This window comes from Leucopleurus acutus (assembly GCF_964270905.1).
Source record: "Leucopleurus acutus genome assembly, chromosome: 1".
NCBI classification, from domain to species: Eukaryota; Metazoa; Chordata; class Mammalia; order Artiodactyla; family Delphinidae; genus Leucopleurus; species Leucopleurus acutus.
This window is the reverse complement of record NC_139142.1, coordinates 180048473-180301522: the sequence shown is the minus strand read 5'-3', so window position 1 is coordinate 180301522 and position 253050 is coordinate 180048473. Positions and strand designations below refer to the sequence as shown.

At 41.2% G+C, this 253050-nt stretch overlaps 3 protein-coding genes across 5 annotated transcripts; 1 reads left to right on the top strand and 2 right to left on the bottom strand.

Moving 5' to 3' along the window:
- Positions 1–33490: 33490 nt before the first annotated feature.
- On the bottom strand, positions 33491–184793 carry TAF3 (TATA-box binding protein associated factor 3). The gene is made up of 7 exons (XM_082854130.1): positions 184587–184793; positions 180094–180336; positions 69814–71624; positions 59194–59276; positions 38133–38388; positions 35057–35163; positions 33491–34244 (listed from the first exon to the last, which is right to left on the bottom strand). Exons 1-7 carry the CDS (start codon positions 184750–184752, stop codon positions 34130–34132), a joined length of 2781 nt encoding a protein of 926 aa, XP_082710256.1. The 5' UTR covers positions 184753–184793; the 3' UTR covers positions 33491–34129.
- A 7460-nt stretch (positions 184794–192253) lies between these two features.
- On the bottom strand, positions 192254–212069 carry ATP5F1C (ATP synthase F1 subunit gamma; the record flags this gene model as incomplete). 2 transcript variants are annotated; one of them, XM_082832593.1, is made up of 10 exons in its annotated part: positions 211960–212069; positions 205024–205058; positions 204377–204508; positions 201242–201446; positions 200504–200647; positions 200315–200379; positions 198505–198660; positions 198017–198113; positions 195193–195229; positions 192254–194454 (listed from the first exon to the last, which is right to left on the bottom strand). In XM_082832593.1, the coding sequence occupies exons 1-9, from the start codon at positions 212013–212015 to the stop codon at positions 195223–195225; spliced, it is 897 nt and encodes a 298-aa protein (XP_082688719.1). In that variant the 5' UTR covers positions 212016–212069. The 2 variants fall into 2 exon arrangements, with proteins under 2 accessions (XP_082688719.1, XP_082688720.1); XM_082832594.1 differs by lacking the exons at positions 192254–194454; positions 195193–195229 and having other exon boundaries at positions 198013–198113.
- Positions 212070–212261: 192 nt separating this feature from the next.
- KIN (Kin17 DNA and RNA binding protein) lies at positions 212262–249595 on the top strand. 2 transcript variants are annotated; one of them, XM_082835950.1, is made up of 13 exons: positions 212262–212411; positions 216149–216243; positions 218455–218498; positions 218583–218705; positions 219549–219730; positions 222149–222197; positions 223159–223216; positions 235683–235812; positions 238237–238287; positions 243045–243113; positions 243925–244024; positions 245517–245617; positions 249348–249595. In XM_082835950.1, the coding sequence occupies exons 1-13, from the start codon at positions 212298–212300 to the stop codon at positions 249408–249410; spliced, it is 1179 nt and encodes a 392-aa protein (XP_082692076.1). In that variant the 5' UTR covers positions 212262–212297; the 3' UTR covers positions 249411–249595. The 2 variants fall into 2 exon arrangements, with proteins under 2 accessions (XP_082692076.1, XP_082692077.1); XM_082835951.1 differs by lacking the exon at positions 218455–218498 and having other exon boundaries at positions 212314–212411.
- The last annotated feature ends 3455 nt before the right edge of the window (positions 249596–253050 follow it).

Below are 253050 nucleotides of genomic sequence, written 5' to 3'. Positions count from 1 at the left end.
GGCGCGACGGAACTTAAGGAGGTTCTAGTGTCATCCGCGCCGACGGGGGAGGAGCCTGGCTCTGGCGAGGAGGGGACAGGATCACCAGCACAAGGAAGCTGCAACCCAAACCCGCTCAGGACTTCACCGCCCCCCCACCCCCGCCTCTCCTCCCGCCCCTCCACTGACCGGAAAGGGGCGCCGCGGAGGGCGGCCAGGGCGGAGGGGCGGCGGGGAGGGTGGGCGAGGCGCACCCGGGTTCGGGGCGGAGGCGGCGGGCAGGAGGGAATTCGCGCTCTGGCCCTTTAAATGTGGCTCCGGCTCCTGCCAATTCATTCCGGCTCGGTAGGTTATTCCGTGCCGAGGAAACCGGCCTGCCCCATTCATAAAGTTTATTTCTACAGTTGGCCTTTCTTTTTCAGACTTTTTAAATGAGCAAACATTTTTTGCATTCAATCCAGGGTATGGGGTAGTTTATTGATGTGGGGTCTCTGTGCAAGCAAAAGTGATCAGGAAAAACAAAAGTAATGTCAAAGTACTTGGAGATGTGCCTCTCTCACCTAAGGGATTGAGAAACTGGGAAAAAAAAAATCTGTCTTTGATTGAAATGTCGGTGATACTTTGGTGGTCGTGGTCAACATTCTCCCAGTCTCTTGCGTTAACAAGCCTCTCGAATGTTTCAGCTGTTGCAGCTGTCCTTTCCAGACCTAATATTTGTAATCAATGTGTGCTTTTTGACTTGAGTGACAATAGTGATGGATGAAAAGGAGAGGGGGCGAGAGGCTCTGTCTCCCCCAGCACAGAGAGAGCGGGTGGGGAGAAAGCGCTCGGGTCTTCACTCCGGTTACCCAACTTTTTCCCTTCTCCCCGCCCAGGGCCCTACTTACTCCCGCTCCCGGCGTTTTGCCCCAGCCCCCTCCTCCGACCCCCACCCCGGCCGCCGGGCAGGACAGCGGCGGCCTCCCCCGGGCCCCGCAGAACGCGGGACTCGCCGGGTCCGACCCCGCAGCCCGGAGCTGAGGGAGCGGGTCTCAGAGACGGCCCCGCGAGGGGGGGCGGGGGCGCACGGGGCGTGGCCGGGAAGGGGCCAATCAGCGCGCGAGGCTGCGGCCGGGCCGCGATTGGTCGGCCCCGCGGGCTCCAACCTCCCCGGCCTCTCTCGGTGCTTTGAGCCACTGCATCCCCTAGCGGCGCTCAGGCTCCTGCAGCCGCCCGGCCCCAGAACGCGGCCCGGGTGTGCAAGTGACTGGCGGGAAGCGAAGACTCAGGTTCCACCCGTGGCTCACCCCAGGGCAATGTGTGCGAGGAGTGTGGGTTCTCCCGCAGGCTTTCCCACGGACGGTACTAACAGCTTGATTTGGGGTTTTAGTTGAAGGCATTATTCCCTCTTCGCTTCTCTGCCCCATAAAAATTCCCTACAAATACACACACAAATGTCGACATAGAAGAGACCGTCCCTAAAAGTAAGTTCTGGAGGATTCCTTTCGTGCGGTGAAGGAAAAACATCAATACTCAGCCTTACTTGGTGTGGGGTGTGTGTCCTGCTTTAATGTACAATCCTCGTAGAAAGACTAGTCAATTTTATTGGTAAGAAATGGTGGAAACGTGGGTTCTCCCAACTTGGAATTGGAGTTTCTCTTGAGTCTCCGTCTTCTTAAATCTGATGTTCGTTAGAAACTAGGGTCGAGTTTCTAGATACGGAACAGGAAGAAAATCCCTAAATTAACCCCCCTCCCCCATGTTTCTCCTGAGCCCATTTAGTCCTTGTTTATTAGGGCGGCCCAGTAAAAGAGCATCGATTTTCCTTCATTCCGACCACGTCCCTCTAGGGCTAGTCAAGCTGCCAGCCTCTCCTGCTCACGGCGCTCTGCAAACCTTTTAATTATTTAGTTTCTAACATTCACCGGAAACCGCTCCATAAACAAGGACAGACGAATGCATACGCATTGTTGCTAAAATCCCCGAGATCAAGGATGGCAGCAGAGGCGAAAAAAATGAAAAGAGCATCTTTGCGCGTCGGTCTAAGACCAGGCAACACTAGCCGGACCCCAGTTCAAAGCCACGCGGAAAATCCCAAACGTAGCTCTTTGGTCCTCTACGCCGAGACCTGAAAGCCCGGGAAATAAAAGGGACCGATCCTCGGAGAGAGAAACTGCTGACGCCAGGACTTGAAAATGTTAACTCCCGAGGCTAAGACCGATTTTAAAAGACAAAGAGAAAAGTATCTATGAGAAGGAGGCCTTCCGGTGTAGCGGCGCCTCTCTGATAACGCACAAAACTTTTTTTTGGGGGGGGCATTATTCATTTTAATTAAATCTTAAGCGCCGAGTCGGGCTGCAGTAGGCTCAAGATTCACCCCCAACCCTTGGAAAAATAAAATATCTTGAAGCCCCTCTTGGTCTGGGTGGTTTGGAACTGGCAGGGAAGGGTGGGGGGCTGCGGCTGGATGCCCCGTGTAATAGAGCCAGCCTGTAGGGGGTATTTAACATTTAATTCCCAGCCGGTCCGCCCCTGTTCCCGGACTGACAGTGGGTAATTGGGAAAGAGGACGTTGCTCTTTTGATGGCCCGCGCCGGCCAGTCTCGCCGACGCCACACTGGGTTTGACGTCACGGGCCCAGCCCCAGAGCCAGGAGCACAGAGCAGGGGGGGAGGGAAAAGGAGAGGAGGGGGATACCGGGGGAGGGAGGGCCGAGGTCGGCCCCGGGACCCAGGGGGAAGGAAGGGGGAAGGGAGCCAGGCCGGAGAGAGGCTGCGGCGCGTGGCCTGAGGCGGAGAGCCTGGCCGCGGGGGTCTGGGCTAGGCCAGGCGCCGGCCTGACCCGCCTCGCCGGCGAATGCAGGCCGGGCTTCCTCCTCCGAGGGAGGGCGGGGGAGGGGAGGGGGCTCGAGGCCCGGCGAAAGGGGGGAAAGGTGGTCCTGAGTCCCCCTCAGCCTTAGCTCGCAAAGCTAATCCTGGCCTCCTGCGGAGACGCCTCAGCGCCCTCCTACAGACCTGAAGGCCCCCCTACCCAGGACCCCGGGCCGGGCCTGGTCTAGCGAGTCCCCTCTTCTCCCCGGGAGCGGCCGGCGGAGCTCCGGTGGAGGAAGAAAGGTGGAGACCTGGAAGGATGCCGCCGCCGCCGCCGCCGCCGCCGCCGCTGCTGCTGCAGGGCCCCGGGCTCCTGCAGAGCGCGAGGCCTCCCTCACCAGGGTAAGGGGCTGGCCGAGGTCTGGATGCCTGGGACCCTGGGGGCAAGCATCCCGGAGCCGAGCAGGCGACAGCGCAGCCACCGCCCATCCCCCGCCGCCCGGAGCTGGTACCTGGGCTGTGCGTGGGGCGGCTGGAGCGGGTTGGCCTATCTGAAACGCCAGGCCTCGAGGCGGCTGCTTCAGGCGTCAAGTTGAGCGGGGTGTGTGTGCCCTCTTGGGGAAAGGGTAAGAAATGGAGCCTTACTTTCTCTCCTGGGTTGGGGTAATCTGGGACCCACACACACACACCCCAAACACATGCCCCCCTGTTCAGGTCCCTCCCACCCGCCCTCCCCGGAGCTCAGAAGCTCTCTTCGGATGCCAGTGGGGAACCCAGTCCCGCAAAGGAACCGGAGCCCGCGGTCAGAGGGGAGGAGCGTACCCCCAGGCTCACCCCTGGGGTCTCAGGACCCAGAGAGCGGAGATCCACGCGGCCAGCGTCACCCACCCGAGCCTGGCGATAGGAGCGTCCAGGCGAGCTCCGCGGGGCCGAGGTGCCGGGAGAGCGGCCCCGGGCGCCCGCGCGCTGCCCGCCGAGGGTAACCAGAAAAGCCGAGCCTCGGGGTCGAAGTCATAAAGTTACTAATCCCGCGTAGGGGGAGTGAGCGTGCCTCGGGCCGCCTGGGGCGGTCATTTGAGCGTGTTTACTTAAGGACTTTGCAAGCGGAGCGCGCGCGAAATAGTCGGATTTCCAGCGAGGCAGCAAATATTTGCAGGCGGGAGAAAGAAGCGGAGCCGGGCCGCGCCGCCGCGTCCCTCCCACCGGAGCCGCGGCGCCGGCCTGGGCGGACCCGGCCGCGCAGTTAAAGACAGAAATGAAGCCAGGGACCTGCGGGGCTGGGGGCGGGGAGGGCGCAGAGCCACAGCAAAGGCCAGAAATTGGAGCGCGGCCCCAAGGCTCTGGCGAGCTGGGGCTGGAGGAGAAGTCCCTTCCCATTCCAGCTCGATCAATCTTCCTTGGCTGCGATCGGTCAATAAAAATGGTGTGAACCGACCGCGGTCGCTGTGCGTCTGGGGAGGAAGTGGAGGCCAGAGGTGCCGAGGCTGGCGCCGGCGTCCCGCACCAGCCCGGTTCGCGCGCGGGCGGTCTGCAAGCCTCAGGCCGGCAGCCAGTTCGTCGCCGGGAGCCGAGCGCGGCCCGGCGGGGCCTTTAATTGGGTGTCTCCATTTTTATAGTGGCCATTGTTGGAGCAATTAGCGAGAGACAATAAGCGCCAAGAGGCGTTTAATTCGATTCCATGCGCCGGCTGCGGCCGGGACTAGGGCGCTCTGGCAGAAGTGGTTGGCCCGGGAGGGAAGACCTGGTTAAGTGTCGGATCCCTGCCTTGCCGGTTTTGTCTTAGGTGTGGGAGTTCTCAAGGGGCAAGCTGAAAGCGGGGTGAGAGCAACCAGGTCCTGGTCCTGGTCCTGGACGGGGTGGAAACCCGCCCTGGGCCTCGCTAGCCACGCGGGGCGCCCCCGGAACCGCCGCGCCTGCAGGCAGCACGCGTCCGAGCTGCGGCCACCGCGCGGGTCCCCAGTGCCTGTTAGAGAAAAGCAGAGAGGACAGGGACGTGGAAACCGGCCTCCTTCCCCCTTAGCCCTGGGTCCCACACCTCGATCACCCGAACTGTCCCAATTTCCTTTCCCATTGGGGGAGGAGGGGCAAAGGAGAGAACCCCCTTCTGGCGCGTACACACCTCCCTCTCCACTGAGCCAGCCTCGCTACCCCCTCCTCTGCCTCGGCCCTCGGATTATGTTACCGTGGCCGGGCGAGGATTTTTACTGGCTACGAGAATAGCACAGGTAAAGCTGTATAAACAGCTCGCTGGCAGCCGGGCGAGAGGGTTACGCCGGGGACACGGCCGGAGGCGCCACCGCCAGGCCCCGGGGGCGCGGGCGAAACGGCGGGGGAGCCCGCTCGGGCGCGGCGTCCCGGCACAGCGCAGGCTACACACATATTCTACTACATCTCTGCAGTTCCCACCCAAGACCCCTTTCTCTTTCCCGCATGAGTTGAAATGCAGAAAGTGGAGAGCGGAATCACAAGCTGAGGAGAGAGAATCAGGCAGTGGGCAGTGCTGACTGTTCTGTTCAAAGGAAATACAGCGAGCAGGGAACTTGGGGGGGACGCAGAATAAAGGGGACCCCAAAATTCACAGTCAAAGGGAAGATGCTAGAGGTGGAAACGGCAAGGGGGAAACCCGCGGGAACTCAGGCGAAAAGCGCTCTCGGCACGCGCCCAGACCCTCCCGTCTCCCACGCCCACCCGCCCAGGCCCAGGGTCTACCTGCCCTGGAAAATGAGGCAGCACTTTGGGGGTGGTATGTGGTTTGATTTCCTTTTTTTTCTTTTTTCGCTTATTCACCTATCACCGGTTAAAACTCGGAAGGAAACCCGCTCGGGCCAGGAGGAGCGGCGAGAGACATCGGAGAGGAGATGCCCTCGGAGATTAACCCCTCCCAATCCGCCCCTACCGCCCGGCCGGGCCCTCCAGCTTCAAGGGATCCTGGCCCTCCCTCTGTCGCTACCCTTTTCTCCCCCGTATAGAAAAACCCTGATGGTAGCGAGATAAAAATTGGGTAGGTAAGGGTGTAGCGGAAAGGGGGAGGGGGAGGGAGACGACAGGGGATTTCTGTTTTCGAGTTTAACAATGCACATGTCAGAGGGTTGGCCATGGGGGGAGCCCCGGGGTTGGATAGGGGAGAAAGGTTTCCCCTTGAGGGCCAGTTGAAAGGAGTGCGAGTCACCCTGGAGGAAGGGGAGCTCTCCCTCCTTCCTGGCTTTGGGCGTTTGGGGGACAGGTGGAGCCGAGAGAGAAAGTAAGGGATGGAGGTGCTCCAGCGGATCCCCGCGGCGTCTCCGCGGCCACAGGCCATCTGTCCCGCCCCAGCGGCACCACTGTCGTAGCAAGCGGCTAGCGGCGCCTCACCCCAGGCTCTTGTCCTGGGGGGGCCTCAGGCCGCACCGCTGAAGCCTCCGGGACGCCCAGGGAAGGGAGCGGCCACCGCAGCCAGGAAAGGAGTCAGCAGTGCGGGATTCACCACGTGAACAACAGGCCCTCGCGTTTTGGGGGCAGGAGGGGTGCACGTGGGGCACCGGCTCCACTCTCCCCTAGCCTCCCAGCGCCCCCGGTTTGTCGCCCGCCACCTCACCGCCGCGCATCTCTAGAGGCCCCAGGCCAGCCCCGAGCCCCAGCGCTCGCCAAGGCCGACTCTCCGCCGGCCACTTCATTTTGGCATGTCAGGAGAAGGAGGGCTTTCTCTTGGGGCTACTGTGTGTTTACTTCTCTAGATTAGCCTAAAAAACTGGGGTGTCGATTGCTGGACAATGACAGTGAGCTTCGAGGGCAGGGGACTTCACGACCGGGAGAGGGAAATGGGGGAAGGTAATTCCGTTCCGATCAGCAGACAGCAGAGGCACGAAGGGTTTGTGTCTTCCTTTGGACACGCTGGAGAGCGCACGGCAAAATCTGTGGATCTGCCCGGCTCGCAGGCGCCTACCGTTCGCCCTTCCCTCCCTCCAGGACTGCGCCCGGCCGCCGCCTCTCCCCGGCGGCCCCGGCTCGCGCCCGGCTCTCCGCCGCCTGCCACCTCGCGGACCCCAAGCAATTTGTTATATAAAACAAAACAGCAACCACACACGTGTGTCTGCACACCCGCAGCGACGCACACCCAGGGAGAGCTCCGCTCGAGCGCCCTGGGCCACGTTTCTTTCTCCTCCTTCCAGCCGCCGCACCCCGTCACCACCCCTAGTCCCGGCTGTCCAGCGGTCAGGAACAAAAAGCGGGGTTCGAACTCCAGATCCGGGGCTTCCTTGGCCCGCTCGCTCGGTTACTCCCAACATTAAGAAAAAGAGGTGATCAGAAATATTTGGTTCGCACACAAAGACACACCACAGAAGGAATGCACTTCTCTGTGCGAAAGGGCTGGAACACCGAGAAGGAGACCACACCTGAGCGCAGCCGAAATGGTTAGAATAACCGGCTGCCAGAGAGCACTGGGCCTTCGGGCTCTGCCCCCACTACCTTATCTGCATCTCTAATTCCCGGCTACCTCCCGCGGTTCCTGGTACAAATTGCCTTAACCTTCAGAAGAGGGGTCCTCAGCCACCCGGCTCCCGCGTACCTGCCCCTTTCCCAGGCCTCTCAGCCGCCCACCCAGGGGCGCCCACTCCCACCCCTTCACTGCGTGCCCCGACTCACCCCCACCTCCTGTATCCTTGGCAAAAAGGCAGGATGAACATAGCAAATAAAGCAAAATGCATCTTCCTCTGTCTCCGGGCTTTTGGCAGGAAAGACCAACCCCGATCCTGATTCGCGGGGGTGGGGGGGAGGGCAGGGTGGGTGGAGATTCTGTGTAGAAGGGAGGGGGGCCCGTGGGGTGCGGGGCTCGTGTAGGGAGCACCACTCACCCGGTTCCTCAGACCCCAGCCGCCTTCTCCAGCCAGGAACTTTAGGCCTGGCAGAGCTACTGCTGGGAGCTGGGCCTCCTGCCTGGTCCCAGGCAAAATCTATATGGGAGCCTCTAAGACCCTGGGTCTACACGCACCTGGGTCTTGGTTTGTCTCACCTGGATGCCATATCCCACCCCAGATTCAAATGGGCAGCAAGTCCTTCCCTCAGAATCACACATTTTAAAGGTTTAATGGTAAGCCCCCTCCTCACAACCAGCCGCTGGGGCCCTGCAAGCATCTCCTATCCAGGACTCCACCTCGATTGACTCTATCAGTCTCACTGGGACCCCCTGCCCCAAGCCTGTCACACAACCAACAGCCCCCCACACACACACACCTTTTCTACCACAACCGCTAAGGGATGGGAGGACTGCAAATGTTACTTTATTATTATCTGTCCCTTTAAACTTCTTCATCCTCCACCCACAATCCCAGTGCCCTGGTGAATGTGGGTGACAGAGGAAGAGAAAAGCACAGGTGAACTGGGAACCAAGCAGAGGAGAGATGCTCCGAGTTAGACTCCTTTCCATCCCCTGCCCTGGACAGACTCACTCAGGTCCGCTTCCTCAAAGCACCCTGCGGTGTCTGAGAGGAAGGAGAGGTGAATAAAAATAACTCTCCTACTCAGTCACTCAACTTCCCTTGCATTTTAACGTTATCTATCTTTGTTGGGAACTGCTTCTGATTGAGTGACTTCTTGGAGGTCTGTTGGTCCAATGTCCCGGGAGAAAGTAGAGTTCTTATTTCCTCTCCCCCTCCCACTCCCCAGGACCCTGGACACCCTCCCTCCCAGGCTGCGGTTTTCTCACCCACCTCAGGGTGCTCCTGGAAGCAAAGGCGCCTGCCAGCCACCAGCATCCCCAAGGGATGCCAGATGTCCACACATCTGGGCTCCAACTTTCAACCCACAGTACACAGCTGTTTCTTTAATTATATGCAGAGACAATGAGCCCAAACAGTCACTTGTAGGCAGAGGGAAATAAACATGAAATTGACACTGGACCCTGCAGCCACCTTGGGGAGAAGGCTGAGATGCGCCTTCAAACTGGTTCTATTCCCCAACCCTCTGCCCTCTCTGAAGTGGAAAATGTATGTCCAGCCCTTCCCAAGCATTCCCACCATCTCTTATTGTTCTGTTTAGTTTTTCTTTGCATGCCTAGTTCTACTGGTTCTTTCCTCCAAACAAGGACATACACACACGCACACACCACGCGCGCCCAAGGTCATTGCAGAAAGCCAAAGATTTCCACGGACCAGAGAGAACAATAAGGACTGGGGTCTAGTTCACTTTCTTCCAGGGGCAGCTGTCTCTCTGGAGTGGAGACCTCCTCTTAATTCTCTCCACGTGGGGCAGGGAAGGCCATTGCAGAGTTGGAGACAGAAGATAGTGATATTCACTGACCTGGGTAGCCTGCTCTCGGCGGCCAGCTGTTTTTTATTTTTTTCCTGACTTGCTGGAGGTCTGAAGGCAGAAATGACAGGCAGACTTAGCCACTGTTGTCGCCGCTGCGGTCCTCACCGCCCCAGCTGCTTACGGCATCTCACGCGGGCTTCCAGCGAGAAGTAAAACCTGGGTGATGTGCATCCTTCCTAGGAACACCCTCCCCCGCCTTCTGCTCACTGTAGAGAGTGGAGCTCTTCCGGGTTGCGAAGGGGGAAAGGGAGGGAGGGAGGGAGGGAGGGAGGAAGACTGAGGGAGGAATGAATTTCACCCCTTTTTGCAAACAGGCAAACCGCACATCAGGAGTGTGCGACACTGGCAGAGTTCAGGGATGGGGAAAGACTGCCTGAAATGTGACGAAGCCCCTGGCACCTACAAAGTCCACTGTCTCTAGCAGGGCTGGAATTAACACTATAAGTGTCACCAGTAATGTTGACTGGGTCATTAGCTACCATAGACGTAAAAGCTTTTGCAAAGTTTCCCTCCCATTTTGGGAGGAAGTGGGGACCAGTGGGAGCATCTAGAGGTAAAAACTCTCGGCCACCGTTAGCAGGGTCTCTGCCCCTCAGGTCCTCCCCCCCATCTGACTGTTCCACCCGTTTCTATATATGCTGACGCTTCAAACATGAATACACGCTACCTTCCGGTACTTGCAGCCACAGCTGGCCAGTGAAATTTAGGAAGAGTAGGGTGGCCAGTGACAGCCCTGGGCTTGGTCGCTACTCTTTGGCTCTCCTCATGGTCACCATAAAAACATTTGGAGGTAGCGATACCTGTGCACCCACTAAGTAGAGGTTTTGGGATGGGCTCGCTAGGGTTCCCAAGCTCTTTCAAGAAGACTTCTAGGGGAAATTCACCTTCTAGGAGAGCGAGATAAGGGAGCAAGAATCAGAGGCCACTCTGAAGATAAGATGTCAGAAAGAAAATGATCTTATTAGTCTACCCACTGGACCCAACAAACTCCAGCCCTCCCCTTCGAAACCCCCCTCTCCTGTACCATCCCTACTTCTGCTGGTGGGAGGTCAAAAGAATTCAAGGAGGGACTCTGCCATGAATAAATTTGGCAAGAGTAAAATGAAACTCCGTAAACATTGGGGTAGAAAGGTCAGCATCCATTTGTTTTGACAGGTAGAGTTTTCCCTTCACAATATTTATACAATAAGAATATGGAGACTGACTTTAAAAATAAATCAATCTTCGGGGAGAAATAAAATGTGTCCAACGCTGGGCCAGGAAGTCAACAAGTTTCTTGTGCTGGAACCAGTTCGGTAGGAAGGAGTGGCCCGATCTGATGGTGCCAAGCGTTCAGGGGTGGTTGTCCCTTGGGGGGAGGACGAGGCCATTGGTCAGCAGGGTCAGAGTGAGTGGGCAGAGGTGGGGCGGCGACGCGGAGGGAAGTGGGGGAGGGTCGAGGAGAGCAGGTACCCAGCGCTGCCCAGGTGGCGGGCATCCAGATCGGGGATGGGTTGCTGCTCCCGCCCTGGAGCCCAGCCTGCCTGCAGCCGCTCAAGGCCCCTGAACTCAGACACAGCACCGACGGCTTTGCGCCCCACTCAGCATCCTCCGGGTCCAGGTTTAAGCCGAGAGCCGCTGGAGAAAGGGTCTTATATCGTTTGCCGACCTGGCCAGGAGAGGAAAGGGGGTCTCCCTGCCCCCGAGGAAGCCCCAAAGTCCACCTCGCGTCCCGACTCAGCCCCTCCTCTGCCCTGCTGCCCTCTGCCCCCGCCTTCCGCCACCAAGTGGCAGAGTCAAGTTCTTCGGCGCCAGGGCGCAGAGTCCGCAGGGCCGCGCGTTTCGAGATCGCTGGGGAGAAGGTCACTCTTTTGACAGTTTTCCCCCAACCTGTTGCCCTGGCGCATCCCGGGGAGCTGTGGGCTGTGCCGGGAGGGCCGCAAAGGGTTGGGCCGCGGGGATTCCGGGCCCTTCGGGGTCCCTAGGCCACCTCGCTCCTCCTCGTTCGCTGCCTCGTGGAGAGTAGGACCTCGGGGCCCAGGAGGGGTCATCCATCACCCAGATGGCGGTAGTTGTCTCCTTAAACTGGATATTAGCACTACCCCCGCCTCGTGGTCCACCAGGCCCGCGGGGCCATTTGCCTCTCTCCAGCTGCCCTCCGGCTTCTGGGCCCTTTGGAAGTTCCCATCCCTCCCCCACGCCCCCTTCTCCCTCCCCCACCACAGAGTCACCTCCAACCTGAAAGCCCTTTACCCGTAGAATCAGGATCCTGCCCTGCACCCCCTGGAACCCCAGGCCGGCTCCCTCTCCGCCACCCCTCCCACCCCCACCCTCGCCACCCTGTCCCCAGCGCGCGCCCGCGACCCTCCGCCCGGTTCCGGCCGGTCTGGCGGCCCCTGTCCCCGTTCCTTTTCTGCTGACGCGGACACTTGCTTGTCTCTGGGTCTAAAGTGACTCTTTGGTAAGGGACTGAGAAATCTGATCGCGTGCACACCGCTCCCCCATCGCCCAATTCTACCTTTAGTAAAGGAAGGCTTAGTTTAAGGAAATTCGACTGCCAAAGACACTCGGGCTTAAAAAAAAAATCCAAAGGACTTAATTAAAATATAAGTGATTTTGAATTTAATGGCCAGAAAGGGGCAAGATTCAGAGAAGAAATGCCAGCTGGGCATTTCTTGTTATCTTGACGGACTTAGTGGTGGAAAGTGCTGCTAATTATGGTCCAGGGGTGAATTATTCCAGGAGGGTTGGGGGAGATTTGATGTGGGGCGGAGGGGGTGAGGAAAGGAGAGAATTTATCCTGAGAAGTAAACAAAGTGAAGGAAAGACGCTGGTCGCTTAGCCAGACGGGCCAAAGATTTATTCGAGATTCGCGGACACCGGCTCATGCACACGGTAAAGACGTTGCTTTTATGAAGCTACAAGTCGCTTTCTGAATTTTAAAAGCTACCACCCTGGCTCGCTGATTCGTGGTTCAGGTCTTTGCGCGTGTGTGTGCGCGTGTGTGTACTTGCGCGTGAGAGACAGCAGAAAAAGACCCTCTCTTATTCGGGGGCGACTATGTTAAACGCTGAGGGGCCACGGATTCCAGGGTGCTCAGAGCTGCCTCGTCCTAACAAGTCCGGGGGGAAGAGGGTGACTTCACCCCCAAGGTTTCAGGACTCTCCAGTGAGCCTTTTCCTTGAGGAATCCTTGCTTGGTGAGCGCCTGGAGCACCAGTGCCAGAAGGCAGGGACCCAGCTCCCCACCACATACAGAGGACACTCAGGTGCGGCTCACCTGTTCCCGCACCCCTGACTCTCCCCATCCCAGCCCCCAGCACCAACCACCGGCCTTTTAATCCCTTAACCCTTGGCAGGCGATCCTCCTTCCCCGGGTTGGATTCAGAGGCTGAACCACGTAGAGAGCTGTTCTGAGGCTCCAGGGCCTGGGGACTGAGCTGGGTTTGGGTTCTTCCTGGAGGCAATCACACCATCCTAATTGGCACCAGCATCGACTGCTTTCAATCCCGTGGTGCGTCGGACCGCAGTCCCACGAGCTAAGGCGTTTGATTGGATTTTAACTCTAAAGGGAAGTCGCTGGGCATGTGAGGTAGAAGATGGATCAGTAAATGACTAACAGATAATAATAGAAACACTGTGTCCCTGGATCTCTGCGATGGCCGCGCAGATAGGAACTTCACCTGTTGGATAAAGAAAAAGGAGACCCCGTAGAAATAATCGCTGGCAGAATCTCCAATCTTACTAAGAATGTGCTGCCACTTCGAGTTGTTTTAAGCAGGGCTGGTGGGGGGGGCATATATTTATTCTTCCGGGTTTCCCACATCCCGTTTGTTTTCCGTAAAACACAGGTAATATTTTTTTCTCCTGTGCATCGGTCTACAGCGTCATTCCTCTTGGCCATTTTTCTACCATCCTTCATATACCCTCAGATTGGCTTAGTTCGTCTAAGTTCACTCTCTGCCAGTCGAAAACGCACACTCAGATTAGCCCTGGTTTAAAAGTTCCAATCTTTCAAGCACACTCACTGAGATTTATTTTATTATAAATGTGTAGGGTGGGTGGGGTGTTGAGAAGGAGTAAACGGCCCTCTAGGGTGGGGACAGTTCTTTCATTTTTCTTTTTGTTTTTTTCTTTTTAACAGAACATTTTTATTAAACTCAAGTTTCTGGTCTGGTACTTTGCCTGTGTTTCTCTAACCAAAACTGCGGGGCGGGGGGCTGGGGGGGGCTGGGGGGTGTGGAACCATGGATGTCTCAAATGAAAGTTTCACAAAGCAATGACTGGAAATTAAAAAAAAAAAAATCAGACCTATTCCACCCAGGCGCCCTAAATAAGTAGCCCCGTTTGCAAATTCCTATCAATTATTACGTGATGGGAAAAAATCCTATCTGAAAATAAAGCACGTGGACGTGGAGAATTTTAATTAAATCTTACTGTGGATATAATAACATGGAAGTGATATTTCATTCGGCGCTTGCCTGCTCACCAGTGTTTTATGGCGTTTTCTTGCCTCTGACTTTATTTTAAAATATTAGACGAGGTGGAGAATTATAAACGACTCTTTCCTTATCTGTACTGCTCACATATCCAGGATCAGAGGAGCTGATTAAGAAAGAAGTCAGAGGCAACGTTGGATTCATAATGATTTGGAATAATGAATCCTTATCTCCGCTTTCCAGATTATCTGCCTTTCAGCTCCCAATGTTTTGTTACATGGGATAATTTATTGCATCTAATACATCACAATGAATCTGATGGTAGAAAGTGATGGCCAACGTTGTGAAAGGGGGCCCTTATTTTTTATCCCGGGGCAATGAAACTGCTTTTTGCAGTTTTTAATTGGGAAAATATAAGGTAGATCTGATAAAAAAAAAAAGAGCTGGGTATAATCTTGCCTGCTCGTGCTTTACCGCTCTGCTCTTTAATTAGTGTGTCAATTTCAGACTGAAATTAACAAGATCGACCTGAAACCAGCGCTTAGTTTCTCCCCAGCACCAAGATCCCAATTTTTAACATGATTTATTTTTATGAAAAAAGAGATAATTAATCATAAACACTGACGAAAGCACAGAGCCAAGTTGAGATAAAATGTCATTTGCATCTTTATATAGAAAGATACCAATAATGGTAATTTTTCTGAGATTTCTTCTCTCCTCGCCATCTCCTGCCCCAGCACAGCTCCCACCCTGCCCGCTGCCCACTGCAACCCCATTCCAAGTACACAAGAAAAAAAAATCAATTCCAGGTTCCTCTTTGGTATTCATTGCTCTCTTTTTTAACGTGTATATATTTTTATATATATTCAGCTCCTCTGGCTTTGTCTATTAACACATGCAGAATTGTACAGGTTTCCTTCCCCCAGAGCAGAGTGGTGGGTGGATCCGCCTGTTCTCCCAGAGCCCCCCACCCACCTACCCTCATCATCTTCCCTCCTTTAGAGTTAGAGAGAAGAGGACACACATCTCATTTAATGGTTAATTAGTTACAATAATTGGCATTTTTGTTTCTTTTGTCTTTTGCCCTAACGCCCATGGAACAAAAGTCATCTAAACGCAACAGGCTTTCCTCTCTGCCTCTTTCAGGATGGATTTCAGACTCCAAGGCTACACCTGAGGTCCCCGCCCTACCCCCGACAGCACTAGTCACCTCCTGGCTTCAGGAAGTAGAAGGGGCAGGAGTCACTAGTAATTTGCTCTTTAAGCTTTTTGTGCCTGTTGATTACTTTCTTGTTGCTTGGATTAAACAATTGTTGCAAATATGCAAACCAGTGAAAGGCGATTCATACATATTCGCTCTCCAATTGTTCCTCCTGACGTCAGATCATAATTTCTTGGTAATTGGATGGCTGGCACCCGAATAATGCTCATCTGACATTCTCTACGTTTGCTCTAGGTTGTAGTAGACTTTGTACTGGGAGGGGGAAGGAGGACTTCATTCTTTTTTTAAGAATTCTTTTCTGTTCACTGTAGTTTCTATTATCTCCCTTCCTCCCCTACGCTTAAGAACATTAACTTATGAAGTGTAAGGATATAGAGTTTGTTTCCTGGGAATATAATTTCCCAGGCAGTTTTTGAGTAAGTTGAAGAAAGTTGAATACAGGCTGGTAAAGATGGAGGAAATGGGGGAACAGTTGGGGCGGAAGCAAGGGTGAGGGTCTATAGAGCCAGATCTACTTTCCTCCCTTTGCTTAGATCTGCAAAGAGTCCCACTTGGTCACTTCTACCCATCTTGCAGCCTCTCCTGAGGCCACCGTAGGTTCCCAGCTACCTGGAGTTCAAGCCTCCACTCCCAATCCTGCCCTCACTCTCTCAAGCCAAGTAGGCAGCCAAATCATTACAGATTTTAAAAGCTTGAATCTTGATTATAAAAGTATTTCAGGTTTTAGGGGGTGGTCGAGAGAGAGAGAGAGAGAGAGAGAGAGAGAGAGAGAGACACCTGATTTTCTGGGATATTTTCTCTTTCTGTTCACTTTGGCCTTAGTTCAGTGGACTTAAGACGTCTAGTTCCAATTCTGGGTCCAATATTGTAGGACTTGTCTCTCCTTCCCGTTTCTCTCCCTTCCCGCCTCCTTTTCATCCCTTCCCCCTCTCCCTTTTCCTCTCTTTTCCTGCTCTTTAGGACACATCACTCCAAGAATTTCAAGTATCAATTATAAGTAATATTAATTTCTCAGCCCCAACCGGCGAAGAGCAGATGATCTGATAGGAGTATAAAAACGGTGCTTCCCTAGATGAAACAGACCAATGGAGCCTGCTGGGCCAATTCCCATGCCCAGATGAACATTCAATTTTCCGGCATTATCTCCACACTTAAACTCGCTTTCTCCATTTCTGTGCCAAGATAAATTTGCATAATATTTGCAGCTGTAATTAGCTGATGAGCATCTCCTAGCCTCCCCCTTTTGTTTCTCTCTGCATTTGGTCTTCCATTGATGCCACGTTTGATCTTTAATATTACAGGATTCCCGATAGAGGATTGCATATCTTATCTTCTCAGCTCCAAAATCTTTTAAGAAGGAGAGGAGGGAGAAGGGGAGAGAGGGGTGCGGGGGGGGAAAGGGTGAGTGAGGCGAATAAAGCCTCACTAATCAGAGTTTGAAAAGGTTATGATGGCAGAAGGTATAGGTAGTGACAGAACAAATAAGAGAAATGGAGAATTATAATGGGGAGGGGGTGGGAGGGGTAAAACGAGCCTCTGGAAATGGGGGAGTCTGGAGTGAATGGGTTTATTTAGAGGATTAGGGTGGGGTAGGGGGTATTGGGCTGAGATCTGGAACGTGGATGGGCTGGGGGAGTGCCGTTGGCACACAGCCTCAACTGTGTGGCCCTTCCTTTCTGGGCAGCCGGTCATTGCCGGGTCGGGGTCCGAGTAAGATGTTCTGTTGGGTTGCTCCCTTCAAGCAGAAACTGCAAGTTTTGAAACCAGGCGACTCCCTTATCTGGTCATCTGTTTGTCTCTGTTAATAGAGACCACAGCGCTCCTGAATTTCTAATATGCCACCAACACTTTATTCCCTCCAGCGCTGTTTAAAAGAAATGAAAGGCCAAAAAATTTTTTTAAAAAAAGGAAAAGAAAAAAGATACAAGGGACTACAGGAGACGAGGAGTCCGTCGCACTGAATAGTGTCGCCTCCAGAAGTGGAACGAAACCAGAAAAGTGGCCCCTTGCCTCGCCTGGGTTGTTATTGTTGTGTTAGTTTTCCCCAAATCGGGAGTCTTCTGACTTGGGTGGCGGCGGGGCCGGGAGGGAAGGCGGATTAGAGGAGCCACTGGTTGAATTAGTATTTGTGGGAATCCGGAGGGGAGAGAGAGAAAGGAAAGGAAAGAGGCAGAAGGAGGAAAAAAAGAAGACAAGAAAGAGTCGATTTCCATGCCAATCATCGGAACAAATAGCTAACATTTAACGTTTACACCCGCACTGGCGGCGCCCTGGCGCTCCGAGGACCTGGAGCCGGGCTAAAATGTCCCGAAAGCCTTTGGAGAAAACGAGTTTCCAGCTATCAGGTTCTCCCCGTCCCCCCCTTCCGTAAGGCTTCGGTTTCAGGCTGGAGTTGTCCAATGTCTGCGTCGCTGCTCCAAGCCCCTAAATGAGTGTCAAGGAGGCAAATATCAAATAGCGCCGGGGTCAAGGCGATTTAGTTAACCGCGCAGGGCGCTCGGGACTTGAAACTTGTGTGGGACTCGAAACTTGTGTGGGACTCGCGGGGGAGTAAGGCGGGCGGAGGGAAGGCCAGTGAATGAATGATGCATGAATGAATGAATGAGGAATGAACACCCAGACACACGTGGGCTGAGAGCGCCTCCACGCACCTCCTCGCCCCCCGCAGGGCAAAGCAAGGCTCTCAGTTGGAGGAAAGTTCCTTAAAACTTTTATTTTTATATAATGAGGCCAATTTTCTAAAGCGAAGTTAAGAAATTGGGCGCTTCTCCAGCGCTTCAACGGGTACCTTTTGTCACTGTATTGCCTCAAGGCTTCAGTTTCCCCACCTGCTAATTGAGGGGGTAGGACCAGAGGATGGCCAAGGTCCCTTCTTCTTGCGGAAAAAGCAGGCTGCGGGCCCAGAGCGGTTTATAAGGAGGGGGACGTCCCCGAGGTGACCAGGTCTGCAGCCGCAATGCGCCCTGGGGACCCCGGTACCCCCCCCCCCATCTGGGCCACAGGCGCTGGCCAGACTTCCAGCAGCGAGAGCTTCAAACTCCCCCACTCCAGTCTGCAGGGTTCTCTCCCCCACCCCACCCCACCCCACCCCCGGCACCCCTGCCCCGCCCCGGGCTCGGCCTCCAGGAGCAACGGCGGTTATTCTCGATTATTCTCGGGGTCTCCGTCTAGGGAAGTCCCGCGTGCCCTGCTCCAGCCCACCCAGACTCTTTAGGAGCTCTCTCTCCCGCAGTCTTGTGCCTCTCAAGTGTTTCCCAAAGAGAGCATCCTCTTTTTGGGAGGGGAGGGGGTGCGGATTGAGATTTCCTTCAAAATTCCCGACTCCAGAGCCAGAGCGGAAGCCCAAGCGGACGCAGCCTTTGGGCGCAAAGCGGAGCTGCAGGCGCACCGCGCGCGGGGTTAGAAATCGATTAACCCAAGGCCGCTCCTTAGGACTTCACGGTGGCTTTTTTTTTTTTTTTTTAATTTTTGAGACCCAGGTCCCTCTGCGCAAGCAAGGTGGGGGGTTGTGTTTGCACGCGCGCTGATCTGCGTGCGTGGGCGTCTCAGCCGCCAGCCTCAGGAGCTGGGGGGTTGGGGGTGGGAGCTGAGGGCTGGCGGCTACCGGGCGGGTCGGGGGGGTGGGGGTGGGGGTGGGGTGGTGTGTGCACCAGACTCGACGATTCATTTCGCCGAACGCTGAGTCGAGCCAGTCGGCAGCCGGCAAGAGGCTGCTTCGGAGGCTGCCGCTCAGGCTCCAGGACCGTGAGCCAGGTCCGCACTGTCTTTCCTGCCCTGCCCCTCCCAGCCCCCCCGCTCCCCACCTCCGCCTCCTCGGGCGCAGCTCGGGGTCCGTCCGAGGCCGAGCGCCTGGCCCCCGGGCTTCTAGCCTTCCGGTCCGGTGCCTGCGGAGTGGGGGGTGAGTGCCGCGGACAGGAGGAGCGCGGGGGCCGGAACACAAGAGCCAGGTGCCCGGACGTGCCGGGTGGGCTGGGGGGGGGTCTACTTAACCCTCCTTTTGGTGAGTCTTTCCCTCTCCTCAGTGTAATTCTCAGCGATAGTCGCAAAGACTAATCACGATGCTACTCTCCCCCTTCTTTCTCAAATTAAAAAAAAGAGAGAGAGAGAGAAAATACGCACCCAACTCCACTACCGTGCGGGTTCCGGAGAAATTCTCAAATAGAGCAGTATAATTTCTCAGTTGATTTTGATTGACATACTGTCCCTGGGATCATGTGTTAATCCCTTCTTCACTCAAGCCTTTTCATAACTCATTTCTCTCTTGCTAGATGGGGACTCTGATGGTTACCGAGGCAACGATGATAGCGCTAAGCTATTTCCCTCTCTGCAAGGAGACCATTATTCCGCGTGCATAGGCCATTGGCAACAGAGGTCGTCACAAAGTCGTTCACAACACAGCACACGTTTATTAAACTTTTATTCTCTTTTTTCCCCAACACAGAAACTAGTTTGCACTTGTACGGGGGTGGGGGGGGATCGTCGGCCTGCTCCGTGTTGGCACTAACTGCTCTCAGGTGCGTGGGCCCCGCGCGGACACGCCTCACCCTCCACTGTCGCGCGGGGGCCAGAGGTCCCCCCACTTCCCCATCTCCCCCTTGAGGTCTTCTGTGACGCTACCTCTGGGACCTCGGGGATAAGAAGAGGGGGCAGCATCTAAGTGCAGACGGGAACCGGCTTTCCAGGCCCCTTCGTTGTCTACCCTCCTATGTATAGACACCCGCTGTCTCCTCTCTCGGAGTGTTCCCTCCGACACCCCTTTTCTCCTCCCCTCCTGGGGACCTGCGCCCGCCGGCCCCTCCGGGCGCGCTGGCCGCCCTGGCTCCCGAGAAGCCACCTGCCGGGAGCGCACGGGTCTTAGGTTTCTGTTCCCAGTTTGGCCAGGAAAAGGGCCAGAGGGGGGCGCAGGCTCGGAGATGGATGGATTTGGTCCCCAGGCTTCCGGCGGCGGCGGCCTGGGGCTGGGGCTGGCAGGTGGAGAGTGGAAGAACCGGACCGTCTGGGGCAGTCAGTCAAGAATACGACCCCGAGAACGGTCTCTGTTAAAGCAAGCGCGGCAAACATCTGTCTTCCCAGCTTGCAAGGCCCGCAAAGCCGCAAAAGGGGGTTGTGAGGGCCTAGGACGGCATGGCCTCTATTTCCCCTCTTCTCCCAGTTCCTCCCTCCCTTCCTTCCCGACTTTTTCTTCCCTTTCGCCCCCCCAGTCTTTGTTTTTCATGGGAGGACCCACCGGGGCCTCAGGGAGTGAGTCTCGGGCTCCAGAGCGGTCTCCGTGACCTTGACCCGGGAATACCTGGCCTCCACCAGCCCCAAGCCCCAGGCACTGCCTTCGCTGCCCTTGCACCCGCGCACCCTAAGGTCCCCCGGGGACGTGCTTGCCTCACCTACAGCCAGGGTGGCCCCCACTGCGGCCTGTCGCAGCCCCCCCCTTCTGCCCCCCTCCCGTCAGGACCAGGCCTCGGAGATGGCTTGCTGCTCTGAAGACGCCAGCGGGGACGCAGAGCCGTGCATCGGCGGGGCAAAGGTCGGGGGCTCTTGTCAGCAGGTGTAGGCGCTCCAGGGGGCTGCGAGGGGTCAACTTCCCTCCCCGAGCCTGGAATTGCCCACGGCCTGTCACGACCCCACCGGCGATACTGAAGGCCAGAGGGGATGCCGTTTGCACGAGTGACCCCTGCCCCTTCTTGTCCCCAGAGCGAAGGGTACTTTGCTCAGCCACGGAGGTTACACGGCCTGCCGCCTTGGGAACACGCCTAGCTCGGGGTGGGGGGCTGAGTGTGGTTTCGGGGCATCCGAGGACTGGGAGGAGAAAGGCTGCAGGGGGCCTCAGGGGCCTGCTCCCTGTGCAGCTGGGCTGGTCAGTGGAGGTGACAATAGTACTAGCACGCTCGGTGGCCCTGGGAGTCTTTGCGGAGGGTCAGTTTTCGGTGTGACAATCTGCCATCCCTGTGCTGTAGGGACGTGTCACACAACTCATCAGGCAGCTGAGTTCTCTTGGGGAAACCAAACTGATGAAACTCTGTTCTAAGGAAAGGGCCGTCCAGGTTACAGGAAGCTGGGGCACTTACACCAAAGGCCATAACAGTAACAACCTGGTTATATTATAACAGTGACTGCATCCATCATAAAACATATCAGTTACAGGATAATGCTCATTAAACTCAGAACACCCTGCAAGATAGGTTTACCCCTGTTCTACAGGTGACGCATCCTGTCTGGCTGTGACCAGCCCTCATCCCTGCTCCTGGGACTTCTTTCCTTCCAGAAGACCTCAGTGTGCGCTGCGGACTATCAGTGGGGTTATGGGCATTTCTATTTCTTCGTTCATCCCTCCTTCCTTCCTTTAACACTGTGTCCCCATAATGGGCACCCTGCTAAGCTCTGAGACCGCAAAGGAGGAAGCTGTCTCTGTGCACAGGTAGAATGGGGAGAAGGACAAACAAGTAAATCATTCAGATGCAGTAAACACTCTGTGAAATGCCTGCTGTGTGAGCCCAGGGGACAGAATGCTTGGGAGTGTCTTCGAATGTTTAACCAGATTGTGAAGCTTGATCTGACTCTCCGGAGGCTTATGAGCTCACAGAGTGGCGCAGGGGGCAAGAGGTATTCAAGAAGTGAACAGGCAAGTTCGATGGCACTGGGGTTGGGAAAGGGTCCGGAGAGTTCGCTAAGGGATGAGAAAGGCAGTTCCCCGAGCAGGGAAGGAGTGGGAGAGGTAGGGACACAGGGCAGTGAAGGGTCATGGAGTCAAGCTACTGCGTGGCTTTGTCCTGTGGGCACTGGGGAACCAGCGATGGTCTGTATGCAGAGGAGCACTGGGATCAGAATGAGTGAAGTTAGAGATTCTAGATGCCATTCAGGTGACCAGTCTCCCCTCTTCCCGTCAGCTACACACCCAGAACTAAAGTGTCTGCTTCAATACTTCCAATTGTATAAAGCGACTGGGTAATAACAAGTTTTTAAAAAATGCTTAGGCGAAAGCAACACTTACACCAAGGCTCCTGTTTCTCTGTGTGTTTTCTCAGTATTGCTGCATGGGACCTTGGTCCTCTGGGCTTGTGTGTTGAGAGTGTGTTGAGAACAGCAGCCCTGGTCGCTGGCTCTGCTGCAGTCACAGCTCTGCCTGGACCAAAGGCACTCTGACAGTTTCATGGCCACGACAGAAATCAGCCAAAGCCCAGAAGGTGAGCAGTGACACCACCTAGAAAACCGCGCTGCACCGTGTCTGTGACAGCAAGAGACGGGAAGCCGCTCGCCCTCATGAATATATGGCAGGTATCTACAAACTCTCACACTAATTGATGGTCTCCCTATATATCATCCCAGATAAAGGGCCCCTGTGCAGTAAATGCTGATGTTGAGAACACCCTGATAGGGCTTTGTTAACAAGAAGATAACAGAAGAGCAAGATATGTTTGTTTAGCTGCCTATAGATAAACCCAATAGGTCTTCGTTAACTTTTCATGACTGATGGCAACCGCTAACCATGATAAATAATCCTGCAACAGGGAACTTTATTTAACGTGCCAGCAATGGGGCCTACATTTTTAGCTCCTTTGAATGAGGAGGAGGTATTTTCTGTGTGTGAGTACATCTATGTCACAGTACATCAGCGCCCGATTTTCTCTAAATAACTTTAAACTGTCAGCCGAACCTGTGAACCAAGTTGACCCTTGATACTTTTTCAGGGTGTGCTGTTCCAACCACACAAAAGCAGAGCAGGTCTGAGGAGCTGGATTTTACAGAGTGAAATCTCGTCTTCAAAAGAGTGGCAGAACCTTGGGAAATCAACACAAACATCTTTTGAGCAGCTACAAACAGGTAAAAATGTGCTTTTCGATACTTGTGAGGAATATGGTGGCCTGAGATGACCAACCTGTCCACATGTTGGACGTTGCAGAGTCTTATCCAAAACTGATGGCTGAATAAACATTTATTTTTCAAAGCTGAGGAGGTTAGTTTTTCACTGTCTTTAACGATGTCTTGCCTGGTGAGAGACATCATCCTTTATCTAGATGGGTCCCCAAGTCAGGCTATGTCCAGAACTCACCTAAAACGAAAGCCTCAAAGTACATCAAAGGCAGCTGTTTCATAAATCCAGTTCCAAAGACCAAATTTGTGTGCTGCTGGAAAAAAAAAAAGATCATTCCGCTGTTGTCTTTAGTGCAGTCTTTTACAAGAAGGCAATCATTTTTTACTAAAAACAGCATCTGAATTTTATCTTTGCTAACACGCTAAGGAGGAGGGCGGGAGTTTGACCCAAGCATAGAATCTTCCCTAACTTGCAGGCTAAGTAATTTTGACGGGAGAAGTGATCCTGGGTCTCTAAAGTGACCCAGATTTGCCACCAGTACATGGGGATCTCGGGTAAAATGATGTTTCAGTTAATAAAAAGAATATTAAGGGGAATTCATTCTCAATGTAGAAAAACGACTGTTTGCAAAAGCCACAGGTTACCTATGTCCTAAAGTACTAGCGAAAGCTTTCTTTTCTTTTCTTTTCTTCACCCCCCCCTCCATGTGTCACAAATAAGAAAGAGCTATTGTAATTCGGTTCCCCTTTTGGTTCTAAGAGAAAGCTGTGGTTGGATTCACTCTCTGGGGCAGCTCAGTCCTGAAAGCATCAGATTTGATCCCCTAGACTCCCTGGAACCGCAAGTTCACATCTCCAAGGGGTTGGGCTCAACCCTTCCTCCTTCCTGGGCAATAAATAGCATGGAAACCAGGTTATCTGTGTGGCCAACTTTCAGGAAAGACCTTGAAAACAGAGACGGGGTGGACCTGGGCAGTCACGTGGTGCTTTCCATTTCCATGGGCTTTGCTGCGGGGTGGCTGCGGCGACCTGACGGGCGGCAACCGAGCACCGCAGCAATCCCAGGAGATGCTTCTACCAGGTTTCTAATAGAAGGCCATTTCAAAGCCTGCCTAGACTCAGAGGCAGCCGGCTCCCTTTACCCTGGTGGAAAGCCATTGGATGGTTCCATCAGATTAGCTGTGAGAGGGGGGTAGGGAATTAGGAATGTTTACTTTCACATCCAGCTTTTGGTGGCATGTCTGTAGCGCCTTCATATCTTAGCACCATATTTTGTATTCGTGATTAGTGGGTTGGCTGAGGTACAACGTGATTAATCTTTCTTTCTTTCCTTTTTTTTTTTTTTGGCTCAGAGCGTTGGTGCCCTCACCTGAGTCTAAACAATCCAGTTACTGAAACCCTAGCACACTTTTTAAACCTTGCGCCGCTTCTTTACATAAAGGGCACTGTCTCCACTTGAGCTCTGAATATACTGTTTGTCCAATTTCTGACATGCCTCCACTTAATATGAAAGACCAGCTTTTCTTGTGGGAAAAAAAAAAAAATTCAGACAATGCCAGCCAAGACCATCCAACGGCTGGGCGGAGGTTTGTTTGTCTTAGCGACGTGGGCTGTCATCACACCTGAGCAGTGACTGGGGCAGAGACAGCTCACCTGGGCCCTTCCTTACTATTTCTCCAAACCTTCTGTTTTCCTTCTGGTCTTTGAGCACCAATGAAACATGATTAGCAGCTTGAATGAAGCCAGATTCTTGTTTCTAAGTGCATAATACATATTAAAAATGATAACCATTTTTAGGAACACACGATGTACTTGTTCATATACATACACTGAATCTCTGGACTTGTGAACCGCTTCCATGCCCTTTCTAGCATGTTGGATATAATATAAACCCTTTCAACATCTGCTTCATTTCTTGGATGGTGACTTGTGTGTGTAAAGACAGTGATGTGACTTTTGTGTCTGTAAACTGCATAATTGCAAAAATTATACGTGAACATATACTTAGGGAATGCTGTGAGCTGTAGGTCTTAATTACACCATGTATTTTTATATAAACATCCTTCAGCTGAATCTGTGTCCACAAACTTCTCAGAGACAAAGTGGGCCACTGTCAAATGTCAGCGTTAACCAGTTGCTTGGGAAAGGAGGTGAATACACTTCTGATGGCAGAAATACCATCTTTTGAATTCGGTCAGGATTTCTGCTGCATTAAATTGCTGTATTGTCCGTGACTACAAACTGAAACGTGGGCTAGCTTAGTTTGGGCGGTCTGGTAATTTGAAGCCCTCCAGTAAGGGCTTGGTATTTTGTAATCAATAAAGCAGAGCTCCTCTGTTGTTTTTCGTGATTTGAAACAAAGTTCAGTGAAAATGATTTGTCCATAAAGACATTTGAACAAGTAACTAACCGTCCAAGAAATGAAGCAGATGTTGAAAGGGTTTATATTATATCCAAGATGCTAGAAAGGGCATGGAAGCGGTTCACAAGTCCGTAGATTCAGTGTATGTATGTGAACAAGTACATCGTGTGTTCCTATTAATGGTTGAATCAGTGCAGTAGAAAAATTTCACTACAATCTCATACAAACCACTGATAACTGATAGGGGCAGACTCCTGGATATACAAAATGTGGACTTAATGAAAAACTGTTAGTAAGTTGAAAACATTAAACTCTTTGTGTTTTCTTGCCTTCTTCCATCTATTGACAATAAGGCAATATAAATGCCTCTATGCTGTTAAAGATACCCTCCCATGCAGGAAGTGTTAGGGAATGTATCAACCCCGTCAGCAGCTCTCGGCCACCCCACCACTGCTACAGCCATTGTACCTGGTGGAGAGATGCCTTTTTGCTGTTCTTCCTAAAAATGTGCTCTTACAAGAGGTAAACAACCGGAAAAGGATGTGCCTACTTTTCGTATCCTGATTTTATTTCAATTTTTTAACTTTAAGCCTATTTTTTAACGTTATTTTCAATGAAATCCACACTTTAAAAAGGTTGAGGGTGAGTCATTTCTGATTGGGTTCCTTTCACACAACACACACATATCCCTTCACCTATGGACCTGACACCCTAACAGCCATCGGATAGATTTGACGTGTCGCTGCCTCTGAAACGGAACTAATTTATTTATAACGTTTGAAGTCTCGAGCACAGAATGTGAGAGCTACAAGAAGCATGTAGATCTCATGGGACCTCTTTGTTTCAAAATGAAGGGGCTGAGGCCCTTGGGAGAGTTGGGCAGACAGTTAGGAAGTGAGGCTGTGATGTCAGTGCTTCCTGGTCAGAGCTACAGCGAAGGAGCAAAGAACATCTACAGTTGTGTCTGTCCTGGAACTGCAGTTATGTGCTAGCTCCTAGCCACCTGTGGATATTTACATTTCAATTAGTTAAAATTATCGTTTAAAAATTTTCCATTAGTTTAAACTATTTAAAATTTTTTTTCAATTAGTTAAAATTAAACAAAATTAAAAATTCAGCTTCTTAGCTGCAGTAGCCGTATCTCAAGTGATCCGTAGTCCATGTGGCCGTGGCCCCGGTATTGGCCGGAGCAGAAGTGATGGGACATTTCCATCCTCATGGCCTGAGATTCCTAAGCACATAGGGAAGGGGGTGGTGGTGCAGTGGAAGCTCCTCCACTAGGGGGTGCGCTAGACTCCAGTGCATCCCTCCAGCTGGACTACATTCAGAAGGCTTTGAGAAATTCCTCCTTGTTTTAAGTGTAAATTAGGTTTCCTTCCTTTATCTGATCCCTTTCCTGCACTGAGGCCTGAGGTTGTTCAGGAATGGACAGGCAACCATGTGCCTGCTGAATGTGGGTGAAGCCCAGCAAGGGCTTGTCCTCCATGATTTACTGTTTCATCTAGTTGTCTGAGATTGTTCAGCATAAGAACCAGAAAGTGCCAATGCCAAATCCATTGCACTTTGACTTGCTGCACATTAACATCGGTCATCCAGGTCTGCTGACAGCGGCATACCTCTCCCTCTGCTCTCCACCATTGGGTACTATACAGATGGGTGTAAAATTGAGCTGAAGAAAATGGGCACTGGGAGGAAGTCTTTCTCCTGGTGACCTTCTGTGTCCAGTAATCAAATAGCTTGATAATAAAATCGCCTGGATAATGTCTTGTCCACCTTTCCAGCCTCGACTGTAGCATCAAAAGAGCATTGCTCTTTTTTTTTTGTGGTACGCGGGCCTCTCACTGTTGTGGCCTCTCCCGTTGTGGAGCACAGGCTCCGGCCACGCAGGCTCAGCGGCCATGGCTCACGGGCCCAGCCGCTCCGCGGCATATGGGATCTTCCTGGACTGGGGCATGAACCCGTGTCCCCTGCATTGGCAGGCGGACTCTCAACCACCGTGCCACCAGGGAAGCCCACATTGCTCTTTATTAAATGAAAAAAATTTTTTTAATTGAAGTATATTTGATTTACAATATCGTGTTAGTTTCAGGTGTACAGCAAAGTGATTCAGTTATACATATACATGTATTTATCTAGATTTTTTTCAATTCTTTCCATTGTAGTTTATTACAAGATATTGAGTTCCCTGTGCTACATAGTAGGTCGTTGTTGTTTATTTTATATATAGTAGTGTGTATATGTTACTCCCAAATTTCTATTTTAGTCCTCTCCTCCCCTCTCCTTTGGTAACCATAAATTTGTTTTCTATGTTTGTCTGTTTCTGTTTTGTAAACAAGTTCATTTGTACTATTTTTTAGATTCCACATATAAGTGATATCATATATTTATCTTTCTCTGACTTACTTCATATAGTATGATAATCTCTACGTCCATCTGTGTTGCTGCAAATGGCATTATTTCATTCCTTTTTTATGGCTGAGTAGTATTCCATTGTATATATACATCTTCTTCATCTATTCATCTGTCAGTGCACATTTAGGCTGCTTCCATGTCTTGGCTGTTGTAAATAGTGCTGCTGTGAACACTGGGGGGCATGTATCTTTTTGAATTAGAGCCTTCAACTTTTTAGGATATATACCCAGGAGTGGGGTTGCTGGCCAAGATCGCTGTTTTGATGGGGTGTCAAAATCCAGAATCTGAGTCTCATGGAAAATTCAGAATTTATAGAGCACTGAAAAATTATTGGAAGAGCAAGATAGTAACTATTAACAAATTAAACTAAAAAAAACACCCCACAATAGATACTATAGCTCCCATTTGTTGAGCTCCTACCATGTGTTAAATGCTTTACATATGATATATTCAATTTTTACAATTACCCAAAGAAGACAGTCCTATTCTCCTTTTACAGAGAAGGAAGCTGAGATTTAGAGAAATTAAATTCTTTATTGAAGTTCATTCAGCAGTTCAGCAACACAGTCAGGATTCAGATCCAAGTTCTGACTAAAAAAAAAGTGCTCTTGGCTACTATCTTGCTGTCTAGACTCCTTAAAATTTAAAGACCTAAATGCAATGTGAAAAGAAGACCTATAAACAGAAAATATCAATTTAATGCGTGAAGCTCATCAAACACCCTGTATGCACTTTAATGGGGGCCTAGGTCTGGCCAATTCTTTTTTAAATTGGTGAAAATATGGCAAGCCAAAAATATTTTTATCACACTTCAAACAATATTTGGCTTGACGCGCACTTACTGGAAGTGGGCGTGATTCCTGGGCACAGCAACCCTAGGAGTCAGGCAGGTAACCCACCCGTGTCACAAGGAAGGCCACTGTGTGGTCTGCCTAAAGGTTTTCAGATTCAAAATTTTTACAGCCCTGTGCTACGCTCTCCCCAAAATGAAACCAAACAACAAAGCAACCTCACCCACAGGCCCATTTCCATGTAGGATCTTTGTGGAAAATGACATTTGAGAGGGTGTCAGCTGAGCTTCGAGAAGGTTTGCATTCCGCAGCAGCCTTCCTGGGAAGCTCTGATGGCCTCACTGAGCCTTCAGAGTGAAAGGTTTTTCCTCATACCTTTTTTTTAAAACGTACAGGTGTTTATAAATGCTTTTTCCCCTCTTACCTTACTTCCTTAGTGAGAATTCACCATATTTTTCCTTTAAGCAAAACTTTCCTCTGGCATTTAACGTGACAGGATTAACAAAAATTTGACATACATGTTGCATCAGGAATACATTTATTTCAGTAGATTGGAGTTTCAGATCCAATCTTTCTTCCTGGGAATGTTATAATTTTGTCAACTTACTGCTTTTTTTTTTTTCAATTAAGGTTTTTTTTAATTGTAGAAAAGAACAAGCACAAAATAGCTAAAACTTATATATACAGTTTAAACAAATGGCTATAAAGTGGTGTCTGTATAACCACCTCCCAGGTCAGGGAATCAGACTCTGCCTGTACCTGGAAGCAGCCCGAGCTTGCTTATGCTGCGTCTTCCACATCCACGCTCCCCTCTCTCCCCACAGAGGAAGCCGCCATCCTTACTTTTATGAGGGTCCCTCCTTGCTTTCCCACCTTTGCGTGCATCCTGAAACACGTGGTGTAGTTTTGCCCTTTTGGGACTTTATATACAAGGACTCAAACTACATATATCCTGATGTCTGTATTGGTTTACAGCGTCTTGTGGTAAGCTGTCCCTTGGTCTCATGGACCTAAAATTGAAAACTGGTCAGACAGGAGTCAGAACTGATCATCTTTCCATGCACTCTGGCTTCGATCCATTTTGAGATGTGGACCACGTCTCTCATGTCATTCTCTGTCATCTCTCTGTGACACTGGGGACGTGTCTCAGGTCATCTTTGCATCCCCGTAGCCTGGGAAGATGCCTAACGGTTTTTTGGGAAGCGTGTGGATGTGGTTAAGTGCAGAACATTCTGGGCCTCTTCTTTGTTTCTGTGAATGTTGTAAATTAGCCACGTTAAAAAGTAATAGAATGAAGGAGGGAAGAGGAATTGGTCATTTAGAAACCTTCTTCTAGAGAATTCACTTTCTAAAAGCTAGCCAAAAAAGCTTAGTCAACATTCCAAATGGTATAAGAAAAGAAATAATCAGAATATAACCTGATGATATTTTTGGATGATTTGAACTCCCTCTGATGACTACTTTTATTAGAGGTTTAAATGAGATCCTAGAAGCAGCACAGACATTTGCTTCAAACCACTGAACTGGGCAATAGTTAACTCATGAAGAACAGTAACAATGACAATCTTCAGTTTTGTGTTGTTTTGCTTAAGATGATCCCATCCTAAGCGTTTCGCTAATCAAATACAAGACCAAGCCAAAAAAAACCACAAAGAAAAAAAAACTCCCACAAAACTTCAGAAGGTTAACAAAATCCTGTCGAGGTTCCAAGGATACAGTAGGAGATGATTGCTTAGGGCAGAGTACCTAAAATATGCTTCTGTTCTTTTTTATTTTTATTTTTGGCCATGCCGCGTGGCATGCAGGATGTGGGATCTTAGCTCCCTGACCAGAGATCGAACCTGTGCCCCCTGCAGTGGAAGCACGGAGTCTTAACCATTGGACCACCAGGGAAGTCCCAATATACTTCTGTTCTGAAAGCCCAGCACATTTACATCTTGTGGCATCCATCTGTTTACGTATAAATGCATTTTTTCATATATTGTCAACTCTGCTACTTCCCAGGATAGTTAATGTAACCGTTCGCTAAGCTTTTCAATATTTTGTTGTAAATATAAACCCTTCAACTATATAAAGCTATATCCACATTTAAAACCACTGCAGTCTAAGGTGGAAAGATGATGTGGAGAAAAATGGAGAAAAACCTAGTAAGGAAGGGGCTTAGGATTCGATGAAATGCACATTAATACCAGAATATGGTGGGAACAAGTAAGTACAAAACGGTGGAGGCCAGACTGCAGGAAAACTCAACTTGGAGCTAATGCACTTTTGCCATTTTCATGAAGTGTGTCCAGCCAACGTTGAATGAACGAATCAAAGTGTTTAAAACTGTCCTTCTATAAACTAAACTAAAAGCTGAGTTGTCCAGGATGAAAAAGGTAACCAGCAGTTGTTTTAATACTTCGCACATAAACTAAATGTTATGTTTCCCTGATAGGAAGAAGAAAACGTTCAGCTGTCCACCTAAATATCTCATTTCCAGTGTCACCACTGGCCGGCACGCGGGGATTAATAGTTACTTTAGACTTTTTAGGCCACAACGAATGCAAGATTCTCAAAGAAACGGTTTCCTAAGAGAATGACTGATACTATTGTGGAGAGAACGTTATTCAGAACATTATCTGTTTCATTCTTCAGTTGGGGGGCGACTATCTACTTCTAGACTTGAACTTCTAAAGAAAACTGCTATGATCTGAAGAGATTGGCCATAAAACTATTTGTATTGAAAACTTAGCCCGTGTGCCTTTAGTGAACTTAATTCATTAGCATTCTCACTGGCCAGGTTTCCATATCTGTGTTCATTTTATACTTTAGTTTGGTTACCAGGTCTTTGTTGAATCGTCCTATTCAAAGGAGAACAAAGGAGGTTTAGGTGATACAGTAGGGTAAGGCACTATATTTTATCTTTGCAAAAAGCCCGACAGAGCCAGAATGCTCTGATGCCCTCTGATTTTCTGCAGGACATTTGGAGCCACAAATCAGCTGGAGGATAGAGCCCCTCACTGTGCTTCAGTGCAGACACCTTTAGAAGACAAACAGTGCACCAGTCACAGAAATCGCGCTTGGCCAGGTCCTCAGGGCTCCGCGGGCAGATCAGCTCACCCGAGGAATGGGGTTCCTGGGAGGGAGGGCTCTCTCTCCCTCTTAAATACCAACCCCTCCAATTAAATCACTAGCCCGGCCAATTTTTTTCCAGACTACTTCTCTTCACGAAGCATCATCAGTGCTGAGGTCAGATGGTAGTGCTGGCATAAGTGACAATGGTCCACCAGCTTCCCGACCCCTGGGAGACTTCTCATGCTCCCTAGGGAAATACTCTCCTGGTGCCTCCGCATCGAATTTTCTCAGTTCCGGTAGTTCCTCAAATGTCTGCTGCTCTATGATTTCCTTCTCCCTCAAAAGTCAAAACGCACTTTCTTCTTCTTGCGTGGGTCCCCTCAAGGTTTTCTCCCAATTAAACTGTCATCTTTCCCGACATAACCCTCTCCCCTCTGGTCCAATACAGGTTTTTCCTTTCCCTGTTTAGTTCAACTTCATTAGGCCAAGTGAATTAATCTCCAGTCTCTTTGTGATGTCTGTGGCATTTGTGATTACTCTCTTTTTCTTCAGTGTGACTTTATGGAGGATGATTTTGCCCAACTTTCTAACTTTGCTTTGGAACACCAGGGTTTCATTTTCTAATCCACATTTCCTTTTGCGGTTTCTCAGACTTCCTTTGGTTGGTGTACGGACAGGCATCCAGTAGAGACTGAGACCACCAGCCCATTTCATACAGGCCACTGAACAGTCAGAAGACGGTAACAACCTTGGGTCTCTGGTGACCTGAACTGGATTCAACTCACTGACCTAGAGGTGAAAGGCTCTGTATTCCATTACTAATCCCTTGAGCTCTCCAGCCCCCTGAAAATGATTCTTTGGTTTTATTATTGCAAAGGCCATTTATAAAATCATGAACTGGATTTAGGAAAGCAACCATGAAATAGCAAGGGACAACAAACTGATTGAAATTCCTTCAATGTCATTTGGGCTGAAGTCTCTCAGACAGTAGGATTGGGGGAAGGTTATATATCGGCACCTCCATTCTTATTTCAGTGGCATGACCAGGTCACTTAGACATGGCAACGTCAGATACACTGACCATGCCTCGAGGAACTAAATCCTAAATAAAGAAAATGGAAAAGCAAACTATGAAATAGCCAATAATCTTTATTTTGCACTTCCCCACCCCCATCCCTCTCCAAAAAGCACTAATGGGTAGATTTGTGCATGTGAAAATATTGTATAAAGTATTTAGGATGATCTCAAATTAATAGAACAAAAAACACGTGTCTCAACATAGACGCTTTGTTTCTTTGTAGGGATAGAAAAACTTTGACTTCTAGAACAAGGAGGGCAATGAAATACTGCAGTCTTGAAAGGGTGACTCCATTTCCACTGATTTGCAATTTAACATTCATGGCAGAAAGCCTCATTTCTCTAACCACATAATATGTTTTAAAATATGATTCATACACTAATATCAATTTACTTGGCATTTAAAAAAATCACAATTTCTATTAATATATTTGTATTAGGTTCAAAGCCCATATTCTAGTATTCAAGATATCCATTACACTGGCCCAAGTTGGGATTACTTCAAAATCAAGTAAAAGTCCATATTTATTCCAAAGTTGCTAAAATATGCTAATAAAATTAAATTTGATGTTTTACATTAAAAATAAAATATTTGGTTTATCTCTCAGACATCTATAACATATAATAAATAGTGGGCAGTATAGTAATATAATAAAGTTTTGTGATACCCTGAAATTTGATGAGTTTTCTTTAAAAAAAATTTCATAATATACTTCATTTCAGCCTTAAACCACAATATCAATGAACAGATTTGCAGAAATAAAACAATATAAACACAAAATGCTACAGTATATATATATATATATATATATATATATATATTTCTTTTTTTTTTTTTTAACTTTCAGGGAATCTACATGTCCTTTGAAACAAAAGGAAGTCAAAGAAATTTACAGAAACAAGAGATAACAAAACAATTGCAAATCATAAACCACAGATTTAAATTGCCTTGTTTTCCTTCCAACTGCTCGGGTCCTTTCCCCCAGTGTTTTGGGTACTGCATGGGTTCAGCTCAAGGTAGGTAACTTTGAACTACGCATGGCTCTTTTTTTCTAGCCTTCTTTGCTTATGTACAGCAGTAATTACAGACATGGCTGAAATCACAGCAGATTTCAGAGAAAGCCAGAATTAAACACGATAAAAATTTTTTTAAAATAACTACTTCATAAATATTTATTATTTACATTAGGGGAGATCTCCTGGTCCGAAGAGTTTTTATACAAGTTGATGAAATGGATAAGCTGTGAGAAGAACACCAGCAGTTTAGAGAAATGGGCAGAGTCGGGAGGCAACAGAAAAAGAAAATAGGTGAGAGTCAACAAAAATAATTTGCACAAAAGCCAACAGGACATGATAGAAACCTTTTTCTTAAAAAATATAAGGTATTTCACAAAAAGCCTGAACATTTTACATGTTAGTACTAAAAACAGGGAGGGAGGGGAAGCTTCATATATTTTTCATCACAAAAATATTTACCGACACTCCACCTGGAGTTTTCTTTTATGTGATTATGATTATCTCACTAGAGAGGGAAGGAGGCTGGAGGTGCAGACAGACTACCAACGTCACCCTCGGTCACGGTCAAGGCAGGCCACAAGCCACTTCTCATCTAACACCTTAAGGAAAAGGCCCTGGAGAGAATCAAGAAAATCGAAAGGGAAGATTATGGTCTTTTTATTAGTAATACTTGTCACTGGTAATAGAAAACGGAGGCAAGGTGGCCCCGGTGCCCGCCTCCACGTGAGCTTTCCTTCGGTCACAACCATGTGGCCCCGGGCCGGGGTGTTCCAGAAGGAAAATCCCTGTGGGTGGTGTGTTTCTGTCCTCAGTCTTGCGAGGTTCATAACCTGCAGGTACATGGTGGGAGGTGACACGGAGGCGGGGTCACAGCACCTCCCCCGAGGCGTCAGGACAGGGGTCCCCGGGGTGTCAGTGCGCCCGGTGCTTCCTCTTTTTGTGCTTTTTATCCTTCTTTTTGTTGGCACACTTGGGACAGAACCACTGCATCTCTTCTGGGGGTGCGGCCATTATTCCGACGCAGGGCCTGCATGGTTACCAAGGAAGAAAAGGCTTCAGACAAACAAGCTTTATTTATCCACACCTTCTTTTCCTGTGTCTTTAAAGAATTTCAAGTCATTAAATAATGTCCTAAGTCTGTGGTGTATTTACCAGAAATCCAAGTCACATAGCTCTGACGGATGCTGCGCTACTGCTGGGCGTGTGGGTGATCACCTTACACAAAGCCCCTCTCCAGGCCCCGCTGGAGAAATTAATTAGCTCATTCATCCTTTCAGCCAGAAATAGTCTAATGCTTCTGAGCCACGGCTTTGTTTTTATCTCAGAGATATCATATAGCACGTGACTAAGTGGACTCCTATCTTTTTATATCTGATATTTTCAAGATAAAACGGGAAGGCTGTTTGCATGCATTTCGATGGTGTTTCTTCGGTTTTGGGGGGGCGCTGAAGAGGCGCAGAAACCACACAAGCTGTCCCCTCACTTCTGCACTGTGTGACACGTTTACGGGGGTTCCCTTAGCATTGCCATCAAGCGCTGCAGCTGCTACAGAAAATGACTGGCAAGAAGGCAAGGGAACCCCCTCTAGCTCCTTTTCCTTTGTTAAAGCAGGGGGATACATAAGGTAAGCAACACATTTGGAATTGAGGCTGAATAATGATAGTCCAAAGACTCGTGATGTTTGCAATTCACATGAACGCCTTTCTCTCGGCAGTGATTCTGCTCCGTACACTGCTCTCCGGAGAGGAACTGCCCTGGAAGAGAAGCCAGGACGGGCCAGAGGCACCCCCACACCCCGTGTGCAGAGCCCCTCCCCCCAGGGCCACGATGGGGACTCACCAGTGGTACCAGTCGTCACAATCATCACAGCCAATCATGGGGCTCCCGTCATCGGGCTTGTTGCAGCCAGGACAGATCCAGATCTGGTTCCCCCATTCGTCTCGGATCTGGGGTTGCAGGGGAGGGAGCAAAACAGAGATGCTTTGAGGAGGAAGTATCCAAAAAAGGGCACAATAAGGACAATTACTTCACACTGTGAAGCTACTACACAGACAGATTAAACTAAAAACAAAAACAAAAAACCCAGTAGTTAACAATTTAGTAAAGCTGTGATCATGGCCATCACTATCCTGGGATCACCTGAAAAAGCAAATGGCTACTAAGTGTTCAGTGATAAGACACTGCTTTTTCTTTTTTTTGGCCCTCGGCTTGCAGGATCCCAGTTCCCGACCAGGGATTGAACCCAGGGCCCGGCAGTGAAGGCCCAGAATCCTAACCACTAGGCCACCAGGGAACTCCCAAGACATTTCTAATGAGTATTTTAAACTCTCTTTTGTAAGTCATAAAAACAAAGCATTTTATAATCATTTCTGTAAGCAATATGACCTACAGCCACTTTTATCTAAAGAAATACTGTAAACACACACATACTGAATGACTAGGGTTTTCATGGAAGTAATGACGAATATTTTTGAAAGCTATTGAGCTCAACTCAATGTTGTTTCCTCCATCGCATTCACAGGCCTGGAATTAATAAATACGGCCAATGTGCATGTATCGCCTTATTACTTATTAGCCAAACCCTTCTCCTGAACTAGCTGATAAGATCAAGGATATAAAAGAGTTGTTACTAAGTAACTTTCCATTCCCTTTATGACATTTTCAGTAAAGTACAATCAACTAAAGGGCAAATGAAATAAGGGACGCGCGGGAGGCCAAAGAGCCACACATTTTCATGTTATTTTGCAACAAATAATGCTGTGCTCTGAACTTTGCTTTACTTAACTTAGCAGTTCCAAATAAGAAGCATCCCTAACTGAACAACTTCCTCAAGTTCCACATGAACAAGACCGATTTGGAAGAAACAATTCTATGACGGGCATTCAAAACCAGGAATGATAATTTTCTAAAGTTCTTCCAGTCACACAGCATATAATTTCATTCAGTTTATTTTGCAAGCTATAGTCTCGTCTGGTACTTTAAAATACAACATTGACTAGATGTGCAGGAGAGATGGCTCTGTGTGTGTGATGGGTGTACGGGGGGCAGAGATACTTCATTCCACTGATGCACTAGTTTAAGGCTGACCATTCTCAAAACAGTCTCTACAGAGGCAGAGGATGCTGATGTGAAGGCTTCCTAAACACATCTGTGGGCAGCTACATCCCTGACTCGGTCCTCTCTAGTTTCAAGGGGAGAGACCACCAGTTAGCACGTGCCAGCTGTCTGGGGCGAAGGCTGGCCCAGCGCCCTGGGCCCTGAAGCTGACATGCATGGCCAGTCCTGCTGCTGGCTGACCTTTCTTGAAATTAGGAGGCCGTGACCCTGTGACATGAGAAATCTACCACAGCACCCATAATAACTAACGCCCAGCCCTTCACGGTTTACTAAGTTCTTTCAAATGTCTTACTTGGTTTCATCATCCTAAAACAACGCTTGGCTAGGTTAGCAATGGGGAGACTGGAGCTAAGGGAATGTCAGTGACAGTTCCAATGTCACAGATTGGGCAGTGACAAAATCGGCCCTTTTGCTGTATAGCCTGTGTCTTTCCTTCAGTTCACACATTTTGTCTTCTGTCTACAAAGTGTCTCTGAGGAGACAGAAGGCTTTTCATCCATGTTGTCTATGCAAATCTGATCCATCTCCAGGGAGTTAACTCAAAAATCCACTGGAGAATCAGAAATCAGTGACCACCTAGTCTATCAACCCCCTAATTACACCTGAAGAAATGGAGGCCGAGGAGATTAAGTGTAAAATCCTCCCCGATTAACCCATCTTGGGGTGATGCGGCCTCAATTAAACACCTGTAGCAACTGGTCCTTGAATGGACTGATTTGACGATCACAGATTTTTGTATCATGTCTTCTATTTTTGTCTTGAATGGCCAATATTTTTCTTCCTGTTAATATTTCATGTCTTTATATCCTCTCTGAAGATTTTTGAGATTTTCTTCTTATCCTTCGTATCATTATAGTGCCTCAAATACTTAATGATTCATTGAAATTTCCTTCCCAAATGCCTTTAGAGATGTAATACTTGCACGATTTATAACAACAGCAGCAGGAGTCTGACCCCGCCACCCTCCAGTCCCATCTATTCAGAAGGACCCGAACCGCCACTAGGTTGACAGATCTCAGTCCACATACTTGGTGATCTCGGCTGTGTCAGCTCAGCTAGGACCTCTATGTGCCTGATATCTTTTTGTCGCCTGTTCATGTGTCACTCTACAGAGCTCAAAGAACATATTTATGTAAGCGCTTTATTACTTGATTGAATTCAGGGCTTGAGTAAGATCTGATACTAGTAAGTATGGGGAGAACACGTAAAAACGGTTCCATGACAACCGTGCGAACTCATTCATCAAGGTGAGTTTTTCCACCTGAAGACACGCTTGGACTCAGGAAGCTCTGTGTCTAAAAGTTCATTTCCATTCACTCTGCAGGCCCTGGTATGTTCTGGACCTTAGCCAATGAGTTACTATAATTAGTGCTGCTGCCCAGAAGGAGCAGCTGGCCCATCAGACGTGTGTATATCACACAAATTATACTCTTAAGTGAATCACTGCTTGATCAAGAAAGTCAATGAGGGGTTTAACTATCACTATTCACCTCTATATTTATACACTGATTGTGCTGTGTATAGGTATACAGTCATCTTCCAAAACAATGCCGAATAAAGAAAAACAATGCTCTGACATTATTTATGGAGACTAAATATGCAAACATCCTAACAATACTTTTCAGCTGAAAGCTTGAAAGTGCAATGAAAATGCCTTTCCAGTCATAAAGAATTGCCTCCGAGGTTCAATAATGATTCATCTGACGCTGCATTTTTAATTGAAAACATTTTCATGAGGAAGGAGTGAGCTCTCAAGTGGCTGTTTCTTAAATACTCCAAAAAATAGAAAGTAGCGCACCACGTAAGTGCTGACCGTCTCCGTGACCACACTCCGGACGGGGGCTTTGGAACTGGCAGATCCCGAGGCTGCGGGGGCCGGAGCGGGCATCCCGGTGAGGGGCGTGCTGGCCGGGGCCAGAAGGGGCAAAGGCACGGGGGCGGGGGTGACGTGCACGGGGACAGGGGCGGGGGCCGGCATGGGCGGTGGCGTCTTGGGTCTGTTCAGAGAAGGCGCCGGCTTAGCCTCGGGGGCTGGGACCACTTTGCTGATGACACTGTCAACAAAAGAGAGAAAAGGAAAAGTCAAAACACATAGTTGAGTCAAGCCAGGTAGCTAAAAACATGATCGCATAATCACTTGGTTCTTCTAGCAGCAAAAGACTTTTTGGAGAGTCCAGAGAGCGATGGAGCTCAGGGTTAAGGCCCTTGCGCAACCTGCTTCTCCACTTGCTTGGTCACGGCTGGCCGAGATGTCAGGCAGCGGGGGATGAGGCTCCAGCTCCTTCCCTGGTGAGGTCGCCAAGTCGTGATTAGAGCTGCATGCTGCTCTGTCTCTTCATTAACACTGTCTTACCCACAGAACCCATGCCGGGGAAGAAGAACTAGGCTCAGAACCAGGATATCTGAGTTCAAACCCTACGTCTTCCACAGGCCGGCATGTGACCTGGGGTAAGTCGTTTAAAAGTAAAAGTTAAAGGAAGCAAGAATATACAATGGAGAGAAGACAGCCTCTTCAATAAGTGGTGCTGGGAAAACTGGACAGCTACATGTAAAAGAATGAAATTAGAACACTCCCTAATACCACACACAAAAATAAACTCAAAATGGATTAAAGACCTAAATGTAAGGCCAGACACTATCAAACTCAGAGGAAAACATAGGCAGAACACTCTATGACATAAATCACAGCAAGATCCTTTTTGACCCACTTCCTAGAGAAATGGAGATAAAAACAAAAATAAACAAATGGGACCTAATGAAACTTAAAAGCTTTTGCACAGCAAAGGAACCCATAAACAAGACGAAAAGACAACCCTCAGAATGGGAGAAAATATTTGCAAATGAAGCAACTGACAAAGGATTAATCTCCAAAATTTATAAGCAGCTCATGCAGCTCAATATCAAAAAAACAAAGAACTCAATCCAAAAATGGGCAGAAGACCTAAATAGACATTTCTCCAAAGAAAACATACAGATGGCCAACAAACACATGGAAGAATGCTCAACATCACTAATCATTAGAGAAATGCAAATCAAAACTACAATAAGGTATCACCTCACACCAGTCAGAATAGCCATCATCAAAAAATCTACAAACAATAAATGCTGGAAAGGGTGTGGAGAAAAGGGAACCCTCTTGCACTGTTGGTGGGAATTTAAATTGATACAGCCACTATGGAGAACAGTAGGGAGGTTCCTTAAAAAACTAAAAATAGAACTACCATACAACCCAGCAATCCCACTACTGGGCATATACCCTGAGAAAAGCATAATTCAAAAAGAGTCATGTACCACAATGTTCACTGCAGCTCTATTTACAATAGCCAGGACATGGAAGCAACCTAAGTGCCCACTGACAGATGAATGGATAAAGAAGATGTGGCATATATATACAACGGAATATTATTCAGCCATAAAAAGAAACGAAATTGAGTTATTTGTAGTGAGGTGGATGGACCTAGAGTCTGTCATACAGAGTTAGAAAGAGAAAAACAAATACCGTATGCTGACACATATATATGGAATCTAAAAAAAAAGGTCATGAAGAAACTAGGGGCAAGACAGGAATAAAGACACAGACCTACTAGAGAATGGACTTGAGGATATGGGGAGGGGGAAGGGTAAGCTGCAACAAACTGAGAGAGTGGCATTGACATATATACACTACCAAATGTAAAATAGATAGCTAGTGGGAAGCAGCCGCATAGCACAGGGAGATCAGCTCGGTGCTTTGTGACCGCCTGGAGGGGTGGGATAGAGAGGGTGGGAGGCAGGGAGATGCAAGAGGGAAGAGACATGGGGATATATGTATAGCTGATTCACTTTGTTATAAAGCAGAAACTAACATACCATTTTAAAGCAATTATACTCCAATAAAGATGTTAAAAAAATAAAAAAATAAAAGTACTAGTTACTGTGCGCCTCTAAGCAGCTGATGTTATACTAGGTGCTTTCCATACATCACCTCATCTAGTCCTCACAACAACTTCAAAGAAGTTATAGTGACCCCGTTTTATAGATGAGGAAACAGGATTACAGAGAGAAAGGAATTTGGGTAAATGGGTGGCAGGCTTAGAACCGAGGTCTATTTGATTCTAAAACTCTTCTTTTCTTTTTACAAAGTGCCTTTATTTGAGGGGAAAAAAGGATATCATCTCAAGTTTAGAGAAAACATATTTGCTTCTGGTCTCCCTCTCTCCCTCCTCCAGAAGGAACCACTGTCCTCCAGCCGGGAGCTGTGTTTCTAAATTTTTGTTCTTTGAACTTTTTCTGCCTTTGCAGATACCCTTAAACAACGCATATTGTACCGCTGTTTTATGTGTTTCAAGTATACAAACAATTCACACTGTATTTATCGTTTGCAACTAGCTTTCCTCACCTAGTTTTTTTTGTAACTGAGATATAATCAACATTGTGTAAGTTTGCACAATGTGTTGGCTTGACACATTTGTAAACTGCAAAATGATTACTGCAGTGGCCTCAGCTAATACCTTTATCACACCACGTAATTATCATTTCTTTTTTTGAAGGGAATTGTTTGGATCTAGTCTCCTGCAACCTTGACATTTGTTAATACACTATTGTTGACTATAATCTCCATGCTGTGTATCAGATCCCTAGAACTTATTTGTTTACTAGTTGCCCACTTAGTTTTATGCTCTTGACTTATCGGTATATATTACTTATTTTAATTACTATATAGTATTCCATAGTATGAATAAGTCAAAGGGTTTTTGCCCATTGCCCTACTGACTGTATGTACCACCTTGTAAATGTTACATGTTAACTTGTAAATATGGTGATGAATCTCCCTGGGCTATATTCCTAGGCATAAAGTTTCACCTTTATTAGGAATCTGGAGCTGTTCTCTAAAATAGGCTGCACTCACCTACCTCTTCCTACGATCCCACACTGACCTTCCTAGACCTTGCTTTTCTGATCAACAAAGTATAAATAAAGATAGCTGCCTGTGAGGGCTATGGTGAGAACCTGAATAGGGAGGAACACGTCAAGAACTATGTACAAATGTGAAGTGTCATGGCCACTGCTCATGTCATGCTCAGCACTGTCATGACCAATCCACACAGGGCCTCTTTCTCAAAGTCCTTGTTTAGAAAAACACCTCGCCTACAAAGCACCAATTCTTTGCTATTCTGATCAGAAGACTATAAAACAGTATTTCAAAAATTCCATCATTATACAAGCAAATAAATAGTGCTGTTACTTGCTCTCCACTTGTTTCACGCGAGTGTGATCACCTTCCTAACTCGAATGTAGCCAAAGACCAAGAGAATTTAACATGGGCTGTTTGTCCAGGAGACACTCAATAGATGCTTAATGTAATTCATAGTGAATATTGATCCAGTAGTAACCAAGTTCCCAGCTGTTGTGAGTGCTGGAAAGCCAAGTGCATGCCGGCACCTGCTGAATGTTTACTTGCCTATATCACTTGACCCTCATAACAACCAAATGAAATAACAAGTGCTGATATTATCCTCCTTTTGTAGAGGAAGAAACCAAGGCACAGAGATTAAGTACCTTGCGCAAGTTCACAGACAGAGCCAGGATTTAAACCCAGGCAGCCTGATTTCAGAACCCGTGATCTTAACAACTACACTCTGCTGTCCCTCTGTGCTTACTGAGTGAGGCTTGCCTTACATGTAAGATGAGAGGTCCAAGTTATTACTATGGCATTTATATCCATAGGGCAAGCAACTCCTTATTCTTTTTTTTTTTTTTTTTTTTTCCTTATTCTTATGGTTAGACTAAAATTTAAAAACACTGTTCTGGGAGTCAGTTTCCCATAATGGTTTAAAATATGGGTGCTGGCGTATGCTAATGCACATATATGGAATCTGAAAAAATGGTACTGATGAACCTAGTGGCAGGGAAGGAATAAAGATGCAGATGTATAGAATGGACTTGAGGACATAGGCAGGGAAGGGGAAGCTGGGACGAAGTGAGAGAGTAGCACTGACATATATACACTACCAAATGTAAAATGGATGGCTAGTGGGAAGCTGCTGCATAGCACAGGGAGATCAGCTCGATGTTTTGTGACCACCTAGAGGGATGGGATAGGGAGGGTGGGAGGGAAGCTCAAGAGGGAGTAGATATGGGGATATATGTATACTTATAGCTGATTCACTTTGTTGTACAACAGAAACTAACATAACATTGTAAAGCAATTATACTCCAATAAAGATATTAACAATAAAATAAAATAAAATAAGGGTGCTGGAACCAAAACTAAAGGAAAAGCAGGAACCCAGAGAGTTAAGTAGAACACAGATGTTTCACTCTGAGGGCATTTGTATAAGGTGAATCTGATCTTTGGTTTTGATACAGGGGACAGGTTTCAAAGCCCAGGGCCTGTCAAAGTGGAAAGTCTTATAGAACTCCCTCCCCACATTAAGGACTCCCAACAGGCTATACCAATTAGGTAAGAATGAATCAGATCTCATGAATTCTCAACTCTGGTGGTCCAGGACAACATATTTAAAGTAATTTGGACTTGTAATGCACCTAGGTACCCAGCACTAATCATCTTGAAAGGAAGTAACTTAAAATCTAGGCTTCATATTATTAATACAGACAATTATTTAAGGAAAAAAGCAGCACAGAATCAAAGATAAACATATAAGGAAGCAAGGCTGCAAGAGGGAAAACCAGAAGAAATAACAGACAGTATAAAGAGACCCATAAAGACCGCAGATACTACAATTATCAACTACAAAACAACTCTGCTTACAGTGTTTAAAAAAATAAAAGGCAAAACTGGAAATTATCTGCAAGTAATAGGAGGTTACACAGAGTTATCTAGCAGATTTGAAAAGATCCAAACAGACCTTATAGAAATGGAAAGTACAGTAACTGAAATTTAAAACTCAGTGGATGGGAGAACTATAAACTGAATAGAACAGAAGAAATTATGTAGAATGTAGCCTGGAGTGGCAAAGAAAATACAATAAAAAGGTCTAATTAGTACTGTTTAATCTAAATTCTAGAAAGAGAATGAAACAGAGGTAAAATGTTAACATAGAATATCTGACTTTTACAGAACTGATGAAAGATACTAATCCACAGACTTAAGAAGCCCAACAAATCCCAGGCAAGATAAATAAAAAGAAATCTATACATACACACATCAGAGTGAAAAGATAAAATATCACAGGCAAAGAGAAAAGTCTGAAAAGAGCCCAAAGGAAAAAAGGACAATTACTTTCAAAGAGGAAACAGGTGACAGCTGATTTCTCAACAGCAATGCTAAAATCTAGAAGACAGTGGAATAACATCTTCAATATGCTAAAGGCAAATAAATTTTGTCTTCAAAAACATCTTTCAAGAATAGGATGAGGGGCTTCCCTGGTGGCGCAGTGGTTGAGAGTCCGCCTGCCAATGCAGGGGATACAGGTTCGTGCCCCAGTCCGGGAAGATCCCACATGCCGCGGAGCAGCTGGGCCCATGAGCCATGGCTGCTGAGCCTGCGCGTCCAGAGTCTGTGCTCCACAATGGGAGAGGCCACAACAGTGAAAGGCCCTCGTACCGCAAAAAAAAAAAAAAAAAAAAAAGGAATAGGATGAAATAAAGACATTTTCTGGCAAGCAAAATCTGAGAATTTGCCACCAGTGGACCCTTACTAAAAGAAATTCTAAAGTAGCAATTCCCAAATTTTTTGGTCCTAGGATCCCTTTACAACCTAAAAATTAGTGAGAAACATAAAGAACTTTTGTTTATGTGCAGTATATCTGCCAATACTTACCATATTAAAAATTGAAACTGAGAAATTTAAAAATAATTAGAGAGTTCATTTAAAGATAACAATAATAAACCCGTTACACGTTAACAGGTAGCATGTTTTTTAATGAAAAGCAAGTGGCAGTTTCCTACAAGTTAGTTGCAATGTGCAATCTAAAACCATATCAATAAGCTTTTCATATTCTGTTATATTAAAGTCCATTGATCTGTCTGGCACTTTGAATAGATATTTTACCAATGCATGATTTTATAACATCATGCACTGGTGATCTGGAATATTGGTTCACTGAATTATGCAGATCTTTCAAATATTTATACATTATATAATATTAAAAATATCATATTTGTTGGTGTTACCATCATCTCATCAAAAATTTCTTAAATTGTTGAGGAGCTGTCAATTTGTAATGATATGTTTTCCAAAATTCTAACTTTCACATAAAAGCTTGAATTTTATCATCTATAACAAACACTCTCAGGTATTTTCTTTGAAATAACAGTCATGGGCCTTCTCAAAAATATACAATATCCATGGCTGCTCTGTATCCTAAGTGTGTGCATATCTGTCTTTATCACTCACATTAGGTGGTATATTCCTTAGGAGTAAGGTATGTACTATCTTACTTGTCTTTGAATTATCTGCAGTATTAGACACAGTGTCTTGATACATGTTCATCAACTTTAATATGTTTAATGCCTAATATTACAGGAAGAATGCTCCTATAAAATAATTATTTTACTTTTGAATATTTTTTGCCTGTTTAAAATATTTAAAAATAGGTCAGTTTCCTCTATTCTTTCCTTCCTGCCTACCTTCCTTCCACACTACTTAATGAGTCCCAAGACCACTGAGATTTCTATTTGCCAACATGGATTCTAATTCCTCATCTGTCTACTCATTCTTAGACCAAGAATGATCACGACACCAATGCAAGGTACAAACACATCATGAAGGTTTCATTATTTTATGTGAAATGCTTTTAAGTTGTTTTAAGCTATACCAAACCCATAATGAATATTATTTGCCTTGCCTGACTCTTTCTCAATCCCGTTTCATTCTCTTTCTATTCTTCTTAGATTTTTCCCTTTCCTACAAGGTCTGTGAATGGTGCCCATGAAAATGGTTTAGCATTAGCAGTGCAGCCAATGGACGTAAACAGACTGTTGATCAATTTATGGGGCAGTACCTGAAATCTCAGAAATACCTACTTGTACAAATCTTATTTTTCAACTCAGAGAAATGGTCTTTTAATGAAAATAACTCATAATAAAGGTAATCCTTCCAAAATGCCAAATATTCCTCCAGTTCAATTAAATTTCCCCTTTAAATTTGCTATGTATTGATTTATATACTTATATTTCTCATTCAAATTTTCTGAGTAGCAAAAGGAAAAAAAATAAAAGTGGGTAACAGTGCTGATGAGACAAAACACGTCCTAATTTTCTGCTTCCAAGAGGTTAGATTGGTATTATATGGGCTCTAAAGTGAATTGTCTTTCCCAACTCTTTTGAATTTCACCAGAAAATTCACAGAGTTTGAAAGTTATTTGATTCTAGCTGCTCAGTTGCTTTTGTGGTAACTGGAGGCACAGTTTTGAGAACAATTCTTTTATTATCTCTTTACTTTTGAACATTACAGAAAAAATACATAAACAGTATCACGTGATATAATTTCTCATCACTTGTGAGATAAGCTATCATTACTCAACCTAATATGATCATTGTAAAAATAATTTTGGGTTCCTATTGGCCTCCACCACCGATCTTTATTGTTTCCTACTTCTAAACAGCACTTTCTCTGTACCTCTTTCCGTTAGTGGCACTCTCCCTCCTCTTTAACTGCAATAGTAAGCTCTCCTCCAGAGCTCTCTGTTGAATTAGCAATGTCTTCAGAGTAACCAACACCGCCCACAGCTGGGTCCCACAATGGCTCCATGCTGCTAACATTACATCTTTTGGAGGATTTGATCAGAGGGCTCTAGCTGCTATAAACACTGGTGTTATTCATAAAAACATGCAGAAGGAGGATTTTTGGCAGGATTTCTTTACCTGTTTCCCCAGCACAAAACACTGAAATAAATAGAGTGGGTCATGCGCTGCCTGGCCTGTAATGCAAACTCAACAGCTTGACAAGTCAACAAAGGGCCCGTCCTCACCTCTCCAGCCACACAGAGGCTCGGAGGTTAGAGGCAAACACCATTTGGATACGTCTACATGGGGAGTTTAATGATCCTCATTAGTCAGCGATTGTGTGCAAACACTGTGAAGCGGGCCATCAAAGTTATCAAAGTCGTAAGACTGGCTACTGAGCTGCACAAAGTTCAAAAGTTCCCTCACGTGGCTCACTTACTTGCCTCAAAAGCCAACAGCCATTTTTAAATGGTGACAAAACGATGCCATAGGTAAAGACTACTGTAAGCACCTCCATGAATGTTATATAAACTTCTCAACAGGGAAGTTCTTTGATATCTGGGAGAAAACCCACTTTGATTAAAAAAATATATATATACGTACACACACACACACACACACACACACACACATTCAAGCCACAACTTGATTTTCTTCTTCAGATTTAGAACTTTGATCAGTCTCAGAAATACCATGCACCTTTTGAGATACACAGGAAACAGATTCCCATGTTGTACTGTAAACTAAGATTTCACTATATATTACTATAAAACCGGATCACTGTGTCTGTGGTTATCTAAAACGTCACAATTTTGCTCTCTTGCTTTTCTTGTAAAAGTCCCGGAAATACTAAGCCCAAGCATGTCAGGCAGCCTCCTCCCACCCTGGTGGAGTGTCCTCGCAGCCTGGGTGGGCTCTGACTTGGACAGCTAACAGGATATCATGAAAACAACTGTGTGTGACATCCGAGCTAGGTCATAAGAGACACTGCAGCTTCTGCCTTGCTCTCTTTTGGATCAGTTGCTCTGCGGAACTCAGAAGCTAAGTCATGAGGACACTGCAGCTGCCTTAGGACGAGACCCATGTGACCAGTAACTGAGGCCTCCTGCCAACAGCCATGTGTGAGCCCGCAGTGCATTCTCCAGCCCTGGTGAGGCCTTCCAGTGACTGAAGCCCTGGGCAGCAGCCTGACGGAGACTGGAGTCAGGACCACCCGAATTCCTGACCCACGGGAAACTAGGAAGTAGCACGTTTATTGCTTTAGCTGCTAAGTTTTGGGGTCATTTGTTATATGTGGGAATATAAAATTAATATACCAAGTATTTAATTTATCGCATTCAGGTACATAAACAAATATTCAGAATTTAGGAGAAATTGTATTTTAGAGCATCGGTACTTAAAATGCCAAAGTGTAACACAGTCATTTCCATATTTCACATGTGATCAAAAGGAACAAATAACAAAAGACAATTATGAGAATCAGTGCTATGTTGATTCTTCAAATCAATCATTATCCTTATTCTTCTTGATCCTCACAGCTCGACTTTCAGCATTCATATAATTAGCACATAACTGTAAATGGATTTAATTCCTCAAGCTCATGGCTTGCCTCTTGAATATTTACATCATCTTATCTTGTCATAGCCCAAGTACATACCAAGTAGCAAACATTTTGTCTTTTAATTCAGGCATGACCTATTTGAAAAATGAAACAGATTGCATGAAGTAATTAGAGGAAAATATAGCCATTGTAGAATCTTCATTTCCAAAGAAGATACCCAAATGATTAGACTTCTATTGTCAAATGTTCAAAATCTGTAAAATACCCTAAAAGGGCATGAATACTTAGATAAATAATAAATAATGCATACTTCTTCATTTTTGCAAACAGATATACAAAAGGATAATTTAAGAAAAGAAATAAAGATGGTAAGCTATAGGTCGAGGAGGATAAAGGTAGAGGGAAAGGGCGGAAAGCAAGATGTCTCTGAACATATTACATAGTTTCAACTTTGGGAGCAAGTAAATGTCTTACATATTCAGAAAATTAAATTTATAAAATTGCCTGCAAGTCAAAAATAAATGGAAAGGAAGGAACCTCAATGCATATCTTGTTGGTGACACAACCACACACACAGAATTATTTCAGGTGACTTTAGGAGGTCAGCACTTTGGACCTCCTCAGACTCTGCTCCACCCAAGTCTTTTCTGATCCTTCCTTGCTGGAAGCAATCACCTTGAACTTCTGTATCATCTGAGATGTATCTCTTATAGACTTGAACACTTTCTACCTCTATTATGATTGTTTACATCTACGTTCCTGAGAGAAGAACCAACATCTGATTCAAATTTACCATTTGCACAAGTGTATCTCCTTCGACACAGTTTTACTATGTATATAATCAAAATTAGTGTTTTTCAAATGCAAAACAATTTTTAAAAAATGTAAAACCATGAGGGTGTTGTCTAGAGCACTGTCAGGGTTCTTTTCAAAAACCAAATTCCCTGGAGTCAGAACTTCTAAAAGATTTTGTGATTTTAGAAAAGCTTCTGCTTCTCTACAGCAAAGAAAGGGTACATTTAGTAGGAAAAAGCAAAACCAAATGAAACTGAACATTCAACACTGATGAAACTTCACTTTTTTTTTTTTTTTTTGCGGTACGCAGGCCTCTCACTGTTGTGGCCTCTCCCGTTGCGGAGCACAGGCTCCGGACGCACAGGCTCAGCGGCCATGGCTCACGGGCTCAACCGCTCCGCGGCTTGTGGGATCTTCCCGGACCGGGGCATGAACCCGTGTCCCCTGCATCGGCAGGCGGACTCTCAACAACTGCGCCACCAGGGAAGCCCCAAAACTTCACTTTTAATCCTCTCTGAGCCTGGAGTCTACAGAGGAGGATGAGATGCTTTTACATGAACATATGCTAAAGTTGCAAGTTAACCATAAAAGATAAACCTTCACTCATTCATTCATTCATTTTAGGATTAAATAACATCCCAGTTATTTGAAAACATTAAAAGCAGTAAGATGATATTCAGTGAACCTGAAAAATGAACAGGACTGTGATTAAGATTTGTATCTCACCGTAGTGTTATAATATTCAGTTATTACTGAAGTCATGCTTGGAGAACCCAACACTACTACTTCAAAGTATATTAAAATTTGATAATAGCTGCTGTGTCTTCACCAAAAATCACCATGCTTTACATGAATTTTTATCTTCCTCAGTAAATAGCATGGAAAAAATATATATATACTTATAGCATGTGCTGTATACAGAGATGTATACACACACATATATGTTTTTTCACCTTTGTGGACTAAAGAAGCAGAAGTAATTGATTAAAATCCTAAGTACATACGGCATAGAGAGCCAAAGATGGGCAATCAGTGAGTGTGCTCTGGGAGAAAAGCTACTCCCAGATTCAAAGAAAAGTAGATTCATATTGAGGGGTGTCATTTTTCATCTATCCAGAGTATATGAGAGGTGCATCTGTTACTAGATAGACAATGCAAGGCTTTAAAAAAATCCACATTTCCCTTTTACATAGACTACAGAATGACCAACTTTACATTATTTAATAAAACACATTTGGAAACTTAGTCACTCCATCTGTAGGATCTTCCAATTCCTTTCAGCAACTTACTTTCAGCATCCTCTTATTATTCAAAGGACCTCTAAAGTTAGGCAGAATACCAAGAGTCACAGTTTAGGAAGGAGAAGCAATCTCTGACAGAAGATTTCAAGACCAAACGTAGCCTTCCCATTGTACTCCAGGGCTAAGAGTAAGCTTCCTCTATCCCCTTCAGCCCTCTTACTTAAGGGTTTTTTTTTTTTTTTTTTTTTGCGGTATGCGAGCCTCTCACTGTTGTGGCCTCTCCCGTTGCGGAGCACAGGCTCTGGACACGCAGGCTCAGCGGCCATGGCTCACGGGCCCACTTAAGGGGTTTTTACTTGATAAAACCAATTCCTAATGTTACAGCCATTCTGGAAAAGTAACTCAATTAAACTTTATTTTGATGCCACTTCAAATCTATGAAAGCTTGTTCAAACAGAGTGAAAATCAGTGCTATGGTTCAACAGATGAGAGACTGTTTCAGTCCGTGAATCCATCTCAACAAATATTTATCACCCATCTACTACGTCTCCTACCCTTGGGTGGCTGGGTTCAAGGTGAATGGGGCACACCCTCAATTTCCAAGAAACGGGGGAAGACAGTCACATAAAGGTAGATCGATAAAGCATACGAAGTTGAACAATTTTGGATGAAAACAGTGTATTCTGGGCACTTGGCAGAAGGATGGCTAGCCTGGGGTAGGGGTGGGAAGGTGGGCTGTGATCACTTTCCCTAATGACAACTGACAGTTTTAAAAGATGAATACGAGTGACTCCCATGAAGAGGCAGGGGGGTGGAGGCATTTGAGGCAGATGGGACAACCTGAGAAAAGGAATGAAGATGCAAGGCATCCTGTTCTGCATGGGAAACCGCAAGCAGTTTGGAAGCGCCACAACGTATAAAGCATAAGCGTTCTGGACAGATTGCTCTGGAGGGACTAAGTATGGAGAACAGTTCTGAGAGGAGAAGAAGGTAAGGAATTGACAAATATTGTCGGTAAGGCGGGGAGGGGCTGGGGACTGGTTGGCTGTTGGGTGGGTGAGGGGTTGGGAGTAAGGGAGGGAGGTATCCCCCTGCCTTGGGTTTCTGTGATGCTGGAGCTTTTACAGTTAGAGGGTAGAGCTTAGAGCTCAGATGGGTGTAGGGTGATCGGCGCTGGGCACTTGATTTGAAAAGTGGAAAACTGAAAAATCTGTTATTCTCTCTAGGAGGCAAAATAGCTCCAGTAGCTAAGGGCTTTGTGTTTCCAAGCCAAAGGCCTGGTGTTGGGGGGGGGGCAGTTCCAGAGGCCTGTGAATAGGCATCAACATCTTTCCTCCTCTGGTGCTGATGACTACTTGAGTCTAGACAAGGAGGAAGGACCCAAATTTGAAGATGGTGACTGGGAGGTATAAGAGTTCAGGTGACATTCAAAGGAGACCTCACAGGAAAGGGTCTTTCTCTTTCCTTAAGTTTTGTTCAAAACAACACTTTTGGAGCTGGGAGACATTCATGTCTTAATTTTCAGATGTCCCATCTGGTGATATGACATAAATAAAATCTCCCAATTCTCCCAGCCAGAGTGTATTTGTCTAATTTCAAGTTACTCTAGAAACTAAGACAGCTTGAAAATGGAGGCTCTGATCTCATCATCAACAAATAAAAAGCATAAGGAGTACAAGGCTGGGGAAATAATGGTGTATTCAATTTGGAAAGGCCATGTTTGAGGTGCCTCTGGTCTTTCCAGACTTTATAACAGGTAACTGGGCAGATTAGTCTGCATTTTGGGGAGAAATCTGAGCTGGAAGTAAAGATTTGGGAATCATCATCACCTAATTTTGAAAAGAGTGAAAAAGAAACTTTAGGGAGTAGTAGGCCAAGGGCAAGAAGAGAAAGAAAAAGTGATCAAAGAAAGATAGAAGCAACGATGGAGAAAGAGAATCAGATGCACGTAGTACCAAGAATAGAGAGTACCAAGGAATAGAGAGTTTCATAAAGGGCTCGGTGGGAACAACGGTATCTGAGAAGCAGGAAGGATGAAGTCACAGGCCTGTAGCACCGCCTTCGGATGCATTTAATCATCTTAATGGGAAGCTTCAGAAAAGTCTCCAGGGCAGAAACCAGAGCATAGGGAGTTTAGGAATAAAGCTGGAAAAAAAAATTGGAGCAAAGTACATACAAGGAATATGCTTTGAGAAGCGAGAATGAAAAGAGGAAGTTACATGGCCTTTCCCTCATCTAGAGGGGGAGGCTGGTGAAGGTGGGAAGGTTTAGGATGGTAGAACCCAAGGCTGAAGGGAAGATACCAGAAGGAAGGAGAGAAAGATACAGAGGAGAAGAGATAAGGAAGGGAAAGAACTTCTGGGGTGGGGGGGAGAGGGCGGGGTCAGGAAAGGCGGGGATGGAGAAGGAGCTGGTCCTGAAGATCAGGAGGGATGCTGGGCTCCTTGCTGGACCCTGGAGGACAAGTCGTGAGGACAGATGCAGCTCTGGAACCCAGAAGAGTAAATCCAAATGGGGTAACGCGGCTAGTCAGTCCCCGCGGTGACATGTCCCTCAACCCAACCCATGTGTTCAGACTACGGCAGCCACATTTGAAAAAGGCTGCAATATTTTAAATGAGCGGTTCCCAACCTTTTTGGCGCCAGGGACTGGTTTTGTGGAAGACAATTTTTCCACAGACGGGGGGTGGGGGGCAGGTTGAGGGGGTTGGTTCAAGCGACGGGGGGTGGCAGATGGGGCTTCACTCACTCGCCCGCCGCTCACCTTCTGCTGTGTGGCCCAGCTCCTAACAGGCCATGGACTGGTACCGGTCCGCGGCCTGGGGGTTGGGGACCCCTGTTCTAAATCACAGAGGTCGGGCAGTGACACAAATTTCCATCTCACGAGCTACAAAGGCTGGAGTGGCAACAGGAAGGAAGAAGCATCACACTACGCCTCTAAAGTTTCTATGTAAGTATTTTACTGTTATAGCCCCTAAAAAGACAGGGAACAACAGAATGCAAAGAATTTAAATTTTCTATGTTGCTGTCAGTAATAGTAAGAGTGTTCTCATCAGTAGGTATACATTCTCTTTAAACACTAGAAGTGTGAGTAGTTTGATCTTTAGGGGAAATTATAGTCAGATAGTATCCAAAAGGTTACCATGATATAGCTAAATTACCTCTGCCTGTCACAGGTTGAAGAACATTTAAATTCTGGAAGTCCGCATCAGCTTTGTCTAGATAACAAATCTTAAGTACCTTCCTATATTCACTCAATTAGTGATCTTGGGCCTTGATAACACTGCAGGGAGAAACTTTCCAACTATCATTCAAATCATATCTAAAAAGGTGGTCATAAATATTTTAAAACCTAAGTGAACTAATAAGACCTAGACCCATTAAGGATAAGATCTTTTACAACAAATTAAATAAAACAATTTATTGAAGTCTGGACTCAAGATAAGCTAGATTTACTAGCTGACCTTTTATTCATTTAAAGAACAAAATTAGCTCTAATTGCATTAGAATGGAATCCAGTAAATTTTCCCCAGTCTTGTAATGTGGCATCCGTGTAAGGACTGCTGTAATTGTTTACAAGTAAGATGGAAATGCTTTGATTATAATCTTTCCAGTTGTTTTACTGGGTAGTAAAAACATTTTCCAAAACCTAAAGCCAGTTTTTCTGACAGCATACTATTTTCTTCTCTTGAATACACTGCATCTTTGGTGTTAATCAACAAACTATCATGTGCCAGAGGAAGAAATTAAACTTGGGGATTCCATCATAACTTTAGCTCAGTAAAAATGAGAGAGTGATATACGGAGGTTAAGATATCCTAGTCTGGAAAAATCAGAAAAGGGCTGAAGACCCGAGTAAGAAAAAATTTAACCACCTGCTTCCTCTTGGAATTATAACTGAGATATACGGGTTTGGGTCTGTTGAATTTATAAGTATAAAAGTTAGCAAGAATAATGTATACCACCCACAATTTGTGTTCTCATTGTTCAGCTGCTAGGAAGTTTCATTTGTAATGTTACCATCTTTCACTAGCATTAAAAATAAGTCATTTGCCATAAATTTTAAATACAGTCACTCAAGATTTTTATTCTTATTTATTTATTTTTTTGGGGAGTGGGTCACTGTTCTTGTTAGTTAGCTTCTAATATAGGCAAAATAACCTATGAAATGTTTCAGTATCAGTGGCAAGTTAACCAGGGCAAAACAAAGAAAACTATCAACACTTTTCAATCTTCCTCTCTCTCTCTCTCTCTCTCTCTTTTTAAAAAAAATCAAAGCAGACAGTTTTATCTGTAGGGAAACAAATTAAAAATAGAAGAACAAAAGGCCTTCCAAATCTGACAGGATGATGGTCTGAAATGTTCTTAAACTTTATTTCTAAAGGATCTTTTTTTTTAACCAATAAGCTTCCTTGCCCTGCCTCTTCAGTATACTTTTATAAAAATATGAATCTGATTGCCTTTCCCTAAATAAAATAAATCAATTGTTTTTGCCTGCCCCTCATCCCTTATTCTGGTAGGAGAGTCCTTCTTTCCTTCTGGAACCTAACATTTCCCCTTCTAACAGGGCTCTCCCCCCTCCCACTGGGGCTGGTTCCTAGATGGGAACCCACAGCAGATGCTGTGAAAGGCGGGGTGGGCAGTTCAGCCTGTGAGCACTAAGAACCACACCAGCCAAGAGCAATCTGCACCATCTTTGCCACCACACAGAGGTTAGACAGAGAAAAAGAAAGTGAACTGAGTCTTAATGACACTTTTTGAACCCTTGTTACTTACCGCTTTGCCTAAAGCCAATTTCTTTGAGCTAGTTTGATTAGGGTTTCTGCTACTTGCAACCAACGGTCCTGACTAATACAAAGAGAAAGTGTTTCAACTAGGGAAGGGAAGACTCCTTATAGAGGCACCTTCACTGAGTGTGCGTCTATGTTACATCCTTGGATCAGGGGTTGGTGTAAGAAACAGTCAAATAAAAAAAAGGTGTTCTTGCCATCTGGTTCCTTATGGAAATAAAATTGCAAATTTAGTGTCTTCAAAAACTTTGTCTCTCCTGAGAAACTAGGAGGTGCCTTCCTTTTTAAAACTGCATTTCACTCTGCACTTATTGCCAGGAAGCCATAATCATATTTGATGTGCAGTCATTTGCTTCTTTTTCCTCTCCTTGGCCTTGGTTTCCTAGTATTTTCTAGTATCTTTATGTTCTCTCTTTAAGTCACCCTTAAATTTGTTTAGACTGGAAAAAAGTCTACATATGAATAAACGACATTTTAAGTGTAGGAAGAAATGTAGAAAGTGAGATAAAAATCATTTGCTATTATTTTTCTAAAGAACTTGTCACTAAAACACCATTATACACATTTCACCTATTATATGTCTTTCAGTGAAATGTGGCTACATAAAAATATAAAACGCTTACTTTCTTTAAAAATATTTTAAATGGTTATTTTTGTAATTGCCCGTGGTACCCTCTATTTCTGGCTGTCCTATCAAAAATAGTTAATCAGAAAAGTCTGGATCACAAAAAAGACAACAAATACCTGTACATATTTTACATTTTTAAAGGTTGAACATTATTTTTCAAGATTAATGAGCAAAGTTTTAGCTCCCATTTTTACAGCATATATAATTTAGAAATTACAAGTATTAAGAAGCCTCCTCCCAGGCATAAACTAAACTCTATAAACTGCAATAAAAAAACTGAATTACTTACATGAAAAAAAAAAGCGTCCAATTTTCAGCACCTCTGTTAAAAGAGGTTTGATTAATGAAAGAATTTCCTGAATTATAAGAAATACATAATACCATGAGTATTATAATACTCATAGCTGTGGTGATAAAATGTTAGCAGAAAGAAAACTGTAATTTCCAGCAGTAAAGTGGTCATTGAAAAATATCTCAGCATAATTTGCATATTTTGGGAAAAGGATTAAACTTGTGAAAGAGAATACTTATTGTGGCCTCTCAGCCAAAAGAAAATTTAGGATTATTAATGATAATGATATTGTTTTCATGAAAGGTACCATAAATGATTCTGTGTCACTTGATCGAATACAGTATCTAACTGGAACAATAACTGAGCCTTACTGGATTTTTGGAGGAGCCCAATTCATTATCCCCTCCCTGGTGAGCTCACTGAATAAGGGCAGCAATGTCCTGAGAGCAGGACCAGCTCCCAACTTCTCCAATACAGTAACCCTACCGACCAGACCAAAGCTCCCTGGCGGGAGAGCCACTCCACCCTCGGAAGAGCCAAGGAACAGATGGAGAAAAGGACAGAGCTGCCTCCCCAGTGCCAGGGAGATGACAGCATTAGATACATTTGAGAAATGTGAGGGGGAAAGAATGCTTAACCCCCTAAGCACTACCATTATTCACCCCCAAATCTTTACAAACCTTGACCTTTTTTCTTAATACTTTACCAATACCTAAAGTTATCTTTTTTAATGAGAAGCTCCTTTAACAGAATTTTGAGCTTTATAAATATAACCACACATTTAATGTTCTGCCATGTCTTTCCCAACAATCCTATCTAAACAGTCCCGCACTAAGGTACTTCCTTCCTCACGTTACTCTGCTCTATTTATATCCTTCATAGAAATAAATAAATGAACAAATGCCGAAAGTTAGCCCAATTTTCCCACACTTGCTCAAAATAAAGGGATGGTTAGACTGGGATAACAAATAACATGGCGACTGTGCTGCCACTTGCCCATCCCACAGTGGACATTACACGCACTGTGCTCTCTGTCACCAAGTCCAGTGAGACCTCAATATCCTGATCAATATGGCTCCAGGTGCTGCTCCCGGGCAAGCTGAAACCTACCTGCTTTCTCGGCATCAAGGCAAAACGTGACTGTTGGGCCAGACTCAGTTATTTAATGATTTATTTGAATGTATTGTTTCTCCCCATTCATATCACCCCCACAAACTACGGATGTTGAGATTGTAACTTCAGGGTTAGTATTCTAGTTTCATCTTCAATACAGACTAACAGGAACTCTGGGTCCCCATTACTGGGGGACTGAAGGAATTTGAGGTCCTTGTAAAGTCACCCTGAGTTTTAACACTATCAGAAGGAGGCACTGGACTGACCACAGACCCTTTAGAATCCAGTTTCCAGGCACGTTAAATGAAGCGGAAAACAAGGGCCCTCTGTCTGGCTTCAAGGGACAATAATAGAGAATAGAGGAAATAATCTAACCTCAAAGTACCTTCCTGGATCATGGGTCAAAGGCATAATTTCTTTATAAGATTTAGAAACTAAATATTGTCTTAAAGATCTTCCAACGAGAGTGTAAAATTTGAACCCTGTAAAGCTTTTTCTTTTTCCTGTAGTTTCAAAAGACTCTATTCTCTGCCTGTTCTTTAGCAGTAGACAACCCCTCCCCATAGACTATTCAAACTCCTCCATTTGAATGCGAGTCTGCTCATTAATTCCACTTCAAAGGAGCATCATTACACGCCCCCAGCTGTATACAAACTAAGTAAAGGCACATTTGTATAAATCTACCATCTCTTTTCCATTATTACTGCCAAGGAATAAGCCATGTATCCTTATGCTATGACAATAAAAGATTACTTTTAATTTCATATAATTTTCATGTTCATAAAATGTTATCCTTCTTTTAATTTTTTTTCAAACATTCTTGGCTTGTGAGTCATAAAAAACAGACAGTGGGATGGACTGGCCCACGGCCATAGTTTGCTGACCCCTGATTTAGATTTAAAACAGAAAAACAGAAAACAAACAAGTTAAAAAAAAAAACAACCCTTATCATTAACCTATATTTTATATAAAATCCTATTGCTATGTGACTTGGGCCTCTTTTTCTCTCTCTTTTTAAGTTTAAAATGTAATATATTTCACTTAAGTTATTCCTTTGCTCATTATAAGTATTTCCTCGTGTCTGACTTTGGTCAAGTGATTGACTATTCATATGATATGGGAGTTATTTACCTAAATGTCAGAAAGTTTACATGTTACATAAAGTTATACTTTCAAGGACAATTTGTCTAGAATGTCTGGGTACTATAATTTCTGTAATACTGAACATTTTGTTCCAGAGTCATAGGATCTATTTCTCACATCTTCCAATATCTTAGGTATATGAGTGATTTATCGAGAGGAAAAGAAATTACTCAACAGAATAACTGAAAGACGCTTAAGGGTAGATGAGATGAATATTATTATCAGTGCCTTTTTACAAACCTTATTTTCTCTAAAGGAATAAGCAAGCCAAACTTCTGTGTGAAAGGAAAGATGAAGTAATGGTGAGTTATGAGAAAACTGGAATAAATATGAACGGGTAGGAGAAAAGTAGCTGTCCAAAGATAAATAAGAACATCTTCCCTTTACAGTAGTGAACCCAAGCACAGGATTTCCAAGGAGATGGTAGGTACAGTTATTTTGGTTGGGTCTCTTTGTTAACTAGCCCTCTGTCCTCTGATGGTTGAGGGAGAAGGATGTTACTAAAATTTCTCATCAGAATAATGCTGGAATTTTTCGTTGTATTACACTTAGAACTAACAGAAGCAGCGGCTGCATAAAATACACGCTACACACAAACTTTAAGATGGAACAAACCATGAGAATGTAAAGCAAATTTCCTGTTGTCTACTGTACCTACTAAATAAATAAGTTCATGGCTACTACTTTCATTTTTATGGCTAAAAATTGAATGAAAGTTAAATGCCTTGTAAGCCTATTTTCTACATAATATTTGATTGTTTGCAATGTAAACTAATCCATTTTCAGGCTTACTGGTAAAAAGGTCGTAAACTTGTACTTTGAGCTTGTAAAATTCATTTAAATGATGTATAATATGATTTTTAGAAGAATGATTTTCAACATGATTTACAAAAAAAAAAATCAATGCTTCATTACCCTATTAGGATCATATAATAGCACTGTAGGCCTTAATTCATACCCTCAAAATGAATAAAAGAAACATAGCCAACTAATTTACTTTGAAGAAGGGTGGGTGGATGTGATGATTCCGTGAAAATTAAGAAAATAAACAGTAAACATGGGGTTTACATTTCCAGTTCTCTCTTAAAAAAAAAAAAAGAGCAGACAATTCAGACTTCAGTTACTATTATATACTGTTTCACCAAGCCTTTGGCAGTATCCTTGTTTTATATGCACAGAATAAAACCATGTGCCATCTGAGCAAGAAAAGAATCTTCATTCTTTGTCCTGGTGACAGAGAACACACACTTGCAAAGGTTTAACATTACATCCACCTGGGGGTAACATGGTAGTCAGTCCATTCAATACATAGTTTCTTATTTTTCAGATAACCAGAGCCTTACAAACTATGCAGAAACAATGTCCTGTGCTAGTCTTTACAAAAGAGAAAAAGTGCCAGAAAAAAAAAACCCCAAAACACAAAGGATCCTATATGTTGAATAAAGCAATAAGCATTAACTCTGAGGAAGAAACCAATAAAAATTTTAAAATGAAGACTTTTCAAAATACAGCTTGACCCTACTATATATTCACACTGGGAAAAGGTCTATAGAATTAAATCCACTAGGAAAGAGTAGTGAAGGTTAAGTTCCATCTATTGCACTCTAACTGGAAACGTCTGTACTTACATTTTGTCTTGGCCAGCTCCAACTCGGAGAGTCAATCTGGGGATCACTGGGCTTGGGGCTGGGACCACTGGCTCCACTTTTATCTGTTGAAGATATTATGTTAGAGTCAAATACTTTTTTTTCAACAAAAGTACCTCCTCCCTTTTCTCCTACTTCCTCATCTCCTCATCATCTTGATAAGCCTTTAAGTTTCAAATGTGCCTAAAATGCTAGATGTAAAGATAAACTGGGCTATTTTGTTTTCGTTTCCCAACAACTGAAGGCTACCAGGCAACATGGAAAATTCCATAAACTTTAAACACTAGTAAATATGGGAGTTATTTCTGCATTTTCTTAGTTTTGACTAATTTCTTGGATTTTATTGTTAGAATTTTTAAACAGAAACTGTTACCTGGGTCATTCAGTGGAACGTTTAAGTAACTGCCAGACTTAACAAAAACAGAAAAAAATGCAGTCATAGCTTCACTATAAGATAAAATGAATCTATTAATGGGTCTTGAAAAACATTAGACTCATCTCATGTTTACAATGTCATAAAAGAAAACCAACACACTAAGTGTAATTACAGCACTGAACTGTTCCATTTTTTGGCTAGTAGAAAAATGATCTAAAATATTGTACAAGACAAAACATATTTATTTAGAAAGGATTTATGGCAAAGGCAATAACTGCTGAATAAGTTGAAGATCTCACAAATATTTGAGCTAATAATCAGAAAGGGAATACACAAATTGAGTATGGTGTGAAAGGGATTCTCCACAATTTCTGGCTTGAAGATCCTACACAGAACAATTGACATTTTGAATGAACAAAATGAACAAGAGATGTGCAGTTCAAATTATTATCTACATCAGAGTCTTCCAGCATTTTTGGTGGGACGGTTCCTTGGTGGTCCCAGGCACGGCCACATGTTTAACATCCCTACATGCCAGTAGGACACTGCTAGTCACTGTGACAACTAGTGCAAACCACTGATTTATATATTTCAAGCTCAAGAGTTAAATCATAACAGAACAGTGCAGTGGTTCTAAAGGGGAAGGAATTTATAACGTAGTGCTCAGTATAGTATATCATATAATCAATATATTGCACATTGATCAAATCTATCATTTTTTTCATATGTTTTTACCTGTCCCCTTCTTGAATTGTTTTTTTTTTTTTTAAATCCCACCGTCACGTCAAGATCGATGACTTCTATCATTCTCTTGAACAGTGCATGGTACGCAGGAGGTACTCAACCAATGTCTGTTGAATGAACCACTTATCCTGCAAGCACCCTCAACTCCCTTGCCTCTCGGTCATTTCACCATTCGTCCAGGACCAATCTAAAATCATTCTCTAGGGCACTGAGTAATTCCAAAGAAAATATTTAAAACTGTACAAACTTCTGCCATCAAAACTCCAATTTCATCTGTGCCTTTAATACTATCTGCTTGTTTGGATTCCCAGCTAAACTAGTTAAGAGCAGAAACCATGCCTGTTCTGTTTGTTGCTATTTCCCAGTGCCTATCATAGGGTCTGACACATAAGTGCTTAAGATATATTTTAAAAATTAATCGGAAGCGATTATTTACAGCTTTTAAGACCCATCCCGTGAGTTCCTTCCTCTTTTGCCCTTCAAACCCCACAGGACAAAATACTGAGGCCACTAAGCAGAATTCCTTCAATTCCCTACAAACTTCTCTGCATTCACAATTACACTAGGGTCCATCTCCTCCAGTCTTCGAAAGACTTCCTCCTTATTTGTAGCATCTTCAACTTCTCAGTTCCATTCATTATTTTCATCTAGCTTTCAAATGCGCTCAACTCTATCCTTTAAAAAACTTACCTCCCCTTCAACCTCTCACTGATGACCTCTCACATTTTCTAGTCTTCACTTCATCGTCTGCATTTCTCCATTTCTCCTTCATCCCTCACCCAACTCCACTCTACTTTCTGGCCCAACCACGCCACTAAACTATTCCTTCTAGACACTCAATCTTTCCGAATGTCCCGTCTGTTTCTTCACTGAGGTCTTCATCACGCTCCTTCCCTGTCCCTAGCAAAGTCCTCTCCTCTCGTCCTCCCATACTTTCTCCACTGACCTCATCCATGTCCATGGTTTCAATCCTAAGTTGTTGGTTTTTTTTAACTTTTTTTTTTTGGCCGTGCCACGTGGCTTGCGGGATCTTAGTTCCCCCACCAGGGATTGAACCCGGGCCCCCTGCAGTGACAGCACCGAGTCCTAACCACTGAACCGCCAGGGAATTCCCTCAATCCTAAGTTTTCAATATGGCATGTCTTCAAAATCTCCCTCTCTAGACCAGCACTGATTGAACTAAGACCAAAACATAATGCTGCCCACTGAACATTTTCAGCTAAATATCCTATAAGGATTTCATCTCATTACATCTAAATCTTAACTTATCAACTCCCCCACGAAAACCTGCTCCTCTAAATGGTCTCACTTTTGGCAGATGTCTCTTTTATTTGCCCAGTTCTTAGTCCAGTGGTTTTCCTCAAGGCCTCGGGGGTCAAGGGTCACTGGGGAGGGGGCAAAGCAAGACCCATGGAAAATTTTTGTGCTCACTTTCTCCTCTATTTTTTTTGAACACAGGGTTCCATATCTAAACAAATCTGAAAACCAGTGGTCTAGCCTATTTTGTAAACTACTAAGGCTTCTACATTTTTCTCACCATTCTGTGTTATCTGTGGGAAAATAAACAAATATATCCAAAACAAACATTTATAAAACACTTAACGTTTGCCAGGCATTGTGTTTGGTTATTTTCCAGATGTTCTCATTTAGGTTCTTTAACAAACAGGTTGGGGTATGGTTTCCATTTTACAGAGAAACTGATCATACATGAAGCAACCATTTTTCCTTTCTTTCCTGTTTCTTTTTCCTTTTCTGTTTTCAGGTCACAAAAATAGCAAAACTAGGACTGAATACAATTTTTTTTTTTATTCAGAGAATGAAAAATTATATAAAGTTCCTATATTTCTTCAAGTCTAAAAAATTTTAGGGTCACACACTCCTAATTGACCTGAGTACTGGGAGTAATATTCCATGTTCCTTCAACCCACAATACTATTATTGAAGCACTTAAATAATACTTTCTTAAGCTTTATTAAAAAATAAAGCTGTTTGCCCTAACTTTCAAAAAATCTTCTTCACTATTATTATGCTTCACATTGTATTTTGGTCCACTGCTATTACCACACTACACAATAATTATAACTTACCGGTATAGCACTTCACAAAGTGTGTCCCATATACATAATCCAATCTGATCTTCACAACTCTATAAGGTAGGTGTGGAAGCTATTATTACTCACATGTACTAAGGGCTCAGAAAGATTAAGTGGTTTGGCCAGTTACAAAGTTAGTAAGTAAATGATTGAAATCCAGTTCTCCTGGCACCAAATTCATCCTCTGTTCTACCATACTACTCGTGACTCTTTGCCAAACATTTCTGAGTCCTTTTTCCTGGTAATGCTGATGTCTTGCATGGAGCTATTTAGTTTCTTTGTCAATGTCTTTTATGATGAATGACATATACTTGTGAGATGTCTAGGGTACACTGTAAAATATATTTTTTTCTCTATGTTATTTACACCATGTAACAGGTGTAAACTGGACTCTCCCAGGCAAACCAGGACATATTGCAACCCTACCTAAAAATAGTTAAATACTTTAATTTCATTCTTAAAGAAGTTAAAGCAGATTTAACTTAAAGATAAAATTCAAGCAAGCATAGAAAAAGACCAATAAGAATGCTAACAATGTAGGTATAGAAAGTACCGTTTCTAAATAAAAATTTCTCACCAGACTTTCGTTTATGTTAACTTTATCTGAATGCCCACCCAAATAAAAACACAGGGATGTTTCCTACAATCATGAAATAATTTCTCATGTGTCCGTTCCAGCAATCAACACACTAGATGACAATGACTTCAATTACTTACTGCCATCTTTTAATGGCATGAAGCAAAAATCTGGGGGAAACAAGAGCTTGTAAGGGTTAAAATAAAAGAACAGTACTTTAGAGCGATGCTGAGAATTGGGGCACGCAGAAGAGCATTTACAGTGGATTACTAAGCTTCCCAATTCACCAAAGAGGCAAAGTCCAGTAATATAAGACTCCTTTGTAGCTAACTAAAAATACATTGTCAGTGGATTTGTCCAGTTTTATGTATAAGCAATACTTCTTTCACCTGAACTAATACTAGTAGTCATATAAGCCCCTTATTGCCATGTGCTGCATTTTTTTTGCTAATCTTCAAGGATTTAGCTTCTTTGCCACATACCTCAGGGCACCAACTGATAAAGCTCTAACTCTCCATTTTTCCGGGACACCAGCAGTGCGGCCTTGCAAAAAATGAAAATCGCTCAAGAGATTTAAAGGGGAAATTTATTTTTAAAATCCTGACTTGAAGCAAAGAGGTGGATTTTTAAAAAGCTTATCTATAAGGAATCAGTTTAAATTTAAATTCTATCTTGGAACGCTTTCATGCATTCCAGCTTTAAAGTTTATCTTCTGACAGGGACTTTCTGCAAAGGTAATGGGCAGCTTTGTCAATATAATCTGGCCAAGTTTTACTTCCTATTTTTTTAAATGTTAAACTTCTTTCATTAAAAAAAAAACAAAAACCTATGTATGTGTGCTAGGTAGGGTGGCAGCAAGTTCAGCCAGCACTAGTTCAGATGTCTATCTATGCTAATATGTCAGAAAAACACCCAGAAATACTACTGGTACAAAGCGGAATTTAAAAAACAAATATTTTAGATGCTGAACTATGACAAATGGTAACCATCCTGTTATCTTTCTTAACGATGAAGGTCTGTACATTATTTCCATTCAGAAACATAGTCTAACACTGATAGACTGTTTAAAATATTCAACAGACAGAAGATCTACGGTTGTGGTGAAGTATAACAAGTGGGATCCCGCGAGGACAATGAAACAGGACTCGGGCTTTCAGTAAGTGTTCAGTTCATTCCTCTGAAGCCTTGGGGATGGACTTCAGGAAACTTTGATAAATTCAAACATACTCACTTAAACATTAAGTTACTGGCTTCCCCTTGGAACAAATAGTTATAAGAAACAGCAGGGAATATTTCCCCCTTCTTACTGGGGTTATTTTATTTACTGAAAACCCTTCATTTCACTAGTTAATCATGAAAGCTGATGAGAAAAGGCTGGAAACGAGTCAACAGTACTTTACATAGAAAGGAAAGACGATGGAGACCTTCTGTCAAAGGCACAAACCGGGAAGACCACTTCTCATTCTCTAAAAAACAAACTGTTTAAAGTTCAATAAAAGACTATTTCGGGGCAGATGCTAAGGGATTTGGGGATAGACTGGAGAAACATGAGACATTTTAATTGTTCTGATGACTGAAATCATTCAAGCTTTGAGGACCGCCACTGCCTGTCCTTTAAAATATGGCAGCTGAACGGGAGCTCACTATGGGCTGATCAGGGACTAAAGTTTTCTAAAAATCACGAAGGCCCTTTATTCTAGATTGTGAGCCATTCTCATCCCCCTCACCAGCTTCCATCGTGGGCCTGAGAAGCCCACGGGCTTTAACCAGACAGGCCTGGGTCATGTCACAGCTTGTCTGCAAGTTACCCTACCTCCCTGTGCAGTTTTCTCAACTGAGGAACAGGAGTCACGGTCTCACCCTCAGAGCTGTCGGCCAGGCCTGACAAGGACCAAGCGGACTCACTCATTAAATACCAAGTGTGTGCTGATGTCATTTACCACCAGGTTAGCTCACTCAATTGCCAATGTTAGCTCAAATAAAACAAGTGATCAGGCAGCAGGAGAAAAACGGGGGGCGGGGGGGGGGCCGCGGGGAGCTCCATTATAGAAGTATGAGCTTTCCATTCTAAACAGATCCCAATTATCTCTGGGTTGATCATCAGCATTCTTGGTTACTGTAAAGAAACTGGATTGTCAGAGTCCATGTATCTTAAATGACACAAACTAGTCTTCACTCAGTGTTTCCTACGAGAAGGCAGAAGAGAAAGCCTTTTAAGCCAAAATATTCTTAGAGCACGTATAAAAACTATTGTTCTTAAGCAGAGGGAAAGCATACTTTATAACAACGCAGTCTCTTCCCGGTGTCGAAGGGGAGGAGGTAGAGAGTGAAGGAAGCAGAGGGTCAGAGGTTAGGAGAGGCTGGTGAGTAACTAAGAAGTGGCAGAGCTGAGACCAAAAACCAGGTCAGTCTGACTGCCAAAGCCCAGGCTCTTCAAGGCCCAGTACTGGGCCTTTTTACCTACAGTCTGTGACGTCATCATTTTGGGGTGAAACTCTACCAGGTCTTCTCAGATCATACTCCAATAAGAGCATAAAGACGTATTTCCAAGTTCGACAGATGGATTTTGGCTTGTCTTCTATACAAGGTTATATGAACCTTCAATTCCACTAACATAAACGAGACATTTTCTTATTTATTTTTTTACTGAAAATGCCACAAGTAAAAAGAGCCAGGGTTTGAAATAAAGTCATGTAATACATACACTGACAAACACAAACACAAAATTATAACAAAAATTTAAACTGCTCTGAAATTTTCTATTAGGTTTATCACAGCTAAAGCTATTATGGTCAAGTTTGTGACCGTTTAACACGTTGCTCTTAGTATGTTTTCCATAAAAAGTTACTTTGGTTCTACTTGCAACAGATGAAAGAGCACACTCCTAACCCTGACTGACGCACATTAGCTGCCCATAAGGGGAATCGCCATACGCTGGATTATTACCACTACTAGAAAAACGATTTTTCCTTCTGAGGGGGCATCACTGAACCAGGTGCCATAAATTATTTCACTTAATCCATTTTTAATTTAAATGTAGGAAAGGAGAGTGGTTAAGAACATTAGTTATAGTAGCTGATGATGGCCTGGGTTGAAACTGTGGTTCCCGTTCAACCACTTATTGGGTGTGTGATCCTGGGCAAGTTTATTCATCTCTCTAAGCCTCAGATTCTTATCTTAAAGTGACAGTAATTACAGTATCTACCTGATAGAGTTGTGATAAGGAACTAAACTTATATATGGTGTTTAGCATACAGTAAATACTCAATAAATGTTAACTATTACTGTCTGCAGTTTTTTAAAAAGTGTGATTATCATATCCCACTTTAAAGATGAAATGCTGGGAAATTCCTTGGCGGTCCAGTGGTTAAGATTCCATGCTTCCTCTGCAGGGGGTGTGGGTTCGATCCCTGGTCAGGGCACATCCCGCATGCCGCATGGTGCGGCCAAAAAGATAAAATCAAATAAAGTGAAAAATAAAGATGAAATGCCTATGGATTAAAGAACTAAAACACCTACCTCAGATCTGCCTGATTCCAAACCCCAAGGCTCTTTCTAACTACCATGCAGATTCCCGTTTAATTAATGGGATCTTTATTGGTTCTTGTATTGATAAAAGTGGGTGTGACTGGTAAAAACTTTATAGGTAGGTAAAGTAAATATGGGGAGGTTTTTCTTTTAATTAAAAAAAAATGCCCTTGCTTGCTGATCCAGGTCCGTGTCCAGGACAGTTGCTTCTGTGAGCTGCTGAGGAGCCGGAGGAAGGAAACCACGGCCCTCGGCCTTCTGACTGCAGACTTTTTCTTGGGACAGCTTATATACGCCTTGTTTTGATTTACTCTTGTTGTCTTCTGTGCGTATGTAAGAAAATTCTTAGATCATATGCAACCCAATTTCACGTCTACTTTCATTTACTCATATGGCTTGATACTTGGGGGATTAAGTGGGGTTGAAAAAAGAGAAGTCCTAATGTTTAAGTTAATATCTCAATTTCTACTCCTTGTCAATGGCATCCCACAGGTTACAATAGATTTACCCTTTCCTAGCTGCGCAAAGGGCTAAAATTTAAAAGGATGTCCAGGAAGCAGACATAATTTTTCAACACTGGAACCACAGCTGACTCACCCTGTCACACACAGGTCAGTCACCAGGGCCCAATGAAGCAGCCGCCTCTATTCAGGTTTCTATGTTTTAGGGGTTGATTCAAAATGGAATAACAACACTCGCCATCCCCATCACCGCCTTCTCCACTTATTCAGCATTTACTTATGTGCCAGAAATGGTACTAAGCAGGTCTCAGATGTTATCTCATTTAATCCTCACCTAAGCCACTTGCCCAAGTTCACAGGGCTGAGAAAGTCAGGATGGGAACTCCTAACTCTAGAGGCAATAACGTTTATTATTTTTAAAGCCCTGATGGCTGACTTTTGTAAGTTTTTATCTTTAAAAACTGATCCATAACCATCAAAACTGATACAAGGACTTGTATTCCTCTGTTAGGTGAAATCTGTGCGACTCATAACTGACCCTTTGCCTCTAGCCAAGATGGTCTGAGAGACATGTCCTTGCCAAAGTCAGGTAGGTGCTGAGGAAAAGCATGGGCCGCTGTTACCAGCTAACCTGATGGGCTTTACTGAAGTTCACAGTGGCCTCTGAAACACCTCTACTGACTTTCCAGAGGTGAGATGGTGATGAAAGCAACAGTACTCTGATGTGCTGAGGGCTCACTTGCCAAGTTACTAGGTACCCGATGGGTGAGCGGCTAATCGCTGCCAGGCAGGATCACCAGCCGTAAACATTTCTAAATGGGAAGTAAGTCTGTGTGTAAATGACCCGGCTCCTGCTGGTTGTGTGACCTTGATCCTGGACAAGTCACTCAGGCTGTTTCTCATCCATAAAGGTTGATAATAATATCTGCTGGACCTGTGTGACGGGTGTGTCGGGGGAGACACTAAGGTACGTGGAAGTGCTTTAAAATCTTCCGGGTACCATGGAAAAATAACACAATGATAAAGTGATTTCAAAAATGGAAACAAGAGTTGGATTTCTGTGTCTTGCTAACTTGCTGATGTTCGGTTATTAATATCAGAAGTTCCATTCCACTGCCTTATATTTTAGAATAATAGCCAAGGGGGACAGAGAAAGAAAAAAGTTAGGCAGAAAAATGTGAGAGGTTACCTAGCTTGTCAGCTAAACTAATCTTCCCAGTTAAGTCTGAAATGGAAAACACTGCAAAAGTATGGATAATGGAGCTGCTGTAGGTCAAATACAGCATATTTTATCATGTGGAAAAAATTACTAGGTATGATTTTGTAGCCACCCTCAAAGAGGAATGCTCCCAGAGGGCAGGGAAAGGCTACCTGAGGATCTGTACGTATGGCACCAGACACTTAGACACTTTTTAAGAAAGTTTAAAATAAATTTCTCCATCAACAAGTCAACCACTATAACCCAAAGAACTGTGGAGAGAGAGCAAAGCTATAAAGCAGAGGTCGCATCTTGTGCCCATAGGATCGAGGTCCTGGTTGCTACAAAGTGCACGATGAACATCAGTTTCTTTGGCTATATTCTACGGAAGCCTGATTTACTTACATGGGAAAATACTTAGAATTAGTTTCTACCCACCAACCAGGCTGCCAGATGAGCTAGATACTCAGAGACATGTCCTAATCTTTTTAAAGCAGAAAAGAGGGACTTCCCTGGTGGTACAGTGGTTAAGAATCCGCCTGCCAATGTAGGAGACACAGGTTCGATCCCTGGTCCGGGAAGATCCCACATGCCGTGGAGCAACTAAGCCTGTGCGCCACAACTACTAAGCCTGTGCTCTAGAGCCTGCGAGCCACAACTCCTGAACCCGCGTGCCACAACTACTGAAGCCCACACGCCTAGAGCCCGTGCTCTGTAACAAGAGAAACCACTGCAATGAAAAGCCCGCGCACCGCGACGAAGAGTAGCCCCCGCTCGCCGCAACTAGAGAAAGCCCACACGCAGCCACAAACAAAATAAATAAATAAAAATTTAAAAATATCCTGTTAAAAAAAAGAAAGCAGGGCTTCACTGGTGGTGCAGTGGTTGAGAGTCCGCCTGCCGATGCAGGGGACACGGGTTCGTGCCCCGGTCCGGGAAGATCCCACATGCCGCGGAGCGGCTGGGCCCGTGAGCCATGGCCGCTGAGCCTGCGCGTCCGGAGCCTGTGCTCCGCAGCGGGAGAGGCCACAGCAGTGAGAGGCCCGCGTATCGCAAAAGAGAGAAAAAAAAAAGGCAGAAAATAGAAGGATAAGAGATGCTACAGGAAGTAGAAGACAGGCATAACCTTAAATACTTGCAAAAATGGCTCACCAAACAAAACTGAGTCAGTGAGCAAGGACTCCATGGGCCTTGCTGTCCTCTTAGGACAGCGCCATGGTTTCACCTGCTCTTAGAAAACTGGGTGCTGCCTTTCCCGGGTATCTAATATTTGGGTACAAATTAGTATGCTGTAGACTTGATAATTACAAAAATATTATTCACTGTTGAAGATTACAGATCTTTTCAAACTGCCAGAGATTAGCGTGGTTAACACAGAGCTGATGGTCTGTGATTAGACTGCTCTTAGGCTATGAATTTTTAACGTTTTCCAGTGTATGGGGAGGGGGGTTGATGACAAGTTTATGGGTTTGAGAATTAAAATTAAATTTTGTAAACGTACTACAGACGTGTTTCCAGTTAAGCTGTGGGTGATTTACATCCGAAAAAGACAATTGCTGGCTTTGTTTACCTGCGCTTTCAATAGAACTTGGATGAGACAGGGCCCCCAAGGATAAAGTGCTTACTTTTTCATGCTTGTGTCTCTCCTTCTCTTTCTCCCTCTTCTCTCTCTCTCGCTTCTCCTTCTCCCTCTCCTTCTCCTTCTTCTCCTTCTCCTTCTCTCTCTCTTTCTTTTTCTTCTTCTCCTTTTTGTCCTTTTTCCTTTCCTTCTCCTTGGGCTTCTCTTTCTCTTCGAACAGCTTCTCGGGAAGCATGGATGTCAAGGAGGGCAGCATGGCTGGGATCCTCACGGCCGCCGCGGGGCTGAACAGGGGCAGCGCCATGTCCTTGGGGGGCAGGACCAGGGGGACTGGGGCAGCCTTCAGCTTCTCTTCTCGGCCTTTCTCTTTCGTTTTCTCTTTGTCCCGCTTCTCTTTATCCTTTTTGCCCTTTTCTCTGTCTTTCTTCTTGTCTTTGTGCTTCTCCTTTTCCCTTCTCACCATTCCATCTTTCAGTCTTGCTTTTGGATCCACATCTTCAAACTCTTTTATCTTAAACTTGTAGGGATCTGCCTCTTCGTCTTTGAGAAAGTCCTTCCAGGGATACTTGGCTTCCTTGCTGGTCTCCTTCCCTTTCTCCTTCTCTTTGCTTCTCTCCTTGCTTTTGTCCCTGTCCCTCTCCTTATCTCTCTGCTTCTCTTTCTTTTTCATCTTCATCTTCATTTCCTTTTTCAGCTTCTTTTTGACGTCCGTGGAGGCCGGCGCTTTGGGTTTCTCCTCGTATACCTTGTGCAGTGGCTCAGGGGTGGGAGGAGAGACTGAAGGGGAGGAGATGTAAGGGAAGCTGGGGGGCACGCTGGGAGGGGTCCCCATCTTGGCTTTCCGGACCACCTCGTCGATGGATGCGTCCATTGTCCAGGAATTGTCAGAACTTGAAGCTCCGCCTGAAAGAGGGAGAGGGGTGGACCCGGACTTGGGGAAGTTGCTGGAGGAAGTGGTAGCTTTTGGGGTAGCACATTCTGAACCTGAAATCCTCTTAGGGCTGGTAAAAATGTCTCCTTCTGACTCGGACCCAGAAGAAAACTCGAAAGGGTCTGGCTCCCGTTCGGCACAAGCCCGTGCAATCACAGCATCAATAGAGTCGTCGATGGTCTTATCAGTCACGACGGCCTTTTTCGGCTGATTCTCATGGTTCAGTTTCCCAGCATCGGGGGCTGTTTGTATTTGTTTCACCTGAATGGTCTCTTTACTAATTTTTTCACTTATTGTAGCTGAAAGAGTCCTGTTAGGGGTGTCAGGTCTGATGGGTACTTGGGGAATGTGAGTGATGACCTTGGGACTCTTGGGGCTTTTGGGGCTCTTCGAACGTCCAGGAGACTTCTTTTCTTTGGATATGGTTTTTGGAGACCGAATAGGACTTCCGACCATTGCTGGTGATGGAGTCATTTTGGGTGATTTAGTCTTCTGCCCTGGAGAACTGGTTTTAGTCTTTGTTTTAGGTGTAAACGACCTTGCTTCCAACGGTTTTGCAGTTGGCAGCTGTGATTTTGCCACTGGAGCTAACATTGGTGGCTCTGGTGATGGAGGAGCTAGGTCCGTGCTGTCCTGGACGTGGACGGGGGACAGCATTGGTGGGATCTTCTGGGGGTTTATTGAGCTGAGTGGCTCTCGAGCCTCCAGTAACACCACGTCCAGGGCGTCCCCTTTAGTGCTTAGCAGGCGTGGCCGCTTCATCGTGGGCATTTCTTCAGCTTCCGGACTGTCCAGCGGTCTCTTACCCAAGAAGTTCTCATCATTGATAATTTCCTCCTCTTCCAGTTCATCATCTTCTTCCAAGGGAACCTGCATGGCTTCTGCTGATGTGCCCCCATCGGTGGGCACCTGCTCTTCTTCTTCTTCTGGTGAAGGAAGAAAAATGAAGTATTAGAACATACATATATATAAAACCTAAGAAATGAAAACAATGCTTCAAACATGATTTCTGAGAAAGAAAGGAAATTATTGACAGTTGTTAGAGAGTAAAGTGGTAAGTTTTCTAGAACCTTCCAAACTTGCATGCTGTCGTGCTTTGAAGAGTGGCAACCAGTGACAGGAGATATACAAACCGTTTTCCTTTTTAGTGGTGTGGCTCTAAATGCAGGATCTGGAGTTTGCTAAGGATTTCCTGTTTGCCCTCTGCTTCCTTAATTAATTCTTTTCCTAACTTGACTAAATACTGCCTTTCTGTTTTCTGCCTCCTCTTACGTACACGTGTACACACACACACACCCCTACCTCTAAAAACCAAGAGATGGGGGACTTCCCCAGGGGTCCAGTGGTATAGAATCCACCTTCCAATGCAGGGGATGCGGGTTCGATCCCTGGTCAGTGAACTAAGATCCCACACGCCGCACAGCAACTAAGCCCACGCGCCACTATTACTGAGCTCGCACGTCTCAATGAGAGAGCCTGCATGCCGCAAACTACAGAGCCCATGCGCGCTGGAGCTCACACGTCTCAACTAGAGAGAGAAAACCCTCACGCCACAACCAGAGAGATGCCCGGGTGCTGCAACAAGAGACCACACACCGTAATGAAAGATCCTGCATGCCTCAATGAAGATCCCATGTGCCGCAAGACCTGATGACGCAGCCAAAAAAAATAAGGAAAATAAATAAATAAATAAATAAATAAAATAAATGTTAAAAAATCAAGAGATGGGTTATTATATGACTACTTTCCTCAGAAATGACAGAAAAGAATACTTTTTAAAAGAACCTTCATAACATATTTTAATTCTTGGAGTTTGGAAAATGTAAATCTCCAACCTGGACACAATTCATACGCTATTTATGTCTTCTATTCTGCTGGCTTGAGGACAGCCACTTTGAGAAGCAGTGTGGTGACATGAAGGAAACACTGGCTTGGTGTTTCAGCAGGCGTTCAGGCATCACAAAGCAACAGGCCTAAGGCAATCTCTTAACCTCCTTGAGGCTGTCTTCTGACCTCTCAAAAGGGGCTAACGTTACTTGTCCTACCCACTTGACTGAGTTGCTGTGGGGTCAGATTATTTCTCTCCGCACATATTAACTAAGCATCTACCATACGTAATGCACAATGGTAAAGGCTGAAAGAGCTACAGAGTAAGTCAGAAATAAACCACGACCTGAAAGAGCGTACAGTTCAGCAGGAGTCGCCGTGTAAGTGTCTAGCACACAAAGTGATTAGTACCATAAGAGAGATGAAGTGCCACAGCAGTTCAAAGGAGAAACAGAATACCTCAATGCCAAAGATCTGGGACACACTTGACTACTCAGGTAGCATTTTGGATATTTGGAGATTGATAATGGTGAAGTACAGGATGTAGGAAGAGATGACACAGAGATGGAGGGGTGCACATAGGAAGTTGTATAAGAACCAGGGAATAATTTGTCTGGAAGGTAGGGTGCAAGATGGGAAATAGGAGAAAGTAAGTTTAGCAAGCTTACATCCAGATCCTAGAAGTTTTGAATTCCAGAAAAACAAACATGATCTTTATTCTAGTGGTAGTTTAGACCTTGTAAAGATTTTTAGACAAGGGAGAAAAATGACTGGAGTGTATGTTAGCAAAATTACTCTGGCAGGAACATATATGATGGATGGGAGGTAATGGACACTAATGGAGAGGTGACAGGTTAGGGGTTATGAAATGATGTAGGGAAGTGACAAGAAAGGTCTGAACTAGAAGAGCGGTAACGAGTAAGAGGTAGATGATATTCTGAAGAGAGAATGAACAGAATCTGATAAGTGATTAGGTATAAGAGTGGAGGAAGGATTCAAACAGGTTTAAGGCTTTCAGCCCTGGTGAGTGAGAAATGCAGCCATTCATACAAATAGGAAGTAAAGAAACAGAGAAGGAAGATGATTATGAATTAGCTCAATCCTTGAGATACACTATTCAGAAAACAGGACAGGGTGTTAGAGAAACCTTTGCTGCGCTCAATGAAATCACAATAATGGATAATGTCAGCAAGGGAGCAATCAGGGTAGTCAGGTTTAGATAGTCTAAGGATAAAGAGAAAAGGAGGCACTAGAGAAATCAGGGGAGGTCAAAGAGATCAAGGGGGGTAACAGTTTTCAAGGGGAGGACTCAGGAACAAAGTCAAACGCTTACGAGGGCAGCGAGAACAAAGGCTCACAGCGGAAGTCCCTCCAAGGGCAACACTGAGGGGGGAAGACGTAATGTTCGTGAAAGCGCTTTGTAAACTACAGAGAACAAGACAAACTGGAGACACAATTATTGCTACCATTACTCGAGAATAATACTGTCATCCATCCAGTCACCCAAGTGAGAAACATCACGCCATGCTGCTATTGCACTTTCCCCTCTTTCTCCAGATCAGAATTGTGAACTGTTTCTATTCTGTTTCCTTTCATGTGTTTTCCCCATCACTACTGTTAGCTCAACTCAGCACTGGGTTTCTACACATCGTGTTTAAGACTGTACTACTTTGCCAGTGAGTAATTCTATCAAATTGGAACTGGCAAGATGACTACCACATAGGCATTTGAACTGCAGGATGTGTGTCACACTGGGCTATGGAAAACGGGACTGTTTTTCCAGCAAATACTTTAGAAAACAGACTGGTTCATTTAGAATTTGGAGCTCAAGTACCTCAGAAAAATATTTTAAAAATTAATGGTTGTTGCTGACATTTAAGTGAGAAAAATTTAACATAAAACTTAATTCAAAGCGGTCTCCACAAGCTAGGAGGGATTACTCCAATTCTGTTATTTTATTTTTATGGTTTCTTTTTTTTGTTTGTTTATTTCAAGTCCCTGCTGTTAACTTGTATGCCTCTAGAAGCTTTATGTGGTTTAGAGGAATATAAATGAATTATAAAAATAAACTATTTCAAGAGCTGATTTTAGGAATACTTAAATATACAAATGTTTACTTTTAATTTACAATTTTTTTACGCTTAAAGATTTTATAAGAAAGCTTCAATTGCAGCATCAAAATTAATCAAAATGAAAAGGGAATTTTGCTGGAAGAGAAAGCCTTCAGCTTTAATAAGAACAGGTGTGAAATGTTTAAAGTGTGAAAATATTTACAACAATTTTCTGAATTAGAAATTATCTGGTACATTGCAGAGCGTATAAGTGATGTGCATGTAAGGCATAAAGCATAATAGTGAACGGATACCTGTAAAACAATTGTCGACTTCCGGAAGACAGCATTAGCATCATCACCACAACGCCCCTTGGTTCCTTTCTAATTCATCCTCTCCTCTCTCCACTCTCACCCCCATCCCCAGGTAACTACTGGTCTTTCTATATCTTTCCTTTCTTTGTTTCCTGTACAGTTTTACCACATTTGTATATAGTGACTTGTTTTTGAACTTTATATACGTGGTATCATACTATAATATTCTTCAGCTTTTTTGCCCCTAACATTATGTTTCTGAGCATCACGTATGTCCATTCAGGTAGCTGTAGTGCATTCATTTTCACTGTTGTAAAAATGTACCACACTTATTAATCCATTCTCCACAGTATTAAAGTTTTCCACTTGAGTGAATATATTTTATTTTTAAAATATTACAAAATGCAAACAAATGAATACAACTGATCTAGCTTATGCTTGCTCAAACACAGACTTAATTGGTGATTTTGCATAACGAGTGTCTGGCTTTCTATTACATGAGTTATTTTAATTCTGTGTTCTAAGAGTTTGGAGTAAGATAAATATGTGATGGCTACTGAATGGTTTATTCCTTATCACATCCAAACCCCCACCTGAAGGTTAATCTCAGTTTGATTACAGGTGAACAGCAATGAAGTATTCCTTGTGTGTATGTGTATAATGAGCATGATTCACCAAAAATCTGTAAAATATCCTAAAAGTGGTTTTTAGCATTTTCCTATACTTATCCATGAAAACAGTTTTACTGTAAAATAGCATATAATTTGGTTAACAGAAGTTTAATATTACAAGATACTTGATCTTTTGACATGTTATTATATAAAGGTATAAAAAACAGTATAAAAATTTTTTTGAGGGGCTTCCCTGGTGGCGCAGTGGTTGGAGTCCGCCTGCCGATGCAGGGGACGCGGGTTCATGCCCCGGTCCGGGAGGATCCCGCGTGCCGCGGAGCGGCTGGGCCCGTGGGCCGTGGCCGCTGGGCCTGTGCGTCTGGAGCCTGTGCTCCGCGATGGCAGAGGCCACAACGGTGAGAGGCCCGCGTACCGCAAAAAAAAACAAAAAAAATTGTTTGAGTCACAAGCTCTTTCTAATTTAACACAAATATAGACACAAGAATAAAAGCTGTGCTCGAAAGTCAAAAGAGTGATGTTACGATATGAGGAGTATTTTAAAGATTTTTTTTATTTCCAGAAAACTAAGAACTTATTTTCTACTGTTTAAATGTTTTTTTTTAAAAGATTTTCTTTTGATGTGTACCAATTTTAAAGTTTTTATTGAATTTTTTACAATATTGCTTCTGGTTTATGTTTTGGTTTTTTGGCCACGAGGCATGTGGGATCCTTAGCTCCCCAACCAGGGACTGAACCTGCACCCCCTGCACTGGAAGGCGAAGTCTTAACCACTGGACCGCCAGGGAAGTCCCATGTCCATCTTTTTTTTAAAACTTCACAAATATTGAGAGGAGTGGAGGGAGACAATACAAACTCCATTCCAATTTTCCTTCATTAATGACACAAATAAGTAATCTACACTCCCTATATTTCCCAGAGGAGTAATGAGCAAAACGCACTTCTTTACCAAACTTATCGAACAAAACCGAAACAAGGCAATATGGTCTGAACACACCAAAAGGATTTTTAGGGGTTAGTTTTAAGCTACTATAAATATTGACTTAGAATAAAATATCTTAAAAAAAATCTTTTTAACTAGAATAATAAATGCCTTTAAAGAAACACTATAATCTAAAAAGCTCATGGACATTAGGAAAAAAAGGAAATTGCAAAGGCATGAAAGCTTCTTATCTCATTAACTACACAGATTCATGATCTTAAGCAGAAAATATACTTGTGCTACTGAACTTTGTAGGGACAATAAAATGCTATCTGTATATATTTCACCAAAAATTAAATGTATTTAAAACTAGATTTCCTGTAATGTTTTGGAAATACACATACAGAAATTAATTTCTAGCAACGATGACATGAACTTTCTTACTGTCTTTTTAGTTTATGCACACTGATGTTTTTATAACAGATATGAAAGGATTCATTTAAAATGCACATTTTTCAAAAAACATCTTTCTATACTAGGTATGTTTATTACAACCAGTTACTTTAAGTGACTCCATACTACTTACATTCATTCATTCACTCCTTACTCATCATTCAATCATTCGTTCACCTACTGAGTGCCTTGTGAACACCAGTGCAGGGAGCACCATGTTAGATCCTAGGAACATACAGTCAAATAAGACATGACTTCCTATCCTGAAGAATCAACTACATTTTGTGGCCATCCGTTCAAGTGCAACTACATCTTGTGGCCAACCGATCCGGCAAGGATCGGTACAAGGCATGTACGTAGCCACATCCAGGGATACGAGGACAGAAATCCCAAGGTCAACTAGAGAGGAAGTGGATGGAAACCATATCTGGGGTCCGTTACCAGAGCCACAGTTCGACCTAGCACAGCCCATTTACTCTCTCAGATCTAAGTTTTCCCATCTGCAAAATAGAAGTACTGGGGGGTGCGGGGGTGGGAAGGGATAAACTGGGAGATTGGGACTGACATATACACACTACTATACAGAAAATAAATAACTGATAAGAACCTGCTGTATAGCGCAGGGAACTCTACTCAATACTCTGTAATGGCCTATATGGGAAAAGAATCTAAAAAAAAAAAGAGTAGATATATGTATATGTATAACTGAATGACTTTGCTGTACACCTGAAACTAACACAACACTGTAAATCAACTATACTCCAATAAAAAATTTTAAAAGTAAAAAAAAATACACACACACACACACACACACACACACACACGTATTGACATCTGACTTCTGCTTCGAAGAATTGAAGGTCTCTAATATTAGGGCCATCTCCACATGCAGGGGGATGATCTAAAGGGCAGGACAGAGTTCTTTCTGCACCTAAATATCTCACTGACCACATGCTACAGTGCTTGGCATTCTGACCACTTGATTTATGTCTTGGATGAGGGCAGTATCTTTAAGATGTTGCTGCCAAAATATTTTTAAGACTGTAAAGCTGACACGTGAATGATTCTATCCTAATTTTTGAGGTAAGGAGACTCTGAGTAAATGGTACTTCAGTAAAGTAATTTGACGGAATGCTGAGGATGGAGAGGGTCTGGAACCCAGGGTGCTGCCAAGAGGGGGAGGCTCTGGTGGGCTGCTGCTGTTGGGGGGCGTGTCTAGGGCAGTTGGAGGATGACAGGCAGACACTGGATGCCTGGGAAATGCAAGAAGAGCAGCAATATTAAAACAACCCATTCCATCATTTTATCTTAGTTCCAAATGAGGCCAAAAATTTTTTTCGAATCCCATCTACGTGCCCTCATAAAATATTTTAAAAATTATCCTGTCTATAATGGGACTGAAATTAGACCCTTGAAACACAACTCAACATGTATAAGTGTGTAGGTATTTTCTAAACAAACCAGTTTACTTAAAAAAATGAAATGACTAGCAAAGACAAGACAATTAGGCAAGGACAATTCATACAGTACAACCAATCAATAACAATAAATTGATAGCAGAGTGAAGCTGATGTGTTATAAATACCTATATAAACACTGACCTGCAGAAAAGCACTATTTCACTAACATTCTGCACAATAAAAAACTAAAATGCTATATAAGCAAGCCAACCTGAAATGACACCTGGTATTATAAATGGCCTAATCTATATGTTAATACTGTTGTATCACATAACTGCAGCAAGGCTAAGATAACAGTATGACTTTGGGGTTTCTATGGCTACATCCTGGGCTGGCGTGCCTGAAAGGGCTGGCTGCTGACACTACACAAGCATTCTGAGTGCTTCTTTTTGGTTATTTACGATATGATTTATGATAACAACAACATCTCCTATTTTCTCTCCTCCTCAGATACAATAAATTGCTATCGTTAATCACCCTTCTTAGTTCAACTATGATTACAATAGCATAATAGGGTCTGGCTATGGTAATATTGTGGATTTTTTAAAAGAAATAAATACAAGGAGATCTCTTCAGACAATGTCAATATCTCTAATATTTTAATCATCTTCCTTTAAGTCCTTCAGAATAAACTCTATTACAACTAAGATTCCATATCCAGGATGTAAGCCCTTTGTGCAAATCAAATTCATGATCGAGCCCCACACATTCACAGATCACTACCACCATGATGTTCTTAAACTCACCACAGCAGTAAGACTGCACATAGGATACAGTTTCTTTTCCAAGACAAGACAATGACAGTTGTTTCTCTCTTGTATTGAGGAGACTAATCTTACTGCTGTTTTTTCCTCCCCAGAACTAGACAAACCAGGCAAATTAGCCATTCGTCTATCAGAAGGCTAAACAGTAGAGAAAGAATAAAAACTTTGCCATCATGCAGACATGTGTGACCCGCCTTTGCCAATTACTGGCTGTGTGGTTGCTTAATCTTTCTGAACTTTACTTTCCTTTTATGCCCATTCGGGTTAACAGCTAGTACTAACTCTCTGGCTTTTGAGTAACAGTAAGAGGAATCCTTTTCCTCCCTGCATCAATGCCCTTTCCACCAGATCTCGGCAACAGGTGGAGCCTACTTGATTTGGGTGGCCGGGTAACTTGCTTTGGCTGATGGGTCAGAGTTGGCAAATGCGACACAAGCACAGGATGGAGAACCACGTGCAGACTGAGGCTTGCCCTCCTGCTGCTCATGGGAGACTTGCAACCACCCCAGGGCCCGGGTTAGCCTCCTGGGTGATGAAAACTGTGTGGCTCAGAGCCCCAGCCAAACCGTCAGACATATGAGTGACGCCATCGATTACTAGCTGATGGCAAATGTCCAACCGAGCCCAGCCAGACCCAGCAAAAGGACTGCACCGCTGAGCCAACCCCAAATGCCAACTCCCAGGACTATGAGCCAGTAAACAGTTGCTGTTTTAAGCTACTAGTCTTTGGGGTGGCTTGCTACACAGCAACATGTTAGCCATGTGTTCACATGTACATGTACAGTGGATTCATGTTATTTGGGGGTGATTATGTTCTATAAAGGGGTTGCAAACAGTCAGTGAAAACCACTGCTCCCAAAGGAAATACAAGGTTAGGTTCCTATGAGGCTTTGGTCACAACATTTTCGTCAGCAGATCAATAAAGAATCTTGTTTTATGTGTGTTTCTGTTTAAAGACATCTCATTTAATATATACTGTTGATTCATTCACAGTGAACTCACGGCCAACAGTACTGCACGGAGCTGCTCTATTCTTTCTATTAAGGCACATCAAGCCCTCTCGCACCTGGGAGCACCAGCCAGCGTCACGCTTGGGGGACACTTTAGATAGCAGAATCACCAAAAAAAGCAAAAAGTGCAAAAAGCATGGCAACAAATAGACTGAAAATCCACCTGTTGACAGTCTGAGCTGAAATAAGAAGGCAGAGTGTCACTTTGTTTAGACTCAGCTAGAAATGTGCACAACTCAAATTTCCTGCCCCCCTGCGCCTGTCCGTGAATGACTGTGGAAGCACCGTGTGCACTGACCTGGGGGTTACAAGTACATTCTAGCCAGCAGGCGAAATCACAAATACACAATCAGTGCATAATGAGGGTCGGTTACTTATAATTAAATGGACACAAACCCATCAACATCAAATATTTTTATGAACAACTGATTTAAAAGAAAAGATTTTTCTTGAAAAGTAATTCCAGTCCTCAGAAGGTATTTAATAAGAAGATGAAAAGTGCCTTATGAACTATAACATTGTGATTATACCTGGCAAGACATTTTCCCAAATCCAAACTGGGACGTATTTTAGTTTAAATTCAAAGAAGCAGCTATGTGCAGAACATTCTGCTCAAGCCACATGATCATTCTTTGACTTACTGGAACATACCCAGTTCCTTCCCTTCTCAGGGTCTTTATACCCACATATTCCGCTCCTCTCCACTAGCAACACTCTTCCCTTAGTTACTTCCACGCTTGTCTCTCACCCTTTGAGTCTTAAGCTTAAGCACTTCTCAAAGAAGTATCCCCTGGTCATGCCTTATCTCCAAAATGAGTTACAGTTTGTAACTGCTTGATTGTTAGTGCATTTTTAAAATCTATTTCCCCAACTAAGCTTCACCATGTTTTCCCTTGGCTGCAAAGCTGCCATGGCTAATAATCAATATTTCCTTCAGCAGCATCACTATTAGAAAAGTAAGAAAAACTATTTTACCATATTTTTTCTGATTCTAAGTTGTCAAAATATGAAGAAGTGTGTATCTCGGAATTGCTATTTTTAGAATAATCAGTAGCATCTTCTTGTCTCTATTGGATGAGACCCAGTAGTGATGGAGCAGTCACTGCCTGCCCATGGGTGAACCTGACCATCATTCCTGGTAGCATGACTGGACACCAGTGTTTCAGTCAACAAACAATTTAAAAATTTGAAGAAGAAACATTCTTCTTCAGTTCTATGCAGTTAAAAAGAAACATCTGTATGATAAGACTAACTGGCAGCATGCTGTTTTTCCCCTAGTGGTACATAAAAGAATGGTGCTTCTTATGATCGATCATGTGTCTTTTTTTTTTTTTTTTTTTTTTTTGCGGTACGCGGGCCTCTCACTGTTGTGGCCTCTCCCGTTGCGGAGCACAGGCTCCAGACGCACAGGCTCAGCGGCCATGGCTCACGGGCCCAGCCGCTCCGTGGCATGTGGGATCCTCCCGGACCGGGGCACGAACCTGTGTCCCCTGCATCGGCAGGTGGACTCCCAACCACTGCGCCACCAGGGAAGCCCTGGTGTGTCTTAAGATCAGTGAAATATGATAGCCGTTCCAAATTATTATTAAATGTTTACTATGCTCCTTACTAAATAATACAGAGAAATTGTTTTAGTTATTAAAGTAACATTAAACTGGACACACCTGAAATTCAAGGGTCCATGAAGACCCACGAGAACTTGCAAACTGCGACTCAAAGGGAATGGCTCAGGTAAGTGGCAGCTTGGCCGTCGCCCAGGGCTCTCCATTTTCCTCCTCTTCTTGTGCCCACTTACATAAGACCTCCCCGCCCCGTCAACTAGGTCGTGCATCAGTCCTTTCTATGAGACTAACTTGGCCCGTGACCTCTGCGCTGGGGGCAGTGTTCAGGAGCAAGCTCTATTCCAAGCCCCAGGTTATTACGAAGGCAGCGTTTCATTACAGCGTGAACAGCAGTGGACTGGAAGACGACCCTGGTTCCACGTTCCTCTGTGACGATGAGCACAAGATTCTTTCTCTGCACACACACAAAATAATGCCAGCCCTACCTACTTCCCAGGGTTATCGTGCACAGTCAGCACGAGCTCAACGTGAAATCATTTTGAAAACTGTTCAGACAGAAGTTGGTGTCAGAGGCGGTGGCAGCAGCCGAGACCCTCCACTGCCACAGTCCTCCACCCAACCAGCAGCCCTGCCCACCCCAGCTGCCGAGCCAGTCCCCCAGAGGAGCTGCTCCAGCAGTGAGCTTCCCCCAACTACGCATGTATAATCCTAGAGATCTTAGCAAAATCATTTCAAACGAAAGCTTGGTATAATTACACAATGGCTGTTATCAAAGCAAGATTAGAAAGAAGACTAAATTTCGGATGACTCTAGTTTGAAATGGTAAGAGAAACATTAGTTCAGTACCAAATGGTAAATTTAATAGGGGAAAGAAATTCAGTATTTAAGTTCGGATTTTTACGTGTCTATCCTTGCCTCACTCTATTAACTCCAAAGATCCTCGTACTTAGAAGACAGCCTGTAAAATCTGCTGCTGGCCTCTCAAACTTTGGTGACTCAAAATAAACAAAAAAACACCCTAAGAATCCATCCTCATACAAGCCACAAAACAAGCAATTCACAACGGCATAAAAATGACTAGAAAATGCTACGAAATTACAATCAACTCTTTCCTGGCATGGATAGGGAGTAGGGGAGGAGCACAGAGGTTAACCAGTCTGTGAGTAACAGAAAGTTACCACACATATGAGATACGGATTAAAAAACTCTTAAAAATCAAAAGCAAAAGGTACTGATTTTTAACACTGAAATGACTTGGAACGTCATTTAAATTTTCTTTGGTAAAAGGCGTGTCAGGAAGTCCCAACGCCTCAGGGATGAATGTCATTACAATATTGCACTTGTGTGACTTTACAAAGAAATAGTTTTGACTAAGAAAAGGCTAAATATGACAGCAGTCTGTTCTATCAAGGCCACGGGTCGGATGAGACTGGAACTGACTCTCTCCAACTCCAAATGCTAAACCAGAGCCTTCCTGCTCGAGGGCCTCCGACGGTGTCCTGTCCCATCACAATTAGAGTAAAATCCCAGCCTCGCCGTGGCCCATCAGGTCTCACACCATCTCCCCCCGCCCTCACTCACCACTCCTCTTCTCAAACCACACTGGTATTTCAGTGTTCCTCAAACTTGCCAAGCTGATTCCCTGGAACGTTCCTCCTCCAGGTCTTCTCTCTGCTTCTCTTCTCAGTTTACGCACATGTCCAGTGTCGCCTTGGCAGAGGGTCTGCTCTGGCCCCAGCCCCCGCGGCCTGCCTGTCCCCACACTCCACGCCCTGCTTTATCTCCACTGCACTCAGTCCTACCTAACATCGTCTTATTTATTTGCTCAGCTATTTTTTGGTCTCACTCACTAAAATGTAAGCTTTCTGAGGGCAGGAACTGTATCTTCTGGACTATATTCCCAGTGTCTAAAACAGCAGCTAACCCAGAGAAGGCCCTTAATGTTTGCTGAGCAACAGCTCTTAATGAGCACACTATCCTGCCTGCAGTGGTGGCTGAGGCCATGGGTTTAAGAAAGGCCGATGGGGAAACACACAGAGTGAGAAGAGCAGAGAACTGACATTTTGAGACACAGCAAAATGTAAAGTAGTGGCAGGAGGAGAATGGGATGGAATTAGCCAATAAGCCGGAAGAGGAGAATGTATAAGCAAGTATAAGAATTTTTAACAAGTAGGGAGTATTCAATTGTGCCAAAGATCAGAAAAGTATCAAATAAGCCAAAAGAAAAGTATTATTATGATCCATGATAAGAGCTATGAAATAATTAAATAGGATAAAGTAATAGAAAATAACAACCAGGGAGGTAGTGTAAGGTACAATGCTGCCTCCTTAGACAGAGTGGAGACACTATCTAAACACTGATTAATTAAACAGAGATGTGAATAATTAGAACAGCTAGTCGGAAGCAGGCCAGGGGGCATGCAATCTGGGTGCAGGGATCAGCATGGGGAGCGGCCGTGTTTTTGTCCTGGGGTCTCTGCAGGAAGCCTGTGTGCTGACAGTGAGTCAGGGAGGGGAAGACGGAATGGGATGGGCTGGAGAGGCAGACAGGGCTTTACTGAAAGGTTGATGGGACATCAGTGATAGTTTTAAAATAGTTTGATCTGTCTTGAAAAGATTACTCCAGCAGCTGTGTAAAGAATACTAGTCAGGTTACTGGTGAGCTGAGTAAACAGCTTTAGTCGTGGTGGAGGCAAAAGCTGGAGGGCGGTAGGGTAAGGAAAGTATCACGAAGTAAAGACCGCCTCATTCATTCATCCATCCATGCATCCATGCATCCATTCACCCACCAAATATTTATTACGATCTATATGCAACAGGCCATACAGAATAAGTAAACAAAAAACAAGGTTTCCCTTCTCATGGACTTTACATGCTGGTAGGGCCGACAGGCAACAGATATATACAAAAGATAGTTAATAGTGATTAAGTGCTAGGAAGATAATAAAACAAGATCGCCTATCTGTGGAGGGAAAGGGCTATTAATTTAGATAGAACGTTCACTAAGGAAGTGATGTTTCAGCTGAGACCAGGTTCGTGAGAAACCTAGAGGCATGGGGTGATCTCCTGAACAAGCATCTCAGGGAAGAGACGGCAAGGGCAAGGCCATGCTGTGGGAATAGGAGGAAAGGCAGGCTGGCTGGAGGCGAAGCGCGTGGAGGAGTGTGTCTGAGCTCAACGGGAAGCGTGATCAGAAGAGTGGAAAAGACAGAGGAAGGTAGGAAAGATGGCTACAGAGAGGTATCAAAATGCTCACTATGCAGATGGATGAACAAGACCAGCTATTAGGTAAGGTGAACAAAAGAACCAGAAAATAACAGTTCTTTAGTCTACTCATGGGGAAAGAAATTAAAGGACTGGCTGCATTTAACACAACCACACCAATAGGAAATCAATTATTATATGAAATTACACACATATAAAAAGTCACTGAGCATGCATATCGGCACTGCTCTCCCACTTTTACACAGTGAAGCAGACACGTGCCAGAGGGCAACGCACTTACGGTAGATCAAGATAGGACATTTGTCTTTGGGATAATACTTTATTCTATTTTGCGCAGTTTGCTACCATAAAAATAAAGTAAAAAACTACAACTACATTTAAGTTGATTGATTTTTACATTGCACAGACTTCTAGGTACAGAGTATACATACTTTTAACCAAACCTTTGTTCTAATGTAGGATTGTCCCCATGCTCAAAATGACCTTGACAAAATTCTGGAAAAAATACCTCAAGACCTGGGGCTCTAAAGCTCTTTTAGAATTAGCTCTGAATAATTGTCCCACAATATGAGTTTCTTGATTAATTGCTTAAGATAAGGTCTCCTTTTCGTTGCTGGCCTCCAGTGGCTCCACTAGTTCCCACAATCACTTTTGTCTCATTCTTCTAAACCTTGGAAGGCTAACAGAAAAATCAGAGATACACCAATTCCATTACTTGAGGATTAGCTAAGAGATAACCCTTTGTATTCCATTACTGACCATTATTTGAGTAATTATTCAATAACTACCGTATATTTGAAAGATGCACTAATTGTTTTCTGAGGCTCACTCCTGCTTTGCACCCGACAAGTTGTGAATGCCATGTTCTTTAACACTGTAAATCTACATTTGGGTCACATGAGAAACATGGCCAGTAACTTTCACTGCATTTCATTTTTCTTGGATTTCTTTTCCTACCTGAAAAGTAAAAGCTGAAACAAGAAGAATTAGTCAGTTGAAGGTCTTACTGACTAACTAGAAAATTAGGACTCTATTTTTGACCAGACTTACGTCTTGCAAGAGTCAGATTTCTGCATAATTTAGACAGAAAATGGGCAGGGGATTCCTGCCAATTTCAGCAAAATTAGTATTCAGCCACCTGAATTTTTGGCAGTATTCCAGTATGTTTATCCAAAGCAGTAAGTAGACAGAAAATAAAAAAAAATTAACAATTGTGCCTAAATAAGTTAGTTTCTCTCTTTACCTCTCTGTCTTCTCTCTCTCTCTCTCTCTCTCTCTCACTCACACACACACACACACACACACACACACACACACACACCAACATTAAAAAAAAAGGAATGAATAATTTTAAAAGCACATTTCATGAATGGATTCATAGTTTTGTGTTCTCCCCTTAATATCAGTTGCAGACAAAACAAGAAAACCCATCCCATTTTCAAAGTACAAAGAACCCTAGGACAGTCAGCTGCTCAAACACAGTCTACAAAGGGGGGAATGTGTTTTCTTTTTTAATTGCTTATCCTCCAAATAAGGCAAACCAGTTACCTCAATTCTTGACTTCCCTTGTTAATAAATGGAAATGACAGAGACAGTGATTCCAAATTCACTAGAAATTGCTTTAGAATGTATCCTAAAGAAAGCTGAAAACCCACAGAGCTAATTTTTGCTTACCTTTAGCTCCTTCTAGAACTCTAGCTGGCACCAGAAAAAAAAAAAAACGAAGAGGCACAAATCGTGCGTTTAATATTTACTGAGCACCTACCATCTGCAAGCTTTGACCTCAGAGAAAACTGGGAAGTATTTAATCTTCGTGGCCATATTAAGCTTGAGTCTGGCAGTGTCTGACTTTGGTGGCTTGCAGACACCTCCAGCAGCGAGCAGGGTGTTGGCAGGGACACTGAAGATTAGAGTAAGGTTTGGAAGCTATGTGGAGAAGGTCGACAAAAGGGGGGCTTCTATTCAACAGTGTTTGTTGTGCACCTACTATGTGCTGGGCACCAGGAGCTAAGGACCCAAATAAGTAAAAGACCCTCAAAATGCTCACCTATGGGAAAGTTACAAATTGAGAAACACATGTATCACTTAAAATGAGGTAGTTTGGGGCTTCCCTGGTGGCGCAATGGTTAAGAATCCACCTGCCAATGCAGGGGACACGGGTTCAAGCCCTGGTCCGGGAAGATCCCACATGCTGCAGAGCAACTAGGCCCATGCGCCACACTACTGAGCCTGTGCTCTAGAGCCCGCGAGCCACAACTACTGAACCCACGTGCCACAACTACTGAAGCCTGCGTGCCTAGAGCCCGGGCTCCACAACAAGAGAGGCCACTGCAGTGAGAAGCCTGCACACAGTAATGAAGAGTAGCCCCTGTTCGCCACAACTGGAGAAAGCCCACGCACAGCAACGAAGACCCAACGCAGCTAAAAATAAATAAAATAAATAAATTTATTTTAAAAAAATGAGGTAGTTTGCAATAATAAAAAATAAGCAGATGGAATTCCCTGGCAGTCCAGTGGTTAAGACTCTGCATTTTCACTGCTGGGGCCCTGGGTTCGATCCCTGGTCAGGGAACTAATATCCCACAAGCCGGGCACGGCACTGCCCCCCCCCCCAAAAAAAGGGCAGAGTGCTAAGGCTCTCAGAAACAAATAGTAAGAGCAGCATCATCCAATAGAAATAAAACGTGAGCCACATAATGGGATTACAGTACCTGAGACATGACAGGCATCAGGTTCAACAAATCTTTGTTGAATTAAAATGAATCACACTTTTCCAGGATGTGCAAAGTATAATTATATTTATTCCAGATGAATATGAAAATTACTTGTCTTTGCTGAGATTTCACTATATGGCAGTTGCGGGGGGGCGTGCACTGGTCAGAAATATGCTCTGTAGTAGGAGACATCAACTTGGAATGCTATACCTGCTACTAAAAATTCATTCATTCTTGGATGAATAAAAAGTGGTATGTCCATACAATGGAATATTATTCAGCAACAAAAAGGAATGAAGTTCTGACATATGCTACAATATGGATGAACCTTGAACATTATGCTAAGCAAAAGAAGGCAGTCACAAAAGATCACATATTATATGATTCCATTTATATGAAATGGCCAGAACAGGCAAATCTAGAGAGACAGAAAGTAGATTAACAGTTGCCTAGGACTGGCAGGAGCTGGGGCGAAATGGGGAGTGGCTGTTAATGGGAATGGGGTTTATCTGGGGGGAAGGTGAAAATGTCTAAAATTGATTGTGGTGATGGCTGCACAACTCTGTGAATTGTGTACACCTGAAATGAGTGAATTGCCTGATGTGTGAATTACCTCTCAATAAAATTTACATTATAACAACCATTTACTCAACAACCATGTGAATGACTACCGTATGCCTGGCACTCCTCTTGGCACTGCCTTCACTGGGATAGAAAGCAAAAAACTCAAATATACATGATATTTTTTTAAAAAGGCAGGATAAAGGGACAGAGTGATGAGGCGTGCTGCTGTAAATGGGGAAGAGGTGACAAGGGTGTTTTCATCCACATACAGCAGAGACCATGTGTATGTGTCGGACACCTGTATTCAGGTGTTTTAATAATTAGATAGTAATGCAGAATGGGAATCCAGACACCCTGTGCTAACAGAATTCTCCTAGAGTTTATCCTTTATTGTAAGACCTAACGTGGTGCACTAAAGAGAATTATTTTTAAAATATGTCTTCCTGTCATTTTATCACTAAATACTTTTTATTATACCTATTTTTTAAATCATTACCATATGGATTTTATATTCTGAATACTGCTGTGGCTAAACAGTAGAGTAGGGAATTCAGCTGAGACAGAGAGAGAGAGAAAGAGAGAGAAAGAAAGAGAGAAAGAAAGAGCAGAAGAGAGGGAGAGAAAGAAATAGGAGAAAGCAAAGTAGTCCATCAATTTTCAGCCAACTTTATTGCCTTCTCCTCCTTCCAGCTGCCTGTGTCACATGGCAGGCCCACAGGCGGGGAAGCGTCTTTTCTATATTTCTAGGCAGGCAATAAATGTTAAGTCGTAAGGGAGGCCTTACTTGCTGAGTAAGCAATACCTTCAAGATGGTTCATTTAGACACTCTAGAAGGGACATTAAGTGGCAGCTTCTGTGTGTGGCAATACAGTTTTTGCATTTAAGGCTTTTCATCCTGGGACTCTTTTCAGTCTTTCTTTCTCTCCTTTTTTTTGAGGGAGGACATCTGAATTCTCTCCACCTTTTCTTTACCTTCATTATCATACCTTCCGTCTAGTCAACATTTTATTTGGATGTTTCTTATATACATTCCTCCCAGTTTTTCTCCCCTTTAGGAAGTCTCTAGGCTCTGGAAGTGACCTTGGACCACAACTGGACCCGAGGGAGGAGGCCTGCTTCGGGCACGGGCTGCGGAGGCTGCCGCAAGTGAGCCCGTGCAGACAATGTCGAGAAGACCTGAGCACTGGCCCCCTGCCTCTTCCACCTCCCGCCTCGCCTCTCTGGCTCTCTCCATCTCCCTGAAGGCATCAGAGAGCCACCAGGAAGCCTGCATTGTAGGAGCGCGATCCAGAAGAAGAACCAAGAGGTGAGCCTGACATTTGAGCCAGCAAAAGCCATGGCCCAGAGCCTGAGTGCAGGCTCAGCAGGCTGTGGGGCAAAAAGGAAGGATGAGACCTGACTTACATGGGATCTCAGCAGAATCCCAAGATCTGCCAGGTTGAGAACAGACTTTCGGGGAGCAAACAGGGGCACAGAGAGAAGATGGGAGGAGACTGCAGTGGCCCAGGGGAGAGGTGTCTGGGGCGTGGACCAGGCAGGGGAGACCAAGAGAGGTGGTCAAATTCCTGTTAAGAGCAGAAGATTCCAACCAGCAACCCACGGCTCAGAAGTGTCTTCTGAGGGGGACAGTAGACAGGAGGTGGTACGTAATGTTTTTCAACATTTTTAGTTAACTGCCAGGATTTAAGAATCCAGAAATGTCAAAAAATAAAAATCTAAAAATCTAAAATTTCTGCCTTTACTAAAAAAATAAAAAACATCAGAAGATCTAAAATTCCACAGCCACCTTCCCATGAGGCCATAACCCACTGGGGCAGAGTGAGGCTGCCCACAAGAGGCGGGGGGGTGCTTCACTGTCGCCATGTCCCCAAGCTCCTCTCGGGATCTGTGTCTGCAACCCTCACTGGAAAGTCTAAAACAGACCTACCCCAGGATCTTCTCAGTCGGTGAAGGCCTAGGATTTGGTTAGATTCCCTAAAGCTTTCTCTGGAGCTTGGTTTAACTAAAGAAAGGCAAAGCTTATGGTTTTATAGGCGCATCAACAAGAACGTCTTACGGTACTGTTACCTACATGAAGCAGTGTCATACAAATACACAAATACATTTAAAAATGTTTCTGGCTGGGAAAAAAAGTATTATAATTTTCAGCTGAAAAAAATCCCTGACCTACCAGAGGTGAGCTTATAAATATGCCAATGAAGTCTAATTAAAGCAAATGTATTAAAAATATATTTGATAATAAAATATTTACCTTAAGTATCTCTTCAGATAAGTATATATTTGTCTGTCTTCTCCTTTTCTACCTACCCACCTCCTACTTAAAAATCTATCTTGCCTATTAGGATCTCTCTTAAGCTGTGTCCTTTATATTTACACAGAAATTTCATTTCTTACTTGGGTTTATCACTCTGACTTATTTTTCCCTTTTCTTGTCATTTCTGGTTTTTGTTTTTGTTTTTGCATCTTACTACTTCAGAACCACTATAAAATTGGAGTAAAGCCCAACTCTTAAATGAACATAAATAGTATTCTACACTCTTCTTATTTACTGGTAATGTTGTTTAAATAATATAGGGTTATTATTTTTAAAAAGTAGAGAACACAGAGAAGCAATGTGGAACATCAAAACAGAACAGAGCAAAACAAAATGCCACACATAACCCAGCTCCCGGAGGAGCCGCTTCCTTCTCCTGATCTGAACCTGCACAATCATCCTTAACTGGAAAGCACTGAATTGACGACAATAACAGAGATTGTGGAAGACTGCTATCAAAAACAGAGAAGAAATTTACATCTCTCAATTGATGAAAATGAAGGGATTCTTGTAGTTCTAGTTATAGGAAGACCTGTCTCTGTATAAAACATTTTCTAACGTTTAGAAATTAAATCATTCTGAGTGGAATAAAATGCAGAAGGAGAACAATCTGAAAGGCAAAAAACCTCCCTTAAAACACAACTATGCACTGCAGAACAAATATTGTTATTACATTAAATTCAAGTTTATGAGAATTTTGCTTATGGTAACTAAAGATTATTTATGATAACTAACCATTTCAAACAGTGCAAACAAATGGGAAACACTAAAAAAAAATTCTGCTTTGAAGATGAGAATTTTATCATAAGCACATGCCCTCAACTACATTGTGTAACCTAGTTTATAATACGCCTACTTCTCTAGAGGTCAGGCATCAAAAAAATTCTTGATATTCTAGATTTTCCAGACAGTTCTCTGAACCTGAAAACAAAAGCTACTAAATAATAACTCTCTGCCAAAAAGATCATTCGCATTTCTTGATAAGAGAAAGGGAGCCAGTCTTAGGCTATTGCCTAGATAGCTACAGGTAGGCAGGACTTATAAAAGCCATTAGAATATTAGTTTTTATCTGTTCTAAATCACCAGCACAATAGCTCACGGTTATTAACACAAAGGCAGTCCCACAAGCTTCACCTGCCCACATAGGAATTACAGCAATTATTATTCATAATGACATCCTTGTAGATGTCAGTAGATGAAGTATGTTTGGAGTACTCCAGTTAAGAAATTAATAAAATTGATGATACAATTTGAAAATGTCCATAATGCATTAAAATGGCATTTTTGACTCAAAAGGTAAAATTTCATAGAAAATCCGTTTATGGAACTCCCCCAGTTACCTAAAGATGTAGGGCAAGGGTAATTCTGTTGTCGTGTAACTATTTTAATTAGCTCATTCGACAACCACTTGAGCGCTTCCTGCATACCGGGCACTGTTGTTCTAGGTGTTGGGGACATAACGGTGAAGAAGCCGAGGACACATGTGGCTGCTCTCCTGGCCTGCAACTCACAGAGTCACACACGTGAGCAAACACAGACCTTCCTGTTCAACCTTATAAGAGCAAACGTATAAGGAACACAATTCGTCCAAAGATCAATAAAGAACTACAATTCTAGGCAATTAATTATACATTTATGAAGTTTAAAATGAATCAAAAATAAGAGGTGGGGCTTCCCTGGTGGCGCAGTGGTTGAGAGTCTGCCTGCTGATGCAGGGGACGTGGGTTCGTGCCCCAGTCTGGGAGGATCCCGTATGCCGCGGAGCGGCTGGGCCCGTGAGCCATGGCCGCTGGGCCTGCGCGTCTGGAGCCTGTGCTCCGCGGTGGGGGAGGCCACAGCGGTGAGAGGCCCACATAACGCAAAAAAAAAAAAAAAAAAAAAAAAAGAGGTGGTCTCCTTGGGGTAAAACTGGATGCCCTACACATTCAAACAAACGAATTTTGAAAAAATTACTTATATAGTTTGAGTGAACAGTAGTAAGAAAATGTATCAGGAAAGTAAACTGACATGATTACTCAAAAAGCAGACTATTTCGCAACCTATGATTTCTGAGTAACATATCTTTGAAGTGAGATTTGGACATATTTGTGTCCTTTGATAGAAGGAAACTAATGTGACAACTAAAGAACTAGGACTTTTCCTCAAAGTTTTAAAAGTGATTTCCCTCCTCTGGCCCCCTTGCCCCACCAAAAGCATAGATAGTTGTACTGGGGTAGTGAGGTTATGGGTGTTTTCCTTTTCTACTTTCCAATTTTTCTTTAATGTTGTGCATATTTAAAAAGAAAAAAAAAACCTGAATAGATTTTTAAACATTTCATCACTTATAAGGTCACCACCATGAGAGTGAACTCTTAACTTCCACCAAAAGGAACAAGTTTGGTGTTGAGAAAGGTTAAAGAGAAAAGAGAAGATGTAGTCCCATGAAGCCGTGTGAATGACCTACATGCTTGACTTCTGTGTTTGTTATGGTTTGATAGGCAGGAAATTTCAAACTCCTCAATGATAAACGAAGCACAGACACTAATTCACACTGGCTTCCTGACAGGACAAAACGCTCAGACTGCTCAGATGTACTTTAAAATCAGAACACACTAGCAGAGAACTGTCACTTTCTTCAATGTTTTTATACCAATATATTTTCTCATCAAGTCAGCACAAAATGAAACAAACTTTGTGTACAAAAAAAATCAGCTTTGGCTCTCCATTTCTCCTTGCCTCTCAAACATCGTGGCACCAGGTACAAAACAGTAAGTAATAAACACTGTCTAAGGATGAGATACTCATACTTACTCATGTTGACAGGGAAACGGCTGAACGTTCTCTTTTTAATGGTATGAGGCTGCTCAAAAAGGATTTTTAAAATAAAATTATAGCCTAAATATTGTGAACTGCAGAGTTCAACTGTCCTAGTTTTAATGTTTCTATCAAATTTCATAAAATTCACGTATGAAATATACTTTATACCTTGGAATGGTCCTTTATTTTCAAAATGAAAATAAAGTTTCGCTATTACTTCACTTCAAATGTTAGCTGTATAAATTTCTTATTCAGGATATCTAACCTTGGTTTTTGTATAAAGAGTCAATCATGTGTGCAAAAATTTAATTCTTTTTCCATTTATTCAAATTCAATGGACTGTCAACTACAGCACTATTTGTACAGTGAATCCAAAAAATTGGGGAACAGAGTCCATGTTTTGTTTATATCTAAAGCAGGAAGGTATTCCTTAAAAAATATGTATCGCACTTCCCCGGTGGCGCAGTGGTTAAGAATCCGCCTGCCAGCACGAGCGACATGGGTTTGAGCCCTGGTCCGGGAAGATCCCACATGCTGCAGAGCAACTAAGTTCGTGCGCCACAACTACTGAGCCTGTGCTCTAGAGCCCGTGAGCCACAACTGCTTAAGCCCACACACATAGAACCCATGCTCCGCAACAAGAGAAACCACTGCAATAAGAAGCCTGCACACTGCAACGAAGAGTAGCCCCTGCTTGCCACAACTAGAGAAAGCCCCCACACAGCAACGACACAGCCAAAAATAAATTAATTAATAAATTAAAAATCAGTTAATCAATCAATCAAGTAGCCATTTCACTAAAAAGAAAAAAAAAGTGTCATCATGCATCAACTACGGTATTTAATTCAGGATGAACATCAAGACAACTGGGGACTAATGTGACAACTAGAGGTGGATGCAAAAAAAAGACAAGACTTGTTTTTACTATACAGCAAACACAGTAATTATTAACTTCAAAAATAAAGTCAGAAGAAAATAATTAAGCTCCTTTTGACTGCTTTCAACATAAAGATGTGGTAAACACTGGAAAAATTAAAATTAGCATTAGTTTTCATGCAAGTAACATTACAGATTACAGATAATAAACAAAGCCCTCCTCCAAAGTACACAGGGGTCCATTTTCATGACATATACACACAAAACCCATGACAAAAAGGTTAATAAACAGACACATAAACCATATATTATTACTTAAGATGTGACACAAAGCAATTTTCAATTACATCTGATACTCTGCTCCTGTGACTCTATTTTTGTTCACACACCATGAATCATGGATATAAAATGTCAGCCTTCAACTTGAACTCTTTTGCTACTGGAGATTTCTGTCATAATCATAATAGGATTTAAACATAGCTGCTCATTTTAATGATTTGGGTTTACTCACATAGAAAGAAAAAACTTTTAATAAAGATAGTATGGGGAAATTAACTGTTTGGTAGGCTGACCAGAAATCTTATATAGAAGATTATACATATTAAAAGAACCTAATGTTACTAAGTGGTTTAAATGTATAAGCTAGGAGACACAAGTTTTCTAATAAACCTATTATTTATGGCAGACCAATACAGTGCTCCAATTATGAACTGTAATCTGCTTTTGTTTTCTCTAAAGTGATATATGGCTGAGATAAAATGAACTCCTAGTGGTTTCTTAATGTTTCAAGGAGTAGCATTATTATTCTGTAACACTGTTTTAAAACAGAATACCTTTTATAAGTTCCAGTACATAAAACTGGCAGTAAGTAGACAAAATACACATTGAAACATTAATAACTAAGTAATAAACCATGATCAAGGGATTGCTAGCCATCTGCTTTAAAAAGCGATTATTTGAGGACAGAGTACAATTGTTTTGAGTCAACAATCAAGTCTTAATTGCCTGGCTCAGTTATAATCTCAGTTATGTTGTACTTTTATCCAAAAGGTACTTGACATAAAAACACCAAGCCCCCCTCTTACTAATCAGCACACTGTCATTTGTAATGTCTTGGGGATTTGAGTATTAGATTATTTTAAATTAGATATTGAAGCATCTGCTTGATATTTGGAGTACAACTTGATTATCATTTACAGCCTACTGAAGAGGAAAGAGATGTTTGGAGAAATTAAGGATGAGATTAGATAGTACAAATATCACAATGGAAAAATTGCACACGTTTAAAACTCACAAATCGGTCCTCCCCTGATTCCAGAAAAAGCAATAAAGATATCCACCATATTACCATATTAGGACCCCAATACAAACCTAGTCCAAACCATTTAACAATTAACATTAGTTCAATGATAGTTTATTTAATAAGCAGAAAAAAATTCAAGCAGGAAGAAGTACTCAATTAGAGCCTGGAGAAATCTGACAAGGTTCCAGGGGCAAAGAGTCCTTTTAAAAATTCCTTTGAGTTTGAACGCTGAAGAGTTGAATTTATTAAGAGGTCACCATTTTTAAAGAGAAAAACTAAAACAAATATGAACACATATATTTCAACATAGGCCTGACAAAAATTTGATTGTGATTTCTTGGAGATGGAAAACTGTACCTTATATAGTTCAAATATGTCTATTACCTGGCATGAGATCCTTAAATGTTTCTTGAATTAAGAGAAGCATGGTTTTTGCTTAGCTCTGGCATTTCAGCTTCTGATCATATGATAATGTCAGAATTAGAAAATAAAAATCACTTTTAAAAAACAGAAAACTTTGCTGTCTTTTAAACTTCTAAAATATTCAGCTAACAACAGTATCGACCATTAGCTGAAAACTCAAGATTTTAAAATGTAAACTTGCATAGAAAGACTATAAAACCTTTACCTGAAATATTCTCTGTAGTATGTTTCCAGACTTTGACAGCGGCCCACAGTAAAAAATACTTTACATTTTCATACTTACACATAGAGACACACATCTTTGTGTAAGTACAACAAAAGTGTCATGAGACAATACCTAACCTCTCTATGAGTGACGAATTCTATTTAAAAAAATTTTAATGCTGTTTTCAGCCCACTAACCTGATTTAACAATCATTAATGAGTCATGACCTGAAGTTGGAAAAACACTGCTCAGTACATCTTGGAAATCTTTTTTTTTATATAAAAGGGGGAGCTGTCAAAGGGAGTTGATGTAGGTTTTAGTTTTGAACAAAATATTTTGGATAAGTAACCGAATACTAAGAAGTAAGAATTTTTAAAGGTAGTAGGGCAGTAACCTCAAGCTCAGTAGCCTGAACACTATATTTTTTTAGCAACTAAATAATGTGGAAAGGGTAGAAAAACTACCAGATAAAACTACATTTACCGTCCTACTTCAGCGTAAGGTATGTCTTTTACTAATTAGATTTCCAAGAGGAATAGCATGCATTATTAACAAGACCAAGAAAGAATTAAGAAATATACAATGTCTAAGACAGCTTCTGACCTAAAAAAGGGCTCCTGAGAATTATCTGGGGATTCCAACTTCCCTCAAACAGAATACCACTAATATCCTCCAGATTGTCTGGCCCTAGCCCTCACCATCTCAAGAAAATGTTTACATTACAGCTGGGTTCAAATGCAAGGTCAGTTAGCTTTAAGATTTGGGAAACTACCAAGAGCTTTTTAGCTACAGTATAAATCACTGTTAACAAAATTATTAACTTTCTAAACTGACAAAAACAGTTTCACTCTATTTCAGTGCTACCAAGTTTCCTTAAAGTATCTGGCAAAAATATAAGCTTTATTTCAGAAATGTTTTACCTGCAAATCAGAAAGCTTTTCAGGTTGAGCCATATTATGTTAAAGAAGGACAACAATTAACTGCGATTTGTTTTTTGTTTTTTGTTTTTTGCGGTATGCGGGCCTCTCACTGTTGTGGCCTCTCCTGTGCGGAGCACAGGCTCTGGACGCGCAGGCTCAGCGGCCATGGCTCACGGGCCCAGCCGCTCCGCAGCATGTGGGATCTTCCCAGACCGGGGCACGAACCCGTGTCCCCTGCATCGGCAGGAGGACTCTCAACAACTGCGCCACTAGGGAAGCCCTTAACTGCGATTTTTACCTCTGTTCTGAATTCAAAAATGACAGTTTATGTCAAGTAAACAAGATAAGGCATTTATATTGTACAAATGCAGACTTGTTCTTTAGAAATTGTTTCTGTGAATAATACAGAATAGACACCAGGAGATTATTTTCTATTTCATTATATGCTACACAAAAATCAATATGACTTTACTGTGGATAAGACCGCTAGAAATACATTTTATCATTTATATCTCAGAACAAAATGGACAGCATGAAAACCTCAACATTATGAACAGAGATTGGGATCACACAATTCCCACAGCATTCATCTAGTGGGGGAGAAAACCCAAAAAATGACCCAAGCATTTTATATATATATACCTTTCTATGTACATATTGGGGGAAAATGTCATGAAGCATCTGCTATATCCCCAGAACCTACTGGGGTTCTACACATACATTATCTCTAAATCTTAAATACCTGCAAGCCTGGACGTATCTCTGTTTTACAGGTGACAGCACTGAAGCTTGGGAAGGCCACATGACTTGCACACATGTACAATTAATCCAAGTAATCGCAGGACCACGCACTCTGCGAGAGGGAAGCAAGGACCGCTGGGTTCTTGGTGGGGCCGCCCCTCCCAGGCTCAATACTGTCTACCTCGCTGCGGCAAGGGGCAGAAAAGGCAAACCCCAGGAGGGGCCTATCATACAGCAGACATGACTGCTCAGAGGAAAGCAAGGCTGATGCCTCACTGGACATCCCCAATTACCCGTCTCCTCTCATCGCAGAAGCTAAGCCTCCCAGGCTGTCCATCCATCACTACCAGGCGCCTCACTCCCGCATGGCTCTCCAGCCCCATCTGCCCAGACTCTGCCTCCGAAACTCACAAGCTGTGTGTCCAGGGTCTTCTGCAAAGGCTTCCTTTCACCTTCTGTGAAACCTCTGAGGATACTACTTCCATGACAGCCCCTCCACTGGCACCATGTTCTCTCTCCTGCACCACATGCCAAGCTTTCCTGAGGTGAGGTGAGTCCCGTTTGCTTCTCGACCACTGTCCCCGCCGCGCTCCCTGAGAAGCGCACACCAGCAGGTACCATCGCACCACTCTCCTTGCAGTGCTCATCTCTGGCCCAAGGAGTTAGTCCTCTTCGCTTTTGGAAGATTCTAGTCCCCAGTTTCCTGTTCTCTCCACCTCTACTCAAGTGACCCAAACAATATCAGTGTAGTGGTTTCAAAGGCTGAATGCCAAGAGCTGAACTCCGCGTACCCCTTCCTGGTGGGCACATTGCCTGACCACCCGGAGCCTTGTCTGTAGCAGGAGGACAATCACAGAGTCGGAGCCACTATGGGTTCGGCACCCAACCCTCCGCATGCTCTCAGTGCCCTCTCTCCCCAGGCTGGGCGCCTTAGACCAACCCTGGATCACTCTGCGGCCTCTCGGCGGGCTTGCTCCTGTCTCCCATCATGGTCCGGGCCGGGCCAAATCCCAGACCTGGTTAAATCCAGCTCTTCACTTCCCCTAAGTTTCTACGCAACTGGCTAAATCTGGACTCTCTCTGAACACAGAAACATTCATTTCAAATGGGCCCAGAGCACTGCCTGGCAATCCTACACTTCTCTAGATAATTCTCTCTCCTATCTTTTTGGAGACTGTTTCATGCCTTCTGCTCTCTAATCAAATTGTCAACATCCCCCTTCTCCCTCTCGGCCCTTAACGGCCTCTTACTTTGCTTCTGTCTCCAGTGGAAGCAACCAGCACTGCCTGCGGCTCCTCTATCGGCCGGCTGACTCAAGGACTCCGCTCCTCCACTGAGGCTCTCTGGTACCCAGCAGCTGACTCCTCTCAAGTGGAACTTTCCTAGTAGCAGACACCATGCCATCTCCAATCTGAAAAGCAAAACTAGACTAACACAAGACCCTTCCTCGGCCCCGCCACTCTCCCACGCGTCTGCTCTGTCCTGTCTACGTGCTCTGACACTGCCCTGCTCACCGCCTCCACTGCTCACCTCCCGTCCGCTCTGCGAACCCCTCCAATCAGACTTTCATCCCCAACCCTCTCCCGAAACTGCTCTCGTCGAGGCCAACAACGGCCTCTATCCTGCCAAAGCCACTGGGCCATTTTCAGTTTTCCTCTTATGTAACTTCTCGAAAGTATTTCCTTCTTAACTGCCTTTTCCCTCACTGGCATCTGCGCCTTCTCCTCTCCCCACACCCCACACCCCACACATTATCGAGTCCCTGTGCCAGGGCCTCCACTGCCACCTCTGTAATGCAAACCAACTCTCCCACTGCCTGGTAACAGGCTCCTAGCCTGACCCCTACCTGCTAGTCTTCCAAAGAGCAGCCACAGGGAGCTTGTCAAAGCACAGATTAGACCGTGCCCCTCCCTTGATGAAAACTGCCTTTAGATTAGAACAAATCCAAACTCTTCTATACCAAGGCCCACCAGCCTCTCAAATCCCCGTACCTCTCCACGCTCATTTCCTACCATCTACTCCAGGCCTTGTGCTGCCACAGACTACCTTGTTATTCCTAGAAAATGTGAAGCCTGCTTCTGTGTGAGAGCATGTGTACTTGCTGCACCCTCTGCTTGAAATAGTTTTACCTAAAATATACACAAGGTTGGTGGGGGGAACATCCACCTGGATTTTTTTAATCAGGTTTGCTCTGATGACACCCTGACTGCTCCATCCAAAGTACCGCCTCTCCTGATTCCCCATCCTCACTCTCCTTCCTTGCTTTATTTTTTTCACAGTACTTACTACTATCTGGACTTTTGTCAAATGTTTATTTAGTTACTTGTATATTGTCTGTCTCCCCAACTAAAATGCGGGCACAATTAGAGGATTTACCCTGTTTGTTTTGTGCACTGATGTATATATATTGATGTATATACTTCCCATGTCAAAAAATGAGCTTATGTGTATACAGCACATAGGAGGTATGCAATGAATATCTGTTGAATGAATGAACTTAGTAAGTAGCGGAGCGGCTTCAAACCCAGGTCCCTATTATTCTGAAGCCTAAGTTCTTTCTAAGATACAACATACTGCCTATATTTCTCAAGAAAATTAGATAAATAAGTATAAGCCCAATTCAGTTACCTTTGGTCAGTCCATTAACTTACTTCAAAATTGTTCATTATGTTTTAAGATAAAGGATATACCTCAAATAGTAAACAAAATAGATAAGGAACCAGTATTGAAGAAAAGAGAACTATATACACTCTTGGGTTGGTTTAAAGCAACAAGATACATGACAGTTCAAATTTATAAACACAAAAATAAAACTGAGTTTTTAAAAGATTCCTTTAATTGCAGTTAAACTGGGATTTACAAATTAAATCTGCATACTTTAAAATCTCACCTGATAGGAAAGACATGCCTTTTACAAGCTCAGGTAGCTGAGAGGTTATGTTATATAGAAAATTATGTAATAGATGTGGTGTTCGTTATTAAAACAAACTGTACTAAAATTGAGATATATGTAGATATATCAACAGACACACTGACATTTTTAGATAATCCAGTTCTTATATTCTTAAAATTAATTAACTTCTTATATTTATCACATTTTATAGCTAAGATCCACATGTGAAGCTGATGGGAGTTGAAGGTGAGTGATGGTTACATGAAATTAATTAATCACACTATTCTACTTCTGTATACAGTTGAAATTTTCCATAACAAAAAACCTTTTAAAATTTTTTGAATATTCCACACTTAGTTTCTGTATACATGCAACTTAAAAACATGGTCAAAACTGGAATACCTACAGTAATTACCTGAAGACAAAGACATAATGTAATAATCCATTAACAAAGGAAACTAGCTACCTGGCTGAAAAAAAGGTTTCTGTTCTGTGTAGTACTTTAACAAGTAACTACTGGGTAGCATCCAAACTAAACACTTTGGGGTTAAGTGAAAGAACTACACTGAAACAATTTACAAACCGGTCACTCATTTAGATACAACAGATACAGTAGACCGTTTAGACTCTTACCGAGACTGGGGCTTTTTAAAAGCTACACGGCGTTAAACTTAGGATGACATAGTTCTTTAGGAGCCTAAAAAGTCCTCTTCCTAAACTCTAACAGGAATTCACACTCCTGTAGGAAAGTGAGAACAAAGGTAAGAGCAACAGGATTCTCATGAAAGCACTGAGGAGTGGAGAAAGCGTGAGATACAGAGGTATGATAGGTGCGTGTTGTAAAGACATGTTTATCACATATATGGAAAGGACTAATGGGTCAATGATTTAACAATAAAGTTTTTGCTCCACCTTCAATGCTAACGACAAGGTGCCCACTATTAAAGAGACTACTACTTAAAATGTCCATATTTATCTCATATTTGAGTTCTTAAGTGCAAAAGCTTAGGCAGCACGTACTGTCTCTCCCCACCCTCACCAAAAAAAGGTAAGCAAAGAGGCTTTAGATATTTACAATAGACTATAACAAACTACAGTGCAAGTCCAAATTTGGCAACACTCAAGTGCAAACATTGTATGAAATCAGATTTTCTTTCATTTATTCTTTTGATATATATTCACTGACTGCCTACCAAGTGCCACACAGTGTGCTAGTTTCTGAGTATACAGTGGTGAACCAGAGATGGTCCCCGTCCTTCTGGAGTCTACAGTTTGGGGGCAAGAAGGACAATAAGTAAATAAACACAAACTCTTAATTACCACTTATGATAAATGCTGTGAAATAAACAACATGATCAAAAATAATGGGATGGGGCAAACACCGGCTCTGGCCCAGGATGCCCAAGGAGGCAACGTCAAGTCAAGACCTAAAGGACGAGGAACTAACCAGTGTATTTTACCACCCTTCTCCACTGTGTATTTTAATGCAAATCTCGGACATTATGTTATTTCACCGGAAAATATCGATACTTCCATATGTATCTCTAACAGAAAAGACATTTAAAAAGTATGTATAACCACACTGCCATTATCACACCTAGCAAAATTAATAAGAATTTAAATGCATGGTTCATATTCAAATTTCCTCAAAAATTGCAAAAATGTGTTTTTGTAGTTGGTTTCTTTGATCAGCATCTAAAACAGGACCATGCATTGCAATGAGCTGCTATGACCCATAAATCTCTTTGGGGCAATAACAGTTCGCCTTCCTCTCCTTTTCATGCTGTTCATTTGCTGGGTCGTTTGTTTGGCAGAATATCCCACTCTGGGCTCAGCTGCTTCCCTCCTCATGGTACTGCTTCACTTGCTCCTCTACCCTCTGTTTTTCCTATAAGCATGTAGCTGGATCTAAAGTCTTAATTACCTTCAAGTTCAATTTGCTTGGCAAGAGCCCTTCATGGGTGATGCAGTGTGCTTCCTGTTGTGTCACACTAGAGGCACATACGTCTAGTTGTCCCACTTTTAGTATTGTCACAATTCGTCACTGGGATGATTTGAAGAGAGGGAGGAAGAGTGTCCCTGGCATAGGGGCAACTGTGTGTTGTTGAGGAATTCAAAGTAAGAGGCAAGGAAGACTCTTTGGAAGATGAAGATGGAGAAGATGCATTTATACACATAGGTTTGTAAATTGGGTGGTGAGTTCCTCACTGAAAAGGATTTTAAACACTAATCTTAAAACCTATGGCATAGCTGGGTTGGCAACCTTTTAGAAGTGGGAAGTGCTTCTGACTTCTCTCTTTCTATTATTTCTGAGAGAAGAGGTAGGAAAAGGATGCCAGGTATTGCCTGGAGCAGCAGGGACAAATAGCTTAAGTAGTGCTGTGTGACATTCTCACCTTTAACCCGCATTTAAAAGAAACCCCTTATTTACTCTTATTTCACTTCTATCTAAAAACCCAATAGTGAAAGTAACTAGCAGAGGGCATCCTGAGGTCCAATTCAGAAAGAAACAGAAAAGCACCTGGATGCAGTTCACTCCCCAATGAGTATTTGTTCAGGTCAGAGGACCTGGGCTGACAGATCAAGCCACTGGCAAGTAACTGCTGGCTGGGATTTGGATTGGGGGGAAAATGTTAACTCATCTATTTGTATTAACTCTACTGTGCTCAAGTTTCTGACTGGTGCACCTGGTAATATCCAAAGATAGCTGAAGGTAGATTTTTCCTTCAGAAGGACCATGTATTTCCAAATTTAAGAAAACCGTAACTTCCATGCCTGGAAGGGTTAGGTCATTCAGTCTTAATTTACAGATGAAATCAAGATCTACTGAAGTTACTGAACTTATAAAACTAATTAGTCCCAGAACAAAAGTATCCCAAATTGTTGTTCCTTTCTTCCACTGCACCCCACTACACCATGTTGTTTCTTACTCATAAAAATTACCATTTAAGAATTTTTCTCTTAATTGTACTTGGTTCTCATAGATAAACTCAAGTTCAAATTTTATTTCATCTACGGGCTCTTTATTTTTCCATTTCAATTCCTCAAAGACACATGTTTCCTGAGCGATTAGGTAATGAGCACAATATCTTTCCTATCACATATAAAGAAGTGCTCCTGAAACAAATGTACATAAAAAGAATACGTAAATCACTAATAGTTCTGATTTCAGAATCCTGGATGACAAAATTATTAGAGTGAATGTGATTCCTTGTAATAGCCTAGGCACTGTTTAAAGTAGGGGTCCCAAACCCAGATGTTTTAGGGGCCAGGAAAGTGTGGTCTACAAGTAAAGCAAGCTGGATATACCACATGAAGGTGCCACAGAGCACACTAGAGAGGGGAGTCTCTGCTCCAGGTCATTGTGGCCATTAGGGACGGAAGCTCAGTGTTCCCAAATCTTCCAAATTTTAAGGAAAGATCTAAAAACCAGTTATTTGGTGTGGAAAGCTTATTCAAATTAAAAATGTTGGCAACAAAAGAAAAGACTTTAAGTACACTGTGTAAGTCCAACAACACATGTCTGCAGGATGAATGAAAATTATGTCCCACATAAGAAAGTATGCATTATTCCTGGTTTGAACTTATTGCTATATATTTTAAAAATTCTGGCCCAGCTCATGAGTCCATATACAAACAGATATTTAAATTCAGGTCAGAATCCACCAAATTATTCCTAGCTTTTGGTTGGCAGTTAGGTTAATGTTCCTAAAAAGTAATTTTAACTGAATTATTATACTCAGAAACATGTTTAAAATTTATAAAATACAGAAGTAATTTCAAAAGCCCTGATATTTAGGAATGTTTTTGCTACAGTAGTCAGCGCTGCCTATTTGCAACACATCGTACTATACATTAGGTATTTATTAGATAGGTCCTGCCAAATACAGCAGGAAAAATTCTGTGGTTACAGATTATAAGTGCTCAGCCTAAGGAGGAGATTAAGGGCTGTGGGAGCTCAGAGTGCCGAGAGCAGAGGCTTTAGTGCCATAAATACCTGGGTTCGAATCCTGCCTCTGCCAATTCCTAGTTGATTCCTCTTCTTGCAAATGAAGATACCCTTACCTGCTTTGCAGTGGTAATTCTCTTGGCTGTTATGAGAACTAAATGGGGCCTAGTAAAGCATCTGGCATATGTTAGACTAATAAATGATGTTAGTTTCCTTTTGCCCTAAATTTGCAGCCATCGACCACAAATAATATTTCTAAAATTTAATTCATCACCCTCTCTACATAACTGGCTTGTCATCCCATCTCATTTCCTACAATTTGAATCATTTTTTGAAATTAAGTTGTGAACCGATGCAGCAGTTTAGCCAATGACACCAGAACAGTGAAGGCCACGGAAGCTCCTGAGGGAGTCAGGGCCGTTCATTTAATACAAGCGCTGCTCTGAGGGGTAGACACTGGTGGAGGCCAAGTCGTGGAAGTGGTGAACAGAGTTCTACCCACGGGCGTTTTGTAAGCTGTTCCCAACTCCTGAGTAGGGCCAGCAGTTCTCAAACTTCGGCATGTAAAAGAATCAACCAGGGGCTTCCCTGGTGGCGCAGTGGTTGACAGTCCGCCTGCTGATGCAGGGGACGCGGGTTTGTGCCCCGGTCCAGGAGGATCCCACATGCCACGGAGCGGCTGGGCCCGTGAGCCACGGCCGCTGGGCCTGCACGTCCGGAGCCTGTGCTCCGCAACGGGAGAGGCCACAACAGTGACAGGCCTGCGTACGGCAAAAAAAAAAAAAAAAAGAATCAACCAGAAAGCTTTTAAAAAACACAGATCCTGGGCTCCCAAGAGATTCTGGTTCAGCAGGTCTGGAATGGGGCCCTTGAACTTGAATTTCTAAAATGCTCCAGGTGATGCTGATGCTGCTGGCCAGTGGACCAGCTTTGTCAAGACCACTGAACACATTCTGGACAACAGGCATCCAAGGAAGAGGGGATGGCCACAGCCCTGGCTGAGAAGTAACACACCTCCTCAGATTCTTTTCCTTTCAAAGCAAGTCTCTTGATGTAAAACATGTAACCTCTAAGCATAGTTCTCAATGTGGTCCCCCTAGAACACCACGAGCAACAGCAGCATCTCTTGGGAACTTGTTAGAAGAGAAAATTCTTGGGCCCATCCCAGACCCACTGACTCAGAAACTCTGGGGTTAGGGCCCAGAAGTCTGTGCTTTAATAAGCCTTCTAAGTGATTCTGACCTGAACTACAGTTGAAGAACCATTGCTCTATTCAGTTCCTCATAAACACTTCAAACAGAACACATCCAAATTAATCTTTCTTACATACCAGGTTTCCATGTAAGCATTTGTCGAAGAAAGGGTTCTGTGGCTTGAAAAATGTCTGATATTCCCTTCTGTCTCATTATGTGTTTTGTGACTCTGGAAGCATGGAGTAGCCTGGATGCTTTACTGTTACTTTTTTTTAGCAGCTCTCAGTAACGCAGAAGTAGGAGAGAAGGTGGACGTGAAGATGGGGATGCAGACAATGATGTACAGGTGACACAAGGTGTTAGGCACTATTCTAAGACCTTTTTATTTATGAACCCATTTAATCTTTGTGGCCACCCCATGAAATAGCTATTGTTAGAATTTAGAGTATTTAAAGTTACCAACATTTAAAAATCAGGACATTTCAGGTTTCTACTTTTAAAACTGAAAAACCTGGCAATGTAGAGCCTGCATTCCTGCCCGAGGATAAACAGCTGGGCTAACGAGCAGCAGCAGCCCAGGCCACCCACTTTCCACAGGGAAGGCGCCCTCTAGTTCAAAGGTTCCGCCCAGACCCCCAGGCTCCTTCATCATTTTCATTAATTCCTGGCACTGGAAGGCATGAATTTGTGGCACCTGCTTTGAAAAACAAAAGTATATGTCTATTTATATAGAGGGGATGGGGACGGAGAAGGAAGGGAACAACGGAATTATAGCAGGTTGGAAACGGGAATAAAGGCTTTGACGGGGAATCAACACGCGTGGGCACAGGGCAAATCCTAGAGATGACTGTGAATCATTAGTATTTCTAACTCCTAAGCATCTCTTGAACCGATCGCCTTCTGTCTATTCCTGCTGCCACTGACTTAGTTTAAGTCTCCACCAACTTTTGCTGATTATTGCAGAACTCACTGCACTAGTTCCCTCCCTGCAGTCTTTTCCAGCTTCAGTCCAACCTCCACACTGCCTTAAGAATGTTCTTTCTGAAATACAAATCTAATCATTCTGCCTTCTTGCCAAAAACCTTTCATGGTTCCACATTATTATAATAGCAGCTTTCAAACTAAGACACAGAACCTTCTCTTTAATGAAAAAGCTTACCTGGGAGATAAATACATTAAAAAGATGAACATGGAAACTGCTCTAATTGTCCCTTACAATTTAGTTCTCACCTTCTTCCCGGGTGGTCCAGCTCGAGATGCCATTTTGCAGCCTCCCTCGAACCCAGGTATGGCGTGTGCCAGAGGAGAGCCGAGTGGCTATGAACGGCAGCACGTTACTGTGGGTCATCTCCAAGTCAAAACAGCCTCGCTGGATTCAGGGACACCCAGCTGGCAGTAACTCTGCTTCCCCCAAGTAGACTGGGACAATTCTCCTAGGGGACAGCTCAGCAATGCGATGGCAAAACCCAAGTCCCTGAAGGACTTCGGGAAAGACAGCTGTCTTGCAAGCCTAGACCAGCCACATTGGTAGCTGCAGGACTGAACTCCTGTCTTATTGATGCCACTGTTTATTTGGCCTTTTTATGACTGCAGCTTAATCTTATCTTTAATAAATACAGTTTGATTTGTGCTTTATTTTTTTCTAATGTAGACTTATAACCCTTTTAGAAAGCAAGCCAGTGATAAACTAAACGTACTAAGTCCCAAGAAAATTCTATTCTCCCCAAAGTAACAAAAAACTAAAACAACCACCCATATACCCAAACTAACGAAAAATAATTAACATCCTGAATATTCTGGAAAAAGAAAAGGAGTTGGTATTAAGAAGATATTCAACCAGGGGTCAGGCTGATTGCAATCTATTTTCTAAGTTAAACAGTACAGCAAGCAGAACACAACAACATGTATAAAGTGTGGGGAACAGAAAACTAGTATTCCTTTTATGAAGAGAGACAGACGGAAACCTGACAGGCTGTCTGAAACAGCAGCACTCTGAAAAAACAGGCAGTACTAGTAACGTACTGTATTTTTTCTCCTGAGGTATAATTAGCAAATAAAAGGCAATACAAAAGATAAGACACTACAAGGCTATACTACAAATCATCCACCTAACTTTGGGAAAGACATTTCACTTTTCATTTTTCTTTCTGTGGTTCAACAGAGGCAGTATTTCCCAAACTTCTGGCATTTGTATATTTCCCAAACTTCTGGCATTTGTATATTATCTTTACCATTTTTTTGCAATATTGGCATAAAGTGTGGATTATTATCCCTTTATTTCTCTTAAAATTCAGCTAATTTTTAACTTATATCCCACTTTAGCCTTGTTCTAAACAATAATACCTGTGAAATCACCAGATCCTTGTGTTAATTATGTTTTTGTAGTATACGTTAAAATACAAAAACTAAACTTAAACGCTAATTTGTCACCTAATATCACCTTGTTTGCCAGCAGGGATGTGCACCTCACACTTCAGGAAACACTGGATTTAGACAATCTCACGAGCATGACAATTCTGTGCTCTAAGTCAGGTCTCAGTGTCAGACCTCCTGAAGGACCGCTGGGTCTCCTGGTGCTCCGAGTGCTAAGGCAACAACACAACGACCAACCAGAGATGTGGATGTACCTCGGCTTTAACCCCAGAGCTCCCGTGTGCACTGGTGGTGCCCTGCATGTGCCAGAGCCTGGGGTTCAGAGCACAAAGATTGCTAACAGTTATTCAAGCTATTCGAGTCTACAGAAGGCTAAGCCAGTTGGCCCAATGAACACTGTTTGCCCAAGGACAGTCACCTAAATTCCAGCCCAGGATGCATGGGAGAAAGTCCAGAGTGTCAGAAAGGCTAGACTTCACGTGTGCAGTGTCAGATATGAAACATGCTATTAGGTTAGGGGTGTCAACAGCTATAAGAGATCCACAAAAGAATACCATGTTTTTGTTGCTGCCATCCTGGTTCCATAGGGCAAATTAAAAGCAACTCAGCAGAAATCTTTAAGTTTTCCCAAAACAGCCACCTTCCTAAATCCTTCCAAATTTTACTGGTTTTTTTCAAAGTTTACCTCTGAAAGGAGAAGAGAACTTCAGAATGGTAATCCTAATCAGCAAACATAAGGTTTCTCCTTTGAATAAGAATCGTGTAGCTGTGGTTACCACCTGTCTCTGCTAGCTCTGTCAGAAGGGGTACCGACTAATCCAACCCTGCTCTATTTAAACATGGGCATTATCAGATATCTTGCTTTTTTCTACTTCTTGGCTATGTGCCAGCAATGGAAAGGACTGTTACCATCTGATATTCAAATTAAAGACAACACCATGAAACAATAACTTCAGTAGGAAAAATTAAAGGAAAGCTGGGGGAAAAGAATTAGACAACAAGAGAAGAAGCATAATATATATACTCTAAAGTACTCAAGCAGCCAAAGAGTCTCTTCAGAGCATCAGCTCCTATCCTGGGAGCATCTTTAATGACCTGTGATGTAGTTCACTAAACGCCAACCTACTTAAATTCCCTTCTGCCTGATTAGCGGTTGCCAAAAAAACTTTTGGAATATAACTTTCTGCCTAAAATTGGAGCATTTACCACAATTTTTGAAAGTACAAACTCCATAAGGCAGAATCTTTGCGTAATTTTAAGTTTCTAAAGTAATGTTATTGCCTTGCAATATTTTTACCCCTTGAGTTGTAAACTTCATAAAAACGTTCAAAAATAGACTGCAACACAAGCATCTCTAGCTATATGAACTCTTTCTAACAAAATTCAAAATGTGAATGAAGTTGGACCGTAAGGGATACTTATATTTTCATTGTATATGAAGACAAACAGATTCTGTCTAAAAGAGAGAAAATAATCAATGCTTTGAGTTAAAATTAGGAAAAACTCTACCCAAATTACTGGCTCCCCCCAAACCACACGCTTCTCTCGACTCTCCCACTTCTCTGAGGGCGCACTTGTCACCGTTTCCTCCTCCCAACTATCACCTCACCTGACAGGTGTCAGCTCTGGACTGTCTACCTCAGGGGCCTCAAACTCCAACGCTCACAGGGGAAGAAGATGAACAGTCATCTCTTGGTATCTGAGGGGAATTGGTTCCAGAACCACCTCCCATCCCCTATCTCCAAAATCTGCAGATGCTCAAGTCCCTCATATAAAATGGCACGGTACTTGCACATAATCTACCTCCTCCTATGCTTTACAACATCTCTGATTACCTACATTACCTAGCATGATGGAAATGCTATGTAAATAGATGCCAGTGTACAGCTAATTCAAATTTTGTTTTTTTGGGACTTTCTAAAAAAATTTTTCCCAAGTATTTTCAATCTTTGGTTGGTTGGATCCCCGCATGTGGATCCTGCAGATGTGGAGGGCCGACTGTATAGAGCTATGATGACAGGAACAGATTATTACACATCGAATAAAAAAAGAATCCTGTGCCCTGCCTAATAACTTAAAAGGAGGATAAAAGTGGGAGAGGGACAGAATTCCAATGCAGAAGAAATGAAAACAACAGAAAATCAACCCTTACAACCACGATTATACTAACTGATTAAGCAATAATCATCAATGAATGCTAAATGAATGCTGAGGAACAGAATATTCACACAGTCTCAGACTCTTCCCCCTTACACTCATCAGGGGAAAGTTACCTTTACAATGAAGAGCATCTGGCATCATTACCAAAAACCCCAAACTGGATAAAAAGACATTATACATCTTCTGATGTAACACACTGAAAAGGAATCAACATCATCTATGAAGTATCCTTGCCAAAATGTTTCCATCTGAATTTAATCATGAGGAAACAATCCACATTGGCCTGGACTCTTCAATAATATCACTACAGTAAAAGGTTTAAGAGGAAAAAAGGCTAAGAGATTGTTCGAGACTAAAAAGATAGAACTTAAAATACAGTGTGTGATCTCTAACTGGATCCTGAATTGAGGGGTAAAAAAGATAGCTACAAATAGCATTATTGGGAAAACAGAATATTGGACAATAATATTGCATCAATGTTAAATTTCCTAAGTGTGTTAATTTGTGGTTATGTAGGGAAAATGTCTTTGTTCTTAGGATAAACATGCTGAAGTATCAACATACAGGGGATGAGTGTCATAATATCTGCAATCACTGTCAAATGGTTCAGAAAATAAAGCCTGGGGGGTGTGTGTGTGTGTGTGTGTGTGTGTGTGTGTGTGTGTGTGTGTGCGCGTGCGTGTGTGTGTGTGTGTGTGTGTGTATGTGTGCACACGTACCTACCTGTGTGTTCAAAGAAAAAAGCCAATGTGGAAAATTGTTAAAATTATCAAATTTGCAATATAGCTTTTAAAAACAAAAGGTATTTATCAGTCAAAATATCAAAAAGAAAAGCAATGCAAGCACTTATTATCTGGAAAAAAAATTAAATGTAACTGTTACCAGCTTTAGTTGATCAGATGGAAAATTTTTTAATGCTATGACATTTTTGGAATGTTCTAATATGAAATACTAATTTAGGAATTTTCCTGATTATTCCCAATAGATTACAGAGGTTAACTCTGTTAAACACTAAACACACAAAATAACTGGGCTCCATGCAAGCCTCACAGTGAGTCTAAAATATAACGAGCCACTGAATTCACAGATCATGGGAAAGAAGCTGACGATCCAATGGAACAGGCCATCTAAACAGCTACATGCAACACTGTTTTCCACTCAAGCCCAATTTCAAAGGAAAGTAGTTTTCAATGGTTGGTTGGTCAAAAACAACATTAAGTAGCAAGCACTAAAAAGTTAATTGAATGTTTGCCAGAAAGAGTATGACTCGTTTTTATACTGGATAATTAATTTCTTTGTTTTTATAAGAATTTTAAAGAGTGACCAACATGCACCCTGTGGGTAATTAACTTCATTCAAAAAGACTTCTTACTTTTGTGGCATGGACTATGCTTAGGTTTGGAAACACTCCAAGAATGTTTTTATTTGTTTACAAATTTTGCTTCTTCTAGTATATTTTTTTCTTTACCTTAAGGATACACATTAAGTGTTATAGTATTTAAACTCCATTACAAATAGCTTTAATAATATCATTGACAGTATATGCCTAAGTAAATCGTCATAAAGAAAATAGGTTTTAAAATATGAAGCATTCTTAAGTAAATTATAATCAAATGCAATGGATCTTAGTAACTTTAAATGTGTAAGCTAAAAATTTGTTTTGGGATGATTGGTCTGGGTTTAAAAAAAAAAACTGAACATGTGGAAAGTTTCCATAAGCCTGCCGAAAGAAACTATAAATACTTATATACACTACTACTTTATGAAGCATGACTTTAAGAAATAATTTTAAAGATTAATATGGCATCCTAAATGTGAATTGTTTTGTGATGAATTTGCTATGATTTTAAAAATTATGATTTCTTGCTAACTTAGGATAAAATTCACATGCTCCCAATCAAAATCTTTGTTAATATGAATTCTAAAGAGAAAAAAATTCTGTAAATCAGAATAAGTTAAAAACAAACAAGACCCTACAAGTAGGTGTGCCTCGCTTGTGTAACACCTTCCTTACGAAATCTCTCTGAAAATTGGAAAAATTGCTTCTTAAATATATCCTATGTGTGACAATTTCTATAAAAAGTTTTTCTGTTGTAGTAATTCAAAGAACCTGAACCATTTCATAACTTTCTACTCTATTTTCCAAGACTGGATCTCACAGTCCACATGGCACACGTTTTCAAAGATGCCAGCGTTATACAATGTTTGTGCTTGTTTCCTGGTTCCTGGCAGAGTTACACAATAGTAGCTGGCTCACTGGCTCCCTGTTCAGTCTTCCAAGTAGTTACATATAAAATAGTCATGCATTTTATCAGCAACATTCTAGCTCCCCAAATCAATGAAAATCCCAAGAAATGATACAGTATTCTAGTTATTTCTCCATTAACATGATTTTGAGACAAATGTCTCTATTAAAAGTGTAATTCATCAACATGTATATAAGACTATTGTACTCTTCATCATTTCTTGGCTTTTTTAAAGAATAGAAGACTTACTTTGACAATAAGAAATAATGACAATAAGAAATAACAGGGAAAATGGGAAGCAGTGGCTAAATTTCTGGTGTTGAAACCCTTAGGTAAAGGCAAGAGTGCAGGGATAATTAGCCAAGTTATCCAGTCAGTGAATTTTACTCTGGCATAAGTTTTACACCATCATACAAATACCTACTCCTCTCCAAAATATTCTAGTAGACAACTAATGGGGAGGCAAATAAAGAAGCACTAACATAAGTAGATGCTAGTTAATATGGCAATTGAAGAAAATGAGGGGAAAAGGGAATCCTAATTATAGGTACTTTTCTTTTAAAATTACCCAAATCCCACAATCTAGGGGGATAAAAATCACTGTTAATATAATTAGGGTTTTTATTTTCTCTTAATTTTTTCTACACACATTTCTATTTTTTTCCTGTATAACTGAAATCATACTAAACAGTCTATATCCCATTTTCACTTAACATTTTAGTCCAGAGCATGTTCCCACTGTTGGGCATTTAGGTTTTCCCTCCATTTTTTTCCTCTGTGTTCCTTTGTGTTCTTCGACATCAACAGGACTGGAAGCTTCCTGAGGCCACAGACTGCCTTTCTTGTCTGGTTTCCCAACATTTAGCATGCTGTTGCACACGGAATATACATCTACATGTTGACTTTAAAAAGAACTATGTTGTAACCTGGTCCTCTGTGTCACAAAACTGAATTTTATAGTGAAAGCAAGATAAATAATCATGATTAAACAATCAAAGGCAGAATTTCTGAAGCAAGATGGCAGAATGAAAGAGGAATTCATTTCTGTTCTTATCCAATTCTCCTGCCCTCCCCCCCAAAAAGTTATTAAAGAAACTTAAAACAGTATTAAACCAACAATGCTAAAGAAAGCAGGAGAAGAGAGAATAACAGGTGGAGACGTCGCTGTTTTTAGCAGATGGAGAAGGGGTGGCCGGGTGAAGGGAAAGGACAAGTTGATATTTCAAGTACTTGCAAATGCAAATGAGTGAACACTCTGCTTCCCAGGACAGACAGGGAAAAGCTGGGGAATCAGAGGCACCAGACCCCTTGAAGGACGGGCAGGGGGCCACCAGAGGGGGGCTGGTTGAATGGGTTACAAGTCAGCCCCCAGATGGCCTTCCCAATGTAAGCGTGCAGGCACCTACTCCTTCTTCACTCTGGCAGAAGACGTGAGGTTTCTCATCAGAGAACGGGGTTAAAAGAGTCCACCAAGTGCCCAGCAGTACAATGAAAGCAAAGAAAGAGACCCCCACGGAGGCAAATCCGAGTGAAATTCTAAAATCTAAATTTGCTAGAGAGAAAATACTGATAGGATATGCATGACTGGGATTCCCAATGGTACAGGATTTCTTGACTATATTTTTAAACGCTAAGATAATGGAGTCATTTGTTCAAAATTCTATAGGAAAATAAATACCAGTTTAGAACTTTTTATTCAACTAAACGACCTGTGGTAAGCGGAACTCTGAAAGTGGCTCTCGCTTGTGTACGGTGCCCTCCCCTTTGAGTGTGAGTGCCACCGGGAGTATGAGATCTCCGCTCTTACGATTATGCAAAACTGAGAGGAGCCAGGGAGGCCTAATCCAATGGCACGGATCCTTTAAAAGGAGAGTTTTCTCTGGCTGGTAGCAGAAAAGAAAGCCAGGGATTCAAAGCATGAGAAGGATCTGATGGGCCCTTGCTGGCCGGAGGATGGAGGGGAGGGAACAAGGAACGTGGGCAGTACAGCCAGCTAGGAACTGGGACCCTAGTCCTACAGCCGCAAGGAACAGAAATCTGCTAGCACAGAAAAACTGGAAAAGGGGCCGCAAGCTCAGGCTGGCTGACATCTTGACTTTGGCCTTGTAAGAGCTTGAGGAGAAAACCCAGCTGACTTCTGACCTACAGAAACTGTGAGAAATGAAGAGAAACTGTCTAAGATGCAATGTTGTATGAGCTCCCTCTTTGCCTGCGCCCTGGTATTAGGAGCCCCTCCTTGGGAACAGTCACAGGATGGCATAAGAGCTTAGCCCCATACCCAGGATGAGTCTGGATTCAGCAAGAATTGGCTTTGCTCTTCACCCCCACCCCCATTCACCAAAGCACAACATTAAAAGATCTGGGAGAAACAACAAAGAGAAGGGTTATTACTTTCTTAGAAAGTCGGAAGGTTGAAACAGACTTGCTTTTTACCTAGCTTTATAGCTTTATATTATAACATAATGGAACAGAGCAAGGTTCCATATTGGATTCCAGGGGTAGGTAAACTAAGCACGAGGATCAATCAGCAGCAACAGTTGGGACCTGCTTTCATCTGCCATCAGCAACCTCACGCCTCTTCTTTTCTTGCCCCGACGCTCCTGTTCTGCTTTCCATGCCCGCTACGCCCAAGTCAAGTCTCGACTCCTTTACTAGTCCAGTTACTAGCCCAACTGGATATTCCCACCTTCACACAGTCAGCCCCACACTCACTGAAGGCACTGTCGGTCCCTGTCTTGTGATTGCAACACCAACGCCGTGAATGTCTACCATATGCCAGGAAACCTGTGCGAATCATCTCATTTCATCTTCATCTCAACCCTACGAAGGAGGTACTGTCATCCTCATCTTGTAGATGAGAAAGCACAGGTTCTATACAACGTGCAGGCCACACAATTAGTGGAAGAATTTATGCAATGGAAAATCTCACTCCAAAGCCCATTTGTTTTTTTTCCCCAATTAGAATCATGGCCCAATTTACCAAGACTCAACCAGGAACCCTCTGCTTTTATCCTCTTTTCCTTTTTATTGTAAATAAGACTCCTAAGGTAATGACTGCCGACAGGTCAATGATCAGTAAGAAATGTGATGCACTGATTTTAAGAAAAGCATCTGTCTTAAGCATCTCTTCAAAATGCTTAAGGCAGAGCTGTGAAATGTCTAAGAAACAAGTAAGAATTGTCTGCTAGCTTCAGGAGAGAAATAATTGTCACAAACTCTAACTTTAGTGGGAAACTGAAGCCATTACAGATATATCAAGAACTTTCCAAAACAGCTGACATCGCTGAAAAGGAAGACACAAATATTCTAGGCAGATATCTAATGCGCCGATAGAACAGGGAGCAAGGGCTCACTGAAGCAGTCACCAAGGAAGCCGCCCCCTGTTTAGGATTTACCATGTGAAGAAAGGTAGGAGCTTAAAAGCACATCAAAGAAAAAATGAAATGTTTCAAGAGCAAAAGACCTTACTTTGAATACAGTTTGAAGGTTATTGGAGCAATGAAGCCTTCCTATATAGAGCAAAAGAGGAAGGTATTTTTGATCAAAACATCATCAGGCTCATATTTAAATAGTCTTAGCTTATATCCCAGCCCATCAAGAAAAATTCTCTAAGAGAAAAATACACTAAAATAGTTCCATATTAAATATTTGACTTTATATATTCAATAAACATATATAAAATGTTCATAGATGATTTTGGTATTTTTATAGTAAGTGCTCAATAAACATTAAGTGACTGAATAAATGAATAGAAAAGAGGTTTCCAGGAAATGAACTCCAATTTAAAACACTGACCAACAGAAAATCATGTTTCCACTTTCAAAAGTTCAATGTACATTCGCCAAACAGGAACCAAGGAGCTCACTCACATACCACACCGCACTTGCCAGGATGACCAGATACCTCCTCTCCTACATTTGAAACCAGACAGCATTGAGATGTGACACAGGTAACAATTACCTGGTTGTTTTTGTTTTTCTCTCTTACTATTTTCTACCTTATATGGTCATTTTCTTCTCATTTGCTCTTATGAACCTTGAAGGCTAAGACCCCCTGCTGACAGTAGGGACAGTATTTATGACATTGAACAGTGTTTATTGGTTAGGGAAAGGGAAAGTTTTTAAAATGTACAACATTCCCAAGGCAAATATAGCTGTAACTACAACTTTGGATTACATTCCATTGCTTCCATTAGAACAGCTAATTGTCAACTGAGAGTTTACTTCAAGACAACATAAAAATGGAAAAGGGTAAGGATTTAGGCCTAATAAAAATAAAATAAAATGTGCGATTCCTTTGGTGATACAGGGCAGACGATTACAGTAGGAAAGAAGAAATGTATTTTGACCTTTGTACCTACTCTGCTGGGCAAAACATTCGGTTAAAGATAGAAGACAACTGACCCTGTTTCTTTCTGTTTTTCTTCAAGAGTTCTTTTGAGAAGGATGATTAAATAGACATGGGGTATACAGAAATATTAAAAGAGGTGGTATTTTAATTATGAGGATGAATTTATATAAGAAAGCTCCTAATAAGGACTGAGAATATCTGATAAAAGGTTGATATGGGCAAAAGAGAGGTAAGCAGCTAAAGCTGGACGGGCAGGAGAGAACTGTGGTAAACTCACATCAGATAGGCTAGGACAGTGCTGAGAGCAAGGGGATCAATGAGAAGGAAGGGGAAGCAGTCAGAGCAGAAGACGACCAGGAAAGATCTGGCTGTAGGAGTGAAAAGAAGTGACAAATACAATCAACGATATGAAGGGAAACAAGCATCTAAGGCACAAAAGCCAGATGAGATACACAAAGCACAGAGAAAAACACCTGAGAAGATGAAAGTTTGGTCCAGTAAAATGAACTCCTGGCTCTGTAGGGATTCTGCTGGGTCACCTCACAGTACAACTTGCAGAAACTTACACACTGAATGGCTCCTCCCTACTTCTTACATGTTTATCTCATCTTAAAGGGCACATACATTTCAAATGATAAATTCAAAACCAAAGACAAAACATTCCTCCCTGTAAGGCCTATACTAATTCATTGTTAAATAACAAAGCTTTCTTTCAGTAATTTAGGCCTTGACATTATTCTCTTAAAAGATAAAGAGTTCACAAAATAATTAGCAACTTTCTCAATATACATCTCAAATACTCAAGATTGTATTTTAAAGCCTACTTATAAAATAAATTTTAATATATTGAAATAATGTAATAAAGAATGATTTCCATTTTAGATTCTTTGACATTTCAAAGATGGATAACTGACCAACTGAAGGATCAACCAACAGATACATATGCTGTTGGAATTTTGTAAAAACAAACAAACAAACAAACCCCAATGTGTTTCAAAAACCAACCTAAACTTTATAGCAGAACTAATGATTAGAGATAACAAATATTTTTGTTTTACTAATCTGACAATATAGTCTATTTTGCCATGGTAAGATTTAATATTTTAACACAGTTTTAAAATTTTTGAAATATTATGTGCTGCTTTTTAAAAATTTTTGAAATATTATGTGCTGCTTTTTAAAATAATCATTTTTATTGTAAAAGAAGAAAAACTGGAGCAATCGAGTTTTCATCTGCATTTTTTATATTTGCAAAATTTTATATTTGCAAATATTTTATATTTGCAAAATTTTTGCAATCAAGTAGATTAAAGAGAAGAAAATTACGGTGCTTTCTTATGAAAGTAGTATCTGAAAAAAGGAATGAAGAGTCCTCCAAGTTGAAAGCTCAGGAGCTGACACACCTGTCTGTGCTATAGTTACTGACAGACCGAATACACTGAATTTGTTTATTGATATGTTTAGTTCAGTTCAATCAAGCCCTTACGAAACAGATGAAAGTGCACAGAAAACCCAAAACTTTCAGAGAAAAGTGGCAAAATAAGCATTTACAATGTATATCTGAATTTTGTAATATATAAAGTTGTATACATGGAAATTGCTCAATAAATATTTAATGACTGAATGAATGACTGATGTTTCAAAACATCCAGGTTTTGAAAACAAACTGTTAAAAGAGGAAAATCTCTTCTTTGTTAATATGAAAACTGGCTATAAGTTAACTATAAGCAAAAGTCATTCACTGCTACAATTTATACGCATATTGTAAGACCACATAACACCATTGTGCTTGAGTTAACAAGCAAAGTAGCTATTCCATTTATGTTGGCAACGTTCCGCAAACAACAGAGCTAAGTCCAGTAGATACAACATTTTCAAAATGCATGTAAACTATTTAGATGAATTCTTTCTGCTGACAATCCCGGGAGAGAAAAGAGAAAATGATGTGTTTTACCCTAAGAGCTCAAAGCCCTCTTGGGAGGTAATTCAATTGAAATTTTACATTCAGTCTAGCCAGGCAGTGATAAACAGATGCTTAAATTAGCTGCCTTATACCATAATCAAATATCTTAAGGAAAAAACTTTTTAACAAGAATATAGAGAAGAGGGTAAAGAGAAAAAAGAGGAGAAAGAAAATATTTTTTTAAGCTTACTGATATTTTTAGGGAAAAAAACATATTTTTGTAACTTCCTCTGTACGTAGTACACCATAAGAATCAACCATGCCTTTCAATACATTACCAGTTAGTTCACAGCATTACCAGTTAGCACACAAATAATCAGAAATAACTAAATTTATATTAAGTTTTTTGAAACTGATATAATTTGCTGGGCCTTATTTTTTTTAAACAGTTGCATGTACAAAATGTAATTTGTATCTGTGTCTTTTACAATAAGCATCTTCAAGTCTTTGCTGAAAGTAATTAGTGGTACAAATAATAAATAAAAGATGAAAGATTAAAGCTCATTCACAAAATTACTCCCACGTATCAAAATGGGTAAAACCATAAAAGCAGCTAAAAAAACAAATTATGACCAGCAACCAACCAAAGAAAGATAACTTCACCTATATCAAAAGCCTGCAACCTCCATTTAAGTGACTCACTAGATTAACTAATGCTCTTCAATTTTCCTCTAAAACATATCTGCTGACACTCCCAGTCTGCAGAAAGCAGGCAGCTAATAAAGCCTGGAGCTACTCTCCATCAGTCCCATAAATATTGGCCTCCACTAGTTGAGCTATGTGTTTACCAAAAATCAGCTGTGCTGTTCTCAAACTAGTTCTTGCCAGTTGTACTTGTTACTGCAGCTATGTTGCTTAACTGAATATTAACCAAGGAGATATGAGTGCAAAAAGTGTTTTGTTTCTAACAAAAAGTAAATTGCACGCTTCGGTAAGGCTCAATATAGACCCATCACTGGGGGGAAAATGTCTGTTGATATAAGTGTGGGCAAGGATTTAAAAAACAAACTAGAAGCATTAGGAGTTAAAATCTAGAAGGATTCTGCACTGATTACTTTGCAAGGTTTTAAAGTTCTAACTTCAATTTAAGGAAAGTAAAACTGGAGATCACAGATGATGTACCAGAGGGTGTTTGATGCAAGAAAAGTCATGTTAAATTCCAACCAGACAGGGCTTCCCTGGTGGCGCAGTTGTTGAGAGTCCGCCTGCCGATGCAGGGGACACGGGTTCGTGCCCTGGTCCGGGAAGATCCCGAATGCCGTGGAGCGGCTGGGCCTGTGAGCCATGGCCGCTGAGCCTGCGTGTCTGGAGCCTGTGCTCCGCAATGGGAGAGGCCACAACAGTGAGAGGCCCGCGTACCGCAAAAAAAATAAAAAAATAAAAAAAATTCCAACCAGACAACCAACACTCACTGTGCCTTGACCCCACTGAGAGAGCCAGGTGGAGGGACATTTATATGTCTCAACTGAGTATCAAGTTACAGTTTTCATATATGAATCTTTTCTTTAAACAATTCTCCGCTTTAACTTCTTTTCTGTGATGAACTGACCAGCTGAGGTCTGATAAGAGCTTCTATGGACTCAGCTGGGACCTGGAGCACAGATGCAGGAGCTCACTCATGAGTGATAAGGCACCAGCACAGGCACAGGAACACGATGCTCGGAGCACCCAGCCAGGCCTGGCTAGCAAGGAGAGGTCAGAGAGAACTTGAAAGGGGTTAAATCCTAAAAAGGATATAGAAGTTCAGCAGGCAGATAAGAAGAAGTGGTCTCTGAAGCAGAGAAAACAAAGGCGGGCGGTGCATTGCAGGCTTGTGAGTAAAGGGCAAAGGGGGGTGATGGAAGGTGAGGCTCATCCTACCTGCCACGGCCAAGGCTTTGGTTTTTATCAGGAAGGCAGAATAATTTGAAGAACTTCAAGTAGAGAAGTAACCAGATCTCTATTTCAGAAATACTGCTCTAGCCCAGTATGGTGGACAGAGAAGGGAGGAAGGGTAGCTGTGAAATTAGAACTGGGCCCTTGGGGTCAGAAAAGAATATGGATTTCATGTCTAGGAGGTAGAATTGACAAGAATTCGAGAGAGAGCTGATTAGAAGAGTGCGAAAGAGAAGATGTCAGAGGACCCCGTGGGCTTCTACCATGGGAACGAAATGGATGATGGGGGCGCTTGAACAAGCATGGACATGGGGGAGACCCAGAGGGAAGGGGCATGGCTCTCGGACTAGAGGAAGACAGCTGAAGAAGGGCTTTCAACATTTTTCTTAAGATGGGAGAGACCTGAGAGTGTCTGCAGGCTGGGGAAGGGGGGATAGAGAGAAAGAGTTGGAAACGAGAGGTGATAGGATGCAGAGCAATGGACCTGATGCTGGCCAGGTGAGTCAGTTCACCACAATGGCAGCAGCATTCTAAAAGGCGGATTCAAGGGCCTAGAAATCTCTATTTAAGAAAGTCCCCCAAACTAGCACAAATTTAAAGGTTGAAAAGTTTACAGGCCTGTCTAGTACTGAGATGTTTGAGATGAATCTGATTTCGAAATGTGGTTAAGTCTATTTAGCTTTTCATAACAATTTTCCATAACAGATGTTGAATTTTAAAATTCAGTGAATAGGGACTTCCCTGGTAGTGCAGGGGTTAAGAATCTGCCTGCCAATGCAGGGGACATGGGTTTGAGCCCTGGTCCGAGAAGATCCCACATGTCGCAGAGCAACCAAGCTCGTGCACCACAACTACTGAGCCTGCGCTCTAGAGCCCGTGAGCCACAACTACTGAAGCCCGAGAGCCTAGAGCCTGTGCTCCGCAGCAAGAGAAGCCCCTGCTCACCACACCTAGAGAAGGCCCACGCGCAGCAACAAAGATCGAAATGCAGCCAAAAATTAATTAATTAGTTAAAAATTCAATGAATAAATAAATAGAAATAAAAAGGCCTCCCAAGCTACTCTATTACTGCTCTGCGGAATGGAGCTGGAACCACTGACCAAGAAAGAGCTCACATGGAGGATTTGGTATCTAAGACTTAAATGCTTCACTTTTCAACTCTATAATTTCCTCTGGCGTTCTGTTTTAAATGGCCAATTAAAATTATAAAGAATTTTAATAACCTAAGGGTACAATCAGGTATCTTCCTCTCTAATCCTTAACTTTGTCTTTATCACCCCCAATTCTAGCATGGATTGAAAAGCCTTTCTTGAGGTTTGTTCTCAGACTTCAGATGATTCAGCATCAAAACACTCCTGGGGTTCTTATCTGTTTCAGTCCCAGGCAGTCAATTCATCTTCCTAAACAGTTCACAGTTATCACCAGGAAAAGTCTTATGTTGCATTTTCATCTACTCTGCTCTCTGATCTCCTGCTTCCTCTCCCTATGAGCAACAGAAGTGGGGAAAGAAAAAAGAAGAGAAAGAGAGAGAGGAAAAGAGAGAAGAGCTACAAACGGAGTCTTTTCACCACGAGGATAAAGCCTTTCTTGACTCTGTGCAATCACAAAAAGTTCTCTCCACACTCGCAACAATTTTGTAAGCAGCATTTCATGCCAGCCTCAGAGCTACACTATTTTACGTAAGACGGCAAGTCCCGGTGTAACTTCACTTTCCTTAGCACCCCTTTAACTAATGGTATCCGTCCAGAAACTGCTTTATATTCTGTTTCCCTAATCATTTCCTCCACCAGCTTGTATCCCTTATATAAAAGAGAACATTTCAAACAAAATTTAAAGATACTCTTAAAGAACGTATTTTAAATAATTTCAATATGTGATTACTCCGGTTTATATTATTTTCCTATTCATGTCATGAGTATAAGTTTCACTTCCTAAATAAGACTGACAGAAGTTACTCGAGAGCAGAGATCAGGTTATAAGTGTTGAAAGTAAAGTGAATATTAGTGTTAAGATGGGGAACTGGGAAGGAGATGAACACTTATTGGATGTCTGCTATGTGCTATGATGTATACGTTATCTCATTTAACTTTTACGACCACTCTGTGAGATATGATTACCCTCACTTTGCTGATAAGGAAGCTTGAGTTCACAGGGGCTCAGAGAACCATACAGCTATTGAGGGGACAGGCCAGAGTTCTCGGCCAGGTCTAGGAGTGCAAAGCCCACACTTTTCTTCTGTTATTATATATGGTGAGGAAAGAAAACAGGAATAGTTACATATTCAGGAGAAAAAAATTAAAAGGTTTATATGGAAGGACAGTAATAAAGGAAAGAGGCAGGAGAAAGCAAAGAAACTGCTTGAGAAACAGAAGAGGGACCGGAGCTCCAGGTGATGCCAGCACTTGGGCAGGGAGGGGGCAGCGGCAGGAGGGGAGGGGCGGCTGGTCACGTTGAATGTGGCCGATTCGTCCAAAAGCATCAACACGGGGAAGATCTGGCCTAGACGGGGTTCTTCAAACTTAAAACCCGAGGACAGGTGATCAGAAATAATCATTGGGGCAGTGCCCATGAGAGCGCTCAGCTCAAAGAGGCTCCCCGTGGAGAAAAGGTGTTAATGAAGGTGGGGCGCCTGTTGATGGGAGAAAACACAGGTGCGCTTGTCCTCGTGGGGAAGAAAGGTTGGTCATCTGGGGGAGAGCGGATACAGCACCAGAAGAACAAGAGCAAAGGCACAGAGGTATTTGAATTAAAAACGCTTGTAATCAAATAAGAGACACAAAGGAGAAAGTGAATATACGGGAGACATGAAGGGTAAGCCAGAAGCTCATGAGAATGGTCACCAACGGGATGAGTGACCAGTGTCACCTATGGGGTGGTGGCAACAAGAGGAAAGGATGGGGGGTGGGGCAGTGGGGCAGATAAAATGAGGGAGCGACACTTCTCTGAGGACACTTGCAAATTGTTGGAGCCACGTTAATATTTTACATAAGGAAGAAACCTCAAGGATGGGGGAAAAGCCTAAAAAGGAATATAAATAGAAACAAATGAACCTAACTCTATTTCCAATGAATAATACACATACCTATACTGTCGACAGGAGAAAAGGGGACCAATCCAAGCGATGTGTGTGTGTGTGTGTGTGTGTGTGCGTGTGTGTGTGATAAAATATATATAACATAAAATTTGCCACTTGCACTATTTTTTTAAGTATGATTCCACTTATATGAGGTACTTTATTTTTTTAATTAATTAATTTTTGGCTGCGTTGTTGGGTCTTTGTTGCTGCACGTGGGCTTTTCTCTATTTGCGGCGAGCGGGGGCTACTCTTCGTTGCGGTGCGCAGACTTCTCATTGCGGTGGCTCCTCTTGTGGAGCACGGGCTCTAGGCGCGCGGGCTTCAGTAGTTGTGGCACACGGGCTCAGTAGTTGTGGCTTATGGGCTCTAGAGTGCAGGCTCAGTAGTTGCGGCACACGGGCCTAGCTGCTCCGTGGCATGTGGGATCTTCCCAGACCAGGGCTCGAACCCATATCCCTTGCATTGGCAGGCGGATTCTTAACCACTGCGTCAGCAGGGAAGTCCACTTGCACTATTTTTAAGTGTACAGTTCAGTGGCATGAATTACATTTACAATGCTGTGCAGCCACTACCACTATCTATTTCCAAAACTTTTCCATCACCCCAAACAGAAACTCTAGAGCTGGTGAATAAGCAATAACCCTCCAGCCCTTCCAGTAACTTTTAACACAAAATTTTGACTACATACCTTCAAACTAAAGATTAAAAATATAAAATAACTGTGAACAAAAACTGAAATCTAGTTAGTAGGATTGTTTCCCACACTGCTATGGGTTAGCAATTCTGAAGCTCCTTTCCACATACTCTAGAGTTAAGCAAATAAGAGAATAAACTCTGTGCTTTTGGATCCAATTTGGAGTTGGCAGTATAAACTCCTGCTCTTACTGCTCTGAAGAGAGAATTATGGAAACAGATACAGATGTCTGTGCGCGCACATGAATGTATTTCCTAGCTCTGTCTGCTAAGAGCACCTAATAGAAAGGACACCGTAGCAGCAGTGGTCAGTCCTAGTACCCAGATCCTGGGTTCTAAATTCCATTCTTCCACAAAAGGAGCCAGGGTGCTGGAGAAATCGCTGGCTCCTGGGCTAGAGCTGGGAAGTACAAGAAGAGATGGATCATCTTGTTGGGCCAGAGAGTAACGAAGGGCTCCGAGAATGATGGAAACATGTCAAAGAACACCAAGGCAGCTTGAGGGGCTTGCGTGGGCCAAATCAGGGACAATTTAAGTACCAAAATAAAAGACGACAGTCATGGAGTATAACCACTGACTAAAATAAAAATCCACAAGTGGAGACTTCCCTGGTGGCACAGTGGTTAAGAATCCGCCTGCCAACGCAGGGGACATGGGTTCGATCCCTGGTCTGGGAAGATCCCACATGCCACGGAGCAACTAAGCCTGTGCACCACAACTACTGAGCCTGCACTCCAGAGCCCGCGAGCCACAACTACTGAAGCCTGCACACCCTAGAGCCTGTGTGCCACAAGTACTGAGCCCACGTGCCACAACTACCAAAGCCCGCACGCCTAGAGCCTGTGCTCCGCAATAAGGGAAGCCACTGCAATGAGAAACCCGCGCAACACAACAAAGACCCAATGCAGCCAAAAAAATAAATAAATAAAATAAATAAATAAAATAAAACACAGCTGTAAAAAAAAAAATCCACAAGTGTACACTGATATAAATACATGAATAAATAAGTGAGAAAGAAGGAAAAAGCTCCCTTAGGGTAGAATGCCAACTAATAAATGTAGAAGGAAGGACAGAATTAGAAATTTACCATCCAGCAACTATAATGCTAATAACTGGTCCAGGTGTAAATCATTAGTGGATGCTAAAAGTGGTGGATAAAACTGGGTGAAAAACAAAATGTTTACATCACCTTAAAGCATCTCCCCACAAGAAAGTTAGCCATGACAAAGAGAAAAATAATAACCTGACAGTGGAGAAACCTGGCAGACACTGCCTTAACCAAGGAAAGTCAACATGAAATCAACACAACTGGGCTCTTCACACGGCCCACGAGAACACACCACCACTATTCTATGGGATTTCGGACAAAAACACATAACTTGAATCTCATGAGGAAATATCTGACAAACCCAAATCGAGAGACATTTTACAAAATAAGTAGCTTATTCTCTTCAAAAACAGCAAGGTCACTGAAAGGCAAAAACAGACTGAGGAACTGTTCTAAATTAAAGAAATTAAAGAGACGTGACAAGTAAAGGCAACATGTGATTCCTAACTGGATGCTGGACCAGAAACACTTTTGTTTTCTTTTGCTGTAGAGGATATTATAGGGACAACTGATGTAATTTGAATATGGTCTGTAAATTAGATAATGCCATTATATCAATGTTAATTTCCTGATTCTGATGACTGTACTGGGGTTACATATGAGAAATTTCTTGTTTTTAGAAAATACACACTGACATATTTAAGGATAAAAGGACATCTTGTTGGCAACTTTCAAACGGTTCAGGAAAAGACAAAAGAAAGCATGTATATATATATATATATATATATATATATATATATATATATATATATATATATACACAGAAACAGAGCAAATGAAGTAAGATGTTAATGTTTAGGAAATATAAATAAAGAATATATGGGGGATTCTTTGTGCTAGTCTTACAATTTTTCTGTAAGTCCAAGACTATCTCCAAGTAGAAAGTAAAACAAAATCATCCAGTGTATTAAACCAGCTATTGCTTAATATTTTTGCAAGAACCTCAAGTGCTCTCTTGGGCAGTTCCCGAAGCCCACCGGTTACTCGCTCACTTCTTCGACCCCCTTCCAATATGAACCACTGCATCTTCAGACAGCTGTAACTGTTAGACAGTTCTTCCTTATACTGAGTCTCAATCTATGCCTTGTGTATTTTTCACCTATCAAACCTATGTGCCTTTTCCTGTGGTTACAGTCTTATTTCCCTAAAACCTTTTAAAGGCTTTCTACCAACTTTAGGTTTAATGGTAACATGTTCTTTTTTTCCCCGAGACCAAACTTCTTGCTCTCATTTTCTTGCTTTTGAAGATTTCTTTTCTCAGCCTCTTAATAATATTATTTCCTCCACTATAAAATGAAGTAGGTGGACTAGATGGCTTCTCAGATCCTAGCACAGACTGTGAATTTCTTAGAGGCAAGGACTGTGGAGTATTTGTATGCCTGCCACTGACACATGGTATATCTGAATGCACGTGTTGGACTCACCAAACCTCCAAATCCAACATGCTAAGACCAATGTTTCTCTGATATTCTCCAGTAAGCAGATCTCTGTGCAATGCCACAAGCTATATCTAATTTTCCAAAATCTGAATAAATTTTTGTTTCCCTGCAATCCAGTAAAATATATAATGCACCCACCACTTTAGGAAATAGCTGTTTTTGTGAAGACTTGTGGTTAAATCAAACCTGCTTGATTTATAGTTTTGAACCCACTGTAAGTACCCAATCGATAGCTGTTTAACTGACCTTACTATTTCTTTCCATTATTCATCCTATGACATACCTGTGAAGTTACAGGAAAAACTCCTATGGAAGCCGATCAACATCTAATATAAACAGTCCCTAGTGATAGTATCTCTGCTTAAGAATCACAAAATGCAGTTCTGTAAATAAAAAAAAAAAAAAGTCCAATAGGGCAGAGGAGGTAAGTAACTCATCCAGAGTTATACAGTGAATTAGATTTAAGGCTGGAATTAGAACCCAGGCCTAACCTCCCCCCCACTCCCCTCCACTCCCGGTCAGAGCTCTTTCTACTGTATCCTATCACTCTGCCAACTTGATCCTGGAATGCTTCCTTGAGGATAATTTTTTCATTACATTTAAACACACAATTGTTACTCTATCACGTTTTGATGACCTCTCTAGAAATGGGGCGTGTCTTGCTCTTTTTATTTGTAAAACATATATAAACATATTTGATATAAAAAACAAATTATTTATAAAGTTCATGCTTCATTGCTAAATTTTGCATTAAACCCACCGTCCATTTTATTCTTTTTTTTTTTTTTTTGCGGTACGCGGGCCTCTCACTGTTGTGGCCTCTCCCGTTGCAGAGCACAGGCTCCAGATGCGCAGGCTCAGCGGCCATGGCTCACAGGCCCAGCCGCTCCGCGGCATGTGGGATCCTCCCAGACCGGGGCACGAACCCGTGTCCCCTGCATCGGCAGGCGGACTCTCAACCACTGCGCCACCAGGGAAGCCCTATTCTTTTCTTATATGCCTGAGAGACAAGAGTCTTTTGTTTATCTCCTTCCTAATTTAATTATTAGATCACCCTGTTTTATAAAACATATGGTTCTTTAAAACGGAATTCTGGAATTTTTATATACTGCTGACACAGAGGTACTAATTAAAGGCAACTCTTAAAGGTTAGGGACCCAGGGTATTAAAATATAACTGAAGATTCTTAAGGTACGCCACAGTATTGCAACACATTGTGGGAAAATATTATCTTCAAAGACCTAACTTTTTAAGGGAATCCTTTGATGAGGTGAATAATTTCGCCCTAATTTATCTCTTTGTCCCTGTGAACACTGATATGCTGGATTGCAGAAATGTAGATAAGTTAATATGAATGGGTTATACAGTTGAAACGTTAGACATTTTATATTACTCACCATCAACAATGATGTTTGCCAAATTACAATGTAAATAGCTCAGTGATGAGTAGTAAGGAGTTGCTTCTGGTAACCTTGCTAGCAGGTACAGAAACCATTCAGAAAATGCACACAGAAGAGGGACTTAAAGCACAGGAAGAAACAATTTCTTCTGTGTAGAATAGCTTGTTCTAGAAACATGAATGCATTTATAAGAAATTGCTCTCAAAGGAAACTAATGGCATCAAGATACCTATCATACAATCCAAGAGGATGGGGCAATATAGGAAAATTCTGACATAGCTTCTGTTACCCAACTGTTTACTTAAGTTCTCTTAAGCAGTGTTTTATAGTGCTAGGGGTATTGGTTGGAATAACTGTATACTGTATATTTTTGATTTCTCACATCCACTAATTCCCTCCAGACCCTCACCGGACCTTATATACAGATGATCACATTAACTAGAAAATATTTTTTGTTTTCAGATATGCAAAAATGTTTCAAATGAAGGCCCTCTCCGAAACAGAGGTTTTATTTTCCCCAAAAGTAGAAGGAATAAATTTTTTAAATCCAAGTACGTGTTTTTCTTTACATGCCTTTTTATCTGTAATGATACATGTTGGTAAGACTAAAACTAAGAAACAAAACCAGAATTAAAACAATAGTTGAAAAGCCACACATAAAGCCAGAAAGGTAAATAACTATGGTCCATTAGATAGACAAAGCAAGTTATCTAACAGGTAGAGGTAGAAAACTAAATATCCTGAAAACATCTCCCATTATTTTGAATGCTGTCTGAATTATCTTACTTTTTAAAAGTCTGTGGTTACACGCTGTATTTCTTTTAGGAGTCCATTTGGTGGCTCGTTAATACAATAAATTTCTAAATATCATCTAAAATAATAACTGTGCCATTTTCCAAATAAAACAGTTCCTTGTTGTTGTTCATCTTAACCTTGTGACAAAGATGAGGGTGAGCATCATCATTTCACTTAATATAAACTGAAAGTAGTTTGGACTCAAAACTATACAAGATAAATATATATAATCAAATATGTATTAGTATGTAACCAAGTGAAGTGCAAGGTTGCATTTCATTAATAGCATATAATTCCAAAAATCTTTCATAGACAAGTTTGCAAGTACTGTACATTTTAATGTTTAAAATTGGTCAAGGTAATTTTATGCCAAAGGTATAACTTCTTAAAATAAAAAGGATGAAAATGGAGAAAGGAAATAAAAGTTCCTTGTTATTCTGCTATTTGGAAACAGTATTTAAACAAAAAACCCAAACATGGACATATTTAACTTTTCATAAAATTACAAATGTTTAAACTTTTAACTTCACAAGGATATCTGTATTGGAAGCAGCCTAAATGTCTGAAAAAAGTAAACTGGTTGAATTTATTACAGTGTATCTAGAGGGAGGTTTACCATGAAGCTAATGGCCCTTGGATTTCCCTAAGGCTGTATATCTAATTTTTTTAAATTTCTTATTAAAATATAGTAAGTATATGAAAAGTACATATATTACAGCATATGGCTTGACGAATTTTCGCTCAGATCAAGAGAAGGGCATTACCAGCATCCTATGCTTCCAGTCCCTCCTGCCCTCTACAAGGTCACCATCACACGCTCTTTTAAGAGCAGAAGCAGTGCTGTGTTTGGTCTGGCTTCTTTCACTGACTCTATGTTTGAGAGATTTTTCTATATTGTCTGTAGTTGGAGATCATTTTTCATTGACATATAATATTCCACACTGTGTGACTGTGTGTGTGTGTGTGTGTGTGTGTGTATTCCACCATCAATAGGAATTTGAATCTGCTTTTTTGTATTTGTTATTTTATATTACTTGCTTAAGGAAGGCTCCCAGAGTTGTATAAGCTTTAAGCCTCACAAAACCAAGATCTGCTCCTGGGTATATCCATAGGATGGTCTTGTATTCTTTTTAAAGGCATGTTTTAGAACAACGAATAGCCTGGGAAGGTCAGAGGCACACTATCTGTGACCTATCGTTTTGCAGTAAAGTGGCACATGGTATGTACTCATAAACGTCTACTGAATAAATGCCAAATTGGAAAGTACAATAAAAGTCATTGAAAGGAAACCGTGACAGGTAAGACAGAAACATTAGCTCAAATGTTTTTCACATTTGAATTGTCATCACACCATGGGAACTACCTCTCTAGCCAGGCCCTTCTCAAAACAACATACGTGGTGTATTAGGGGCATGTGAAGGGGAAAGAGGGACGCTGAATTTATCATGCAGTTTTACAAAGTGGAGTAAGAACCAAGAAACCTCATTCTATCTCCATCTGTCACTAACTAGCTTTTAAGACTTTAGTCAGGTCACTTTATCACTATGAGCCTGAACCACCTTATTTTTTACCTTGAAGGGTTGTAATCTCAGAGGTCTCTCCAGTTCTATGATTCTTAGACTCTCTTACTGTAAGATAATAATGATAAAAGAAAAGTATTTCTACTTTTTATTAAAAGAGTATTTGAAAATTCTAATAATACATTATGCTATATTCTCATTATATTCTCATTCATATTCTGAATATTTAGGAATTAAGTAAACAGGTAGTTTAATTTTTTTCTGTGTGTCTTAAGAACTGAGCAAGAAATTCCAACTTAAAAAAAAAAAACTTTTGTTGACTATTCTGGGCTAATAAGTGTGTATACCTACTTTACTGAAAGTTTTTAAAATACCGAGAAATTAATTATGTAAAAAACATTCAAATGTGGGGGAAAAAAAACCCTACTAAACCACACCCTTACCACCTCCTCGATCCCTACCAATGAATTCTAAGGTTACAAATTCAGGTATCGTTAAAACATTTAAAAAGTCAGTATTAATTACTCCTAAAGACTCAGAAGCTGACAATTTTCTCATTTTTCTGTAAGATTCTCAACGAAGTTTGTAGTTACAAAAAGGGAGTAACAAGTAGTAAGTTATACAGTAAAAGTATTTCTAAAAATAAAAAAAAAGAATAGTAACAGGAAAAAATAAACATTGGATGTGGAATCTCCATTTTTTAAAAAAAGGAGTAAGCCGATAGGGAAGTGAGCAATTTGGGTAAAGGAAGTTCAAAGAGAGATCTGAAAATCAGGATGACAGTTTTATTTAGATTTGCTAAAGATAAAGGAAGCAAATCAAAGTAAAAGTGATGGGTTTAGCACCATCCTATTTCCAGTACAAGGAAAAAGTCTGGAGGAAGAATCATGCACTTTCAACGTTTAAGCAATCTGTTGGTGGAGGTGAAAAAATAGTTTTAATAGGTGGCAGAAAAGTTAAAGTGTAGATAAAGATTTCAGTAAAATAATTGATTTTGGCTACACTCCAAAGGTAAAGAAAGTAACCAAAGAGCTTTTACAACTTTTAGGACAATACATTTATATTTTCAAATAAGCTAATTAAAATTAAATGCACAAAACGTGACGTAACAATTAATACCCATGACCTTGTGCACAGCTCGCACGTTCATGAACATGTGAGACTCTGACTGGCTTCTCCCTCCCACGTGTACGATAAAGGCATTTCCGACAACAGCATTTCAGTAGCTTTTGTGACAATAAATAAGTCGTTCCTTCAAACTTAATTCTTAACACAACCAACAGGAAAACTTTTCGAAAGCAATCTGCACTTTAAAATACTTGTACATGGCCCATTTCATTCAAAATAAAATACCTCTAGACGACTGTTCATGATTAAATTTAGAGATGACATGGTCCACAATCAGGAATACGGAGATTCCTGAACATTGCGGGTAAAGCACTGTTTTCCACTAACAATCTTTTTAAATTAAAAAAAAAAAGAAAAAAAAGCACTTTACATTATTTTAGGAAATTAACCCTAAGCAACAGTCCCTAAGCAACAGTCTCATCTTTCTCTTGTTGAAATTTTCTGTTTTGACTATTTAGGAACAAAGAAAAGAAAAATATCAATCACTTCACCAACTAATTTATACACATGTAACATTTACCTTTTGGTCATTAGGTGTCTCCCTTCATTATACAGGAGAGACAAACCGTAAGTAAGAAGGAAGAAAAAAAATGTTTTTTTTTTTTTGGTAAATATAAATTTTAAAGTTTAAGAGTAATATGAGATTACTATCATTTCTTTGGAGTTTGACTATATTCTGTCAGTAAAATAGTTCTATGAGGGGAAAAAAATTTATTTGCTTTTGAAACCAAGTTTGCTTTTATTGCCCTCCTGATGAAAGTAGAATTAAAATGTTCTCCACAAAAAGAAGTAAAAACGTGCCACTTTTTGCAACGCACTTTTCTGTCGGTAGATAGGATTTCTCCTTTTTCTCTTCTGTTTGGAGTAATTAGACACCAGAGATGGGGGGCAAATTTACTAAATTAGATATATTTAAAAAGGACCATTGTTCTATTTTTAAGGCTCTAATTTTCTTAATATTGCATTACGACCACCATACAAAGATAACTGTTGAAGAAACAGTGAACTATTTCAAACTGCTTTTCCCCTCGAGGCCAGCCGCTGTCCTGGTCCCACTCACCCTACAATACAGCCTGTCTGCTCTCAGTGGAGCTGGCCATACCTTCCTCCACACCTCTGGATTTTCTTTTTGTTATAACACAATCTAGCCAATCCAGCAATAAAACAAATTGACCTAACGTTGAGGGAAAAGTGTCATTCTTCAGCCAGAAAGAGAAATGGCTAAGTAGGTAGAAATGTAGAACCATATTCGAAAGATGAATAAATGTGAGGCTCAGAGACCATCATTTATAGGAACTTTCAAAGAAAATGGTTACAATTTCCAGAAACGGTGCCAGATGTTTACATTACCTTCAATTTAAATGGTTAAATAAATAAACAATGTGTGAAGTATGGAGAGAGGGGGAAAAAGTAAGAAGGGACAATTATGAGAGCAATAGCGGTTTTTATTTACTACCATATAAATACCGACTGATAAATAATACCTAAAATCAACGTGAAGGCTGCTTTCAGTCCTTATTTCAATTAATGGCTCAGATAAGCAAGCTTCATTTAAAACAAGGAAAACTTACAAACTGGTACCTTTAATTGAGTGCTAAAGGCAAAACAGTGCATTTTGGAGAATTAAGAAATATGAATGCAAGCAGGGGCAGCGTGATTCCAAACTATAAACCCACGAAGTTCAGAAAGGCTTTCTTCTTAATAAGACTACTGAAGAGAAAAAGGGACTCAAGTTCAGTATATACCTTCTTTAGTATACGTGTTCTCTATAGTTATGTGATATTTGTAGGCAAGTAATCTGGGGAAAATTCTTCCAAGTAATCTGCACCTTGAGAGAAAATTACTTCAGTTGACATTTCTCCTAACATCGTGGTCCTGTTTCCCACAGAAAATTAACTGAAAAAAATATTACGACGAAACGTAACATTTTAGAGCCTACGTTTTCTAATATATTCATGAACATATGTCATAAAAGTATTCCTCTGAGTAAGAAAGAAAACAAAAAACAACAAAAAATCCTTTTTGTCTTTAAACATGTAGAGCTTATTTGTATCTTTGGGTTAGAACAGAAGTGCCAAAATAATGCAATACTCACCATCATCTCTTGATTAAGTATAAGGTCTTTTTTTCCTACCACCATCCCCCAACCAAGGAAGCAGAAATCTGATTTCTGCAGGAAAGTCCAGAGGTAAAGATATATATAACTTCATAAAAATGATTATCTTAACAAGTAAACTCAATTAATATGTGTAATTTATAAATGCCTTGTAATATTTATTCTTTTGCATTTCTTTAAAAAAATTAGCCTCTAAAACTTCGGCAGTACAGGTTTAAATCTAGAGCAATCGAGGACTTCTAAAAACATTAATCTGCTCCTCAGTTTTTCTCTTCTTTAAAATGCTTGTAAAATTAATTGCACTCATGAGCTCCATACAAATAAATAAAAACAGTAAGAGGTATATTTTATATGACAAGCTTACAGCTTTACAAATTCGTTAAGAGCGTGGCAATAATATTTTCAGTGCATTTTACAATTACTTATCGATCCTAATGCACTTGACTTATCTGGAGAGATAAAACTTATCTTGACCTTGCTGAATACAAATAGCCTCAACTAAAACCTGTGATGGCCTCTCCAGGGGGAAAACACAGCAATAATCATTACCAAGATGATACAGGAACTGTAAGCACTCGATACAAAGGCTTCCACAAAATGAAAACTTGTTTTACTCTCACTGTGGTCATAAGCAATGAGAAGACAATAGCTTTATATCTATGGATAAATAGCATTAAGTTACTTTCTTTAATCGACCTAATATTTTAGTTGCCTAACAAGAAACTAGTACAGTTTCTATATATCCTCTGTCATGTGGCTGCTTCTTCAAAACACCTGGTCTCATCTGTCTCCTGACACACCTAAAGCACAGAGTGTGGGACTGATGGGAGGAAGGGGAGAAAACTAGGTCTTCCGACATCTGCAACGTCAGGGGAATTTAGGGGGAAATGACAGAGCTTTCTTAAGGCGCATTCCAATCTTCAGCTCACGCTTTGTTCCAATTCCTCTAAAATATTCTAAAAATATACATATAGTGACCATAAAATGCATAAAAGATATTTCTAAATGCTTTTTTTAAAAAGTTACATTGGTAGCTCCCCTCAACCATCTTACTCCTCTCTCAAGTTTTACCCCGCATTTTTATTGTCAGAGTGAATGGCTAAATCAACATTAAATCACCTATTCAGCTTTTCAAAGTCTGTGATACGATCCATAAAGTAGGCCAATGCAAGTCCTTCTTCACCTTTTAAAATAAAGGCCTGTTTTGAGATAAACACAATTTCAACAGTCGATTAGACCCTTAACTAGAGTATTATATAAAGTTAAAAAAAAACCCAAACTTGAAGAAAATGCTAGTTAATTCCAGAATTTCACATGGCTGCCAATTAAAGATTTAAAAATAAACTAAACCATTAAGATTCTTTTTTTTTTTAAGATTCTTAATTCTCAAATACTTTTCTTTTACAAATATTAAAGCATAGAATGAAATTAATTTCAAACACATTAAATTACTACTTAATTTTTTAAGTTCCTGAAAATTATATCACTAGTAATCTATAATTTGATTTCAAATAAGATTCCTGTGTGTTTTAAGCTACTTTGGGATTTATGGATAAATTATGACTTTATGAATCACAGCCCTGACAACTTCAAACTCAGGCTTGGATTTTCTCAAGCCTCCCTGCCCCCCACACATTTCCCAAGGCAGCCAGGCAGTGAATGCACATTTACTGTCGCTTTATGTAACATTTATGTTCCTTTCAGAAAGAGAGGTTTAACTTTAATTGTGCTTTAATATTCACTATTTCACTAGCTAAATATCTACATCAGTAGTTCGACTTTAAAAAGGCACGAAAAAGAAATTACATAGAGAATTTGCTAAGTAGATCAGTGGTTTCTTAAAGCAGCACACTAATGCTGATACATTTTTTAAAACCCTGCAAGAATTCCTTGTCCTCTATTATTATTCAGGGCACCTGAACACAAGATATTATTACTATGGCACATTAACTCTGCTATTTCTCAAGATAGAACCAGGAATTTTAAACGTTTCCTATCAAATAATTTGCTCAGAGCACCTACATAAAACACTGTGATTTTGTATATTTCCATCTATCATATAGTGCTGATAAACCACAATATAACTTTCTGCATTTTAATAGTTTCTGGCACTGGCTATAGAAGAGTACAGGCTAAAAAAAAATCACCATCCACAAACTCTGCCACAAAGAATAAGGCTCCATTGCTAATTATATAGGGAACTGATTTTAATTACACAGAGAACACTGCTTTTAAAAACACTTTCCAAACTGCAAAAGCAGATGGGGGAGTTAGTGAATCAATAAAACACATCTACCGTGTTACAACAGTGCCCTCTACTGGTAAGTGTCAAACTTTGCAGAGAAAAACAACATTTTACTCAGATACTAAAGCCGGAGCGAACTTTAATTACTGAAAATTTTGCTGCCTTCTTTTAATATAAATAATCAAATTCAACTTGTGTCACTTTAAACTCAAATTAATATTTAACTTTATATTTGAAAAGCTTCTTAATGAAATTTAGAGTTTTGAAATAACTAAATTTAAGAAATACGGCTTACAACTATACCATCTGGGTATAAGACAATGTTTTTTTTAAAATGATAAATATTAGAAATATTTGGATAATTTGTAAATAATATTTCTTAATCTAAAATTTGCATATTTAGTACAAGAAACTAAATTTTCACTCTATGAATTTTTACCTAATTCTGTCCATCATGCATAAGATGTCATAATATCGAGATAACAATAGTTATTAGTGATCAACTTAGATTCAGAGAAAATTTATTTCTCGTACTTATTTATTTTAACTAGCTAGTATTTCTTAAACTAGTAAGTGCTTCTGTAAGAATACCCTTGGTTTCAGCAACAATTAACAATCTATGCTTACTTTTAGCATATGGATCTCAATAACAAAACAACCATTGTTACTATTATAGTTCTTGTATTTGAAGTAAAATACTTGACCACACATGAAATCTGATTTACAAGAAATCACAGTATGGGACTTAAAGTTACATGTACTTTAAAATCTTTGAATCTTACATTGTAAGACAGAAAACTTTAAAAAAATAGAGTTTAAGAACAAGTACATCAACTGACCTCAACGTATTACGATTTTTAATCTAGCAAAAATAATCTACTCCTTACATCTAGAGCTGAAGAAACTCTCCTGTTGTTTTTCCTTATAAACAGTTTATTTCTATCACAGATACATACAATCTAAGTTATGGAAACTGTAATTTAAAAAGCAGTACAAGAACTTCATAACTGTGTAGGAAACCAATTTGTTTTATATAACATGAAACTCAAGAAAGGTGATGCCCAGAACACAGTCTTTCAGCAACTTAAATCCAGGTGGGAGGGAGAACGGGGTAGAGGAAGGGATAGAGAACAAGGAAGCCACAAGCAGGAAACTGTCAGGCAAGAGGGTAAAAAGTCTGTGGTGGGGGCAGGGGAGGGTTGTTGAGAGGTCCAAGGAACAGACTTTGAGAAAAAGAGGAAGAGGCAGAAATGTCTCCAGTTGTGCTGCTGGGCAAGGGCTAAAACTTTCAAGTGAGAAGAGTTCAGCTGATGGTTTAACCAGTTACCACTGGACTCTTCTTCAACAAAAAACCCCCATTTCTCAGTAGCAGTTAATTTTCAATTTTATAATGGATGTCAACAGAAAAATACAATTTATATTATGAACACTGCTTTTATAGTGAACCACCAGAAAATATCTTCAATTGGGAAAGAAACTGTATTCAAACTGACCACTGGAAGAGAAGAAACAGAAATAATTATGTAAGCAGCAGAGAATTACATTAGACATGAAAATGGAGTGAGTATATCCTGATGGATCTGAGGATTTTTTTCTGAAAGGGTCAGAATTGGTATGTACTTTAAAGTACAACAGTACAACGATGACTGTGAAGATCTTCAAAATTAAAGAAGGAATTATGGATTACAAAAAGGAACGGATCCAATCGATCATTCTTGGGATCAGAGTTTTTAAAGTTCCTACTCATAAGAATGAGTTCAAAGTTATGTCTCTGTTTAACATGTAGGAGGGAAGAAGACAAATCCTTAGAGCAAGTTGTTTGGCCTTTTCTGATACCTATATTACTATAGACCATCTGTCATTTCTCCTCATGATCTTTAAAAAAATAAAAAGGATGTGCACCTGAAATCCCTAAATTTAACTGCTTGTAAAGTGAAATCAAATATAGTCCACCCAAGAATTTAAACTCCTGAAAATTGTTTCTTTGGACCAATCAAAACTCAGAAGTCAGGCATGATAAAATGGGCAAAGGATAAAAAGAGGCAATTTACAATGAAAAGAAAACAAATAGTTCATAAACACACCTACTGGTAATCAAAGGCATAAGATATAGCCCTTTTTCACCAGGCTGGCAAGATCAAAAATAACCCCCAGGATAGAGGTGAGTGTCAGGGAAGAAGTAGTCTCACGCTGTCACAGGAGAGCACACTGGTGTGACCTTTCTGGAGGGCAATTTGGAACATGTATCCTTAAAAATGTGGCAACCCGGGCTTTCCTGGTGGTGCAGTGATTGGGAGTCCGCCTGCCAATGCAGGGAGCCCTGGTCCAGGAAGATACTAACATGCCGCGGAGCAACTAAGCCCGTGTGCCACGACTGCTGAGCCTGTGCTCTGGAGCCCGCGAGCCAGAACTACTGAAGCCCGCGCGCCTAGAGCCCGTGGTCCCCAGCAAGAGAAGCCACGGCAATGAGAAGCCCGCACACCACAACGAAGACCCAACACAGCCAAAAATAAATAAATAAATTTATTTTTAAAAAATGTGGCAACCTTTTAATCAATCCAGCGATGCTATTACTAGGAATTTCTCTTAAGGAAATTATTAGAAAGTGCAAATAGATATGTGGCCAAAGGTGTTCATGAAAGTATTGCTAAGATGGTGAAAAACTCTAAACAACCTAAAGATTACAACAAGGAGTTAGGTAAATGGATTCCGGCACACCTATATAATGCAACAATGTAACAATGTAAGCTGCCACTAGGATAAGGTTACAGACATGGAAAGACATTTATAATAAAATAAGAGAGTGGGAAGGAAACCAAATCAGAACATAGTATGCATGGTGTATTCTTATTTTGGAAAAAAAGAACCAATAAGAACTATACCTACATACACACACCCAGGGGAGAAATCAGGATGGATCCCATTATGCAGTGTGATTGTAAGTGATGTCTTCCTTTTCTTATATGGGTTTAAAATTTTTTTACTTAATATCTTTCTTATATAATAAAGCTTTTATTTTTAACATAGAAGTAGGATATGAGAATATAGTATGAAATCTTCAGATTAACAGACAAGATAGGGGAATCAATCTATGATGTGTTGGTTTACACTCTCAACTCTGAATCCAATGATCTGAATTCTAATCTTAAAAGGATCTTTTTAGAAGATGATATGCAGTTATGATTAAAAGCATGAATTCTGGGCTTCCCTGGTGGCACAGTGGTTGAGAGTCCGCCTGCCGATGCAGGGGACACAAGTTCGTGCCCCGGTCCGGGAAGATCCTACATGCCGCGGAGCGGCTAGGCCCATGAGCCATGGCCACTGAGCCTGCGCGTCCGGAGCCTGTGTTCCTCAACAGAAGAGGCCACAACAGTGAGAGGCCCACGTACCGCAAAACAAAACAGAACAAAACAAAAAAAGCATGAATTCTGAAGTCAGACCTTCTTAAGTTTAAATCCTACCTCTGCATTTCCTAGGTGTGTGACCTTAGGAAAATTTCTTAAAGTTCTCAAAGTGGGTTTTTCATCAGAAAAATAAGGGTATTAATACTTTCCTTATGGGTTATGAGTAAACAGATAACAAAATTAGAGTGATTATTAATTATATTATTGTTGATTACTCAGCACTTTCTAGGGGCCAGAAGACAGGGCGCTAAGATCTTTACCCAGACTACAATTTCATCTTCTCCATTACCCCATGAGGTAGGGTATGTATATTTGTGATGTATATTTCACAACTGAGGAAATGAGACTTGGAATGTTTAACCATCTCATCCAATAAAACAGCTACAAAGAGTTACTCCAGAATTTGAACCCAAGACTTGTGTGCCTACAAGGCTTAGGGTTTACCACGGTATTACTGCCTCCGTCCCTCAGTGGTCACTCTAGCTGTGCTACTGTTCTTCCTACTACTACTGGACCATGATTTTCTATTATTTTATTTTAGAATATTTCACTTGTCAAACAATATAATAAAAATCTAACTCTTCATTTTGACTAACAAATACACCAATCTTCCTTCCTATTCAGAGCAGTGCAAGACTATAACCCTTTCCTTTAAATTTCTAGTAGCCACCCTATCTCCTCCATATGGAATGAGCATGTACCTTCTTCAGAATCTCTATATATATTCTTGAACACTGTGGTTCTAGTAACAGTAAAACACAAATTTCCTGGCTAATTCGGAGCCAGAGCTATTTTTTTTCTTTTAATGAGTTGGGAAATATTTGTTTTTGAGCTCCAATTTAAACACTGCATTTCACCCTCAGTATCAGCATAATAATTCTCAAAGAAGTAACTAAGTACTAGTTCCCTACTCTAAAATATAAAATAGCTTTTAAATGTATACTTGAAATCACATCTTTAAAAACAGCATTCTTCACTTTGGAATTTAAACTGTATATTGATCTAAAATTGAATTTATCTCTTAGATCTGGAGTTACCATTTTGGGTAGATTACATTTTAGAGCGCACCAGAAAAACAATGAATAAACTCTTTGCAGCCCTCCACCTCGGCATCCGCCTGATGCCTTGAACACCGCAGGGTTTTCTTCAAAGTCGCTTCCAACTGGGCTTTCCAGGTTCTCCTCCGACTCATCTGTCAACTGCAGCCTTTTCTATAGCTCTGTTTTCTTTCTTAAAACTCCTCAAGGGTTTCCCGTTGCACTTAAAATAAAATCCTGCTTCTTCTCCCTGAGTACCAGGTCAGGACTGACCCCTGCTGCATCTTCTACCCCTCTACCTCTCAGAGGCACTGGCCTCGTTTCTGGGTCTGGAAAACAATCCCAATCTTACTTTCGCGCTCTGGCACCGGCTTGCTCTTGCCTCGTAACCTCTTCTTCCCCGATTATGACCTCCTTGTGGTTACCGAGACATCAGCCTAAATGCTCCCCTCTTGAAGGAGGCCTTCCCTGACATCCCAGGGCGGGTCACAGTCATACCCCTTCTTTTAAATCTCTACACACATAACACGTGCCATCATTTCCTCTTTTCTTCTTTGGTGACTATTAGGCCACACGAGATAGAACCCAAGCGCCAGGAAGCAGGACCCTCTGCCTATTCTATTTGCTGCCACATCCTCAGTGCTCAGAAAAGTGATGGCATGAAGGAGACGTCTGTTGACAGAGCTAAATTTAGTTTTCCAAGTTTACTAATCATAAAGGTGACATATGCACACTGAAGGAACTTAGAAAATACAAAAAAACATTTTAAAAATTACTTTACATTCCAAACAAAACTGCTATTAATATTTTGGCATATCCATCACAAAGATGACTCAAGAGTTCTTAACTACCAATCGGGAAAGAGCAAGAGGCTATACTGCTAAGCAAAGCGCAAAGCAGGGCGCAGGACAGTGGACCCTGAATGCAGCACTTTGTGTAGGAAATGATGGGGGGAGGATAAAACAAGAGTCACGGCTGCTTTTATCTGCATAAATAAACACTGCAAAGAGAAACATAAAAGTGCTCTACAGGGAACAGAAGGGAATGAAATGGAGAGGGAAAGCCAGGGGAGAAACCTTCTCAGTGTGTACTTTCTTCTGTTGTTTTGATTTTCGAGCTAAGTGAAAGTATCACCTATTCAAGACAAATACCTTTACTAACATTTCTATTTCTCTTTCACTCTTGCCTGTGAAAACCCCTCAGTCTAGATGAGCCCAGTTGCCACTTTCCATGGGCCTGAAACCAAACTGCTAGACAGCAAAAGTGAAACAACAGAGGCAGGCCTGTTACTACTGCCAGCCTCAAAGCAGGCCCTCAACCCAGCTCAACAATCGCACTGCACCCTTCTGGTCGGCCTGCTTTCCTTCTCTCTGAACCACTATTCCTACCGTCTCCACTCTCCTCAACCTTCCGATGCTCACTCCTGACTCACCACTCTCCGCTCATCACCCTGAATCACGCTTCACTCAGAAGTCAACAACTGGGAACGCCCTCCCAGCCCCTCGCCAAATCTAGGAATCTCTCTGCATTTCTACAGGATTCTCCCATAACAGGGGAGAAGTGTCTTATCAAAGACCATCTCTCCACACACACATGGTCAGCTGATTTTCAACGAAGGACTCAAGGCAATTCAATAAAGAATGGGTTACTTTTCAACAAATGGTGCAGGAACAACAGGACACCCGCATGCACACACACACAGACAACAACCCCACAAAGAAACTAAACAAAAAAATAAAAACCACCTCAACCTATTCTCACTCTATACACAAAAATTAACTCAAAATGGATCATAAATCTAAAACCTAAAACTATAAAACTTCTAGAAGGAAACATGAGAAAATCTTTGCGATCTTGGGATAGGCAAGGATTTCAAAAGATACAAAAAGTATTAAAAAAAAAAGATAAAATGGACTTCATCAAAATTTAAAATGTCTGCTCCTTGACATTGTTAATAAAATGAAAAGACAAAACAAAGGCTGAGAGAAAATATTTGCCAAAAAAAATGTGCATATACGATAAAGGACTGGTGATCAGAAAATATAAAGAATTCAATAATAAAAAGACAAATAAGCCATGTGACCCTGACATTCTACTCCTAGACACTTACTCAGGAGAGATGAACACACATGCCTACACAAAAACCTACACGTTAATGTATGTAACAGCTCTATTCGTAATTGCCGAAAACTTTTTTTAAAGGGTCCATCAACTGGTGATGGATAAAAAACTTGTGGCATATTCATAATATGGACTACAACTCAGCAATAAAAAGTAATGACTACTGGTACATATATAATGAGTGAATCTCAACAGCATTATGCCAAGTAACAGAAGACTCAAAAAGTTACATAGTGAACTATTCCATCTATGATGTTCTAGAAAAGGAAAAATCACAGGGATAGAAAACAGAGCAGCAATTGTGGGGGAGGGGTACAAAGGTGGGGTGTGGAGGGAAGGGAGGAAATTGATTACAAAGGGGCACAAGAAATTTACTGCGATGATTCACATTTTAAAAAAATTATCTTGAAAATTCTGGGAAAATGGTGGTAAGCAGTAGCAGCATAATTTTTGGATCTCTCTGAATCTCCATATGATAAAAGCAGGACAATGAGATACAAAATCAGAAACCCATGGATAATATTTATAACAAAACTAAGGGATAAGGTATCCCCAACAAGTCCAATATACAAGCAGTTGTGGACAAAAAAAACAAGAGACACATGACCTGTCTATCATCAGGATATTATGAAAAAAGTAGAAGAAAGCAACAGAGCCGTGGACTTGACCTGAGAAGAGAAGAACCTTAATAATAACCCACAGACATTCACAGGAAAGTGCAGGGGCCACTTTGAGAACAGTGGCTAAAACTGCAGAGGTACTGGCCACTCCAAACCAGATGAGTCTCTGGGTGAAGTCTGAAAGGGGCTGGTGAAGGCCAGGGCACCCTCCCACAACAGGGCTCCATAAGCAGGAGAAACCCCTGGGACGGGTACCAGAACTGGCACAGAACAGGGACAACAGGGATGAAAGAAGGATGAAGTCATACAAAGTGGACGAGGAGAAGCAGCCAGATGACCTCAGAAATCAATTTGCAGTATATTTTAACACTACATGCAGAGGCCAAAAGAGGGAGCTCTGGGAAGACAGAAAAGCTATCTGAACCAAGCCCTCTCCTAAAAGTTCAAGAAAACTAACCTCCACAAAAATGAGCATCAGAAAAGCAGTTCTAACAGGGAAGTTTATAGCAATACAATCCTACATCAGGAAACAAGAAATGTCGCAAATAAACAACCTAACCTTACACCTAAAGCACACAGAGAAAGAAGAACAAAAAAGCCCCAAAGTTAGCAGAAGGAAAGGTATCATAAATATCAGATCAGAAATAAATGAAAAAGAAATGAAGGAAACGATAGCAAAGATCAATAAAACTAAAAGCTGGTTCTTTGAGAAGATAAGCAAAACTGATAAACCATTAGCCAGACTCATCAAGAAAAACGGGGAGAAAACTCAAATCAATAGAATTAGAAATGAAAAAGGAGAATTAACAACTGACACGGCAGAAATACAAAGGATCATGAGAGATTACTACAAGCAACTATATGCCAATAAAATGGACAACCTGGAAGAAATGAACAAATTCTTAGAAAAGCACAACCTTCCGAGAACAAAGCAGGAAGAAATAGAAAATATGAACAGACCAATCACAAGCACTTAAATTGAAACTGTGATTAAAAATCTTCCAACAAACAAAAGCCCAGGACCACATGGCTTCACAGGCAAATTCTATCAAACATTTAGAGAAGAGCTAACACCTAATCCTTCTCAAACTCCTCCAAAATATAGCAGAGGGAGGAACACTCCCAAACTCATTCTATGAGGCCACCATCACCCTGATACCAAAACCAGACAAAGATATTGCAAAAAAAGAACACTACAGGCCAATATCACTGATGAACATAGATGCAAATATCCTCAACAAAATACTAGCAAACAGAATCCAACAGCACATTAAAAGGATCATACAGCATGATCAAGTGGGGTTTATCCCAGGAATGCAAGGATTCTTCAATATACGCAAATCAATCAATGTGATACACCATATTAACAAATTGAAGGAGAAAAACCATATGATAATCTCAACAGATGCAGAAAATGCTTTCGACAAAATTCAACACCCATTTATGATAAAAACCCTCCAGAAAGTAGGCATAGAGGGAACTTACCTCAACATAATAAAGGCCATATATGGCAAACCCACAGCAAACATCATTCTCAATGGTGAAAACCTGAAACCATTTCCACTAAGATCAGGAGCAAGACAAGGTTGCCCACTCTCACCACTATTATTCAACATAGTTTTGGAAGTTTTAGCCGCAGGAATCAGGGAAGAAAAAGAAATAAAAGGAATCCAAATCGGAAAAGAAGAAGTAAAACTGTCACTGTTTGCAGATGACATGATACTATACACAGAGAATCCTAAAGATGCTACCAGAAAACTACTAGAGCTAATCCATGAATTTGGTAAAGGAGCAGGATACAAAATTAATGCACAGAAATCTCTTGCATTCCTATACACTAATAACGAAAAATCTGAAAGAGAAATTAAGAAAACACTCATTTACCAGTGGAACAAAAAGAATAAAATACCTAGGAATAAATCTACCTAAGGAGGCAAAAGACCTGTATGCAGAAAACTATAAGACACTGGTGAAAGAATTAAAGATGATACAAACAGATGGAGAGCCATACCATGTTCTTGGATTGGAAGAATCAACATTGTGAAAATGATTATACTACCCAAAACAATCTACAGATTCAATGCAATCCCTATCAAACTACCAATGCCATTTTTCACAGAATTAGAACAAAAAATTTCACAATTTGTATGGAAACACAAAAGACCCCTAATAGCCAAAGCAATCTTGAGAAAGAAAAACAGAGCTGGAGGAATCAGGCTCCCTGACTTCAGACTATACTACAAAGCTACAGTAATCAAGACAGTACGGTACTGGCACAAAAACAGAAATATAGATGGATGGAACAGGCTAGAAAACCCAGGGATAAACCCATGCACGTATGGTCACCTTATCTTTGATAAAGAAGGCAAGAATATACAATAGAGAAAAGACAGCCTCTTTAATAAGTGGTGCTGGGAAAACTGGACAGCTACATGTAAAAGAATGAAATTAGAACACTCCCTAAACACCATACACAAAAATAAACTCAGAATGGATTAAAGACCTAAATGTAAGGCCAGACACTATAAAACTCTTAGAGGAAAACATACGCAGAACACTCTATGACATACATCACAGCAAGATCCTTTATGACCCACCTCCTAGAGAAATGGAAATAAAAACAAAAATAAACAAATGGGACCTAATGAAACTTAAAAGCTTTTGCACAGCAAAGGAAACCATAAACAAGACGAAAAGACAACCTTCAGAATGGGAGAAAATATTTGCAAACGAAGCAACTGACAAAGGATTAATCTTCAAAATATATAAGCAGCTCATGCAGCTCAATATTAAAAAAACAAACAACCCAATCCAAAAATGGGGAGAAGATCTAAATAGACATTTCTCCAAAGAAGACATACGGATTACCAACAAACACATGAAAGGATGCTCAACATCATTAATCATTAGAGAAATGTAAATCAAAACTACAATGAGGGATCACCTCACACCGGTCAGAATGGCCATCATCAAAAAATCTACAAACAATAAATGCTGGAGAGGATGTGGAGAAAAGGGAACCCTCTTGCACTGTTGGTGAGAATGTAAATTGATATAGCCACTATGGAGAACAGTAAGGAGGTTCCTTAAAAAACTAAAAATAGAACTACTATATGACCCAGCAATCTCACTACTGGGCCTATACCCTGAGAAAACCATAATTCAAAAAGAGTCATGTACCACAATGTTCACTGCAGCACTATTTACAATAGCCAGGATATGGAAGCAACCTAAGTCTCCATCGACAGATGAATGGATAAAGAAGATGTGGCACATATATACAATGGAATATTACTCAGCCATAAAAAGGAACAAAACTGACTTACCTGTAGTGAGCAAGATGGACCCAGATTCTGTTATGCAGAGTGAAGTAATTCAGAAAGAGAAAAATAAATACCATATGCTAACACATATATATGGAATTAAAAAAAAAGTTCTGAAAAACCTAGGGGCAGGACAGGAATAAAGATACAGATGTAGAGAATGGACTTGGGGACATGGGGAGTGGGAAGGGTAAGCTGGGATGAAGTGAGAGAGTGGCATGGACATATATATACTACCAAACGTAAAACAGATAGCTAGTAGGAAGCAGCTGCATAGCACAGGGAGATCAGCTCGGTGCTTTGTGACCACCTAGAGGGGTGGAATAGGGAGGGTGGGAGGGAGACGCAAGAGGGCAGAGAAATGGGTATATACATATATGTATAGCTGATTCACTTTGTTATACAGTAGAAACTAACACACTATTGTAAAGCAATTATACTCCAATGAAGATGTTAAGAAAAAAAAAGGTCATCAGAGAACTATCAAGGTCAAAACCCAAACTAAGTTACTATGTGAAAAAAGGAGAAACAGATTAACACTCCATCAAAAATGAAAGCAAAACTGAAAAACACATGGCAAAAACAGAAATTGTTCAGCACTGAAACATACTATTTAAAAACAAGCTAAAGAACACTTGGAAAATTATATAAGCTATGAAAAATGCATAAATGAGAATTAGAAAAATTCAGAAATGAGGTGATAGAAAAACATTTTAGAAACAAAGACCAAACTAGAAAAAGCAAAAGAGCAAATAAACCCAGTAATGCCTGAAGAGAAATAAAAGTGAAAAGGAAAATTCTATAAATCAAAATTAAAAGATTAGAAAGAATTAAAAAGAAAAGACAAATATTGGTGAAAGGCATAAAAGCCCCAACATATAGCTAACGGTAAGTCCTGAAAAAGAAAACCAAACTAAAGGAATAGAACAAACACAAAGGAAATACTTCAAGAAAATTTTCCTGAAGATTTTAACTACATATTGAAAGAGGACACAATGTACCTGAGAACATCAACCAGAACAACCAATGCCAAGATATTCTGATAAAATCTGTAGACTTTTTAGGAAAAAGAAGAAAATCCTTTTGAGTGTATAAGTAAAAAGAACAAATGATTTTAAAAAGGAAAAGACCATTAGTGACAGGCTAACCCAACAGCAAGGAACATTCCAGAGCCTTAGACTGTGGTTCTGAAATACCATTTCTCAAGAGAAAAATTGCTGATTGGAGTTCAACTTCCAGTAATGGCAGAACAGCACATGTCAGACAAGCCTTCCCCAGATGACAACTGGCAACTCTGTATTTTCTGCTCAATTTTGCTGTGAACCTAAAACTATTTTAAAAAATAAAGTCTTTTTTTTAATCCCATGTATTGTAAAACAGCATCAAATATGTAAAATACTCATTTATTTTTGTAAATACAAGTTTACAAAACATGTATAAGAGCTGTACACCAAAAACTATAAAACACTGCTGAGAAAAATTACAGAAGGTCTAAATAAATGGAGAGTTATCCCATGTCCATTGATCAGAAGACTCAATAGTGTTAAGATTTCAGTTCTCTCCAAATTGGTCTGTAGATGGGATGCAGTCCCAATATAAATTCCAAGAGTCATTCCTGTAGAAATTTATAGGCTTGTCCTAACTTTTATATGGAATTGTAAAGAATCTAGTGTCAAGTACTATAAAGCATCTGAAATGCTACTCTACTTTCAGCCTAAAAAGTTAGTCTGCCACAGTTTCATGGATTTTGGTAGATGACACCAGACTCTCAGCTCAGAGATGAAGAACAGTTTATTACTCACAGCCATTCGACTCCTGGGTATTTAACCAAGAAAAACGAAAGCATAAATGCTCCTGGCGACTTTATGTAAAATAGTCCAAAACAGGAAACAACCCAAATGTCTACGAATAGGTGAATGGGTAAACAAACTGTGATACGTCCACATAACAGAATACTACTACTCAGCAATAAGAAGGAGTAAATTATGAATATTTGCCAAAAAATAGGTGAATCTCAAAATAATTATGCTGAGTGAAAAAAGTCAGAAAAATAGTATATACTATGATTTTACTTATATAAAATTCTTGAAAATGCAAAGTTACCCTACAGTGACAGAAAGCAGATCACTGGTTGCCTGGGGAGGGAGTTAGGGAGGACAGAAGAGAGGTGGTTTACAAAGCGCTTAAGGCAACTTTTGGAGGAGATGGGCATGTTCATTATTTTGACTGTGACAGTGATTTCACAAGTATACACATAGGTCAAAACTTATCAAAATGTATACTTTAAACTTGTGAAGCTTAGTGCACATCAATTATATCTCAATTAAGCTGGAAAAAAAGTTAAGACAATAATCCAGGGGGAAAAAATCAAACACTAAACAGATTTCAGCTGTTGCCCAACATACAAGAGAGACAGTTTGGAGTTTGAGTTGAACCAAGTTAACTTCCTGCTGAAACAAAAAATCAACACTCTTCAAAGGATAACAGAATCCATACTCTACAAAGGATCATTAACACGGTCAAGAAAATAATAAAAAATTATTAGATGTATGCAAATCTGATCCATACTCAAGAGACATGGCAGTCAATTGAGACCTACCCTAAGAGCCTGTAGCATTTTAACATACCAGACAGCAAGGAACCTATCACAAATCCCTAGGATACCTCAGAAGGAATAAGTAGCAAATATAAAGAGCCTTCTGCTAGCAAAAGATTGGGCTACTGGGCTCCAGTAAGGATAAGAACTTAAATGAATTAAAATCCATTATATAAGGTTAAATCAATGAGCTCACAATAAAATAAAATGTAATTGGTACCTCATAGGTAACAATGAATCACTCTGTCAACCTGAAAACAGAGTATATTAAAAAAAAAAAAAAGCAAGCATTTATCCTGACTTTTATTTTATACTCTCCCATTGGGTAACCAAATAGTATGAGAGGAAGTGTCTCCTTATAAAATAAATCCAATGTGTAATCAAAAATCAATGTACTTTGGAAGTAATCAAAAATCAATGTACTTTGGAAGGAGAAAGAGGCTGTGATTGGTATGGGGCAAAATAACCTAACAGGTCATTTCAATTTCTCAGTTCTAAACCTCTAAGACTACTTTCAAAATAGGTAGATAGAAGCTTTCCATTTAAAAACATCAGCACTAGCAATGCCTTATCTGGGATACGGAAATTTGAGTGCTTGATCAGAGCAAAACCTTTCCAAAGACAAAAGCACAAACCTGGCTGAAGGAATCCAATAGTGACCTAAAGATCTACATGGTTTCCATATGTTTGCTAACTACAAATGATTCTAGAACAGTTTTACAGTAAAACTCCTTGGAAAAAGTTCACTAAACCAAAGATTTACTTAAGATTTAAACCAAAGCTTAATAAATTCATACACATAAATTTATTACACATATTATATTATAATGTAAATATTTAAATGTATTTAAAATAAAATATATAATACAAATTGTTAAAATACAATAATATAATAACTATAATATATAATATAAACATATTATTTATATATAAATTCATATATATATATATGAAATGTTCATAGGACTATAGAAACTAAGGTTGATAGGGACCTCTGGTTAAATCTAATCCATTGTTTAAATTCTTCAAGCTTCTTATACAATCTCTCCATTGCTTCCTCCACAAAACAAAAACAAAAAACAACAACCAGAAAGAACTTGCTGATGGCATCACTACCTCTTCCCAGACTAGTCCAGAGGTATCCAAACTTTTTCAGTTCACAGGGCCCTTAGCAAGTCTCAGTAATTTTTTCACAGTCCACCAAAGCCAACAGAAGTACAGAACCATTCCATTTGTTAAGTACCAATAGTTAGTACTTACATCCTAACAACCTAGTAGCTATTTAAATCGAATAACATACATTCTTTTAGAACTTGTTTTTTAGTCTTAAATAACCCAGTCACTTCTAACTGGCTGTGTGTCTGTCAGTCCTGCACAGCTTCTCTAACCTTGCAGACTGGACCCAGCCACCCTCAGCTGTTTTACAGTGGTTTTCATACAGTTCTTGCTCTTTAATTACAGCAACCACTAAAAATCTAGTTTTGTAAATACATGACATCATTAAGAAGAATTTAGCGTCATCTAACGTTAAAACTATAAACTACCCTGAGCTAGTAGTTTGCAAGTGTCCCACAGTATAAGTATCTTTGTTTTTCCCTTGAAACTTTAAAATACCCTATGGTACCCCTCACACCCCTGTGAGCTCACTGTGTCACCCCAGGGTGCCTCAGCATAGAGCTATCAACAGTATGACTAGTCCACTGTGTACTTGCTCTTACTAGTTATCAATTAGTTATAGGAATTAATATACACTTTTAAAGGTAATAAATCAATTTAATTTTTTAAAAAGCAGTATTTTATTGCATCATGGATCGTATCTCCCTACTGTACCAACCATTTTTAAAAATCAACAAAGTTTTTCAAACAACGAACTTCAAACACTTAAGAATTCATTTCTTGAAATAAAATTTCAAAGGGTGAATTTAGACTAAGTATCTGCCATTATATTTAGTATAAGATGGATGGGGAGACACAAAACCACAATGCTAGGGCAATATACACAATAATTGTCACAAAATAAATTCTCTAGGAGACAGCTATTTGTTCAACAAACCAGGGGCTACGCTAGGAATGGAACAGTGAATACAAGGGACAAAAACACCTTCTTACGGATTACATTCTGGTAGAGGCAGACAGACAAACTAAATGGGTAAAATATGTAAAGTGCAGCCATAATGCACCACAGGAAAAAAAAAATGGAGCAAAACACAAGTGAATCCCTTTCTGTTTCCTTACCTCATTCTCAGCTGAGGATGGTCTCAAGTTCTTGTCTCTATCAAGGGCAAAGACATGGGAGAAGGAATGAATGAGGTGAGACCAGGCCAGTAAACAGCAGACAGTCTCTCCCTGGACATGCTGTCAGGAAGTGGGAAAGTTGGAGTATGGGTCCCCATTATTCTTGCAGCCCAATCTGGAATGGGCTGCAGGAAAAGCCCATGTCAGGTGTTTCAGAAATCACGGCTGCCCTCGTGGAACCCAGAAACCACACAGCAAGATCTGAAGACAGGATATGTACGTAGAGAAGAGGATTCCAATTTTCAACAAGGTGCTCCAGAAAGGTCTCAAGAATAACATGACATGTGACTAAAGACCTGAAGGTAAGGATGCTAGGAGTAAAGTAGGACACACAGTCACATACACACACACTCACATACACACACACACACACATACTCACATACACACATACTCACATACACACATATACACACATAGGGAGTTCCCTGGTGGTCCAGTGGTTAAGACTCCATGCTTCCACTGCAGAAGGTGCAGGTTCGATCCCTGATTAAAGAACTAAGATCCCACATGCTGCGCTGCATGGCCAAAACAAAAACGAAAACAGAACATATATATACACACATACAGCAAAGGCTCTGGTGTCATCCCCACCAACAAGCCTCAGGTCACCGAAGTTCAACAGGAGAAAAAGAACATAACTTTCAGAATCCCTATGCATCCCCAATTATCATTCACACTTGTTTGATAAAAGATGAAGAAACAATTAAAAACAGATACATGGAGAGTCCTACAAACCTGGCTTTCAAACTTGGCTCTGCCATCTTAGAAATTATGTAACTTCTCTGGGACTCAATTTTTCTTCTAAAATGAGGATTAAAGACCTACCGCGCAGTGTGGCTATGAGGATGAAATAGATGATGTATTTGAGGCAATGAGCACACACGGTGGATGCTCAGAATAAGTTGGCTAGTTCCTAACTGTCAACACAGAAACTCCACTTCCGGCTCCACTGACAAAGCTGATGCCACAAGTGCTGCAGCAACAGGGTGATGCTGCCTTGGTCTGAAATCTGACAGATCAAGCCTTCAAGATCAAGTGCTGGCTGAAGGCACAGCAGGTCAAAGTCTTATTATAGCAACCCATAAGCGACTAAGTAAAGTTTGTGTGAATGCTGGCATTTTGCTGTCATATTTCTTGAAACAAGTGGGCTAGAAGGGTTTGGCCATTTTTGGTTAGACAGTATTATCAACAGAAGCCACAAGGAAGGGAGTGGGTAGAATGTTTCTCTGTAAAGTCAGTAACAGCAGCTTGTTTTCATTGTCCGGGGAGTCAGGGGAAGAGGCTGCTTAGGGCTCAGCCCTTCCTATTTGAGGACACCCAGTTCTCCACCTCTCTCCACCCTGAAGAGAACAGGTCCCAGATAGGCCGCAGAGCGAGGGGCACAACTCTGCACACACATTCTCACTTTTTTGTCCTACAAGTAACAAAGTAAGGTAGTACCTTGGATGATCTAAACAAGCAAACAAACAAAAGTGAAAAAGAAAACCTGTAATGTACCAGCAGATCTGATGATGATGGTGATGAAGGTGACATTAAAACAATTAATGACCCAGGTGCTTGACTAGTTCCAGGCACTTTTCCAAGTGTGTCATATGCATTAAACTCACAACAACCCTACAGTAACTTCTAGTTAACGACAGATGTATCTTTGAGGGTCAAAACAAACAAAAAGACAGAACTCAGTTAACAACCTAAGACTTGTTCCACATAACGCAGCTAGGAATTGAGGAGTCAATGTTAGAGCTTTCTGACTCCCAGTTCTGTGTTCCAGTCTGCACCACACTCGAATAAGAAAGCCTGGAGTCTTCCTAACTAGTCCGGAATGACCAGATCTCGTGAAAAACTAGTTAAGTATGTATCCAAGAATAAATCAACTTTGTTAATGATATTAATTGTAGCTTGGCTGATGTGGATGAAAAACGTCACCTGCCGTATCAGTAAAACAAAGGATGCTGCAGCCAGCAGGCCACCAGCCACTGCAGCCACCCTGTGCACCCTGAGGGGGTTCTTCAGGCTGGAGAAAAGCAGGAGACTGGTCCTAGACAGTTCAGGTGCTTATCAAAGGAACGATCTCAATGAGCCCAGACACAGGCTCTTGCATCTTCCCATACACAGAAAAGTGTTAAATTCCTTAACTTCAGATGTCTGGTTTTCTTTAATTAATACTAATCTTTTGATGTTCCCACTCCCTGGTTTTTTTCCCCAAACTCCTGTATATCCTGGCCCCTCCCTGGCCTCTTAGCAGCAGTCCCTCAGAGTGACCTGAGAAGCTGTCTTCCAGGCTTAAGTCCTCAGAAAATTCGCTGGATAAAACATAATTCTCAACTTTCAGGTTGTGTATTTTTTTCAGTTGACACTGACATAAATGATTACATCATATAGGAGGTTCTAAAGCACCAAGTGCCAGGAAAAAAAACTAAATATAAAATTCAGGGAAGGAACTAGAATCCAAGTCCAAATTATACAAAATTACTGGACATCCCTTGTAATATCACTCATTTCTTTGATGATTTTTAAACTAGTGGCTTTAGAATAAAGATGAAAAGCTTACTATTCTACCATTAAAATTCCTTGGGAAAGACCGTTTTTAACAGCCAGGTCAGTTACTATTTTGAAAGAGTAGTTCTTCTACTAGGGGATAGGCTATAAGGGAGAGTTATATGATCTCACGTCTCCATTTGTAATAAAACAGAGCTCAACAGTTAATATGCTACTGAGGCCATTTAAACCTATTCGTAATCTGTCAACCCCATAAATCCTCAAATTCCACTCGTCCTTACTCCCACCTCCCCCCAAATAATTCAGCTGACAGGTAGATAAAGTTTCTGAGAAACCCCTAAGGTTGGCAGGAAAAAAAACATGTTTCAGAAATGTTGAAAAGGACCCTGGGGTGTGGTACGGTGGAAAATCAGAGTATTCCCCTAATGAATTTAGAAAGCTAATAGTAGTTTCATAACTTCTCTAATTTTCTCCTATGTTTTCTTTCTTAACCTTAACAAAACGTCGCTTAAGATGCTGAGGTAAATAATCATGTAAGAAAGCTACGAGAAAGCTAAGAGCTTTCCTTGGATGATATTTATACCCGTGTGAAAGAAAAAAGTCATTATTCCCTCAAATCAAAATACAATTACCCTTTCATGAAATAACTCACAAATAGGATGAAGAATTCAAGCAACATAAAATCAAAATGCCTTTTAAAACTTTAGAACAAGTCTGAGTAGAGTCCTGTGACAGTCTCCCAAATAATACACTATCCAGTGTCTACTTTAATGTTCCAAAGACTTTCCGGCACCAAGTCCCTGACTCTCTGGGAGTACCCATTGCTATTCCGCAGGCATCCTGCCAGCTTCTCCTCCAATTCCAAAGAACCTTCCCCTACACAGATCGCCTATGAGAGCAGTGGTGAGAAATAGTTCTAACTTGCTAATGGGATGAAATGATGTACCTGTGATAGGAGAGACACCATCAGAAAGGAGTTTGTGTGGCTTGCTGAAGATCCTGCATTTTAATTAACCCTTGTTTTTTCCTTTATCTTCCTTACTTTCTTTCACATTTATTTTAGGCACCAGCATGACCAAATAATATCACCTTAGAAACAAAGTGCTTACTTGCACTGATCGTTACTCAAACAAAAAGAGAAGCGGATTCGATTCCATTAAGAAGTAAATTCAAAAGAAATTTTAGAACATTAACGGGGGGATTTCTAGTCCTCATAGTCTTTTGTGATTGAACTGTAATATCGTTATCATAATATTCTAAATACAAGGCACCATCCATCTTCCTTCCAGGGAGCTAAAAGTTTAAGAGAGTTCTCTTGGTTTTTAGGGTTTTAATTATATATATAGATAGATGTCCTCAAAGAGCTAATCTGAAAGTGAGATCACTACTTGCTTTTCAGAAGGATTCATCACTTTATAAAGGATTAGGGGCAAGTATCCTGTAAGTAGGGAGCATTTTGGCTGTATTTTAAATTCTATTTTTAAAAATTTGAGTGACATCGTTTTTTTCAGATATACATCTATTACAAAAAGGGAGAAAATTAAATTAATTAAAATCAGATCCTATAAGCTTGCAATTGATTAAAGTATATAAAAACAAAAGTCACAAATGCTTGGAACTTCCCTGGTAGTCCAGTGGTTAAGAATCTGCCTTCCAATGCAGGGGACGTGGGTTCGATCCCTGGTCTGGGAACTAAGATCCCACATGCTGCGGGGCAACTAAGCCCGTGCGCACTGCAACTACTGAGCCCACGCACTCTGGAGCCTGAGCACCACAACTAGAGAGAAGCCCACGTGCCACAACGAAACATCCTGTGTACTGCAACTAAGACCCCAGACTAGGAAACAACCATTTTTCTGAGGAGCCCTGGCTTTCAGAGAGAAGTAAATTCAAGACAACAATCTGGCTCTAGTGGTGCTCAATGTTACTGGGCTGGTTGTGGCTTCACGGCCTCTTTTCTGGAACTTTTGTCATTTGGATATTGGACCTCCTGGACTGGTCCTGTAATTTGTAAAAAAAACTTTTTTCTTTTAAAATCTTTTTTTGTTCTGCTTTCTATAGGATTACCTCACCTTTATCTTCTAATTCTCTACTTTTTTTTTTCTTTTTTTCCCTGATACCATGATTTTAAATTTCCAAGCGCTCTTTCAGTCTCAGAATGAATGCTGCTTCTGCTGCTTCTACTTCTCCTCTATCTCCTTCTTCAAAGTAGTAGTCTGTTCCTGCTTCACCATTACAATAGGTTCTTTTAACCCTCTTCGGATATCAGTACAGGACAACTTCCAGCTTTTCCTCTTGCATGATTCCGTGTCCTCCAGGTTTATCTGTTGTTTGTTTTGTTCTCTTTCACATTAGGAGCTTTCTCCACTGTCTGGGAATCCTTGGTGATCTGCTCATGTTTAAGAGTGGAGCTAAAAAGACAGTTGGGAGCTCTAGGTATGTCAGTGGGGCTGGGGGCTTACGTCAGAACTTCACTTGTTTGTCAACTGTGTGAGCAACTTCTTAGGTAATTCATATAGACTTGTTTTAGAACACTGGAAGAATACGTTTTCATTTTTTGGTACCATTCAGTGGAATGGTTACAGGCAGTATACATTTTGAAGTGAATTTATATTTTCAACACTTTTCACCACCACTTTGATGTAACTACCCTTGCCATGGCTGATTTCAAACTACCAATGTGAGGTTTGTGGATGTGCAGCTGGGAGGACGCATACAGTGGCACACAATCATACAGTGTTTCACTATACAGATACAAGAAACTTAACCTTGAGAGTAAAGTCACCAGGATGTGGTAAATTTTGAGTATCTTTGCATTTAATACAATTTAGGTAATTATAAGTGTATAGGATTTTATTTTTAATAAAGGCTATGTTAAACAACCAACCCACAAGTTTCCTGAATATTTAACAATTGGCTCTTGCAGGTGGGTATGAGCCAGCTCCAGCCTACCACTGGCCCTATGTGCCAAAGACTGGACAATCTGAATACAAGTAAGGATGACAGCTGCCACGGGCTGACACCCATCACATTTGTTTAAACCCATGAGCTCACAAAAAGTTCACAATGAACTTAGGAAAACACAGGCACAACTAGCTGGTGACCGATGGAAGAAGCCAGGGAACCAAGTCATTATTCTGAAAACTGATGAATGAAGAAAAGAGATCAAACACTTATCTAGCCTATCCTACATAAACTGTACCACTAGGTACACAAACAATAGATGAACAGAAGTTTTTCTTATAGAAGTACTTCAGCTAACAAAAGAAGAAAGAGGGATAGAATTTGTTATCATTTTGCAACTTCTATTGATTTAAAGGTTCAATATTTGTTAAATCGCGCACACACACACACACACACACACACACACACACACACACACAAATGACATGTCCCCAGATGGAATTAGACACCCCAATATGAAATATTGTTGCCAAAACAATCAAACCTGACAATGATCCAGCTTTTAGATCCAACTACCAATTTATATGATATAGAGAGGACCATGTAAAACAAAACCATTAGGATGCTATAAGCAAAATTCAGAGTGAAAAACTCTATAAGACAAACAACCTAGTTTCTTCAACAAATATACAAGTGTGAAAGGGAAAGAAAGATAAAAGAAAGGGAGGGAGAGAGAGACATCAACAAATGACAATGTGTTATTTGGATCCTGATTCAAAAAAAACATTAAATAATAATCTAATAAACATTTATGACATTTATGAGACAAAACATTTGGAAAAAGACTGGTTATTTGATATTACAGAATTATTATTAGTTCTGAGAGTGTGATAATACTATTGTAGTTATGTTTTAAAATAGTTCTTATCTTTTAGAGATATATCCTGAAACATTTATGGGCAAATTAATAGGATGGCAAGGATATTCTTCAAAATAATATGGAAGGGCTTCCCTGGTGCCACAGTGGTTGAGAGTCCGCCTGCCGATGCATGAGACACAGGTTCGTGCCCTGGTCCGGGAGGATCCCACATGCTGCGGAGCGGCTGGGCCCGTGAGCCATGGCCGCTGAGCCTGCGCGTCCGGAGCCTGTGCTCCGCAATGGGAGAGGCCACAACAGTGAGAGGCCCGCGTACCGCAAAAAACTCCCAAAAAATCAAAATAATATGGAAGACTGAGTTATTTGTAGTGAGGTGTATGGACCTAGAGTCTATCACACAGAGTGAAGTAAGTCAGAAAGAGAAAAACAAATACCGTATGCTAACACATATATATGGAATCTAAAAGGAAAATGGTTCTGATGAACCTAGGGGCAGGACAGGAATAAAAACGCAGATGTAGATAATGGACTTGAGAACACGGGGAGAGGGAAGGGTAAGCTGGGACGAAGTGAGAGAGTAGCATTGACATACATATGCTACCAAATGTAAAATAGCTAGTGGGAAGCAGCTGCATAGCACAGGGAGATCAGGTAGGTATTTTGTGACCACCTAGAGGGGTGGGATAGGGAGGGTGGGAGGGAGGTGCCAAGAGGGAGGGGATATTTTGTGACCACCTAGAGGGGTGGGATAGGGAGGGTGGGAGGGAGGTGCAAGAGGGAGGGGATATTTTGTGACCACCTAGAGGGGTGGGATAGGGAGGGTGGGAGGGAGGTGCAAGAGGGAGGGGATATATGTATACGTATAGCTGATTCACTTTGTTATACAGCAGAAACTAACACAACACTGTGAACCAATTACACTCCAATAAAGATGTTAAAAATAAAAATAATATGGAAGGGGGAGAAATGAATGGGAGTATAGACAAAATAAGACAAGTCATCAGTAGATACTGAAGCTGGGTAATAGAAACATGGAATTTAATTATTGGAGTCTGTTTACTTTTGTGTGTTTGAAATTTTTCTATAATAAAAAATGTTTAAATTTTGAAATACTTCAATAGCTATTCATCTTACCAAAAATAAAAGGCACACTCCAACCAAAGGCCCCCCAGGATGATCCCTTCTGGTGTTCCCCACCCCGACCTCCTTTCCTAGCACTCTGCCCCTCTATCACCACTCTGTACCAGTCACGCTCACCCCCAGGTCAAACACACCAGACACATGACCTTTTGGGGGATTTGCACTAGATTTCTCTGCTGAAGGCTCTTTCCCCAGATGTCCTGCATGGCTAACTCCTTCCCTTCCTTTATGTCTTTGCTCAGATGGCCCTTTCTCAATGATATCTACCTGACTACCACATTTTTAATTGCAACTTTCTTCCCCAACCCTAGCGTTTTCATTACCCCTCATAATGCTCTACTTTTTCTCATAGTACTTATCCCCTTCCACGAATACTATACAATTTACTTATTTTTGTTATTTTTATTTCCTGTCTATTCTAACCACTAAAGTGTAAAATCCACAAGGACGAAGACTATTGTCCATTCTGCCCACATGTATTTTCTGTGTTCATAATAGAGCTTGGGACACACAATCAGAGATCAGTAAGTATGTGCTGAATGAATTCAATAAATGAATATGTATTACAAGGCCAATATTTTAAATAATATCCATTTTTAACTTTAAATTTACATATGGTATGGATTTTGCTTCCCACATGCCTTCCCCAAATTGACAGCAAGAGTTGCCCTACAATTCCAAAATAAAATGAATGAAATCGATGAAAAGAGTAGTAACCATCAAGTGTGCTTCTTAACTAAAACACCATAAACATTTAATCTACAGTTACGTCACTGAGAATAGAAAATAACACCGGGTTTTGTTGTTGTTGTTGGCTGAGCAATTCACCCTGGCCCAGACAGAGAGGATTCATCAGGACCTGGGGATCCTGAAATCTGTCACTTGATGGTTCCCAATCGTTTCTACTAAATAATGCCCCCTTTTTTAACATCAAAGGATATTATGAACGCCCACAACAATACAGCTGTAATTTTAGTGTACGTTAATTAGGGAAATACATAATAACAAACGGCTATGAACTAAATGAAACTGTATGTTATTAACCACAACTGTTATACTCATTTAAAATATAGTTACATGTATGCTCACATAAGTGCTTTTACTCAGCCTACATACAATGCTTTATGCAATATAAGTTCACACGACCCAGGCAATAACCTCAAGTCTTCCCATAAGTCCAAGATCTACAGGATGAAACCAGTGGCATAAAGTATCGGAAATCTTCATTATGGATCTTTGAACCTTATAAATGGAAATATCACATTAATACAATTTAAGCACAAAAAGCTCAAGTAACTTAAAAAAAAAAACAAACTAGTCCTCTGGAGTCAGACTGTCTGGATTCAAATCCTGGATCCCCCAATTACTAGTGCGTAATCTTAAAAGTTTACCATCCCTACACCTCAGTCTGCTCGTCTACAGAATAAGGACAATAACAGCACTTAATTCATAGGGTTATGATGAGGACTAAATGAGTTAGTATATGTAAAGCCCTCAGAAGAGCATGTGGCACCTAAGTCAGGGCATCTAAGTGCTGCTGTTTTTCACCAAGTTTCATCAAATCCAGCATTTAGTCTCTTGTCCCTCAAGGTGTGATATAAACTCACCATGCATTACACCTTTTTGCTGTTAAAGTTTAGAAAGGTTGAAAAAATAAAGTCTCAAAAAAAAAATACCCGCTGCCATGACACATTTGTTGAAACATTTAATATTTGTTAAACTATAAACACGAGTTTACTGATAGGCTCTACTGCCACGGTGGGTTAAATACCACTTTGGCAGGTTCGACAATTGCACAGTATTTGTAAGAAGACTTACAATGTCTACTGCACAGATATGTAAAGGTATAGAATTCGATGCCATTTAAAAAAATTTTTCCCAAAGCAATTTTGGTAATACTACAGGGGACAGTTCTGGCAATCCTTTCCTTCCCAACAAAGCCAGCTTTAATAAAAATGAAGGCACTACCAGCTTCACTTGAAGTTGAACTTTAAGAAACCCTTTAAATGCAAAACTAAGTGTATCCCTGTTTCATATTTAACTTGCAATAGGATACCCAGCCACTATCAGGGGACTTGGCAAGGTTTCTGAGTTGACGACGCGATGCCTGCTGAGATGGGCTCCACACACAGGTAACACAAAATTGCAGACAAAATCTTCCAACCTACACCTCAGTCTCCTTTAAAGTTAATCTGAACACACCATACATGAAAGGAAATGAAAAGTGAGTTTTTCTCCTTTACCATGGCACTGGGACTTCCTGAGTTTTCCATTCCATTGCTGATTGGTCCAGAACTACTGTTTCCTTCTAACTATTCCCAATTGTGTCTGTCAGACATAATTAGGGTTACACTCTAAAAAGGAAGTGTTAAAATGTAATAGTGCCATTAAATCCAACAAATAATTTTTACTTTCACCCTCAGTATATCAGGAAAAATAGCTATTACCATTTGACATCTGGGCTCAATGGAACCTTCATATTTTTAAGCTATTTTTATGTATAATTTACAGAAATATGAATAAAAGGATAGTGAAAACAAGGCTAGAAATGTTGCTATCTCTGCATTTATTTGTGATTTGTCTAATAATTATGAAATGTCAGTTTTTTCTCTTTTCCATTACGAGGGGAAAATGAAAAATTCTGCATTTTCAACTACGTTCAATTAACCCTAAAAGTAAGCTAGAACAATGATGTTTCCCATCTTCTTACATACATTCTTGAAACAGAATATAGAATTAGAAAAAAGTCCCAAAATTAGAAAAATGAAGGGTGACAATTTATTTCACCATTGGATCATCCTTATCTAGGTGATTTCATCCTTCTTCCATTTTATTAGTCTTTTTTTAAAAAGCATATTTGGGAATAACTGATGAGTAATGATGAGTCATAATAAAATAATACCTATGATGACAAAATAGCAAGATGTTTCAAGATACAGGAAAATATGATCCATAAGATCCCATAATGTAACTTAGATTTATAAAAGGGTGCAATAGACCCATATGGTAATGGCAAGGCAGAACGAGTTTTATTCAATTAAAAAAATTAAATAAGTTTTCTCTTTGTGCTTTGACAGCATCTAAGAAAGAATAAAAATCATGAAATGCCAATCCTTTCAGACAGTAAGAACTGCTCAAAACTCAAAAACAAAATTAGAGCCAATCGGGCTTCCCTGGTGACGCAGTGATTGAGAGTCCGCCTGCCAATGCAGGGGACACGGGTTCGTGCCCCGGTCCGGGAAGATCCCACGTGCCGCGGAGCGGCTGGGCCCATGAGCCATGGCCGCTGAGCCTGCGCGTACGGAGCCTGTGCTCCACAACGGGAGAGGCCACAACAGTGAGAGGTCCGCGTACCGCAAAAAAAAAAAAAAAAAAAAAAAAAAAATTAGAGCCAATCTAACAATACACCGAAGGTTAAGAATACTTTTTCTCAAATTATGTTAAATGTTAATACCAGAAAAATTAAAAATTTTTCAATGTAAATAAAATCATCTATTAAATTAGAAACACTTTTAAATGAAAGATGGAATAAAATGGGTATTCTGTATTACTAGCAGTACTGTAAACTAATATAATATTTTAAGAGAAATTTCATTAAAATTCTTCTAACTTCCATAGTCTTTAACTCAGTAATTAAACTTTCGAAATTCAATCATAAGAACTAATCTGAAATACTGAGAAAACTGCATGAATGAAAGCATATATTGCAGTGGTATTCATGTAAGTTAAAACTTAGAAGAGGCCTAAATCTTCAAGACTAAGGGATGGCCTATCGTACAGTCATTTAAAATTATGGCTATAGGGACTTCCCTGGTGGCCCAGTGCTTAGGACTTCGAGCTGTCACTGCCGGGGCACGGGTTCTATCCTTGATCGGGGAACTGAAAATCCCACAAGCTGAGTGGCGTGGCCAAGAAATAAAATAAAATAAAATGATGGTTTTAAGACTATCTAGGAACATGGAATAATATTCTTCATCTTTTATTTCAGATGAGACCTCTCAAACATCACTATGTAGCTGAACACCTAACTGCTATGAGGCATATACTCACAGATATTCACTAAGTAAGTACCACAAATCAAAATCTTTAACACACTTGCAGCACCTCCATACCCGCACCCTACTCAAAACACACTGTTGCTTACACACACCCTATCACGACTAACAGGGCGCACACACACACTTACTTTGAGGACTACATCACAGTAATAATAGTGGTTATGTTCCAGTGGGAGATTTTTGGTTTTAGTTCCCAATTTTTACCTAAAAAATTTAAAACAAAATGCCCCCTCAAATGTATTTAATCTAAGTTTGTAAATATATACTTTGAAATTCAATTCCAGTGAGACTTCTAGGATATTGGTATAATCACAAATTTATTATGGCATCGCAAAATGATACAATTCTTTCGAAAAGCAATGTGTAATACATGTCAAAAACCATACATGTGTTTATACCTTTGACCTAAAAACTCCTACCCTGGGAATTTATCATAAAGAAATAATATAAAAGAAAAACGTGCACAAAGATACTCGATGCAACATTGTAATACTGAAAAACATTAAAAGTCTCTAAAAATAAGACAATGGCTATGTAAATTATGATACATTCTTTAAAAAAGAGTAAATATAAAATACACAGGAACAAGGAAAAGAGGTGACAAAAATGTTAAGTTAAAAAAGCAGAATATAGGGGCTTCCCTGGTGGCACAGTGGTTAAGAATCTGCCTGCCAATGCAGGGGACATGGGTTCGAGCCCTGGTCCGGGAAGATCCCACATGCAACTAAGCCCGTGTGTCACAACTACTGAGCCTCCGCTCTAGAGCCCGCGAGCCACAACTACTGAAGCCCGCGCGCCTAGAGCCCGTGCTCCACAACAAGAGAAGCCACGGCAGGGAGAAGCCCGCGCACTGCAACAAAGAGTAGCCCCCGCTCACCACAACTAGAGAAAGCCCGCGTGCAGCAGCGAAGACCCAATGCAGCCAAAAATTAAATACATGAATAAATAAATAAATTTATTTTTAAAAAAGCAGAATATAAATACTGTTGAATTAAAAAGGGTTTAAAAATTGTATTAACTATGTCAATTAACCAAAAATTCTCTTCATAAATGAAAAAGGGATGGGCACACTGAAAAATAAGGAAGACTGTTATGTTAGAGTGGGGAAAAAGTGTTCATTTTTAAAGTATTTTCTAATGGGACTTTGAAGATAATGTTTAAAAATCAAAACATGCAGGGAAAAGTAGATACTCATGGATAATAATTTCAAATTTTTGAAAAGAAAATCTAGAGTTTCAGAAAGGATAACATAGGCCTTTGCTAAATGATAAAGCAAATTCTTGTTTAGATGCAAAAGTTTCCTTAAGGAAAATAAATTTTAAATATATTCCTATGTAACTGCTCTAGCAAAGTTCCAGAGACACTAAATTATTAACAATGTTGCTGTTTTTCTTTCTAAAACAAGCCATCTATGGTTAAGTTGTATGCTTTTTCTTAAGACTTTAAAAACTTTTCTTGGCATTTGATTGGATATTAACACTAACAGAAAAGGAAAGAGTGCCACCTACTGAACTGTAATCCCTTCCACAGTAAAAAAAGAAATCAATATTCCTATTTAGACTGCAGAACTTGAAGTCTCCAGCAAGAATATAGTGGATAATTAAACATTATGAACTAGCAGCGTATTTTAAACATTATATTTTTACTACATAATACCTGATAAAAATGAATAATAACTTTAAACCAAGTCTGATTACATGCAGGAAAAACAATCAATCAATGTGTTAATTGTGCACATGGCAGTGTATTAGCACAAACCATCAACAATTAATCAACACTGTAACGTAACATCACAAGGCTCACAACAAACAAAAATAAAGTATTGCAAGTATTGCTTCTTTTCTGTGGTAAAATTAGATGCAAATAGCTACCTTTAAGTATTATGTAAAATAAAATTCTTAAATATGTCTAAGGGTTAGAAAAAGTTGATTACAAGTTATTGAAAGTGGATCAGTAAAATTAAAGTCTATCACCAAAAAACAATGAAAGAGACATGCAGAAATATAAAAGATAGCTGCAAAGATCTGGCCCAAACAACTTGCACATTCACACACATCTTCAATCTATTTCTCTCAAAGCCAACCAGCGAGGTAACATTCTGAGTGATGCTGTGGTCTTCAGGTGTGAGTCTGTGGACCTGAGCTGGCTGGCAGTGCAGCTCACACAGGAAAGGCAGGACAGTCCATCAACCAGAAGGCAGTAAAATACCCCAGCAGATGAGAACCTACTCTGTGCCGAGCACTTCACACACCACCAGAATTTTCACATCAGAAAGAATTAGACTGGGTGTTATTACCAACGTGTACATTTACAGTACTGTAAGTGTTTCTTCAGGGTATAATGGTATGACAACCATCATACTTGGTGCTGAGATTTTCAGGAACAAATTGTAAATGTGGTCCTGCTCTCAAAGACCAAGTTGAAGACTTACAATAATAGATGATATTAATCTCATTCACTTTTTTTTTCTCCAGCCACGCCACGTGGCTTGTGGGATCTCAGTTCCCCAACCACGGATTGAATCCAGGCCCATGGCAGTGAAAGCATAGAGTCCTAACCACTGGACCACCGGTTAATTCCCTCATTCACTTATAATAACAACCCTATGGAGGCTATTATTTCCATTCTACAAATGTGGGAACTGAGGCTTAGGAGAGGAAAGAGCAGACATAACAATATTGTGGAGAAAGCAAAAAAAAAAAAAAAAAGAAAGGCTTTAAATCATCAAACCCCAATGAAATACCAAGCTAGAATTTTTGGCAGTCAAACACCACATGACTACAGCAAACAACAGGCATCACAGCACGAGCGTTATCTATAACTTCAAGCCCTAAACTAATAAACTGAAGGTTGATATTTAATCTTTTAGTAACAAAACTAACGTGAGGTGTTTTTGAACAGTTTCTGTTCTAAAATCTCAAAGCATATTAATTCAGTATCCTACAATGACAAACAGGGCCATCTTCAAAAATCCTCATTACACCATGAGGTCAATGAAAGGAGAGCCTTTGCACCCCCAACATGGAGCACAGGGCCTGGCACAAAGCAGGTGCCCTAAAATTAAACTAGTAAAAATGGCAATGATAACAATATGCAAACCCGGCCTTTTTTTTTTAAAGCAAGTGCATCTGTTGCCCTTAACAAACAACATAGTCTGCTCGGCATCCCAGGTTCATGCCGGATTATTTAATCTTGAACTCCATCTGATTCCTCTTTTTAAAAAATAAATACAGGTTATGCTGGAGCATTGCCTGAGGGATAGAAAGTCCATTCTAAGGTTAATCCCCAGATCAGGCCAATCTGTTTAAGATCAGGACACCTAGATGCTGAGATTACCACCCAGCCTCCCCAGCATGAAGCCCCGCTCCTCGCTCTAACACACTCTCTATAATTTATCTACCACCCAATCCTGTCTACTCAGCACCTCTCCAATCCGGTCCTTCCTCTGATCGCTTCACCACAGTCAGAATTCAGGCCCCATCAGCTCCCCCTTGCGTGGCCACACTAAGCTGCACCCAGGCTCTTTTCCAGGTCTCCTCTCTCGAGGCCATCCTCCTCCTCACCATGAGAATTTACTCATGGAATCATCTTATGCTGGCCACTTAACCGCCATCGAGTCCCTCATCCTTACAGCACACTAAGTAAATATCTCAAATAATTTGAATCATCTATAAATATTAGTCTAACCTTTCTTCTTTCCTATAGATTAGAAGCTCTAGTAAGGCAGAGTTGGCACTTTCTATTTTCGTTCACCCCTGTATCTCCAGAAATAAGCAGCATGCCGGGTTGACAGTAGGCTCTCCATAGCTATTTGATAAGTAAATGAAAAAATGATTCGGAATTTGCCTTTAGCACCGATGGTACAGGATAAATATATAACCGCTTTAAATTGAAGCAAATAACTTGATATTATTCTCTCTGAAACAGAAAATCTCTATGTAGCCATCGCAGATAATTAGTTAAATAAAATGCAATTACTGGACTGTCCCAGATAAGATTCAAATTCAGCAAAGCAAGATAGAATAAATCCTAACTACAATAAAAACACTAATGTTGGGGTCTTAACCCAAGTCAGCTGTGTAACAACGATCTCCCTACTCCCCTCAACCTCCCTCCCTACACGCACGCGCGCACACACACACACACACACACACACACACACACACGGGAAATTTAATCCAAGAAATCTAACTGTGGATATTAGAAATGTTAAACTTCTGAAATTTTTAAAATTTGATAAAAAACGGACAAAATATTTTTTTCTGTCATGGATGCCTAGAAGGGAGAAACAGACAAATTTGGTGGTTGTAGTATGTAAAATATCAAAATGCTTAACTTTTCTAAGGCATTTGATATTACTCTGTTGATTTAGAAACATACAAACTATTTATTATAACACTGGAGGTGTGCTCTGATTTTTATAAATCCACACAAATTAAAGGGAAAAAATTTCAACAAGGAAGAGAATTTTGGCCGGGTCCACTATAAACTGTGGTCTATCGTATCAGCATGTGCTGGTACTTCTACTGTCCATTGTGAAATGTATACACCTCTACTTAAGGGCTGATTCTGCTAGTCTGAATGCAAAGCAAAAGATACCCATATTTTTAAAAAACCTAATTTAAAAACTTATGCTGTAGGTAAAAATCCATATCAAAGGACAATAATAATAAGCAAAAATTCACACAAGTGAAAGAATCAAATAAGATGTTACCAAACGTGATTTTTTTTTTTTTTTTAAGTAACTGCACTGAAGGAGCCAATCTGAAAGGAAAAGAAGAACACTGGAAGAGCCCAAGGATAAAACCTGCTCTGTTTCAACCTGGACTTGGAGAATAACAGCAGGGTGATGAGTGACGCAAAGGACACTGGGCTAAGACCAACGCTGGGCCTCGAGGGCCAGCTCTGTCACTCAGCAGCTGTATTACTCTGGACAAGCTACTTTCTGAGACAGCTTCCCCAGCGTTCTGAACAAACTGCCCTAAGGACAGCGGTCAGTACCTTTCTCTGTGTCTCGAACTGACCACTCAGGTACAGTAAAAGGGCTTTAGGTTTTGTACAAAAGGTGGAGTGGAGAGAGAGTGCAGAGGAAGCAAGACCAGTGTAAGTTCTGGAGACAAAACCAATCATTAGAACAAGACGTACTGAGGGTGATGATGGAGACACACATTACATGGCGCCTAAAGGAGCCCGGCTGAGGAGGGGACTCCAGATGAACCTGAGCAAAGATATGGAGGTGCATGGTTCATTTGGGGAAACATAAGCAAGTTAATGATTCTGGAGATTAAAGCCTGAAGCAATGAGGGGCATGAAACTAATATGAAAATGCAGACAGAAGTCTCATCATGAGGACCCTATAGGTTCACGCTCAGAAATTTGTCCTTAACATCGTAGACAAGTCAGCACATATCAACCCTTCATTATCACTTCAGATGTAACCTTTAGGCTCAGACGCTGTAGGATTAAGAAAAACAACACGATGCCTCCAGGTAACCACCTAGGATACACAGAATAAACTTTGCCCAGACCTTCGCACCCCAGCCCTGGGACGTTAGGAGGGGAGACCCTGAGAGGGTCCAGTGCAGGGCTGGCCACTGGGCTGGACTTGGGGCCAGGACGCTTTCCGCAAGCCCGTCCGCTGAGAAGACGGGCTTGATGACGGTACTGCTCCACTCAGGAAGGCCTGCCCAGGCTGAGATTTCCAACAACCACAGAAGGAAAGCCCAAGAGTGGGGAGAGGGGACGCCTGATTCTCCTCTCTACTGTCAATCCCACTTCCCCGTGTAGGACTTGACACTGGGCATCCACGCACGCAGCACTGAACGGAATCACCAAAACCCGAATCCAGCCCTGCTCCCAATGCACCGTGTAACGCAAGGCAAGGTAACTGAAACATTTTTTTTTGGAACTTTCATTTCTCCTCTGTAAAGTGGGAGTGATAACAGCATCTGCCCTTAGGGTTGTTTCAAGATTAAATGAAATAATATTTATAAATTTGCCATGTGATGCCAAGCTTTTATATGTCTACTTTCAAATAAACAAATATTGATATTTTAGTGACTTAAAAGCAGTGCAAATTTCCTCATTAGCACTCTTCTATTCAGTTAGTAAGTAATCTAAGTTGGAAGAATAAACATCTTTTCTTTAGAATGATTAAAGCTACATTTATCTTGACCCAGTGCAGCCAAAATTTAAAACAAAAAAAAATTTTTTTTTAAATTAGGGACTTCCCTGCTGATGCAGTGGTTAAGAATCTGCCTGCTAATGCAGGGGACATGGGTTCAAGCCCTGGTCCGGGAAGATACCACATGCCGCGGAGCAACTAAGCCCGTGTGCCACAACTACTGAGCCTGCGCTCTAGAGCTCACGAGCCACAACTACTGAGCCCGTGTGCTGCAACTACTGAAGCCCGCGCGCCTAGAGCCCGTGGTCCGCAACAAGAGAAGCCACCACAATGAGAAGCCCGCGCACTGCAAAGAAGAGTAGCCCCTGCTCGCCGCAATTAGAGAAAGCCCACGCGCAGCAACGAAGACCCAATGCAGCCAAAAATAAATAATAAATAAAAGCAATCATTAAAAAGAAAAGTGGAAATGTTCAATTAAATACAATAATATATTTTTAAAAAAGAGGCCCAAGTGGAAATCAAATTACATTTACATAAAAAAATTTTTTTAATCTATAATTATCTTGCATGAAAAAAAGAACTTGCTCTCCACAGATATTTTTGGTTTTCCTTGAGAAACAAGGAGCACGCACTGTACCTGTAAGCAGTGGAGAGCCAATAAGGTGTTTGACACTATGGGATAGACTTAAGTTTTATTTAGCAGCTTATCGTGGAAGATAAGGATAGTTCAGGAGAGAGATAAAGGTTTAAACAAAGGGAATTTTGGGGTAGTGTTTTAGAAATTTTTAGGAAAGAAAATTAGCAGAATTGGTTATGGGACTGAAGGAGCACAGTGAGCGGAGGGGCCAAAGTCAACACTCACACGTCTAGCTTGAGCGGCTGGGTATCAGATGGTGCCACCAACAGAAACCGATAACACAGATCATCAAGGGGGAGATACTGTGTGTAGCCCTTGACGCGCCAATGTGAAGTACCTATGGGAAATGTGGAAATGGCCGCCTGACGCCTGGATATAGAATCTCAAAGGTGTGGTATGAGGCGACAATTTGGGGACTCATCAGGTGAGACACAGGTGAGACCAGGAGAGTAGAGAAGATCACACACTGAAACGCTGTACAGTGTGGGAAGCAGCAGGTCAAGGATACAATTTTGGGAGCATCAACATTCTGGAGGTAGAAGAGCCACGGGAGATGAGCCCATGGGAAGCACAGAGAGTGAATTAGTCACATAAAAAGAACTAAGAGAGGACGATGTCACTGAAGAAAAGGAGTTTCAAGGGGTGCCCAACAGTGACCAATGTAGCAAGAAGGCCCAAAAAAGGGAATCCTACAAGAAAGCTGCTGCAGTGGCAGTGCAGTTTGGGGATCTTCCCAAATTGCCACATAAAAATAGAGCAACTACTATAACGAGGTGACAAAGTACACCCCTCGACACCAAAACACAGAGGCTGAGGGCCAATCACCAAGAGCCACAAGCCCTGAGTACTACCCATCTGCCAGGGCAAACGGTGAGAAGCAACGGGGAGACTGAAAGAAGATTCTCCTGAAGAAGGAGAGCCTTAAAACCCCAGCAGGTGCTGACTGCCAGCCAGGCAGGCCACACAAGAGGAGGGGCTGAGGCTGGGAAGGTCTGGCCACTTCCAGGGGCAGGGGAAGCGGGGGTGGGGGGGATTGATGTAGAGGGCGGAAGGGTCAAGCCCCCCGAGCTTTCAAACCTGACCCTTGGCTCCTCTGCCCAGGACAGAGCCCACTGAGAAGAAACTTGCTGGGCCTGGAGTCATAGCCGAGCAGAAAAGGAAAAGCAAGCTGGCAAGAAGGAAAGAGAAGATCCAGATACAAGTGCTGGAAGAAAATGATACAGAAAATCTCAGAAAGCAAGCTATGTCTGCGCATTACACAGCAACAGCAGAAGAGGGAGCACGTAAAGCTAGAAAAACCACCCTCAACTTCCTTCCAGATGTTCAGAAAACCTACATTCACCTGCACAATTTCTATAAGAAAAAGGAGATGAAATACCAAAATAACATCCCTACAGACAATGAAAGTACACGAGAAACACATACTCAAAAAACAGATGAAAACTGTAATGTTCTATTTGAAGATGGTCTAGAAGACATGAAAGAGCATAAATCAAAATTAGGAAAACTCAAAAGATGTAACAGAACTCAAGAAAGCAGCTATATGGTCTGACAAGGTACAATCATAGAAAACTGGGGGTGAGGAGTAATAGGATAGCATAAGCAAAAACAAAATTTTTACCTGTTTCATGAATCATGAATGGCAGTTTTAATAGTGTATGTGTAATCCAGGATATGGATAATGTTCTAATTCTATCATCTTCTTTTTATCCCTGGGAACCAGAATTCTTGTTAGAGACAAAAGTATTTACTGATATAACATGAAAAGCAAAACACCCAGAGTCATGAATTTGAATTGGAAATATCTGTATAAACTCCTGAGGTCACCTATCTATCATCTGTCCGTCTAACTGTCTATGTATTCACACACATCTGTATGTATATACATGATATAGATATTTATTTAGTTATTGCCTAGAAACAATGACAACCCAGTTGTAGTAAGTACCCCAACTGCCCAGATTGTGAACTGGAAATGCCATTTCCCAAGAAGCCAAGGCTTTCTTGGAAAAGTGACTGATTCCGAGTGTGGCACAAGAATATACAAGATGAGCTAGGACACTGTGAGACACCAGGCAGCAAGGGCGCCGTCAGAGACCACTAGCATCATGTCAAAAGGATTCAGAAGCCACACTGAAGAAGCCTCCACTGGCCAAAAGATGGGAAGATCTGGTTTGCAATAAGGGTAAGAATTGTAATGAAAGAAACCTAACAAATATCTTTAAATCTATGAGTTCATAGTGATATATTAAAAAAAAATTAGTCACCTATGAATGACAAGGAACCAATTCATTATCTTAAAGACAAGGGAGATAAAAGGAAAGAACCAAGCATTTATCCTGCTTTTGCTGTATGAACTAAGTAACTAAACAGTGGATGAGGGAAAGGATTTCTTTATAAAATTATTCCAATTAAAGAATGAGATAAAAATAAAACGATAGAATATCAGTACCTTATGACCCCAACGAATGAACAGACCTAGGCACTGAGCACTGAAACTCCTAGTATCAAAAAGAGTGAAAACCAGGGACTTCCCTAGTGGCACAGTGGTTAAGAATCCGCCTGCTAATCCCACCCCTCTAGGTGGTGACCACCTAGAGAGGTGGGATAGGGAGGGTGGGAGGGAGACACAAGAGGGAGGGGATATGGGGATATATGTATATGTATAGCCGAGTCACGTTGTTATACAGCAGAAACTAACACAACATTATAAAGCAATTATACTCCAATAAAGATGTTAAAAAAAAAAAGAATCCACCTGCCAATGCAGGGCACACAGGTTTGGTCCCTGGTCCAGAAAGATCCCACATGGATCACTGGTCCGGGAAGATCCCACATGCCACGGAGCAACTAAGCCCCTGCGCCACAACTACTGAGCCTGCACTCTAGAGCCCGTAAGCCACAGCTACTGAGTCCGCGTGCCACAACTGCTGAAGTCCACGCGCCTAGAGCCCATGCTCTGCAACAAGAGAAGACACCGCAATGAGAAGCCCGAGCTCCACAACAAAGAGTAGCCCCCACTCGCTGCATCTAGAGAAAGCCTGTGTGCAGCAACGAAGACTCAACACAGCCAAAGAAAAAAAAGAGTGAAAACCAGACGTTATTTGCCTCCTGATGAAGGAAAATGACCCTGCATCTATCTTGCCAGAGGTACTGATCAATCCTCAGATTCTTGCTGCCAATTTCCAAGAAACACATTGTGCTGCACCATGAGTACACAGTCAGCAAAATCCAGACTGTGGGAAATACTATAAGTCCAACCACCCAGGTTCCTCTACGAATACACTGTAAGGAAAAAAAGGGATTTGGTGGGGGCAGGGAATTACAGGGAGGACCTGTAGATTAAAAGAAACTTTAAAAGACATGTAAAGTAAAAAGAGGGGCTATGTAAAGAAATTAAAGTATCTAGAGATACATGTTTGATTGATAGAACTATAAAGAAAAGAAAAGCAGTATGTGCTATAAAGTGAGGACACTGGAGGGAGGGAAGAGGGGCTGGGCATATGGAGGGCCCTGGGGTGGCTGGTAAAGTTTTATGTATTGAACTGGGAGATGGTTAAAAGGTATTTTCTTTATAATTCACTAAGCTATACCCACCCCCCCCCAGAAAAAAACAGATCAGTAAGGATAAAAAGTTCCTTTAAGTCAACCAATTAGGCAGTACTTGGGATCTCAGTGAGAGCTGCTTCAAGAAAAGGATGGAGGGAGAAGTCAGATGGCAGTAGCTTGAGAAATAAATGGTAGGGATTGAAAAAGACACATATCCTTGAGTCTAAGGAGTCAAAACACTTCCTATTAAAAGATCTAGAAGGATTCATACTTTTTTTTTTTTTTGCGGTACGCGGGCCTCTCACTGCTGTGGCCTCTCCTGTCGCGGAGCACAGGCTCCAGACGCACAGGCTCAGCGGCCATGGCTCACGGGCCCAGCCGCTCCACGGCATGTGGGATTTTCCCGGACCGGGGCACGAACCCGTGTCCCCTGCATCGGCAGGCGGACTCTCAACCACTGCGCCACCAGGGAAGCCCAAGGATTCATACTTTAAACAATGTTATTCATGGTGAATGGGAGTACGGGGAAAATAACGAGGACCTTTCGTTTTATACTGAATATACTTAGGCAATATTTCTTTTTTTTTCAACATGCTTGTGTTACTTTTGTTAATTATTTTGAACCTGTAAATGTTTATCTTTTAAAAGAGCTTCATAGTGACTTTTCTGGTGGTTCAGTGGTTAAGACTCCATGCTCCCAATGCAGGGGACCTGGGTTCAATCACTGGTCAGGAACTAGATACCGCGTACCAAAACTAAGATCCCGCACGTGGCCACAAAAGCCCTGCGTGCCGCAAGTAAGATCCAGCGCAGTCAAATAAATAAATAGAACTTCCCTGGTGGCGCAGTGGTTAAGAATCTGCCTGCCAATGCAGGGGACATGGGTTCGATCCCTGGCCCAGAAGATTCCACATGCTGTGGAGTAACTAAGCCCGTGAGCCACAGCTACTGAGCCTGTGCTCTAGGGCCCGTGAGCCACAACTACTGACCCCCGTGTCACAACTACTGAAGCCCAGGTGCCTAGAGCTCCACAATGAAGAGTAGCCCTGCTCGCTGCAACCAGAGAAAACCCGTGCACAGCAACGAAGACCCAACGCAGCGAAATAAATAAAATATAAATAATAATAAAAAATAAATATTTTTTTAAAAACTACACACAAAACAATATTTAATAAACAAACAAACAAACAAACAAATAAATAAAAGAGCTTCATAATATAAGCCCTGGGGGAGAAGAGACAAATTGAGAAGAATTTCAAATAGTTTCTGGAGAAGAGTTTAATTTGAAGGTGGAAATACTCCACCTTCAAAGAGGGGGCGTGTAACTCCCAGCTCCTTAACTGTGGGCTACGTGTAAGGAATTCTTTCCAAAGATGACAGTGTGGGAAGCAGGAAAGAGGGTATCTTTACAGTGGAGAAACCTGAGAAACACTACCTCGGCCAGGTGACCAAGGTCAACATCAATACTGATCAATCACGTTGACAGGATGTTCCCCTAATACGATGTGATGAAAATGGCTCTTTACTTCTGTGGTCTTCCTCCCCCAAAACTCATAACTCCAGTCCCATCATGAGAAAAGCCTCAGACTAATTCCAACAGAAGGGCATCTATAATGTATCTGACCAATACTTCTCAAAAGTATTCTCAAGGTCATCAGAAACAGGGAAAGTGAGAAGCTGTCACAGCCAACAGAAGCCTAAGACAGGACAACTAAAGTAATGAGTATCCTGGATGGGAGCCTGGAACAGAAAAAGGATATTAGGTAAAAACTAAAAATAATGGGCTTTAGTTAATAATAATGTATCGACGTTGGCTCATTAACTATAACAAACATCCCATACTAAATATAACATACTAACACTACAGGAAACTGGGTACAGGATATAAGGGCACCCTCTGTACTATATTCTCAATTTTTCTGTAAACCTAAAACTATTCTAAAAAATAAAGTTAATTTAAAATATTTTAGGAATAAAACCCCTAAAAGTAGCAACATCACAGTATCTTTACCAAGTTTGCTAGGTTGAGGTTGGTAAGTTTCTACAATAAATAAAGCAGAGTAAATGGTTTCTATTTATTTTTTCTTTGTCAAATATTATGGACAGATCAACAGACCACCTGAACACTACTGAACACACTCTGAGAACCAAACAATGACTTTGGCAGAGAATGCTATTTTTCACGCATTCCTCAGCACAACAAAACAGGGAAGAAAAATTTGTTACTGTTGTGAATATGAAAATACGTATGACAGGCTGGCGGGAGAATGTTCTTGGTGAAACACACTGGGTACCGGCCATCAGAACTGTAATAGTCTACGCAAGACGTGCATTTATAAAATACTTCAAAGAGGTCTCACTTGTAAACATTTAATCAGATACAACGGGCAGGAATGCCTTCTACTTCATCTCCTCCCACACCATCTTCACAGGGCTGACAATCAGAGAGCTCTTCCATAAAGCACGCACCCTAGCCCAGCTGTTAAGTTTGTGTTCCCTCAGCCTATCCTATGGATGATGGATATGACGTTCGGAAAAGTAAAGTGACTTGGTGAGACTGTAAACTCAGTAACTAGTTGAGTCACGTCTGAACAGCTCCATGAAGTCCAAGCTTCTTCTACTACAGCCCGCTGCCCCTTCAGGCCTTCTAGGCTTCCACCCCCACCAGACGACTTAGACTGCTGTGCGTGGAGAAGACGTTCACACGCTTTTTTGACGAGAACCAAGTCAAAGGATTGATAAGAGGGTAGTCCCATGACAGTACTTTGCGAACAAAATGTTATGACCAAAGTCTGACCGTGTCCGTGGCTCTTACGAAAATAAAAAAATAAAAAGCTTGGTGAACAGGTGTTACTATCAAAGCTGTTCACGTCTGTACCACACTATGCACCACTAACCAGAATACTAGATACTTTCTAACATGCTGTGCCTGTGGAAAAAAAGACGTCAGGTTGTAAATGATTTATTAAGTTGACTTGTGTGGCTATATTAAAAAATGGTAACCACAGGACTGTATTTTATGTCCTTTTCCATGAATAAGGGGAAAAGTTTTTGATAAGCATCTTATTGTACTGCCTATCATTACTACATCCTTATGAACCATATGCATATCGTATGAATCAGCAATATCTCTGCTCCTTAGAAAATCCCTAAGTGTTAGCTGAAAAGAGAAGTGGTCAAGGCTTACATAATTCTCCTCTTAAAATGTTTATAATTTTTATTGAAGAAAACTTGAAATAAGATTCAGGTTTTGCTTCAAATAATCCAGAAGAGAAACTGAAAAATATACTATTGTAATTTCAGACAGAAGTCACTACCTAAAATCACTGAATTCTTTTTCATACTTCCTTCACTACCCAGCAAAAATCTACTATCTCAGTCACATTTCCTTGGCAGTATTTAAACATGATAACTGTATCACTTGGAGAGAATTTCACTGTGCCATAAAAATGAAACAAAAGGGTTAAGTGTAGATTATAATCAAAGTCCTAGCCTTGGTTTTGAGTAATGAGTTCATTAGGGCTTACTACACTATTAAAAATAATTAAATAACTCTCTAAATGAATAAATGCAGGCCATACATGTACCAGAGATGAACCTGTATGTGAACCAGGAACTGAGATTAATCAAATATGGATTCAAATTTTCAAAAAGACTAGAAAAAAATTAAACAATATAACTATTAAACAGGAGGTGCAACAAGAGACAGAATGAAATGAAAACTACAAAACAGATTTAGAAAGCTCCAAAGCGCACCGAGAAAATGGACTAAAACTTTCTACATGGGGAAGATAGTAGTTCCGACTGAATCACACGCCAACTGATAACGAACCTAAGTCTTGGCCATTACCCATTACCACTGTCTAACCCACTGACATAAAACTCATATCCTTCTGAGATCACTGATGTGCCAGTTATATACAGTGCCTTTCCTTTAGTTTCCTCCTACGTAACGCCTTCAGTTTCCCCCCAGCATTTGATTACCATTCATGTTTTCTTAGCACAATTCCAAATTTTGTGTACTTCTAAGTGGCCTTTCAGCTAAAAATTTCAGAGCCATACAAAGACTATTCTTAAAGAACAAGAGGACAGATCACGGACTGACTTAGCACTACTTTCATGAAGAGGTCCAGGATGCTGAATAAATCACATCCAATGACAACAGCAAAGAAGGACATTCCAGGCCTATCTGACAGTCATGACCTGTTTATACGAGAAAATGGAGTTCTTCTCAATACAGCTACTACCAGGCCTCTGCCCAAGAAACCCTCCTTTGATAATTTTAATATTGAAACGTATTTGTTATATTTTTAAAGTAAATAAATATATGCTTAGAGATGCTGTAATAAATATGTTTCTAAGATCAAAACCACTGACATTGGGGAATGAGGGGTTTAAAGAGAATGACTTTACATAGGGAGCTACAAACAGTAAGATTTCCTCCAAGGTAATAAAGGCTACAAATACAAATAAATTCAAAGGTGGGGAGGAGACAGATTTTTAGCAGCTACTGAGGAAAGCTGGGGATGACCGAGATGCATGTGGCGATTTCCAAGTCCTGCTGTTCATGTACCATTAGGCCAGAAAAGGAGAAACAAGGAACCTCTACAGGCAAGATTCTATAAACAACGTTTACTTGAATTGAGTTCAAGAACATTTACTGAAGGCACCCTTTGTATCACATTTACCAGTGAAACTGATTGCTGCCTTCAGTCAGGATTAAATCTCTAAGAACTTTAAGCAGAAAAGTGCTAAGCTGTCAAGCAGAGTCTTTTTCTAAGGGACTCAAGCCAGAAAGCTATGACAACCTTCCAAAAGGTTACAGCGAGTTCTTTCCACACCCATGGTGCCTATCACCAAGCACGAACACAGCACTTCACCTCAGCACATTTGATTACAGCACCAGCACTGTTCAGTAGAGCCTGCTGCCCCGAGATCCAGAGTGTCTGATGGCCACGCACCAACCCAGGATAAATCTCTACAACTTAGGGCCAGTGTTCATCCAGTTTTTCAGATGAGGAAACACTGACACACAGATTGTAAAACAACTTCTTTCATGTCTAAAGCTAGTCTCTGAAACAAGTAAGTAACACTTCAAAATGCTATTAAAGTGCAATTGGAGATTAGAAGAAATGAACCACAAGAAACTGGGACCCTCGGGAATTGCTGGTGGGAAGGAAAAATGGTGCAGCCACTGTGGAAACAGTATAGCTGTTCCTCAAACAATTAAATATAGAATTACCATATGATAAAGCAATTCCTCTTCTGAGTATAGACCCCAAAGAACTGAAAAGCAGGGAATCAGGTATTTGCAACGTTCACAGCAGTATTATTTGCAACACCCAAAAGGTAGAAACAACCCAAGTATCCATCAACAAGTGAATAGATAAACAAAATGTGGTTTAATACGCACAATGAGGTATCATTCCGCCTTAAAAAGGAGAGAAATTCTGACACCTGCTACAACACAGATGAATCTTGAAGACATTATGCTAAATGAAGTAAGCCAGACACAAGATAAGTAACATTCCACTTATATGAAGTACTTAGAGTAGTCAAATTCATAGACAGAAAATAGAATGATGGCTGCCAGGGGCTAAGAGGATGAGGAGTTATTGTTTAAAGGCTACAGAGTTGGAGGTTAAAAAGTTCTGGAGATGAACAGTGGTGTTGGTAGCATAACAATGTGAATGTACTTAATACCACTGAACTGTACATCAATAAAAAGGTTAGAAAGTTATTTCTGCCATCATTGTCATTATCCTGAAGCACATCTAGGGCTTCAGAATTTTAAAAAATAAAGAAATTTCAGCTTTTCCATTTTTTAACAAGAAAAAATATTCTGTACCTGTGTTAAAGACCACAAATTACTATGTATCTCTTTAGAATCTTAGTGAACCTAAATGATTAACATGTAAATCATGCAGGAAAAAAGGAACTCTGCATGGATTGACTACTGTGCCTGATTAGGTATTATTTTACAATAAAAATTCTAAATGACCAAACATAAACATTTCTACTCATCATAAAAATGCAGATAGCATGCTCTCACTGCTGATGGCCCAGATTCAATCCTTGGTCAGGGAACTAAGATCCCACAAGCCACACAGCGTGGCCCAAAAAAAAAAAAAAAAAATACAGATAAATAGATAAATCTGCATAATATTAGTGAATGTTCACTCACTCACTGTTTCCAGTATTATCCAACTCACATTTATAGTAAGGGGGGAACGGGGAGAGCTACCCCAATTTTCTTTATGTTTCAAAGGCTTTCTCATTTACTTAATATCCCATTCTCATATAATACATCTTTGACAGACTTCTCCCTGTGGTCACATTCTGTTCTCCCCTACTTAAAATTTACAAAGGAAATCAAAGCCTCATCAGACATACCCTTGATTCCATGGCTCTGCCTGGTGAGGCCCGCTGCAAGATTGTTGGCTTAAAGGTTAGAATAATTTGTAAGTAGTATTACAATATTTTTACTGCATTTCTACAATTTATATGTTAGCATAACTTTTTATGTAATTCAGTTAGGAAACCTAAGAAGATTAAAAACCCGTTAAAATAGTTACAAATATATGAGCGAGAAACAAACAAAAAACCCCACAGACCTTCTTGAGAAGACACAATGGGTGGCATGTAGTCAGGGATGTATTCTTTTCTTTCCTCTGCATCTTTACTTCCGGGTTGAGGAAACTGAAGTACGTTGTTCTTGCTAACAGGAAATGAAGGAATTTGATGTGGGAAAGTGACAGGTTCAATGTTGTGGATATAGTCTTCTAGTTCATGAAGACTAACGCCCATAAGTTGGAAAGCTTCACCAACATCATCCAAAATTGGGTCTGTCCGGCCATCTGAAACAAAGTCAAAAGCAAAGCAAATTATTTTAAGCAAATTCCATGAATATTTTTTAAAATATTAAGAAAAAAGTATTAGGTAAATATGCAGCTCAGAATCAAATATACTACATACTTAAGACCCAGTCACTGGAAAAAACTGAATAGATTTTCAATAGACTATCATATTGTTTAAATATTAGAAAGTTGACTCTGAAAGTCAATTTTAAATATGATCTGACAACCAACCAGAACACCACAGACAATTCATACTAACAATCAGCCAGTACAGAACTAACGTCAAAAGTAACTTACAGATGGTCAACAGCACCTGGAACAGTGGCTGACACAAAGTAAATGCCCGATAAATATTACTATTATTATATTTTATCAAATAAGTATTGATAGAATGCTAAGCTAGGTAAATGTCCATTCCATTTTCTCTACTGCTCAGTGATACAACTCTGGAAACTACAACAGCGGTTGGCATATAGTTGGCACTCCATAAACATTTGCTAAATGAATTATACCACTGAATCAATTTTTTAAATCCAAGAAAATTTGCTGAAAGGGCTTAGACCATAAAGGTAATTTACATGTAAAATTTAAATGTATTTAGAAGACACCGTATAAAATGGGTAGAGATAAAATGATAAAACATTAGATATAGTGAGATTCTCTTTACAAAAGCAAGTTTCTCCTCTGCCTGCCCTTAGCAGAACTTAAGGTCTCTACATCTTTTAAAACTTCTATGAAAATTCCAGTTCCAGATTTCCAATAAATAGCTTATTTTTTTAACTATAATCTCCTATGATCACGGCAAACTCAGTTTGTCTGAAATTAAATCATGATGTAAAATGGAAAAGAATAAACCAAAGTTCATAAAAATAAGACACACGTTTGCTCACACCCACACAAGGAAACTTCTGGAAGGATATACATCCAACTGTAACAGTTTATGGGGCTGAAAGCTGCAGAACAGGGGAAGGGCAGAGTTGAAGCAGGAGACTCGTTTCTAACTTCAAAGATTTTGTAGTCTGAATTTTTATACAAGTATGGGTTACTTCTTTGACGTAGAAAAAAGAGAGGATAAATAAAATGAATACTCATTCTTTCCCTTAACGACAGACAGGCATTTCAACTCTTTGATTCTTATTAAAAGCAGTATTCTTTTCTCAGTCTTAAAAATGTGGTCCTCTTGAATTCTTCCACATTTTTGCAATTTCAACCCAAGACCTTCTGGTGTTCCCCCTGCACCCTTTTGGGTACCGGCTTTCAGAATTTTTCCTTTCTCTCTCTTCCTACTCTCACTGTCTCAGCCTAGTTTCAAGTTCTCCCGCCTTGCGCCTCTCTTGCACTTAACCGCCTCTCTTGCACTTAACTGACAGCACAATTGTCTTGAAGCATCACTTTCATCACACAATCTCCCTCTGTAAGAGTATGCAGTGTTTCCTACCATGTTGCAATTTCTCTCTCTGTTAAGTCCCTCCCTAATCTGATCTCGCTCCATTTAACATCTTCCTCTAGCACCTTCCAAATGAACTGGTTACATATGCCAAGCTGGCCGCCTCACATACTCCCACTTGGTTATCTCAGGTTATGCTTTTCTCTACCTGGCATGCTCCCTACATTATACAACCTTGCTTCACAGCTCAACTCAAATCTCATCTTTCCAGTGAATCCTGCCCTGGAACCCAGAGTGTGCATGTGTCTCTCCTTCACCGCATTCCTTTTGCATTTCCTGCCTATACCTATACCGTGCACTGCTTTCAGTGTATACACACATTATTTAATGTATAATACAATGCATACAGAAACTTCTGCCTCTGAATGCTTTGGCAAATCGTTACCTTAGGGAAATTTTCAAATGCATTATTTGTTGAATTGATAGTAACTTCTGATACTTGCTTTAACTTTAGAGCATTTCTTTAAAAAGGAACAAATACCATCAGTTTGTTTTTACTGACATTTCGACACCCTTTTACACACCTTACGGGCAGGGATTGTGTCTAAGTAAGCCTATGTCTCCGACATGTAGCACAGAACTCAGATCATAAGTGGTGCTCAATAAACGTGTGTCAGAAAGACAAAGAAAATAAAGAAACAGAATACAAGATTGCATAGTGGTGACCTGATGTTACAGTAACTCCGGTTCAAAATAACAATAGTGTAGAGAAAAGAATATTTAAAAGTCTATGACTAATAAGTATACCAGGAATTAGCATTTTCAAAAAGTCACCAAACCACAATGGAGAATGAACCCGATCATCGTATTCTCATTAAAAGCAAGAAAATCATTACAGAAATTGGTTAATTATCGAGGTTCATATTAACACAAAACAGGGATCACCCGATGACTCTAGAATACCTGGTTGCTTGGAGTGCCAGCACCTGTCTGGTACCATGTATAAGGCAGGAACAGTAACTATGTATTCAGGGTTATTCTGATTACCTAAAGGTACAGAACATCTGTCCTCATTTAGGGAACTTGGTGGCAAAAATATAACCTGGACTACGTATGCTGTAACAGTATACTCAAGCACCAGAAGGGAGGAGGGAGGGAAGAGAAGCAAAAGCAGACAGCGGTGTGCTGGTGGTGTATTTTAAAGATCAAGATGAATGAGAGCTACTCAACAGTTCCAAATTCAGATTAGAAGTATCCATGAAATCAAGCTGTCTAAAAATACACATTTTTAAAACTCAAAAGATGAAATGACTAAATAGTTACTATGGTGGTGGATTATCAGTTCACTTATTTATTCAACAACTACTTCCTGGGTGCCTATTCTATTATGGCACTGTACTAGGTTACAGAATACAAATATAATAAATTTGTCTCCTGGGGAGGGGAGAGGGGAGGGTGAGAGATATACACAGATGATTACAAAACAAGGTGTTCAATAACATAGCAGAAAAATGCACAGAATTATGAGAACAGATATCACGAGTTTGCTAAAGCAAGTGATAAGTGAATTTCAAACTAGAAGTCGTACTACTGGTGGGCCAGGGGGCGAAGGACACACTAGGAAACAGCATGCATGCAGGCACGGAGGCTTAAAGTGTTTCGGAAAAGGCAGGTAGCTCAGCATGGTTGCAGATTTAGGATGACAGAATGGCAGAAGATAAGAAAAATACTAGCTCACAAAGGGAAGTGTGTGCTGCTCGAGAGCTTAGATTTTTCAGCCTGTAACCAACTGAAATACTTTTAAGAATGACAAAACCAGATTTGCATGATGGAGAGATTACCATATTATTCTGGCAGCACTATGGCGCTGGAATGGAATTTGGGGCCTAAGAAGTAAAGTGTATTCATGGGTCTCAACTTTTCAGTGGCGCAACCTCTTTAACAAAAAATATCCTATAAAACACTTCACCCAGTTTTCCAGCTGAACACCTGAAAAATAATGCCCCGAAACTTAAATGAGGGGTAGTTCCCCCTCCACACACACAGACTTCCCATCAATGAGATGATGTGTTGCTTCTACTAAATATTCCAACTTAGTAAATGCCACCAGCTATACATACTACCAGACATTTGCTTAAAAACCATGTACTGTAGCCCAGATTACCTGGGGAGCCTTGTAAATTGCCGATGATCCCTCTACCACACTTTGATAACCACTGACACAAAAATATAGAAGAGGAGGAAATCAATGGGTGGCTGAGACATAAGCCACAGGTAATCTAAGTGAAACCGACAAAGTCGGCCTTGGGAAGGAGTAAGCAGAGATGCTGTCTATGAAACGAACACATACAGAAAGAAGAGGCAGTGTCCCTAACGGACCAGAGCTGTCAACGAGTATGTGTTGTCAGGAGCTGAAGAATGGCCAGGCTTGTAAGAAACGGCCGGTAGACGGAGCGCCTGTGACAACTAGTTGTAGTAGTTTGCGGGCAAGGGAGGAAAAGAACCAAAGTAACAGAGGCTGTAAGACATTCTGGAGGTGGTTCTACACGCAGCCAAAAGCAGACGATGATTAAGACCGATGATCAGATCACAGAGGAGGGCAGAGGCTGTGGAGCTGGGAGCGGGGACAAGGCTCGGGCTACGGGCGGGATAAGTTAGCGGCTGACGAAGAGGGACCAAAGGGATGACTCGAGTTTCCAGGGACAGTGGGAGCAGAGGGACGTCAGGGGCCGAGAAGACACCCAATCGCGGGGTGGGGGAGAAGAACCAACACCTCCTGGACGCCGGTAGAGCGAAGGAGAACGCGGAGGTGTCACCCGTGACTGGCCAGAGGCAGCCCTCCCGCACCCAGCCCGGTACTCACACAGCTCAGAGTACCGGTGGCAGCCCCGTCCCAGCTGCTGCAGGTAACGCTGCAGCACGTCCGTGAGGAGGTGGCAGGCGCTCAGTTGTACCGAGTCCCAGCCCAGCGCCTGGCAGATCTGCGCCACCGAGACCCTCAACAACGACCTGGAGTAACTCTCGCACATCCCGCTCCGTGGACTCCACCGCAGTCCTTGCTGCCACTTCTCTCCACCCCCGCCGCCCAACCTTAGAAGAGCCCCTGATTCATCCTCTAGGGCCCCCGCGGCGGGGAAATCGTCCCCCCCGACCCCCGGCGACCACCTCAAAGCCACAGCAGCACGGAGCGCGCCAGCCTGAGAGCCGCCATTTTGGACTCGCTCCGCCTCCCGCTGGATGGTCGCCGGGGGGAGGCAGCACTAGCCGAGTGCGGAGCGCGCCGATGAGGAAGCTCCGCCCCGTTGGAGCAGAGCGATGGTCCCGGTATCGACTCTCGGGCCTGGAAGGATGCAGGAAACGGCAGCTCCGAGCGCTGGTGGAGGATGCGCCCGAGGAGGCAGGTGCTTGGGGCCTTCCCGGGGTGCTCGCTCGCAGATGAAGGAGGAGGGAACGTCAGTGGTTCAGGGGTCGAAGAGCGAGCCAGGATATGAACTTGAAATGCGGGTGTTAGACAAGAGTGGGAACCTGAGAGGCTGTGAGTGCAGGGGTGGTATTTGGGGCGTGGAAACTTCAGGACTTTCCCAGACTTGGATTTAATCCTCTGCTTGCCTCTGCTAAAAAAAAAAGAGCTGCTTACCATTGTATAGGTTAAATCAGGTCCAAGCTGTTAAGCACGCCATTCAAAACCCTTCACAATAGGGCGGGGTGCAGGGTGTGGCCAGCGTGGCACTGACCTCCGGGCAAAATTTACGGGGGCAGCAGAAAACGTAATCAAGATCAATAATATTTTAATACAATTTTTAAAAAATCCGACCACTGCCCCCGAATTCCGGCCTCACTCCTTTCTAATCCCAGCCCTGGTTTCAATAAAACTTTATTTACAAAAACGGGTGGCATGCTTGTGAGCAAGAGTTTGCCGATGTACCCTTCACCAGCCTCTGGGATCTGTCAAAGGAAGAAAGGACTCAGTTGCCTGCGGAAAGTCCTTAACTCAGCGAAACAGTCTGTGTATGGAGAACTGTTGCCTGCCCCAGTCTTCTACTCGCTCCAGCCAAGGGTTGCCAGATCTTAACCAGATGCGGGACACCGAGATTTTGTGATCAATAGCTCGATCAATATTTTTAATTATTGGAAATACATTTTTTAAAATTTATTTATTTATTTATTGGCTGTGTTGGGTCTTCGTTTCTGTGCGAGGGCTTTCTCTAGTTGCGGCGAGCGGGGGCCACTCTTCATCGCGGTGCGCGGGCCTCTCACTGTCATGACCTCTCTTGTTGCGGAGGACGCGCAGGCTTAGTAGTTGTGGCTCACGGGCCCAGTTGCTCCGCGGCGTGTGGGATCTTCCCAGACCAGGGCTCGGACCCGTGTCCTCTGCATTGGCAGGCAGATTCTCAACCACTGCGCCACCAGGGAAGCCCCTGGAAATACATTTTTTAAGTTTTAATTTGCAAGCGAAACTAATCCCACGGTTAAGCCAGATTCAGCCTATGGGTAGCCAGGTTGCAGTGGCTCACCTACTCAGTCTATCCTTTTGTGCTTTTTTCTTCTAAAAGCTTCTGGAGTGTTCCTACCTTCCCCTTCTCTCTCTCCTGTGTTCCCCTCTTCTTGCACCTATCACAGTGCATTTAGTATTTGAGTTTACATGCCTCTCCAATAAACTGTGAGTTGCTGCATGGCTCTACGTTTTCCTTATAGGGACCATTCCAGAACTTTGAACATAATATTCAATTTTTTTGAAGTCCCAGAAACCCAGTAGAATGGAAAATATGATTCTTCCGACAATCTATAGACAAGGAGCAAGATACTAGGTGGCAGGGTGCCTATAATGTTTTCTCCACTGACACTTCTGTCCCCAAGATTATCAGGGACTTTCTAGATGCTAAATCTGGGGGACACTTTTCAGTCCTAGACTTGCTTGACCATTTTGTAGCCATTTGATAATGTTGAACACTACCTTAATTTTGAAACTCTTGTACCTTGGATCTCACAACACCCTGCTCTCTTCTGTTCCAATACTTCTGGAGGCTCCTTTTATATCTCTTATATTGCCTCTGTGTGTGTGTTTTACCCCTTAATCTTTTATTTTGGAAAATTTCAAACCTACAGAAAAGTTGAAGCAAGTATAAACAAAGGTACACACTTCACCTAGATTCACCAATTGTTAATATTGACTATTTTGCCACATTTACTATGTATACACACACACACACACACACACACACAAACTTTTTTTTTTTTTCAGAACAGTTTGAAAATAAGTTGCAAACTTCGTGACATTTAACCCGGAAACAATTCAGCATGTATATCCCCAGACAGGGACATTCCCCTACATAAACATGTGTCGCAGATTCAGTTCTCCAGTTCTGAGGTGGAGATCAACCTGCACGTTTATTGAGTGCTGCTGGGATCCACACCTGTGCAGGGGAAGGGAGTTGCACTGCATTTTCAAGGAGGGCCTCAGGCAATCCCATAGGGAGCTCTAACTGGGGGATGGCCTATCACCTCTGTCCTGAGTTGGGACAAGGGGGCTGGACCTTTATATTCCCTTGTTGGTAAGTCATTGCCTGAGGGCTTCCCTGGAAACGGTGTGTGATCTCAGGCAAAGGAGCTGAGTGCAGCTGGGGCAATTCCACAGAACACTGAAGCCTTTAATCCTGAGCAGTGTGTTATGGTAGTCCCTACTGTCTTAGTTCTTTCTGGCTGCCATAACTCAGACTGGGTAACTTATCAACAGACATTTATTTCTCACAGTTCTGGAGGCTGGAAGTCTGAGATCAGGGTGCAGCACGGTCATGTGAGGGCCCTCTCCTGGGGCACAGATTTCTCAAGTTGTATCCTCACAAGGTCGGAGGGGCTAGGGAGCTCTGTGGGATCTCTTTTATTTAAAGCATTAATCCCATTAATAAGGACTTCACCCTCATTACCTGATTGCTTCCCAATCAGGTAATAACACTGTCACATTGGGCATCAGTTATTATTTATAAAATATCGGCTATATTCTCTGTGCTGTATATTACATCCTTGTATCTTATACCTAGTAGTTTGTACCTCTGAATCCCTTTTCCCTATCTTGCCCCTCCCCCAACCCCTGCATTCTTTAGGTCTTTAAGGGTGCCCTGATTTCTGCCTCCCCCTCCCCACTGCGCCTTCCCCAAGCTGGAGGGCCAATCTCAAAAGTTTGTGCTCAGCCTTCCCACTGCCATAGTTCTTACCCCAGAGGCCAAGGAACCAGCATGGGGATTGTACCAACTTCCCCATATGTGTGTTCTACGTACACATTCAGGAATCGGGATTGTACCAACTTCCCCATATGTGTGTTCTACTTACACATTCAGGAATCAGGGGATTGACCCTGAGTGGGTCCATCAACCCGGGGAACCCAGTGTGAGCCGGACCTGGGCCAAGGCTCCATTTATTAGTTGGCCTCCTGTGACCCCACTCTAACTGGGGGCCCACAATGACTCATTTTCTGGTTTCAGTCTCAGTGCAGAGAATGCGTCTTCTAGGTGAGGACTGTAGGCCCCAGTGCAGCAATGGCATCACTTTTTATTCAGCTGGTGTTGGCAGGGGCTCAGAACTGCAGTTTTCAAACTTAGAGTTTCCAGTGATAACAATAATAATGTTTCTGAAAGTTGCAAATATCCCATATTAAATAGTAAGAGAAACAAATGTTCATTAAAGGACAAATTATTAGAAAAAAGAAGTTCTAACAATGGAAACTCAATCTTGGAATATTAAAATTAACATTTCTAGCACTTCAGATACTCTCTAGACAGGTCTCAGAAAGAAGTTATGTAGTAAACCTTACTAATGCAAACATTTGTCATTGTTATTGCACTGATCTGATGCTTCGCAAAGAAGGAGGGGGTGTGACCTGGGGGACTTTCAAGCTTGCTTTAGAAGACTCCTTTCTGTGGGTCTAAACTGCATAGCATGGGGTGCTCACAGTCTTGCCTCAGATCACCTTTCAGATTTATGTCACCCCAGTAGTTTAATTTCTGTTGGTTACTGCTCCTTCTGTTGGTGAGTTAGTTTAAACCTCACCTCCTTCAAGCTAGGATGCCTTTTCAGTCTGGTCATCTAACCCCAAACTGGGCTCATCTTCACCCACACTTGGCTATGTGCTCACCAATTATAACCTTCCACACATCTCATTCAGATGTCCCCAGCTTTACTCATACTCATTTATGTGTGTATATGTTTGTGATTTTTTACCTATATAGATTAAAAAAAAAGAATCTACCGGGCTTCCCTGGTGGTGCAGTGGTTGAGAGTCCGCCTGCCGATGCAGGGGACATAGGTTCGTGCCCTGGTCCGGGAAGATCCCACGTGCCGCGGGGCGGCTGGGCCCGTGAGCCATGGCCGCTGAGCCTGCGCGTCCGGAGCCTGCGCTCCGCAACGGGAGACGCCACAACAGTGAGAGGCCCGCGTACCGCAAAAAAAAAAAAAAAAAAAGAATCTACCACCACATTCAGGATCCTGAGCAGTTTGATCTGTGCCCACTGCCCTTTTATAACCATACCAGCTTTCCTATTACTCCCCTACCCCAGTCTGTGATCCCAGGCAACCACTCATCTGTTCTCCATTTCTAAAATTTTGTCACATAAAAAACATTATATACATGGAATCATATAGTATATAATCTTGCAGAATTTTTTTTCAGCATAATTTCCTGGAAATTCATGTTACTGTGGCTATTAATAGTTCAAACTCATTTTTTAAATTTATTTATTTATTTTTGGCTGTGTTGGGTCTTCGTTGCTGCGTGCAGGCCTTCTCTAGTCGTGGCAAGCGCGGGCTACTCTTTGTTGTGGCGTGTGGGCTTCTCATTGCGGTGGCTTCTGTTGTTGCGGAACACAGGCTCTAGGCACGTGGGCTTCAGTAGTTGTGGTACAGGGGCTCAGTAGTTGTAGCTCATGGGCTCTAGAGCGCAGGCTCAGTAGTTGTGGTGCACGGGCTTAGTTTCTCTGCGGCATGTGGGATCTTCCCGGACCAGGGCTCGAACTTATGTTCCCTGCATTGGCAGGTGGATTCTTTTTTTTTTTTTTTTTTTTGCGGTACGCGGCCTCTCACTGTTGTGGCCTCTCCCGTTGCGGAGCACAGGCTCTGGACGCACAGGCTCAGCGGCCATGGCTCACAGGCCTAGCTGCTCTGCGGCATGTGGGATCTTCCCGGACCGGGGCACGAACCTGTGTCCTCTGCATCGGCAGGCGGACTCTCAACCACTGCGCCACCAGGGAAGTCCCAAGCTCATTTTTTAGAATTGGATTTTCTGTCTTCTTACTGATTTGTGGATGTTTAAAAAAACATACACTCTATATACAAGCTTTATTTGTATTGTAAATATCTTCCCTCAGTCGTTTGATAATTTAATTTTAATAAAGCCCAATTATCAATGTTTTTCAAATTAATTTTTTTTCCCCCCACACTGTGTGGCTTGTGGGATCTTAGTGCCCTGACCAGGGATTAAACCTGGCCCACGGCGGTGAAAGCGCTGAGTCCTAACCACTGGACCGCCAGGGAATTCCCTAAATGATTAGTTCTTTTTGAGTGAGTCATGTTTAAAAAATCTTTGCTATTCCCAATATCATGAAGCCTTTCTCCTATTTTCTTCAAAAAGCTATACTATTATACCTTTTATATCTATGACCTCAAATTGAAATTGTGTATGGTATAAGGATCAGGGATTTTTCCTATAGAGATATCCAGCTGATCCTGCAGCATTTACTGGAAACATTCTTTTCCACATTGAATTAGTGACTTATAAATCAGGTGGCTGTATACGTATTTGTTTCTAGTCTATTGTGTTCCATTAGTCTATTTTTCTATCCTTGCAACACCACCACACTATCTTAATTACCATGACATTTTAAGTAAATCTTTCCCTTTTAAAGCATGGTTATCTGAACTAAGAACAGTGCTGCTATGAATATCTTGTACATGTGACTGCATGCATTTCTCGTGAGTATATATTTTAAATCATTGATCACTCGGTATACAAATGTTCAACTTCAGTAGATACTGCCGACCAGTTTTTCAAGGTGTTTATCCTGCTTTAAACTCTCAGCATGTATATGTATGGGACTTCAGTCCATATTTGATATAATCATCTCTTTAGCTTAGCCATTCTAGGGCTTTTTTCTTTTTTTTTTAAAAAGCAAATTCGGGGAATCTAACCCAACATTTTAAGCTACTATTCTCCCCCCTCCCATTTTCCTAGGTTATCTAAATAAGTGTTGTCCTTATGAGTTCAGATTCTCAACTATAAGTAAAACTGGGGACATCTGAGATTTTGGGATTGTATCAATGTCAATATTCCTGGTTGTGATATAGTTTTGTAAAATATTACCATTGGGGGAATTTATTTTTTTATTTTTAAATGAAGGTGTGCTTTTTCAAACGCCAGTAGAAGGCTGATATTTTTTATTGAGTGCAGTGACTTTATGAGGTAGGTGCTATTGTCCCTGGCTTACAGCTGAGGAGACTATTACTTTTTTTTTTTTAGATGTTGGGGGTAGGAGTTTATTAATTTTTGCTGTGTTGGGTTTCCGTTTCTGTGCGAGGGCTTTCTCTAGTTGTGGCAAGCGGGGGCCACTCTTCATCGCAGTGCGCGGGCCTCTATCGTGGCCTCTCTTGTTGCGGAGCGCAGGCTCCAGACGCGCAGGCTCAGTAGTTGTGGCCCACGGGCCTAGTTGCTCCGCGGCATGTGGGATCCTCCCAGACCAGGTCTCGAACCCGTGTCCCCTGCATTAGCAGGCAGATTCTCAACCACTGCGCCACCAGGGAAGCCCCGGGAATTTATTTTTACTTATTTATTTTTTTGGCTGCTCCACCTGCAGTGGAAGCAGAGTCTTAACCACTGGACCGCCAGGGAAGCCCCCACTGAGGCGAATTGAGGCAACTGTACAAGGGATCGTTCTGTATTATTTCATACAACTGCATGTGAATCTACAATTATCTCAATAGAATGTTCAATTAGAAAACAAGCAAAAATCACACACACACACACACACACACACACACACACACACACACACACACACACAGTGCTCAGAAACTTTTGGAAAGAGAATATCTAAGTTCCACACAACCAATACGCATGATTAACCCCACTCATTGGCCATCAGAGAAATGCAAGTTAAAGGTATTATTATATAACACTACACTCCTACCAGGATGGCAAAATGAAAAAGGGTGACAATACCTAGTGTTGATGAGGATGTAGACAACTGCCAGGAAGAGTATAAACTGGTATCAATACATCCACTCTGTGAAAGTGTTTGGCAGTGCCAAAGCAGAACATTTACAGAACCTATGGCCAAGCAATCCCACTGCTAGGTATGTACACAACAGAAATTCTTTCAAATTTAAACCAAGGGAGGTGCACAAAAGATTTAGAGAAGCATTTATAATTGTTCCAAGCTGGAAATAACCTAAACGTTCATCAACAGAATTACTCAACTCTAAGATATTTATCACGCGTGGTAACATAAAACGATGAAAAAAACTGCTCTACAAATGTGAATGAAATCTCCCAGACATACTGTTGAATTTTAAGAAAAAGCCGACCCCAAAGGCTTCATCTGTATGATTCCATTTACTTAAATTTCAAAAACAATCAAAACACATCTATGGTGATAGAAGTCATGATTGTGGGTACTTTTGTGGAGATAACAAAAAGGGCAGGGACACAAGGGAGGCTTCTGTAACGACAGGACCTTTTAGATCTTGATCTAGATTGTAGATACATGAGTGTTTACACTTCGCAAATTTTCCTGAGCCACAAACTTATGAATTATGCCTTCTTTTGTACATACACTATACTTCAATGACAGTTTACCAAAAAACCTTACCACGTTTTTTTTTTCATTATTTGCTTGTCTTTGCTCCAGATGGTAAGCCCCTATAGGGAAGTATAATTATCATCATCGTAGCTTCAGAATTTAAGAGTGCTGATACACAGAACATCAGAAACACGATACTGAACCGATGGTCACTTACACAGATCAGGGAACATTTAATCACAGATACAGCATTCGTCCCCCATCCGTTTCTAAGTATTTTGCAAATATTGATTCATTTAGTCCTCATAACAACCCTATGAGGTAAGTACTATTTTAATCATCATTTTACAGATGATAAAACTGAAAGATTAAGTAACTTGCCCAATGTCAGCACAGCTGGTTAAGGGCTGAACTGGGATTCCAACCCAGTTTGCCCCAAGTTTATGCTCTTAACCACTGCTCTATACATCGAACACTCGTGTGGCTGTTAAGTTAAATCCTTGCTTAGTTTTATTTCTCAAGACTCCATGCTGCATCTGCAAGAAAGTAGTGGAAGTGCAAACTTTCTAACACAAATTAATTTGCAACACAAATGAGCTGATGTCACTCATAGGCAAAGAACTCTTATGTTTCAATGAGAAAAAGCGAAAAACTCACTTAAAAAAATGGGCAATGAATGAGTAGTCTCTTGTCTTTTCACCCATCAGATCATTAAAGATTAAAAGATAGGCAGTCTCAGCGAGTAGAGGAAATCAATTTTATACACTTAGCACAAGTTTACCACCTTTTTTGAGAGCTATTTGGCAGTGTCTATTAAATTAAAAAATGTACATAGTCTGAGTCATTGATTCCACTTCCAAAAATTAAGAACACAGAAGTACTCGTCCAAGTGTGCAAACCCTTCCCCAAGGATGCTTATTAACAATTATCCTTGTGACATTTCAGAGCAACACAGGTAAAGACCTATGAGCCTTCAGAGAAAAACAAATGTCACAAAGGCTCAGAAATCAAAATGCCTCTTGTAACATTTCAGGGAAGCTAGAAAATGACCCTGAGATTCTGTTCCATTTATCTTTCCCTGGCAGCCGCCTTCTTAAAGTGGCAACACTGCTCTTTACAGGTTTGTGGCTGCTAATCCATTTTTGTATCACTTATTGTTCATTTTTATGAATAGTTATTGGCAAAATGATAGCATATGCATGTATTTATTTAATGTTTTTAAAAAGAGTAATATAAAGTGTTAAGTGAGAATGGGCTCTGTATTTTTTTATAGTTCTACAGTCTTTTGTAATTCCTATACTACTTTTGCAATAAAAACCCCTAAGCCGTCTTTTAAATAAATAGGAAAAAACCCTGACACTTTGTTTGGCACGGCCAGCTCGCTGTGTGGAATAGCTCATGCGCCCAATCTTAATGGTTATCTAAATGCGAATATGGAGTAAATATCCTACTGAAATGTTTCTCAGTCCTTGGAAAAGATTTAAAAATTTATTTAGATTTAGTATATGCCTGAAATTCTACACCGTGCACGTGAGAAACAGCAGATGACCTGGACAGCGCGTTTGCTTCCCTGTGCTGGCTGTTCTATGAAGGTGTGGCGCTCAGGTGCCTGGGCTGGGGTTGTGGCCTGGTGCCTCTTCCTTCCACTCTGACCCCACGGAGGCCAGGCTTTCCACGGCTGTTAGGCAACCAGAAAATCAGAGGAGCCTCTTCAAGTATCTTCTTAATAGTAACATGTTAATATTTTTAAGTGTTTTAAGATCTCATTTGGAAAACTGCTGTTCTCATATAATAAGAAAAGACAGTGATTTTCTTATGGTGAGTCATTTATTGTAAGATAATTTACAAATATCTCGCTGTCTTTACTAATTTAAACAGTGGACCAACAATTTCTTCTGACAAGGACAGCAGTAAGCTAAAAAAATCAGCTGGCTGAATCTTCTTTACCTGAAAAATAAAAGTACAGAACAAATAAAGATGTCAAGATATAATACATATTTCGGTGGGACTTAAAGAACTGACTCTACATAATAAAATGCTACTCTACACCAGTGGTTCTCAAATTTTGGTCTGGTGACCCTTTCATGGGGTCCGTGAGGGCAAAACTATTTTTATAACAATGTTACTTGCCTATTTTATTCTCATTCTCAGGTGCACACAGTGGAGTTTTCCAGAGCCTATGTGACGTGTAATATCAGGACAGAATGAATATAGAAATGGAGAGAACTAAGCTATCCTCTGTGAAGTCAGATATCAAAGCGTTCTGAGACCAGGAAATTTGAGAACCACTGCTCCTCACCAGCCTGTATTTAATAACTCAAAAGCATGCTAATTCTTTTTTCTTTTTGGCCGCACCACGAGCCATGTGGGATCCTAGTTCCCTGACCAGGGATTGAACCTGTGTCCCCCACAGTGGAAGCGTGGAGTCTCAACCACTGGACCACCAGAGAGGTCCCAAGAATGCTAATTCTTTATCCTTACAGTTTATTTAATATATCTAAGAAGAAAAAAAAAGCCCACTAACATCAGCCACATACTCCCACCATCTGGCTGCTGCTCTAATGGCCTGGCCATCTCATCTCTCAGGGAATCAGTTTCACTGTTGCCGAATTACCTTCAGTTCTATCTGACTGGATTTCTTTTCTGACGGGGTAGGGGAGAGTGTGTGAAATATTACCACTTTACCTCTTGTCTGAGGATGAAACTCGAATTTCATTAGTCCCTGGGTTATTATATTAGAAGAAAAAGACAAACACAAAACAAGCAGGTCAAGAAACAATCCATGCTAGTTAATCATTTACAATTTCTGACTAAAAAAGCCCACTTCCTCACTCACTACCTTGAGTATATCATATAAATACTTACCAAAATATTCCCTTAAAACAGAGTTCAATGATTGTTACAAAAGGTCATAGACTTGAATCTGGTTAGAAGCAATAAAACCATGTTCATGCAAGTAGGCAGGACTATGAAAGCATACTTTAAACAACTTTTCTATAAACAGCATACAATATATTAAAAAATTTTGGGCTAGCAACTAAATATTTGGTACCTCAAATATTATGGCTTATTCATGCCTTTTATATTATTACCAAAGAGCCAAATGTGTTTGCATTAAAGCCTTTAAGCAGAAGAGCTGACAGGTTACAGAGCATGCAAGTCCATTCACATAAATAATCCACCGTGAGGTGCACAGCTAACTTGCAATAAATGATTTAGACTGCCTTTCTAGAAAGCGAAAACTAGTCAATTTCCAGTTATTTGAGTTCTTTTTAAAATTCTTGGTCTTCATATCCCAATCTCCCTCTCCTCATTTCTCTGGTTTTGCTACTTTTCAGCCAAGTCCCCGCATTCCTAATCAAGAAAGAGCCTGGTCCTCAATTCTGCAGAGGCTGTAGCCTCCGTCTATTCCGAGCATTCATTCCTCTTTTCCTGGCTCTCCACATCTCACAGCTCCCAGACCTTCAGAGCGCAGTCCAAACTTTCCCCCAGGCCTCTGCATGCACGCCACCCAAGAAGAAGTCAGCGTGGCTCCAGCAGTAGGAAGTACAGCAAGGAGGACACGAATAATACACTTATTTAATCCCTGTATTAGCCCCCGTGTCATAGAAAACGACTGCGTTGCAGGGAGAGTATCTTAACCACGTCTATCAAGCTGGTAAGCGGCAGGGCCGCTCATCACTGCACTGGACTCTGATGTTAACAGAGCAGTAGTGACCAGGCTGAGAGGTAGATTAGTCTTAAACTCACGCTCCAAAGCAAAATAAGAGAAGGAAGCCTGCTGGATCCAACCAACACTTATAAAACAGTCTCAACCAGTTTATTTGTGTCTCTGGCATTCTGCCCATTTCTATCCTCCAGAGACAAAAGGACCAACTTAAATGTCATCGTAGTGATAAACCTTTCTCTGATTCTTAAACCTGGATTCACGTTTTCACATACCCAATAAAATGTTACTTCTCTCTCTGCTGAACTTCCAGGTCTTAATATATTTATGGCGGGCTTCCCTGGTGGCGCAGTGGTTAAGAATCCGCCTGCCAATGCAGGGGACAGGGGTTCAATCCTTGGCCTGGGAAGATCCCACATGCCGCGGAGCAACTAAGCCCGTGCGCCACAACTACTGAGCCTGCGCTCTAGAGACCACGTTCCGCAACAAGTGAAGCCACGACACTGAGAAGCCCGTGCACCGCAACGAAGAGTAGCCCTCGCTCACCGCAACTAGAGAAAGCCCGTGCACAGCAACAAAGACCCAACACCGCCAAAAATAAAAACAAATAAATATATTTAAAAAAATGTATATATTCATGGCACGTCATTCATTCACTCTACAAATATTTACTGAGGAAGTATGTGCCAGGTGATGGGGCTATAAGACTGAATGAGACACTCCCTGTCCCAAGCCGCAGGAGGACAGACAAACAGAAGGGCAATTCCTAGTAAAACAGTGTAAGTGCTATGATGAAGGGAAGCATAGGAGGCTGCCCCACTCAAACCAGGAAGGGGGGATTTCTGGAAGAAAGGATTACCCCAGCTCCGTTAGGAAGGATAAACAGAGTCAGATGTACAATCAAGGGTGCAGGGGAAAGATGGCATTTCAGGGAAAAAAACATATGTGCCACTCAAAAAATACATTTTTTAATTTGGGAGAGAAATGACAAGGATCTGCGTGAAGAGGGCATAAAGGGGAAAGGGTCAAGGGATATTTAGAAGGTAAAATTTACAGAACTTGGTGACCAATTAGCAGGAGGTGAGAGAGAATGAGTCAAAGAAAACTTATGACATATTTTATCTTTCAGCATAATTATCTGCATTTTTTTCTTATCCTATTAGCACATAAATGCCTTGGAAGAAAGGATCACATCCTTTAACACCGTGCCTAGCACTGTATGAGGCATATAATGGGTGTTCAATTTAATAATTTTTAAAACAGAATTCCCATTATCGTAACCGTGGTTTCACAAACATTAACATATCTAGCTAGACAACCAAGACATTTTCTTGAGGAAACTGGTATTTTAAGAACTCCTTATAAGACAGTACTGATACAGAAAATTTAATTTAAAAATTCCTGGACCCAACCACCATTCAATGATCTGCAGATTTATATAAAACCAAACCCCAAACCAGTCCTGTAACTCAGAAAGCCTGATTTATAATATTTTAAGTTCAAAGACAGATTTTATAAATGATACTGAATATTTATCATTCAGTATAAATGATACTGAATTATTCACATCCTTATTCCTAAAACTTGAAGAAAGTGAAAGCTAGCAATATACTAATTTCTAAAAAGAAGAAACTAAGCCTGAATATTTCAGCTGAAACAATCAAAATACACCAGAGATCTCATTTTCATCAAACTTTATGTTCTACGATTAAGGAAACAAGATAAGCAATGGATCATTTCATCGTTAACAGACAAAACAAAACAGAAAACTTAAACATGCAAAGGCTAAACTAGCAGGCACAGATGAGAAATGGCGTCTGAGGGTGACGCACAGTTACTTACAGAGCCGCAGCACCGGAGATGATTTCAATCAGCTCCTTGGTGATGACAGCTTGGCGGGTGCGATTGAACGTCAAAGTCAATTTGTCAATCATCTCAGCTACAAACAGAACAAAAGACAACAAGATCTAAAACTAGAAAAGAATACCTTTTTCACTAACTCATTTATAGACGTGTGTTGCTTAATTCAAAAATAAGATTCTGTTTCCTTTTGGGTACCCAAACTGGCCACTCAAAAAATTTTATGAAGGTAGTTTTGTTTCTTCCACGAGATACCTTTTCAAAGTACCTGCACACTTACTGCGTACCAAGTAAGATATTACTTCCTTTAAGGCAGAGAATATAATTTTTCTATCCTCACAGAATCGGTGGCAGAGCCCAGGACTAGACCCCAGCTCTCCTGCTTCCTGGTCCACTTCCAGAATCGCTAATGCCTTTTGACGTGAGGGTCTTCATGCTGCTTTCCGTAAGGGAATTCTCTCAGCGCTTACAAGCATTCTTGCTGGCATTGTCCATGGCCGTCATCCTGGCACTCTGCTCACTCGTGGTGGATTCCTTCAGAGAGTAGTAGATGATGTTGGCCAGGCTGTATTCTTGGTAATTCTGCAGCACGTCAGCATCAATATCATCATAGATACTCATGCTCTCTGTTAAAACAAGCCATGGATTTCTCTGAAGCGATACAGCACAAAGACTGATTTAATCAAGACAGCTTCCTGGTAGAAAAACTCTTTATAATTACAGAGAAGTCAACGTAAGATTGGTTAAAGGACTCAGTTCTAAAATCTTCATCTATTTCCATACTATAGATAATAGATTTTCAGAAAAATATGATGTGTAAACAAAGCATTTGATATTCTACTTCAAATGCTTAACTTCATAAAACTTAAGAAGTCCACATTTAAAGTAACAGCACCACATTTCACGGATACAAATCCTTTGGATGGTATCTAGCAGCGTGCTGGGCACGAAGCCACCCAACAGTCAGTGACTGCGTTTTTCAATAAAGAAATTAAGGAAAGAACTGAGACTCGTATAGTGTAATATAAAAATCCCATTTCAGCCATTTGATTATTGGGGAAATCTGAAAGTTTCAGGAAAATAAGGGAGGGAAAGCTTTTCTGAGAATGTGGAAGAGAGAAGAGTTAAGAGGCTGCTGTGCATTTTAGTAATTAGGCAGTGGAAACGTAGCAGCAGACTTGAAAATTCACTCATTAGTGTAAAGTGCTGAGACAGTACTGGATTTCATCAAATTTAAGATGCGGTGCATTATAATTCCTATTTTATGTACCATGAAGAAAGAAAATAACATAGCCAATTAAAAATGACATACTGAAAAAATACATATTGACTGGTAGAAGCATCCCAATTTCTAAGACATTAAAATGTAAACGTGATAGGGACTTCCCTGGTGGCGCAGTGATTAAGAATCCACCTGCCAAGGCAGGGGACACGGGTTCGAGCCCTGGTCCGGGAAGATCCCACATGCCGCGGAGCAACTAAGCCCGTGCGCCAGAACTACTGAGCCTGCGCTCTAGAGCCCATGAGCCACAGCTACTGAGCCCATGCGCCGCAACTACTGAAACCCGTGCGCCTAGAGCCCATGCTCCGCAGCAAGAGAAGCCACCGCAATGAGAAGCCTGCGCACTGCAACAAAGTGTAGCTGCTGCCTGCCTCAACTAGAGAAAGCCCACTTGCACCAATGAAGACCCAACGCAGCCAAAAAATAAAGATTTATTTAAAAATAAAATGTAAAAGTTATAGATTTATTTAAAAATAAAATGTAAAAGTTATACACCTATTACAGGAGAAATCTAATATACAGAAAGGGAAAATAAAATCAGTTCCTGAGTATTATTTCCAGGATGCATCACTGAGCCATGATCACTTTGTTTAAACAGCAAAACAAGAGAACTGAGTTGTTCAACGTATATTAGTTGTGAATAGCGTTCAAATCTCTATTCTAGAGCGTCTGTTTTGTGGTTAGGGAGGGGTCCCACACACAGATTGCAAAGCCAACAGATCATTCTAGCTTAGTTCTTCAACCTCCAAGGACAGAAATCATATCTAACGATGGCCTTCAATGGATATTTATTTATTAAATTAATGAAAGAATGCAGTAAGAGTTGTCAAACAATAAATGTTTATGATTTCATGGAAGCCACTAATAGATGGTGATAAACAGCCCAACGTCATTTTTTTTACTGCTGAAAAAAAGCCACCCTGACAATCACTGTTTTCCTAAATGTACAAATCTCTCCTTTCTATAGGAAAAATACTTGTCATACAAAACCTACTTACCAGCACTTGCAATGGTACCAAGGGAAAAGATGGGCTTTTCTTCTGTCTTGTAGGAGATGACAGACCTAGAAACGGCAAAAGCAAATGTAAATTCCAAAAGTATAATTTTAAACTGTTAAGTAGACATTTACTTAATGGAAAAATCTGAACATAAACATAAAAAAGCTCAGATTTCAACATTTTTCTTGCCTGAATCGGTTAAAGACGATAGACCCTTCATCAAATTCATATCCAGAATTTAACAGTTCAAGGGCAATGACCGACGCATCCCCAAAGGTAGGGGGCCTTCTCCCCACTTCTTTGAATGTCACCAGAAACTGGTTAGAATGAGTCCTACAAGAAAATGAAGAGGTCACATAAAATAGTTTAACGGAATACTTCTGCTGAAAGAACAGAGAACAAGGAAAAAACACGCTATGGATCAAGCTTTTTTGAGGGGGGTCGGGGGTGTTCACTGAGTGAAGGCGCCCCTGCATTATCGTGATTGTCCCTTTCCTTCAGCACCTGCCAAGAACTAAGGACTAACACCAGGCCCTTCCTGTCTTGCATTTCTCTCTGCCTTTACTTCTCTCCTTCCAGCCCTAATCAGCTGTCATTCATTTCTGGCATTTCCTGGCTGTGAGAGCTCCTTAGGGTCCTCGTTAAAAAAAAACTGAAAAACGTCCCCCAAAACAAAAACCCATAGCTTCTGATATTCCTACTGTATTCCATTTATGGTCTGGAAGAAGGAAAAACAAAAGATAAATAGAAAACAGGGGAAATCTATCCATTCTACTATATTCTGGAAAAAAATTCAAAACAAAACAAAACCTCTGTGTATAAAATGGTAACCAAAAAAAGACACCTTGCTTAAATAAACTATCAAAGAAACTTCCCTTTATTCATTCTTGCGGCCTTTTAAACATAAACAATATATACTTAAATTACCTGTGAAGTATACTCCTGAGTTTATCACCAACTCCAACAATCTTAACTTCTTTCCCAGCTGCTGTGAGATTGGCCACCTCACTCTTTAAGTGTTTAGCAATCGAGGAATGAATAGCACCACAAAGCCCTCGGTCTGAGGACACACCGATAAGGAGATGTTTCTTCTTGTCTTCAGGCACCTTAATATCAGCCTTTTCATACAGAGCTTAAAAAAAAAAATGTATGTGTAATTACACTAAATACAGCAATAACCCTAATTTACAAAATGATGCCTCAATATAATCAAGTGTCTGCGCATGTATTTCATTTACAATCAGACTGAAAACCATAAAGGTTTACATCTCTATTAAGACAGAGGTTCCTAAGGGCCAAATTATCTTAAGTACTGACTAAAAGAAATCGCTAGCACAATTAAAAAACTTGTAAAAAGGCCAGACTTATAGAAGTACCAACTTCTCTAGACTTGCCAAATTTCTAAAGAACACAGATCTTCAGTGTACAACCAAAAAAGCAGAAAACAAATATTTACTGAAATGCTCATATAATCTACATAGCAAGCTTTTACGAAAACCGCTGACATTAAAATGATGGATGCCATTTTATTTTCTATTTATTTATTTTTGCTGGGCTGCGTGGCTTGCAGGACCAGGGATCAAACCCGTGTCCCCTGCAGTGGAAGCGCGGAGTCCTAACCACTGGACCGCCAGGGAAGTCCCTATTTTTGGTATTACTAACAACCTCACTTTGTTGGTCTTCCAAGAAGCAGAAGGCAAGAGGTGTTTAAATAGGATAAAATATACATGGATTTTACTGGGGAAATGCCTGTGAGAGAAAATAGGAAGGGGGTCAGAATAGCCATCACACCAGGATGCCAGTCTGACCAGTGGGATGAAAGGTGTGGTGGCAGCTTCCTGGACCGCTGTACAGTTGAGGGAAAGTTCAGCGAGGCTGCCAGGGAGCTCCAAGTCTCCCAAGAACACGCCTACCTGAGTATCCCATCTGTGCTCAGGTGCTGGCCAGGAGCAGCCCGTGGGAAGCATGACTTAGGTGCAAAAACACAGGACGATTCAGCAGCTGTGCTCACTCTAGTTACAAAGTGCATCTTCACGGCTGCCACATTCCCCACTTCAACAAAATTCCTGCTATCGCCTTTTTCAGTATAGAGCAGTGATTCTCAAATTTCAATACCTGAGGACCCTCCATAAAAAGCAGAGAGAGGTAAATACTCAACTCCAAAGTTTAGGGAAGTGGAGAAAATATTCCTTTTCAGTCTCTTTTTGTTTTATATTGTACAGCATAAAATGTCTATTTAAAATTCTTAAATATTTTAAATGATTAGCCATTTAATATCTAGCAGTTAGTATTTTTTTAGTTTGAAGGACTTAGAAGCTGAATGGCACCCTTGACTTGAATTTTTAATATCACACCACAAATACTATAATTAGATATCTGAGTCAATTTCCTTATTCAATAGTTTTGTGGTTATAGAGTTTTGAGGGGAAACAAATTTATTACACTTATTCATTTCAGCATGAAAGGTGAACAGTGAATGACTTTCACCTTTTCATAAAAATAGGCTAGAGTAATTTATCAACCTCTACCGGGCCGCTAACTAGGTGCTCAGTATTATGCTGGTTACAGAACAGGACTCAGGAGAGCAAACGGCTGGGGTTGCTAATGATTGCTAACCCTAACCTAGCAAGTCTCCATTATGCCTCCTAGGAAAAGCTGAATATGGCTGGTTTTTTTTTTTTTTGGCTGCACCACACAGCCTGCAGGATCTTAGTTCCGCAACCAGGGATCTAACCCGAACCCTGGCAATAAGAGTGCCAAGTCCTAACCACTGGACCGCCAGGAAATTCCCTAAATATGGCATTTTTAAAGCAAGGAGGCATTTCCACTGAAGCCTAGTGCCCTATCGTTTTCTCATACAGAAGTTTCTTTACAGCATGCTTAAAAAAAAGCATGCTAGGGCTTCCCTGGTGACGCAGTGGTTAAGAATCTGCCTGCCAATGCAGGGGACATGAGTTTGAGCCCTGGTTCGGGAAGATCCCACATGCTGCAGAGCAACTAAGCCCGTGTGCCACAACTACTGAGCTTGCGGTCCAGAGCCTGTGAGCCACAACTACTGAAGCCCATGTGCCTAGAGCCCGTGCTCCACGACAAGAGAAGCCCGCACACTGCAACAAAGAGTAGCCCCTGCTCACTGCAACTAGAGAAAGCCCACGCGCAGCAACCCAATGCAGCCAAAAATAAACATAAATAAAATAAATAAATTTATATATAAAAAAACTGATTGGACTACCCTGGTAGCGCAGTGGTTAAGAATTAATTGAAGGTCTCACGGTCCAGAGCCCGTGAGCCACAACTACTGAGTCTGTGTGCCGCAACTACCGAAGGCTGCGTGCTTAGAGCCCGTGCTTCCCAACAAGAGAGGCCACCGCAATTAGAAGCCCGCGTGCAGCAACAAAGACCCAATGGAGCCAAAAAAAAAAAACAAAAACACTGATTAAAAAAAGCATGCTATAAATGCATGCTTAAAAAATATGAAGAGCACAAGAAAACTACTGCACAAGGTAATTTATATGTAATACATAGAGGCATTAACACACAGATGATACAGATACATCTTTTCTTCAATTTGGAAATAAGCAAATTTCTCCCTCTTTACAGCTAATGTTTAAACATTCCGCTCATGTACTCACAGTCATATCCATGACTACCCAGTCACCTTCCACTGCAGGGCACCCCCTCCCCACCCTGCAGTCCTAAAAGATCACATCACAGTGTAACAGGAAGAAATCAAGCATTCGAGTCTAATGCACTAAACTTCCAAGTTCTTTTGATGGTGTATTTAATAATCTAGGAAAATTTTCAGAATATCTTACAAGTGAACATGATCACATACAGTGGTTAACAAATAGAGAGGCTCAGATGCCAAGTCACAGAGGTGTAGTTATGACTGCACTGGGCTTCAGTTTTTCCTATCGGCAAAGCGGGAGCTCTGACAGTCCCCACCCGCACAGGGCTGCTGTGATAGATGGGGGCCTGGAAGTACTCAGGACAGATGAGTCCTGAGCAGTCATCTATAGGTTAAACGGTACTTAGTAATTTGTGACTGCACTCTCCTCTTACCCAAGGATCCTATTCCATACACTCGGGCTGGTTTCAGCTCCCTCTCAGCTCGGGCATATTTCGCTGCTGCTACCATTTTCATAGACTTGGTAATTTTCTGGATGTTTTTGATTGATTTTAGTCGCCTGGTAACTGAAAAATAGAAGTGCTGTGTTAAGATAAAGGAGTTACCATTTCATTTGTGAATTTATTGAAATATTTTCCTAAACTTCAAGGTAGAATAATTAGCAGTTAGACCTTCAATTAATAGCAGCTGCTAAACTAGGCTTAATGTTAGAGTACCAATAACTCAGACCTTGTGCTACCTGGAGAGGACAAGCAAAATGGCAACATAATAGTATCAATAAATTATGTATTTAAAACACTAAATGGTACTGAAAATGGCCTTTTGCCACATATTCCGTAACATTTTATACACACACACAGTAGTTTTTTCTAGTTATATCATTATCATTCTACAGACAACAGAATCAACAACCATGTGTCACCTCACATGGGTCTTTTCCAAAACAAGTTCAATGCCGCACAGAGATGACATAGATTCACTGTGTCCATTTTGACCAAATATGTAAATGGGCTAAAGCAGCACATTTTTATTTGTCAAAGTTTAGTTTTTCTTAATTCACATATTGTGATAAAGTACTTACTATCTTTCAAGGTTGCCATATTTCGAACTTGGATCCTGAGAATAAAGGTGGTAAAAAACATTTTAGTTTTTTGAAAAATAGCTCAAAGAAAAACTTTCAAAGTTGATAAACTGATTTAAAGAGTATCCCATAAAGAAATGATCTATAAGACTGAGTGTGTGTGTGTGTGTGTGTGTGTGTATACATAAATACCTCAATACTGATACCAAACCCTACATCATCAAAGATCTCATTCTAGGGCTTCCCTGGTGGCGCAGTGGTTGAGAGTCCGCCTGCCGATGCAGGGGACATGGGTTCGTGCCCCGGTCCGGGAAGATCCCACATGGCGTGGAGCGGCTAGGCCCGTGAGCCATGGCTGCTGAGCCTGCGCGTCTGGAGCCTGTGCTCTGCAATGGGAGAGGCCACAACAGTGAGAGGCCCAGGTACCACAAAAAAAAAAAAAAAATCTCATTCTATTTGATCTAACACAAAGTTTCCACTGAAGTCACAATGGCATTCACACATGCTCTATTCCCACCCCTATGTCTTTGCCTATATTGTTGCTGACTTCCTCAGTTCACCGAAACCTTTTCAAATAACCCTTAGGGTCAACTACACATTCTAACATGACCACATGTGTCAAAGTACAGTTTATTTAAACCAATTAACTTTTTCAACTCAATTCAGTAAGCTCTTTACTGAGCAGCTACTCTGCTCCAGGACATGGTCTCTGACCACAAGAAGCATACTATTATCTCATAAACAAGATTTATGCAAATTTAGATTTACATGAAATTTACATTAAATATTTTCGACAGTCTTTTAAAGTGCTGATGCATTAAAGTCAAAATGATATGACTTAAAAGTAATGTTGGTGAAAGATAAATTACGAGAGGATCCTCCTCTTACTGGTGAAGACATGTTATTGAATATACATTATCTTGTAGCTCTTAAGTCCATAAAGTACCTGTGTTGGCCTGGAAAGCTCCATGGGAGAAATGAAGAATCGATAAATTTGTGCATAAAGGAGGGCCTAAGGAGGGCATTCCTAGGAACTGGATGTAGTTTTGAAGCTGGAGACATAGCTTGGGTTAATAAGTTTAAATATTATTTTATAGGTACTGGAAAAATGATGAATGTTTCTAAGCCCACAAATCAGTTTAGTTTTTCAGTAAGGTATCTCCGATGGCAGTGAAAAGCACAAAATGATACCAAATGTTGATGACATGGAGGCCAAACAAGGGGCTTCCAGACAAGAGAAGGCAAGCACCTGGACTGAGAGGTTGGCAAAGCAACAGGAGACCAGATGTGAGAGCAAGCAGACCCAAAGGTTTCTAACTTAATGACCTAAATGAACACTGTTGTCATTTAACCAAGAGAGAAAAACTGGGTGGGGGAGATCTCCCTGGAAATAATGAAGTTTGAATTTGATGTAGTTTAAAAAACCATGCGACCAAGTGGAAATCCTAACCAGGTCTGGGAAACATATGAGGTATTGAGATTTGAAACAGATTTGTAACTGTCAGTAGACATGGTAGTTGGTGCCAAAAAAAATAAAATTTAAAAAAAAAAAAAAAAAAGAAAGAGAATTAGAACGAGAAGCAGGGGGAATATGTCCTAATTCTATAAGGCCAGCATAACCCTAATACTAAAACCAGATAAAGACATTATATAAGAAATGAATTTTAGAGAACAATATCTCTCATGAACATAGATGCAAAAATCCTCAACAAAATATTAGCAAATGCAATCTAACCATGTATTAAAAACAATTATACACTATGACCAAGTGGGATTTATTCCAGGTATGTGAGGCTGGTTCATCATTCGAAATTCAAATATATAATCCACCACATCAACACACTAAAGAAGAAAAATGGTATCATCAATAGATGCAGAAAAAGGATCTGACAAAATCAAATGCCAATTCATGATTAAAAACCTCTCAGCAAATTAGGAACAGAGGAGAACTTCCTCAACCTGATAAAGAACATCCATAAAAACACCCCCTGAGGTTTAATGGTTAGAAACTAGGAGCCTTCCCCCTAAGACTGGGAACAAGACAAGGATGCCCTGTCTCACCACCCCTACTCAACATTGTACTGAAGTCCTAATTAATGCAGTAAGACAAAAAGGGAAACAACACGTATACAGGTTGGGAGGGAAGAAATAAAGCTGTCTTTGTTCATAGATGACATGATCAACTACATAGAAAATCCCAAAGAATGGCCAAAAATTAAAAAAAAACTGACAATACCAATGACGGCAAGAATGTGGGGTAACAGGAACTCTCACTGATCACCAGTGGTTATACAAAATGGTATGGCTACTTTGGAAGATGGTTTGGCAGCTTCTTACAAATCTACACATAGTTTAAACATATGATTCAGCAATCATACCCCTAGATACCTACCCAACTGAGCTGAAAACTTTTATCTACATGACAACCTGCATTCACATTCCTATAGCAGCTTTATTCATGACTTCCAAAAACTGGAAGGAATCAAGATGTCCTTCAATACATGAATGAATGGACAAACAGACAGGTGCATCCATACGGTTGGCGCAGTATTAAGCAATAAAAATAAACGAGCCATCAAGCCACAGAAAGACATGGAGGAACCTTAATTGCATATCGCTAAGTGAAAGAAACCAATCTGAAAAGGCTACATACTGTATGATTCCAATTATAAGACATTCCAGAACTGAAAAAACTATAGCAACAATAAAAATATCAGTGGTTGCCAGGATTTTAGGGAGAGATTTTTAGGGCAGTGAAACTATTCTGCATGATATTGTAATGGAAGACACATGTCACTATCCATTTGTCAAAACCCACAGAAGTGTCCAACTAAACGAGTGTCCTTAATGAAACTATGCACCTTAGTTAATAATGCATCAACACGGGTTCATTAATTGTAGTATACACTCCACACTAATGCAAGATGTTGATGACTGGGGAAAATGTCCAGAGTGGGGTGTGGGTATATGCAACTCTCTGTGCTACTCAATTTTTCTATAAATCTAAAACTGTACTAAAAAACAGACTAGAAAAAAGTCTATAATAACTAAAAAATGCAGGCTATAAGATATGATGCCATTTTTGTGATTCTATGTGTTTATGTGCACAAAAGTAAGTCTGAAAGTTCATAACTAGAACAGTTATTTTTTAAAAATCTCTTGACTTATGTATCTTACTACTGGTATTACTCAGCCATGGAGAAAGAAAAATAAAGAAAATAAGAGGAAGGAGACGACCTGGAAAACATTAGGGGTTTGGTTTTAAGAGTTGATCCCCCAAAGGCAAAGATAAAAGCTGTCAAACATTGACAAGCTCTGCTAGTTTCAGAGGGCGGACTTATCAACATAATGACCATCCCACGAACATTTTTTCATCATGGCACTTGAAAAGTAATATTTTGGGGATGATTTTCTTTTTTTGGAATAACTTTTTTGCCCATTCTAAATTTAGAGACTATAAAGAGTGACACTGGGACAGTATGGTCTTAGGCATGCACTCCAATTTAACTGACACAGGTTTCTAGTCAGAGCACATCATATGGAACAAAATCTGAACTGCATGCCATATCTGGATGAACACAGAATGTTCGGGTCTCCACATGTATCCCAAGTGAGAGGTATGCAGGAAGATACAGGATCTTTTGTGATTCTTTCTGCTGTGCACACACCCTAATTTCCCCAATTTTGAAGCACTCTCATGTTTAGACTTCATTTAATTCTAAACACGTCTATCTGTGTTACAAAGTTATTTTTTAAGTACAATTTGAGTGCAAAATAACCACGAGCTGATCTGAACTCCCTCTAGCGACAGACTGCTCTACTGAATATACAGCTTTTGCAAATGAGAAGATAAAGGAAGTTCTGTGTCAGTTTTGTGTTCTGGAAAATTGCATCATGTCCTAAAAAATTCTCGGGAGATTATCTGAGAAACTAGAAACACGTCAAATACAGCAGAGGGCAAATCGCACAGATAGATGGCAGACTACCATGATCTACTATGATCACACAGCAGGTTCGTGGGTGAACTATGTATCATTCAAAGAAATTACAGACAGCTTGAATGAATTTTAAGGAGTGTATAATGCTGAATAATATAAAAATTAAGGAAGAAGCAGCACCCACTAATTCCTAAGGAAAAGAAAATTATGAAGTATGTCTAATTCTAACACTGAATGCCTGGGTGAAAGTCCAACCCTGGCCTCTCCACCAAGTGACTCCCCAGAACTTTATCACCAACCATGACACACAATTCAGTCTTGTTAGGCTTCTAACCTTCTCACATTACATTTTATGTAGAACGTGTATGTATAAATTCGTTTTCATTTTTCAACTGATACATCTGGATCCTCACAAGCATTTTTCCCACTGTCCTTGGTTCTTTACAAATACTGATTCACTTAATCCTCACACTAATCCAATGAATGGGGTACTAGCATTACCCCCATTTAACAGAGGAGGAAATGGTACAGAGACACTGAGTAACTTGCCCAAGGCCACACCGCCAGGTGAGTGGTGGTCAGGATTCAAAGCCGGGCAGTTTGGCACCACTCCATCGGGTACACTACAGGCTGCTGCCTCACGTTTAAAAGTAAATATCTGCTATGTCAGCCTCAGATGATGGCCTCTCTTCTCTCTCCTGAAATGCCATCTCTCCCCCTTTTCAGTGTCCATAGTTCAACTTACAGCCTACTGGTTTCCTATTATAAAACAGTTCCATTTTAGACAATGTGGAAAACTAGGAAATAGAAATGTATTTCCCCCTGATTTGAGATACAAAAATCACTCTTTCCCACCCCCAGATTTCTTATTTCCATTTTCTTAAATACTACTTTAAAAAAAGTTTAATTTCCAAAAATTTAGGGTATTTTACTGACACCCTGAACAATTAAAACAACTTCACTATAAGTTTAATTAAGCCTAATGTTTAGTTAATGTTGGTATGCTAACCTCCTTGAAACCAAAACTATAACAACAAATTGCATTTTAAAAAGCTTTCAATAACCAAAACACAACCAAGGAAATGCCTCTTTCTGGTTCTGCAAAGACAAAAGTATAATGTATTTCCCTTCCAAATTAATTCTGTGGCATGTGAAACATTAAGATGGCTTTAGTTTCTGAATTTAAAAGGCAATTATAGGGAGTGGAAGGGAAAAGGCAGAAGAGGCAGGAAAGACAGCAGGCACCTAGAGTGATGGAATGTATGAAAAGGAAGAGGACCGAGTATGCCTTGCAAGGTGGAAACTGACGTTTGATGAATATTCATAACCTAACAATTTAAAACCAACACTCCAAAGGGAGTAAGGTCAGGACTTCGACATTTATTTGCTGACTGAGGTTCCAGTTTAAGTCCCACCCCAAGCAGTAGTTGTCTCAGACCCAGCAAGCGCTTAAATGCTTCTTTACTAAAAGATCTTACAGGTTTTTTAAAAGTTATTTTTACAATTTTATGTAATGTATTTTGTCCTCATTTCAGAAACTGTCCATTTTTAAAGATCAACTTGGATAACTTAAAGTCCTAAAAATATTTACAGATAACATTAATGCACAGCAAGATGGGAAGGAAGGAAGGAAAGAGAGGTGATGTTTGCAGAGCACCACTGCATGTGAGGAAGTGTCCCATGATCCCACCAGGATCATGTCGATTTGTTCACCACGTTCTAGCACTTTCCACAGTGCCAACTTGGCGCAGGGCAAGCACCCAACAAATGTGCGCTGAGTGATTAAGAAATGGGACAACCTATACCAGTGAGAATCCAACTAAGGTGACTTCTTACTTCCCATGAATACTCTTTCAATATTAGGAGAAAGAAACTCTGAATTCCAAGGCAAATCCACTAACATTTGTATGTAGGTTTTTCACATCAGATTTAATTACTTCATTAAGTTGAAAATCTTTTATTGTTATAAACTTTTTGCTTAATGAACACATACCTATTTTAATTAATGCTTTATAGTCCCTTCTCATAAATTAGGTACAAAAATCTAGTTTAATGGGGTGGCTCCTTAGAATTCTTTACTGTAAAACCGGGGAAGTGCTACAGTCTATAGCTAACCCGTTAGCACTGTATCTGAAATTCTTCCAGACTCTGTCTAGCTTCATCACATCTCATCCTATTACAGGGTACCATACAAACCAACGTTTGTCTGCCTATTCCTAGGCCTTCTAAGATGCTTTTTCTGGGGGATGGGGGGAAACCAATGTTTAAAATCCCTAAAACTTGCATGGCAGTGAACAGATGACGCATAGAAGTCCATCTATCTCCTCCTCCTCGGGGCATTGGGACGATGTCATGACCTTGCAGGGTTACTGATTCAGCACAACGGTTTCGAGATAGTGCAAGGTCTCTTCCCTTTCCTCGCCAACAGATATTTAAGGTCCCCTCTGCAACCCACGAGGGCACTTATTACTTGGGCCCAGCAAAGCGCCTGCTGCAAGGTCACTGCTTAGTTCGCTTTGTACGTTACTGCGCTCTGCACCGGAGAGTTTCAAAAGGCGTCAAGGACAAAAAGCACACCTTAACCTTCCGCTGGACCTTTCCTGGGGCCCTCCCCTCCCCCACTTTGAGGGCCCGGGTAAGGCCTCCCAGAGGCTCGCCGCCTGGCGCGCACCAGAGGCTCCCTAAGCATTTACTTAGTAGCTGAGGGGATCCAAGACTGCCCTGAAATTAACTGGGCCCAAAGCCCCACTCTCGAGGACCCAGATAAGCACTCCTCGTGGCCCTCCCCCCGCCCTAGCCCGCCTCCGGAGACTTGGCGCGCCCTTCCCGGTTCCGAGCGCTTCCTGCAGCCCGGGCTCCGGGGCCTCTACGGGACCCCGGCCTGGTCGGCCCTGCGACCCCGGGTCCGTCCCACTCGCCTCCACCCGCTTCCCCTGCCCCCTGCCTGAGCCCCTCCATCCGCCGCAACCCTCCCGTTCCCCCCGCGAGCTGCCATTACCATTGCGGCTGCACGGCCGAGGCCGACAGCCCTGCTAGGCCCACCGGAGGAAACATGGTGATTCCGGCCCTGCTGAAGGTCGGTCAGACAGGCCTCACCGCGCCTGCGCGGAAGCGCCCCACACGCCCCGCCCACCCCGTGGTCTCATTCAGTCTCGCTTCTTCACGCAGGATGGAACGAAGCCTCGCGAGCGTTGGGGGGGGTGGTGCCCAGGCTTCCGAAGCCCCACCTCCTTCAGACTAGCCGAGAGTATTTGTCCTGCCCACCCCCGCCAGCCCTGTTCCGCTTCCGGTCAACCAGGCTCTGGGTTGGGGAAAGTTGTTGCTGCGGAGGGCGCGATGGGGAAATCAGATTTTCTTACCCCTAAGGCCATCGCCAACAGGATCAAGTCCAAGGGGCTTCAGAAGTTGCGCTGGTATTGCCAGATGTGCCAGAAGCAGTGCCGGGACGAGGTAAGCGGGCCCGGGGCGGCCCCGTGTCCACCCCCTCCTCTCCCCGGAGGGACCCCGCTGGAGATGTAGGCTGAGGTCCCCGACGCCGGGGTGAGGGCCTGGGTCTCCAGTCCCTAGTCGTGGGGGCTGCGCAGGGTGAGTGAAGGACTCAACTCAGTAGGGCCGTCCTTCCCTTCAGCCCCCGTCCTGGCGGGGAACCAGTGGCCTTTGACACCTCCTTGTTTCCCAGTCTAACCCCAAAAAAGAAGTGAAGTAAGAAAAGGTTTTGCAGCCCTCGGAGAAGTGACCCCACTCAAGTCGTCAAGAAACGGGGGGTGAACAGTGCCGAGCCGGACGCCCGGGAGTGACAGTAACAGACGTCTCGGACTTGACGTGGCTCTTAGACATGATCAGGGTGTACGCCTCTTTTCGGGATCGGATGAAAAAGGAGAACTAAGCTCTTGCACACTAGTCACCTAACAAGCATTTATCGAGCACCTGCCATGTGCCAGGACTAGGATGTTACTGCGAGTGAGATGTGGCCTCTGGAGTCAGAATCAGAATTAGGAAGCCGACAAGTCACATTGTCTCTGCCTGTTTACTTATCTGAAAAGTGAGAATAGTAAGTGTCCCTACTTGTAAGATTGCTGTGAGTTTTAAATGAGTGAATTATGTGTAAGGTGGCTCAAGGGGTCTTTGAGCAGATCTTGAAAAAACTTTGCTGTGCTGTGGAGTTTACATTTTTCCCCATTATTTAGATGGATGATGAAGCACCTGGAAAAATTGAGAGCAGGCTAATGACAGGATCACGTTTTTCTCTGGAGATTGAATTGGGTAGGAAAGGAAGAGCACTGGGCACTTGGAATAATCTAATCCAGTGTTTCTGCAAGTGAGGGATGAGATACTTTAGGTGGGCCTCACGTTGAATAACATCGATACAGTTATTCTCTTTCATTTCTCTTTACTACTAGTCAAGGTAAAATTCTTACACAGAAAACTAGAGACTAGTACCAGGAACATCCATATATCCACTACCCAGATTTAACGCTTTAAGTTTCACTTAACATTTTAAATACTTTGCCATGTTTCCTTTTCTCTGAAATATGTAAAGTAAATTACAAGCATCAGGGTATTTCACCTATAAATATTTAAATACGCTCCTCTAAAATATTAGGATATTTTTCTATATAGCCACAATATATGTCATCACATGTAACAAAATTAATAAATATTTCTTCATATCATCTGGTGCATACTCCATAGTCACATTTTCTCAATTGTTCCCATAAATGCTTTTTAAACAGTTTTCTTAGCATGGGGAACGATATTCAATATCCTGTGATAAACCATGATGGAAAAGAATATGAAAAAGAATTATATATGTACGTATGTGTATATATATAAAAAACTGAATCACTTTGCTGTACAGCAGGAATTAACACAACATTGTAAATCAACTATACCTGAATAAAATAAATCAAAAACAAACAAACAAAAAAACCCAGATCCAGTCAAAAGCTATACATTGGATTTGGTTATTTGAACTTTTTAAAAAATAGACTATTTTTTAGAGCAGTTTCAGGTTCACAGCAAAAATGAGCAGAAGGTACAGAGATTTCTCGTACCCACCCTGCCCTCAACATGTACAGCCTCCCCAACCATCAGCCTGGTGCAACAGAATAGTACTTTTGTTACAGTCAATAACACTACATTGGCACATCATTAGCACCAAAGTCCATAGTTCGTATTAAGGTTCATTCTTGGTGTTGAACATTCTGTGGCTTTGGACAAATGTATCATGACAAATATCCACCATTATAGTATCATACAGAATAGTTGCATTGCCCTAAAAATCTCTGTGGTGTCGGGTGTTAGGACTTTTAATTCTCTCTCAATTTTAAATTTAAAATAGAATTCCCTCCCTTCCCCTCTGTTGTTTTTCTTGACATTGACTTGAAGAGCTAGGCCAGTAATGATCCTAGAGGATTCCCCCTGTAACAATTAACTTTTCTTGTGGTTGTCGTTCGTCTTCTTTCTCTAACTCTTGTAGTTTTTGTAAACTGGAACTTAGGTCTGAAGGCTTGATTAGGTTCAGGTTAAATATTTGGGAGCAGAATCCTTGATAGGTGACCCTGTGTATATCACATTGCATCAAATAAGGAAGCCCATGATGTCTGGTAGTACTAAGAAAATTGAGTACAGTTGACAGCCTGTAAAGTAATGTTGGAAAGTAATATTTTCCCCTTTGCAAGAGCAAGTAACCATGGGGGAACTGGTAACAAATACTAGTGGAGTGTGGAATCGTGCCTATAGCTCCAATTTCCCATCAGCCTTTTACTCATGTCTTTTAACATCTTTGCTTGAGTCACTTATTTCATTAGAAGTTGAAAAGTGGTTATTTTTCTAGTTCTTTTTACATTTATTGTTGACCACCATTCTTTTGAAAAAATGAGCTTTTTCTCATTAACTAGGGTTATTTGGTTATCCTCAAATGTTATCCTAAAATAGAATTCCTCAGGGAAAGAGAAGACACGTTTGATTCTCTCTTTTAATTACTACTTTTCAGAGTAAGACACTTGGGGTGATTCTGACCTGTTTGCCCTCACATCTGTTCATTGCCCTTCCCTGCCTAGGGGAGGAGAAGCTGACCCCTACAAGCCCCCTCCCCTGTCTCTGTCTCTAATACCGGAAGAATGAGGGGGAGGGAGGTCAGATCTGGAGTATTCCCCTCCTGCCCATCCACTCCCTTGAGTTTCTAGAATTTAGTAACATTATTTTGCTTTCATCTTACTGATTTATTTGTAATTTATGGGAAGTGGTGCTGGTTTTTCGTTTATGAGACTGATATCAAGTCTCCTTTTAAGACGCAGTTAAGGAAGAGTAATGCATAGGTAGGGCACAGAAGAGGCAAGAATTGTGTAGGCATCTGTGGATGACTGAAGATTAGGAAACTGCTCTAAGCAAGATTGAGTGTTGAAATCAGGGCAGTGGCAATAGGATTGAGCCGGGGGACTGGGTAAGTTATTAGGTCGGCGGAGTAGACGTAGTGCTGAGTGGAGGTAGAGGACTCTGGGATGCTGTCCTGAGTCCTGGCCGGGTGACGGTACAGGACAGTGCTGTTCACCAAGATGGGGGAGACAGAGGAGAGGCACATTTTTCATTTCTCTTACTAGTGGAGAATCAGGTTCAAATGTTAAGTAGAATAGACACAAAGTCAAAACTTGCATGTTTTTTACAATCATCTGAAGAAGATACAGATTTAGTATGATAAAATAAGGTTTATGTATAAAATGCAAGTGTATTTTGGGTAATGAGCTAAAGTATAGGAAAGTGAGTGAAAATAGTTTCCTTAATGGAAATTCACTAATGACCCATTTTACCTTGTTGTAGCCCTCAAAACGCTTGCATAACACTTTGTATGAAGTAGGTGCCCAATAGGAATTTGTTAAATTGAGTCAAAAAATAAAATCGCTCTTCTGTTACTGTGCCCTGTAATGTTTGTTACTAATGTCTGTTTTCTAAAGCAGTATTTTTCTGTCTCTTTAATCTTCTGGGATTCTTTGATTAGCAGGGTTGCAAAACTCAACTTTATAAAAAAAATTTTTTAGAACGATAGGGTGCCTACAGCCAGTGACTTGATTATTTTTTACAATTTATCATCGAAGAGCAGCTTTTTAGGATTTAATTAAATACTTATATTTAGGGCCTATTATAATGAGCTAAATCAAGATTTAACCACTACCTTTACATTTTTGTAGAATGGCTTTAAGTGTCATTGTATGTCCGAATCTCATCAGAGACAACTGTTGCTGGCTTCAGAAAATCCTCAGCAGTTTATGGATTATTTTTCAGAGTAAGTAACTCAAAGCCATCCTTATATCATAAGCTTTATTCAGTTGGACATTTAATAGATGCTTAATATTTAATATATTGGAAGCTCTGTTTATTCCTTACGTATTAATGTGATAGCTGTATTATCTTTGTGCTCAGTTTTTGTTTTGACAGTTTATCATTGTGTGGAATTGTTAAAAAAGTATGTCTCACAAATCAGTCTTTCTTCCATTCACTTCAAACATATGAAAAACCATTGCTCAGTCTAAAACAATTGTGGCTAAGAGCACACGTCTGGAGTCAGACTGCTTGTCATTAAGTCCTTCAAAGCTGGGCTTCTCCACTCAGGAGCTGTGTGACTTTGGGTGAACTTATAGTTTCTCTGTGCTTTAGTCCCCTCATCTGTAGGTTTTGTACCTTTCAAGTATTGTCTTTCCTTCATAGGGTTTATGCGAAGATTAAATGAGTTAATACTTTGAAAGTGTTCAGAAGAGTGGTCAGTACTTGATTAATATTAGCTGTTAATTACTATTATTACAATTAATATTTAGTCTTGCCTCCATCCCTTTCTTTCTTTCCAGGGTTTTAGACCTTTTGGTATTAAACCCCAAAGACTTTTGTTTATGTGGGTTATAGCTTGTAAATTAGGGATTAAAACTGAGACATTAAAAAAAATTTATTCATTTAAAATCACAATATAAGCCTATTAGAGTTAAAATAACATTTTTACATGAAAATTAACTATATTTTCCAACACACAAAAAGCACACAAAAAAATAAGAGTGGTGGTGTTTTACATTTTTGCAAATCTCTTCAGTGTCTGTCTTCATAGAACACAGTTGTATTCTCACATCTGCTTCTACCTTCATTCTCTTCTGAAATGTTGCTTGGTTGAAATACATAGAGAAAGTCCAGCTTTTACACAGATGTGTAGTTGGAAGCAGGGGGAGTATTTTAATAGCCTTTTCACATAATTTTGGCTATTCTTCTATGATACTACATTGAAACACAATGGCGTGGTAGTTTCTTAAAGATTAGTTGCAATGTGGAATCAGAAACCATATAGCAAACCTTTTTTTTTTTTTTTTTTTTTTTTTTTTTTTTTTTTGCGATACTCGGGCTTCTCACTGTTGTGGCCTCTCCCGTTGCGGAGCACAGGCTCCGGACGCACAGGCTCAGCGGCCATGGCTCACGGGCCCAGCCGCTCCACGGCATGTGGGATCTTCCCAGACCGGGGCACGAACCCGTGTCCCCTGCATTGGCAGGCGGACTCCCAACCATTGTGCCACCAGGGAAGCCCCTAGCAAACCTTTTGTACTCTATGACATTAAAATCCATGTGATCTTTTACTTGAAGTGGATCTTGTACCCATGTATGGTTTTGTAACATCACACATCAGTCATTTGGAAAATATTGCTCCATTGAGTTACACAGGTATTCTGAAATTCTGAATGGTGATACATTTTATTATGCAATATCATAAAATCATATTCACTAATGTCAACTCAGTGCTGTCAGAAACATCTTTAAGTATTGGGAAACACCTCATGGTGGCGGATACTAGTTTACCAGAATTCACATTTTTTGCTTGAAAGCTCAAATTTTATCATTGGCAACAAATACTGTCAGTTGTTTTTCTTGACCTGACAGGCTCACTTTGTTTATCTTTGAGAAAATATCTACTGAATACTTAATTTGAAATAACTATTGTCTATATGTCTGTCATTTCTCAAATATCAAGTGATACTTTCATGTCTCTGTGCCAGATGGGAACAGCCTTCTCTTTCTCTTCACCTGTAAACGTCTTGGTCAGAATGTATATCTTATTCACCTATGTTTATCTGTCACTTAACACAGTGTGCTCAGCTCAGAGGGACACATTAAGTGCCAACTTCATGTTTTATTATCAATAGAATGGGATAATTATGCCACATTCAGTAGCACTGAGACTCCATGAAGAATCCGCTCCAAAGATGTGTGGTCACTTTTGCTGTGCCACCTTTACCAAGACAAAACGTTCCAACTCCAACTTGACTTTTAACTTTAATTCTTGAAAGCTGTAATCTTTCAGGATTTTTCCCTTGTTCAGTTTTTAAAAGTTCGGAACAGATATTAACGTAGATGTTTTATATATCATGTGCTCATGCAAACTGTATGATGGCTTAAATTTCAGGAAGGTGATGCTATGTATTTGTAGAAATCACCTTAATGCTTTCCCTCCCTGCTTTATTAGGGAATTCCGAAATGACTTCCTAGAACTTCTCAGGAGACGCTTTGGTAAGTTTCTTAAGTCTTGTGCACATAATGACTTTATAATCTCATAATCTGCTCAGGGTCAGCAGTGTCCTAATTTCTTCTTAGGAACCAAGAGGGTTCACAACAACATCGTTTACAATGAGTACATCAGCCACCGAGAGCATATCCACATGAACGCCACACAGTGGGAGACGCTGACAGATTTTACTAAGTGGCTGGGCAGAGAAGGTAAGAACAAGACATGACGTGAACAGTTGTTATATGGCTGCACCGCAGGGAGGGAGAGAATGATCATATTTTCTGTGTAAATTTATGAAAAAGAGGATGAGTAGGGCAATTAGAAACTGGCGGAGAGGAGCATAATCTTCCAGGATTGATTTTGTGCGCTGCAGGTGTGTAAGAGCGTCTGGAGTGATTCTTTCAACAGTGCAAAGGTACGTCACTGAAGCATCCACTCGTTAGGTTAAGGACCAGTACCCGTCCTCTTCCACTTTTCCCACTACATTCGTTGCACTTTTGGAAACTTTTGTTACCCCTTCTTAAGGCAGTTTTTAAATTTGCTGCCTCTTTTTCCATTTCTAATAGGATGGAAAGTTCAGGAAAGAACAGAGAAAGAAATTTTGTATCAGGGTATTAGTTATTGAGTGTGTTTCTTTATTCCATTTTAGGGAAGATTTCTGCTTGGTTAAGTTAGAATATCCTGTACTCAGTGGATGTTAAGTACTTAGAGACAGTTGAATAATTGCTAAGCAAGATAATGCTTTTTTTAAATGTTTTCCTTGTTTAAATGTGTTGCCTCAACCTAGTCAAAAATCAAAATAATATTTCTTTTCTCTTTAAAGAGATAAAATGTTCCAATTAAAGTCTAAATGTCACTAACTGTAAATATGGAAAATTCACGTGCTGTATGAATTTGTGTATTTGAATGTGTTTGAATGAGTGTATTTGAATGAATGAGTAAATACTGCAGAGAGATACCACATTTATATGTACTTTCAGCTTTGATTGTATTCAAAATTATAGTGTCCGTTACTGTTTTTTTTTTTTTTTAAATCCATTACTTTTTTTAAGGCTTATGCAAAGTGGACGAAACACCAAAAGGCTGGTATATTCAGTATATAGATAGGGACCCTGAGACGATCCGCCGGCAGCTGGAACTAGAGAAGAAGAAGAAGCAGGACCTTGATGATGAAGAAAAAACTGCCAAATTTATTCAAGAACAAGTGAGAAGAGGTCTGGAGGGGAGAGAGCAGGTGGGCATCATCAAGAGAGGCAATAGACAAAGGTCTGAAGAAGCAAAATCGCTTGTTTGTTTAAGCCTTGAACGAGTTTTGTAGGAGAAAGGGCATAGCCAAGTATAAAAGTCCAGGCTGTGGAGTTGAGACAAACCTGGGTCCATTCCTGACTTACTGACTTCACAAGTTTGTGTAATTATGGAATCTTCTAAACCTCAGTTTCCTCATCTCTAAAATAGAGTCAGTACCTAGTGGCAAAGACATAAACAGAGCGTTTCAACTGATTATAATTAATGCAGTGCTGGGGATGAACACAGTGTGTGAGAACACAGAGGGCAGCACTTGCTCCAGCCTGGGGAGGACCTAGAATATTTGGAGGTAGCTACATCCCCTAGGCTGAGGAGTCTTGAGGAATTAATGGGTAAAATCCAGGTAGATGGGGAAGGGAAGGCATGATAGAGTTGGTTCAGGTGTTAGAATAACTAGATCAAGGCATTTATTCCAACAGACATTTATTGGTCACCTCCTGTGTGCCAGGCGTTCTTCTAGGCACTGGGGATACAGCCAGTGGACAAAAGATAAAAATCCCTGCCCTCAAGGAGCTTACATACTAGAAGTTGTGTGTGAGCAGGAAAATACAGCCTAGTGTGTATGTGAAACTACTAGCCATTTAGTATTTTTAAAAACTTTTTATTGTGGTGTAGCACACATGAAGTAAAGTGGATGATGTGCGTTAATCTTAAGGTTACAGCTCGATGAATTTTCACATATGTATGTGTCTTTAGATGGATGGATGGATGGATCAATAGATAGGTAGTCCATGTGGCCACCACTCAGATCAAGATATGGAACATTTCTAGTATCCTAGAAGGTTCCCTCATGCCCATTCCCAATTAATATTCCTTGTCCTCTAAGAAGAAAGCACTGTTCTGATAAATACTATTGATTGTTGGTTAGTTTAGTCTGCCCTTGAACTTTGTAGGAATGGAATCATCCAGTTTGTTCTCTCTGTGTCTAGCTTCCTTAGCTCACCATAATGTTCTGTATGTGTAGTTCATCTACATCCTTTCCTATCAGTGCTTCACTCTTTTTTTTGATTGATGTATTTCATTTTACGAATATAATACAATTTATTTATCCATTCTCCTGTTGAGAAGCATGTGGCTCGTTTCCAGTTTTTAGCTATTATGAATACAGCTGCTCTGATCATTGTTGAGCACATGTTGTATAAGCCGTTGAGTAGAGTGACGCAGGAAGTAGCAGGCGATGAGAATTAAGATACCAGTGAGGATCACTTTGTGAATCAACTTTTGTACCATGTTGATTGAACTCTTTGAAAAGTGAGAGAGTGAGTGTGTGTTACGTTACTTACATTAACATGCATATTGTCACACAATCTTTTAGAAGTTTTCTACATTAAATTAAAACAGGAACAGTGCTTAAACTGCTGTAAATGTGAAATTTAAACTCCTTAAGACTGAAAGCTTTTTATTCTCTTGCTTTTTAAAAATTTAAATCTTCATTTTCAATAGAGAAAATATTATAACTTCCTATCATGGAAATCACAAAGGATTCACATCTTGTACTGAGGAAAGAGGTTTACTTTTTGGAATAACATTATTGCTCTGTAACATTTTAGCTTAATATTGCTAAAACCTTCAAGTTAATTGTACTTTTCAGGTGTAAACAGTATCTTTACCCAAAAAGCAGGGGAAATTCTATTGATCAGTGCTTCCTCATTCTACATTTAAACTTATCAATTTTTTCAAAGTAAGATCATGTCCTTTTGTGTTCCTTTGTGAAATCCTACATGGACATTACCTAACAAAATATTTTAGCTAGATCTCAAGGTCATCCTTCTTATTTATCAGTAGTAACAACAATTAACATTTATCAAACACTGTGGCAGGCACTATGCTAAGTGTTTTATTTATATTATCCTAATTAACCCTTATCATAACTCTAAATATGTAGGTTATCCCTACTTTAAAGATGTAATGATTGAGCCTTTAGGGAGATGATGAGATTGACCGAGATGACAAGGCTCATAGGTGGCAGAGGAGGATTTTATACACAGTCTTCTTCGAGTCAGTCTTAGACCCTTGATCATTACACTAAATCGTACTACAAAAGAGAAAGGTTTTGCTGTTTAAAGTAATCCTCTAGCTAAGATTCCTAGAGTTTATTGCTTTATGTTGTTGTTTCCTGCTTAAATTGTAATAGAAATAAAAATGTAGGTAAACTTCTGCAGTTCAGTACAGAAAAGCTACTTTTTTCCCCCCGTAGAATAATTCTTTATTGGAGAATATTTGCAATACATATAATTTCTTAATTAGTATCTTAACCATTTTAGGTAGCAAGTCATAATTAAGGACTATTGAATATTGATGGTAAATGCAGTTGTAAACCAAACCTTCAAACTTTTTTTTTTTAAAGGAAGTCCCTGTTTTTACGGAATTAAGCAGAGAAAATGATGAAGAAAAAGGTAGTTTTACTTTTCTTTCTTCCTTTTTTAATATGGATGCTTTTGTATTGGCTCTGCCAAAAACTAGCAGCATGTTTGGGAGCAAGAGGTGTTATCTGTCTGGATTATTCTCCTCAGTAAAATGAAAAGGTGATAACAATGAATTGGATGGAATGCCTACAGCAACAAGTAACCAGACTGAGTAAAATGAGCCTAAACAATAAGGAAATACCTTGCCATACCAAGAGTCCCAGAGGTAGGATGGTTCCGGATGCCACACTATCAGTAGCTGGACACAAGGTGGCTGCCGGCAGTCCAGCCATCATATGCAGACCCAGTATTGTCCAGAAGAAGACAGAGAGCATCTCTGTCCTTTGGAGTCCCCTGTGAGCAAGGAAACTTTTCCTAGAAGACCTTCTTCCCACCAGCAGACTTCCTTTTGAATGTCATTGACCAGACTGTATCACATGTCCACCTCAAAAATAGTCACTTGGAAAGGGAGTGGAATTATTTTCATTGGTTTAGACCAAAGAGCCTTACTAATCACCTCCCATAGGTCCCACCCCCTAGTCCCATCACCTTGGGCATTAGGTTTTCAGCATTTGGATTTGGGAGGGGACACAAACCTTCAGACCGTAGCGTCCTCCAAGCCATACGTGAGTGGTATGGACACCCAAACAAAATTGGATTCCTGTTACTAAGGGGAGAGGGGCAGTGGAGTGGGGAAGTGGCCAAGGCTGTCTGCTATATCATGTGATGGTCTTTCCCAGCTCTGTAAGCATCAGTCCAGTATATTTTACAGGAGTTTATGATCTCTGGGTAGGAGCATTCCAGCTCTCATGTATTCAAAATGTCCATGAATTTCTACATAGCTGCATTGTGATATTTATTATAATTTTCATTATAATTTTGTTTTATTGTATCTGATGTTTTATTATAATTTTCCTGAAATATATATGGAATACCAATTCTTTTCTTCCAGTTACATTTAATTTGAATAAAGGAGCGTGTAGTTCAGGAGGAGCATCTTCCAAATCAAGGTGAGCTATGTGAACAGGTATCTTAGAACCTGAAAATTGTGATGAAATGTTGATTACTACATTTTAAAAGGTGCAGAACGGTGAATTATTTTTTTTCTGGTTTTTATTTTCATCTCGTTTTCCTTTTTGTTTAGTGATTGTTTGGTTTTGTTTTATTTTCTTAGGAACTGGTTTTTTTCTTATTTGCCTATGATGAGCTGATTATATCTTTTAAGGAAAAGCTCATTTTCATTAAATGCTTCACGTGGTAACCATTAGCTTCTCCCTGAAAGCTTCTCCACTTAAAGGTTCTTTCTGTGCTATGGCAATACTATCCAGTTTTCTGTCATAGCCCACTATCAAGTTTGTTAACTGGAGTACACACTTCTTGTTTTACCTGCTCTATTATGATTTTCTGAGAACAGAGACTAACTTATTCAACTATCTCCTTAGCACCTAGTAGAATATAAGTGCATTAGTAGACACTCAGTAATAATTGCCTTCCCTTCTAGATGGTGTGGTACTGAGCAAGGCTTGACCAGCCTTTTCTATAAAGAGCCACATAGTAAATATTTTAGACTTTGTTGGCCATGTGTCTTTGTCATCACTTAACTCTGCTCTCAGAGCGAGGATACAGCCATAGATGATACATAAGTGAATGAGCTTGGCTGTGTTCCAATAAAATCTTATTTATAAAAACAGGCAGCAGACTGGATCTGGCCCTCAACTGCAATTTTTCAAGCCCTGGTATGGCACGTAGTCAGGTATTTATATCTACTTTTCATGTTCTCTTCTCTTGCAGTTCTCATATATTCTTTCACCAAATATCTGTGCAGTACTTATGATGTGCAGTGCATTCAGTTTGGTTATGGAGGTGAAAAGATAAATCAGACAGGATATTCAGAAGGGCACTGTATATTCAGTATCTACTGGAATTTAGTTTTAAGCTAGGTGATTTGCTGTTTTACTTAATATTCCACATGGTGCTTATTTAACCTAACTCAGTTTTTTGTTGGTGGGAGTTTTTTTTTCTTTCTGGTTTACAGGCTAGTGGTTATTTGCACGACTAAATAAGTGTCTAGGAGAATTGAAGGAAATGGGCAGTCTGAGTCAGCAGTGCCTAACTGCTTCAGGATGACTTGCCAACTGTCTTAACTTTGATCAAAGTGTTTCAGTAGTAACATCTATATTAGATATCATGAAGAAATTGGTTAATTGGGTTCTATATATGGTACATTTGAAAAGAAAATTTCTTTTCAAAATATTGCTGTGATATGACCAGGAAGACAGACTGCAGTATATCTTAACACATGCCATATAGTTTTGGACCCTTATGTGTTTCTATTTTCCTTTATTATTTGTTATTCCTAAGTGTAGATGAATGCTGAGATTGGTCCCACTGGGCCCCAAATTGATCACCCTTATGTTAGTTTTCTATGGCTGCTGTAACAAGTTACCACAAACCAGTTGGCTTGAAACAGCAGAAATTGATTCTGTCTCTGGAGGCCAGAGTTCTGAAATCAGTATCCTTGAGCCAAAAGCAAGGTGTCTGCAGGCCTGTGCTCCCCCAGAGTCTCTGGGGGAAACCTGTTACTCACCTCTTCCGGCTTCTGGTGGCTGCAGGCATTCCTGGGCTTTGGGTTGCATCCCTTCAGATTTATCTCTGCTCTATCTTCACATCACCTTCCCCTCTGTGTGTCATCCCCCTCTGCTTCCCTCTTTTTTAAAAAATTTATTTTTTAATTTTATTTTTATTTATTTATTTATTTATTTGGTTGGTTGGTTGGTTGTGTTGGGTCTTCGTTGCTGCACGTGGGCTTTCTCTAGTTGTATCGAGCGGGGGCTACTCTTCGTTGCAGTGCGCGGTCTTCTCATTGCAGTGGCTTCTCTTGTTGCGAAGCTTGGGCTTTAGGTGCGTGGGGTTCAGTAGTTGTGGCTCGCGGGCTCTAGAGCGCAGGCTCAGTAGTTGTGGCTCACGGGCTTATTTGCTCCACGGCATGTGGGATCTTCCTGGACCAGGGATCGAACCCATGTCCCCTGCATTGGCAGGCGGATTCTTAACCACTGCACCACCAGGGAAGTCCCTGCTTCCCTCTTAAAGGATGCATGTGGTTGCAGTTAGAGCCCACCCAGATAATCCAGAATAATCTCATTTTAAAATTTTAACTTAATCCCATTTGTAAAGACCCTTTTTCCAAATAAGGTGACATTTGTAGATTCCAAGGATGAGGACCTGATAACTTTGGGGGTCTGCTATTCAACCTATTACATCCCTATGCCAAACTGTGATTTAGTAAAAACGTTAGTTTTATTTGACCAAGTTCTGTGACTTCAGTCTCAACTGTCTATAATAATGTGAAAATAGTGTTGTTGCAGATAATACAATAGAGAGACTATCTAAGTTTTCTTTTTCTGAAATTATGGTATATTTTTTTAGAGGTTGGGATTTATTTTCCTGTTGATTTATATCTCTTATATATTTAAAACCCAGAATTAACTAAGTTATCTAGATATCAAAAATGAATAATGTAGGCTGTGTGAGGCACAAAGATAAGCCCTGCTTCCCCATTGCTGGAACAAAGATTACTCAGTTCTCACTTCTGTTTTTCCTTTGGGCTTCCCTGTCTCTCTTTTTTTTTTTAACATCTTTATTGAATATAATTGCTTTACAATGTTGTGTTGGTTTCTGCTGTATAATGAAGTGAATCAGCTGTATGTATACATATATCCCCATATCCCCTCCCTCTTGCACCTCCCTCCCACCTTCCCTATCCCACTCCTCTAGGTGGTCACAAAGCACCGACCTGATCTCCCTGTGCTATGTGGCTGCTTCCCACTAGCTATCTATTTTACATTTGGTAGTGTATATATGTCCATGCCACTCTCTCACTTTGTCCCAGCTTACCCTTGCCCCTCCCTGTGTCCTCAAGCCCATTCTCTATGTCTCTGTCTTTATTCCTGTCCTGCCCCTAGGTTTTTCAGAACCATTTTTTTTTTAGATGACATATATATGTGTTAGTATATGGTGTTTCTTTTTCTCTTTCTGACCTACTTCACTCTGTAGGACAGACTCTAGGTCCATCCACCTCACTACGAATAACTCAGTTTCGCTTCTTTTTATGGCTGAGTAATATTCCATGGTATATATGTGCCACATCTTCTTTATCCATTCATCTGTCGATGGACACTTAGCATGCTTCCATATCCTGGCTATTGTAAATAGTGCTGCAATGAACATTGTGGTACATGACTCTTTTTGAATTATGGTTTTCTCAGGGTATATGCCCAGTAGTGGGATTGCTGGGTCATATGGTAGTTCTACTTTTAGTTTTTTATGGAACCTACATACTGTTCTACATAGTGGCTGTATCAATTACATTCCCACCAACAGTGCAAGAGGGTTCCCTTTTCTCCACATCCTCTCCAGCATTTATTGTTTATAGATTTTTTGATGATAGCCATTCTGACCGGTGTGAGCTGATGCCTCATTGTAGTTTTGATTTGCATTTCTCTAATGATTAATGATGTTGAACATCCTTTCATGTGTTTGTTGGCAATCTGTATATCTTCTTTGGAGAAATGTCTATTTAGATCTTCTGCCCATTTTTGGATTGGGTTGAGTTTTTTTTTTTGATATTGAGCTGCATGAGCTGCTTGTATATTTTGGAGATTAATCCTTTGTCAGTTGCTGTGCTTGCAAATATTTTCTCCCATTCTGAGAGTTGTCTTTTCATCTTGTTTATGGTTTCCTTTGCTGTGCAAAAGCTTTTAAATTTCTTTGGGTCCCATTTGTTTATTTTTGTTTTTATTTCCATTTCTCTAGGAGGTGGGTCAAAAAGGATCTTGCTGTGATTTATGTCGTAGAGTGTTCTGCGTATGTTTTCCTCTAAGAGTTTTATAGTGTCTGGCCTTACATTTAGGTCTTTAATCCATTTTGAGTTTATTTTTGTGTATGGTGTTAGGGAGTGTTCTAATTTCATTCTTTTACATGTAGCTGTCCAGTTTTCCCAGCACCACTTATTAAAGAGACTGTCTTTTCTCTATTGTATATTCTTGCCTCCTTTATCAAAGGTAAGGTGACCATATGTGTGTGGGTTTATCTCTGGGCTTTCTATCCTGTTCCATTGATCTATACTTCTGTTTCTGTGCCAGTACCATACTGTCTTGATTACTGTAGCTTTGTAGTATAGTCTGAAGTCAGGGAGCCTGATTCCTCCAGCTCCATTTTTCTTTCCCAAGATTTCTCTGGCTATTCGGGGTCTTTTGTGTTTCCATACAAATTGTGAAAATTTTTGTTCTAGTTCTGTGAAAAATGCCATTGGTAGTTTGATAGGGATTGCATTGAATCTGTAGATTGTTTTGGGTAGTATAGTCATTTTCCCAATGTTGATTCTTCCAATCCAAGAACATGGTGTATCTCTCCATCTGTTTGTATCATCTTTAATTTCTTTCACCAGTGTCTTATAGTTTTCTGCATACAGGTCTTTTGCCTCCTTAGGTAGGTTTATTCCTAGGTATTTTATTCTTTTTGTTGCAATGGTAAATGGGAGTGTTTCCGTAATTTCTCTTTCAGGTTTTTCATCATTAGTGTATAGGAATGCAAGGGATTGCTGTGCATTAATTTTGTATCCTGCTCCTTTACCGAATACATTGATTAGCTCCAGTAGTTTTCTGGTAGCATGTTTAGGATTCTCTGTGTATAGTATCATGTCATCTGCAAACTGTGACAGTTTTACTTCTTCTTTCCCAATCTGTATGCCTTTTATTTCTTTTTCTTCTCTGATTGCTGTGGCTAGGACTTCCAAAACTATGCTGAATAATAGTGGGAAGAGTGGACATCCTTGTCTTGTTCCTGATCTTAGAGGAAATGGTTTCAGTTTTTCACCATTGAGAATGTTGTTGGCTATGGGTTTGTCATATATGGCCTTTATATTATGTTGAGGTAAGTTCCCTCTGTGCCTACTTTCTGGAGAGTTTTGATCATAAATGGGTGTTGAATTTTGTCAAAAGCTTTTTCTGCATCTATTGAGATGATCATATGGTTTTTCTCCTTCAATTTGTTAATATGGTGTATCACATTGATTCATTTGTGTATATTGAAGAATCCTTGCATTCCTGGGATAAACGCCACTTGATCATGCTGTATGATCCTTTTAATGTGCTGTTGGTTTCTGTTTCCTAGTATTTTGTTGAGGATTTTTGCATCTGTATTCATCAGTGATATTGGCCTGTAGTGTTCTTTTTTTGTGACATCTTTGGTTTTGATATCAGGGTGATGGTGGCCTCATAGAATGAGTTTGGCAGTGTTCCTCCCTCTGCTATATTTTGGAAGAGTCTGAGAAGGATAAGTGTTAGCTCTTCTGTAAATCTTTGATAGAATTTGCCTGTGAAGCCATGTGGTCCTGGGCTTTTGTCTTTTGGAAGATTTTTAATCACAGTTTCAATTTAAGTGCTTGTGATTGGTCTGTTTATATTTTCTATTTATTCCTGGTTCAGTCTCAGAAGGTTGTGCTTTTCTAAGAATTTCTCCATTTCTTCCAGGTTGTCCATTTTATTGGCATATAGTTGCTTGCAGTAAGCTCTCATGATCCTTTGCATTTCTGCAGTGTCAGTTGTTACTTCTCCTTTTTCATTTCTAATTCTGTTGATTTGAGTCTTCACCCTTCTCTCCTTGAAGAGTCTGGCTAATGGTTTATCAATTTTGTTTATCTTCTCAAAGAACCAGCTTTTAGTTTTATTGATCTTTGTGATTGTTTCCGTCATATCTTTTTCATTTATTTCTGATCCGATCTTTATGATTTCTTTCCTTCTGCTAACCTTGGGGGTTTTTTGTTTTTCTTTCTCTAATTGCTTTAGGTGTAAGGTTAGGTTGTTTATTTGAGGTTTTTCTTGTTTCTTGAGATAGGATTGTGTTGCTGTAAACTTCCCTCTTAGAACTGCTTTTGCTGCATCCCATAGTTTTGGGATGTTGTGTTTTCATTGTCATTTGTTTCTAGGTATTTTTTGATTTCCTCTTTGATTTCTTCAGTGATCTCTTGGTTATTTAGTAGTGTATTGTTTAGCCTCCATGTGTTTGTATTTTTTACAGGTTTTTTTCCTGTTATTGATATCTAGTCTCATAGTATTGTGGTTTGAAAAGATACTTGATACGATTTCAATTTTCTTAAGTTTACCAAGGCTTGATTTGTGACCCAAGATATGATCTATCCTGGAGAATGTTCCAGGAGCACTTGAGAAAAAAGTGTATTCTTTTGTTTTTGGATAAAATGTCCTATAAATATTAGTTAAGTCCATCTTGTTTAATGTGTCATTTAAAGCTTGTGTTTCCTTATTTATTTTCATTTTGGATGATCTGTCCATTGGTGAAGGTGGGGTGTTAAAGTCCCCTACTATTATTGTGCTACTATTGATTTCCCCTTTTATGGCTGTTAGAATTTGCCTTATGTATTGAGGTGCTCCTATGTTGGGTGCATAAATATTTACCATTGTTATATCTTCTTCTTTGGTTGATCCCTTGATCATTATGTAATGTCCTTCTTTGTCTCTTGTAATAGTCTTTATTTTAAAGTCTGTTTTTTCTGATATGAGAATTGCTACTCCAGCTTTCTTTTGATTTCCATTTGCATGGAATATCTTTTTCTCTCCCCTCACTTTCAGTCTGTATGTGTCCCTAGGTCTGAAGTGGGTCTGTTGTAGACAGCATATATATTGGTGGTGTTTTTGTATCCATTCAGCCAGCCTATGTCTTTTGGTTGGAGCATTTAATCCATTTACATTTAAGGTAGTTTATGTTCCTATTACCATTTTCTTAATTGTTTTGGGGTTTTTTTTTGTAGGTATTTTCCTTTTCTTGTGTTTCCTGCCTAAAGAAGTTCCTTTAACACTTGTTTTAAAGCTGGTTTGGTGGTGCTGAATTCTCTTAGCTTTTGCTTGTCTGTAAAGGTTTTAATTTCTCTGTCAAATGTAAATGAGATCCTTGCTGGGTAGAGTAATCTTGGTTGTAGGTTTTTCTCTCTCATCACTTCAAATATGTCCTGCCACTCCCTTCTGGCTTGCAGAGTTTCTGCTGAAAAATCAGCTGTTGACCTTATGGGGATTCCCTTGTATGTTATTTGTTGCTTTTCCCTTGCTGCTTTTAATGTTTTTTCTTTGTATTTAATTTTTGATAGTTTGATTAATATGTGTCTTGGCGTGTTTCTCCTTGGACTTATCCTGTGTGCGACTCTGCACTTCCTGGACTTGATTGAGTATTTCCTTTCCCATATTAGGGAAGTTTTCAACTATAATCTCTTCATATATTTTCTCAGTCCCTTTCTTTTTCTCTTCTTCTTCTGGGACCCCTATAATTCAAATGTTGGTGTGTTTAGTATTGTCCCAGAGGTCTCTGAGACTGTCCTCAATTCGTTTCATTCTTTTTTCTTTATTCTGCTCTGCAGTAGTTATTTCCACTATTTTATCTTCCTGGTCAGTTATCCGTTCTTCTGCCTCAGTTATTCTGCTACTGGTTCCTTGTAAAGAATTTTTAATTTCCTTTATTGAGTTGTTCATCCTTGTTTGTTTGCTCTTTAGTTCTTCTAGTTCCTTGTTAAACATTTCTTGTATTTTCTCCATTCTGTTTCAAAGATTTTGGATCATCTTTACTATGAGTAGTCTGAATTCTTATTCACGTACACTGCCTATTTCCTCTTCATTTGTTTCATCTGGTGGTTTTTTACTTTGCTCCTTCATCTGCTGTGTGTTTCCTTGTCTTCTCACTTTGCTTAACTTACTGTGTTTGGGGTCTCCTTTTCACAGGCTACAGATTAGTGGTTCCCATTGTTTTTGGTGTCTGCCCCCAGTGGGGAAGGTTGGCTCAGTGGCTCGTGTAGGCTTCCTGGTGGAGGCGACTGGTTCCTGTGTACTGGTGGATGAGGCTGGATCTTGTCTTTTGGTGGGCAGGACTGTATCCGGTGGTGTGTTTTGAGGTGTCTGTGAACTTATTATGATTTTAGGCAGCCTCTCTGATAATGGGTGGGGTTGTGTTCCTGTGTTTCTAGTTGTTTGGCATGGGGTGTCCAGCACTGGAGCTTGCGGGTCGTTGAGTTGAGCTGGGTCTTAGCGTTGAGACGGAGATCTCTGGGAGAGCTCTCGCCTATAGAGATTACATGGGGCCGGGAGGTCTCTGGTGAACCAAAGTCCTGAACTCGGCTCTCCTACCTCAGAGGCTCAGGCCTGACACCCAGCCGGGGCACCAAGGCCCTGTCAGCCACACGCTGTCTTTGGTTTTCCGTCTCCAGGCACAGCCTGGCCTCCACACACCTCCGTGTCTCCAGGAAGGCTTGGCACTGGGCCCGGTCTGACAGGTAACTAATGAAGATTCCAGCTGTGTTCATACACGTGAATAACACTGCCTGGGCCACAACTCATCAGCTCAGTAACTCCACTTCGGTGTGGCTTCCCTGTCTCTTAATTGCACACATGCTCACTCCAGTTACTGAAAGCAGAATCCTAGGGCTGTTCTAGAAGCCTTCCGTTCCATTTCCAGTCTGTTACTGTTCATTTCCTGCCTTGATTTTAACCTCATTTGACCCTGTCTCAATCTCTCACCTTTCTACTAGAATCTTTTTTTGGGCTGGAGGGGCATTATTGGTACAGCAGCTGGTGTAAGATTATCATACAAAGCAAAGCTGGAAACAAATTGCCTATTTTCTTTTTTTTTTCTTTTTTCGGTATGTGAGCCTCTCACTGCTGTGGCCTCTCCCGCTGCGGAGCACAGGCTCCGGACGCACAGGTTCAGCAGCCATGGCTCACGGGCCTAGCCGCTCCGCGGCATGTGGGATCTTCCCGACTGAGGCACGAACCCGTGTCCCCTGCATCGGCAGGCGGACTCTCAACTACTGTGCCACCAGAAAAGCCCTCAGTTTTTATCATTTGTATAATTTTTGTTTTTCTAGAATATTCTTTTCAATGAGGTATTCAAATTTATTATCCATTTTATTAATCTTTTAGAATACTGTCCATCATGTCTCATCAACATTCTTTATATTTTTCATTTATTCATTTTAGCTCTAAGAGATTCTTTTCTAAAATTTAATTAATTTTTGGCTGTGTTGGATCTTCATTGCTGTGCGCGGGGGCTACTCTTCGTTGTGGTGCGTGGGCTTCTCATTGTGGGGGCTTCTCTTGTTGTGGAGCACGGGCTCTAGGTGTGCAGGCTTCCGTAGTTGTGGCACGCCGGCTCAGTAGTTGTGGTGCATGGGCTCAGTTGCTCCGCGGCGCATGGGATCTTCCCGGACCAGGGATTGAACCCGTGTTCCCTATGTTGGCAGGCAGATTCTTAACCACTCTGCCACCAGAGAAGTCCCTCTAAGCGATTCTTGATATCACAAGCAGAAAGGATCTTTCTGAACGTCAAATCTTACCATGTCTTTCTCTTGTTAAAGACTTTCAGCAATTTAAGCCGTCGTCTATATGATAACCTCTAGTTACGTTTACAGGCATACCACCTGCCATCTGCACCGCGGCTCTGCTAAGCCATTTGTCTCCTACGCACTCTGTGGTCTCACCCTCGCTTGCATCTACTGCTCTCTCTCCGTGCAATGCCCTCCGTATCTGTTCTCCCACTACATCATGAGATCCTGATGGGCTGTTCTGTTCATCTTCTTATTCCTGATGATTCTCACATTTTAATCATTTAGTAATGCTGAATACATTTGCTAAATAGAAAACTTTATTTTTCCTATTCAGTTTAGTTTTCTTGTGTGGTGAAATATACATAACACAAGATGGTCCATTTTAACCATTTTTAAGTATACGATTCAGTGGCATTAAGTAGATTCACATTGTTGTGCAACCATCGCCGGTATCCATCTCCCGATCTTTTCATCATCCAAAACTGAAACTCTGAGCCCACTAAAAAATAACTCCCCACGACACTTCCCCTTAGCCCCCGGTTACCTCTGTTCTACTCTTCTGTCTTTATGAATTTGACTACCTCATTTGAGTGGAATCATACAGTGTTTGTCCTTTTGTGTCTGGCTTCTTTCACTTAGCATAAGCTCTTCGGGGTTTATCCATGTTGTGGCATGGATCAGAATTTCGTTCCTTTTTAATCTGAATAATACCCCACTGTATATATAGACCACAGTTTGTTTATCCATTCATCTGTCAGTGAACATTTGAGTTGTTTTTACCTTTTGGCTCTTGTGATTAATGCTCTTCCGAACATCGGTGTACAGATACCTGTTCAAGTCCCTGCTTTCAATTCCTTTGGGTATTTACCTGGAAGTGGAATTGCTGGATTGTATGGTAATTCTGTGTTTAACTTTTAAAAGGTTTTCCACAGCAGCTGCAGTATTTTACATTCCCACCAGCAATTACACAAGGGTTCCAGTTTCTCCACATCCTTGCCAGTGCTTGTTATTTTCTGTAATTTTTTATAATAGCAATCCTAATCAGTGTGGGTAGTATTTCATTGTGGTTTTGATTTGCAGTTTCCGAATGATTAGTGATGTTAAGCATCTTTTCATGTGCTTTCTGGCCATTTACAGATCTTTGGAGAATTGTCTATTGTCCATTTTTAAATTGGGTTAAATTTCCAAGCTGAAACAAATACCAAAATATTGAATAATTTATAGATGTGTTTGACGACTCACTGTTGATAAAATTTGAGGAATCACGGAGAATGTGAGAAGACGCAGAAAGCAGAAGAATAAGCAAATGTTTTTTCTAAAAGTGGAAAAGAATCTTCAGAACACAGTAGTAGCTAGCTTTTCCTAGTGATTATAGTAGGAAATAGGTGGTTTGTGAACATGTAAGGAAGAAGTAATTACTAGACCCGAAAATAGCCACGTAATCCTTCTGCTGGGATTATTAGTGCCTATTATATAGACATATTGTGGTTGTTTATGATCTGGAATTATTGCTAAATTCAGTGGATTCCTAGCTCAAAGTACATTTAACTCTAAAGAATATTTATTTTGAGTAGCACGTTGAAGAGTTTATCTTTATTTGGACTTAATCTTATACAGATTAAGTATATTATTTACATAATGTATATTATGTAAATAATATACATTGTAAATTATGTACAATGTATATTATGTAAATTATGTACAATGTATATTATTTACAGTTGTCACAAACCTTAGAACTTAAAAATATGTCAGAGGATTGAATTATGGGACAAAACCTAGTAAGTGAAATATCGCAAGGGTAAATTTAAAGCCTTCCAGTTAGATAAAGAGAGAATGGCTTCCATGAAGACAGGGTGTGGGAGTCCTGACCTGCAGCCTCCCCATATAAGAAGCAGGGATTTCAGTTGACTGCAGGCTCCACTGGGAGTCCTTACAGTCGTCCGGCTGTTAATAAAGCTAATGCTGCCTTTAAATGCCTAAAGGAAAAGGTCCAAAGAGTGGAAAATATTAACTCTACTGTATTTTCTATCAATCACGCTTTTTTTCTTGTTTCCATGGTAGCTTTGTGCAAATATGTGTTCTTTGTATTTTACAAGTATGACAAATTAAATAATTAGACTGATAATATTCAGTAAGTCAGCAAATATTAATGGAGCATCTATTTTATCTGAGTCACAAGATAGTTACTGCTACTTTACAGGGGGAAAATATATATATATATATATGTGGATATATATATTCTCTCCCCTACTGTGAGAGAGGAGTCATATATACAAATGATTATATACCAGGTGGAGTGGGATGTCTGCCCCAAAGTGCTATGGTGGTTCAAAAACAACAAATTCCAAGAAGCCTCATGAAGAATGGATCTTAAAGAAGTTCAACAAATGGAGATAAATGGAGAGACTGTTTTAGGTATAAAAGAGGCATGTGCAGATTTGCAAAAACTTGAAGCACAGGGCAGGGCTCAGTCAATAGCAGATTGTTCAGAATGACAAGTATACGTAATAAATCAGGGATGGCATTCTGGGGCCTGTGGTGACAATTTTATGATGACACTCAGAAATGTAGAATGTACACTGACGACGTTAGGCAATTGGGAACGATAAAAAAAATTTTAATTGGATGTTGAGATCTTTGCTTTAAAGAAATAGAACTGATAACAATGTGCTGGACTTCTACCAGCTGTTTTACAAACATCTCACTTAATCCCGCCGGTCGAGCTAGAGTTGGGTCACATTACTACCCCCATTTATATGTGAGGAAATGAGGCTTAGAAAAGTTAATTGCTCAAGGTCCCAGCAGAAGTAGGATCAAACCTTGGTGGCCCCAACCCTGAAGCCAATGCTGTCACCCGTCACTCAGCCACACTGATAGAGTGGCACTAGCTGAAGGTGGGGGGACAGGAAGGGTTCCATTTTCTCATGGTGCTCCCGGTCCTGTAAGTGATAGACACGCCCTTTGTAGTTTTGACTAATCTGTTGGAAGCTAACCATATAACAGATTTCTTCTGTGTTGTTCCTTCTGCACATTATATAAAGCCTGCGTCTCTGCACAGTTTTTGTTAACAGCACGGTTCCTCTTCCCATCAGTTCTTTGGGACCAAGTGCTCTGAAGACAGTAGGGAACGCAGCATCGGTGAAACGGAAGGAATCTTCCCAGAGCTCAGCTCAGTCAAAAGAAAAGAAGAAGAAGAAATCTGCACTCGATGAAATCATGGAGGTACGCTTTATGAAGTGCTTGTCAACTCTAGCTGTTAGGGGAGTGATGTGATTCCAACCAAGGAAAGTTAAATAGTTTCACCAATTATGAGATTAATATAAAGTGAGAAAAATGTGCTCATACCAGGTTAGGAAAAAAGAGCGTAGGTGTAGTTCCGTCTTTATGGGGCTGGAACCTCCTTAGGTAGGTTTATTTTCTTGCCTCAAGTGCTGTCTTCAAAACACTCCATGAAATTATGGTCAATAGATTTAGTTTAGGAGAACCTCAGTGGTAATTGAAGCCAGAAATGAAAGCTCTGCTCACCTTTGGTGGCTTCGTGAAATTGGCATCCTCCATGGATGCCCCCACCAACCTGGGCTCTCCTGTTGCCTCTGACTTCCACTTACCACCTCCTACCCGGGAGAGAAAGCTCTGACATTATTTATTTATCTTTTTCGCGGTACGCGGGCCTCTCACTGTTGTGGCCTCTCCCACTGCGGAGCACAGGCTCCAGAAGTGCAGGCTCAGTGGCCGTGGCTCACGGGCCCAGCCGCTCTGTGGCATGTGGGATCCTCCTGGACCGGGGCATGAACCCGTGTCCCCTGCATCGGCAGGCGGACTCTCAACCACTGCGCCACCAGGGAAGCCCTCTGACATATTTTTAATGTAATTTAACCTGATGGCCAAGTTTATATGATGAATCAGTGAAAACCTATGATTATCTGGATCTAGGGCTATACTTTTGCTCTAAATTTACCTGAAATTCTAGAGCCGTTCTGCAGAAGGTACTTAATATATTCCTAAATATTCCTTTCTCCCTTCCAACACATCACCTTCCCTTATCAATAAATTTATGAAATAAGTAGCAAAGGCGAAGAGAAAGAATAAATGGGTACAAGAAGCTAACGTTTTTTCCTGTAACATCATTTCCTCTGGTCTCCTCATTCCTTTTCTTCATTTGTCAAGGGATGGGAGTAACTGTTTGGTCTTCCCTGTTACTGAGTCCTCACACAATGCAGGACAGTTAGAAAAGCTTTAAGTATAATATAACGTGTGTACGCCGTGAGATGTAGTCATTCCATCATTCAGCAGATACTGAGTTGCTGTTACGTGCTGGGCATCATGTGAGGTCCTGCATGTGTAGAGTAGGGAGAAAAACACAGTCCCTGCATGTCATAGAACTTTCACCCTAGTGAAGGAGGCATTCCACGACCAAGTGAACCAGTGGGTAAGTAATTACAAAATGCTATGTGCTGAGGAGGTCTGAGGGCAGGGAGTGGGGAGATAGCTTGTTCCCCCACTAGGGCAGGGGAGATCTCTAGCTCAGCATCCAAAGGGAAGATCCAGGTGGCTAGAGCATGGTAAGCACAAGAGTGGTGGCATTTGAGGTTGGAGAGAGAAACAGGGGCAACACCACAGAGGTCTTATAAGCCATTTTGATTTGATTCAAAGTAAAATGGAAAGCCAGATCTACCTGCTTAGAATATAACCATGCCAAGTTTAGAATATTTTTTGTTCATATTGGAAAGTTGGAGGAATTAAGGTGAGGTTTTGAATCAACCAAAGAGCGACATTGTTCAGTCCCTTTGAAAGTAGGTACTTAGGGTTAACTGAGCAGTTGAGAAAGAAAAAGGTGTGAGATACAGCCAGGTCAGCTGGTCAGCACGTTTTCCTTTTGGTCACCCTTTCATTTACTTCTCTCCTGGTTGTGTTTTTCTTCCCCTCCATTCACAGGCTTTATTATTTTATTATCCTTATCAAACAGGGAAGCTCCTCTTTGCCATCAATCTGTATACCCAACTATGCTGTGCTGAATTGGTCTGTAAGAGTTATGTTTTTGCCCCCTGAATACATCGCTTGTTTTCCAGCGCATGACAGTCCAGGGGAGGAAGCAGGGATAGGGCAGAGTAATGCTGGCAGGTGGTGTTGCAGTATTGACTCAATAGAGGTTGTTTACGTTTATCTTCTTGGTCAGTTGACTTGCCTATCACTTATTTTCCTAAATCCAGGTTGCTTTTTTTTTTTTCAATCAAAAACTAATTGCAGGGGCTTCCCTGGTGGCGCAGTGGTTGAGAGTCTGCCTGCCGATTCAGGGGACACGGGTTCGTGCCCGGGTCTGGGAAGATCCCACATGCCGCGGAGAGGCTGGGCCCATGAGCCATGGCCGCTGAGCCTGCGCCTCCGGAGCCTGCGCGTCCGGAGCCTGTGCTCCGCAATGGGAGAGGCCACAACAGTGAGAGGCCCGCGTACCGCAAAAAAAAAAAAAAAAAAAAAAAAAAAAAAAAACTAATTGCAAAAAAAGGTTTGTGTTTATCAGAGATTGCAAATTATATCGATCTTCTGTGAAGTGTGTTTTATGGTGTTCTTTTGCTAAATAGAATGTTATTTGAAATAAATTGAGGATTTTAAAGAGGTAATTTTATGAATGTCTCATGCGTCCTCCAGATTGAAGAGGAGAAGAAAAGAGCTGCCCGAACAGATTACTGGCTCCAGCCTGTACGTATCCCGCTGGGGCTTCTTACTTCTAAATGTGCTTTTAAGCAAATGATTTAAATAGCATTTGGTATAAATGACTAAATTTCTTAAATATCTGTAAATTCTGTAGATAGATTTATAACTTTAATGACTTGTCTTTGCATCTACTCTGTAAGTATTGGTTGTATTGTTATTAGAGGGTTACTTCATGTTCACGGACCAGTAATGTTTCTTGGGTTTAATGCCAAATTTGTGTATGGACACCTTGAATTTAAGCCTGGAATTATTTTCAGTTTTTGCTATAAGAATACCCAGTTAGGTACTTTGTTGTAAAAACAGCATTTTTTTTTCTTTAACATCTTTATTGGCATATAATTGCTTTACAATGATGTGTTAGTTTCTGCTTTATAACAAAGTGAATCAGCTATACATATACATATATCCCCATATCTCTTCCCTCTTGCGTCTCCCTCCCTCCCTCCAACCCTCCCTATCCCACCCCTCTAGGTGGTCACAAAGCACCGAGCTGATCTCCCTGTGCTATGTGGCTGCTTCCCACTAGCTATCGATTTTACATTTGGTAGTGTATATATGTCCATGCCACTCTCTCACTTTGTCCCAGCTTACCCTTCCCCCTCCCCATGTCCCCAAGTCCATTCTCTAGTAGGTCTGTGTCTTTATTCCCATCCTGCCCCTAGGTTCTTCATAACCAATTTTTTTTTTTTTTAGATTCCATATATATGTGTTAGCATACGGTATTTATTTTTCTCTTTCTGACCTACTTCACTCTGTAGGACAGACTCTAGGTCCATCCACCTTACTACAAATAACTCAATTTCGTTTCTTTTTATGGCTGAGTAATATTCCATTGTGTATATGTGCCACATCTTCTTTATCCATTCATCTGTCGATGGACACTTAGCATGCTTCCATATCCTGGCTATTGTAAATAGAGCTGCAATGAACATTGTGATACATGACTCTTTTTGAATTATGGTTTTCTCAGGGTATATGCCCAGTAGTGGGATTGCTGGGTCATATGGTAGTTCTATTTTTAGTTTTTTTAAGGAACCTCCATACTGTTCTCCATAGTGGCTGTATCAATTTACATACCCACCAACAGTGCAAGAGGGTTCCCTTTTCTAAAAACACGTTTTAATTGTATAAGTTCAAGGAAAGGTTTTTTTTTTATTGCTTTTTTATTATTGCTTCTTCTGTCTTTTTTCATTTTTTCTTAATCTAATTTACTAAAGTCTTTAAAAAATTTTTTTTATTGAAGGAAAGATTCTTTAAATTCTGTAGTGCTTTCCAGTTTTCAAAAGTTTTACACACATGATTTCATGTAAGCCCATAATAACTTGTTTTCCCTCTTCCCTTTATTGCCCCTCTCCACTTCCCTCTCCCCATTGGTAACCACTAATTTGTTCTCTATATTTGTGAGTCTGCTTCTTTTTTGTTGTATTCACTAGTTTGTTGTATTTTTTAGATTCCACATATAAATGATGTCATAGTTTTTATCTTTCTCTGACTTATTTCACTTTATTTCTTGTTCTTTTAAGATAACAATTGCATAATAATTTTTAAACATTTCAGTACTTTAAATATTTTTTATTTATTGCTGCTCGGTTTTGAACTTACTGGAATATGAAGTTTTCATAAAACCTTCAGGGTATCTTAGTTATCCTTAAGGGAGCTGGCTTGATCAATAACACGAGAGTGAAAAGTAATTATTTGGGTAATTTCTGATTTGAAAATTTCTGATTTTTTATTATTATTAATAATGATCTTGAAGATCAAAAAGCATAAAGTTCTAATTTAAATCTTCATAGTTATTCCCTCACTAGCTTAAAAATAATTTTGTTTCCATGTCTTAGTTTATGTTCTTATACAATGGGAAACATTTGCCTGGTGACCACATGAAAGATCATGAAATAAGTTATGTAAAATGAAAATCCTTGCTGTATTAAATAGAAAATAAGTACTTCATAAACCAGACAGAGAAAGACAAATATCATATGATATCGCTTATATGAGGAATCTAAAAAAAAAAAGATACAAATGAGCTTCTTTACAAAACAGAAATAGACCCACTGACATGGAAAACAAAATTATGGTTACCAAAGGGGAAAGGCAGGGGGTAGGGAGGGGATAAATTAGGAGTTTGGGATTATCAGTTACACACTATTATGTATAAAACAGATAACCAACAAGGACCTACGGTATAGCACAGGGAACTATACTCAATATTTTTTAATAACCTATAAGGGAAAAGAATCTGAAAAAGAATAGATAAACATATACATTTAACCGAATCACTGTGGTGTACACCTGAAACTAACACAACATTGTAAATCAACTATACTTCAATTAAAAAAAAGAAAAGAAAAACTATTAAAAAAAAGTGCTTCATATGAATTATTTCAGTTAATTCTCATATCAGCCCTACAAGGTAATTACTGTTGTTATTCCCTTTTGATAGGTGAGACAACTGAGGTATAGATTATTTGAGTAATTCCCCCAAGGTCATTTAGAAAGTGGTGAGCTAGGATTTCCCTGGCAGTCAGATTCACTAGGTTGTACTCTGCCCTAATAAACAGTACTTCCTGGGATGCATTAGGCTCCCTGACTTCCGTCTCTGAGTAGAAGTCTGGGTGAAGATTAGAAAAGGAAGGACCTAGAGAGAGGTAACTATCTATGAATTATTTTGTTTGCTTTCCCTGTCCGAGTAGCTAGCATTTGATATTAATAGTTTCATATATTGTTTATGAAAGTATAATCAAGAATTTTGCTTAGAGCAGTAGTTCTTAACCAGAGCACAATTCAAAAAAATTTAGACCATTTCTTTCCAAGATATATATGCTTCAATACTACCACTATCCAGTCTCCTGGGGTGAAATGGCTATTTTCACTAACCGCCTAGGTGATTCTCATGTTTAGAATCACCTTTGTTCAGAACCATTGGTTTAAAGGAAAAAGAAAACAAACCAAAAGCAAAAAAAAAAAAAAAAGCATTTTTAGTTAGTCCAAAAGTTCTCTTCCCATTGACAATACTTTGTTTTTTTTAAGATTTTTTTTTTTTAATGTGGACCATTTTTAAAGTCTTTATTGCACTCCTTACAATATTGCTTCTGCTTTATGCCCTGGTTTTTTGGCCACAAGGCATGTGGGATCTTACTTCCCCAACCAGGAATTGAACCCACACCCCCTGCATTGGAAGGCGAAGTCTTTAACCACTGGACCGCCAGGGAAGTCCCTGCATTGACAATACTTTTAATAAAATTTTATTTTCAGTTTGATAATCTTCTAGTATAGTAAATTATTCAGATTTCCTTCCTAGCTCCTCTTGGAGAATGTTAAATTAAAAGTGAAGATCAGGGCTTCCCTGGTGGCGCAGTGGTTGACAGTCTGCCTGCCGATGCAGGGGACACGGGTTCGTGCCCCAGTCTGGGAAGATCCCACATGCCGCGGAGCGCCTGGGCCCGCGAGCCATGGCTGCTGAGCCTGCGCGTCCAGAGCCTGCGCTCCACAACGGGAGAGGCCACAACAGTGAGAGGCCCGCGTACCGCAAAAAAAAAAAAAAAAAGGGAAGATCAGCCAACAGGGATCCAGTGACTCAGTGTGTGTCTCATTTTGAAACAGGCAGTATGTGTGTTAAAATAACCAGCAGCCCACAGAGATGGATTGGAGAGCTTTAGTTTTTAAACTCAGAAAAGAAAGTTTTGACAGATGTGCTATGAGCAAGTGTCAATAGTACAGTGAAGTAATGAATTATGTTTAAATTATAAGTGTGTGTACCCATGAGGGCCTTCGAGAAATTTAGCCCAGAAATCAGAGAAGCTGTTGGTATTATATGGCTTCATTGAGAAAGTCTTAATAGAATACTGGCTTAAGAATAAGAACATTCAAGTCTTCTCTTAAACATATTTTTCTGCTGTTAAATATTCTCCCCCAAAGTCCTTACTAGGTTTTTGTTAATGTAATGTTTAGCCTGGCTTATTGAAGTACTTGTGACCATCTAGTACTTTTGCTGTATCCACTTGAAGTAGCAAATACAGAATTGCTGTAGTGAATCTGGAATTAAGTCAGGTGATTTAATTTTTATCGTCAGCCATTAGCCAATTGAAATCAGGAAAACAATGATAAAGAAGCAAACTCAGAATGCATTAATATGAAATAAACTCAGATTTCTCTCCCGTTGAGAACTAGATGCTCAGAAGAGCGATGCTTTTAGCTGGAGCTAGTCTGGAGGAGTCCAGTCTTACCAAAAATCCAGAGCAACATCGTGAGAAAAGAGCATTGTGGAAAGTGTTGTGCTTTAGCTCAAAGCCTCCGTTGCTTGCAGTTCCCAGTGAGACTCCTGCTCTCTTGAGGTTTTTGGCAGCGGTGAATGGCAACATATAACATCCTTGGCATTTTTTCTTCCTTGAATGGAGAGAAAGAAAGAAGCTCTCTATGACAGACCTGGATTAATAGAGTTGAGATTGGTGGATGAAAGTCCTAGATTTCAGGAAACCTTCACTATGGAAATCAGCCATGAGATACGCCTTTTTTCCTCTTGGTAACCAACTGTGTTGAATAAAAAGAGACAGAAGGAATGAAAGATTACTAAGGAAATGTTCTGCCATCGTTGAGAAGACTTCCAACTCCAAAATGTCTTATTTAGCAAAGCAGTTAACATTTTACTATGATTTTTGGTGAAAATGTTTTAAATGAAGGATCAAAAGAGGAAAGATAATTTATATCATTCCTTCCATCTTTATTTTTTTCTTATTTTCCAGGAAATTGTAGTGAAAATTATAACCAAAAAACTTGGAGAGAAGTATCATAAGAAAAAGGGGATTGTTAAGGTAAGAACATGAAGTTATAATGGAATTTGGTGAAGGAGCTGGCGTGTGGCTGAGTAAAGCCATTATGATACTCCTTAAAAATCAAGTCCTGGTAACAGAAGCAGTGTGTCTAAGGTTCTCGATGGTTCCATGAATGGAAGGCTGACTTCCCAATGGCTGGAGAAATATTTCATTTCCAACCATAGTTTATACTTAACTTTGGTCGGCTTCCTTACTAGAGCAAATGGTATGTATGAAATCCCATCGGCACCTCTTAAAAAATTCAGTGAGCGCACCTTGCTAGTAAGTAAGGTGCATTCCCTTTGTTAATGACGGGCAATGTAATAGTGCCCCAGATTTCCAAGGAGGACTTCCTTGTGGTTTGCCTGAGAGACTTATCTTTTGATTGCTCTAGGATTTTAAAATTTAAAAAAAAATCAATGCTCCAGTCTTTTTCTTTCTTGTGCTTTTCCTGAGTATAGTTTCATGCTAGCACCCACCCTTGTGCATGCATAAGTTGCCCTCCTACTGTACTTGAAATGACACAGAATTATCCCTCTCATTGTATTTCTTAAAGTCTTATTCTAAGGTCACCAGCCTTTTCTTTCCAGATGAAAACCTTAACTAAGCTTTGAGTTGAATTCTTTAAGAACCATAGCCTGAGGTCATATATGGCATCTAGAAAATAAGCTCCATTGATACAAGGAGTTACTCTTAAAACAAGTTACTCTTACCTTTTGGTTAGAATTTCATTGTTTACATTTATTTCTGTCCTTTGGACTTTGTGTTCACATGTCTCTTCTGTTATAAAAGTGTTGGTTTTACATGGCAGGAAGTAATTGACAATTACACCGCTGTGGTGAAGATGATTGATTCTGGAGACAAGCTGAAACTTGACCAGACTCATTTAGAAACAGTAATTCCAGCACCAGGTAAATCTTTTTGCAGACCATTTAATATACCATCGAAATAAGTGATTCCATTCTTTAAAACCTTAGTTTTTGACGTTACTTGATAGTTCTGGGTATGAGTTTCCTTTTTAGAAACATATACCTGCCAATATAACTGATCCCAGTTTGACTTGGTGAGGTGGCAGTTTACCAGTCCTCTGAGAAAGCTATTTTGTGGCATAAATAAATTTTCCCTTTCTAGAATCTTTGTTTTCTTTCCAGAAGCAAATCACAGACATATCTGGATAAAATCAATCATATTAGGATTATTATTAATATACTTGTTTAGCTATTTGAGATGGTAAAGTAAAAGTCAGTATTATTTTGCATTTTCTTTTCCTTAATTGTCTTACGCATATCTAGTATAAATGCTTCTGTAGTTAGGTTGTTTGCCTCTGACCCAGACTCTTCATGGTGGTATCATTGCTGGCACAGTGATAATGTTAGTCTCTAAAACTTCTGTTTATCAGATCCTATATTCTTTCTCCATAAAATAAAATTCATTTTATGGATTAGAAATTTTGGACTTTTTTTTCAGCTTCAGTAAGATGTAATTAACATAAACTGCATAAAAACATAAACTGTATAAAGTATACAATTTGTTGTTTTCAACACATGCATACTCCCGTGAAAACCACCCTTACAATCAAGTTAGCAAATGTGTCCATCACCCCGCAAAGTTTCCTCCGTTTCCTTTATAGTCCTTCGCTCCCTGCTGTCTCCCCCGTCCCCCACGCAACCACCAGTCTGCCTTCTGTGACTATAGATTAGCTCATAGTTTTCTACAATTTTATATAAATAAAATCATACCACGTGTCCTGTGTTTCTGTCTGGCTTCTTTCACTAAGTACATCATTGTGGATTCATTCACGTTGTTGTGTGCATCTATACTTGATTCCTTTTTATTGCCAAGTATTTCATTATGTGGATGTGCCAGATTCTTTATCCAGTCACCTACTGATGGACATTGGGGTTGTTTACAGCTCTTGGCCATTACAAACAAACCAGCTATATGAGCATTCACATACAGATCTTTGTATGGATATATGATTTCTGTTGAGAAAATTCTTAGAGATAGAATGGCTCAACCAAACAGCAGGCATATATTTACGCTTTTATGAAACTAGCAACCATCTTATGATCTTAAAAAGAGAGAAATTAAAAGTAAGCTGAATTTTTTCTGATTACTTCTGGGCTCTGGACATCTCTTCCAAGAACCTTATACTCCTTGGTATAAAATTAAAACATCCCTTGACAAATAAGTAGAAAAAATGAGGAGTCTTGTAATGTTACAGTAATCAAAGTATCTACAGACTGTACTGTAGCATCATACAGATATTAAGTGGTTAAGAACATCTAAGAGAAGAGTTTTGTTTTCTACTATGTTGATTCAGTGTAATTGCATTTGGCTGTAAGAAAGTAGAAGAAAGTGGCCATTTTCTTTGTATTAAGTGTTAACCCTTTTCTGTTACAGGAAAAAGAATTCTCGTTTTAAATGGAGGCTACAGAGGAAATGAAGGTACCCTAGAATCCATCAATGAGAAGACTTTTTCAGCTACTATAGTCATTGAAACCGTAAGTATAGTTTACACAAAGACGGAAATTTCAAAATGCTTTTAAAATGTGCTATGGTTTTTTTTCATCGGATTGGTGTTTTAAGTTTGGGTTTTCTGTTTGCCTTCTCTCCTATTTGGAAATCTATAAGCTTATTTTCTCTAATGACTGACATTACTAAAGCATTTTATTTTCTGATTACAAAAGAAATTCCTTATGTGTCTTAATCTGTTCAGGCTGCTATAACAAAATACCGTAGACTGGGGTGGCTTTAGAAACAACAGAAATCTATTTCTCACGTTTGTGGAGGCTGGAAGTCCAAGATCAAGGCACAGGCAGATTCGATGTCTGCTGAAGGCCTGTTTCCTGGTTAATGTGTCCTCACATGGTGGGAGGGGAAAGGGAGCTCTCTGGGATCCCTTTTTAAGGGCACTAATGCATTCTCAGGGGCTCTGCCCTCATGACCTAATCACTTCCCAAAGACCCCACTTCCTAATACCATCACATTTTGAATGTACTGAATGAATTTTGACAGGGACACAAACATTCAGTCTCTAGCAGCACTCTTAGATAAAAGCTGAAAAATACAATTTAATATAAATAATTTTTAAAATTGCCCATAAACCTCCAGGCAAATGATAACCTCCATTAATATTTTGGTCTGTTTTTTTTCAGTCTTTCTATTTTATAACATTGTATATATTACACATAGTTTTGTATCCCAGTTTTTTCCCCCCACATCTAACATAAAACTCAATCTGCCGTAGTGTGATTAGTGGGGAATATATAATCAGAGTTAATGGGGGAAAAGGCACAGAGATCAATAATATTTTTTAATGTCCTTCTTTCTTTCATAAAGGATTTAAGGTAGAAGAGATCAATAAATAGATTTTAAGAAATCTGACATTTAAGTAAAATTGTTCGTTGATTTAGAACTGATGGTCCACTGACAGGTCTGCGCATGAGGCTGAGTGAGACCTGAGCTGTCTTCAGAAGGAAGGGTCTGAAACATGTTTTTTCCTAACTGCCTAATTCTTTTTAGATCCCTGCGCTACCGCACCGTGTATCTTTATCTCTAAACGAGAAGCTTTTTCATCTCCACTACAGGAAGTTTTAGTGTTTGGGGGAATAATCAACTTCCTGAAGAGTTTGATGAAAGTTTTGGGCTCTCTGCAAGAAACTGCACATAAACTGCCAAATTTTATGTGTTCCCTTTAAGGAGTTCTCAGGTCCCCTGAGCCCAGCTATGAACTGGTTTGAGAACATGTGTCTCAGGAAAGCTTTCTAGAAAAACCATTTAGGTTCTAATTTGAAAGAAATCACATTTCAGTAAATTAAGCATTTTTTCCCTGTCCTTGAAAATACTAACCTAATCACCAATGAACATAAACTCTAAGGGGAAAAGAAGGAACAGGGAATGTCACCTGTCAGTAGGGAATTTATTAATCTGACTACATGAACAGATTGAAGTTCTTTTTTAAATCAGTTTTTTTTTTCTGATTCAATCAGCATAAGATTGTGGAAACTCTCGTATTTCCTTGGCAGGTTGAATCTCCTCCACTTTCTAGTTTCCTAATACTATCCAACTTAGACCCCGCTTCACGTTTTCATCTAAGGGAAACAGAAAGACTCAGTACTGTTGAGGATATTCTAGGTTCTGTCCACACCTTTGGTTTCCAGTCTGTATGATTTTCGAGAGCTGCTTTCTTCCCGGCCTTGCTGTGAACCCACAGCTCCATCTTCCCCTCTAATGCTTTCATCGCTCTCAGAGCCAGACGGAGATAGAACCTCGGAGGTGATCCGCAGGGAAAGCCTTTCTGGTTGATTGCAAAGCAGCGTGTACTCTTGGGAGAGGAAACCCACATGCAGATTTTTTGGTTTTTTCTTCTTCTTTTGCAGCCTGCCTCCATTAAAAATATCTGTGCTGGTTTGTGCATGTCGGTCAGCTTGTCTCTACGTCCACATGTTTTCTCCAAGTCAATGCCCTGAAAAACATGAACTTTTCGAGTGGTTTCTCCTATTTTTATTATTTCTGGCATGTTAAATTTTAGTATCAGTATCATAAGATTTGGAATTTACACATTTATTAAGCAGATTTTTTAAATAGCTCACAAATTGTTCAAAACCAGCCCCAACTTTTTAGATATTTGCCTAGTTAACCTAAGTCTGGCCCCCTTCTTTATCCCTTGCTTGGCCTTCTTATCACAGAAGTGTGAGTGACCTTCGACCTTTAAACCTGATGATGTCAAACTGGGTCATGCTTTATCTGGGAACTTATTTCCTTTATATGTAATCATTATAGTACATTAAAAGAAAGACATTTTAAAAGCATTTTTTAAAGGAAGGTAAAAAATGTTAAAATCTCAGCCCAGGGTTAGAGTCATCATCATCATTTTATATTTTGCAGTAGAGAGGACCAACTTTTAAATTTTAACTGAAAGATTTAATAATAAGAGTTAAGAATTATTGAGCTTGGGCTTCCCTGGTGGCGCAGTGGTTGAGAGTCCTCCTGCTGATGCAGGGGACATGGGTTTGTGCCCCGGTCCGGGAGGCTCCCACATGCCACAGAGCGGCTGGGCCCGTGAGCCATGGCCGCTGAGCCTGCGCGTCTGGAGCGTGTGCTCCACAACGGGAGAGGCCACAACAGTGAGAGGCCCGCGTACCGCAAAAAAAAAAAAAAAAAAAAAAAAAAGAATTATTGAGCTCATATGCATATTATGTTCCAGATGTTATTCTGAACACTTTATATGTGCTAACTCATTTATATTTCTCAACAAGCCAGTAATGTAGGGTACTGTTACTGTTCCCCACTAGGGGATAATGGGGCACTGAGGGGTTATGTCACCTGCTGAGGGTGGGGTTTGAACTTGGGCAGTCTGGGTCCAGAGCCCATATTCTTAGCCTCTGTGTTCCCAGGCTGTATCAGCTTTTATGACAGGTATCATCTTTCATTAATCCAGTTTTCTTTCCCCTTTCCCTTTTTGTTGGCTATGAAGGGAACAAGAAAATATATTTCAGGTTGGTCTCATTTTCTGTAATAAGACCAGCCTGTCACAGCTAAACTAGACAAATATCTTTGAGTATGAGGATTTGTATTGCTTAAAATAATATTTGTTATTTAAAAAAAAAAACCCAACTGATAATGGCACAAACATGATAGACATGAACTTCTCATTTTGAAGTCCAGAACAGGTCTTCTGAATCCGGGAATGGCTCTTTTCTTAGGGGTGATTTGTGAGCCCAGGGTCCTTCTAACTTGTGGCTCTACCACCTTCAACCGGGGTTTTGACAGCTGCCGTGTCCGTGTGCTTCAGGCAGGCCGCGGGGAGCGTGACGGGTTGCCTGTGGAGGGGAGCATGGCCTGGGCCTGGAAGTGGCCCGCGTCACTTCTGTTCCCTTCCTTGGGCCAGAGCTCCATCTCATGGCATACCTGAGCACAGGAGGAGCCAGGAAGTGTGACTTGCTCCAGGAAGCAGAGGAGATACTGACCAGCTAGCCAGTCTCTGCCACAGGGTCTAGAGGTAACACATGCCACATAGCACTGAAGAAAATACGGCCAGTTCTTGATGAGGTTGCCGTAGAATGCTGTAGAATACTTGTAAAATTCACAGATGTGTAGAGCTGTTAGGTACCTTAGTGGTATCTTAGGGATGTGAAAAAGGCAAATTTGGGTCCAGAAGTGTGTGTCCTTTTCTTGTCTTATAAGTACATGTGTGTTCTTAACCTCTTCTTCAATTATTTTAATTTGTAGGGCCCTTTAAAAGGACGCAGAGTTGAAGGAATTCAATACGAAGACATTTCTAAACTTGCCTGAGTTTGATAACTTGTTAACAGCACATTAAAATCTTAAAGCATCAAATTGGTGTTCACAAAGGCATTACAAGACTCTACTGTGTTAGGGTGTTTCTTTTGTATAAAACAAATGGATTTATTTAAATATTACTGTATAGTTGCTTAGCTAAACTTACAGAAAAATCTAGTTATGTCTCATGAAGTATCAAAATTGTGTAATTTTGTCTTTGTTATTTTTATTTCCTTTGTAATATTTCCTTGATGATTTTTTATCTTCATTAAAAGAACATTATTGTAAAGTGTTTTATATAGGACAATTTAGAATCATATAGTTAGAGGAAATCCTTCATATACTCTAAATTTCTATTTTCATCAGTAAAGTAGTAAAATTGAACTGTAAATATAATTACATTTTAAAGAGTCAAACTATAAATAGAATAGCAGCTTTATTGAGATATAATTCACACACACCATACAATTTCACCCATTTAAAGTGGACATTTCAGTGGTATTTAGAATATTTACAAAGTTGTGCAAGCACCACCACTATCTAATTTGAAACATTTTCATCACCCCCGAAAGTAACCCTGTATCCATAGTCACTCCTAACCTCCCCTCTCTCCCCAGCCCCTGGCAACTACTAATCTACTTTCCATCTCTGTGTATTTGCCTGTTTTGGACATTTCATATAAATGGAATCATACGATATGCGGTCTTTTATGACCAGCTTCTTTCACACAGCATAATGTTTTCAAGGGTTATCCACATTGTAGCACGGATCACTATCTCATTCCTTTTCATTGAACAATTATCCATCATATGGGTATACCGCATTTTTAAAAAACTATTCATCAGTTGCTGGATTTGGGTTGTTTCCGCTTTGAGGCAATTATGAATAATGCTGCTGTGAACATTCGTTTACAAGATTTTGTGTGAACGTACGTTTTCAGATCCTAGGATTGGAGTCAGTCAGACTGTAACTCACTCATGTTATACCATGTTGAACATTTGAAGAGCTGCCAGGCCGTGTTCCAAAGTGGCTACACCATTTTACAATCCCACCAGCAATGGTGAGCTGTCCATTTTTAAATAAGTAGGGCAGCATATTATGAAGGGATACAAAAGACAGGAAACCCACCTCACAGTTGCTTATGGGAAAAAAAATAAAGGAAGTTTATAGTTCATATAACTGCGAAGGAGCAGACCCTCGATTCAAGTGAGATTCAGGGTGCAAGCAGTCCAGATTCAGGGCTGGGTCCCTGTCATCTCTGGCTTCTGTGTTGGGTTCATTCAAGGTACTTTTCAAAACAGCAAGATGACTGCCAGCATCTCCAGCCTCCAGGTTTACATCTTACCCTTCTGTCACAGTTCCAGCAAAAAACCTGGGATTGAGTCTTACGGATCCACACCGGGACAGATCATTCCAAGTAAAAGGATTGGAATACTACCGACTGGCCAGACTTGGATTGTATTCCAACCCATGGGCCATCCCTCTGGAACCCCACCCTTAGGGGAGGGGTGATAAATCTATTATCAGAAGGTGGGAGAATATTTGCTGGTGAACAGAGACAGAGGAGACAGCGAAAGAAATAGTAATAGGATGATGTCAGTAGCTTTACAGAAAATGTTACGGGATGAATTAAAGCGTTTCCGAAATAGCTGGACAGCATCGTACTGGGGAAAGGAGCTGGGTTTTGGAGTTGGGCAGACTTTAGGTTGAATTTTGGCTGTTCTATTCACTAGCTAAGTCATCTCAGGAAAGTTAATTTTCTCGAATTTCAATGCTTTTAATGTATAAATTGTCAAAAATAGTGTGTCCCGGCAGGGTTGTTGTGAGAACTACAGAAAATGCATATGGAGTGTCAGACGTAAAGCCCAGCACTTAGTAGGTGTTTGATAAACGGAAGTGAGCATAGTGTCAGTAAATGGGAGCGAGCGTTTGTGACCTGAGGAATTTCCATAAGGGGAATGGTTCTCCCTGATTATAGTGGATAAATAAAACATGACAAATTTCATAGGCCTCCCCCAAATCTGTAAGTTTGGAATCAACTCAGTGGTTTTCTTCTTAGAAAACCATGTTTCATCCCTGCTGCCCACGTTTAATTCTTTTCTCCAGCATCTTCCTGAAATTGTCGCACGATAAAATAAAGTAGCATTATTGAAGGTCAACTTAATTGAAAAAAGTCTGAAGCACAAAAATATGATGCTAGACTGTAGAACCTTTTTTCCTGTAAGTTTTTAGAGGCCAATATGGTTATGTTAAGCAGAGTGACTGCAGACACCTAAAATCAAGTCTTATGTAGACTTTCTTCTCTATTTTCTTTTCTTTCTTTATTTTTTTGGCCGAGCCACATGGCTTGCAGAATCTTAGTTCCCCAACCAGGGATTGAACCCGGGCCCTCTGCAGTAGAAGCGCAGAGTCCTAACCACTGGACCGCCAGGGAATTCCCTGACTATTTTTTTCTTTTTAAAGCATCGTAAGCATTCTTTTTTTAAAAAAAAAAAAAATAGACTTTATTTTTTAGAGCAATTTTAAGTTCACAGCAAAATTAAGCAGAATGTGTAGAGATTTCCCACGTGCCCCCTGCCCTCCGAGCCACAGCCTCCCTACCATCAGCACCCCCACCAGATGGTGCATCTGTTATAACTGATGACCCTGCATGGACACGTCATCCTCACCAAGCATCCGTAACTGACGTCAGGGTTCACTCTTGGGATTGTACATTCTATGGGCTTGGACTAATTTATAATGAAATACATTCACCATTATGGTATCATGCAAAATAGGTTCCTCAGTCTAAACATCCACTTGCTCATCCCCCCTCCCCTGCCTGCCTCCATCAACCAGTGATCTTTTTACTGTCTACATAGTTTTGCCTTCCCCAGAATGTCTGGTAGTTGGACTCATACAGTATGTAGCCTTTTCAGACTGGCTTCTTTTACTGGGTAGTATGCATTTGTTTCCTCCACGCGTCTTCTCGTGGCTTGATGACTCTTTTTTTTTTAAGTGCTGAGTAATACCACCTTATCTGTATATACCACAGTGTATTTATCCATTCACCTACTGAGGGACATCTTCGTTGCTTCCAAGTTTTGTCAACTATGAATGAAGCTGCTATAAACCTACGTGTGTAGATTTTTGTGCAGGCATAAGTTTTCAACTCATTTGGGGAAATACCAAGGAGCGTGGTTCCTGGATTGAATGGTAAGATTGACTTCCGAAGTGGCTGTTCTGTTCTGTAGTCCTGCAAGCAATGAATGAGAGTTCCTGTTGCTCCACCTCCTTGCCAGCATTTAGTGTTGTCTTGATGTTGGCATTGTAATAGGTGTGTAGTAGTATCTCATTGTCTTAATTTGCAATCCCTAATGACATATGATGTTGGGCATCTTTCCATATGTTTATTTGCCATCTGTATATCGTGTCCATTCAAGTCTTTTGCCGTTTTTAAATTGGGTCATTCACTTCCTTACTGTTGAGTTTTAAGAGTTCTTTGTATATTTTGGATGATCGTCTTAGATAATATCTTTTGTAAATATTTTCTCTCTGTCTGTGGCTTCTCAGTTCTTGGAAAGCTGTTCTTTTTCACCAGCTTGCTTGAGGTCATATCAAATTATTGGCATTGATATCTTAGGAAACCAAATTCCTTGAGTGTTCTTCATTA

What these genes read in the sequence shown, in the direction of transcription:
- KIN (XM_082835950.1), top strand. Translation starts at nt 212,298, where the DNA reads ATGGGGAAATCAGATTTTCTTACCCCTAAGGCCATCGCCAACAGGATC. An exon ending in TAAGTGGCTGGGCAGAGAAG is followed by an intron (nt 218,706 to 219,548) that starts GTAAGAACAAGA and finishes ACTTTTTTTAAG; the next exon opens with GCTTATGCAAAGTGGACGAA. An exon ending in CTACTATAGTCATTGAAACC is followed by an intron (nt 245,618 to 249,347) that starts GTAAGTATAGTT and finishes TTTAATTTGTAG; the next exon opens with GGCCCTTTAAAAGGACGCAG.
- TAF3 (XM_082854130.1), bottom strand. Translation starts at nt 184,752, where the DNA reads ATGTGCGAGAGTTACTCCAGGTCGTTGTTGAGGGTCTCGGTGGCGCAG. An exon ending in AGAGACACAAGCATGAAAAA is followed by an intron (nt 59,277 to 69,813) that starts GTAAGCACTTTA and finishes TATCTTCAACAG; the next exon opens with ATAAAAGTGGAGCCAGTGGT. An exon ending in AGACGGTCAGCACTTACGTG is followed by an intron (nt 35,164 to 38,132) that starts GTGCGCTACTTT and finishes CTGCAACCCCAG; the next exon opens with ATCCGAGACGAATGGGGGAA.